Here is a 264,445-nt window from a genome sequence, read left to right as displayed (position 1 = left end):
TTAGGGGTAAAAAAAAAAAAGTGTGGCTGCCGCTGCATTTTCTATTGCTAAGGGTAACCAAGCAGTTACTGGCTGCTAACCCCCGCTGCTTCGTGTTACCTTCATTGGCAATGGAAATTCCAGGGAAGCCTTTTTTTTTTTTTATATAAAGGTTTCATAGTAGTATCATAGTATCATAGTTTTTAAGGTTGAAGGCTCTAAGGCGGGCTTTGCACACTGCGACATCGCAGGTGCGATGTCGGTGGGGTCAAATTGAAAATGACGCACTTCCGGCATCGCATGCGACATCGCAGTGTGGTAAAGCCTAGATGATACGATTAACGAGCGCAAAAACGTCGTTATCGTATCATCGGTGCAGCGTCGGCGTAATCCATGATTACGCTGACGCGACGGTCCGATGTTGTTCCTCGCTCCTGCGGCAGCACACATCGCTGTGTGTGAAGCCGCAGGAGCGAGGAACATCTCCTACCGGCCTCACTGCGGCTTCCGTAGGATATGCGGAAGGAAAGAGATGGGCAGGATGTTTACATCCTGCTCATCTCCGCCCCTCCGCTCCGATTGGCCGCCTGCCGTGTGACGTCACAGTGACGCCGCACGACCCGCCCCTTAACAAGGAGGCGGGCCGCCGGCCACAGGGACGTCGCACGGCAGGTGAGTGTGTGTGTGAAGCTGGCGTAGCGATAATTTTCGCTACGCCAGCTATCACCACATATCGCTGCTGCGACGGGGGGGCGGGCACTATCGCACTCGGCATCGCAGCATCGGGCTGCGATGTCGCAGTGTGCAAAGCCCGCCTAAGTCCATCTAGTTCAACCCGTAGCATAACATGTTGATCCAGAGGAAGGCAAAAAAACCCCAATGTGGCAAACAAGCTCCAATGGGGAAAAAATGTCCTTCCTTCGTCCACATCCGGCATCAGACTAGTTCCCTGGATCAATACCCTGTCATAAAATCTAATATACATAACTGGTAATATTACATTTTTCAGGAAAGGCGTCCAGGCTCTGCTTAATGTTAGTAGTGAATCACTCATTACAACATCATGTGGCAGAGAGTTCCATAGTCTCACTGCTCGTACAGTAAAGAATCCTCGTCTGTGATTATGATTAAACCTTCTTTCCTCAAGACGTAGCGGATGCTCCCGTGTTCCAGTCGCAGGCCTAGGTGTAAAAAGATCTTTGGAAAGGTCTCTGTACTGTCCCCTCATATATTTATACATTGTGATTAGATCCACCCTAAGCCTTCGTTTTTCCTGTCTTGGTATTGCAGCCCCCCCCATTCCTCTAATAATCTTGGTGGTCTTCTCTGCACCCTCTCCAGTTCAGCTATGTCCTACTTATATATCGGTGACCAGAATTGTACACAGTATATAAGTGCGGTCGCACTAGTGACTTGTACAGAGGTAGAACTATATTTTTTTCATGAACACTTATACCTCTTTTAATACATCCCATTATTTTATTTTTAGTTTTTTTAGTTTTAGTTTTTGCCTAAAAACTTTTTTAAAAAAATGACGTGGCCTTCGCCATATTTTGTTTTTGCTAGCCAGGTACAGCAGGCAGGTACGGGCTGCCCACAACCCCCAGCTGCCTATTTGTACCCGGCCGGGAACCAGAAATATAGGGAAGCCCTTTTTTTTAAATTATTTCATGAATTTCATGAAATAATTTAAAAAAAAAAATGATGTGGGCTTCGCTGATTTTTTTATGTCCAGCCAGGTACAACTAGGCAGCTGGGGATTGGAATCCGCAGCGCATGGTGGCCCAAGCTTTCTGGGACCCCCGCTGCGAATTGCAGTCCACAGCCGCCCCAGAAAATGGCGCTTTCATAGAAGCGCCATCTTCTGGTGCTGTATCCAACTCTTCCAGTGGCCCTGGTGGCAGGTGGCATGCTGGGTAATAAGGGGTTAATACCAGCTATGTTTTACCAGCTGGTATAAAGCCTGAGATTCTTAATGTCAGGCCAAGTTTGACCCGGCCATTAAGAATCTCCAATAAAGGGTTAAAAAAAAAAGACAGCACACAGAAAAATACTTTATTAGAAATAAATACATAGACACATTAGGGACTCCATGTTTATTACTCCGTCTCACCCCTCCACGATCGATAGATTTCTGTACTGACCATGCCAGGAGAGAGAGAGGGAAAAGAGAGGGAGGGAGGGAAAAGAGAGAGAGAGGGGGAGGGGGAAAAGAGGGAGAGAGGGGGAGAGGGAAAAGAGGGAGAGAGGGGGAGAGGGAAAAGAGAGAGAGAGGGAGAGGGAAAAAGAGAGAGAGAGGGAGGGAAAAGAGAGAGAGGGAGAGGGAAAAGAGAGAGAGAGGGAGGGAAGAGAGAGAGAGAGAGAGAGAGGGAGGGAAAAGAGAGGGAAAAGAGAGAGGGAAAAGAGAGGGAAAAGAGAGGGAAAAGAGAGAGAGGGAAAAGAGAGAGAGGGAAAAGAGAGAGGGAAAAGAGAGAGGGAAAAGAGAGAGGGAAAAGAGAGAGAGGGAAAAGAGAGAGGGAAGGAAAAGAGAGAGAGAGGGAGGGAAAAGAGAGGAAGGGAAAAGAGAGGGGGGAAAGAGGGGGGGAGAAGAGAGTGGGGGGAGAGAAGAGAGTGGGGAAGAAGGGGTGGAAGAGGGGGAGAGGGGGGAGAAGAGAGGGGCAGAGAAGAGAGGGGGGAGAAGAAAGGGGGGAGAAAAGAGGGGGGAGAAGAGAGGGGGGAAGTTGGAAGGACGGGAAGAGGGGGGAGGGGGAGAAGAGGAAGGGAAGGGGGGGGAAGAGGGGGAGAAGGGGGGAGGAGGAGAAGAGGGAGGGGGAGAAGAGGGGGGGAGAAGGGGGAGGGGAAGAAGAGGAGGGGAGAGGGGGGGAGAAGGGAGGAGAAGGGGGAGGGGGAGAAGAGGGGGGGAGGGGGAGAAGAGGGGGGAGGGAGAAGAGGGGGGAGGGGGAGAAGAGGGGGGGAGGGAGAAGAGGGGGGAGGGGGAGAAGTGGGAGGGAAGGTGCTCTGTCACCAACTTGCTCCACTCTGACTTGTTGTGCAGGTGACAGAGTGCAGACAGTTGGTCCCATGCAGCAGGACAAGTGACAGAGCAGAGCGGTGACTCTGGCACAACAAGTCCCAGAGTGGAGACAGTAAGTGACATGCTCTGCTCTGATACATAGTGTGCTATATGTCACTAACTTGCTCCACTCTGTGACTTCTGCTGCATAGGACCCACTTTCTCCACTCTCACCTGCACAACAAGTCCCAGAATGGAGCAAGATAGTGACATATAGCACACTATGTGTCAGAGCAGAGCATGTCACTTACTGTCTGCACTCTGGGACTTGTTGTGCAGGTGATAGAGTGGAGCAAATTGGTCCCATGCAGCGTCCGGTCACCTGTGCTGCTGGTGGGAGTATATGATCACACTGCCGACACCGCCCGCTCTCCTGACAGCTGAGTACAGCGGGCGGGTGGAGAGTGTGATCATATACTTGCGTGACAGGGGGGATTTCAGCTGAAGAAACCCCCCCTGTACTGCACACTGGCGCCCCGTGCCTTACCAATTTGCCGGACGCTCAGCCGTCTTCACTGCTCCACACTGTGCCATCCTCCGGATCCTCCCCTCGATGCTGGGCTGTGACGTGCGGTGGTCACCGCCCACAGCCCAATCAATCAATGTGAATGGCGCCTGCATTCTCTGACGTAAGCGTCAAGTTTGAGAGCCCGGAACTTGACGGGACATCAGAGGATGCTGGCGGCCACAGCTCCAGGGGGTCATGTGACTGGCACTGAGCGTGCAGGATAGCGCCGCTTAGTGCCAGAACTGGAAATAGAGACCAATTAAGAAAACTCCCAAAATGGTAAGTTACATCCATAGACAAAATAAAAAAAATGGGTGAACCACCCTTTTAAGAAAGAACCAAGCACTTTATGGGGTAGATGTGGTCTGAAGCAAGATGAAAATGCAGGTGTGACGCCCTGGGCAAGCCAGGGGTCACAGGTTACAACACCACCACACCCTACACCCCAGTTAGGAACACCGAAGCTAACCAAATCCTTGTTGCCTTCCTCCAGGGGCTGATGTTCACACCAGGGGGTGGGTCAGGTGGTTGGCTCCGCCCACCGAGGAGGTCACAGCCCTGGAGGCGGGAAGAACCAGGCAGTCAAGTGAGGGAAGTGAAAGTGAGAGGAAGCAAGATGGAGTTAAGCTAGGGAAGTGAGGGAGTAAAGAGTGAAGTGGTAGAGGAGTGGAGCTGAAGTCAAGTAAAGTGAAAGAGGCCGTAGTAAAGCCTGAAGTTGGTCCGGGTGTGTGCCTGGACAGTGTCAGCAAGGTCAGCAGACGGCGGTGATTGTCTGGAGTGGGACTGCTCGGAGGTTGCTGGAAGGACCGCGGACGGGTAGTGGCCCGGCGGTCTGGAGCAGTATACAAAGGACAGTCAGCACCAAGGCAGGGGCCTCTCGGACCCCGGCAAGGCTAGGAGTCGCCATAATTTGCCAAATCCGTCAGTGAAGGGGATGTCTGTCTCCTAACAACCAAGTCCCGATTGAAGGCAACAGTCCAACCATTGAGGAGAGACACCTCCACCGCCAAGGCACCAGTTTCTCAGGGCCAGCGCCTGCGGGCAAAGTAGGGCTCCTCCGGCCCAGATTGAAGCCGGGGAGCGGGTTACCAGTGGGAACCCATCGCAACCAAGATCAACATAGGTGCAGGACAGAGGGACCGTCACCGTCACCTACTGGGGAAAGCAGTGCAGCCGTCCGTGGGAACCGACCGACCAGCCGTTTGTTTACCGAGAACTGTGTCATCGTCTCAGGCTGAGTGAGTACCACAGTGCCGCAAGGCACAGCGCTGCCCCCGCGTCCCTGCGCCCACCGGGCCCTGCATCACCCACCTCATCACTGGGCCCCGGGATCACCAACCCCTACCCACGGAGGGGCAACATAACAACTGGCTGCTCCATACCATCCTGCCCGGGATCCCCATACAGAGCAGCGGTGGTGTTAATAAATCACCACAACCGTGGGTGGCGTCACGGACAATAAACTCACCCCAACAATCCCAAAACCAATCCCCTTTTCACTCGCGGGCAAGGAGCGCCGCTCGAGTCCCCGGGATCCGGCCCATCGCTCGAGCCACCGAGCAGCGGCAGCAGCAGCCGCGGTGCTAGCCGGACCCGAGCAGCAGTAGGAAGAGCGCGGCGTCCCCTCCTCCGCCCGCGACAACTTGGCGTCACAAACAGGATCTTACCGCTCTGCCGTTGGGTAGAGGTGCGCCTTGTGACCGCTGGAGGTATCCGGCCGGAAAATTTCGGAAGTCGCCATCTTTGGCGCTAAAAGTTCCCGCTCGAGCGTCTTCTCGAGTAGCAGAGGCGCGAAGGCCAAAACTCCACCCCGATAGAGGAGGGGCCGGAAAGAAGCTAAGGGGGACGCGATGGCGGCTGGCTGCATGTAACCGCGGCTATAAAAGCAGGGACGCCAGGACTCTGCAGTCACCCTGTTCCTGGAAGGAGTTGTCAGCAGAATGTGGATGCCGTCCCGCGACACCGTAGCCCCCGCGCCTGGAACCGCGGCGTGGGTGGAGATCCGGACCGCGCAGCTCTACCAACGGCTGCAGGTCAGGATGCAGCTCCTCATGGAGGAGTGGGAGACCGACATGGCGGACGTTATAGCAGCCGTGCGGAGACGCGAGGAGGAAGCGGAGGAAGGGAGGGTGAGTGACCCACGCCCCTATGTCCCCGAGGGACCGGTCGCTGCGGCTGAGGGACCCGGTCCAAGCCCTCTCCCCCCGCTGCCTCCCTCGCCACCCGTCTCGGAGGCCGTGACCCCGCCACTAGGCCCGCTACCACCGCAACCGGTAGCGATACCCAGCATCCCCGCCCAGGCGGGCCGACCTGTAGCCGGAGCCCGTAGTCGACCGGAGGTGCTGCCATGGAAGGCCCCGAAGTCTGCACCGGAGGCAGCCCCTGAGAAGTTCCCCGAGCCGGAGCTGATGACCCGTTCCGAGCCGGAGGCCCAGCTGCGGAAAGCCCCTGTGCCCATCCCCCACACCTCGGCTGAGGTAGCGCCGGGTTGTCGCTGCAAGGTGGCGCCCAAGGCCAAGACACCGCGGGACTTGTCGCCCAGATCACAGGTCACAACACCACCACACCCTACACCCCAGTTAGGAACACCGAAGCTAACCAAATCCTTGTTGCCTTCCTCCAGGGGCTGATGTTCACACCAGGGGGTGGGCCAGGCGGTTGGCTCCGCCCACCGAGGAGTTCACAGCCCTGGAGGCGGGAAGAACCAGGCAGTCAAGTGAGGGAAGTGAAAGTGAGAGGAAGCAAGATGGAGTTAAGCTAGGGAAGTGAGGGAGTAAAGAGTGAAGTGGTAGAGGAGTGGAGCTGAAGTCAAGTAAAGTGAAAGAGGCCGTAGTAAAGCCTGAAGTTGGTCCGTGGCTGTGTGCCTGGACAGTGTCAGCAAGGTCAGCAGACGGCGGTGATTGTCTGGAGTGGGACTGCTCGGAGGTTGCTGGAAGGACCGCGGACGGGTAGTGGCCCGGCGGTCTGGAGCAGTATACAAAGGACAGTCAGCACCAAGGCAGGGGCCTCTCGGACCCCGGCAAGGCTAGGAGTCGCCATAATTTGCCAAATCCGTCAGTGAAGGGGACGTCTGTCTCCTAAAAACCAAGTCCCGATTGAAGGCAACAGTCCAACCATTGAGGAGAGACACCGCCACCGCCAGGGCACCAGTTTCTCAGGGCCAGCGCCTGCGGGCAAAGTAGGGCTCCTCCGACCCAGATTGAAGCCGGGGAGCGGGTTACCGGTGGGAACCCATCGCAACCAAGATCAACATAGGTGCAGGACAGAGGGACCGTCACCTACTGGGGAAAGCAAGTGCAGCAGTCCGTGGGAACCGACCGACCAGCCGTTTGTTTACCGAGAACTGTGTCATCGTCTCAGGCTGCGTGAGTACCACAGTGCCGCAAGGCACAGCGCTGCCCCTCCGCGTCCCTGCGCCCACCAGGCCCTGCATCTCCCACCTCATCACTGGGCCCCGGGATCACCAACCCCTACCCACGGAGGGGCAACATAACAACTGGCTGCTCCATACCATCACTCCCGGGATCCCCATACAGAGCAGCGGTCGTGAAATCACCACAACCGTGGGTGGCGTCACGGACAATAAACTCACCCCAACAATCCCAAAACCAATCCCCTTTTCACTCACGGGCGAGGAGCGCCGCTCGAGTCCCCGGGATCCGGCCCATCGCTCGAGCCACCGAGCAGCGGCAGCAGCAGCCGCGGTGCCAGCCGGACCCGAGCAGCAGTAGGGAGAGCGCGGCGTCCCCTCCTCCGCCCGCGACACAGGTAAGCCACAGGACAAATGATAACAGGCACAGACAGCCAGGAGGCTGACTCTATATAATATATAGGAATAGATCCCTCTGTGTGTAATGACTCTATATAATATATAGGAATAGATCCCTCTGTGTGTAATGACTCTATATAATATATAGGAATAGATCCCTCTGTGTGTAATGACTCTATATAATATATAGGAATAGATCCCTCTGTGTGTAATGACTCTATATAATATATAGGAATAGATCCCTCTGTGTGTAATGACTCTATATAATATATAGGAATAGATCCCTCTGTGTGTAATGACTCTATATAATATATAGGAATAGATCCCTCTGTGTGTAATGACTATATAATGTATAGGAATAGATCCCTCTGTGTGTTATGACTCTATATAATATATAGGAATAGATCCCTTTGTGTGTAATGACTCTATATAATATATAGGAATAGATCCCTCTGTGTGTAATGACTCTATATAATATATAGGAATAGATCCCTCTGTGTGTAATGACTATATAATATATAAGAATAGATCTCTCTGTGTGTAATGACTCTATATAATATATAATAAACACATGAAATAGATCCCTCTGTGTGTACTGTAATAACTCCATACAATGTATAATAAACACGTTACACAGATCCCTCTGTGTGTAATGACTCTATATAATATATAATAACCACGTGACATAGATCCCTCTGTGTGTAATGACTCTATATAATATATAGAAATAGATCCCTCTGTGTGTAATGACTCTATATAATATATAGGAATAGATCCCTCTGTGTGTAATGACTCTATATAATATATAGGAATAGATCCCTCTGTGTGTAATGACTCTATATAATATATAGGAATAGATCCCTCTGTATGTAATGACTCTATATAATATATAGGAATAGATCCCTCTGTGTGTAATGACTCTATATAATATATAGGAATAGATCCCTCTGTGTGTAATGACTCTATATATAATATATAGAAATAGATTCCTCTGTGTGTAATGACTCTATATAATAAGTAGGAATAGATTCCTCTTTGTGTAATGACTCTATATAATATATAGGAATAGATCCCTTTGTGTGTAATGACTCTATATAATATATAGGAATAGATCCCTCTGTGTGTAATGACGCTATATAATATATAGGAATAGATCCCTCTGTATGTAATGACTCTATATAATATATAGGAATAGATCCCTCTGTGTGTAATGACTCTATATAATATATAGGAATAGATCCCTCTGTGTGTAATGACTCTATATGATATATAGGAATAGATCCTTCTGTATGTAATGATTCTATATAATATATAGGAATAGATCCTTCTGTATGTAATGACTCTATATGATATATAGGAATAGATCCCGCTGTGTGTAATTACTCTATCTATTATATAGGAATAGATCCCTCTGTGTGTAATGACTATATAATATATAAGAATAGATCCCTCTGTGTGTAATGACTCTATATAATATATAGGAATAGATCCCTCTGTGTGTAATGACTCTATATAATATATAGGAATAGATCCCTCTGTGTGTAATGACTATATAATATATAGGAATAGATCCCTCTGTGTGTAATGACTCTATATAATATATAGGAATAGATCCCTCTGTGTATAATGACTCTATATAATATATAGGAATAGATCCCTCTGTGTGTAATGACTCTATATAATATATAGGAATAGATCCCTCTGTGTGTAATGACTCTATATAATATATAGGAATAGATCCCTCTGTGTGTAATGACTCTATATAATATATAGGAATAGATCCCTCTGTGTGTAATGACTCTATATAATATATAGGAATAGATCCCTCTGTGTGTAATGACTCTATATAATATATAGGAATAGATCCCTCTGTGTGTAATGACGCTATATAATATATAGGAATAGATCCCTCTGTGTGTAATGACTCTATATAATATATAGGAATAGATCCCTCTGTGTGTAATGACTCTATATGATATATAGGAATAGATCCCTCTGTATGTAATGACTCTATATAATATATAGGAATAGATCCTTCTGTATGTAATGATTCTATATAATATATAGGAATAGATCCTTCTGTATGTAATGACTCTATATGATATATAGGAATAGATCCCGCTGTGTGTAATTACTCTATATATTATATAGGAATAGATCCCTCTGTGTGTAATGACTATATAATATATAAGAATAGATCCCTCTGTGTGTAATGACTCTATATAATATATAGGAATAGATGCCTCTGTGTGTAATGACTCTATATAATATATAGGAATAGATCCCTCTGTGTGTAATGACTATATAATATATAGGAATAGATCCCTCTGTGTGTAATGACTCTATATAATATATAGGAATAGATCCCTCTGTGTATAATGACTCTATATAATATATAGGAATAGATCCCTCTGTGTGTAATGACTCTATATAATATATAGGAATAGATCCCTCTGTGTATAATGACTCTATATAATATATAAGAATAGATCCCTCTGTGTGTAATGACTCTATATAATGTATTTCACTTTTTGTATTGAATTACTGGAATAAATGATCTTTTTGGTGATATTCTAATTTATGAGATGCGCTTGTTTGTTTGTTTTGTAATTTTTGTTGTTTTCGGTGATTAGTCGGTGTCTCATTATACGTCGTATTTACAGTGTTTTAGTCGGGTCTGTAGACTGAATGTTCTCCAAACCTCCATTGACCGACACCGGAGGGGAGGCGAGGATGAGGAAGATAATATTCAAGGAACAAGCTCCTTTAACCCCTTAACGACCGCCAATTCACCTATTAATGACGGTTGTTCGAGGTGCTTACTCCTCAGCGCTGCTTGTTAACAGAGCTGAGGAATATGTGAATAGCGCCGCCCAACAGATGGATGGATACCATGTTTGGCATTGGTGGTCTCCTTGACTGGAGACTGCCCTTCCCGTGGTTGTTCCTTCACGGTGAAAGACCTGGCTAGTTTCCTGCCAGCGTTGAGAAACATGTGATGGTGTCTCCGCAGGCCTTCTTGCTTTGCTGCATGGAGGTGACCGGAGCTGCAGCAGACACTGCCACTCCTGTCAGCTCCATGCAGCAACTGAGGTGAGTATCGCGATCAGCTGCTGTCACTGAGGTTACCCGTGGCCACCGCTGGATCCAGTGACAGCGGGTAACCTCAGTGACACCTCAGCAGATCGTGCTACTTACCTCAGTTGCTGCATGGAGCTGACAGGAGCGGCAGTGTCTGCTGCAGCTCCGGTCACCTCCATGCAGCAAAGCTGGAAGCGACGCTGGAGGTCCGTGGATTACGCCGGACATGGAGGGCTTTTTGGGGCTGATTAAATTGGTGATGAGGGAATTTGTTTGTGTTTTTTATTTCTAATAAATGATTTTTTCATGTGTGTGTTTATTTACTGTAACTTACAGATTAATCATGGAGGGTGTCTCATAGATGCCTGACATGATTAACCTAGGATTTAGTGGCAGCTATGGGCTGCCATTAACTCCTTATTACCCCGATTTGCCAATGCACCAGGGCAAATCAGGAAGAGCCGGGTACAGTCCCAGAACTGTCGCATCTAATGTATGCGGCAATTCTGGGCAGCTGCTGACTGATATTGTTAGGCTGGGGGGCTCCCCATAACGTGGAGCTCCCCATCCTGAGAATACCAGCCTTCAGCCGTATGGCTTTATCTGGCTGGTATTAAAATTGGGGGGGACCGCACGGTTTTTTTTAATTATTTATTTATTTACTTCACTGCACAGTATAGACCCACCCACCGGCTGCTGTGATTGGTTGCAGTGAGACACCTGTCACTCAGCGTGGGGGCGTGTCTCACTGCAACCAATCCTAGGTGCCTGTGGGCGGGGAAAGCAGGGAATACGAGATTGTTTAATGAGCGGCTGGCATTTTCAAAATAGTGAAAGCCGCCGCAGCAGTGTGAATGCCGTGCAGCGCCGGTGATCGGGGAGCGGTGAGTATGAGAGAGGAGGGGAAAATGACCGACAGACTGTGAGAGAGGGACAGAGATAGTGACGGACCGACAGAGAGAGAATAGAGACCGAGAGGGAGAGACCGACTGACAGAGAATAGTGATTGACAGACATTGGGAGACATCGCTCGTTTCCAGTGTTTTAGGAAACATACGAGAAATGTATTTAGAAAATCGCATGTCACTAGGATGGTGTGAGTGCCGTCCCGTGACATCCGATTTTTTACACGCTCCCATAGACTTGCATTGGAGAGACTCACTGTAGAAACTCGCAAAAAAGCAGCATGCTGCGATTTTTTTCTCAGTCCGATCTGGACTCGCAGATGAGAGCTCAATCATTCACTAACATGTGTCCGATTCCAATGCGAGATTTTCTCGCATTGCTCTACTGCGAGAAACTCGCAAGTGAGAAGCAGCCCTAAGGCTCGGCTGACATTTATCCTGCGCTCTCCACTGAGCACTTCCGTCGAGGTTTCTGTGTAAACCCCCAAAAAATGTGATCCAGATAAAAAAAAACCCTCTGGAGCCACTGACTATAATGAGGCAGATGGAGACACTGTGGACCCCGTCTGGTCTCGGTTCCGCCGCTGTCTCATCATTTTAGGTGACTTTTTAGTGCACAAATGTGAACGACTACAGCTCTGTGCACGTGTAAAATGATGGACACCAGAGAAACAGAGGCCAAACGGAGTCCACAGTCTCCTCTGCCTCAGTGAGGGGTCAATCAGGGGTTTGGTCTCAATCACATTTTTGGGGGATTTACATGGAAACCCCGATGTAAGTGCTCAGCGCAGAACACAACAGTGTGACCCCAGCCTTATACTGAAAGCGATCAAAAAATGTTCTGTACCCCAAAATGTTACCAATAAAACCCCTAACTTATCCTGCACAATCCCAGCCCCCACTCAGGTCCATGATCTGTCACTGGGAATATCGGGGGTCCCACATTACTGGTATAACTGTTAGGGTGAACTCTTAACCAGAGATCACTAGTTGCCTACTGTCTGGCCTAATTGGTATAGGCCAAGTGCATGCATAAAAGAATTCACACCAGACACAGTCGGATGTGACATCTTCTTGATCACAGTAAAGATGGCACCGAACAGAGCAGTACAGAGCATGCGTCCTCTGATATATATACTAGGGGCGTACACAAGTTCGGATATGCCCATTTAGTGGGACAGTTCATGGGCTAGCCAATGGGGAGATCCGTGTTGCTGTTGAAGAGCGGGTCTGACGTCAGTGGATGAATCCATGGTGTCATCTGATCTGTGGGATGGTCTTGTAGCTTGACCAGGGGTCTTTTCCTTATATTGTGGTCTTCTTACATCTGGACATTCCTTGTATTCCAGGCAAGGTGTGGATAACAGGAAATGGCGGCCATCTTTATATCTGTGTCATGTGTATGATCTGAAGCCTGAATTATGTAAGGCAAATCGACATATTTCCCACAATCCCTTGTCAAGAGGTTAATTAAGTATTTGATGTAAAGGCCCTCCTCAACAAATACACTGGATGTGCGATACGGCTCCCATCCCCCAAATATAATCCAGTGACGTCTGCACTCTCAAATCTAAGTGCCCCCCTCCTTCTGAGCCCCCTGTGCCTAAACCGCAGTAAGTGGTCCCGTGTGTGGCATTATTGCAAAGGAAAGAGCGCACGTAATTTACAGGGTGCATGTCTCCAGAAGCTGAGCACAATGTATGGGGGCGCTACAATATATGGGGCACAATGTATGGGGGCGCTAAAATATATGGGGCACAATGTATGGGAGCGTAATAATATAAGGGCACAATGTTTGGGACGCTACAATATATGGGGCACAATGTATGGGAGCGTAATAATATAAGGGCACAATGTATGGCGGCACTACAATATATAGGGCACAATGTATGGGGGCGTAATAATATAAGGGCACAATGTATGGCGGCACTACAATATATAGGGCACAATGTATGGGGGGCGTAATAATATAAGGGCACAATGTATGGCGGCACTACAATATATAGGGCACAATGTATGGGGGCACTACAAGATATAGGGCACAATGTATGGGGGCACTTACAATATATGGGGCACAATGTATGGGGGCGTAATAACATAAGGGCACAATGTATGGGGGCATTACAATATATGGGGCACAATATATGGGGCACAATGTATGGGGGCGTAATAACATAAGGGCACAATGTATGGGGGCACTACAAGATATAGGGCACAATGTATGGGGGCACTACAAGATATAGGGCACAATGTATGGGGGCACTACAAGATATAGGGCACAATGTATGGGGGCACTACAATATATGGGGCACAATGTATGGGGGTGTAATAACATAAGGGCACAATGTATGGGGGCACTACAATATATGGGGGCACAATGTATAAGGGCGTAATAACATAGGGGCACAATAATACTAATAATAATAACAATGTTTTATTTCTATAGCGCCAACATATTCCGCAGCGCTTTACAATTCAGAGGGGACATGTACAGACAATTTGAGACAATACAAAATAACAGAATTCAGATACCAGGAGGAGTGAGGGCCGCGCTCGTAAGCTACAGTCTATGAGGAAATAGGGGGGGCACAAAAGGTGAATGGGGGGAGAAAAGCTTGTCATATATGGGCCAGCCATCGATTTAATAGGGGATTCACACCCAGCTACGTGGACCGGTCACCAGCCAGAATATATACAGGTACAGAGTGTAAAATATACATGGAGAGGAAGGAACCAGAAGATCCAGGGGAGAAGAATGGGAAGGAAAGTTTAGGAAGGGCAGAAAGGGACTAGATTAGATCAGGGCGGTGAGGTGATAGGCCGGTGTAAAGAAATGCGTTTTTAGGGCCCGCTTAAAGGTGTGGATGTTGGGAATTAATCGGATTTCTCTTGGTAGTGTGATCCAGAGCATAGGCGCAGCTCGTGAGAAATCATGAAGACGGGAGTGGGAGGTTCAAATTGTTGAGGATGTCAGTCTTAGGTCATTAGCAGAGCAGAGGGCACGGGTGGGATGATAGACAGAGATGAGGGAGGAGATGTAGGGGGGTGCAGCACTGTGGAGAGGACAGGTGGGATGATAGACAGAGATGAGGGAGGAGATGTAGGGTGGTGCAGAGCTGTGGAGAGGACAGGTAGGGGATAGACAGAGATGAGGGATGAGATATATGGTGGTGCAGAGCTGTGGAGAGGACAGGTAGGGGATAGACAGAGATGAGGGATGAGATATATGGGGGTGCAGCACTGTGGAGAGGACAGGTAGGTGATAGACAGAGATGAGGGAGGAGATGTAGGGTGGTGCAGAACCGTGGAGAGGACGGGTGGAGTGATAGACAGAGATGAGGAGGAGATGTAGGGGAGTGCAGCACTGTGGAGAGGACGGGTGGGTAATAGACAGAGATGAGGGAGGAGATGTAGGGTGGTGCAGAACCGTGGAGAGGACGGGTGGAGTGATAGACAGAGATGAGGAGGAGATGTAGGGGGGTGCAGCACTGTGGAGAGGACGGGTGGGTAATAGACAGAGATGAGGGAGGAGATGTAGGGTGGTGCAGAACCGTGGAGAGGACGGGTGGAGTGATAGACAGAGATGAGGAGGAGATGTAGGGGGGCGCGGAACTGTGAAGAGGACGGGTGGGGTGATAGACAGAGATGAGGGAGGAGATATATGGGGGTGCAGAGCTGTGGAGAGGACAGGTAGGTGATAGACAGAGATGAGGGATGAGATATATGGGGGTGCAGCACTGTGGAGAGGACAGGTAGGTGATAGACAGAGATGAGGGATGAGGTATATGGGGGTGCAGCACTGTGGAGAGGACGGGTGGGTAATAGACAGAGATGAGGGAGGAGATATATGGTGGTGCAGAACCGTGGAGAGGACGGGTGGAATGATAGACAGAGATGAGGAGGAGACGTAGGGGGGCGCGGAACTGTGGAGAGGACGGGTGGGGTGATAGACAGAGATGAGGAGGAGATGTAGGGGGGCGCGGAACTGTGGAGAAGACGGGTGGGGTGATAGACAGAAATGTCGAACATATGTAGGGGGGTGCAGAACTGTGGAGAGCTTTGTGCAAGAGAGTGATACGTTTATATTAAACTCTGGGGCGCTACAATATATTGAGCATAATGTATGGGGGCGCTATAATATATGGGGGCACAATGTATGGGCGCGCTATAATATATGGGGCACAATGTATGGGGCACTGCAATATATGGGGGCACAATGTATGGGGGCGCTATAATATATAGGTGCACAATGTATGGGGAACTGCAATATATGTGTAATACTTATTCTATGTTCTGAGGATTTCGATAGCGTAGGGCAATGACAATCAGAGACGAGTTCCGGGTACAAGATTTTTATAGTATGTCACCACGGTAGATACAGAACAAACACAACAACACAATAACACATACAATACTTTCCGGAATAGACGCGCAGGGGATTCCCGGGGCCACGCACCGGACTCCCCCAGGGAGACCACCAGAGCGAACCCCTATACAGGGACTGTCCGGCAATCTACCCCGGAAGGCCTAAATGCGCAGCAGCCGGGATAAGGAGCAAGCGGTAAAGTCAATGAGTGTCCGTACGGAAATGTTTGTCCAGAATGGTTACGAACCAAAAGAGAACCAGGCGGAGTGCTGACCGAAGATGGTAAACGGAATCCGGGCACAGCCTTGAAGAGCCGGGTACAGTCCAGAGTCAATCGGTAGGTAGTCTTTTAGGGGAATCCAGAGGCAATCAGGAATAAGCAGGAGCACACAGCAGGCAGTATACTCAGGCACTGGACTGGGCTGGGAGGCGGCCTTTTAAGCAGCTGGACAGGAAGTAGGGCAACAGAACGGTAACCTCCATGTTAACCGAGGGCAAGGGCAGTCAAAAGAGAACTGGAAAACCTGGAAACCTGACAATATGGGGCACAATGTATGAGGGTACTATACATGGGGGGACAATGTATGAGGCATTGCAATAAATGGGGACACAATATATGGGGGTACTATATATGGGGGGACAATGTATGGGGCACTGCAATAAATGGGGGCACAATATATGGGGGTGTTACAATGTATGGGGCACTGCAATATATGGTGGTATTACAATATATGGGGGCACAATGTATGGGGACGCTACAATATATGGGGGAACTATGTATGGGGGAGTTACAATATATGGGGGCACAATGTATCGAGGTGTTAAGATATATAAGGGCACAATGTATAGGAGTGTTGCAATATATGGGGGCACTACAATATATGGGGGCACAATTTATGATGGCTATACAATATTTGGGGGCATAATTTATAGGGGCACTTCAATATATGGGGGCACAATTTATGATGGCTATACAATATATGGAGCACTGTGTATGGGTGCGTTACAATATATGGGGGCACAATGTATGGGGGTATTACAATATATGGAGGAACAATGTGTGGAGGCACTGTGTATGGAAGTGTTACAATATATGGGGGAACTATGTATGGGGGCACTGCAATATATGGGAGTACAATGTATGGGAGTGTTACAATATATGGAGGCACTATGTATGGGACTGTTACAATATATGGAGGCACTATGTATGGGGGCGTTGCAATATATGGGAGTACAATGTATGGGAGTGTTACAATATATGGAGGCACTATGTATGGGGGCGTTGCAATATATGGGGGCACAATGTATGGGGCACTAAACTGGCATATTTAATTCTCCAGGAACAGAGCGCGGCTTGAATGCTATAAAATAGTCGCTGCAGCCAGAGATAAATTATTTGAGAGGTGCAGTTTCTACAATGGGGTCACTTTGGGGGGTTTCTGCTGTTCTGCCACCTCAGGGGCTCTGCTAACGTCACCCACAAACTATTTTAGGAAACTCTCAGCCCTGCTGCTTCTGATGACACATAAGGTATCATTGTGCTCAAGAGAAATTGTGCAATAAATTGTGGGGTCCATTTTCACCTTTTAACCCTTCTGTAAGTGACAAATTTGCAGCTGATAAAAATAATAAAATTGACCATTAAAATGTTCTATTTCTACGTCCCAATGTTATAACATTCTTTGAGGCCTCTGTGGGTTAAATATACTCAGTACACCCCTCCATGAATTCCTTATGCAGTGACGTTTCCACTATGAGGTCACTTGTGGGGTTTCGGCTGATCTGGCACCTCAGGGGTTAATGGAGGCAACAATTTATTCATAATGGCATCTGCGCTCTAAATACCAGGTCGCTCTCCTTCCCATCTGATCCCGCCGCGTGCTCAGACAGTAGTGTACAGCCACATATGGGGCACTGCCACATTCGGTATAAACTACAAATTCTCCGTCCATTTTCTCCTGTTACCCTCTGTGTGGTGTAAAATTTTACAAGAAAAACCCAACAATTTTCATTTCCACAGCCCAATCTAATACAATAATGTGTACTTTGTGGGTTACAAAATATCACAACAACAGATGAGTTCAATATAGAGTTTAGTTTGCCAAGTGGGGTCACATGTGGGGGTTTCTATATTTTTTGCCCTTCGGGGCTCTGAAAAATTGCAACATTGAGTCTAAATTTGCGTTTCCAAAATCAAACAGCGCTGGTCGCTTTTCCGAGCGCCGCCATGTGCCCAAACTTTAGTATTTGACCATGTATGGGGCATCACTGTGTTCAGGAGAAATTGCAAAAACAATTTATGGGGTCTGTTATCTCCTATTATCCATTGTCAAAATTATAAATTTGGGGATATAATAACATTTTAATAGAAAAAAGCAACTGTCACTTTCACATCCACATTATAAAAAGCTCTGTGATGCACCTCTGGGTTTAAAATACTCAGCAGACCCCTAAATAAACTCCTTAAGGGGTCTAGTTTAAAACATGGGGTCACTTGTGGGGGGTTTCTGTTTAGGCGCCTTAGGGGCCCTACAAATGAGGCATGGTGTCAGTAATCTATTTCAGCCAAATTATGTTCCAAAATTCAAATGGCGCTCCTTCCCTTCCGAGCCCGGCCGTGTGTCCAAACACAGGCGTCTGACCACATGTGGGGTATCAGCGCACTCAGAAGAAAGTGGGCAGCAAATTTTGGGGTCCATTTTGTGAAAGGTAAATTAACTTCTTGGATGTGGTGTTGAGCAGTGTGAGGGGTGCAGTGCTTAGAATGGGGTCACTTTTGGGTATTTTCTGTCACCTCGGCCTCTCAAAGTCTCTTCCAATGTGATGTGGCCCCTAAAAATTGCTGATGACCTTTGACCCCTTCTAACTTCCACAAAAATATATATTTCATAAATTGCTGCTGTGAAGTGAGGAGCGGGGAACGTGATTAGTGACGATTCTGTGTGACACAACTCTCCGGATTAAGAGCAGAAAATGCTCCAGAGCACGGGGGAGGGCAGAGAACACGGAGCGCGGGGGAGGGCGGAGAACACGGAGCGCGGGGGAGGGCGGAGAACACGGAGCGCGGGGGAGGGCGGAGAACACGGAGCGCGGGGGAGGGCGGAGAACACGGAGCGCGGGGGAGGGCGGAGAACACGGAGCGCGGGGGAGGGCGGAGAACACGGAGCGCGGGGGAGGGCGGAGAACACGGAGCGCGGGGGAGGGCGGAGAACACGGAGCGCGGGGGAGGGCGGAGAACACGGAGCGCGGGGGAGGGCGGAGAACACGGAGCGCGGGGGAGGGCGGAGAACACGGAGCGCGGGGGAGGGCGGAGAACACGGAGCGCGGGGGAGGGCGGAGAACACGGAGCGCGGGGGAGGGCGGAGAACACGGAGCGCGGGGGAGGGCGGAGAACACGGAGCGCGGGGGAGGGCGGAGAACACGGAGCGCGGGGGAGGGCGGAGAACACGGAGCGCGGGGGAGGGCGGAGAACACGGAGCGCGGGGGAGGGCGGAGAACACGGAGCGCGGGGGAGGGCACAGAACACGGAGCGCGGGGGAGGGCACAGAACACGGAGTGCGGGGGAGGGCACAGAACACGGAGTGCGGGGGAGGGCACAGAACACGGAGTGCGGGGGAGGGCAGAGAACACGGAGTGCGGGGGAGGGCAGAGAACACGGAGTGCGGGGGAGGGCAGAGAACACGGAGTGCGGGGGAGGGCAGAGAACACGGAGTGCGGGGGAGGGCAGAGAACACGGAGTGCGGGGGAGGGCAGAGAACACGGAGTGCGGGGGAGGGCAGAGAACACGGAGTGCGGGGGAGGGCAGAGAACACGGAGGGCAGAGAACACGGAGAGCGGGGGAGGGCAGAGAACACAGAACACTGAGTGCGGGGGAGGGCACAGAACACAGAACACTGAGTGCGGGGGAGGGCACAGAACACGGAGTGCGGGGGAGGGCACAGAACACGGAGTGCGGGGGAGGGCACAGAACACGGAGTGCGGGGGAGGGCACAGAACACGGAGTGCGGGGGAGGGCACAGAACACGGAGTGCGGGGGAGGGCACAGAACACGGAGTGCGGGGGAGGGCACAGAACACGGAGTGCGGGGGAGGGCACAGAACACGGAGGGCAGAGAACACGGAGCGCGGGGGGAGGGCAGAGAACACGGAGCGTGGGGGAGGGCAGAGTACACGGAGCGCGGGGGAGGGCAGAGAACACGGAGCGCGGGGGAGGGCAGAGAACACGGAGCACAGGGGAGGGCAGAGAACACGGAGCGCGGGGAAGGACAGAGAACGCGGAGCGCGGGGGAGGGCAGAGAACGCGGAGCGCGGGGGAGGGCAGAGAACACGGAGCGTGGGGGAGGGCAGAGAACACGGAGCGAAGAGAAGAGAAGAGAAGAGCAGAAAATCCTCCGGAGCGCGGGGGAGGGCAGAGTACACGGAGCGCGGGGGAGGGCAGAGTACACGGAGCGCGGGGGAGGGCAGAGAACACGGAGGGCAGAGAACACGGAGCGCGGGGGAGGGCAGAGAACACGGAGCACAGGGGAGGGCAGAGAAGACGGAGCGCGGGGAAGGACAGAGAACGCGGAGCGCGGGGGAGGGCAGAGAACACGGAGCACAGGGGAGGGCAGAGAAGACGGAGCGCGGGGGAGGGCAGAGAACGCGGAGCGCGGGGGAGGGCAGAGAACACGGAGCGTGGGGGAGGGCAGAGAACACGGAGCGCGGGGGAGGGCAGAGAACACGGAGCACAGGGGAGGGCAGAGAAGACGGAGCGCGGGGAAGGGCAGAGAACGCGGAGCGCGGGGGAGGGGAGAGAACACGGAGCGCGGGGGAGGGCAGAGAACGCGGAGCGCGGGGGAGGGCAGAGAACGCGGAGCGCGGGGGAGGGCAGAGAACGCGGAGCGCGGGGGAGGGCAGAGAACACGGAGCGCGGGGGAGGGCAGACAACGCGGAGCGCGGGGGAGGGCAGACAACGCGGAGCGCGGGGGAGGGCAGACAACGCGGAGCGCGGGGGAGGGCAGACAACGCGGAGCGCGGGGGAGGGCAGACAACGCGGAGCGCGGGGGAGGGCAGACAACGCGGAGCGCGGGGGAGGGCAGACAACGCGGAGCGCGGGGGAGGGCAGACAACGCGGAGCGCGGGCAGACAACGCGGAGCGCGGGGGAGGGCAGACAACGCGGAGCGGGGGAGGGCGGAGCACAGAGCGGGGGAGGGGCGGTGGCGCTGTGTGTGGGAGTCACAGGGGATATTGCTGTGTAATGAGCAGTGGACACAGCCCGGCACAGGACACATCGGCACATGGCGCTGACGTCACTACAGGGCCTTCTGCTCTTTATTTTTGCGCTTTGCCCCGATCACGTGGCGGTGACATCACCACAAGTCGTTCACCTCATCTCTCGGGAGCTGCGCCTCCTCCTGCATCAGATCACATGACGGTGACGTCACCACAGGTCCTTCCGCTCTGTTCTCTTGCGCTCCGCCCCCTGGTCATACGGCCGTGACGTCATCACAGGTCCTTCCGCTTTTCTAGTGCAGCAGATCCGTCCTGGTTGCGCTGAATCTAGAATGTATGGGCTCCTTCCAGGCTAGTGGGGTGACTGACTTGGTTAGTGGGCGTGACCTGTTTAATTGTTGAGCGTGGTGATGTTTCCTTTTTCCGCCCGCTATAACTCTGCAGGCCCCGCCTATATTATAAATACTACATGACCACATGACTTGGAACACCCCCTCATGTGACAAGTTACGTCACACCTGAAAGGAGCCCGTACATTCTAGCATCTACCATCAGCACGTGGAGGTGATTTCTGGTATCAGCTGTAATACAGGAGGCCCCGCCTCCTCTAAATCCCGTGGACAGAGACCTCTGCTGACGTCATGTCCATGTGACAAGAAGGGGCGGGGCCTCCACTTACAGCACAAACCAGGCCCCTCGGATGAGCATAGTGGACGGGAGGAAGCGTCACCACGCCCACCAACCAACCACGCCCACTATCCCAGCCGGCCACGCCCAAGGCTCTTTTAGCCTTTGGGATAAACCTCAACCATTTATTCAGTGTCTCCCGTCCTGTGTGCGCAGCTCCTGTTCTCTGTTATGAGCCAGCAGCAGAGTTCCCGCCATGCAGGTGAGGCTACAGCGGAGGGTTCGGTGCAGTGTTACAGTTGGGGCGAATCTGTGAGAGCAAAGTGCGGAGGCTCCTGTGGCTGCGGGCCGGGCCGTTACCATGAAGTTTGGCCATTATACCGGGAGCAGTGGAGGATTGTGGGTGGTGTCGGTGTCAGTGTGATAGATGTCCCCGTCCTCTGTGTCCTCAGGACTGTCCAGAGGAGAAGCACAATGTCCCGGAGACTCCTCAGGTAGATGGCGCTGAGCCCTGGACCGGATCTGTATATGGGGGACATTTCTGCTCCTGCGGTCGTAGGTGTCATAGATATTGGGGGTCTCTTGTATTGTGCTGATTGTTACATCTGATATCTCAGGGGGAAGATCCCACTAATATTAAACTGGAGGAAGAAGAAGAAGAAGCGATGACGAGGGGGGATCAGCCGAGTGTGAGTGACTGGAAGGAGGAGAGTCCAGGAGAGGTTTCCACAGGTGTGTAATGATGACGAGGGGGGATCAGCCGAGTGTGAGTGACGGGAAGGAGGAGAGTCCAGGAGAGGTTTCCACAGGTGTGTAATGATGACGAGGGGGGATCAGCCGAGTGTGAGTGACGGGAAGGAGGAGAGTCCAGGAGAGGTTTCCACAGGTGAGTAATGATGACGAGGGGGGATCAGCCGAGTGTGAGTGACTGGAAGGAGGAGAGTCCAGGAGAGGTTTCCACATGTGAGTAATGATGACGAGGGGGGATCAGCCGAGTGTGAGTGACGGGAAGGAGGAGAGTCCAGGAGAGGTTTCCACAGGTGAGTAATGATGACGAGGGGGGATCAGCCGAGTGTGAGTGACGGGAAGGAGGAGAGTCCAGGAGAGGTTTCCACATGTGAGTAATGATGACGAGGGGGGATCAGCCGAGTGTGAGTGACTGGAAGGAGGAGAGTCCAGGAGAGGTTTCCACATGTGAGTAATGATGACGAGGGGGGATCAGCCGAGTGTGAGTGACTGGAAGGAGGAGAGTCCAGGAGAGGTTTCCACATGTGAGTAATGATGACGAGGGGGGATCAGCCGAGTGTGAGTGACGGGAAGGAGGAGAATCCAGGAGAGGTTTCCACATGTGAGTAATGATGACGAGGGGGGATCAGCCGAGTGTGAGTGACTGGAAGGAGGAGAGTCCAGGAGAGGTTTCCACAGGTGAGTAATGATGACGAGGGGGGATCAGCCGAGTGTGAGTGACTGGAAGGAGGAGAATCCAGGAGAGGTTTCCACATGTGAGTAATGATGACGAGGGGGGATCAGCCGAGTGTGAGTGACTGGAAGGAGGAGAGTCCAGGAGAGGTTTCCACAGGTGAGTAATGATGATGAGGGAGGATCAGCCGAGTGTGAGTGACGGGAAGGAGGAGAGTCCAGGAGAGGTTTCCACAGGTGAGTAATGATGACGAGGGGGGATCAGCCGAGTGTGAGTGACGGGAAGGAGGAGAATCCAGGAGAGGTTTCCACATGTGAGTAATGATGACGAGGGGGGATCAGCCGAGTGTGAGTGACGGGAAGGAGGAGGATCCAGGAGAGGTTTCCACATGTGAGTAATGATGACGAGGGGGGATCAGCCGAGTGTGAGTGACGGGAAGGAGGAGAATCCAGGAGAGGTTTCCACATGTGAGTAATGATGACGAGGGGGGATCAGCCGAGTGTGAGTGACGGGAAGGAGGAGAATCCAGGAGAGGTTTCCACAGGTGAGTAATGATGACGAGGGGGGATCAGCCGAGTGTGAGTGACTGGAAGGAGGAGAGTCCAGGAGAGGTTTCCACATGTGAGTAATGATGACGAGGGAGGATCAGCCGAGTGTGAGTGACGGGAAGGAGGAGGATCCAGGAGAGGTTTCCACAGGTGAGTAATGATGACGAGGAGGGATCAGCCGAGTGTGAGTGACGGGAAGGAGGAGAATCCAGGAGAGGTTTCCACAGGTGAGTAATGATGACGAGGGGGGATCAGCCGAGTGTGAGTGACAGGAAGGAGGAGAGTCCAGGAGAGGTTTCCACAGGTGAGTAATGATGACGAGGGGGGATCAGCCGAGTGTGAGTGACGGGAAGGAGGAGAATCCAGGAGAGGTTTCCACAGGTGAGTAATGATGACGAGGGGGGATCAGCCGAGTGTGAGTGACGGGAAGGAGGAGAATCCAGGAGAGGTTTCCACAGGTGAGTAATGATGACGAGGGGGGATCAGCCGAGTGTGAGTGACGGGAAGGAGGAGAATCCAGGAGAGGTTTCCACAGGTGAGTAATGATGACGAGGGAGGACCAGCCGAGTGTGAGTGACGGGAAGGAGGAGAGTCCAGGAGAGGTTTCCACAGGTGAGTAATGATGACGAGGGGGGATCAGCCGAGTGTGAGTGACGGGAAGGAGGAGAGTCCAGGAGAGGTTTCCACAGGTGAGTAATGATGACGAGGGGGGATCAGCCGAGTGTGAGTGACGGGAAGGAGGAGAGTCCAGGAGAGGTTTCCACAGGTGAGTAATGATGACGAGGGGGGATCAGCCGAGTGTGAGTGACGGGAAGGAGGAGAATCCAGGAGAGGTTTCCACAGGTGAGTAATGATGACGAGGGGGGATCAGCCGAGTGTGAGTGACGGGAAGGAGGAGAGTCCAGGAGAGGTTTCCACAGGTGAGTAATGATGACGAGGGGGGATCAGCCGAGTGTGAGTGACGGAAAGGAGGAGAGTCCAGGAGAGGTTTCCACAGGTGAGTAATGACGAGCGGGGGGTGACGATGGCAGGGCAGGGGTGACATCTGGCGGGTGACGATGGCAGGGCGGGGGGGGGGTGATGGTGAGTCATGACGGGCGGGTGACGGTGGCAGAACAAGGGGTCATGACGGGCGGGTGACGATGGCAGGGCAGGTGTGACGTCGGGTGATGCCGGGCGGGGAGTGATGATGGGCGGTGATGGCTGAATGGGTGGTGAAAGCTGGGTGGCGAGTGACGATGGCAAGGCGGGGGTGATGATGATGGCAGGGAGGGGGGTGATGATGAGTGGGTGATGATGGCCGGGCGGTGGGTGAGGACGGGTGATGATTGGGCGGGGGGTGAGGACGGGCGGGTGACGAGGGCCGGACGGAGGGGGGTGATGATGGGTGGGTGATGATGATGATGGGAGGGAGGGGGGTGATGACGGGCGGGGGGTGATGATGGGTGGGTAAAGATGGCCGGAATGAGGGTGACGATGGCCGGGTGGGGGATTGAGGACGGGTGATGATCGGGCGGGGGGTGAGGATAGGCGGGAGACGATAGGCAGGTGACGATGGGCAGGTGGGTGATGATGACGGGCGGGTGATGATGGCCGGGCGGGGGGGTGATGATGGCCGGGCGGGGAGTGAGGACGGGTGTGTGATATCATGTGTGAATCTCCGGTGTTAGCAGTAAAGCTTTTTCCGCCGTCCACATCACAGCAGAAGCATCCGGTGATGGAGCAGCTGCTCCTGTGCAGAGTCCGGCTGAGCATCGGGGAATATTGCGGCCTCCGCACCTCTGCTTAATGATTTAGGAAGCAGATGTGTAATTTTCCTGATTCTCCTCTTTTATTATCGCTTCCATCCGTTACTTCCATCTTTTCCTTGCCCTCGTACATATAAGTGTCTGAGCTGGTGTTGGCGGCTGTGACGCTCCCCGTCCTGTGGACCTCAGTGATGTGGCCGCTCTCTGCCCCGGCACTGACATGTCACATGTAGACTCGTCCTACCTGTCCCCTCTGTTTCCCCCACACTGAGGCCGGCGTTCTGCTGCTTCTGCCTCCGCAGCCCTATGGTAAGTCAGAAGCTATGGAGGTCTGGATCAGACGTGCGGCTGCCGTCCCTGTGCCGCTATGGAGGACATGTGGGATGTAGGAAGAACCAGCACACAGGTCTCAGGTGGAGGCAGCGGAGGGCACCGGGGAGGTGACAGCACATCACAGATGATTGGTCACTTTTCTGTGCCAGGGTGGAGGGAGGCTTTACTAATGAAGTGATTACGAGCTTGTATGTGCAGACAGATGTGATACCTCCAGCGCCGTATCCCCCCTTGGGTGTATAACACGTGGTCGCTTGCTCTGAGAAGTGAGGCAGCTCGGACACCGCCATGTTAGGGCTATGGATAGGACCCCCTGCTGGTGTCTGTTTCTCCACCATCCAAGTTCCCATTGTCCTAAAACTTTCATGGTGCCTAGAGGACATCTAAACCTCCGCCCCAAGGGGTGGCACACATTTTTGGGTTATGGTCTTGAGAACCAGGCTCTCCTGATCTCCGGTACTGAAATCTCCTGTTCTGAACTTGTAATCGAAAATCCACAATAAACGTTTTGTAGCCCAAGGGGTCCTCTACCCCCTGCAAATGTGTGAGATTTATCTTTTTTTCACCTAGTACATAATATTATATGACCATTACCTCTACTAGACAAATTATTGAATGTTCTCAGTGAGAGGAACAAAATTATAATCTTGTGATACCTTTTAATGGCGACTAAAATAAAATAAATGATGTTACAAAGCAAGCTTTCGAGACATCTCACAACCATGGAACTAAAAGATCTTCTGAAGAAACTGGCACAACTGGACAGCGACATCTCCTTTTTAAACAGATGCAAGAAAGAACATTTGCTACCCAAAGGACTAAGCTTAAGGAATCCTATTCGGAACGCATACAACACTCATTATTCACAACACCGTTGCTACAGAACCTCGGAGAGACTACACAATCACCTTATTCATGTTTTCTACAGCGTCAAGAAAAAGGTCCAAATGGAAATACAAACCTTAAGGAGTACAGTAACTGGAAACACAGCAGAAGATGCAGAATTTCTATACAACACTGCAGTCATACCTAATGGCCAACAAGAAGAAGAAACTCCACAGACTTCGGCTGAAAGCAGGATTCTTCTCAAGCACCAGCCAAGTTCCTCCTAGACACCGCAACATGGAGCAAAACTGCCGGAGGGACACAGGTACAGTCAGCTGTGTTATTAATTTGTCATCCCACAAACCCACTAATCTAGAACTCCGTGTGCTTTCCAGAGGTCTCACATTTTGTTCTACAAAACCTCTAGACAAAACAGAGCTTTGTAGTGACATGGAACAATACTTCGGGAGACTGAGACTGAAGGAATTCTTTGATGCTAAAGAAAACTTGAAGCTTCTAAACAGCCAAAACAGAGAACAAGAAAACGTCTGACTGGACACCTCCTCCTGGCCGCAACACCATTTTGGACCAGTATAGAACTCATTTAGATATTCGGTACAGTCAACAATATTGGGCAAAAAAGCAGAATAAACATCTAATATCAGTGTGCAGGAGAGAAGGGCAATTCACAGCCTGAAGAAAAACAAGGATATCACTATTAAGCCAGCAGATAAAGGGGGCGCCATAGTTCTCCTGAATACAACGGACTACATTAAAGAAGCAAACAGACAACTGATGGATATACAGTACTACACCAAACTGGATGATGACCCAACCCCAAAATATATGAAGGAGCTGAAAAAAAATCATCAGATTTCTGGGTTCAGACTTAACAAACCTTCTGGACCTAATACCTGAGAATCCAAGGATGGGAGTTTTCTATACGCTACCCAAGATTCATAAACCAGGTAACCCAGGGAGGCCGATCATCTCAGGGGTGGGAATGCTCACTGGAAAATCTCTGGGTGGGTAGAAAATGTCCTTAAGCCACTGGTGAGAAACAGCCAGCTATATACAGGACACCACTGACCTTTTGAAAAAGCTATCTACAATAGATCCTCTACCCGAGAGTACCATCATAGCCACCATGGATACTCTAACATCCCACATGAAGATGGAGTAACCGCCTGACAAATGTTCCTTGTAGCTAATGGGATCCCTCCTGAGTCTGTATAAGACTCGCCAGATTCATCCTCACACACAACTTTTTCTCTTTTGGCGAGGAGCTATACTTACAACACACAGGAACTGCTATGGGAAGCAAAATGGCACCACAGTATGCCAACCTTTTTATGGTTAAACTGGAAAATGACTTTTGTAGCCTGCAACCTCAAACCATTGGCCTATTTCCGTTTTATCAATGACATCTTAATAATCTGGACCGAATCTAAACAAGAGTTTCTAAAATTTCATGAAAAATTGCATGCATTTCATCCTACCATAAACTTGACATTGGACCACTCAAAAACAGAAATCAACTTCCTGGAGTCTGGGAATACAAATTCATTAAAATGTTTAACTCTGTGGACACATGACTCAGCCTGTCAGGAGGTTTTATGGCACATTACAAAATCTGAGGAATCTATTCCAGAGACTGACCAGACCTCTGATCCTACATGGATATTGGGACAATAAAACTCTCACCACTAATCAAAGCTAATTAAGGATTCACTTTCTAAGCTCAGTGTTTGTATATTTAAATGTCTTTTATTATGCCGTCCCTCTGCTCTGTTTGTGCATATATTTGTGTTTCTTCAGATATTTTGTTATACCATGCCTGATGAAGGGACCTGAGATGTCTGGAAAGCTTGCTTCATAACATCACTTTATTTTAGTTAGCCATTAAAAGGAATTACAAGATTATAATTTTGTTCCTCTCACTGAGAACATTCAATAATTTTTCAACTGGCTAACACTGTAGCAAAACGTTTTCACTTGTAACTCTACAAGACACAAACATTATACAAAGACCTATAATAACGCCATACACCTACCATGTACATAATGTATACAGCATTGTAACGCCTGCCTGGATCCACAGTCTCAATCTGGCTGTAACAGACCGGCTAGAGAGAAGCCCCTCACAAAGCAGGACCCCGAGAACTCTGAAACCCTGTAACTCCTATACAGGGATTTGGAATTACACAGGGCCCTGGGCATCACTACCTGTGAAAGGCTGCAGTCCGATGAGAGTAGTGGGCGTCCAGCTGGGTCACACCAGGAGATGCAGAACAGAGACAAAATCGGCAGACAAAATTGTAATCAGAAAATCAGGCAGAGGTCAAAAACCGGCAGCAGGAGGGAGGATAGTCAGAGAACAGGCAGAGGTCAGAACACAGGGATCACTATGCAGAGCGGGAACCAGGAATTCACAACTATCTCTGGCAGTGAGCAGCAGACAGGGGAGGAATAAGAAGGGTGTGGGGTCTTCCCATTGGCTGTAGCTGAATAGTGGTAACTTCAGCTGGAAGATACTCGCCACCTACAGTCAGCCAGTGGTACTGCAGATCACGGGGAAATCCAGCTAAGTGGATGAGCGGAGCCTGTGCCCACCAGACCCACTGGCACTGACTCCTCTCCCATCTCCAGTAGTATCCACGGTGGGAACACGGCGTTGGCTGGTGATTGAAGTGGAAGTCGCAGGAGCAGACTCTGGTGGGGATGTGACAACCAGGAGCCCCCCACATGCAGTCCCCGGTGTACAGCAGGAACCGCCCCAGATGGTCCCCTGTATACAGCAGGAGGCCCCCGCACACAGTCCTCTGTATACAGCAGGAGCTGCCCGCATACAGTCCCCTGTATACAGCAGGAGCCCCCCGCACACAGTCCCCTGTATACAGCAGGAGCCCCCCCACACACCTTCCCTTGTATACAGCAGGAGCCACCCCGCACAGGGTCCCCTGTAATACAGTAGGAGCCCCCCGCATACAGTGCCCTGTATACAGTAGGAGCCCCCCCGCACACAGCCTCCTGTATACAGCAGGAGCCACCCCGCACAGGGTCCCCTGTATACAGCAGGAGCCCCCCGCACACAGCCCCCTGTATACAGCAGGAGCCACCCCGCACAGGGTCCCCTGTATACAGCAGGAGCCCCCCGCACACGGTCTCCTGTATACAGCAGGAGCCCCCCCGCACACGGTCCCCTATATACAGCAGGAGCCCCCCCCACGGTCCCCTGTATACAGCAGGAGGCCCCCCTGCACACAGTCCGCTGTATACAGCAGGAGCCCCCCTGCACACAGTCCGCTGTATACAGCAGGAGCCCCCCTGCACACAGTCCCCTGTATACAGCAGGAGCCCCCCGCACACAGTCCCCTGTATACAGCAGGAGCCCCCCGCACACAGTCCCCTGTATACAGCAGGAGCCCCCCGCACACAGTCCCCTGTATACAGCAGGAGCCGCCCGCACACAGTCCCCTGTATACAGCAGGAGCCCCCCGCACACAGTCCTCTGTATACAGCAGGAGCCGCCCGCACACAGTCCCCTGTATACAGCAGGAGCCCCCCGCACACAGTCCCCTGTATACAGCAGGAGCCCCCCGCACACAGTCCCCTGTATACAGCAGGAGCCCCCCGCACACAGTCCCCTGTATACAGCAGGAGCCCCCCGCACACAGTCCCCTGTATACAGCAGGAGCCCCCCGCACACTGTCCCCTGTATACAGCAGGAGCCCCCCGCACACTGTCCCCTGTATACAGCAGGAGCCCCCCGCACACAGTCCGCTGTATACAGCAGGAGACCCCCGAAACAGTCCCCTGTATACAGCAGGAGCCCCCCCGCACACCTTCCCTTGTATACAGCAGGAGCCACCCCGCACAGGGTCCCCTCTATACAGCAGGGGCCCCCGCACACGGTTCCCTGTATACAGCAGGAGCCCCCCGCACACAGCCCCCTGTATACAGCAGGAGCCACCCCGCACAGGGTCCCCTGTATACAGCAGGAGCCCCCCGCACACGGTCCCCTGTATACAGCAGAAGCCCCCCCCGCACACTGTCCCCTGTATACAGCAGGAGCCCCCCCCCCGCACACTGTCCCCTGTATACAGCAGGAGCCCCCCCACACGGTCCCCTGTATACAGCAGGAGCCCCCCACACACAGTCCCCTCGCTAGTCGCAGGTCTATAGCGGTGTGTGGCTTAGGAGATGGGGAGTGATGGAGGACAGAGGATTTGCTCTGTCACAGGATTGACGTCTATCGGCGGTAACATTGCGTCCAGCAGTAAAGGTCACATCTCCTGATAGGAGCGTCCAAGGCCTATACAGGACACTATTAGTATGAGGAGCCGCAGCTAGGGCTTACATTATAAGCATACTCCAAAAAGGCTGAACATTCCTGCTAGGCCTTATCTTCAGGGTAGGTCTTATGTTTGGAGAAATCCCGGTACCATCTCCATCATCTATGTATTCCATCACTGTGTGTTTCCTACAGATGGATCCAGGAGGAGAAATCCCCCAGAGAGATGTCCCCGTCCTCTGTGTCCCCAGGACGGTCCAGAGGAGAAGCACAATGTCCCGGAGACTCATCAGGTAGATGGCGCTGAGCCCTGGACCGAATCTGTATATGGGGGACATTTCTGCTCCTGCGGTCGTAGGTGTCATAGATATTGGGGGTCTCTTGTATTGTGCTGATTGTTACATCTGATATATCAGGGGGAAGATCTGACTAATATTAAACTGGAGGAAGAAGAAGAAGCGAAGACGAGGGGGGATCAGCCGAGTGTGAGTGACGGGAAGGAGGAGAATCCAGGAGAGGTTTCCACAGGTGAGTAATGATGGTTGGGTGAGTGACGATGGCAGGGCAGGGGGTCATGACGGGCGGGTGACGATGGCAGGGCAGGGGTGACGATGGCAGGCGAGTGACGATGGCGGGTGATGACGAGCAGGTGACGAGGGCCGGGCGGGGGTGATGATGATGATGGGAGGGGGGTGATGACGGGGGTGATGTTGGGTGGGTGATGATAGCCGGGTGGGGGGGGTGACGATGTCCGGGCGGGGTGGGTGAGGACGGGTGATGATCGGGCGGGGGGTGATGATGGCCGAGCGGGGGGTGAGGACGGGCAGGTGACGAGGGCCGGGTGGGGGGGGGGGAAGATGATGGATGGGTGACGGTGGCCGGGTGGGGGTGATGATGATGGGAGGGAGGGGGGGTGATGACGGGCAGGGGGTGATGATGGCCGGGCTGGGCGTAGTGATGGCCGTCGGGGGGTTGAGGACGGGTCGTGATCGGGCGGGGGGTGAGGATGGGCGGGTGACGATGTCCGGTTGGGGGGTGACGATAGCTGGGCGGGGGTGATGATGGGTAGATGCTGATGGCCGGGCGAGGGGTGAAGATGGCGAGGCATGGGGTGAGGACGGGCGGGGGGTGAGGACGGGCGGTTGATATCGTGTGTGAGTCTCCGGTGCTTGCAGTAAAGCGTTATCCGCCGTCCATATCACAGCAGAAGCGTCCGGTGATGGCGCAGCTGCTCCTGTGCAGAGTCCGGCTGAGCACCGGGGAATATCGCGGCCTCCGCACCTCTGCTTCGTGATTTAGGAGCAGATGTGTAATTTTCCTGATTCTCCTCTTTTATTATCGCTTCCATACGTTACTTCCATCTTTTCCTTACCCTCGTACATATAAATGTCTGAGCTGGTGTTGGCGGCTGTGACGCTCCCCGTCCTGTGGACCTTAGTGATGTCGCCGCTCTCTGCCCCGGCACTGACATGTCACATGTAGACTCGTCCTACCTGTCCCCTCTGTTTCCCCCCACACTGAGGCCGGCGTTCTGCTCCTTCTGCCTCCACAGTCCTATGGGAAGTCAGAAGCTATGGAGGTCTGGATCAGACGTGCGGCTGCCGTCCCTGTGCCGCTATAGAGAACATGTGCGATGTAGGAAGAACCAGCACACAGGTCTCAGGTGGAGGCAGCGGAGGGCACCGGGGAGGTGACAGCACATCACAGATGATTGGTCACTTTTCTGTGCCAGGGTGGAGGGAGGCTTTACTAATAAAGTGATTACGCGCTTGTATGTACAGACCGATGTGATACATCCAGCGTCGTATCCCCCCCCAGGTGTATAACACGTGGCCCCTTCCCTGAGAAGTGAGGCAGCTCAGCCACCCTCATATTGGGCCTATGGGCAGGACCCCCTTCCGGTGTCTGTTTCTCCACCATCCAAGTCCCCCTTGTCCCCAAACTTTCAGGGTGCCTAGAGGACATCTAAACCTCCGCCCCAAGAGGTGTCACAGATTTTTGGGTTGTGGTCTTGAGAACCAGGCTCTCCTGATCTCCGGTACCGAAATCACCTGTTCTAAACTTATAATCAAAATTCCACAATAAACGTTTTGTAGCCCAAGTGGTCCTCTACCCCCTGCAAATGTGTAAGATTTATCCTTTTTTTCGCCTAGTACATATAACATAACCATTATCTCTACAAGACACACACATTATACAAAGACCAATAATACCGCCATACACCTACCATGTACATAATGTATACAGCATTGTAACGCCTGCCTGGAACCACAGTCTCAGACTGGCTGTAACAGACTGGCTAGAGAGAAACCCCTCACAAAGCAGGACCCCGAGAACTCTGAAACCCTGTAACCCCTATACAGGGATTTGGAATTACACAGGACCCGAAGATTACTACCTGTGATAGGCTGCAGTCCGATGAGGGTAGTAGTCAGGCAGGGTCACACCAGGAGATGCAGAACAGGGACAAAATCGTAATCAGAAAACAAGGCAGAGGTCAAAAACCGGCAGCAGGAGGGAGGGTAGTCAGAGAACAGGCAGAGGTCAGAACACAGGGATCACTGTACAGAGCGGGAACCAGGAATTCACAACTATCTCTGGCAGCGACCAGCAGACAGGAGGGGGAATAAGAAGGGTGTGGGGTCTTCCCATTGGCTATAGCTGAATTGGGTTAACTTCAGCTGGAAGACACACGCCACCTACAGTCAGCCAGTGGTACTGCAGATCACGGGGAAATCCAGCTAAGTGGATGAGCGGAGCCTGTGCCCACCAGACCCACTGGCACTGACTCCTCTCCCATCTCCAGTAGTATCCACGGTGGGAACACGGTGTTGGCTGGTGATTGAAGCGGAAGTCGCAGGAGCAGACTCTGGTGGGGATGTGACAACCAGGAGCCCCCCACATGCAGTCCCCTGTGTACAGCAGGAACCCCCCCAGACGGTCCCCTGTATACAGCAGAAGCCCCCCGCACACAGTCCCCTGTATACAGCAGGATCCCCCCGCACACAGTCCCCTGTATACAGCAGGATCCCCCCGCACACAGTCCCCTGTATACAGCAGGATCCCCCCGTACACAGTCCCCTGTATACAGCAGGAGCCCCCCCACACAGTCCCCTGTATACAGCAGGATCCCCCCGCACACAGTCCCCTATATACAGCAGGGGTCCCCCGCACACTGTCCCCTGTATACAGCAGGAGCCCCCCGCACAGTCCCCTGTATACAGCAGGAGCCCCCCCGCACACAGCCCCCTGTATACAGCAGGAGCCCCCCGCACACAGTCCCCTGTATACAGCAGGAGCCCCCCGCACATAGTCCCCTGTATAAAGCAGGAGCCCCCCCCGCACAGGGTCCCCTGTATACAGCAGGAGCCCCCAGCACACAGTCCCCTGTATACAGCAGGAACCCAGCACACAGTCCCCTGTATACAGCAGGAGCCCCCAGCACACAGTCCCCTGTATACAGAAGGAGACCCCCGCACACAGTCCCCTGTATACAGCAGGAGCCCAGCACACAGTCCCCTGTATACAGCAGGAGCCCCCAGCACACAGTCCCCTGTATACAGCAGGAACCCAGCACACAGTCCCCTGTATACAGCAGGAGCCCCAGCACACAGTCCCCTGTATACAGAAGGAGACCCCCGCACACAGTCCCCTGTATACAGCAGGAGCCCCCCACACACAGTCCCCTGTATACAGCAGGAGCCCCCCGCACACAGTCCCCTGTTGCAGCAGGAAACCCTCGCACACAGTCCCCTTTATGTAGCAGGAGCCCCCCGCACACAGTCCCCTGTATACAGTAGTAGCCCCCCCGCACAGGGTCTCCTGTATACAGCAGGAGCCCCCCGCACACAGTCCCCTTTATGTAGCAGGAGCCCCCCGCACACAGTCCCCTTTATGTAGCAGGAGCCCCCCGCACACAGTCCCCTGTATACAGTAGGAGCCCCCCCGCACAGGGTCCCCTGTATACAGCAGGAGCCACCCCGCACACAGTCCCCTGTATACAGCAGGAGCCAGTCCCCTCGTAAGTCGCAGGTCTATAGCGGTGTGTGGCTTAGGAGATGGACAGTGATGGAGGACAGAGGATTTGCTCTGTCACAGGATTGACCTCTATCGGCGGTAACATTGCGTCCAGCAGTAAAGGTCACATCTCCTGATAGGAGCGTCCAAGGCCTATACAGGACACTATTAGTATGAGGAGCCGCAGGTAGGGCTTACATTATAAGCATGCTCCAAAAAGCCTGAAAATTCCTGCTAGGCCTTATCTTCAGGGCAGGTCTTATGTTTGGAGAAATCCCGGTACCATCTCCATCATCTTTGTATTCCATCACTGTGTGTTTCCTACAGATGGATCCAGGAGGAGAAATCCCCCAGAGAGATGTCCCCGTCCTCTGTGTCCCCAGGACTGTCCAGAGGAGAAGCACAATGTCCCGGAGACTCATCAGGTAGATGGCGCTGACGTCTCCACAACATCTGACCATAAAGTGATTGGACCGGAGCTCATTGACATGTTTCTTCTCAGGGTGAAGATCTGATGAATATTCAGGTTGCCGTTATACATGGAGCACAGGAGGCGCTCGCTATATGGGCCGATCCGCAGGGTGAGGAGGGGAGACGGTCCTGTCTGTTCTGTGGTCGCCTACTACCATTTTTCCTCTGAAAATGAGACAGGGGCTTATATTGCTTTTGACTATCAGATGCGCTCTGGCTTATTTTCTGGGGATGTCTTATCTGTTGAATTTGTCTCAGTGATTGGGTCGCCCATTAGTGAAAAATGAATATTCACCCCCTTCTCCCTCCCCTCTGTGCCGCGTCAGTGATTCACTCAGATGCCGTATTATTGCCAAGGTTGGTATCGCGATCCTCGGAGCGGCCGGTGGCTCCTCACCTGAGTGAGTCCTCTGCATAGAAATACACACTGACACGCTCGGGGGAGAAGAGCTGCCGGCTAGTGTGAGCATAGCGCTGCCATCCTTGGGCAGTAATATGGCTCCTGGCTGAATCACTGGCGCAGCGCAGAGGGATGAGCGGGAGAAGGGGGTGAATATTCATTGCATTCACTAACCGGCATATGACTATAAACTTCCAGGGCTTACACAAACACAATGGGGCAACGTCCAGCTAAAGGTACCGTCACCCATAACGAGATCGCTGCTGAGTCACGGTTTCTGTGACGCAGTAGCGATCCTGTTAGCGATCTCGTTATGTGTGACATCTACCAGCGATCAGCCCCCTGCTGTGAGGTCGCCGGTCGTTGCTGAATGGTTGGGACTATTTTCTTCAAAGGCGATATCCTGCTGGGCAGGACACATCGCTGTGTTTGACAATGTGTGACAGGGTTACAGTGACTGCTGAGATCGTTATACAGGTCACTACAGCGACCTGTATCGTTCCTGCATCGTTGGTAAGGTCTGACGTGTGACATCTCACCAGCGATCTCCCAGCAACTTACCTGCGATCCCTATCAGGTCACATCGTATTCGGGATCGCTGGTAAGATCTGACTGTGACATTTCACCAGCGACCTCCCAGCGACTTACCTGTGATCCCTATCAGGTCACATAGTATTCGGGATCGCTGGTAAGTCATTGTGTGTGACTGGGCCTTAAAGGTTACATCTCATGATAGGAGCGTCCGAGGCCTATACAGGACACTATTAGTATGAGGAGCTGCAGCTAGGGCTTACATTATAAGCATACTCCAAAAAGGCTGAACATTCCTGCTAGGCCTTATCTTCAGGCTAGGTCTTATGTGTGGAGGAATCCCGGTGCCATCTCCATCATCTATGTATTCCATCACTGTGTGTCTCCTACAGATGGATCCAGGAGGAGAAATCCCCCAGAGAGATGTCCCCGTCCTCTGTGTCCCCAGGACTGTCCAGAGGAGAAGCACAATGTCCCGGAGACTCCTCAGGTAGATGGCGCTGAGCCCTGGACCGGATCTGTATATGGGGGACATTTCTGCTCCTGCGGTCGTAGGTGTCATAGATATTAGAGGTTTTTTGTATTGTGCTGATTGTTACATCTGATATATCAGGGGGAAGATCCGACTAATATTAAAGAAGAGGAAGAAGAAGCGATGACGAGGGGGGATCAGCCGAGTGTGAGTGACTGGAAGGAGGAGAATCCAGGAGAGGTTTCCACAGGTGAGTAACGATGATGGGCGGGTGACGAGGATGAGGGGGGGATCAGCCGAGTGTGAGTAACGGGAAGGAGAATCCAGGAGACGTTTCCACAGGTGAGTAATGATGACGAGCGGGGGATGATGATGGCCGGGTGGGGGGTGATGATGGCCGGGCGGGGGGTGAGGACGGGCGGTTGATATCGTGTGTGAGTCTCCGGTGCTCGAAGTAAAGCTTTATCCGCCGTCCACATCACAGCAGAAGCGTCCGGTGATGGCGCAGCTGCTCCTGTGCAGAGTCCGGCTGAGCACCGGGGAATATCGCGGCCTCCGCACCTCTGCTTCGTGATTTAGGAGCAGATGTGTAATTTTCCTGATTATCCTCTATTATCGCTTCCATCCGTTGCTTCCATCTTTTCCTTACCATCGTACATATAAATGTCTGAGCTGGTGTTGGCGGCTGTGACGCTCCCCGTCCTGTGGACCTCAGTGATGTCGCCGCTCTCTGCCCCGGCACTGACATGTCACATGTAGACTCGTCCTACCTGTCCCCTCTGTTTCCCCCCACACTGAGGCCGGCGTTCTGCTCCTTCTGCCTCCACAGCCCTATGGTAAGTCAGAAGCTATGGAGGTCTGGATCAGACGTGCGGATGCTGTCCCTGTGCCGCTATGGAGGACATGTGGGATGTAGGAAGAACCAGCACACAGGTCTCAGGTGGTGGGAGCGGAGGTCTCCGGGGAGGTGACAGCACATGACAAAGGTTGAGTCACTTTTCTGTGCCTGGGTGGGGGGAGGCTTTACCTTTAAAGTGATTACGCGCTTGTATGTACAGACCGATGTAATACATCCACCGCCGTATCCCCCCTCGGGTGTATAACACGTGGTCGCTTGCCCTGAGAAGTGAGGCAGCTCAGGCACCCCCATGTTAGGCCTATGGGTAGTACCCTCTTCCGATGTCTGTTTCTCCGCCATCCAAGTCTCCATTGTCCCAAACTTCCAGGGTTCCTAGAGGACATCTAAGCCTCCACCCCAAGAGGTCACAGATTTTTGGGTTAGTGGTCTCGAGACCCAGGCTCCCCTGAACTCTGGTACAAAAATCACCTGTTCTGAACTTCTAGTCGACAATCCAAGATTTACCTTTTGTAGCTCAAGGGGTCCTCTACCCCCTGCAAATTTGTGGGATTTTCCTTTTTTTGCGTTGTACATAATATTATAATATGACCATTACCTCTACAAAACTACACACATTATACAAAGACCAATGATACCACCATACACCTACCATTATGTATACAGCAGGTACCCCCCGTATAGTCCCCTGTATACAGCAGGAGCCCCCACACAGTCCCCTGTATACAGCAGGTGCCCCCATACAGTCCCCTGTATACAGCAGGAGCCCCCATACTATCCCATATATACAGCAGGTTCCCCCCGCACACAGTCCCCTGTATACAGCAGGTACCCCCCATACAGTCCCCTGTATACAGCAGGAGCCCCCACACAGTCCCCTGTATACAGCAGGAGTCCCCCACAGTTCGCTGTGTACAGCAGGAACCCCCCCCTGCGCAGGCGCCCTGTGTTCATCAGGAGGCTTCCCAGCACACTCCCCTTGTGTCCAGCAGGCGCCTCCCCTCCCCACGCAGTGCCCCTATGTCCAGCAGGAGAATCCCCCCGCGCAGTCCATCAGGAGACCCCCCCCCCGCCCCCTTCGCGCAGTCCAGCAGAAGCCCCCCATGCGTGCAGTGCATCAGGGACCCCCCTCCCGTGCAGTCCCCTTTGTTCAGCAGGATCCACCCACTCCCGCGCAGTCCCCTGACCTTTGACTCTAGCGATGCCGTTGATGATCAGCTATTGATGGGGTGAGAAACTTCCGTCCCTTCAGCTGTTGCATAATTACACATCGCCCCAATAATTAGGTTCCCCTGTGGTCTCAGACCTAAAGTTACACCTGGAAAGTGTATAATAATAGGCACCAACAGCCATAAGTGTTTCTCCACTGACTCTCCCCAGAAGAGGTTATGGCCTCACAGCGCCGGTCACCCCCCACATGACAGCGTCTGCCCCTCAGGAGTTAGCAGCCTCCGCTCTTCTCAAGAGGATTTACAACGCGGAAATGACACAACTGTTTCCATGTGACAATGGAGAGACGGAGCTATTGTGCTTCCCTTACTGCTTTCCTGGTGGACGCGAGGTTCTCTATGCCCCGCCTTCTTCTCTGATTGGCCGTGCTCCTGTGATGTGGGACCCGCCCCGGTGATCAGCACACGCCCCATAATAGTCCAGCTCCGCCTCTTTGTATCTTTCTGTTATTAGTCCGGCCTCAGAAGTGTCGCTGCTAAGTCCTGAGGGGCAGACGCTCTTATGTGGTGAGTGGTGCTGGGCGGTGACTCCATCACTTTATGGGGGAGAGGAAATTGAGGAAAACTCTTATGGATATTTATCTTATAAACACTTTGCAGTGACTTTTGTTTTGAGGAACCTGATTATTATGGGATGTGTCACTGCAGCTGGTGACCACAAAGATGCAGCATGTCAATTGTTTTTGCGTTTTGTCCCTGCGTTTCGGAGGACTGGCAGATCAATCCCCCGCTGACTCGGTGTTGTCTGGGGATTGATCCCTGGTATCTGACCGGATGCCGGTCCCCATATAAAGTCAATGGGGAACCAGAATCCGGCACAAAGGGGTAGGAGCAAGCGCTTCATACTTACCGAGTCACTGGGGCGGCTGTCACACTGCTCCCGCGGCCTCTCATTCTTCTTCCTGGGCCGCTCATTAGGCTCATACATATTCTATGCTTCCCCCACTCACCAGCGTCTGTGATTGGTTGCAGTCAGACGAGCCCCCAATCACAGACACCAGTGGACGGGTTTATATTGTACAAGTAAAATAAATTAAAAAATCGGCGTATGATCTCCCCAAGTTATTATACCATCACACATAAAGCCCGACAGCTCGGGGCTGGTATTCTCAGGCTGGGGATACCTATGGTTATTGGGCACCAGCAGCCGCCCGGAATTGCCTCATCCATTAGATGTGACAGTCCCAGCACTTTACCGGCTCTTTTCGATTGCTATCATGAGGTGGCAGTTGGGGTAATGAGGGAGTTAATGGCAGCCCACAGCTGGCACTAATTCCTAGATTCATAATGGAAAGTGTCTTTGAGACCTCCCCCCATCACGAATCTGTAAGTGAAAGTAAATAAACGTAAACACAGGAAAAATCCTTTATTTGAAATAAAAGACAAAAAACACCCTCTTTCACCATTTGATTAACCCCAAAACACCCCCGCAGGCCCGACGTAATCCACATGAGGTCCCATGACCTTTCCAGTTCTGCTACATCTGAAGCTCACAGCGAGCGCCATAGAACATGACTGCCCGCTGTGAGCTCCATGCAGCGACTGAAGTGAGCCGTGCTATGGTGCTCGCTATGAGCTTCAGATGTAGCGATTTTTCTGCTGGTGCGCACATAGCCTACGTGGAAAAATAAAAAAATGCAGCAAAAAAACGTGGGATCAGCGGGGATAACTGAATTACTGAAAACCCGGTTCGGTTACTAGAAAGCAATATAATGTGAGGATTGTAAAACATACCTTGTATTTAAGTATATAAAATATAACAAATTGTGAACACACACGTGATTATTAACATCAAACAGATACAAGCACAGGGCGGCCAATCAGTGCTGCCATCCTGCTGCGGTATTACAGACAATTAGCAGAGTACTGACCACCATTGGAGTCACAATATAGGCTGCCCAGAGACAATCAAGGGCAATGCTGCAATGATGGAAATGCGGCTATAACAAGCGCGGAGTCACCGCTCCATGCAGAAAATAGCCGGGATACACACAACCCTTCTATGTACCATTACATCCAATCAAGCCAGAATATGTTCACAGATAATGGACAGTGCTACAAATATCCCAGAATCCTATAAATACTGATCCTGACAATTACTTGTGATCTACTCCAAATGTTACCAACTGGTGAGATGACATCCCCAAGATGGAGCACATAGCATTATAATGGAATGATTCCCCCATCTGTAGGGGAGGAAAATGAGGGGTGTATCTTTAAATCTGAATATAGCTTACCAAGAGTTGGGGACTTGGCGCGGGGGTGCCTCTGTGTGCGGGCGGCCGGGTGCCTCTGTGTGCGGGCGGCCGGGTGCCTCTGTGTGCAGGTTGGCTGGCTGGCTGTGTGGGCTGCGGAACCTGGATTCCTGTACTGCGGGTGTCCCAGATGCTCTGGCTTCAAATGATGGCTGAGAGCTCCATCTGCGCACGCGCCGCTCCGGGCGCCTTTTCTTTGAAGCCAGAAGCACTGCGCTATTCTCCGTAGACTTGTATTGACGACGCGCTGTAACGCAAGTGTCTGCCTTGCATCCACTGGACGACGCTGCGTCGTTAATTTGAAGCAGCGTCGGATGGAGGAAATGCTGCATGTAGCGTTTTTTGGGTCGTTAAAATATATATCGCACATTGACGAACTCCATTAGAATCAGCCAAGGTGTCTAATGATAGTGCATTGTGGCGGAATCCACCCCCATAGACAAAGCGGCGGAATCCGCTGACTGATCACGTCACATTCTACTGCGCATGCTCAGCATGTCCAACAGAACGATCTAAATAATTTAAAATCATTCCTGGTGTCTTCTCCCCTCCCCCCCCTCTTACCCCACCCCCCTCTCCTCCCCTCTGCCCCCCTCCCCCCTCTCCCCCTCTCTCATATTCACCAATCACCGGCGTGGCGCTGCACAGCTGTCACAAAACTCTGGAGGCTTCTGCTTTTGAAAATGCCGGCCGCTCATTATTCCATCTAGTATTCACTGCTTCCCCCGCCCACCAGCGCCTATGATTGGTTGCAGTCAGACACGCCCCCACGATTAATGACAGCTGTCTCACTGCAACTAATCACAGCCGCCGGTGGGCGGGTCTATATCATGCGTTGCAATAAATAAATAATTTTCAAAAAAAAACCTGCGGTCCACCCCAAATTTTGATACCAGTCAAGATAAAGCCACACGGCTGGAGGCTGGTATTCTCAGGATGGGGAGCGCCACGATATGGGGAGCCCCACGATATGGGGAGCCCACCACCCTAACAATATCAGCCAGCAGCCGCCCGGAATTGCTGCATCCATTAGATGCGACAGTCCCGGGACTCTACCCGGCTCATCCCGAATTGCCCTGGTGCGGTGGCAATCGGGGTAATAAGGAGTTAAATGGCAGCTTATAGCTGCCACTAAGTCCTAGGTTAATCATGGCAGGTATCTCCCCGAGATACCTTTTATGATTAACCTGTAAGTGAAAGTAAATAAACATAAACACACACAACGAAAAATGCTTTATTTGGAATAAAAGACAAACCCCCCCCCCTCATTTACCACTTTATTAATCCCCAAACACCCATTCAGGTCCGAAGTAATCCACACGACGCTTTCAGCTCTGCTACATGAATCTGACAGGGAGCCCCGTAGAACACGATCGCTCTGTGTCAGCTCCACGCAGCAACTGAAGTGAGCCGCACTGTCACCGGAGACTTAACTCAGGTAGTGCCGGAGTGTATGCAGTGATGATGATGGAGGCGGTAGTGCGGGGTGTGTGCAGTGATGATGATGGGTGTGGTAGTGCCTGCGTGTGTGCAGGGATGATGGGGCGGTAGTGCCTGCGTGAGTGCGGGGATGATAGGAGCGGTAGTGCCGGGGTGTGTGTTCAGTGTATACATGCAGAGGGCGGGGTGGGTGGAGCCGAACAGGGCCATGGCGCTGAGGACGTCCGTGCCGGGGACTGCGTGGCTGGGGACAGGTGACTATTCGTGTGTGTGTATTCAGTGTATACATGTGGAGTTCGGGGGGGGGGAATTGGAGCCGAGTTACGCTGGTAACCATGGTACACAATTGGGTAACTATGCAAAGTGCTTTGCTTAGTTACCCGATGTGTATTATGGTTAACAGCGTACGCCGGCTCCCGGCACGATCCCAGCAACGCAAGGGTATGTGTCGGCTGGGTTCCTGGTGTGGGCTCCTGGGAGTGCAGCAGTCACCGGGGAGTCGGGGCTCCGTGTCGGTGCGGGGAAAGGTGTCGGGCGTCGTCCTATTGCGCCGTAGTTCGTGCTGTTCACTTAGTTGAGCCGTTGGTCGCAGGTTCTTTAGCGCACGCGCTGTGGCGATGGTTGTCACTGTAATGACGTCATTTTGGAGCAAGACAGACAGAATAAGGCAATTATATATATAGATATACATTATGGTATATATGGTCAATATATATGGAACACTATATATATGGTCCCACTAATATATAGTCAATTAATAAAAAAGAAATATACAGTGCAAATCATATCCATATGTAAGGAAGATATCAAATTCAGACTATCCCCCATGGTAATATTTATCTATGAGACATGCTCATTAACCAGAGAAAATATTATATATACCATATATTAAATCCCCATCAAAAAGGTCAGTGGAGCCTCTGTTAGGAGTCTCGACACGGAAAATAGCCAGATATCCCTCCAGGAAGGACCTAGCCATAATTACAAAGTACATCACCTTTAAGTAATATATACAAACACAGGGTCCCACGCCACTCTCGACGCACGTTTCACACCGAAATGCTTCGTCTTGGAGATGTCTTGTCTCCCCGCGTACAGAACAACATGGCTAATCCGCCGATACAATCAGAATTAGACGCATGCGCACTTCGCTGACACACACGCTGGAGCGCATTGTATCCTCGCGGACCAGAACATAGCCAGTCTGTGGAATTCATCACAATCAGACACATACGCCCTTCATGCCCCAGTCATCAGCACTGAGCAGATGGATCTACGTCATCCACCTCCATCATATCAGCGCTCATCCAGAGCATGTAACCTGCCAAGTGGAGAGCTGAGTTACCAGCACCATTCCTGGCACCATTAGTGCCGTCAGCTGCTGGGTTTTGGGCTAATGGAGACTTATAATTGTATATTGTGCAGCAATCCCCACATTCACAGTAATACGCCCAGAATAGGATTACCATGCTACAGGAGAACAGCAGGGAGGACAATCCATTCTCATCCCCTTCCAACCAATATTAACCTATTGCAGATTAGTACAAGGTTTTTTTGTGTTACAAAACTAAGCAGTTATTGAGGAGATATCATTAACCCCCAAACAGAAGCCTTCATAAAACGCAACTAGAGGTGAGCTGCTCATTGGGCCCAGTAGGGGCTGTTGTTGTTCTAAGGTAGAAGATCCATTTATATTCTCTCTGAAGTAAGAGCTGGTCCCATCTCCACCTCTGATCGGCTTGGTCACTTGATCAATGGCCATAAAGCTCAAGCAGGAAATGTCACCACCATGTGTGGTCTTAATGTGCTTGGCTACTGGGCTATCCCTCTTATGTAATATGTCGCCTACATGATCCCCAACTCGACCTCTAAATTTACGTTTCGTTTTGCCAACATATTCAACACGGCATTGGCAAGTGGCCTTCTAGACCATTCCCTGTGTCTTACAGTTGATAAAACCGTCACTTGTGTAGGTTCTACCTGTGACATTGCTCATGTACGATTTACCGACCATAATGTGTCGGCACGCCACACAATTTCCACACTGAAAACAGCTCCTCACTTTTGATTTCATCCAATTTTTTTCATCAGGAGGATGGAAATGAATGTGGACTAGCCTGTCCTTCAGGGACCGTCCTCTTCTGTATGTGATCTCTGGTTTTCTTCCTACATGCTTTTTAATGTTTTCATTCCAGAGCACTATGGACCAGCATCTCTGTAGCACCTGTCTGCCCTCCGCTGCCCCTTTCTCAAAGGTTGTAACAAATCTAGTGATCTCCCCTTTGTCCTCCCTTCTCCTAGAAACTAGTAGCTCACTTCTGTTCTTATTCTTAGGAAAATTATATGCCTGCTTGAGATATTTCTCTGGAGATTCCCTTCTCTGAATCCTTTCCCTTAGTTCCCTTGCTTAGCATCGGAAGGTCAAATCGTCTGAGCAATTTATTTGTATATGAAAATATTGACCCTTCGGGATCCCTTTCTTCAGGGCCTCTGGATGGTTGCTGCTCCAATTAAATAGCAAATTTGTTGCAGTGGGTTTACGGAAGGTTGATGCAATAATACTTCCATCCACCCCCTTCTTAATGTGCAGGTCTAGAAATGACAATACTGATGTGTTCACTTCAAAGGTGAATCGTATACCTATATCATTCTTGTTCAGTGTGACCACAAAATCCTCAACTCACCAAATGTGCCATTCGAAAAAACAAAAACGTCGTCGATGTAACATGCCCACATTTCGATTTTATCTGTGGCACTGTTAACATCGACAAAAACACAGATCTCCCCCATCCAGACCAGGAATAAATTTGCATACATGGGGGCACACAGGCTCCCCATCGCAGTGCCCCTGAGGTGGTGGAAGTACCGGTTACTAAATAGAAAGATGTTCCTTGTGAGACAGTACCTTAGCAACCTGAGGACAAAATCATTGTGGCCCACACTGACGACTTCTTGTGTGCAAGAACTACTTTACTGCTGTCAAGCCACTTTCATGGGGGATCGAGGAGTATGGTCTCTCCACATCTACACTCGCTAATATCGCCCCAGGGCTGACACTAAGACCATCCAATTTACATAGAAGATCGGAGGTATCCCTTGTGAAGGATTGTAGCGCTTCTATGAATCTCTTCAACACTCTATCCAGGTATATCCCGATGTTTTGACCCAAACTATCCACTACTGACACAACGGGTCGTCCCCCTTGTGAAACTTTGGGAGACAATAAAAGGTTGAAACTAGCCTGTTCGGAGGTAGAAGTAATTTTGCTTCAGACTTGTCAATGACGCCAGCTACTAGTCCCTGCATAATAATAGATGACAATTAATGAGCGTATTCCACAGATGGATTGCCCTTCAGAGTCTCATCGGTCTCTTTGTCTTGTAGTAGCAACATACACATTTCCTGATATTGAGTCCCGTCCATGATCACAGTGCTGCTGCCCTTATCTGACGGCTTAATGACAACACCGCAATCATGTTCAAGTTCCCGAATAGCCTCAATCTCAGCCCTATTGCCATTAAAATTCCGTCGTCTTCTTTCCTCCTTGATCTTCTGGAGAACATTAATGACCAGATCCAGGAATACATCAGTAATGGACAGGTCATTTACAGCAGCTGGCATCTATTTACTCTTCAGTCTAAGATCACTAAAAAGACCTTTACCCAAATAACTAGGATTAATATCACCCAGACGGGCGAAACAACAGCGGTCGCAGGGGTCGCCATTGCGACCGGGCCCGGCAGGTTAGAGACCCACGACCGTCCTGCAGATCAGCAGCCAGCTCCTTTCTGGGAGAAGAGCTGCGCTGTTCTGTCACAGACAATGAGGCCGCTATATGACCCGGTGCCGCCGCCGCTGACACTGGGCCCACCTGCCCAGTGTCAGCGGCGGCACCATGCCCCCCTCCTCCATCATCACACACAGCAATGATAAAGCATCGAGCGACCCGCACTGCTTAATCCTTCATCAATCTCCCCCTGTGCCTGCACAGTGACATCACTTCTGTGCGACTGCTTTGCTGAGATCACAGAGCGCAGGATGGGAGGATGCTGACCGGAGCATCGGGAAAATGAGGAGAGAGGTGAGAATGGAGCAGTGGTGGAGGGAGTTGAGGACAGAGTAGCGGTGGAAGGAGGAGAGAGGTGAATATTTGTGGTTTGGTTTTTCCTTTTTCTTGTTTTTTTTTTTTAATAAATCAGTGAGTACACGGAGGCCTGGGGGGCTGGCTGCATGATAGATGGAGGCCTGGGGGGGATGGCTGCATGATAGAATGAGGCCTGGGTGGGGCTGGCTGCATGATAGAATGAGGCCTAGGTGGGGGTGGCTGCATAATAGATGGAGGCCTGGGAGGGGCTTGCTGCATGATAGATGAGGCCTGGGGGGGCTGGCTGCATGATAGATGGAGGCCTCGGGGTGGCTGGCTGCATGATCGATGAGGCCTGGGGGTCTGGCTGCATGATAGATGGAGGCCTGGGGGGGCTGGCTGCATGATAGATGGAGGCCTGGGGGGGGGCTGGTTGGATTATAGATGGAGGCCTGGGGGGGGGGCTGGTTGGATTATAGATGGAGGCCTGGGGGGGCTGGCTGCATGATAAATGGAGGCCAGGGGGGGCTGGCTGCATGATAGATGGAGGCATTGGGGGGGGGGCTGGTTGGATTATACATGGAGGTCTGGAGGGGGGCTGTCAGCATTATACATGGAGGTCTATGGGGCTGCATAATAAACTTGAAGGACACATTATACATGGAATATAGGGGTGCATTATACATAAAGGAGAACGGGGCTGCATAATACAATATGAAGGTTTATGGGGCTGCATTATAATACATATAGGACTATAGGACTACCTTATACATGGACTATGGGGGCATTATAAAACATGAAGGACTATGTGGTGCAGTATAATATATGGAGAACTATGAGGTGAATTATAATACATGGAGAACTATGGGATATTCATTATAATTGGAGGGCTATGAGGGCTACTTTATACATGGAGGACTATGGGGGTGCATTATAATATATGGAGGACTATGTGGTGCAGAATGATATATGGAGTTCTATGTGGAGAATTATAATACATGAAGACCTATTGGAAATGCATTATAATTCATGGAGCTGCATTCTAATATATGAAGGGTTATGTGGGATCCTTTATACTATATGGAAGGCTATGTGGAGGCCATTATAGTATTTGGAGAACTATATACAAGGGGGGACAAAGATACAAGCATGGGATGGAAACGTTTTGTGATGAGGGAAAAAGGCTTTTTCTCTCAGCACTCAGTTTTCCATGCTCTGCTATACATCTTCTCTCAGCACCCAGCTTTCCTATGCTTTGATATGGTAAAATTGGTTCCTGAGGGAAAGATGTATAGCAGAGCATGGGGAAGCTGGGTGACGAAGACAATATGGATATCAGAACATGGGAAAGCTGGGTGATGTGGGTAAGAACCAAGTGTCAGCTTCATTATTCCGTACCCCAATTGTCAGTGTCATCCCATACCCCAAGTGTTGGTATACGTAGATGGGGGGCCCAGGTGCAAACTTTGTACCAGGGCCCATCAAACTCTAGTTACGCCACTGCACCCAGACTTTCAAGAAGTCTCACATCCCCCAATAAATCATTAGGGACGCCCAATTCAGTGCATTTACAATTATCTGCCATGGTATAGTGTTTCCTCCATCTAATTTTTCTAATGAAGAGATGTAAATCCTTCACTGTCCTGAATAAATCAAAATCTGAATTTGGTACAAAGGATGATCCTTTCCTCAGAAGGATGAGTTCTGTATTGGAAAGGGATCTCTTAAATAAATTAATGATCTGAAGATCACCGTTCAGTTCAGATTTCTGCTTGTATTGGGACGGTTTCTCAGATCGTAATCGTGACCTAAAAAATAACTGGCCGGACGCCGGTCCCCATATAAATCTATGGGGACCAGAATCTGGCGCTTTAACATGGAGGTAGCAGGGATGGGGGAATTGGAGCAGGCGCATTATACTTACTGAGTCTCTACGCTACTTCTGGGGCTGCTCATTATCCTTCATACATATTCACGATTTCCTCCGGCTACCGGCAGTCCCTGAGGACTCCAGGCCCGGGGTTGGTGCTTGGGTTCTTTTGAACCCATGCAGATCCGGACTATTACAGCCCAGGTCGGCCATCACTAGGTGTCATCAGTGGGGAACAAACAGCAGGAGCAAAATCCCCAGTCTGGATTTCATTTCTCTGGAATAGAAGATAATTACCGTCTCGCTTTAGCGTTACATTCACTTGAGTAAGCGTGTCTAAATCTAGTGCTCAATGATCCTTGGTGGACGCCCGCAGAAGAGCCTGATTACAGGAGGGCCATTTTCTTTTAGTATAACCGAAAGTGGAAACCAGGCTGAGTTTTGGGCTGTACATTAAGGCGGGCAGATCAGGAAAACTCCCCCCTCCCCCACCCCTCCGATGTTTTGGTAGAACGTAAAGTGTGAACTTCTGGATGACATGAGCTCACGGCTCCTCGTGGCAGGAAGAGCAGAACCCACTCTCTTGAACAGTAGCTTATTTTTTTCTTTCTCCTTTCTGCCTTGTCTTTTTCCCTTCTGCCTTTTTTTTCCCCCTTTAATTGAGCGTATTGGCATTCATATATTTCTTATTTGCAATAACTGAGGCTCTGATCCTGTAGGAACAGGCACGGGTAGCTTCTATTAGAGCTTTGCTCATGTCTGGTTGTACTTCTGGAAGCTGGCCTCATTACCTGTCAAACAAACAATATCTGTGAAACCTAATTTGAAAGTCATGGCTGAGGGAGAGAACAGAGGAAGGAAGGAACGAGAGAGACTTGTGTGTCCGTGCTGGTCCATGATAAACCTGGAACAGGTCAACCCCTATTCATAACGATAAAGGGAACCTGTCCTCAGAGATAATGCTATTAACCTGCAGATATGTGGTTAATCTGCGTTTCTCACCTGCCCAATGTCTGCAAAAACGCAGTGGGGAGAAAATGAACTTCATTCTCCCCGGCAGCATTTGGATTACCAGATCGCAGTAGACCTTTTTCTTTATCTATTTTATCTAAATGTAGAAATTCCTTTTTATGTTGTAGAAGAAAATCACATCCAATCTATATTTCATCCTTATAGGAAATCCTTGTGAGAATAACAGTTTGTCAATAAATTGTAAAAAAGAAGATATAAAGAAGCCCTCTAAAGGGGAAAACCTCATTACCCTTGATTTACATCATGGACTTCACAATACTTCACTATCATATAATCCCCCTACTGATGAGGAGCCCTCTCCTGAGCAATCTCAGATTGATACCACAATTCCAGGTGACAAAGAGGAGACAAGATTTCAGTGTGACAAGCAACTTACTAAAAGCTCAAATTTTGTAACACAAAGAAAGCACAAAAAGAAGCCATACTCTTGTTTAGAATGTGGGAAATGCTTTACAAATAATTCAAAATTTGCTAGACATGAGAGAATTCACACAAGAGAAAAGCCATTTTTGTGTTCACCATGTGGGAAATCCTTCACAGATAATTGGACTCTTGCCAGACATCAGAGAATTCACACAGGAGAAAAACTATTTTCATGTTTGCAATGTGGAAGGGGCTTTCAACGTAGATATTATCTTCTTACACATCAGAGAAGTCACACAGGAGAAAAGCCGTATTCATGTTCAGAATGTGAGAAATGCTTTACAAATAAATCAAATCTTGTGACACACAAGCAAATTCACACAGGAGAGAGGCCATATTCATGTTCAGAATGTGGGAAATGTTTTATGCAAAAATCAAGTCTTGTGAGACACGAGAGAAGTCACACAGGAGAGAAGCCATATTCATGTTCAGAATGTGGGAAATCTTTTACACAAAAATCAGTACTTGTGACACACGAGAAATTTCACATAGGAGAGAAGCCGCATTCATGTTCAGAATGTGGGAACTCTTTTACAAGGAAATCAGATCTTGTGAAACACAAGCGAATTCACACAGGAGAGAAGCCGTATTCATGTTCAGAATGTGGGAAATCTTTTGCACAAAAATCAGTTCTTGTTACACACGAGAAACTTCACACAGGAGAGAGGCCATATTCATGTTCAGACTGTGGAAAATGTTTTATAAATAAATCAATTCTTATGCAGCATAGGAGAATTCACACAGGCGAGAAGCTGCATTCACGTTTAGAATGTGGAGAATCTTTTGTACATAAATCAAATCTTGTGACACACGAGAAAATTCACACAGGAGAGAGGCCATATTCCTGTTCAGAATGTGAGAAATGCTTTACAAATAGATCACATCTTGTGACACACATGCGAATTCACACAGGAGAGAGGCCGTATTCATGTTCAGAATGTGGGAACTCTTTTACACGTAAATCAGGTCTTGTGAGACACAAGCAAATTCACACAGGAGAGAAGCCGTATTCATGTTCAGAATGTGGGAAATCTTGTACACAAAAATCAGTTCTTGTGACACACGAGAAACTTCACACAGGAGTGAGGCCGTATTCATGTTCAGAATGTGGGAACTCTTTTACAAGTAAATCAGGTCTTGTGATACACAAGCGAATTCACACAGGAGAGAAGCCGTATTCATGTTCAGAATGTGGGAAATCTTTTACACAAAAATCAGTTCTTGTGACACACAAGCGAATTCACACAGGAGAGAGGCCATATTCATGTTCAGACTGTGGGAAATGTTTTATAAATAAATCAATTCTTATGCAGCATAAGAGAATTCACACAGGAGAGAAGCCATATTCATGTTCAGAATGTGAAAAATGCTTCGCAGATAAGTCAGGTCTTGTGAGACATCAGAGAAGTCACACAGGAGAGAGGCCGTATTCATGTTCACACTCTGAGAAGTGCTTTACAAAGAAATCAAGTCTTGTGACACACTTACAAAGTCACACAGAAGAGAAGCTATATTCATGTTCAAAATGTGAGAAATGCTTTACAGTGAAATCAAGTCTTGTGACACACAAGAGAATTCACACAGAAGAGAAGCCTTATTCTTGTTCACACTGTGAGAAATGCTTTACAAGTAGATCAAATCTTGTGATACACGAGAGAATTCACACAGGAGAGAGGCCGTATTCATGTTTACACTGTGAGAAATGCTTTACAAGTAGATCAAATCTTGTGAGACACGAGAAGACACACAGGAGAGATTAATGTTCAGAATAGGGGAAATCTTATACATGAATCCCGTCTTGTTAGACATGAGAAAAGTCATACAGTAAAGAAATTGTTCTCTTTTTTTATAGATTTTGATAAACAGTGCTAAGCTTAAATGAGTACACCCCCTTTGATACGTAAGATTTTAATTAGTATCTCACTTAACACAAGAACAATTTCCACAATGATTACAACACTGCATTTTACAAAACATTTTTTTCACTAATAACTTGAAAGTAAAGTTAATAATATAACTAATTACAGAATCTTCAGTTTGCTCAAATTAGTTAATGCAAAAACAAACAGAGTACATCCCACATCAAAACTACCACATGTATTATTTTGGATGGCCTCCATGATTTTTAAGGACAGCACTAAGTCTTCTAGGCCTGGAATGAACGAGTTGGGAACATTACAACGTCCATCTTTTTTTCCTTCAAGAACGAGCTCTTTTAGAGCCTGGATGCTGGATGGAGAGTGAAGCGCAACTTGTCTCTTCACATTTCCCCATAGGTGTTTGGCGTCAGATCAAGAGACTGTTAGGAATATCAAGAGTTAAAAGTTGTAACAAAATGTATTTTGAATGTTTATGCTTAGAACTTAGGATAGAGATGAGCAAGAATGTAAATTACGTCCTTGAATTTGTAGAAATGTATGATATCTGCATACCTGTGGCTTAGATAACGGATATGTAAACACATGCGCCTGTTCCAATTATTAAATTCCTTGCTCCAATTAGTAATTGTCTTATTCCAATTATTAAATTCTGAAAAAGTTGCGTTCACACATATAGATTTTCACCAATAAGAAATGGACAGGTATGCCTGAGTGTCTATTGTACTGTAATATAAGACATCGCTTTGTCTCTTGCTGTAAGAATAAAACCCGCTTGCTTCAGATGAATTTGTGCCTCAAGAAATAATTTCTCTATCGACTTGGTCCTTTAAACCAGAACCCAACAGCCTTTCACCTCCCCGGGTCGAGGCTGAATCGGTGCAAGGGGCTTCTGAAAAGAAAGTCCTCCAGCTGGATTGCTGTAGAGCGAGGCCGGCCTCACTGGATGGAAGGAAAGGTGACGGGTTCTAGAAGAGAGGACGGTTTCATCACAAGCAAGATAAGACCATGAGATATTTGTTCTCTTTAAACTTGCAAATCCGGGCAGCTTAGAAATCTGTAATGAAACATCTTATTCTGAGGAGGGAATAAGAGCTAGTTCTAGGACTTGGGCTCAGTCCATAATCAGCGTGAAAAGACGACAGGAATAACTAACGAGAGAGAAATAGAAGAGAGGATTAAGGGTTTTTGTTTGTTCTTTGTAATATATGTAATTTTTGTTAAATTGATGACGATTAATTGGTGTCTCACTATACGTTGTATTAGGTTAAGTTCACATTTCCGTTGTTTTGTATCAGTCACATGCGTCGCTTGACGCATGTGACTGATGCGCTGTACAACGCTGTACAACGGATGACAAAGAACAGAATTCTTTGTCGGACTCCGTTGTGTGCGGGGGGCGGAGCGCGAGGGGGCGGAGTTCGGGGGAGTGGAGCCGAGCGGGGCCGTGGCACTGAGGACGTCAGTGCCGCAGGGACTGCAGGACAGGTGAGTGTGTGTGTGTGTGTGTATATGTACATGCTGAATGTGGGAAGGGGCAGAGCCGAGCGGGGGGCGGGGCCAGGCGCTGAGGATGTCAGTGGCAGTGCTGCGGTCTGCATGGTTGGGACAGGTGAGTGTTTGTATGAGTGAGTGTGTGCGTGCGTGCACATGCGGAGTGCGGGAGGGGCAGAGCCGAGCGGGGCCAGATGAGGGTGTCAGTGGCAGTACTGGTCTGCATGGCTGGGGACAGGTGGGTGAGTGGGTGTGTGTATGTGTACACACATGTGCGGAGTGCGGGAGGGAGCGGGGCCGAGCGGTTAAGTGTCGGCCTCCCTGCACACGTAACTAAACTAAATATCGGGTAACAGCAAAGCACCCGATGTTTACCTTGGTTACCCGATATTTACCTTGGTTACGGGCGTACACCACTTAGCGCTGGCTCCTTGCACCATAACCAGGGTAAATATCAGGTAACCAACCAAAGCTGGTCACGTGTGCAGGGAGCCAGAGAGCATGCGCAGCGAAATCCGACGGATCTCGCTGCTCAAAAAACGTTACAGGCTGCATTCCTCTCGCCCGGCGGTCAGTCGTTCCACGACTGATCAGTTGGGTGGAGGGTGCAACGCAGCATCATCAGTCACAATCTGCTGCTCATACAAGTCTATGGGAACAACGGAATCCGCTAAACGGATTCCGTTGTTTACCAGAGCAGCGGATTGTGACTGATACATTTTAGCGGAAATGTGAACTTAGCCTTAACAGTGAAACTTTCACAACAAAACAGACAAAAGGTCAAAGTAATATTACAAAGAAATGTTATTAGTATGTATTAATTCATACCAGGAATTCAGAAAACTATAATCACCATCCATGAAATTACATAAAAGTACAAAACAAAAGGAAAAAACAAGAGCGGCGTGCTGGATATCATATATGACCAGAGATAGAACATCATCCAAATCCAATAAATATAACACTATATGTACACATAAAAAGGGTAGAACATCCCCGGGGGCAACTATACACATGAAAATATACCCATAAACATTGCAAGGTAATGAAAAGTGCAAATAAGTGTACAGAAATATATAATCAAAATTCTAATAAAATAAATCAATATTTATATATTCATACTAACGATTATGATGTTTCAAAAATGTATTAAAAAAATTAGAAAAATATTTTAAGGATATATATATATATAGAGAGAGAGAGAAAAATATATGTAAAAAAAAATTGTTCTGAAAAAATACAGTACAGGCCAAAAGTTTGGACACACCTACTCATTCAAAGAGTTTTCTTTATTTTCATGACTGAAAATTGTAGTGTTAGGGTGAATTCTTAACCAGAGATCACTAGTTGCCTACTGCCTGGCCGAATTGGTATATACCAAGTGCATGCATAAAAGAATTCACACCAGACACATTCGGATATGAAATCTCTTGGTCACAGGAAAGATGGCACCGAACAGACAGAGTACAAGTATGTGTCCTCTTGATATAGGCTAGGGGCGTACACAAGTTCAGATATGCCCATTTAGTGGGACAATTCATGGGCTAGCCAATGGGGAGATCCGTGTTGCTGTTGATGGGTGGGTCTGACTTCAGTGGATGATACCATGGTGATGGGAGGGATGTCATCTGGTGGATCCATGCTGATGGTTTGGTCTGTGATGTCATCAGGAGCCATCTTGGCTTCTTCTTAAGAGTGACTGGCTTATGTATAGAGAATTGATTGCCCCCACTGGTACAGACTGTTGATCAGAGAGTTGATCACATCCCGCGCACACAGTTCACAGAGGCACCAGGTAATGTCCCAGTCCTTAGTACAGACTATTTAATGCCGAAGAGCTCACCCAGATTTTGAGATTAATCGATTAGAAAGAGTAAGGCAATTGTAAGAATAAGCTTCTTACTGTTATGCTGCAGCTTTTAGCATTACCGTTTCTGAAAGACTGATTCTCAGTCAACATCCGAGTGCTGTCCGCATCTTCGAGACTTTTCTACCCGAATACACCTGATTGTATCACAACACTAATGGATCTCTTCTTGTCTCTGGTCTATAATCTACCACCAGGAGGCCGTTAACAAGATTTCCCTTACACATGGATCCGATTACCTTCAGTAACACAGAGTAGCACTTTTACGGCTTCAAATACCAACAAATAAGACAATACCAGTTACCTACAAGTGTATGTTATCCTTAAAAGGTCACTTAAACCCTTAAAATAATGAGCTGGTTCAGGTCAGATAATGTTTTTCCCACCATGAGCCCTTATTTGTGTAATGTTCCTGTACCCATTGTTCCCTTATCATGGTTATTTCCCATGTTTCATCCCCAATCTAGAAATTCTCCATAAAGGCCCAGTCACACTAAACAACTTAGGCTGCTTTCACACTACGTCTTTTTAACATGCGTCCTGAACGTTTTTTTGCTGCAAAAGCGGATCCTGCTTTTACAGCAAAAAACGCATGCAAACGCATGTGTTACTTTGCAGGATCCTGTCACTGGCTCTTTAGGGGCGGGCATTGGAGTCATGTGATCGGGAGTGAGGGGAACTAAACGTGCCAGACTGGGAGCCGACATCTGACAGCTGCGAGGCTCGTAACCAAGGTAAACATCGGGTATACTTGCTTGGATACCCGATATTTACTTTGGTTACAAGCGTCTGCAGCTGCTAGGAGCCGGGCTGCCTGCACACGTTACCAACGTAAACATCGGGTAACTAAGATAAGTGGTTACCAGATGTTTACCTTGGTTACGAGTGTCCGCAGCTCTCAGGTGGGGGAGAGGGAGGGGGAGAGACAGAGAGAGAGGGGGAGAGACAGAGAGGTAGGAGAGAGAGACTGATCACGGGGCTGGCTTCTGTGCATGCTCAGTAGAGCAAGCAGGGTCCTGCCTATCAGCACGCCAGCGTTCACATGCGTTTGCGTGCTGTTTAGTCAGGATCCAGCAATTTGCAGAAGTTGGACGCAGCTCAAAAATGCTACAAGTAGCGTTTTTGAAAGACGTTAAAAAACTGCAAGTCGCTGGATCCTCACTATAACGCACGCAAACGCAGGTGAACGCATGTTAACGCGAGTCCATTGCAAATGCATTGAAATGAAAACGCATTTGCACTGGATCCGTTTCTGCGTTAAAAAAACGTTCAGGGCGCATGTTAAAAAGACGTAGTGTGAAAGCAGCCTTACCAGTGATCCGAACAACGATACAACCTGATAGGGATCGCTGGTAAGTTGCTAGGAGGTCGCTGGTGAGATGTCTCACTAAGCGACGCTCCAGCGATCCCACCAGCAACCTGACCTGGCAGGGGTCGCTGGAGCGTCGCTACACGTGGAAGCATGCTGCGCTTGGTAACTAAGGTAAATATCGGGTAACCAACCCGATATTTACCTTGGTTACCAGCGCACACCGCTTAGCGCTGGCTCCCTGCACACCTAGCCACAGTACACATCGGGTTAATTACCCGATGTGTACTCTGCTACGTGCGCAGGCAGCAGGGAGCCGGCTTCTGCTGACGCTGGTAACCACGGTAAACATCGGGTAACCAAGAAGCCCTTCCCTTGGTTACCCGATATTTACCTTCATTACCAGCGTCCGCCGCTCTCACACTGCCAGTGTCTGCTCCCTGTTCGCTGCACTCCTAGCCAGAGTACACATCGGGTTAATTACCCGATGTGTACTCCAGCTACGTGTGCAGGGAGCCGGCACTGGCAGTGTGAGAGCAGCCTGCACATTCAGTTGTTGCTCTCCCGCTGTGAAGCACACATCGCTGTGTGTGACAGCGACAGAGCAACAACTAAAAAATGGTCCAGAACATTCAGCAACAACCAATGACCTCACAGCAGGGGCCAGGTTGTTGCTGGATGTCACAGCAACATCGCTAGCAAGTTGTGCCTCAGCAGCGATGTTGCTAGCGATGTTTCTTAGTGTGACTTTACCTTAAGATTCTATGTGAGATAATCCAGCACTATGTGTGTTGTGACCCTCATTCTGCTGGTACAATGGACTCTTTACAGCGGCTGTTGTCTCCAGATGGGTTTTCCCTCAAGCTTCATGGAAGTTGCTGTGGTCGGGAAAAGCTGGATCGGTCCACCTGATTCTGACTCAGGGCTCATTCTGACTTGTCTTTTAAGGATCACCCAGTCTCCTGGCTGGAGACCACGTGCTCCTGACTCTGATTTAGGATCTGGAATTGGAGGATACACATGTTTAATACACTATATAGGCAGTTGTATACGGCTCGTACATCACTGGTCAGGATATCACACTGTATCTGAAGTATCTATGAGAAATATAATCACGTTCTAGGTGCTAAACCAAAAATATGTAAAGATCTAATTATTAAGAAAAAGGAAAGCGAACATTTGTTACATGATTTGCAGCGTTCACCATTATCTTGTGGATCCTTACATTTTTATGTTATAATCATTAAAATTCCAAACAACATACCCCCATGTGAGTATAGACACAATTAAATATTCCAATAAAGGAGGGGGCAGGGATTGGGGCAATAGCCCTAAACTCTCCCTACCTCGCAGCGGAGGTCGGCACCCTATAAGGCGAATTGGTGCCCCCGCTCACTGACGGCTCACCCTCCCTATCCCTACACTGCTAAGCTAATACGTGCTGCTAATGTCAGTGAGGGAATATAGAAACCGTGAGATACAGGGATAAAGAGGCGTCAATATGCAATTATATATATCCAATTCATTCCCAAAGATTAAATATTCACACTCTGTATTTTACATAGCTGTTTGTAGCTTAAATCAATATGACACAGCAAAGTCAAGGACCAAACTCTAAAATAAATTAAATATCTCACATGTATAACATGTACCCACTGTATAAATATAATAATAATAAGGCCAGGTAAAGTCACGAGGAGATCTTGTCCAATCACAGACCCTCCACTGTACAATTCACACTCAGGCTAATAAAATAAACGCATATTTGTCACACTTAGCATGAAAGACCCAACGCGTTTCTCCCCTCTTCACAATGGCAGACAGGGTATCATCAGGGGCATCTCCAGGTACTGTAAGATCTCTATAATGACCTCTGCTGTAGAATATGTACTTTTACCGCTTTTCTGAACTCCATTTTTACATACAACCAACATGATGAGTTTTTCAGCAGTAACGTTTTCCATACTGGATATATTTCAGAGCAGACCTGAAAAGAAATTCACACAACAAGCACAAAACTCATATAAACCTACTCATGGTAGATGTATATGACTAATCTGCAATCACCGGAGCAGTAGAGCGGATGAGGGGGTGTTTCTACGAGGTCTTTACAGTTTTTCTACCTTAATAGGCACACATCTTACAAGACTGGATGTGTCTGGCCACCTGGGTACTGAGCAGTGGTGCTGCCCAGATCTTGTCCACCACCACACTCTTTGCCACGTGCTTATTGGTTACCTGGGCCATTATTGAGTAGAGCACTCATGGCAGAGAAAGCTTACCGCCCTTTATCCACAGACCTTCCTCAGTCACTGGCTCCCTGCGTCTCACACTCCGTTCCTTGCTGAATCGCTTGTTCCTGTAAGGATTTAAGAACACAAGGAGTGACAGATGTCATGGACGACGTGACAGGAGCCACCGAGGTACTGTTACTGGTCTGCATTGTTAAAGGACTCTCAACTCTAGGCCCGTTCACTGCTTCTTTGTTGTCTGCTCCATCAGTCACCGGCTCTTTTGATAACAGGAGAGCCTCCACCTGGGCTCACACCCACTCTACGGTCTTTATAGGTTTATCTCGTCACAATCCACATTTGACTATCTTACCCCCCTCCGCTCTAAGAACCACAGTGATCGCAAATCTTCATCTCGTTCTCCTATTCCGATGGGAGAGGAGCGAGTGGTTCGATTTTTAGTACCTCATTTTGCGTAACCTCAGCATATCCAGTGCAGAATCAACCAGCATGTTGGTATCTGGATCCATCTACGGAAAAACTCAAACTCTGCATTAGCAATGGGCTCATCTGAGACATGTTCAAAACCTGATAATTCTTGTTACATCAGAGCGATCATGAGATATATGTCTGTCTGCTGTATCCTCCTTACAGATAAAAATATAAAGAAAACTTAATAGAAAAACTCAATTGATGAACAAATTAAAACCTTAAATAATATGTGTGATTTTCCACATCATCTTTCCCCCCCTTTTTGAATCTATTATTCAAAACATAATTAGATTCAAAAAGTGTGTGGCCCCGGAGCTCTATATTTAGGCATGAAAGTCACATTGTGTAGATTGTACCTAACCGGGAACACCATAAATATTATGTTATGTGTAACCTTATAATGGAAAACTATTTCAATGGCTTTTTTAACCTTCGCTTGAACCACAGAAATCTGCATTACAATCTTTCTATAAAAAGAAAACAGATTATTCAATACATTATATATCAAACACAGAATGCCATAAATCATCCACATTCCTTAAACCAAATTATTGTAATTATTAATACATTAGATTATTAATAAAGATTATTATTATCATTAACAACAATAATAATAATGATAACACAACCTCTGGATATAGAGGCGTTCATATTTGCAAAATTGAGGACATTATCAGGAAATTTTCAGCATCTCTGTGATAATTCTGTCCATGAATACTATTACTTTTTATAAAATGCTGATTTACCATAGAAATCCATCTGATTAAACAGCTTCCTATGCTCTTGTATCTACCAATAAATCTAAACATTTCCACAATTAAGTTTTATTCCTTTGGGATTAAATTAGTAAAAATAAAAAACTATTGTCAATGACCTTTTTGCAATATAATTTGCAATGAATTAAATGCAGGAAGCTGTTTTTTGTTGTTTTTTTTTTTTTTTTTTAAAGAAACATGTTTGGGCTGCTCTTTTCACAAGAAACCCCCTTTGTAACTTGAAACTCTAGTAGAAAAGCCTGTATTTTCCTCCTCCTCCCACTAAGGCAAACAGGCCTTCTCCTATACTTGGACACACCAAGAAGCCAAATCTCTCCTCTCTCCTGGATATATATCTTCCATTGATTCATTCATTCATTTCCTTTATTATTAATTTATTCCTTTAAACATACAACTCTCAGGAACAATCTATCAGATTCATAACTGGAATATTTATTATCTACTTATTTATCATGACCTCTACTGCAAAGGTACGTTATTTATGAATTTTTACCTTAATGCTTTCCTAACCTATTATTTTTAGTATTGTAATGGATTTTAACTATTAATTGCTAAGCTTCACACTGCAAATACTCATTTCATCTAATTCCTACTAAAGATGGCTGCACAGCACATGGTCTCCTTGCTAGAATAGGACCATGTGGGAAGGGAGGGTAAACTGATTTTTTCTTTTGCTCAACTATTTCCCCCTATAGTCTATAGTCTGTTTTATACACACACACACACACACACACACACATACATTTATATATATCATACACACACATTTTCAGATATCTACAGTCCTGATTCAACTACAGTTAAAAACACTCATTTTTCTAAGTATATAGTAGTCCATCCAATCCATTGTTCAAATATTTACAGAGCACATGGTCTTCTTCACACATCCCCCCCACTTCCTCTTCTTTATTTAAACCATGCTTGCCTCAGCCATGTGCTTCATCCACCATTTTAAAATCTGACCTAAAATGGCTGCCACCAAAAATAGCACATGGTTTATCACATGATTGTGGCATAGAGTCCCCACATCTCAACAAAGTCCACTCTCATCCGGATTTTTTTCGACCACAACTACACACAACTTCATCAATTTCTCCATCTTTCTCTCAAGATAACACCAAACAAGCAATCTTTCTCTATGCATACCAGATAAAAACAACAGACAAAAAGATGTGGGGAGATGACTCACAACTGAAACACTAAAGAAAACCTAGGGTTTGCAGCATACACTTCCAAACCAGTCCTTGTTCTGAACTCTACAAAATACTTCCTCTACCTGGTCTCTAATTGCCTCAATCTACCCTTGTACCCGGTCTCTATAACACCCAGGCTCCTGTAATAAGCCCCATTTGGATGTCTTCTACCCAGCCTTTTTAACCCTGACTCTTTTTTTTAATAAGCCTCTCTTGGAGGACTTGTAACTAGCCTCTCTAACACAGGCTCCCGTTAACAAGCTCCTCTTTGGAGGACTTGTAACTAGCCTCTCTAACACAGGCTCACGTTAACAAGCTCCTCTTTGGAGGACTTGTAACTAGCCTCTCTAACACAGGCTCCCGTTAACAAGCTCCTCTTTGGAGGACTTGTAACTAGCCTCTCTAACACAGGCTCCCGTTAACAAGCTCCTCTTGGAGGACTTGTAACTAGCCTCTCTAACACAGGCTCACGTTAACAAGCTCCTCTTTGGAGGACTTGTAACTAGCCTCTCTAACACAGGCTCCCGTTAACAAGCTCCTCTTTGGAGGACTTGTAACTATTATTATTTATTATTATAGCGCCATCAATTCCATGGCACTTTCCATGTGAAAGGGGTATACATAATAGGGACAAGTACAATAATCATAAACAGTACAAGACACAAACAGGTACAGGAGGAGAGAGGTCCCTGACCACGAGGGCTCACAGTCTACAAGGAATAGATGAGGATACAGTAGGTTAGGGTAGAGCTGATTGTGCGGCGCTGTATCAGACTGAGGGTTACAGCAGGTTGTAGGCTTGTTGGAAGAGGTGGGTCTTCAGGTTCCTTTTGAAGCTTGGCAAGGTAACTTGGCAACTAGCCTCTCTGACACAGGCTCCCATTAACAAGCTCCTCTTGGAGGACTTGTAACTAGCCTCTCTAACACAGGCTCCCGTTAACAAGCTCCTCTTTGGAGGACTTGTAACTAGCCTCTCTAACACAGGCTTGTGAGCCTGTGGAACACACGGGCCTAACCTGGCCAATTAAAACTGCGCTATATCTCTAGTCATTACATACCAGCCTCTTATCTAGGCCTTGTACAAAACCATATCAACAAATTTGAGAGCCCGTGAAAAACACGTGCCTAACCTGACCAATTAAAACTTGCGCTTTATCAATTTGAGAGCCTGTGAAAAACACGTGCCTAACCTGACCAATTAAAACCGCGCTATATCTCTAGGTCTTGTACCAAACCGTATTAACTACTTAAGTCTCCACTAGAATCACAAACCATATCACAGGCGACAACTAAAAACCATACCACATGGAGCATCTTCCACGTTTCCAAACTGCTCAAAAACCCACTTGCTATCCTAACTACCAGTCAATCTCCCCTCAAGACAAATACACACAACAAATAAGAAATAACGTTTGGAACTCCATTCTATGTCTGAACTGGGTGCAAAAACCTAAAAAACATCACTATGGGGAGATAAGGTATGCACACCAGTGACTATGCGAGGGGAATACATGTAATAGCAGAAACTGCTGTGTGAATACTGACATGAAAAATTCAATAGCTTTATGTAAGAATGAAATGTGAAAAATGGAATCTGCATTACTGCCATGAATATATGAATAAAGAGAAATTTAGCTACTGAATTGATCAATGCAATAGAGCCCCAACACTACGCAAAGTATTTTGCACCCAGTTCAGACATAGAATGGAGTTCCAAACGTTATTTCTTATTTGTTAGTTGTTTTTCGTTTGGGAACCCTCCCCACACACCTATTGCCAATTCACATCGTATATATAGTCTGGGTCTCAGCTTCCCATACACGGTAAGTTTTTTAACTGCATGAGAGGACACACACAAGCTAGGGACCCCAACGTAGAGAAATACTTTGGCGTAGTGTTGGGGCTCTATTGCATTGATCAATTCAGTAGCTAAATTTCTCTTTATTCATATATTCATGGCAGTAATGCAGATTCCATTTTTCACATTTCATTCTTACATAAAGCTATTGAATTTTTCATGTCAGTATTCACACAGCAGTTTCTGCTATTCCATGTATTCCCCTCGCATAGTCACTGGTGTGCATACCTTATCTCCCCATAGTGATGTTTTTTAGGTTTTTGCACGCAGTTCAGACATAGAATGGAGTTCCAAACGTTATTTCTTATTTGTTAGTTGTTTTTCGTTTGGGAACCCTCCCCACACACCTATTGCCAATTCACATCGTATATATAGTCTGGGTCTCAGCTTCCCATACACGGTAAGTTTTTTAACTGAATGAGAGAACACACACAAGCTAGGGACCCCAACGTAGAGAAATACTTTGGCGTAGTGTTGGGGCTCTATTGCATTGATCAATTCAGTAGCTAAATTTCTCTTTATTCATATATTCATGGCAGTAATGCAGATTCCATTTTTCACATTTCATTCTTACATAAAGCTATTGAATTTTTCATGTCAGTATTCACACAGCAGTTTCTGCTATTACATGTATTCCCCTCGCATAGTCACTGGTGTGCATACCTTATCTCCCCATATAAATACACACAACAGGCAGCAGGCAACTGAATATATGACGGTTCTTCCACAATTAAATATGGCCAGCAGCGGAGAAACTCTTCTGCCATCACAGAGATCACAAAAACCGGACACGGTCAGGCAATCAGTGCCACACACCCTGAGACACACAAGTAAGACTTCAGATTATAAAAATCAGCAGACTTACCATGTGTTCTCGTATAAGAGTTGATCAGACTCTTGGCTCAGGATATCCAGCACGTCCTGCCATTCCAATCGCCGGTCCTCAAGATTGTAGAGTTTCTCCTATACTGGCCCCACGTTGGGCACCAATAATGTTAGGGTGAACTCTTAACCAGAGATCACTAGTTGCCTACTGCCTGGCCGAATTGGTATATACCAAGTGCATGCATAAAAGAATTCACACCAGACACAGTCGGATATGAAATCTCTTCTTGGTCACAGTAAAGATGGCACCGAACAGACAGAGTACAAGTATGCGTCCTCTTGATATAGGCTAGGGGCATACACAAGTTCAGATATGCCCATTTAGTGGGACAATTCATGGGCTAGCCAATGGGGAGATCCGTGTTGCTGTTGATGGGCGGGTCTGACTTCAGTGGATGATACCATGGTGATGGGAGGGACGTCATCTGGTGGATCCATGCTGATGGTTTGGTCTGTGATGTCATCGGGAGCCATCTTGGCTTCCTCTTAAGAGTGACTGGCTTATGTATAGAGAATTGATTTAATTAAACACACTTCTCACAGTGCTCTATGTCCAGAGGTTAATTAAGTATTTAATCTTATGACTCTCCTCAACAGTAGATTCAAATTGAAGGCATCAAAACTATGAATTAACACATGTGGAATGAAATACTTAACAAAAAAGTGTGAAACAGCTCAATATATGTCGTCGTCAATATATGTCTTATATCCTAGGTTCTTCAAAGTAGCCACCTTTTGCTTTCATTACTACTTTGCACACTCTTGGCATTCTCTTGATGAGTTTCAAGAGGTAGTCACCGGAAATGGTTTTCCAACAGTCTTGAAGGAGTTCCCAGAGATGCTTAGCACTTGTTGGCCCTTTTGCCTTCACTCTGCGGTCCAGCTCACACCAAACCATCTCAATTGGGTTCAGGTCTGGTGACTGTGGAGGCCAGGTCATCTGGCGTAGCACCCCATCACTCTCCTTAGTCAAATAGCCCTTACACAGCCTGGAGATGTGTTTGGGGTCATTGTCCTGTTGAAAAACAAATAATGGACCAACTAAACGCAAACTGGATGGAATAGCATGCCGCTGCAAGATGCTGTGGTAGCCATGCTGGTTCAGTATGCCTTCAATTTTGAATAAATCCCCAACAGTGTCTCCAGCAAAGCACCCCCACACCATCACACCTCCTCCTCCATGCTTCCCGGTGGGAACCAGGCATGTAGAGTCCATCCGTTCACCTTTTCTGCGTCATGCAAGGACACGGTGGTTGGATCCACAGATCTCAAATTTGGACTCATCAGACCAAAGCACAGATTTCCACTGGTCTAATGTCCATTCCTTGTGTTCTTTAGCCCAAACAAGTCTCTTCTGCTTGTTGCCTGTCCTTAGTAGTGGTTTCAGAGCAGCTATTTTACCATGAATAGGATTACCATGCAACAGGAGAACAGCAGGGAGGACAATCCATTCTCATTAATGCCCACATGTATGTTAACCCCTTCCAACCAATATTAACCTATTGCAGATCAGTACAAGGTTTTTTTTGTGTTACAAAACTAAGCAGTTATGAAGGAAATATCATTAAACCCCAAACAGAAGCCTTCATAAAAAGCAACTAGAGGTGAGCTGCTCATTGGGCCCAGTAGGGGCTGTTGTTTTAAGGTAGAAGATCCATTTAGATTCTCTCTGAAGTAAGAGCTAGTCCCATCTCTACCTCTGATCGGCTTGGCCACTTGATCAATGGCCATAAAGCTCAAGCAGGAGATGTCACCACCATGTGTGGTGTTGATGTACTTGGCTAGATGTCGCCTACATGATCCCCAACTCGACCTCTAAATTCACGTTTTGTTTTGCCAACATATTCAACACGGCATTGACAAGTGGCCTTCTAGAACCCTTCCCTGTGTCTTACAGTTGATAAAACCGTCAATTGTGTAGGTTCTACCTGTGACATTGCTCATGTACGATTTACCGACCATAAAGTGTCGGCTCGCCACTCAATTTCCACACTGAAAACAGCCCCTCACTTTTTAATTCATCCAATTTTTTTCATCAGGAGGATGAAACTGACTGTGGACTAGTCTGTCCTTCAGGGACCGTCCTCTTCTGTATGTGATCTCTAGTTTTCTTCCTACGTGCTTTTTAATATCCTTATTCCAGAGCACTATGGACCAGCATCTCTGTAGCACCTGTCTGCCCTCCGCTGCCCCTTTCTCAAAGGTTGTAAAAAATCTAGTGATCTCCCCTTTGTCCTCCCTTCTCCTAGGAACCAGTAGCTCACTTCTGTTCTTATTCTTAGGAACATTATATGCCTGCTTGAGATATTTCTCTGGAGATTCCCTTCTCTGAATCCTTTCCCTTAGTTCCCTTGCTTGGCATCGTAAGGTCAAATCGTCTGAGCAATTTCTTTGTATACGAAGATATTGACCCTTCGGGATCCCTTTCTTCAGGGCCTCTGGATGGTTGCTGCTACAATTAAGTAGCAATTTTGTCGCAGTGGGTTTACAGAAGGTTGATGCAATAATACTTCCATCCACCCCCTTCTTAATGTGCAGGTCTAGAAATGACAATACTGATGTGTTCATTTCAAAGGTGAATCGCATACCTATATCATTCTTGTTCAGTGTGGCCACAAAATACTCAACTCACTGACTGTGCTATGTCACAAAAACGTCGTCAATGTAATGTGCCCACATTTCGATTTTATCTGTGGCACTGTTAACATCGACAAAAACACAGGTCTCCTCCAACCAGACCAGGAACAAATTTGTATACATGGGGGCACACGGGCTCCCCATCGCAGTGCCCCTGAGGTGGTGGAAGTACCGGTTACTAAATAGAAAGACGTTCCTTGTGAGACAGTACCTTAAAAAGCTGAGGACAAAATCATTATGTGGACCACACTGACGACTTCTTGTTTGCAAAAAGTACTTTACTGCTGTTAAGCCATGTTCATGGGGGACCGAGGAGTATAGTCTCTCCACATCTACACTCGCTAATATCGCCCCAGGGCTGACACTAAGACCATCCAATTTACATAGAGAATCGGAGGTATTCCTTGTGAAGGATTGTAGCGTTCCTACGAATCCCTTCAACACTCTATCCAGGTATATCCCGGGGTTTTGACCCAGACTATCCACTCCTGACACAACGGGTCGTCCCCCTTGTGAACCTTCAGGAGGCAATAAAAGGTTGAAACGAGCCTGTTCGGAGGTAGAAGGAATTCGGCTTCAGACTTGTCAATGACGCCAGCTACTAGTCCCTGCATAATAATAGATGACAATTAAGGAGCGTATTCCACAGATGGATTGCCCTTCTCATCGGTCTCTGTCTTGTAGTAGCGACATACACCTTTCCTGATATTGAGTCCCGTCCATGATCACAGTGCTGCTGCCCTTATCTGACGGCTTAATGACAACACCGCAATCATGTTCAAGTTCCCGAATAGCCTCAATCTCAGCCCTATTGCCATTAAAATTCCGTCGTCTTCTTTCCTCCTTGATCTTCTGGAGAACATTAATGCCCAGATCCAGGAATACATCAGTAATGGACAGGTCATTTACAGCAGCTGGCATCTATTTACTCTTCAGTCTAAGATCACTAAAAAGACCTTTACCCAAATAACTAGGATTAATATCACCCAGATGGGCGAAACAACAGCGGTCGCAGGGGTCGCCATTGCGACCGGGCCCGGCAGGTTAGAGACCCACGACCGTCCTGCAGATCAGCAGCCAGCTCCTTTCTGGGAGAGGAGCTGCGCTGTTCTGTCACAGACAATGAGACCGCTATATGACCCGCCCGGTGCCGCCACTGACACTGGGCCCACCTGCCCAGTGTCAGCGGCGGCACCATGCCCCCCTCCTCCGTCATCACACACAGCAATGATAAAGCATCGAGCGACCCGCACTGCTCCATGCTTCAACATTCTCCCCCTGTGCCTGCACAGTGACATCACTTCTGTGCGACTGCTGTGCTGAGAGCACAGAGCGCAGGATGGGAGGACGCTGACCGGAGCATCGGGAAAACGAGGAGAGAGGTGAGAACGGAGCAGCGGTGGAGAGAGTTTAGGACAGAGCAGCGGTGGAAAGAGGAGAGAGGTGAATATTTGTGGTTTGGTTTTTCCTTTTTCTTGTTTTTGTTTTGTTTTTTAATCAGTGAGTACACGGAGGCCTGGGGGGCTGGCTGCATGATAGATGGAGGCCTGGGGGGGCTGGCTGCATGATAGATGGAGGCCTGGAGGGGCTGGCTGCATGATAGAATGAGGCCTGGGTGGGGCTGGCTGCATAATAGATGGAGGCCTGTGAGGTGCTTGCTGCATGATACATGAGGCCAGGGGGGCTGGCTGCATGATAAATGGAGGCCTGGGGGGCTGGCTGCATGATAGAATGAGGCCTGGGTGGGGCTGGCTGCATGATAGATGGAGGCCTCGGGGTGGCTGGCTGCATGATAGATGAGGCCTGTGGGGCTTGCTGCATCATAGATGGAGGCTTGGGGGGGGGCTGGCTGCATGATAGATGGAGGCCTGGGGGGGCTGGCTGCATGATAGATGGAGGCCTGGGTGGGGCTGGCTGCATAATAGATGGAGGCCTGGGAGGGGCTTGCTGCATGATAGATTGAGGCCTCGGGGTGGCTGGCTGGATGATAGATGGAGGCCTCGGGGTGGCTGGCTGCATGATAGATGGAGGCTTGGGTGGGCTGGCTGCATGATAGGTGGAGGCCTGGGGGGCTGGCTGCATGATAGATGGAGGCCTGGAGGGGCTGGCTGCATGATAGATGGAGGCCTGGGGGTGGCTGGCTGCATAATCGATGAGGCCTGGGGGGGGCTGGCTGCATGATAGATCGAGGCCTGGGGGAGGCTGGTTGCATTATACATGGAGGTCTGGAGGGGGGCTGTCAGCATTATACATGGAGGTCTATGGGGCTGCATAATAAACATGAAGGATACCTTATACATGAAATATAGGGGTGCATTATACATAAAGGAGAATGGGGCTGCATAATACAATATGAAGGTTTGTGGGGCTGCATTATAATAGATATAGGACTATAGAGGCTACCTTATACATGGACTATGGGGGGCATTATAAAACATGAAGGACTATGTGGTGCAGTATAATATATGGAGAACTATGGGGTGAATTATAATAGATGGAGAACTATGGGATATTCATTATAATAATTGGAGGGCTATGAGGGCTACTTTATACATGGAGGACTATGAGGGTGCATTATAATATATGGAGGACTATGTGGTGCAGTATGATATATGGAGTACTATGTGGAGAATTATAATACATGGAGAACCATGGGAAATGCATTATAATACATGGAGGTGCATTCTAATATATGAAGGGTTATGTGGGATCCTTTATACTATATGGAAGGCTATGTGGAGGCCATTATAGTATTTGGAGAACTATATACGAGGGGGGACAAAAATACAAGCATGGGATGGGAACGTTTTGTGATGAGGGAAAAAGCCTTTTTCTCTCAGCACTCAGTTTTCCCATGCTCTGCTATACATCTTCTCTCAGCACCCAGCTTTCCCATGCTTTGATATGGGAAAACTGGCTGCTGAGGTAAAGATGTATAGCAGAGCATGGGGAAGCTGGGTGCCGAAGACAAGATGGATATCAGAACATGGGAAAGCTGGGTGCTGATAGAGGGATTTCAGATCATGGGAAACCTGGGTGCTGAGCAAAAGATGTATAGCAGAGCATGGGGCAGCTGGGTGCCAAGGACAAGATGGATATCAGAACATGGGAAAGCTGGGTGCTGATAGAGGGATTTCAGATCATGGGAAACCTGGGTGATGTGGGTAAGAACCAAGTGTCAGCTTCCTTATCCCGTACCCCAAGTGTCAGTGTCATATCATACCCCAAGTGTTGGTGTTCGTGGATGGGGGGCCCAGGTCCAAACCTTGTACCAGGACACATCAAACTCTAGTTACGCCACTGCACCCAGACTTTCAAGAAGTCTCACATCCCCCAATAAATCATTTGGTGCATTTACGATTATCTGCCATGGTATAGTGTTTCCTCCATCTAATTTTTCTAATGAAAAGATGTAAATCCTTCACTGTCCTGAATTAATCAAAATCCGCACTTGGGACAAAGAATAATCCTTTCCTCAGAAGGGCGAGTTCTGTATTGGAAAGGGATCTCTTAGATAAATTAATGATCTGAAGATCACCGCTCAATTCAGATTTCTGTTCGTATTGGGACGGTTTCTCAGATCGTAATTGTGACCTAAAAAATAACTGGCCGGACGCCGGTCTCCATATAAATCTATGGGGACCAGAATCTGGCGCTTTAAAATGGAGGTAGCAGGGATGGGGGAATTAGAGCAGGTGCGTTATACTTACTGAGTCTCTACGCTACTTCTGGGGCTGCTCATTATCCTTCATACATATTCACGATTTCCCCCGGCTACCGGCACTCCCTGAGGACTCCAGGCCCGGGGTTGGCGCTCAGGTTCTTTTGAACCCATGCGGATCCGGACTATTACAGCCCAGGTCGGCCTTCGCTAGGTGTCATCAGTGGGGAACATACAGCAGGAGCAAAATCCCCAGTCTGGATTTCATTTCTCTGGAATAAAAGATAATTACCGTCTCTCTTTATCATGGGTGAGGGAGAGAACAGAGGAAGAAAGGAACGAGAGAGACTTGTGTGTCCGTGCTGGTCAATGATAATCCTGGAACAGATCAATCCCTAATCATAATGACCAATTCAATAAAGATAAAGGGAACCTGTCCTCAGAGATAATGGTATTAATCTGCAGATATGTGGTTAATCTGCGTTTCTCACCTGCCTAATGCCTGCAAAAATGCATCTGGGAGAAAATGAACTTTATTCTCCCCAGCAGCATTTGGTTTGTTAGACCGCGGTAGACCTTTTTCTTTATTTTATCTAAATGTAGAAATTACTTTTTATGTTGAAGAAAAAAATCACATCCAATCTATATTTCATCCTTATAGGAAATCCTTGTGAGAATAACAATTTGTCAATAAATTGTAAAAAAGAAGATATCGGGAATCTCTCTAATGGAGAAAACCTCATTACCCTTCATTTACATCCTGGACTTCATGATACTTCATTATCATATAATCGCCCTACTCATGAGGAACCCTCTGCTGAACAATCTCAGATTGATACCACAATTCCAGGTGATAAAGAGGAGACAAGATTTCAGTGTGACAAGCAACTTACTAAAAGCTCTAATTTTGTAACACAAAGAAAGCACAAAGACAAGCCATACTCCTGTTCAGAATGTGAGAAATGCTTTACAAATAATTCAGAATTTGCTAGACATGAGAGAATTCACACAGGAGAAAAGCCATTTTTCTGTTCACCATGTGGGAAATCCTTCACAGATAAATGTACTCTTGCTAGACATCAGAGAATTCATACAGGAGAAAAACTATTTTCATGTTTTCAATGTGGAAGGGGCTTTCGACGTAGATATCATCTTCTTACACATCAGAGAATTCACACAGGAAAAAAGCCGTATTCATGTTCAGAATGTGAGAAATGCTTTACAAATAAATCAAGTCTTGTGATACACAAGCGAATTCACACAGGAGAGAGGCCGTATTCATGTTCAGAATGTGGGAACTCTTTTACAAGTAAATCAGATCTTGTGACACACAAGCGAATTCACACAGGAGAGAAGCCGTATTCATGTTCAGAATGTGGGAAATCTTTTACACAAAAATCAGTTCTTGTGACACACGAGAAACTTCACACAGGAGAGAGGCCGTATTCATGTTCAGAATGTGGGAACTCTTTTACAAGTAAATCAGGTCTTGTGAGACACATGCGATTTCACACAGGAGAGAGGCCATATTCATGTTCAGAATGTGGGAAATCTTTTACACAAAAATCAGTTCTTGTGACACATGAGAAATTTCACACAGGAGAAAGGCCATATTCATGTTCAGAATGTAGAAAATGTTTTATGAATAAATCAATTCTTATGCAGCATAAGAGAATTCACACAGGGGAGAAGCTGCATTCATGTTCAGAATGTGGAGAATCTTTTGTACATAAATCACATCTTGTGACACACATGCGAATTCACACAGAAGAGAAGCCATATTCATGTTCAGAATGTGGGAAATCTTTTACAAGTAAATCAAGTCTTGTGACACACAAGCGAATTCACACAGGAGAGAAGCCGTATTCATGTTCAGAATGTGGGAAATCTTTTACACAAAAATCAGTTCTTGTGACACACGAGAAACTTCACACAGGAGAAAGGCCATATTCATGTTCAGAATGTGGAAAATGTTTTATAAATAAATCAATTCTTATGCAGCATAAGAGAATTCACACAGGAGAGAGGCCGTATTCATGTTCAGAATGTGGAGAATCTTTTGTACAAAAATCAAGTCTTGTGACACACGAGAAAATTCACACAGGGGAGAGGCCATATTCCTGTTCAGAATGTGAGAAATGCTTTACAAATAGATCACATCTTGTGACACACATGAGAATTCACACAGGAGAGAAGCCACATTCATGTTCAGATTGTGGGAAGTCTTTTACACAAAAATCAGCTCTTGTGACACACGGGAAACGTCACACAGGAGAAAGGCCGCATTCATGTTCAGACTGTGGGAAATGTTTTATAAATAAATCAATTCTTATGCAGCATAAGAGAATTCACACAGGAGAGAAGCCGTATTCATGTTCAGAATGTGATAAATGCTTCACTGATAAGTCAGGTCTTGTGAGACATGAGAGAAGTCACAAAGGAGAGAGGCAATATTCATGTTCACACTGTGAGAAGTGCTTTACAAAGAAATCAAGTCTTGTGACACACTTGCAAAGTCACACAGGAGAGAAGCTGTATTCATGTTCAGAATGTGAGAAATGCTTTACAGTGAAATCAAGACTTGTGACACACAAGAGAATTCACACAGGAGAGAGGCCGTATTCATGTTCACACTGTGAGAAATGCTTTACAAGTAGATCAAATCTTGTGAGACACGAGAAGACACACAGGAGAGATTAATGTTCAGAATAGGGGAAATCTTATACATGAATCCCGTCTTGTTAGACATGAGAAAAGTCATACAGTAAAGAAATTGTTCTCTTTTTTTATAGATTTTGATAAACAGCGCTAAGCTTAAATGAGTACACCCCCTTTGATACGTAAGATTTTAATTAGTATCTCACTTAACACAAGAACAATTTCCACAATGATTACAACACTGCATTTTACAAAACATTTTTTTCACTAATAACTTGAAAGTAAAGTTAATAATATAACTAATTACAGAATCTTCAGTTTTGCTCAAATTAGTTAATGCAAAAACAAACAGAGTACATCCCACATCAAAACTACTACATGTACTATTTTGGATGGCCTCCATGATATTTAAGGACAGCACTAAGTCTTCTAGGCCTGGAATGAACGAGTTGGGAACATTACAACGTCCATCTTTTTTTCCTTCAAGAATGAGCTCTTTTAGAGCCTGGATGCCAGATGGAGAGTGAAGCGCAACTTGTCTCTTCACATTTCCCCATAGGTGTTTGGCGTCAGATCAAGAGACTGTTAGGAATATCAAGAGTTAAAAGTTGTAACAAAATATATTTTGAGTGTTTATGCTTAGAACTTAGGATAGAGATGAGCAAGAATGTAAATTACGTCCTTGAATTTGTAGAAATGTATGATATCTGCACACCTGTGCCTTAGATAATGGATATGTAAACACATGCGCCTGTTCCAATTATTAAATTCCTTGCTCCTATTAGTAATTGCCTTATTCCAATTATTAAATTCTGAAAAAGTTGCGTTTACACATATAGATTTTCACCAATAAGAAATGGACAGGTGTGCCTGAGTGTCTATTGTACTGTAATATAAGACTGTGTAATATAAGACTTCTTCACACTGTGAGAAATGCTTTACAAGTAGATCAAATCTTGTGAGACACGAGAAGACACACAGGAGAGATTAATGTTCAGAATAGGGGAAATCTTATACATGAATCCCGTCTCGTTAGACATGAGAAAAGTCATACAGTAAGAAATTGTAGTTCTCTTTTTTTTATAGATTTTGATAAACAGTGCTAAGCTTAAATGAGTACACCCCCTTTGATATGTAAGATTTTAATTAATATCTCACTTAACACAAGACAAATTCCACAATGATTACAACACTGCGTTTCACAAAGCATTTTTTTAACTAATAACATGAAAGTAAAGTTAATAATATAACTTTAATTACAGAATCTTCAGTTTTGCTCAAATTAGTTAATGCAAAAATAAAAAAGTACATCCCACATCAAAACTACTAAATGTACTATTTTGGATGGCCTCCATGATTTTTAAGGACAGCACTGAGTCTTCTAGGCCTGGAATGAACGAGTTGGCAGCAGTACAACGTCCATCTTTATTCCCTTCAAGAACAATCTCTTTTAGAGCCTGGATGCTGGATGGAGAGTGAAGCGCAACTTGTCTCTTCACAATTCCCCATAGGTGTTTGGGATCAGATTAAGAGACTGAGGAACATCAAGAGTTAAAAGTTGTAACAAAATGTATTTTGAATGTTTATGCTTAGAACTTAGGATAGAGATGAGCAAGAATGTAAATTACGTCCTTGAATTTGTAGAATGTATGATATCTGCACACCTGTGGCTTAGATAACGGATATGTAAACACATGCGCCTGTTCCAATTATTAAATTTATTGCTTCAATTAGTAATTGCCTTATTCCAATTTTTAAATTCGGAAAAAGTTATGTTCACACATATAGATTTTCACCAATAAGTAATGGACAGGTACAGTGCTGGCCAAAAGTATTGGCACCCCTGCAATTCTGTCAGATAATAATAATAATAATAATTTTATTCATTTATATAGCGCTATTAATTCCACAGCGCTTTACATACATTTGCAACACTGTCCCCATTGGGGCTCACAATCTAGAGTCCCTATCTGTATGTCTTTGGAGTGTGGGAGGAAACCGGAGTACCCGGAGGAAACCCACGCAAACACGGGGAGAACATACAAACTCCTTGCAGATGGTGTCCTTGGTGGGATTTGAACCCAGGACCCCAGCACTGCAAGGCTGCAGTGCTAACCACTGAGCCACCGTGCCGCCCATAATACTCAGTTTCTTCCTGAAAATGATTGCAATCACAAATTCTTTGGTATTATTATCTTCATTTATTTTGCTTGCAATGAAAAAGCACAAAAGAGAATGTAACAAAAATCAAATCATTGATCATTTCACACAAAACTCCAAAAATGGGCCTGACAAAATTATTGGCACCCTTAGCCTAATACTTGGTTGCACAACCTTTAGCCAAAATAACTGCGCACAACCGCTTCCGGTAACCATCAATGAGTTTCTTACAATGCTCTGCTGGAATTTTTGACCATTCTTCTTTAGCAAACTGCTCCAGGTCCCTGACATTTGAAGGGTGCCTTCTCCGAACTGCCATTTTGAGATCTCTCCACAGGTGTTCTATGGGGTTCAGGTCTGGACTCATTGCTGGCCACTTTAGTACTCTCCAGTGCTTTCTCTCAAACCATTTTCTAGTGCTTTTTGAAGTGCGTTTTGGGTCATTGTCCTGCTGGAAGACCCATGACCTCTGAGGGAGACCCAGCTTTCTCACACTGGGCCCTACATTATGCTGCAAAATTTGTTGGTAGTCTTCAGACTTCATAATGCCATGCACACAGTCAAGCAGTCCAGTGCCAGAGGTAGCAAAGCAACCCCAAAACATCAGGGAACCTGCGCTATGTTTGACTGTAGGGACCGTGTTCTTTTCTTTGAATGCCTCTTTTTTTTTCCTATAAACTCTATGTTGATGGCTTTTCCTAAAAAGCTCTACTTTTGTCTCATCTGACTAGAGAACATTCTTCCAAAACGTTTTAGGCTTTCTCAGGTACGTTTTGGCAAACTCCAGCCTGGCTTTTTTACGTCTCGGGGTAAGAAGTGGGGTCCTCCTGGGTATCCTACCATACAGTCCCTTTTCATTCAGACGCCGACGGATGGTATGGGGTGACACTGTTGTACCCTCGGACTGCAGGGCAGCTTCAACTTGTGTGGATGTTAGTCGAGGTTCTTTATCCGCCATCCGCACAACCTTGCGTTGAAATCTAACGGCAATTTTTCTTTTCCTTCCACATCTAGGGAGGTTAGCCACAGTGCCATGGGCTTTAAACATATTGATGACACTGTGCACCATAGACACAGGAACTTTCAGGTCTTTGGAGATGGACTTGTAGCCTTGAGATTGCTCATGCTTCCTCACAATTTGGATTCTCAAGTCCTCAGACAGTTCTTTGGTCTTCTTTCTTTTCTCCATGCTCAATGTGGTGCACACAAGGACACAGGACAGAGGTTGAGTCAACTTTACTCCATGTCACCTGCTGCAAGTGTGATTTATTATTGCCAGCACCTGTTAGGTGCCACAGGTAAGTTACAGGCGCTGTTATTACACAAATTACAGAAGCAGCACAGGATTTTTCAAACAGTGCCAATACTTTTGTCCACCCACTTTTTTATGTTTGGTGTGGAATTATATCCAATTTGGCTTTATGACATATTTTTTATTTTTTTCATTGAAGACAAATTAAATGAAGTTAATAATACTAAAGAATTTGTGATTGCAATCATTTTCAAGAAGAAACTGAGTATTATCTGACAGAATTGCAGGGGTGCCAATACTTTTGGCTAGCACTGTATGCCTGAGTGTCTACTGTACTGTAATCTAAGACACCACCTTGTCTCCTTGCTGCAAGAATAAAACCCGCTTGCTTCAGATGAATTTGTGCCTCAAGAAAGAATTTCTCTAACGACTTGGTCCTTTGAACCAGAACCCAACAGCCTTTCACCTCCCCGGGTCGAGGCTGAACCGGTGCACGGGGCTTCTGAAAAGAGAGTCCTCCAGCTGGATTGCTGTATGGAGAGGCCGGCCTCACTGGATGGAAGGAAAGGTGACGGGTTCTAGAAGAGAGGACGGTTTCATCACAAGCAAGTTATCACCATGACATATTTGTTCTCTTTAAACTTACAAATCTGGGCAGCTTAGAAATCTGGAGAGAAACGGAGATAATGAAACAATTTATTCTGAGGAGGGAATAAGAGCTAGTTCTAGGAATTAGGCTCAGTCCATAATCAGCGTGAGAAGACGACAGGAATAATGAGAGAAAAATATAACAGAGGATTAAGGTTTTTTGTTTGTTCTTTGTAATATATGTAATTTTTGTTAAATTGATGACGATTAATTGGTGTTTTACTATACGTTGTATTAACAGTGAAACTTTCACAACAAAACAGAGAAAAGGTCAAAGTAATATTACAAAGAAATTTTATTAGTATGTATTAATTCATACCAGGAATTCAGAAAACTATAATCACCATCCATGAAATTACATAAAAGTACAAAACAAAAAACAAGAGCGGGGTGCTGGATATCATATATGACCAGAGATAGAACATCATCCAAATCCGATAAATATAACACTATATGTACACATAAAAAGGGTAGAACATCCCCGGGGGCAGCTATACACATGAAAATATACCCATAAACATTGCAAGGTAATGAAAAGTGCAAATAAGTGTACAGAAATATATAATCAAAATTGTAATAACAAATCAATATTTATATATTCATATTAACGATTATGATGTTTCAAAAATGTATTAAAAAATTTAGAAAAATATTGTATGGATTTTATAATCTGTGAGTAATTAATAACCAATTATACCAAAAAGTGAATACCGTATTTTTCGCTTTATAAGACGCACTTTGTTCCCCCAAATTTTGGGGGAAAGTAGGGGGTGCGTCTTATAAACCGAATATACAGATTATATACTGCAGGGTTCAGTGGAGGTGGGGGCAACTCTGGAGCGGTGCTGGGGGCTGCTGGGGGAAATGGTAGAGGCTTATGAAGATGCGGGCGGCAGCGTTTGATCTCCTGCACCCGCTCATATAATATGCAGAGCTGCTGTCCATCACCATGGTGCTGAAACTGCACCGCGGCGATGGGCTGGGGGAGCTGCGCATATTATCTGCCTGTGCTTACCTTTGATCGCTCATGCCCCCTCCCCCTGTGTTAGCTATGGCCCCAATGCTGCTGCCCATAGTAAAATAATAAACTCTTTACTCAGCTCCTCCAGCGTGTCTGACGGTCTCCCTCCTGCCGCTGTGATCAGGTACGCAGATATGTCACACTGCTGTGCCGATCCCATGACCGGGACCGTGAACCAGGAAATGCAGGAGGCCGGAGCTCAACCCCAAGGAGGGGGACACGAGGGAGCACAGCGCTGGAGAAGGTAAGGAAAGAGTTTATTTTACTAAAAGCAGCAGCATGGGGCCGTGTGTGCCAGCCACAGGGGGCCGTGTGTGCCAGCCACTGGGGCCAGTGTGTGCCAGCCACAGGGACCGTGTGTGCCAGCCACAGGGGGCAGTGTGTGCCATCCACAGGGGGCCGGGTGTGCCAGCCACAGGGGCCATGTGTGCCAGCCACAGGGGGCAGTGTGTGCCATCCACAGGGGGCCGTGTGTGCCAGCCACAGGGGGCCGTGTGTGCCAGCCACAGGGGGCAGTGTGTGCCATCCACAGGGGGCCGTGTGTGCCATCCACAGGGGGCAGTGTGTGTGCCAGCCACGATGGGCAGTGTGTGCCTGCCACAGGGGCCGTGTGTGCCAGCCACAGGGGGCAGTGTGTGCCATCCACAGGGGGCCGTGTGTGCCAGCCACAGGGGCCATGTGTGCCAGCCACAGGGGGCAGTGTGTGCCATCCACAGGGGGCCATGTGTGCCAGCCACAGGGGCCGTGTGTGCCAGCCACAGGGGGCAGTGTGTGTCAGCCATAGGGGCCGTGTGCCAGCCATAGGGGCCATGTGCCAGCCATAGAGGACGTGTGCCAGCCATAGGGGACGTGTGCCATCAATAGGGGACATGTTGCATCACTGGGGGACGTGTGCCAGCACAAGGGGGCTATATTCAATATAAGGTGGCCATATCCAGATTAAAGGGGCTAATTTTAGGATGGGGGGCTATGAGGGACATATACTCTATATGATTTGTTAGACGGACACTGGCATTATAAGACGGACCCCATTTATTAAAAAAATTCTCTATTCCTTCACCAAATTTGGGGGTGCGTCTTATAATCCGGTGCATCTTATAAAGCAAAAAATACAGTGTGTGTGTATATATATATATATATATATATACAGAGAGGGAGAGAGAAAGAGAATATATGTAAAAAAAAATTGTTATGAAAAAATACAGTACAGACCAAAAGTTTGGACACACCTTCTCATTCAAAGAGTTTTCTTTATTTTCATGTCTCTAAAAATTGTAGATTCATCAAAACTATGAATTAACACATGTGGAATGAAATACTTAACAAAAAAGTGTGAAACAGCTGAAAATCTGTCTTATATTCTAGGTTCTTCAAAGTAGCCACGTTTTGCTTTGATTACTGCTTTGCACACTCTTGGCATTCTCTTGATGAGCTTCAAGAGGTAGTCACCGGAAATGGTCTTCCAACAGTCTTAAAGGAGTTCCCAGAGATGCTTAGCACTTGTTGGCCCTTTTGCCTTCTCTCTGCGGTCCAGCTCACCCCAAACCATCTCGATTGGGTTCAGGTCTGGTGACTGTGGAGGCCAGGTCATCTGGTGTAGCACCCCATCACTCTCCTTCTTAGTCAAATAGCCCTTACACAGCCTGGAGGTGTGTTTGGGGTCATTAAAAGCAAACATGCGATGATTTAGTATGCAAATTTCTTTTTATTGATCAGTTTCTCAGTATCTATAACGTATTTAAGTTTCGTTCAAAATTAATTGACGTTTTGGCCTCCGGCCTTCGTCATACTGGACTTTTATCTGACAATTATACAGAAAATAACAATAATCAGTATCAAAAATACACATATGGACAAAATTGTAACATAACATCCAACATCATTATATTGTAAATGACAAGGACATAATAACATAATAGCAAGGTAGAAATATCATGTATCATGTTATGAGATCCCGAATAGTAATTTTCATAGACATAAGTGGGTAGACAGTGTGAATAAAGGACCTGGATAAATGAGTAGGGAATACCTCATGGGAGTGATGGCGTGAAAACGGCTGAGCCAATGGAAGACCGACCAAATAAGAGGGATAGAGGGTAAAGAAGGAAGTGGAGATAAAGATGAAAAAAAGAGAGAAAAATCAGGAGAAGAGATGAAAAGAAAGAGGTGGGAGGAAGGAAGAAATAAAGAGCAGAAGGACAGAGATGTAGAGAAGATAGGCAGAAGAAAAAATGTAGAATCAGAGATTCAAGGGAATCTAATATGGGACTCACCACGTAATATCAAGTGTATAGGAACACTCGGCTGTTAAGTGCCGGCAACTAGAAAAATGAAGGGAGTATCACATGACCTTCACTACAATGAAAAAGACTTGTGTTAGCGGAACATGTTATATACATGTGTGATGTCTGTACATGTAGAAAAATTGCATAGAAAGGAAAATATATGTGGAATATTAAAATACCTGTGACTTCTTGCATACCATAGGGTAATAGAGGTATGTTGTATCAGGAGCACTTATGTAGGCTCAAGGACTCTATGCTGGATGTAATAATGAAATGTACAGTGGAATCCAAACCTCAATAAAGAGAACCATATATCTTGTGTTAGAGATCACAAAAAGAGGAAAATTCATGTATAATATCATGAACAGGATTTCTAAGGATTACCTATGAGTATGGTGCCAAAGAGGACCAGCGTATATCGGGTCACATTAACAATTAAAGTATGATCATTCAATGCTGCTTGTTGTTAAATCCTAATTCCACATAAGAAATAGAAAGAAAGCTGAAAAATGAGGTCAGTGTGTCAGTGGACTACAACACTGGACAATATATGGTATGAGAACAACACACGTTTATAAAAGCAGCGTCTGTTACCTGCAGGAGGCCAGTGGATTATGTGAACTGGAGCAGCTGGTAAACACACCAGTTTATGATAGAGGAATAAGGCTATTCTAGAAGTGAAGGGTTATCATAAGAAAAAGCTGGATAAGTAAATTTATCCTATCCAGCTTTTTCTAATGATAACGTAATAATACGATAACGATAATGTCCATTCCTTGTGTTCTTTAGCCCAAACAAGTCTCTTCTGCTTGTTCCCTGTCCTTAGCAGTGGTTTCCCAGCAGCTATTTTACCATGAAGGCCTGCTGCACAAAGTCTCCTCTTAACAGTTGTTCTAGAGATGTGTCTGCTGCTAGAACTCTGTGTGGCATTGACCTGATCTCTAATATGAGCTGCTGTTAACCTGCGATTTCTGAGGCTGGTGACTCGGATAAACTTATCCTCCGCAGCAGAGGTTACTCTTGGTCTTCCTTTCCTGTGGCGGTTCTCATGTGAGCCAGTTTCTTTGTAGCGTTTGATGTTTTTTTGCCACTGCACTTGGGGACACTTTCAAATTTTCCCAATTTTTCGGACTGACTGACTTTCATTTCTTAAAGTAATGATGGCCACTTGTTTTTCGTTTGTATTATGTATTATGGCAATTTGTATTATGGCAACAAAAAAGCAGCTAACAGTGTATTCAGTAGGACTATCAGCTGTGTATGCACCAGACTTCTGCACAACACAACTGATGGTCCCAACCCCATTTATAAGGCAAGAAATCCCACTTATTAAACCTGACAGGGCGCACCTGTGAAGTGAAAACTATTTCCGGTGACTACCTCTTGAAGCTCATCAAGAGAATGCCAAGAGCGTGCAAAGCAGTAATCAAAGCAAAAGGTGGCTACTTTGAAGAACCTAGAATATAAGGCATATTTTCAGTTGTTTCACACTTTTTTGTTAAGTATTTCATTCCACATGTGTTAATTCATAGTTTGATGCTGTCACGCTCCCCGGGTCCTTGGCTCCCCTCCCCGGGTCCTCTGCTCCGCTCCCCGGGTCCTCAGCCCCGCTCCCCGGCTCACCTGCCACGCTCCCCGGGTCCTTGGCTCCGGTGCCCGTCCTTCCCAGGCCCCCTGGTCTCCGATCGCGGCGCCCGACGGCTTCCCAGGCCCTGGCCGGCTCCCCTGCGTCCTCTTCTCAGCCTCCTTCCCTGGCTTCTGGCACCCGGGCTGCGCGCATGCGCATTAGGGCGCGCGCCGCGGTCACTGACCCTTTCTTAAAGGGCCAGCGTCCATTAACAGGAAATGAGGCTAAACAGGTACAGGGTATAAAGGGGTGTATTGTCCAAGAGGGCGGGGCCTGATCTTCGTGTTTTCCAAGCTAGGAGTCAGGTCTCCTTGTGTCTTCGTGCCATACTCACGTATCTCTCTTCTAGAGCTGATCCTGCCTCGCCATCCGGTCCTGCTGAATCCCGAACCCCGCACGCTGTCCGTCTGCCATCTGACAGTCCGTACCATCTCGGATCCCTGCGGTGACCCGTCATCTCGCTCCAAAGGTTCCGGACCCCGCCTGACATCACCTCGGCTTCCGAACCTGAGCTACGTCACCCGGACTACCATCTGTGACTCCGTGGTCCCAGGGACTTCTTCGTTACACTCACTGGCACGGACTGTTCTACTGCCCATAGTGCTTCAGCTACCGGACTCCTTACCACCATCTTCGAGTTCGGCCCAGTGGATCCACCTCCTGGGTCTGCCCGACCGCCTGGCCCTGACAGTAAGATCAGGCCATGGATCCCGCTGCAGCACTAGCAGCCTTGCAAGAGGAACTCCAACGCCAGCGTGAAGTCCAGACCCGCATGCTGAACTTTATGACTTCCGTGGACACCCGCCTGACCACGCTACAAGCGGCAGTCACGTCTTCGACATCCCAAGCCGCCACTAGTCAAGCCACGTCCCCCGCTCCCGTGGCTGCTTCTTCGGATGCTTCCAGACTGCGTTTGGCCTCACCACCCCGGTACGCCGGAGATCCCAAGTCCTGCAGGGGGTTTATAAACCAATGCTCCCTCCATTTCACGCAGCTGCCACATCTGTTTGCCTCCGACCAAGCCAAGGTCGCCTTCATCATGTCTCACCTGGAGGGCGAGGCACTGGCGTGGATGAACCCGTTGTGGGAGAAGGAGGACCCTATGACCAAGGATCTTCAAGAGTTCCTGCAGGCCTTTCGCAGCACCTTTGACGAGCCGGGACGCGCCTCTGCGTCTGCTTCATCCCTCCTCCGTTTACGTCAAGGAACACTGACGGTGGGCCAATACGCCATCCGTTTCCGCACTTTGGCTTCAGAACTCGGGTGGAATAATGAGGCCCTAACAGCCGCCTTCTGGGAAGGACTCTCGAGTCGCATCAAAGATGAGTTGGCGGGTCGTGACGTGCCCTCCACCCTAGATGCCCTGATTGCCCTAGCAACTCGAGTGGACATTCGTTTTCAGGAGCGCTCCAAAGAGCTGTCTCGTGAGAGACGTCCGGTACGGCATTCCTCTCCTCCACAGAAGCCCTCCGTATCTCAGTCATCAACAGCTGGGATTCCCGTCCACGAGCCCATGCAGATCGACCGAGTACGACAGTCTGAACAACGTCGAGCAGAGCGGCTCGCCAAGGGTCTCTGCTTTTACTGCGGAGAGGACACACACCTCCTACGCTCCTGTCCGGAAAGGCCGGGAAACTCCAAAGCCTAGGGTTGGTAGGAGAGGCCACCCTAGGTGCTGGGACTCTCTCAGACCCGGTTATGTGGACTGTGCAAGTGTCAACGGGAGAGACGCGCTTCACGGCTTAGGCATACCTCGACTCTGGAGCAGCAGGCAATTTCATCCAGCAGGCCACGGTGGACAAGTACCAGCTGCCTGTTACTCCACTCGAGAAGCCCCTAGTGATTGCCTCTGTGGATGGGAGACCCCTCTCTGATACCATCTCCTGGGTCACCAGTCCGGTCGAACTGCGTATCGGTGCCCTGCACACCGAGAACATCGCTCTCTACGTCCTTCCACACATGTCCCATCAAATCCTGCTGGGACTTCCCTGGTTGCGGACACACGAACCATCAGTCAGCTGGGGTACTGGCGAAATCACCCGATGGGGTCCTGCTTGTCATGAGAAGTGTCTGAAGTCCATACAACCCATCCGACGACCTCCGGTTCCAGAGAACCTGCCGGAACTGCCTTCGGCCTATTGGTCCTTCGCAGACGTTTTTGACAAGAAGGAGTCTGAGGTACTTCCGCCACACCGTCCCTACGATTGTGCCATCGACCTGCTCCCAGGAACAACACCGCCTCGAGGACGGATATATCCGTTGTCTCCAGCCGAAACCAGGGCCATGTCTACCTACATCACAGAAAGCCTGGCAAAGGGATTCATCCGGAGATCCTCCTCTCCTGCGGGAGCAGGCTTCTTCTTCGTTAAGAAGAAAGAGGGTGACCTACGCCCATGCATCGACTACCGGGGTCTGAATCAGATCACCGTAAAAAACAAGTACCCTCTGCCGCTCATCCCCGAATTGTTCGACCGGCTCAGAGGAGCCCGTGTGTTCACCAAGCTGGATCTTCGGGGTGCCTACAACCTAGTTCGTATCCGCTCTGGGGACGAATGGAAGACCGCGTTTAATACTCGCGATGGGCATTATGAATACTGCGTGATGCCCTTCGGCCTGTGTAACGCACCAGCAGTCTTCCAAGAATTGGTGAACGACATATTCCGGGACCTCCTCTACATCTGTGTAGTAGTTTATCTGGATGACATCCTTATCTTCTCTCCAGACCTCCAGACCCACAGAGAGAACGTACAGCTGGTTTTACAAAGACTGAGAGAGAATCGTCTCTACGCCAAATATGAGAAGTGTGTCTTTGAGCAGTCTTCTCTCCCTTTCCTGGGATACATCATCTCGGGCACTGGACTGCAGATGGATCCAAAGAAGGTCTCCTCCATACTCAACTGGCCTCCCCCTTCTGGACTGAAGGCAATCCAACGGTTCCTGGGATTCGCCAACTACTACCGCCAGTTTATCCCTCACTTCTCTGCCCTGACTGCTCCTCTCTCCGCTTTGACCAAAAAGGAGGCTAATCCAAAGGACTGGTCACCTGCGGCCGACGCCGCGTTTTGCTCACTGAAGCGAGCATTTGCCTCCGCTCCTGTACTCCACCGTCCGGAGTTAAACCGCCAGTTCACCTTGGAGGTGGATGCCTCCTCCTCGGGAGCCGGAGCAGTGCTCATGCAGAAGTCCTCCTCCGGCAAGATGGTGACGTGCGGTTTCTTCTCCAAGAGCTTCTCAGCGCCTGAACGTAATTACACCATCGGTGACCGAGAACTATTGGCGGTCAAACTGGCTCTGGAGGAGTGGCGCTACCTCCTGGAAGGAGCAGTGTACCCCGTGATTATCTACACGGACCACAAGAACCTGGAATACCTGCGGTCCGCTCAGCGACTGAACCCACGGCAAGCCAGGTGGTCCCTATTCTTTGCCAGGTTTGACTTCCAGCTCCATTTCCGACCCGCGGACAAGAACGTACGCGCTGATGCCTTGTCTAGGTCTTTCATGCCCATGGAGCAGGAGGAAGAGACTACCCAACCCATCATCTCTCCTAGCAAGATCATTTCGGTGGCTCCTGTCACCCTGGCCCAGATACCGCCCGGAAAGACCTATGTCTCTGAGACTGACAGGCAAAAAGTGTTACACTGGGGTCATGCCTCAAAAACAGCCGGTCATGCAGGCCAGAAGAGAACATGGGGTGCGATTGTACGCCATTACTGGTGGCCATCCCTTCGCACGGACGTCGCTGCTTTTGTCTCTGCCTGCTCCTCTTGTGCCAGAAACAAGACGCCCAAACACCTGCCCTATGGCCGTCTTCTGCCTCTGCCTATACCCTCAGTTCCGTGGCAACACATAGCGATGGATTTTATTACGGACTTGCCATTATCCTCTGGACACACAGTCATATGGGTCGTGGTGGACCGGTTCTCCAAAATGGCTCACTTCATCCCCATGGCTGGACTGCCCTCTGCTCAGGAACTCGCGGAAGCCTATATCCATCACATCTTCCGCTTGCATGGCTTTCCATCCCACATCGTGTCCGACAGAGGAACTCAGTTCACCTCCCGCTTCTGGAGGGCGCTCTGCAAACATCTGGGAGTAACTCTGGACTTTTCTTCCGCATACCATCCTCAGTCTAATGGCCAAGTGGAGAGGGTCAATCAAATCTTGACATCCTTCTTACGTCACTATGTCAACACCCATCACGACGACTGGTCCACGCTTCTGCCTTGGGCTGAATTCTCACATAACCACCACATCAGTGAGTCGTCCTCCAAATCTCCCTTCCATGTCGTTTACGGACTTCAGCCCTCCGTTCCATTGCCTATATCCCCTTCTTCGGATGTCCCTGCGGCTGATACTGTAGCCCGTGACTTCGCTACCATTTGGGACTCTGTCAAGGCGTCCCTTGGACGCGCTTCCCAGCGGATGAAGAAACACGCTGACAAGAGGCGTCTGGACCCTCCGTGTTTCTCTCCTGGTGACCTGGTCTGGCTTGCTTCCCAGTACATCCGATTGAAGATACCTTCCTACAAGCTGGGTCCTCGCTACATCGGGCCGTTTAAGGTCCTCTGCAAGATCAATGAGGTCTCCTACAAGCTACAGCTCCCGGCCACGATGAGGATACCCAACTCATTCCACGTCTCCCTGCTCAAGCCGGTTGTCCTTGGTCCCTTCTCCGCTGCTGCCAGTCCGGCTCCTCCACCTATTGCCGATGACGACATCTATGCGGTAAGGGATATCGTGGCCATGAAGACCGTACGAGGTCGACAGTTCTTCCTGGTGGACTGGGAGGGGTATGGTCCTGAGGATAGGTCCTGGGAGCCCAGGGAGAACGTGGGCACTCCTCTGATCCGTGCCTTCATGTCCCGGTTGCGGGGAGGGGGGCGTGGGGGGGGGGGGTACTGTCACGCTCCCCGGGTCCTTGGCTCCCCTCCCCGGGTCCTCTGCTCCGCTCCCCGGGTCCTCAGCCCCGCTCCCCGGCTCACCTGCCACGCTCCCCGGGTCCTTGGCTCCGGTGCCCGTCCTTCCCAGGCCCCCTGGTCTCCGATCGCGGCGCCCGACGGCTTCCCAGGCCCTGGCCGGCTCCCCTGCGTCCTCTTCTCAGCCTCCTTCCCTGGCTTCTGGCACCCGGGCTGCGCGCATGCGCATTAGGGCGCGCGCGCGGTCACTGACCCTTTCTTAAAGGGCCAGCGTCCATTAACAGGAAATGAGGCTAAACAGGTACAGGGTATAAAGGGGTGTATTGTCCAAGAGGGCGGGGCCTGATCTTCGTGTTTTCCAAGCTAGGAGTCAGGTCTCCTTGTGTCTTCGTGCCATACTCACGTATCTCTCTTCTAGAGCTGATCCTGCCTCGCCATCCGGTCCTGCTGAATCCCGAACCCCGCACGCTGTCCGTCTGCCATCTGACAGTCCGTACCATCTCGGATCCCTGCGGTGACCCGTCATCTCGCTCCAAAGGTTCCGGACCCCGCCTGACATCACCTCGGCTTCCGAACCTGAGCTACGTCACCCGGACTACCATCTGTGACTCCGTGGTCCCAGGGACTTCTTCGTTACACTCACTGGCACGGACTGTTCTACTGCCCATAGTGCTTCAGCTACCGGACTCCTTACCACCATCTTCGAGTTCGGCCCAGTGGATCCACCTCCTGGGTCTGCCCGACCGCCTGGCCCTGACAGATGCCTTCAATGTGAATCTACAGTTTTCAGAGACATGAAAATAAAGAAAACTCTTTAAATGAGGTGTGTCCAAACTTTTGAAATTGAAAATGGCTGAATCATTCAAATCAAGCCACGATCAGCTAGGTGAACTTTGTTTTACCCTCCCCCAGCTCTGATTGGCGAGACCGGCCTTGTGACCGATCACACCAAACACCGTGGATCTGAGGCCGGTGACCTGTAGGTGACCACTCACCTCAGCTTCACTCCATCCGTGGAAGCTAAGGAGAGCGATCCCTGCGTGTGCCATTTGGTAAGTGCCCCCGATCCCCCGCTGCCCCCTTTCAGCCGCCGCAGCAGCAGTCACCGCCCCCCCTCCATCCGCCGCCGCAGCAGTCACCACCCCCCTCCATCTGCCACCGCTCTCCCCCATCAGCCACTGAACCCCTCCCTGATCTGCTTCATCTGCTGCCCCCTCTCACCCTCCCCGATCTGCTGCATCTGCTGCCCCCTCTCTCGCCCTCCTCGATCTGCTGCCCTCTCCCACCTCTCACCCTCCTCGATCTGCTGCCCCCTTTACCACCTCTCACCCTCCTCCATCTGCTGCCTAGATCCATCCTGTAAGGTAGCTCCCGCTCTTCCCCCCATCCTCCATCGCTCCTCCATCCACTGCGCCCTTTCCCATCCGCGGCTCCTCCATCCGCCATTCCTCCATCTGCGGCTCCTCCATCCGCCGCTCCTCTCCCATCCGCTGCGCCCTCTCCCATCCATTGCACCCTGTCCCATCCACCGCCCTCTCCCATCCGCTACTCCTCTCCCATCCGCTGCGCCCTCTCCCATCCGCTGCACCTGGTCCCATCCGCCGCCCTCTCCCATCTGCCTCCACGCCCCATCACATCCACCCCTGCTCCCTTTCATCTGCAGCTCCCCTTCATCTGCCGCTGCCCTTCATGTGCCGCTGCACCCCCATCTGCCTCTACCCCCCATCTGCTGCCTCATCGATCTGCGTCTATCTCTCCTGTGATCCTGCTGCTGTTCTGATCCATCTCATACGTATTGTTCGTGGCTCTTTTCTAACTATCCCCAATCCCACCTGCCACTCCCGCTCCACCCCTTCCCCCGCCTGCTTGCCGCCAATCGCTGATCAGCTATGTGATTGGCTAATCAGTTACGTAATTGCTCGAGTTTTTGCTTTTTTTTGTGCACCCCAAATAAGAAAAGAAAAAACTTGAACAATTAGATACCTGATCAGCAAGTGTCCTGCAGCCGTGCTCGACTTTGGACAGAACTTCTTTTGTCCATCATACTTAGTGCCCCCCCACCTTTTTGCAGCACATCCGTGCGTGCGTCCTGATTTTTTTTATGCCATGGGGGGGTCTAGTTTCCAAAATGGGGTCACGTGGGGATTTTCCACTGTTTTGGCACCTCAGGGGGTCCCCAAACGCAACATGATGCGGCTAACGATTCCAGCTAATTTTCCATTCAAAAAGTCAAATGACGCGCCTTCCCTTCGAAGCTTTGCCGTGCACCCAAACAGTGGTTTTCTGCCACATATGAGGTATCAGCGTACTCAGGACAAATTGCCCAACAAGTTTTGCAGTCCATTTTATCCTTTTACCTCTGTTAAAATTAAAAAATTGAGCCTAAAATAAGATTTTTATGGAAAAAAAAGTACTTTTTTATTTTTAGGTCTCCATGTATGAAGCATGTGAGTGTTCAAAGTGCTCATTACCCATCTATATTTATGCCATGGGGGGGTCTAGTTTCCAAAATGGGGTCACATGTGGGGGAGCTCCACTGTTTCGGCACATCAGCGGGTCTCCAAACGTAACATGGTGCGGCTAATGAACCCAGCTAATTATCTGTTCAAAAAGTCAAATGACGCTCCTTCCCTTCCAAGACCTGCCGTGCGCCCAAACAGTGGTTTTTCGCCACATATGAGGTATCTGCATGCTCAGAAGAAATCGCCCAACAAATTTTGGGGTCCATTTAATCCTGCTACCCTTGTGAAATGTAATATTTGAGGCTAAATTAACATTTTTGTTGCAAAACGTAAAATGTTCATTTTTTCCTTCCACATTGCTTTAGTTCCTGTGAAGCACCTGAAGGGTTAATAACCTTCTTGAATGTGGTATTGCGTAGCCTGAGGGGTGCCGTTTTTGGAAAGCGGTCACTTTTGGATGTTTTGTGTCATGTAGACCTCTCAAAATCACTTCAAATATGATGTGGTCCCTAATAAAAGTGGCTTTGTAAATTTTGTTGTAAAAATGAGAAATTGCTCATAAACTTTGAACCCCTAGAACTTCCTTATAATTTTTTTCCCCCAAAATTGTGCTGATGTAAAGTAGACATGTGGGAAATGTTATTTATTTATTATTTTTTTTGTCATATGTCTCGTTGGTTTAAGAGCATAAAAAAAAATCAAACTTTGAAAATTACATAATTTTTGCCAAATTTTCGATTTTTTTTCACAAATAAACGCAAAAATATTGTCCCAAATTTACTACTAATAGGAAGCCCAATATGTCACGAAAAAACAGTCTCAGAATAACCGGGATCCGTTGAAGCTCCTGAGTTATAACCTCATGAAGTGCCACTGGTCAGAATTGCAAAAAATTACCAGTCATCAAGGTGAAAACAGGCTGGGGGCTGAAGGGGTTAAAAGAAACCATGTGAAAAATATACAGTCTGTGTAATATTATATATATCTCAGTAAATAAACAGTAATGAAATAAATATAATTCTGTATACAGTATAAATATAAAGTGCAATTATTGTAACAATCCATGCACTAATACACTAAAGTGACTGCGCACCTGTGTAACCTGCTACCTGTGTGTAATGTAGTCCCTGAACGGTGCCCTGTGCAAAACTGCCCTTTGGTGCCCCCCCCTACTGATTTTTTTACCCAGTTTCCAGGAAACAAATGAGGATCAGAGGCCATTTTTTTTTATATCCTAAGAAAATTGATCTCTTCAAATGTAGAATAAAGTCCTCCAGATTTGTGCTGGAGAATCTGCACCTCAAATCCACATTAATTCCACCACATCTGAAATTATTCTTATTGGGGTCTTCTCATCTCGTACATGCTATATGCCTGGATATTACATTATGGATGGTACATATGGATCCCCCAATGGGGCACACATGTATCTGCAGAATGAGGCGCTGCTGCTCTTCGTGGAGAGATGATATAAATTCCTATACACTTAGAGCGGCGCAGGTCGTGGTCCCATTGGTGGAATCCTGAGGGTAAATGTACCAAATGATACCAGGCGAGGCACCATGGAGCCGGCGGCCAATGCTGCGTGTACTCCGGACCAAAAAAGTCAAACATACAGATGTTAAAGGGGAATGTAAGGAATTAGAAAAAAATCTCTGCTTTGAGTCCTCAGGTTATATGTGTCACTGCCTCTCAGCTCTACTGACCTGAACAGACTGAGGTGCAGTACCACATACACAGCGCCCCCCATCCTTATGCCCATCCTTATGGTGTGTATGTGTCACTGCCTCTCAGCTCCACTGACTTAACACACTGAGCTGCAGTACCACATACACACCATAAGGACAGGGGGCGCTGTGTATGTGTCGCTGCCTCTCAGCTAAAATGACATGAACAGACTGAGGTGCAGCACCACATACACACCATGAGGGAGGGGCACGGTGTATGGAAGAACTACGGCATATATACTGTAATCCCTTTATTAACCAGACTGGGCTCACCCTATTTGGCAATGCTGCAAATAATTTTGTCGGAAAATTTGTAAGATAAATCCACTCCGAATTATGTAATATTCTGCAGAACGATATAATGCACACCTCAGCTACTGCAGAACCTCATCATACACACCTCAGCTGCTGCTGAACCTCAAAATACTCACCTCAGATGCGACAAAACCTCATCATTCACAACTCAGCTGCTGCACAACCTCATCATACACACCTCAGCTGCTGCAGAACCCCATAATACACACCTCAGCTGCTGCAGAACCTCATCATTCACACCTCAGCTGATGCAGAACCCCATAATACACACCTCAGCTGCTGTAGAACCCCATAATACACACCTCAGCTGCTGCAGAACCCCATAATACACACCTCAGCTACTGCAGAACCCCATAATACACACCTCAGCTGCTGCAAAACCCCATAATACACACCTCAGCTGCTGCAGGACCTCATCATACACACCTAAGCTGCTGCAGAACCCCATAATAGACACCTCAGCTGCTGCAGAACCACATAATACACCTCAGCTGCTGCAGGACCTCATCATACACACCTCAGCTGATGCAGAACCCCATAATACACACCTCAGCTGCTGTAGAACCCCATAATACACACCTCAGCTGCTGCAGAACTCCATAATACACACCTCAGCTGCTGCAGAACCCCATAATACACACCTCAGCTGCTGCAGAACCCCATAATACACACCTCAGCTGCTGCAGAACCCCATAATACACACCTCAGCTGCTGCAGAACCCCATAATACACACCTCTGCTGCTGCAGAACCCCATAATACACACCTCAGCTGCTGCAGGACCTCATTATACACACCTAAGCTGCTGCAGAACCCCATAATACACACCTCAGCTGCTGCAGAACCACATAATACACCTCAGCTGCTACAGAACCTCATAATACACCTCAGCTGCTGATGATGCATTACATTGATAGAATGGCCTTCATAACGACACTAAGGCTATGTTCACACAGTGCATCTTTTGTTGCATTTTTGAGGTCACAAAGATGCCCCCAGACGCAGCATTTCCTCCTCCCAGCAAAGTGTATGGGATTTCTCCTTTGCTGTCCACACTGGGCATCTTTTGTTGGCTGCATCTTGGCTGCGTTTTTGAAGATGCAGCTGTCAGTTCTTTTTTCGTTTTTGAACCCTTCCAGTCAATAGATTAGACTTAAAAACCGCATTGGGCAAAACGCGGTAAAAATGTGTCAAAAACACATTGACTTTTTTTATGCGTTTTTGCCGCGGTGCATTTTTGGTGCATTCTTGGGACAAAAACGCTGCATATTTGTGGTAAAAAACAAGATGCCCCTGTGTGAACATCCCCTAAACCATTCCATGTGATGTGCAGACGGCAGTGACGCCAGGTAACATATGAGACTCCACTGTTATTTTCTACCAGGTGAGGAATCTGACCGCTGATTCCCCTGCACGACCCCCGCGTGGAAGGAATCAGGCACCGGCTCCATTATTGCAGTCCTCTATATTTTACTCTGACGCTTCCACATTTCAGATAAAACAGATTTTATCTCTGCCGAGGACCATGCCACCAGGATGAGGAGCCCGGGAGGCCGGTGCCCAGCGGCTTCTCCCTGCTCTGCTGCCCCGGACTGACCGGTGTCTCCCCTGTGTCTGACATTGTGCACATTGACTGGTCCAACCCCCAAAATGTGTAATATACACTGTTAGGATTTCATGTGCCATTTGAGTGGTCGTGTGATCGCTCACCAGTGATTTGCAGTCTGGGGGTCATCTGCTGAATGACATCTCCTCCTGCGTCTCTCATTGTTATAAGTTTCAATGTGAGAGAAGCAGGAGGAGACTTCATTCTGCAGATAACCACACATTGCAAATCACATGTGAGCGATCAGAGGACGACCACTCGAATCGGCAAGTGAAATCCTAACACAGCGCATATTACACAGCTATAGGATATGGCAGGTCAATATTCAGATTAACAGCACATGACACACTATACGTGACAGGTGCAGGGCATATGTAGGGTGTATACTCTAATATATAAAGCTGATTGTATGTATGTATGTGTGTGTGTGTGTGTGTGTATGTATGTATGTGTATAAGTGTATGTATGTGTGTGTATTGTCACATTTACAATCACAAAATTTTGCACAGACGCCTCATGTACTATGTTTTGAGGGGAAATTTTAACCCTGCACTTTACAGTTATTCGCCGAAAAACATGCTTACATTAAAACAATGGAGCTGGGAGCCACAGGTCATTAATAGCAGCTGTAATTGGTTGCTATAGGCAACAAAGAACATTGTTAGTAAGAGACAGGTAATGTGTCAAATAATATGATGTCAATAGAGACAAACACAGACACACACAGAGACACAGAGAGACAGAGACACAGATATAGAGACAGAGACACACAGAGACAGAGACACAGGGAAGTCACCCCCCCTGCTGGAGGCTGTGCAGGGAGCAGACAGTACGCAGAGCGGAGGGGGTGAGGGCGCCCCATGCTGGAGGCTGTGCAGGGAGCAGACAGTACGCAGAGCGGAGGGGGGTGAGGGCGCCCCCTGCTGGAGGCTGTGCAGGGAGCAGACAGTACACAGAGCGGAGTGGAGGGGGGCAAGGACGCCCCCTGCTGGGGGCTGTGCAGGGAGCAGACAGTACGCAGAGCAGAGGGGGGCGAGGGCGCCCCCTGCTGGAGGCTGTGCAGGGAGCAGACAGTACGCAGAGCGGAGGGGGGCGAGGGCGCCCCCTGCTGGAGGCTGTGCAGGGAGCAGACAGTACGCAGAGTGGAGGGGGGCGAGGGCGCCCCCTGCTGGAGGCTGTGCAGGGAGCAGACACTACGCGGAGGGGGCCCCCTGCTGGAAGCTGTGCAGGGAGCATACAGTACGCAGAGCAGAGGGGGGGAGGGCGCCCCCTGCTGGAGGCTGTGCAGGGAGCAGACAGTATGCGGAGGGGAGGGGGAAGGGCGCCCCCTGCTAGAGGCTGTGCAGGGAGCAGACAGTACGCAGAGCGGAGGGGAGGGGGGGAGGGTGCCCCCTGCTAGAGGCTGTGCAGGGAGCAAATAGTACGCAGAGCGGAGGGAAGGGGGCGCCCCCTGCTGCAGCCCTATCACCTTAGGAGCAGCAAAATGAAAGTGAACAGCTGCTCCATGGGCGCTCCCTCTGCAGCCTGCCGGCCGGCGCCCTGTGCGACCGCACCACTCGCACATACAGTACAAACCAAAAGTTTGGACACACCTTCTCATCTCTAGAACAACTGTTAAGAGGAGACTTTGTGCAGCCGGCCTTCATGGTAAAATAGCTGCTAGGAAACCACTGCTAAGGACAGGAACAAGCAGAAGAGACTTGTTTGGGCTAAAGAACACAAGGAATGGATATTAGACCAGTGGAAATCTGTGCTTTGGTCTGATGAGTTCAAATGTGAGATCTTTGTATCCAATCACTGTGTCTTTGTAGAAAAGGTGAACGGATGGACTCTACATGGCTGGTTCCCACCGTGAAGCATGGAGGAGGAGGTGTGATGGTGTGGGGGGGGGCTTTGCTGGTGACACTGTTGGGAATTTATTCAAAATTGAAGGCATACTGAACCAGCATGGCTACCACAGCATCTTGCAGAGGCGTGCTATTCCATCCAGTTTGCGTTTAGTTGGTCCATCATTTATTTTTCAACAGGACAATGACCACAAACACACCTCCAGGCTGTGTAAGGGCTATGTGACTAAGAAGGAGAGTGATGGGGTGCTACGCCAGATGACCTGGCCTCCACAGTCACCAGACCTGAACCCAATCGAGATGGTTTGGGGTGAGCTGGACCGCAGAGTGAAGGCAAAAGGGCCAACAAGTGCTAAGCATCTCTGGGAACTCCTTCAAGACTGTTGGAAGACCATTTCCGGTGACTACCTCTTGAAGCTCATCAAGAGAATGCCAAGAGTGTGCAAAGCAGTAATCAAAGCTAAAGGTGGCTACTTTGAAGAACCTAGAATATAAGACATATTTTCAGTTGTTTCACACTTTAAGTATTTCATTCCACATTTTTTAATTCATAGTTTTGATGCCTTCAATGTGAATCTACAATTTTCAGAGTCCTGACTATAAAGAAAACTTTGAATGAGAAGGTGTGTCCAAACTTTTGGTCTGTACTGTAGGTAAAGCCGGCTATGACTGCAAGTAAATGTTAGGGACACGTAAGGGAGAAGGACAACCGATAGTTTTACCAGGTCATAGGGCACGCCACTCGATATTCTTGGTGTTACCTATATACTATATATATCATTTCGGTGTGAGTCACCCAAAAGCCGTGTGAAGACTGGAGGAAAGTGGCCAAGACGCAGGAAAGCTGGGATTAACAATCATGGTTATTCCACAGAATATTGATTTCTGAATCTTCCTGAGGTAAAACATTATTATATTGTTGTGTGTAAATGATGAGGAACTTGTTTTCTTCGCATTCTGTGCATCCTGTGCATCCTGTGCATTCTGTGCATCCTGTGCATTCTGTGCATCCTGTGCATCCTGTGCATTCTGTGCATCATGTGCCTCCTGTGCCTCCTGTGCCTCCTGTGCATCCTGTGCATTCTGTGCATCCTGTGCATCCTGTGCATTCTGTGCATCCTGTGCATTCTGTGCATCCTGTGCATCCTGTGCATCCTGTGCATCCTGTGCAGTCTGTGCATCCTGTGCAGTCTGTGCATCCTGTGCATTCTGTGCATCCTGTGCATTCTGTGCATCCTGTGCATCATGTGCAGTCTGTGCATCCTGTGCAGTCTGTGCATCCTGTGCAGTCTGTGCATTCTGTGCATTGTTCTGTTATTTTCACCATTTCTCATTTTCAGAAAATAAATACAAAATGTATTGCTTGGAAATTCGGAGACGTCGTCAGTAGATTATAGAATAAAAGAACAATTTGCATTTTACTCAAATATAAAGAGAAAAATCAGAAAAACTGACAATTGTGCAGTGGTTTGTTAATTTTTGCCAGAGCTGTAGATTTTAGTGCGTAAAAGTAGTAAATAGACTTGATCGAATCCGCCAACATCTGGGACCAGTGGATCACTGCCAGATTGAAAAAAAAAATCTGGATCTGCTACGGATTCCGATGCACACATAAGTCTATGGGGACCAGAATCCAGAGATTAAAACGTTTGTGGAAGGGATAGGGGGGTAGGAGCGCACGCAGTATACTCACCCGAGGCTGTCATGGCAGCAAACTCCTTACGGGTCACGCTTTTCCCTTCCGGAGCCGACAATTCAGTATTCATTGTTTTGCTCGTCCACCGTGTAATTGGTTGCAGTTAGATGCACCCCCACCCTGAGTGGCAGCGTGTCAGGTGACTGCAACCAATCGCAGGCGGCAGGATGGCCGGTGGGCGGGGAAAGCAGTGCAAGTGTCTGCGGGTCAGTATGGTGAACGTGCATGTCTTTCAGAAACACATGCACACTCCTGTCAGAAGTGTGTGGCTGTGCCAGTGATGAGATGTCAGACTCGTACAAGTCTGACATGACATCAGCCAGCAGGGCCTGCCGCTCTCTGAACATGAGCGTGCATGTACACAGAAACCCAGGCACGCTCCTGGCAGAGTGTAGGGATGTTCCGGTGATGCAGCTTTTTTCATATTTAAATTAAAAAAAAACGATGTGTGGTCCCCCCTAATTTTCATCCCCAGCCATGATAAAGCCGGGTGGGGGCTGGTATTCTCATCCCGCAGCCGCCCGGTATTGCCGCATCTATTAGATGTGACAATCCCGGTGCTTTACCGGCTCTTCTCGATTGCCCTGGAGCGGTGGCAATTGGGATAATAAAGGGTTAATAGCAGCGCACAGGTGCTACTATGCCCTAGGTTATTGATGGCACAGGCGTCTATGTGATACCTGCATCACTAACCTGTACATGAAAGAAAATAAACACAGACACAGAGAAAAATCCTTTATTTGGAATAAAGTACAAAACACCCCTTTTTCACCTCTTTATTAACCCCCAACACCCTGCAGCTGCGGCGTAATCCACACGAGGTCCCACGCCGCTTCAGCTCTGCTACATAACACAGTCAGCGGCCATAGAGCACGACCGTAGGCTGTGCACACAATGACTGAGCCGCGATGACGGCACAGCAGGCAGATACTGTCACAGGCTGGGGGCGCATCTGCCTGCAATCAAAGACAGACGAGAGGACGGCCGGTGGACGAGGAAAACACGGAAAGCTGTGTGTATACGATGCACAGTACAGGAAGGGAAAATGTGACCCGGAAGCAGTGTGCCGCCATAACACCGAGTCTCGGTCGGTAAGTTTGAAACGCTGTTTTATTTCTATGTTTTTTCTTTATTTTTCAATTATTTTTGCCAGTGCCAAATCCGGATCTTGCTCCCGGAATTCCGGGTCCGGCACCCGGAAATCTTTGAAACCACGCGGATCTGGACTTTTACAGTTCGGATCTGCTCAGCCCTAGTAGTAAAGCATAAATAGGCGATATAAGTCCGGTGTCTCCACAACCGCACTGACCTGAAGAATAAATCCCCCATCACTTTTACCGCACAGTGAACCGCGCAAAAATAATATAAAAAAACAAGATGCGAATTTCTGTTTTTTTTCATTCATCTGAAAAATCTGAATAAAAGCAATCAAAAATGTTCCCCAAAATGGCACCGAAAAATCTCCCACTCGTCACGCAAAGTATAAGCCCCATACGGCCCTCCTCACAAAAAAATATACAGCGCTCAGAATATTGAGATGGAAAAAACTATTTATTACAAAAAAGCATTTTACTGTGACAAAAGCAGAACATAAAAACTATATAAATCTGTAATCGCTGTAAATCCATCCAATCACTACCATCACACGGTGATAAAACAAGAAGTAACAAGGCACTCCCAAAGTGTGATGAAAAAGTGTATTTATTGTGCTTGAAGAACGTTTTCGGTCCAAATTGGACCTTCCTCAGTAGCACAAATGTGAGGAGTAATGTGGCATGGACTGCAGGCGCGGAATCCACCGCTGCATGGGGGCTGCCATGATGGCATGATCTCACTTGTTTATTGTCACCAGGTAACCAATATAACTGCACAAAATATAGAAATAAACATTTCTGACATGCAAAAACAAAACCCCCCAAAAATGAGTGCCCAATATCGCTCCCTTTCTTTATGATGACACTCAGCAGCCGACCATCCATAGATTCTGTCATTGCTTGATCTGTTTACGCTCAACATTGCGTGCAGCAGCCACCGCAGCCTCCAGACACCGCAGCCTCCAGCCTCCACAGCCTCCAGCCACCACAGCCTCCAGCCACCACAGCCTCCAGACACTGCTCTCAGAGGTGGACTGTTTCCCCTCCCTGTAGATCTCACATTTTATGAGGGACCACTGGTTCTCTATGGGGTTCAGATCAGGGGAACAAGGGGGCCATGTCATTATTTTTTCATCTTTTAGACCTTTACTGGCCAGCCACGCTGTGGAGTAGTTGGATGCATGTGATGGAGCATTGTCCTGCATGAAAATCATGTTTTTCTTGAACGATACCGACTTCTTCCTGTACCACTGTTTGAAGAAGTTGTCTTCCAGAAACTGGCAGTAGGTCTGGGAGTTGAGCTTCACTCCATCCTCAACCCGAAAAGGTCCCACAAGTTGATCTTTGCTGATCCCAGCCCATACCAGTGCCCACCTCCACCTTGCTGGCGTCTGAGTCGGAGTGGGGCTCTCTGCCCTTTACTGATCCAGCCTCGGCCCATCCATCTGCCCATCAAGAGTCACTCTCATTTCATCAGTCCATAAAACCTTTGAGAAGTCAGTCGTCAGATATTTCTTGGCCCAGTCTTGATGTTTTATCTTCTGTTTCTTGGTCAGAGGCGGTGGTTTTCAGTCTTCCTTACCTTGGCCATGTTCCGGAGTATGGCACACCTTGTGCTTTTTGATACTCCAGTAACGTTGCAGCTCTGAAATATGGCCAAACTGGTGGCAAATGGCATCTTGGCAGCTTCACACTTGATTTTCCTCAATTCATGGGCAGTTATTTTGCGCCTTTTTTGCCCAGCACGCTTCTTGCGACCCTGTTGGATATTTGCCATGAAACGCTTGATTGTTCGGTGATCACGCCTCAAAAGTTTGGCAATTTCAAGACTGCTGCATCCCTCTGCAAGACATGTCACAATATGGACTTTTCAGAGCCCGTCACATCTCTCTTCTGACTCATTTTGCCAAAGGAAAGGAAGTTGCCTAATAATTAAGCACCCCTTATATAGGGTGTTGATGTCATTACACCGCACCCCTCCTCATTACAGAGATGCTCATCACCTGATTTACTTAATTGGTGGTTGGCTCTCAGCCTATACAGCTTGGAGTAGGATGACATGTATAACAAGTATCATGTGAGCAAAATACTCATTTGCCTAATAATTCTGCACACGGTGTGTCCCTCCCCCGCCTGTGCTCATGGTGTAATAGTCTGTCCCTCCTTTGTACTGTTTCTGGTGGGAGATTGTTTTTCGCAGCATGGGGCTCCTCCAATCAACAAAGTCTAAAGTCCTTTCATGTATCAAGTGTCCAGGCGGAGTTGGGCCCACCTAAGGGGCTGATCCCAGGAGAGAAGAACAATGAAACCCATGTTAGGTCAGATAGTTGGATCTCGGCTGGAGAAGGACTAGGATCTATGGCTGAGGCTGGATCCTAGAGCCTGTGTATGGACTGTTACAGATTGGAGATCAGTGGCCACGTGGGATTGTGTTTTGTTGTTCACCCTGTTGGACTCAAGGAACTCCTATAAGGACCATTGCCATATTTTCCCTGGCTTTGGAATACCGGGAGGCGCCCCCGGATCTGTTATTTTGTTGTGAACTCCTTGCGGACTTTAAGGATTTATATTCATGTTTGGTGCTTTATCTTTGTGGTTCCAATAAAGCCCTTTGGATTGTTCCTCGGCCTGGCGTCCCTTACTGCTCTGTCGCATACCCCGTCACAGTCTGCACACAGTGTAAGGTTTGGCTGACATTTATCCTGCGCTCTCCGCTGAGCACTTCCATCAGGGTTTCTGTGTAATCCCCCCCAAAAAAACGTGATTCAGCCAAAACCCCATTGGATCCACTGACTATAATGAGGCAGATGGAGATACTGTGGGTCCCGTCTGGTCTCGGTTCCGTCGATGTCCCATCATTTTAGGCTTCTTTTTAGCGTACAAATGTGAACGACTACAGCTCTGTGCACGTGTAAAAAGATGGACACCAGAGAAACAGACGCCAAACGGAGTCCACAGAGTCTCCATCTGCCTCAGAGTGAGTGGTTGGTTCGGTGTCAATCACATTTTTGGGGGATTTACATGGAAACCCCGATGTAAGTGCTCAGCGCAGAACATAAGAGTGTGACTCCAGCCTTAAGGTCCCGTTACACGCTACGATTTATCTGACGATATGTCGTCGGGGTCATGGTTTTCGTGACGCACTTCCGTCATCGCTAGCGACGTCGTTGCGTGTGACACCTACGTGCGACTCCGAACGATCGCAAATAGGGTGAAAATCGTTGATCGTTGACACGTCGTTCAGTTTCAAAATATTGTTCCTCGTTTGGAACGCAGCAGACATATTGCTACGTTTGACACCTGCCAACGACGAACAACATCCACACGACCGCCTTGGTCAAACAATGTATCGCTGAACGATTCTGCATCGCTTGTGCGATCGTTACGTGTGACCGCTAATAAACGACCTATGTGCGATCTCGGCAAATCGTAACTACGATCTGGGCGTGTCACATCGCTAACGAGATCGTCAGATAAATCGTAGCGTGTAATGCCGCCTTTATACTGAAAGAGATCAAAAAACATTCTGTACCCCAAAATGTTACCAATAAAACCCCTAACTTATCCCGCACAATCCCAGCCCCCACTCAGGTCCGTCATCTGTCACTGGAAATATCGGGGGTCCCACATTACTGGTAAAACAAAAGACTCTGGACGTGCGATATGACTCCCACGCCCCTATATAAAATCCATACATCTGCGCTCCCAAATCTAAATGCCCCCCTCCTTCTGACCCTCCTGTGCCTAAACCGCAGTAAGTGGCCCTGTGTGAAGCAATAGTGAAAAGGGGAGAGCGCACGTAATTTACAGGGTGCATGTCTCCAGAAGAAGAAGCTGAGCACAATGTATGGGGGCGCTACAATGTATGGGGGCACAATGTATGGCAGTGCAACAATGTATGGGGGCACAATGTATGGCGGTGCAACAATGTATGGGGGCACAATGTATGGGGGCGCTACAATATATGGGGCACAATGTATGGCGGTGCTATAATGTATGGGGGCGCTACAATGTATAGGGCACAATGTATGGCGGTGCTATAATGTATGGGGGCGCTACAATATATGGGGCACAATGTATGGCGGTGCTATAATGTATGGGGGCGGTACAATATATGGGGCACAATGTATGGCGGTGCAACAATGTATGGGGGCACAATGTATGGCGGTGCAACAATGTATGGGGGCACAATGTATGGGGGCGCTACAATATATGGGGCACAATGTATGGCGGTGCAACAATGTATGGGGGCACAATGTATGGGGGCGCTACAATATATGGGGCACAATGTATGGCGGTGCAAAAATGTATGGGGGCACAATGTATGGCGGTGCAACAATGTATGGGGGCACAATGTATGGGGGCGCTACAATATATGGGGCACAATGTATGGCGGTGCAACAATGTATGGGGGCACAATGTATGGCGGTGCAACAATGTATGGGGGCACAATGTATGGGGGCGCTACAATATATGGGGCACAATGTATGGCGGTGCAACAATGTATGGGGGCACAATGTATGGGGGCGCTACAATATATGGGGCACAATGTATGGCGGTGCAAAAATGTATGGGGGCACAATGTATGGCGGTGCAACAATGTATGGGGGCACAATGTATGGGGGCGCTACAATATATGGGGCACAATGTATGGCGGTGCAACAATGTATGGGGGCACAATGTATGGCGGTGCAACAATGTATGGGGGCACAATGTATGGGGGCGCTACAATATATGGGGACAATGTATGGCGGTGCAACAATGTATGGGGGCACAATGTATGGGGGCGCTACAATATATGGGGCACAATGTATGGCGGTGCTACAATGTATGAGGGCGCTACAATGTATGGGGGCGCTACAATGTATGGCGGTGCAAAAATGTATGGGGGCACAATGTATGGCGGTGCAACAATGTATGGGGGCACAATGTATGGGGGCGCTACAATATATGGGGCACAATGTATGGAGGTGCTACAATGTATGAGGGCGCTACAATGTATGGGGGCGCTACAATGTATGGGGGCACAATGTATGGGGGTGCTACAATATATGGGGCACAATGTATAGGGGCGCTACAATGTATGGGGGCGCTACAATGTATGGGGGCGCTACAATGTATGGGGACACACTGTATGGGGGCGCTACAATATATGGGGCACAATGTATGGCGGTGCTACAATGTATGGGGCACAATGTATGGGGGCGCTACAATGTATGGGGACACAATGTATGGGGGCGCTACAATATATGGGGCACAATGTATGGCGGTGCTACAATGTATGGGGCACAATGTATGGGGGCGCTACAATGTATGGGGACACAATGTATGGGGGCGCTACAATATATGGGGCACAATGTATGGCGGTGCTACAATGTATGGGGGTGCTACAATGTATGGGGGCGCTACAATGTATGAGGGCGCTACAATGTATGGGGGCGCTACAATGTATGGGGGTGCTACAATGTATGGGGGTGCTACAATGTATGGGGGTGCTACAATGTATGGGGGTGCTACAATGTATGGGGACACAATGTATGGGGGTGCTACAATGTATGGGGGTGCTACAATGTATGGGGACACAATGTATGGGGGTGCTACAATGTATGGGGGTGCTACAATGTATGGGGCACAATGTATGGGGGTGTGATAGGGTGAGGGTGTATTGATGACTGTTATTCAGTGTGAATGCAGGATGCTTATTTGCCGTTCATTGTATGCATTATTGATATGTAATGGAGTAAAGGGGGCTTTACGCGCTACGATATCGTTAATGAATTATCGTCGGGGTCACGTTGTTAGTGACGCACATCCGTGGTCATTAACGAGATCGCAGCGTGTGACACTTAAGAGCGATCCTAAACGATCGCAAAAGAGGGGAAAATCGTTTGCCGCGGAGAGGTCGTCCTGAAACAAAAAATCGTTTTCAGGATGTTAGCGATGTTGTCTGTCGTTCCTGCGGCATCACACATCGCTATGTGTGACACCGCAGGAGCGAGGAACATCTCCTACCTGCCGCCGGCCACAATGCGGAAGGAAGGAGGTGGGCGGGATGTTACGTCCGCTCATCTCCGCCCCTCCGCTTCTATTGGCCGCCTGCTGTGTGACGTCGCTATGACGCCGAACGAACCTCCCCCTTGAGGGAGGGATTGTTCGGTGGTCACAGCGACGTCGCTGCACAGGTAAGTGCGTGTAACGCTGCCATAGCGATAATGTTCACTATGGCAGCGATCACCAGATATTGCACGTATGACGGGGGCGGGAGCTATCGCTAGCGATGTCGCAGCGTGTAAAGCGGCCTTTAGTATTGTCTGTGGAAGAAATAAGTCCTTTATATTCACCACACATGTATTTATACATATAATGAGATCTCCTCTGAGACGTCTTTTCTCCACCTCTCATTATACGGGCGGCCTCCATTCCTCATCATACGGGCGGCCTCCATTCCTCATCATACGGGCGGCCTCCATTCCTCATCATACGGGCGGCCTCCATTCCTCATCATACGGGCGGCCTCCATTACTCATCATACGGGCGGCCTCCATTCCTCATCATACGGGCGGCCTCCATTCCTCATCATACGGGCGGCCTCCATTACTCATCATACGGGCGGCCTCCATTACTCATCATACGGGCGGCCTCCATTCCTCATCATACGGGCGGCCTCCATTCCTCATCATACGGGCGGCCTCCATTCCTCATCATAAGGGCGGCCTCCATTACTCATCATACGGGCGGCCTCCATTACTCATCACACGGGCGGCCTCCATTCCTCATCATACGGGCGGCCTCCATTCCTCATCATACGGGCGGCCTCCATTCCTCATCATACGGGCGGCCTCCATTCCTCATCATACGGGCGGCCTCCATTACTCATCATACGGGCGGCCTCCATTCCTCATCATACGGGCGGCCTCCATTACTCATCATACGGGCGGCCTCCATTACTCATCATACGGGCGGCCTCCATTACTCATCATACGGGCGGCCTCCATTCCTCATCATACGGGCGGCCTCCATTCCTCATCATAAGGGCGGCCTCCATTACTCATCATACGGGCAGCCTCCATTACTCATCACACGGGCGGCCTCCATTCCTCATCATACGGGCGGCCTCCATTCCTCATCATACGGGCGGCCTCCATTCCTCATCATACGGGCGGCCTCCATTACTCCTCATCATACGGGCGGCCTCCATTCCTCATCATACGGGCGGCCTCCATTCCTCATCATACGGGCGGCCTCCATTCCTAATCATACGGGCGGCCTCCATTCCTCATCATACGGGCGGCCTCCATTCCTCATCATACGGGCGGCCTCCATTCCTCATCATACGGGCGGCCTCCATTCCTAATCATACGGGCGGCCTCCATTCCTCATCATACGGGCGGCCTCCATTCCTCATCATACGGGCGGCCTCCATTCCTCATCATACGGGCGGCCTCCATTCCTCATCATGCGGGCGGCCTCCATTCATCATACGGGCGGCCTCCATTCCTCATCATACGGGCGGCCTCCATTACTCATCATACGGGCGGCCTCCATTCCTCATCATACGGGCGGCCTCCATTCCTCATCATACGGGCGGCCTCCATTCCTCATCATACGGGCGGCCTCCATTCCTCATCATACGGGCGGCCTCCATTCCTCATCATACGGGCGGCCTCCATTCCTAATCATACGGGCGGCCTCCATTCCTCATCATACGGGCGGCCTCCATTCCTCATCATACGGGCGGCCTCCATTCCTCATCATACGGGCGGCCTCCATTCCTAATCATACGGGCGGCCTCCATTCCTCATCATACGGGCGGCCTCCATTCCTCATCATACGGGCGGCCTCCATTCCTCATCATACGGGCGGCCTCCATTCCTAATCATACGGGCGGCCTCCATTCCTCATCATACGGGCGGCCTCCATTACTCATCATACGGGCGGCCTCCATTCCTCATCATACGGGCGGCCTCCATTCCTCATCATACGGGCGGCCTCCATTCCTCATCATACGGGCGGCCTCCATTCCTCATCATACGGGCGGCCTCCATTCCTCATCATACGGGCGGCCTCCATTCCTCATCATACGGGCGGCCTCCATTCCTCATCATACGGGCGGCCTCCATTCCTCATCGTACGGGCGGCCTCCATTACTCATCGTACGGGCGGCCTCCATTACTCATCGTACGGGCGGCCTCCATTACTCATCATACGGGCGGCCTCCATTACTCATCATACGGACGGCCTCCATTACTCATCATACGGGCGGCCTCCATTACTCATCATACGGGCGGCCTCCATTACTCATCATACGGGCGGCCTCCATTACTCATCATACGGGCGGCCTCCATTACTCATCACACGGGCGGCCTCCATTCCTCATCATACGGGCGGCCTCCATTACTCATCATACGGGCGGCCTCCATTACTCATCATACGGGCGGCCTCCATTCCTTCTATTATGCAGGGCACTGCGGCTGATGCCGCTGCCCCTGACTGCTGAGCCCCTCGCTACGTCCCCCATGGTCACCTCTCCTCCCTCCCCACTGTGCAATGCCCCCTGCTGGGACCTCCTACAGGTCTTATAAGCAGCCTCCGGAGTCCCTCCTTCCTCTTACCACAATCTGCCCTCAGGGTGAGCATCGCCGATGGACCCCCTGGAAGCAGCGGTAATAGAAGGATCGGATGGGAGGGAGCCGCGTGGCTTGCCTCCCCTGTGGGCACCAGCTCCCTCTTGCCGGGTCCCAGCAGTGGTGGGCGCAGGTCTTCCAGACCCTCCCGTCCACCGCAGCATTTAAGCCCCACCACAGATCCCAGGCGCAGGGCGGCCTGGTCCAGAAGGTCCGGTCCACTCTCACCCCCGGCTCCCCTGGCAGCACGATCACCATCGACACGCAGCGCACCTCCCCCTCCACACAGCAGGCAGGTTGCGTCCCCCCAGATGACGCGGCCCCCATGTGACTCACCGTTGCATGCGGAGGTTGTGGGAGGGCGCGGGGGAGGGCAGAGAACATGGAGCGCGGGGGAGGGGATGGAACACGGAGCGCGGGGGAGGGCGGAGAACACGGAGCGCGGGGGAGGGCGGAGAACACGGAGCGCGGGGGAGGGCGGAGAACACGGAGCGCGGGGGAGGGCGGAGAACACGGAGCGCGGGGGAGGGCGGAGAACACGGAGCGCGGGGGAGGGCGGAGAACACGGAGCGCGGGGGAGGACGGAGAACACGGAGCGCGGGGGAGGGGAGAGAACACGGAGCGCGGGGGAGGGGAGAGAACACGGAGCGCGGGGGAGGGGAGAGAACACGGAGCGCGGGGGAGGGCGAAAAACACGGAGCGCGGGGGAGGGCGAAAAACACGGAGCGCGGGGGAGGGCAGAGAACACGGAGCGCGGGGGAGGATGGAAAACACGGAGCGCGGGGGAGGGCGGAAAACACGGAGCGCGGGGGAGGGCGGAAAACACGGAGCGCGGGGGAGGGGATGGAACACGGAGCGCGGGGGAGGGGATGGAACACGGAGCGCGGGGGAGGGGATGGAACACGGAGCGCGGGGGAGGGGATGGAACACGGAGCGCGGGGGAGGGGATGGAACACGGAGCGCGGGGGAGGGGATGAAACACGGAGCGCGGGGGAGGGCAGAGAACACGGAGCGCGGGGGAGGGGATGGAACACGGAGCGCGGGGGAGGGCAGAGAACACGGAGCAGAGGAGGGCGGAGCACAGAGAGGAGGAGGGCGGAGCACGGAGCGGAGGAGGGCGGAGCACGGAGCGGGGGAGGGAGGAGCACGGAGCGGGGGAGGGCGGAGCACGGAGCGGGGGAGGGCGGAGCACGGAGCGGGGGAGGCCAGAGCACGGAGCGGGGGAGGCCAGAGCACGGAGCGGGGGAGGGAGGAAAACGGAGCGGGGGAGGGCGGAGCACGGAGAGGGGGAGGGCGGAGCACGGAGCGGGGGAGGGAGGAGCACGGAGCGGGGAGGGCGGAGCACGGAGCGGGGGAGGGCGGAGCGGGGGAGGGCGGAGCACGGAGCGGAGGAGAGCGGAGCACGGAGCGGGGGAGGGCGGAGCACGGAGCAGGGGAGGGCGGAGCACGGAGCGGGGGAGGGGAGGAGCATAGTGCGGGGGAGGGCGGAGCACAGAGCGGGGGAGGGCGGAGCACAGAGCGGGGGAGGGCGGAGCACGGAGCGGGGGAGGGCGGGGCACGGAGCGGGGGATGGCGGAGCACAGAGCGGGGGAGGGCGGAGCACAGAACGGGGGAGGGCGGGGCACAGAGCGGGGGAGGGCGGGGCACAGAGCGGGGGAGGGCGGGGCACAGTGCGGGGGAGGGCGGGGCACAGTGCGGGGGAGGGCGGAGCACAGAGCGGGGGAGGGCGGAGCACAGAGCGGGGGAGGGCGGAGCACAGAGCGGGGGAGGGCGGGGCACAGAGCGGGGGAGAGCGGGGCACAGAGCAGGGGAGGGCGGGGCACAGAGCGGGGGAGGGCGGAGCACAGAGCGGGGGAGGGGGGAGCACAGAGCGGGGGAGGGCGGAGCACAGAACGGGGGAGGGCGGGGCACAGAGCGGGGAAGGGCGGAGCACAGAGCGGGGAAGGGCGGAGCACAGAACGGGGGAGGGCGGGGCACAGAGCGGGGGAGGGCGGAGCACAGAACGGGGGAGGGGGGAGCACAGAGCGGGGGAGGGCGGGGCACAGAGCGGGGGAGGGCGGGGCACAGAGCGGGGGAGGGCGGAGCACAGAGCGGGGGAGGGCGGGGCACAGAGCGGGGGAGGGCGGAGCACAGAGCGGGGGAGGGCGGAGCACAGAGCGGGGGAGGGCGGAGCACAGAGCGGGGGAGGGCGGGGCACAGAGCGGGGGAGGGCGGGGCACAGAGCGGGGGAGGGCGGAGCACAGAGCGGGGGAGGGCGGGGCACAGAGCGGGGGAGGGCGGAGCACAGAGCGGGGGAGGGGGGAGCACAGAGCGGGGGAGGGCGGTGCACAGAACGGGGGAGGGCGGAGCACAGAGCAGGGGAGGGCGGAGCACAGAGCGGGGGAGGGGGGAGCACAGAGCGGGGGAGGGCGGAGCACAGAACGGGGGAGGGCGGGGCACAGAGCGGGGGAGGGCGGGGCACAGAGCGGGGGAGGGCGGAGCACAGAGCGGGGGAGGGGGGAGCACAGAGCGGGGGAGGGCGGGGCACAGAACGGGGGAGGGCGGGGCACAGAGCGGGGGAGGGCGGAGCACAGAGCGGGGGAGGGGGGGAGCACAGAACGGGGGAGGGCGGAGCACAGAGCGGGGGAGGGCGGGGCACAGAGCGGGGGAGGGCGGGGCACAGAACGGGGGAGGGCGGGGCACAGAGCGGGGGAGGGCGGGGCACAGAGCGGGGAAGGGCGGGGCACAGAGCGGGGGAGGGCGGGGCACAGAGCGGGGGAGGGCGGGGCACAGAGCGGGGGAGGGCGGGGCACAGAGCGGGGGAGGGCGGAGCACAGAACGGGGGAGGGGGGAGCACAGAGCGGGGGAGGGCGGGGCACAGAGCGGGGGAGGGCGGGGCACAGAGCGGGGGAGGGCGGAGCACAGAGCGGGGGAGGGCGGGGCACAGAGCGGGGGAGGGCGGAGCACAGAGCGGGGGAGGGCGGAGCACAGAGCGGGGGAGGGCGGAGCACAGAGCGGGGGAGGGCGGAGCACAGAGCGGGGGAGGGCGGAGCACAGAACGGGGGAGGGCGGGGCACAGAGCGGGGGAGGGCGGAGCACAGAGCGGGGGAGGGCGGGGCACAGAGCGGGGGAGGGCGGAGCACAGAGCGGGGGAGGGGGGAGCACAGAGCGGGGGAGGGCGGTGCACAGAACGGGGGAGGGCGGAGCACAGAGCGGGGGAGGGCGGAGCACAGAGCGGGGGAGGGGGGAGCACAGAGCGGGGGAGGGCGGAGCACAGAACGGGGGAGGGCGGGGCACAGAGCGGGGGAGGGCGGGGCACAGAGCGGGGGAGGGCGGAGCACAGAGCGGGGGAGGGGGGAGCACAGAGCGGGGGAGGGCGGGGCACAGAACGGGGGAGGGCGGGGCACAGAGCGGGGGAGGGCGGGGCACAGAGCGGGGGAGGGGGGAGCACAGAACGGGGGAGGGCGGAGCACAGAGCGGGGGAGGGCGGGGCACAGAGCGGGGGAGGGCGGGGCACAGAACGGGGGAGGGCGGGGCACAGAGCGGGGGAGGGCGGGGCACAGAGCGGGGAAGGGCGGGGCACAGAGCGGGGGAGGGCGGAGCACAGAGCGGGGGAGGGCGGGGCACAGAGCGGGGGAGGGCGGGGCACAGAGCGGGGGAGGGCGGAGCACAGAGCGGGGGAGGGCGGGGCACAGAGCGGGGAAGGGCGGGGCACAGAGCGGGGGAGGGCGGGGCACAGAGCGGGGGAGGGCGGGGCACAGAGCGGGGGAGGGCGGGGCACAGAGCGGGGGAGGGCGGGGCACAGAGCGGGGAAGGGCGGGGCACAGAGCGGGGGAGGGCGGAGCCCAGAGCGGGGGAGGGCGGAGCCCAGAGCGGGGGAGGGCGGGGCACAGAGCGGGGGAGGGCGGGGCACAGAGCGGGGGAGGGCGGGGCACAGAGCGGGGGAGGGCGGGGCACAGAGCGGGGAAGGGCGGGGCACAGAGCGGGGAAGGGCGGGGCACAGAGCGGGGGAGGGCGGAGCACAGAGCGGGGAAGGGCGGGGCACAGAGCGGGGGAGGGCGGGGCACAGAGCGGGGAAGGGCGGGGCACAGAGCGGGGGAGGGCGGAGCACAGAGCGGGGGAGGGCGGGGCACAGAGCGGGGGAGGGCGGGGCACAGAGCGGGGGAGGGCGGGGCACAGAGCGGGGGAGGGCGGGGCACAGAGCGGGGGAGGGCGGGGCACAGAGCGGGGAAGGGCGGGGCACAGAGCGGGGGAGGGGTGGTGGCGCTGTGTGTTGGAGTCACAGGAGATATTCCTGTGTAATAAGCAGTGGACACATCCGCACAGGACACAGCCCGGCACATGGCGCTGACGTCACTACAAGGCTTTCACCTCATCTCTCCTGAGCTCCGCCCCCCTACACAGATCACGTTGCGGTGACGTCACCACAGGTCCTCCAACATTTTTGTCCTGAGCTCCGCACTCTCCTCCACTGAACACATGGGAGTGACGTCATCACGTCATTTAATGTATTTATCCTGAGCTCCGCCTCCTGAGCACATGGCGGTGACGTCACCACAGGTCCTTCAGCTTTGTTCTCCTGCGCTCCGCACCGTGGTCATATGGTGGTGACGTCACCACAGGTCCTTCAGCTCTTCTCTCCTGCGCTCCGCCCCCTGGTCATATGGCGGTGACGTCACCACAGGTCCTTTAGCTCTCCTCTCCTGCGCTCCGCCCCCTGGTCATATGGCGGTGACGTCACCACAGGTCCTTCAGCTCTTCTCTCCTGCGCTCCGCCCCCTGGTCATATGGCGGTGACGTCACCACAGGTCCTTTAGCTCTCCTCTCCTGCGCTCCGCCCCCTGGTCATATGGCGGTGACGTCACCACAGGTCCTTTAGCTCTCCTCTCCTGCGCTCCGCCCCCTGGTCATATGGCGGTGACGTCACCACAGGTCCTCCAACATTTTTGTCCTGAGCTCCGCACTCTCCTCCACTGAACACATGGGAGTGACGTCATCACGTCATTTAATGTATTTATCCTGAGCTCCGTCTCCTGAGAACATGGCGGTGACGTCACCACAGGTCCTTCAGCTTTGTTCTCCTGCGCTCCGCCCCGTGGTCATATGGTGGTGACGTCACCACAGGTCCTTCAGCTCTTTTCTCCTGCGCTCCGCCCCCTGGTCATATGGCGGTGACGTCAGCACAGGTGCTTCAGCTCTCTTAGTGCAGCGGATCCGTCCTGGTTGCGCTGAATCTAGAATGTATGGGCTCCTTCCAGGCTAGTCGGCGCCCACTATAACTCTGCAGGCTCCGCCTTCTCCTTTGGTCTTGCCCGCCTATATTATAAATAGCTTCATGACCACATGACTTGGAACGCCCCCATCATGTGACAAATTACGTCACACCTGAAAGGAGCCCGTACATACTAGCATCTACCATCGCCACGTGGAGGTGTTTCCTGGTTTCAGATATAATGGCGGAGACCCCGGCGCGTCTAAATCCCGTGGACAGAGACCTCTGCTGACGTCATGTCCATGTGACAAGAAGGGGCGGGGCCTCCACTTCACTCCACTCCAGGTTAAAACAGTTCTCTCACATTAGTATAGTGGACGGAAGGAAGCATCACCACGCCCACTTACAGCTGACCACGCCCACTATCCGGCTACGCCCAGGCTCCTTCTAGCCATTGTGATAAACCTCAACCATTTAGTTAGTGTCTCCCGTCCTGTGTGCGCCGTTCCTGTTCTCTGTTATCAGCCAGCAGCAGAGTTCCCGCCATGCAGGTGAGGCTACAGCGGAGGGTTCGGTGCAGTGTTACAGTTGGGGTGAATCTGTGAGAGGAGAGTGCGGGGGCTCCTGTGGTCTCTTGTATTGTGCTGATTGTTACATCTGATATATCAGGGGGAAGATCCCACTAATATTAAACTGGAGGAAGAAGAAGAAGCGATGACGAGGGGGGATCAGCCGAGTGTGAGTGACGGGAAGGAGGAGAGTCCAGGAGAGGTTTCCACAGGTGAGTAATGATGACGAGGGGGGATCAGCCGAGTGTGAGTGACGGGAAGGAGGAGAATCCAGGAGAGGTTTCCACAGGTGAGTAATGATGACGAGGGGGGATCAGCCGAGTGTGAGTGACGGGAAGGAGGAGAATCCAGGAGAGGTTTCCACAGGTGAGTAATGATGACGAGGGGGGATCAGCCGAGTGTGAGTGACGGGAAGGAGGAGAATCCAGGAGAGGTCTCCACAGGTGTGTAATGATGACGAGGGGGCATCAGCCGAGTGTGAGTGACGGGAAGGAGGAGAATCCAGGAGAGGTTTCCACAGGTGAGTAATGATGACGAGGGGGGATCAGCCGAGTGTGAGTGACGGGAAGGAGGAGAATCCAGGAGAGGTTTCCACAGGTGAGTAATGGTGACGAGGAGGGATCAGCCGAGTGTGAGTGACGGGAAGGAGCAGAATCCAGGAGAGGTCTCCACAGGTGAGTAATGATGACGAGGGGGGATCAGCCGAGTGTGAGTGACGGGAAGGAGGAGAGTCCAGGAGAGGTTTCCACAGGTGAGTAATGATGACGAGGGGGGATCAGCCGAGTGTGAGTGACGGGAAGGAGGAGAGTCCAGGAGAGGTTTCCACAGGTGAGTAATGATGACGAGGGGGGATCAGCCGAGTGTGAGTGACGGGAAGGAGGAGAGTCCAGGAGAGGTTTCCACAGGTGAGTGATGATGACGAGGGGGGATCAGCCGAGTGTGAGTGACGGGAAGGAGGAGAGTCCAGGAGAGGTTTCCACAGGTGAGTAATGATGACGAGGGAGGATCAGCCGAGTGTGAGTGACGAGAAGGAGGAGAGTCCAGGAGAGGTTTCCACAGGTGAGTAATGATGACGAGGGAGGATCAGCCGAGTGTGAGTGACGGGAAGGAGGAGAGTCCAGGAGAGGTTTCCACAGGTGAGTAATGATGACGAGGGGGGATCAGCCGAGTGTGAGTGACGGGAAGGAGGAGAGTCCAGGAGAGGTTTCCACAGGTGAGTAATGATGACGAGGGGGGATCAGCCGAGTGTGAGTGACGGGAAGGAGGAGAGTCCAGGAGAGGTTTCCACAGGTGAGTAATGATGACGAGGGGGGATCAGCCGAGTGTGAGTGACGGGAAGGAGGAGAGTCCAGGAGAGGTTTCCACAGGTGAGTAATGATGACGAGGGGGGGATCAGCCGAGTGTGAGTGACTGGAAGGAGGAGAGTCCAGGAGAGGTTTCCACAGGTGAGTAATGATGAGGGGGGATCAGCCGAGTGTGAGTGACGGGAAGGAGGAGAGTCCAGGAGAGGTTTCCACAGGTGAGTAATGATGACGAGGGGGGATCAGCCGAGTGTGAGTGACGGGAAGGAGGAGAGTCCAGGAGAGGTTTCCACAGGTGAGTAATGATGACGAGGGGGGATCAGCCGAGTGTGAGTGACGGGAAGGAGGAGAGTCCAGGAGAGGTTTCCACAGGTGAGTAATGATGACGAGGGGGGATCAGCCGAGTGTGAGTGACGGGAAGGAGGAGAGTCCAGGAGAGGTTTCCACAGGTGAGTAATGATGACGAGGGGGGATCAGCCGAGTGTGAGTGACGGGAAGGAGGAGAGTCCAGGAGAGGTTTCCACAGGTGAGTAATGATGACGAGGGGGGATCAGCCGAGTGTGAGTGACGGGAAGGAGGAGAGTCCAGGAGAGGTTTCCACAGGTGAGTAATGATGACGAGGGGAGATCAGCCGAGTGTGAGTGACGGGAAGGAGGAGAGTCCAGGAGAGGTTTCCACAGGTGAGTAATGATGACGAGGGGGGATCAGCCGAGTGTGAGTGACGGGAAGGAGGAGAGTCCAGGAGAGGTTTCCACAGGTGAGTAATGATGACGAGGGGGGATCAGCCGAGTGTGAGTGACGGGAAGGAGGAGAGTCCAGGAGAGGTTTCCACAGGTGAGTAATGATGGCGAGGGGGGATCAGCCGAGTGTGAGTGACGGGAAGGAGGAGAATCCAGGAGAGGTTTCCACAGGTGAGTAATGATGACGAGGGGGGATCAGCCGAGTGTGAGTGACGGGAAGGAGGAGAGTCCAGGAGAGGTTTCCACAGGTGAGTAATGATGACGAGGGGGGATCAGCCGAGTGTGAGTGACTGGAAGGAGGAGAGTCCAGGAGAGGTTTCCACAGGTGAGTAATGATGACGAGGGGGGATCAGCCGAGTGTGAGTGACGGGAAGGAGGAGAATCCAGGAGAGGTTTCCACAGGTGAGTAATGATGACGAGGGGGGATCAGCCGAGTGTGAGTGACGGGAAGGAGGAGACTCCAGGAGAGGTTTCCACAGGTGAGTAATGATGACGAGGGGGGATCAGCCGAGTGTGAGTGACGGGAAGGAGGAGAGTCCAGGAGAGGTTTCCACAGGTGAGTAATGATGACGAGGGGGGATCAGCCGAGTGTGAGTGACGGGAAGGAGGAGAATCCAGGAGAGGTTTCCACAGGTGAGTAATGATGACGAGGGGGGATCAGCCGAGTGTGAGTGACGGGAAGGAGGAGAGTCCAGGAGAGGTTTCCACAGGTGAGTAATGATGACGAGGGGGGATCAGCCGAGTGTGAGTGACGGGAAGGAGGAGAATCCAGGAGAGGTTTCCACAGGTGAGTAATGATGACGAGGGGGGATCAGCCGAGTGTGAGTGACTGGAAGGAGGAGAGTCCAGGAGAGGTTTCCACAGGTGAGTAATGATGACGAGGGGGGATCAGCCGAGTGTGAGTGGCGGGAAGGAGGAGAGTCCAGGAGAGGTTTCCACAGGTGAGTAATGATGACGAGGGGGGATCAGCCGAGTGTGAGTGACGGGAAGGAGGAGAGTCCAGGAGAGGTTTCCACAGGTGAGTAATGATGACGAGGGAGGATCAGCCGAGTGTGAGTGACGGGAAGGAGGAGAGTCCAGGAGAGGTTTCCACAGGTGAGTAATGATGACGAGGGGGGATCAGCCGAGTGTGAGTGACGGGAAGGAGGAGACTCCAGGAGAGGTTTCCACAGGTGAGTGATGATGACGAGGGGGGATCAGCCGAGTGTGAGTGACGGGAAGGAGGAGAGTCCAGGAGAGGTCTCCACAGGTGAGTGATGATGACGAGGGGGGATCAGCCGAGTGTGAGTGACGGGAAGGAGGAGAGTCCATTAGAGGTTTCCACAGGTGAGTAATGATGACGAGGGGGGATCAGCCGAGTGTGAGCGACGGGAAGGAGGAGAATCCAGGAGAGGTTTCCACAGGTGAGTAATGATGACGAGGGTTGATCAGCCGAGTGTGAGTGACGGGAAGGAGGAGAGTCCAGGAGAGGTTTCCACAGGTGAGTAATGATGACGAGGGGGGATCAGCCGAGTGTGAGTGACGGGAAGGAGGAGAATCCAGGAGAGGTTTCCACAGGTGAGTAATGATGACGAGGGGGGATCAGCCGAGTGTGAGTGACGGGAAGGAGGAGAATCCAGGAGAGGTTTCCACAGGTGAGTGATGATGACGAGGGTTGATCAGCCGAGTGTGAGTGACGGGAAGGAGGAGAATCCAGGAGAGGTTTCCACAGGTGAGTGATGATGACGAGGGTTGATCAGCCGAGTGTGAGTGACGGGAAGGAGGAGAATCCAGGAGAGGTTTCCACAGGTGAGTGATGATGACGAGGGGGGATCAGCCGAGTGTGAGTGACGGGAAGGAGGAGAATCCAGGAGAGGTTTCCACAGGTGAGTGATGATGACGAGGGGGGATCAGCCGAGTGTGAGTGACGGGAAGGAGGAGAATCCAGGAGAGGTTTCCACAGGTGAGTGATGATGACGAGGGGGGATCAGCCGAGTGTGAGTGACGGGAAGGAGGAGAATCCAGGAGAGGTTTCCACAGGTGAGTGATGATGACGAGGGGGGATCAGCCGAGTGTGAGTGACGGGAAGGAGGAGAATCCAGGAGAGGTTTCCACAGGTGAGTGATGATGACGAGGGGGGATCAGCCGAGTGTGAGTGACGGGAAGGAGGAGAATCCAGGAGAGGTTTCCACAGGTGAGTGATGATGACGAGGGGGGATCAGCCGAGTGAGTGACGGGAAGGAGGAGAATCCAGGAGAGGTTTCCACAGGTGAGTAATGATGACGAGGGGGGATCAGCCGAGTGTGAGTGACTGGAAGGAGGAGAATCCAGGAGAGGTTTCCACAGGTGAGTAATGATGACGAGGGGGGATCAGCCGAGTGTGAGTGACGGGAAGGAGGAGAGTCCAGGAGAGGTTTCCACAGGTGAGTAATGATGACGAGGGGGGATCAGCCGAGTGTGAGTGACTGGAAGGAGGAGAATCCAGGAGAGGTTTCCACAGGTGAGTAATGATGACGAGGGGGGATCAGCCGAGTGTGAGTGACGGGAAGGAGGAGAATCCAGGAGAGGTTTCCACAGGTGAGTAATGATGACGAGGGGGGATCAGCCGAGTGTGAGTGACGGGAAGGAGGAGAATCCAGGAGAGGTTTCCACAGGTGAGTAATGATGACGAGGGGGGATCAGCCGAGTGTGAGTGACTGGAAGGAGGAGAGTCCAGGAGAGGTTTCCACAGGTGAGTAATGATGATGAGGGGGGATCAGCCGAGTGTGAGTGACGGGAAGGAGGAGAGTCCAGGAGAGGTTTCCACAGGTGAGTAATGATGACGAGGGGGGATCAGCCGAGTGTGAGTGACGGGAAGGAGGAGAGTCCAGGAGAGGTTTCCACAGGTGAGTAATGATGACGAGGGGGGATGATGATGGCGGCTAGGCGGGGGGTGATGACAGGCGGGTGATGATGGGCAGGTGAGGATGGCCGGGCGGGGGGTGATGATGGGCAGGTGAGGATGGCCGGTTGGAGTGGTGAGGATAATGGGTGGGTGACAATGGCTTGTCGGATTTTTGATGATGGACGGGCGGGGGATGATGATGGGCAGGTGACGATGGTTGGTCGGGCGGGGGGTGAAGATCGCCGGGCGGGGGATGATGATGGGCGGATGATATCGTGTGTGAGTCTCCGGTGTTCGCAGTAAAGCGTTATCCGCCGTCCACATCACAGCAGGAGCGTCCGGTGATGGCGCAGCTGCTCCTGTGCAGAGTCCGGCTGAGCACCGGGGAATATCGCGGCCTCCGCACCTCTGCTTAATGATTTAGGAGCAGATGTGTAATTTTCCTGATTCTCCTCTTTTATCATCTCTTCTGTGGCACCCCAGTGGTCTGGTTGTCACAGTAGTGTTGCCCCCACAGAGGGGTTAATACTAAGCCTGAAAGCAAGTGAGGGGTCCTTTGGGCAGTAAGTACCTACATTCAGCCCAGTTCCTCCTCCGGCCAGCAGAGGGGGCTCTAAACCTGGTGTTGTGGGAGCCTCCCAGAAGCTGTGACCTGGGGGGGGTTAGAGGAGTGATGGGTGGGAGTTGAGCGTTGACTCAGTCATGGGTATGGGATGAAATAGACCAGGTGAAGCTGCTGAGAGCGGTTCCTCTATCTCATATGTGAGGCCGCATGGCACATTTTATACACATATTCTAGTGTAGGACGGCTTCCAGGCTCTCCGGACCATCATCACCATCTGGACCGCTCTCCCAGGATTCCTCACCGGTTACCAAGTACAATGTAACAAAACTGCAGTCCTTGTCCGTTATCGTCCACTCTCCTGGCCCTGCACCCTGAAGCCCACCAGCCACCCAAAAATACTCTCCCACAGTTGCCCCGGAGTCCTGCTCCACCTGTGGAGAACAATATCACCTCAGCTGCGCCATCGTTATCTGCCCCGGGGAATACACAGCGCAGCGGCAGCCCACATAGCCACAGATGGCGTCACCAACCTTTTACTTTTAGCTACAACTCCCATCATCATAATCATCACCCCTTTATTATTGAAAGACACCGACAAGGTCACGGAACCGCCACGACATCACTGGACTAGTCCAGCCCAATACAGAGTACCCCCCGGCCCTGGAGCTGGGCGTGTCAATCTCATCCTTCCATCTTTTCCTTACCCTCGTACATATAAGTGTCTGAGCTGGTGTTGGCGGCTGTGACGCTCCCCGTCCTGTGGACCTCAGTGATGTCGCCGCTCTCAGCCCCGGCACTGACATGTCACATGTAGACTCGTCCTACCTGTCCCCTCTGTTTCCCCCCACACTGAGGCCGGCGTTCTGCTGCTTCTGCCTCCACAGCCCTATGGTAAGTCAGAAGCTATGGAGGTCTGGATCAGACGTGCGGCTGCCGTCCCTGTGCCGCTATGGAGGACATGTGGGATGTAGGAAGAACCAGCACACAGGTCTCAGGTGGAGGCAGCGGAGGGCACCGGGGAGATGACAGCACATCACAGATGATTGGTCACTTTTCTGTGCCAGGGCGGAGTGAGGCTTTATCTTTAAAGAGATTACGAGCTTGTATGTGCAGACCGATGTGATACATCCAGCGCCGTATCCCCCCTCGGGTGTATGACATGTGGCCCCCTTTACCACGAGAAATGAGGCAGCTCGGGCACCTGCATGTATGGCCTATGGGTAGTACCCTCTTCTGATGTCTGTTTCTCCACTATCCAAGTCCCCATTGTCCCAAAACATCCACGGTGCCTAGAGGACATCTAAGCCCCCGCCCCAAGAGGTGTCACAAATGTTTGGGTTGTGGTCTTGAGAATCACCCTCCCCTGATCTCCGGTACCAAAATCGCCTGTTCTGAAAGTCTAGTTGAAAATCCAAGATATACATTTTGTAGCCCAAAGGGGTCCTCTACCCGCCCCCCCCCCCCCCCTGCAGATGTGTGATATTTCCCAATTTTTGTTTTTCAAGTAGTTCATAATATTGTAACATGACCATTACCTCTACAAAACACACATTATACACAGACCAATAATACCACCATACACCTACCATGTACATAATGTGTACAGCCCCCCCCCCCCCCGCACACAGAGTCCCCTGTATACAGCAGGAGCCCCCCCCCCCCCCGCACACAGAGTCCCCTCGTAAGTCGCACGTCTATAGCAGTGTGTGGCTTAAGGCTGACTTGCACACAGCGACATCGCTAACTATCTCGCTAGCGATCGCACCCGCCTCGTCGTTCATGCGTCACGGGTAAATCGCTGCCCGTGGCGCACAATATCGCTAACACCCGTCACACATACTTACCTGTCTAACGATGTCGCTGTGGGCGGCGACCATCCTCTTCTTTAAGGGGGAGTCTCGTGCGGTGTCACAGCGACGTCACACAGCCGGCGACCAGTGGAAGCAGAGGGGCGGAGAGCAGCCGCATTAATGTCACGCCCACCTCGTTGCCGGAGGACGCAGGTACGCTGTTGTTCGTCGTTCCCGGGGTGTCACACGTAGCGATGTGCGCTGCCTCAGGAACGACGAACAACCTGCATACCAAACGAGCAACGATATTTTGAAAATGAACGACGTGTCAACGATTAGGTGAGTATTTTTGATCATTTGCAGTCGCTCGTAGGTGTCACACGCAACAACGTCATTAACGAGGCCGGACGTGCGTCACGAATTCAGTGACCCCAGCGATATCTCGTTAGATATGTCGTTGCGTGTAAAGTGGTTTTTAGGAGATGGGCAGTGATGGAGGACAGAGGATTTGCTCTGTCACAGGATTGACCTCTATCGGCGGTAACATTGCGTCCAGCAGTGAAGGTCACATCTACTGATAGGAGCGTCCAAGGCCTATACAGGACACTATTAGTATGAGGAGCCGCAGCTAGGGCTTACATTATTAGCATACTCCAAAAAGCCTGAACATTCCTGCTAGGCCTTATCTTCAGGGTAGGTCTTATGTTTGGAGAAATCCCGGTACCATCTCCATCATCTATGTATTCCATCACTGTGTGTTTCCTACAGATGGATCCAGGAGGAGAAATCCCCCAGAGAGATGTCCCCGTCCTCTGTGTCCCCAGGACTGTCCAGAGGAGAAGCACAATGTCCCGGAGACTCATCAGGTAGATGGCGCTGACGTCTCCACAACATCTGACCATAAAGTGATTGGACCGGAGCTCATTGACATGTTTCTTCTCAGGGTGAAGATCTGATGGATATTCAGGTTGCCGTTATACATGGAGCACAGGAGGCGCTCGCTATATGGGCTGATCCGCAGGGTGAGGAGGGGAGACGGTCCTGTCTGTTCTGTGGTCGCCTACTACCGTGTTTCCTCTGAAAATGAGAGCGGGACTTATATTACTTTTCGCTGTAACAGATGCGTTCCGGCTTATTTTCTGGGAATGTGCTACATGTTGTATTTGTCTCAGTGTTTGTGTAGCCCATTAGTGAAAAATGAATATTCACCCCCTTCTTCCTCCCCTCTGTGCCGCGTCAGTGATTCACTCAGATGCCGTATTACTGGTAAGGATGGTATCGCGATCCTTGGAGCGGCCGGTGGCTCCTCACCTGAGTGAGTCCTCTGCATAGAAATACACACTGACACGCTCGGGGGAGAAGAGCCGCCGGCTAGTGTGAGCATAGCACTGCCATCCTCGGACAGTAATATGGCAGCCTGGCTGAATCACTGACTCAGCGCAGAGGGGTGAGCGGGGGAAGGGGAAATATTCATTACATTCACTAGCCGGCATGTGACTCTAAACTTCCAGGGCTTACACAAACACAATGGGGCAACGTACAGCAGTAAAGGTCACATCTCCTGATAGGCGCGTCCAAGGCCTATACAGGACACTATTAGTATGAGGAGCCGCAGCTAGGGCTTACATTATAAGCATACTCCAAAAAGGCTGAACATTCCTGCTAGGCCTTATCTTCAGGCTAGGTCTTATGTGTGGAGGAATCCCGGTACCACCTCCATCATCTATGTATTCCATCACTGTGTGTCTCCACAGATGGATCCAGGAGGAGAAATCCCCCAGAGAGATGTCCCCGTCCTCTGTGTCCCCAGGACTGTCCAGAGGAGAAGCACAATGTCCCGGAGACTCCTCAGGTAGATGGCGCTGAGCCCTGGACCGGATCTGTATATGGGGGACATTTCTGCTCCTGCGGTCGTAGGTGTCATAGATATTGGGGGTCTCTTGTATTGTGCTGATTGTTACATCTGATATATCAGGGGGAAGATCCCACTAATATTAAACTGGAGGAAGAAGAAGAAGCGATGACGAGGGGGGATCAGCCGAGTGTGAGTGACGGGAAGGAGGAGAATCCAGGAGAGGTTTACACAGGTGAGTAATGATGACGAGGGGGGATCAGCCGAGTGTGAGTGACGGGAAGGAGGAGAATCCAGGAGAGGTTTCCACAGGTGAGTAATGATGACGAGGGGGGATCAGCCGAGTGTGAGTGACGGGAAGGAGGAGAATCCAGGAGAGGTTTACACAGGTGAGTAATGATGACGAGGGGGGATCAGCCGAGTGTGAGTGACGGGAAGGAGGAGAATCCAGGAGAGGTTTACACAGGTGAGTAATGATGACGAGGGGGGATCAGCCGAGTGTGAGTGACGGGAAGGAGGAGAATCCAGGAGAGGTTTCCACAGGTGAGTAATGATGATGAGGGGGGATCAGCCGAGTGTGAGTGACGGGAAGGAGGAGAATCCAGGAGAGGTTTACACAGGTGAGTAATGATGACGAGGGGGGATCAGCCGAGTGTGAGTGACGGGAAGGAGGAGAATCCAGGAGAGGTTTACACAGGTGAGTGATGATGGCGGGCGGGGGGGATCAGCCGAGTGTGAGTGACGGGAAGGAGGAGAATCCAGGAGAGGTTTACACAGGTGAGTAATGATGGCGGGGGGGGGGGGGGTGATGGCCTGACGGGTACATCTGGTGTCGTACTCCACCCCCCCCTTCACCCCGGGTGTATAACAAGTGGCCTCTTTCCCCGAGAAGTGAGGCAGCTCGGGTACCCCCATGTTAGGCCTATTGGTAGCACCCCCTCCTGGTGTTGGTTTCTCTGCCATTCAAGTGCTCATTGTCCCCAAACTTCCAGGGTGCCTAGAAGACATCTAAGCCTCCGCTCCAAGAGGTATCACAAGTTTTTTTTGGTTCTTGGTCTCGAGAGCCAGGCTCCCCTGAACACCAGTACGGAAGTCTCCTGTGCTGAAGGTCTAATTGCAAATCCAATATACCAATATACACGTTTTGTAGCCCCAGGGGTCCTCTACCCACCCTGCAAATTTTGTTGGTATTTCCCCTTTTTTTTTTTTTTTTTTTTTTTCTTCAGGTAATACATAATATAATAAGACCATTACCTCTACAAAACAGATTGTACAAAGACCAATAATACCGCCATATATCTACCATATACATAATGTATACAGCAGGAGCCCCCCGCACACAGTGCCCTGTATACAGCAGGAGCCCCCCGCACACAGTGCCCTGTATACAGCAGGAGCCCCCCGCACACAGTGCCCTGTATACAGCAGGAGCCCCCCGCACCACAGTCCCCTGTATACAGCAGGAGCCCCCCGCACACAGTGCCCTGTATACAGCAGGAGCCCCCCGCACACAGTGCCCTGTATACAGCAGGAGCCCCCCGCACACAGTGCCCTGTATACAGCAGGAGCCCCCCGCACACAGTGCCCTGTATACAGCAGGAGCCCCCCGCACACAGTGCCCTGTATACAGCAGGAGCCCCCCGCACACAGTGCCCTGTATACAGCAGGAGCCCCCCGCACACAGTGCCCTGTATACAGCAGGAGCCCCCCCGCACACAGTGCCCTGTATACAGCAGGAGCCCCCCGCACACAGTGCCCTGTATACAGCAGGATCCCCCCGCACACAGTGCCCTGTATACAGCAGGATCCCCCCGCACACAGTGCCCTGTATACAGCAGGAGCCCCCCGCACACAGTGCCCTGTATACAGCAGGAGCCCCCCGCACACAGTGCCCTGTATACAGCAGGAGCCCCCCGCACACAGTGCCCTGTATACAGCAGGAGCCCCCCGCACACAGTCCCCTGTATACAGCAGGAGCCCCCCGCACACAGTCCCCTGTATACAGCAGGAGCCCCCCGCACACAGTCCCCTGTATACAGCAGGAGCCCCCCGCACACAGTCCCCTGTATACAGCAGGAGCCCCCCGCACACAGTCCCCTGTATACAGCAGGAGCTCCCCGCACACAGTCCCCTGTATACAGCAGCCCCCCACCCCCGCACACAGTGCCCTGTATACAGCAGGAGCCCCCCCCGCACACAGTGCCCTGTATACAGCAGGAGCCCCCCCCCGCACACAGTGCCCTGTATACAGCAGGAGCCCCCCCCCCGCACACAGTGCCCTGTATACAGCAGGAGCCCCCCCCGCACACAGTGCCCTGTATACAGCAGGAGCCCCCCCGCACACAGTGCCCCAACCTTAGACTCTAGCAATCCCTTTGCCCTTGATGATCAGCTATTGATGGGGTGAGAAACTTCCGTCCCTTCAGCTGTTGCATAATTACTCATCCCCCCAATAATTCGGTTCCCCTGTGGCTTCAGACCTAAAGTTAGACCTGGAAAGTGTATAATAGGCACCAACAGCCATAAGTGTTTCTCCACTGACTCTCCCCAGAAGAGGTTATGGCCTCCTGCAGCGCCGGTCACTCCCCACATGAGAGCGTCTGCCCCTCAGGAGTTAGCGGCCTCCGCTCTTCTCAGGAGGATTTACAACGCGGAAATGACAGCAACTGTTTCCATGTGAAAATGAAGAGGCGGAGCTATTGTGCTTCCCGTACTGCTTTCCTGGTGAACGCGAGGTTCTCTATGGCCCGCCTTCTTCTCTGATTGGCCGTGCTCCTGTGATGTGGGACCCGCCCCAGTGATCAGCACACGCCCCATAATAGTCCAGCTCCGCCTCTTTATATCTTTCTGTCATTAGTCCAGCCTCAGAAGTGTCGCTGCTAAGTCCTGAGGGGCAGACGCTCTTATGTGGTGAGTGGTGCTGGGCGGTGACTCCATCACTTTATGGGCGGAGAGGAAATTGAGGAAACCTCTTATGGTTATTTATATTGTAAACACTTTGCAGTGACTTTTGTTTTGAGGAACCTGATTATTATGGGATGTGTCACTGCAGCTGGTGACCACAAAGATGCAGCATGTCAATTATTTTTGCGTTTTTTGTTCCTGTGTTTCGGAGGACTGGCAGATCAATCCCCCGCTGACTCGGTGTTGACTGGGGATTGATCCCTGGTATCTGACCTGATGCCGGTCCACATATAAAGTCTATGGGGGACCAGAGTCCGGCACAAAGGGGTAGGAGCAAGCGCTTCATACTTACCGAATCACTGGGGCGGCTGTCACACTGCTCCCACGTGGTGTCTGTGCGGCGGGTATCCCAGATGCTCTGGCTTCAAATGGTGGTGCCCAGAATCAGTGCGTGCGCAGGTGGAGCGCTCGGCTGAGAGCTCCATCTGCGCATGCGCCGCTCCGGGCACCATTTCTTTGAAGCTCGCACCGCCAATAGAGAATCTAGGACAACTGTCGATTCCACTGTCAGCACAGACCCCACCAGCACCGACCCTGGCCCCCGTGACTCCACTCCACCACCGCTGCCGCCCTCCCTCTAGTAAGACAACACCGGGAGTAGAAGACAAACCCCATTTTTTAATTTGGGGTGCGTCTTATAAAACAAAAAATACGGTAACTGCAAGCGTCCGCTCACCTGATCATAGGGTCATTTAACTCCCGGTGAGTCAAAAACTTTAACCCCGGCCCATGTTTCCATATTGCCCACTTCCCCTAATGACACGCATGCTGAACCACATAGTAAACATGCACAATCTGCCGATGTCCTAGGGACCGTGCCCAGACGCGGCTTTTCTGGCACACGCGGAGATGCCTTGTCTCCCCGCGGACAGAACAACATGACTGATCCGTCGATACAATCAGAATTAGACGTATGCGCACTTCACTGACACGCACGCTGGAGCGCATTGTATCCTCGCGAACCAGAACATAGCCAGTCTGTGGAATCCATCACAATCAGACACATACGCCCTTCATGCCCCAGTCATCAGCACTGAGCAGATGGATCTACGTCATCCACCTCCATCATATCAGCGCTCATCCAGAGCATGTAACCTGCCAAGTGGAGAGCTGAGTTACCAGCACCATTCCTGGCACCATTAGTGCCGTCAGCTGCTGGGTTTTGGGCTAATGGGGACTTATAATTGTATATTGTGCAGCAATCCCCACATTCACAGTAATACACCCAGAATAGGATTACCATGCGACAGGAGACAGCAGGGAGGACAATCCATTCTTATTAATCCCCACATGTATATTAACCCCTTCCAACCAATATTAACCTATTGCAGATCAGTACAAGGTTCTTTTTTTTTGTGTTTTTTTTTTTTTTTTTTTGTTTTGTTTTTTTTTTACAAAACAAAGCAGTTATTGAGGAGATATCATTAAATCCCAAACAGAAGCCGTCATAGAAAGCAACTAGAGGTGAGCTGCTCATTGGGCCCAGTAGGGGCTATTGTTTTGAGGTAGAATATCCATTTAGATCTCTCTGAAGTAAGAGCTGGTCCCATCTCCACCTCTGATCGGCTTGGCCACTTGATCAATGGCCATAAAGCTCAAGCAGGAAATGTCACCACCATGTGTGGTCTTAATGTACTTGGCTACTGGGCTATCCCTCTTATGTAAGATGTCACCTACATGATCCCCCAACTCCACGGCTAAATTCACGTTTCATTTTGCCAACATATTCAACACGGCACCAGCAAGTGGCCTTCTAGACCATTCCCTGTGTCTTACAGCTGATAAAACCGTCAATTGTGTAGGTCAGAGGTCCCCAACTGCAGTCCTCAAGGGACACCAACAGTGCATGTTTTCAGGGTTTCCTTAGTATTGCACATGTGATAATTTAATCACCTGCACAGGTGATCATTCCAACACCCATGCAATGCTAAGGAAATCCTAAAAACATGCACTGTTGGTGGCCCTTGAGGACTGGAGTTGGGGAACTCTGGTGTAGGTTCTACCTGTGACATTGCTCATGTACGATTTACCGACCATAATGTGTCGGCACGCCACACAATTTCCACACTGAAAACCGCTCCTCACTTTTGATTTCATCCAATTTTTTTCATCAGGAGGATGGAAATGACTGTGGACTAGCCTGTCCTTCAGGGACCGTCCTCTTCTGTCTGTGATCTCCGGTTTTGTTCCTACATGCCTTTTAATGTCCTTATTCCAGAGCACTATGGACCAGTGTCTCGGTAGCACCTGTCTGCCCTCCTCTGTCCTCCCTTCTCCTAGGAACTAGTAGCTCACTTCTGTTCTTATTAGCAAAATTATATGCCTGCTTGAGATATTTCTTTGGAGATCACCTTCTACGAATCCTTTCCTTAGTTCCCTTGCTTGGCATCAGAAGGTCAAATCGTCTGAGCAATTTGTTTGTATATGAAGATATTGACCCTTCGGGATCCCTTTCTTCAGGGCCTCTGGATGGTTGCTGTTCCAATTAAGTAGCGAATTTGTCGCAGTGGGTTTACGGAAGGTTGATGAAGTAATACTTCCATCCACCCCCTTCTTAATGTGCAGGTCTAGAAATGACAATACTGATGTGTTCACTTCAAAGGTGAATCGCATACCTATATCATTCTTGTTCAGTGTGACCACAAAATCCTCAACTCGCCGACTGTGCCATGCCAAACAATAAAAACGTCGTCGATATAATGTGCCCACATTTCGATTTTTTTTTTTTTTATTTAAAAAAATGTTTTTATTTATTTTCTTGCAATGGTAAAATAGGGTACAGAATGAAGAAAATAGGGGTTAACAAATCAAAATATGAAATGACGTCTCTACAGTTTAACAACCAAATAACTATCGCTGTCATCAAATTTGCCCCTTCCCCTTTGTCAGTGTATATTTCCATTGTTCAGTCACCGCTGCCCCCCTTCAGCATTCCTTCATAACTTGTAACAAACATTACTTATAAACGCTATCCCTCTCCTCACCTCCCCCCTCCCCTCTTCATGCGACATGACCCAGACTCTAGCCAGCTATACTTTCAGCTCACCCAGGGACCCTGACAGGTCTTCCGTCATGTACCATTCAGTGGACACAAATGTGGACATTATTTGCATTATTTCTTCTCTTGAACATATAACACTTAAAAACTTTCTCCATTTACTAAAACCATTTCCTGTCATCCTCTTTACTCCTCACCACCACCACCTTCTCCAACATAAGCTTTTTTTTTTCCAATTGACTAACTAGTTCTTCTTTCATTGGTATTTCCTTCACCAGCCACTTCTGAAGAATTGCCCGTTTACTTATCATTGCTATATCATGGAAAAGGTTCGGTAACTTGTCCCCCCCCCATTCATCTCCCTCTTCCTGGTGCTGATAGTGAAATACGCAAACTATAGGATCCATCTCCACGTTTTTGTGCCCGATTTTGCTCACTACCCCCTGAACTTGTTTCCAAATTCTTTCAATCCTCCCGCACTGCCATAACCCATGATATAAATCTGTTTTCTCCACATCACATTTTGGGCAGCTCATCGGTTTGTCTGGATGTCTACCGTTCAACATGTTGAATCCATAGATAGCTCTATGTATGATCCTGAATTCGGTATCTCCAGTTTTCATGCACAATCTTCTTCCTCAACACCATCCAACCTTTCAAAATCTTCTCTCTTCCCTCCCCCCACCTCTTGATCTCCCAACTTGCTTATCTTTGCCCACCCTTCCAAAGTTCTTCCTGATATGTTAGGGATTAACACTTCTCATATTCCCATAGAGGTTTGATATATTTGTGGCATTGATATCCCTTAATGTAATCGCATCCATCTGGTTTGCCTCATATTCGTTATTTATGTTGAGTAGTGTCTTCATTATCCCTTGCTTCACCTGCTCATACTGAAGAATATGGAATGGGCACAAGTTGTATGTCACTCTAAACTCCTCACATGTCCTTCTCCATCTCCGTTCTGTATCATGCATCAGGTTTTTTAGAGTCCTTATCCCTTTCTCCCTCCATTCCTTAAAAAGAGATAATTTTCCCTTCCCTGCGGAAAGTCCGGACAGGCCCACATATTAAGGAATTTAGAGATGTTGAGGCTTAGCCCAAACGTTTTCCTAACCGCCTTCCATGTCATCACTGTGTCTGCAAATCAGTGACTGTTTAACGTTAGGCGGCAAATTTGGACTGGACGTATGTAGAATTGAACTCCGGTCCCAAGGCTTACAGAATTCAGGTTCTATAGCTCAGTCAGAGTATCTACTTGTTTGTCTAATACAATCGACTACATGTCTTAAAGTACAAATTAGGTTATACCCCCTAATGTTTATTAATCTGATCCCTTCTCTTTCCGTCGGCAAGATTAACCTTTTAACACTAATCCTCGGCCTATATCCCTTCCACAAAAAACCTGAGAACGCTTCTGTCAATCTGTTCACATCTGAATGTCTAAGAAGCAATGGGATTGTCTGCATTGGATAGAGAAGCCTGGAGAAGCTCATCATTTTTATTAGATAACTTCCCAGAAGAGTCAGCGGCAGATTAACCCATCCCTGTAATTTATGCTCAAATTTTCTCAATCAAGGGGGAATAATTTAGTGAATGGTCTTTGTATCCCTCCTAACCTGTACCTCTAAGTATTTGTGTTTCTTCTATAGGAATGTCACATAATGCACCCCTCTCCCCCTCCGCCCTCTCCCCCTCCGCTCTCTCCCCATCCAAGAAGAGAATTTCACATTTGTTTTTATTAAGTCTAAACCCCGCTAACCTCCCAAACACCTCAATTTGTTCTATGACCTTACTCAATTGTGTTTTGGGTTTGCTCATGAACAGAACAATATCATCAGCAAATAAGGCCAAGCGCAATGACTTCCTCCCTACCTTAATGCTTTCAAACCACCCCCTCATTCAGACATCTAGCCAGTGGTTCAATAGCCAAGTTAAACAATAGTGGTGACATCGGGCATCCCTGCCTGGTTCCCTTCATCAAAGGAAATGTTTTTGACAGAAATCCCGGGGTACTCGCTCTTGCCTGAGGATTTGCATAAAGAACCCTTACAAAATTCCTAAAAGCTCCGTGTAGGCCCAGGTGATCCAACATCTGCTCCAGCCATGACCACCTCACATTGTCAAAGGCTTTCTCTGCATCCAAGGTAATCAAGGCTGGAATCGCTTCCCCCCCCCCTTTCTCTCCCTTGTTTTACTACATCAATTGCTAGCATTACTTTTCTTAATATTTGTCACCGCTGACACCCTTTTAATAAAGCCAGCCTGAGGGAGGTCTATAATCTCTGACAATACTGCCACTAATCTATTTGCCATCAACTTCGCTAAAATTTTTAGGTCTTGATTAATCAGCGAGATGGGCCTATAGTTAATGGGTCTTTGATTTGAATTCTTTCCTCCTTTAGGAATGCGCTTTATATATGCTGTATATTCTTTCCCCGCCCATTATCTTATTGAATACCTCTGTCAGTATAGGTGAGATTTGTTGCTTCATAATTTTGAAAAAACTGCCGCTAAAACCATCTGGGCCCGGGGCCTTCGTCATTTTTAACTCCTTCTATGACTTGCAACACCTCCTCCTCCGTCACCTCCTTATTCAAGACCTGTAAATTTTCATTCCTTTTGACCACTCTCTTCCTTCTCTCCTCCTTCTCTCCTATCAGCGGACCTCTCCTCTTTGTATAAATCGGTGTAGAGCTCTCCAAGAATTTAGTTTCTCTTTGGGATCCATCGTTTTTCTCGCTGCAGAATTTCTCAGTGTCGTAATATGTGTCATCGGTCATCGTCCCCTTGCCAGACTTGCCAATAACTTCCCTGCCTTGTTCTCGAAATGATTCAACTCTGCCTCTTGTTGTGTCCTGTACATACCTTCTTTCCTTTCTACCCAGTTCTCAAAATTGCCCTTCGCTTCCACCCACTTTGCTTTTGTCACCCTTGATGGTTTTTCTAAGAAGTTAGTATACGCTTCCCTACCTGCCCGGCTAGCCTCCTGGAACCTTACTTGCGCCTGTCGTTTCGCCTTTGTCGTATATCCTATCACTTTTCCTCTCAAAACTGCCTTGGCCGTCTCCCAATACAATAGTGTTTCCCCACTGTGCTCCTGATTCGTCAATGTATAATCCACCCACCATTTTCTCAGTAATCTATGAAAGTTTTCGTTTGAAGTCAAGAATGAGGGGAAGCGCCATATATAATCCTGTCCTCTCTGGACTTTGTCAGCTATACTGACTACCACTGGGCTATGATCCGATATTACCATAGTCTCTATAACTATCTCTTCTACCCTCTGCAATAGATTCTCGCTTGTCAGCCAAAGGTCAATCCTTGACCAAGAGTCGTGTGGGTGGGAATAGTGTGTACATTTTCTCTCTTGCGGGTGATGTATTCTCCAGCAATCCTGTAGTGTAGTTGTATTTAACAATGCTCCCAGCGACCCCTCCGTGTTCCTCCCCCTGCTTCCCGACTCCTCCTGTCTTCTTCCTGAGAAACCACTGTGTTAACGTCTCCCCCCCCCCCCCCCCCCCCCCCCCACCCCCACCAGTTTACACATGTCCCCGTCCATCAAAATCATATTGGTTATATTTTCAAACAAAGGTCTTTGTTTCGTATTGGGTGCATATATATTGTGGATACTAAAAGTGCCTTGAGTACCTGAAATCTTTATATGTATGTATCTTCCTTCTTCATCTGAATCTTGTGTTTCCACCTCGTGTGCAACATTTTTATTAATCAAGATAAGAACCCCTGCTTTCTGACCTTTTGAGGCCGACCAGTACACCCTTCCCACCCACATCTTATTTATACGGAAGAACTCATCCTTTTGCAAGTGCGTCTCCTGTAATAAAGCAATATCAACCTTAAGCTTCTTGAGATGACGTAGTATCATATTTCGTTTGTGCGGCGATCTGAGTCCTTTGACATTCCACATAATGAGCTTAACCACATACCCCGAAATCCATGATTCCTTTTTCTGGCCGTGTCGCATGGATTCTCCACCCCCCCCCCCCATCCAACTGTATATAACCTCTCCCTTCCCAAAGTTTACAAACACCATTGACGTCTTCCTTTTTTTCTGAGATGATTTAAACTCCTTTCAAACCCCTGCTTCAGGTCAAGCTCTCCGTGAAGCCACCCCACTAAGGCACCTCTCCCCCTCTATCAGCCATCAGCTCCTTGTCCACATACAGCCTTTATAAATTTATCAGATCCCTAAAACCACTTACACCGGTCATAAAAAAATAAAATAAATAGTAGTGACCCAAAAAATTGAAAGGTACAAAAGAGAATGGCAAGAGTGGATAAAAGAAGATGAAAGAATAAAAAGGAAGATGGCAAGAGGGGGAAAGGTGAGATGTAAAAGAGGGGCGAAGGAGAAAAGAAAGAGAAGGGAGGTAGAAAAAGAACATTAGAGAATGATTGAAAGGAAAATGTATGCATGGAAATAGAAGAAAAAGAGGGAGAGGGAGACAGGTGAGACTTTAGAGAGTTAAGGCACATTTATCACCATACGGCTCCCTTCAGCAGTCCCAAATGAAGTCTTCTTCTTGTCCTGCTTGTTCACGAGCCGCCGCCTCTTCCTCCTCTCCTTCAAACTGAAGTCGCCACCTGTCGCTTTTCCTTTAGACTAGTTGGTCTGGTTCCCACTTGACTCCACTCTGACTCGTGGTCGGGTCTACCTGCAGATCTTATGTTTGCAGGATCTGCATATTTAGGATCAGTTGAAGTCCCTTCTTTTCCATTCCTCTCCTGTCGCCGTGTGCTCTCCTCCTGTAGTTTCTCCTTCTCTGCGTCTGAAGGATCCTGGAAAGTCTTTGCAACCCCATCTGCTCCTCTTCTTACTCTTAGTATTTCTGTGTATAAAAGCTGAAATTTAATGTTTTTTTTGTGATAGAGGGCAGTGCAGATCTGCTAAAAGCTTTTCTTTTTCCTGTGACTTTTGCCGAATAATCACCAAATAGTAGAATCTTGTGTCCCTGAATGCGTAGAGTCTGTCTCCTATTCTTGAAGTCCCGTAGGATCTCTTCTTTATCTTTATATTCCAGGTATTTAATTATAACCTGTCTTGCTCTGGATATTTCACTTTGCCTGTAGATATTGTCATTATTACTTTGTCCTTCTCTTTGCTCCCTCGTGGGTCCCATTCTGTGCGCTCTTTCTCCACGGCAGCTGTGGGGTAGACCTAGAGCCTGGGGTAATTCTTTTTCACAGATTGAGTCCAGATATCTTGCCATCACTGACTCAGGCAGACCCACCAGCCTTAGGTTATTCCTTCTAGACCTATTTTCAAGGTTGCTTATTTTATCCTTCATGAGCTGAGCATTAGATCTAGCTCCTTAAATCTGCCCTCCAGTCTTGTCATTAGGCTCCACATCCTCCTGCAGCATCACCATAGCCTCCTTCCCTGAGACTGCTAGTGCCTCCCTTTATATCTGCAGCCAGATGGTCTGCCACTTCTTTTGCCAGCCTAGGGTAATTGATCTCCCATCCTACCCCCAGGCCCAGTGTCTCTGTACTGCTCTGATTTCTCTGGCGTCTTCTGTTATCCTGGCCTCCTGCATCGACATGCTGCTGCGGCTGCCGTTGGTGTTCCTCCCCCTCCTCACTGTCGGCGCCATCTTATGGCTGCTCACCACCTCCTCCCTCTGCTCTGCTCCAGGCTTATACAGCGTTCCTCCGCTCCTCAGGGGATAACAATCCATGCACCAGGAGCTGGTGAGTTTGTGCAGCCTCTGTCGGTCTGGGGTGCCGGTCGCTCTTTAACGTCGCTGTATGTTGCAGGGGCTGTACAGAGCTTCTCCTTCTCCGTCTTCACATCTTAGCGCCGGAACCAGAAGTCACATTTCGATTTTATCCATGGCACTGTTACCATCGACAAAAACACAGGTCTCCTCCAACCAGACCAGGAACAAGTTTGCATACGTGGGGTCACACAGGCTTCCCATCGCAGTGCCCCTGAGGTGGTGGAAGTACTTGTGATTAAATAAAAGTTCCTTGTGAGTCAGTACCTTAGCAACCTGAGCACAAAATCATTATGTGTTCTTTCTTGCAAGAAGTACTTTACTGCTGTCAATCCACATTCACGGGGGATAAAGGAGTAGAGTTGTTAAGGGGGCCATAATTTACAGTGATGCAATCCAAGCTTTGCATCTACCTTTAACCCCGTCTGCATCCAAATCATATGAGTCATTTGTTAGTAGCATGCATACTATTCTTCCATACAGACCAGAGAAATGTACACGGATCTGCATAGAAAATATGACTGACTTTATTGCGGAAGTTGAAATACATTTATAGAAATCGGTTGACTAGGAGCCAAGAATACGTAACACGTCTCCTGTTGGGTAAACCGTAAAAGAGCTTATTCTGTGATATATGTATACTGTAGACGTGTTTCCTCATTTATATTAACTCCTTCACCCCCGGCCACCCTAATGTCCGGGCCATTTTTTGCAATTCTGACCAGTGTCACTTTGACAGGTTATAACTGTGGAACGCTTCAACGGATCCTGGCGATTCTGAGATTGTTTTTTCGTGACATATTGTACTTCATATCAGTGGTAAATTTAAATCGATAATTTTTGCGTTTATTTGTGAAAATTTAGGAAATTTTGCGAAAATTTCGCAATTTTCAAACTTTGAAAATGTATGCCCATAAATCTGAGAGATATGTCACACATAATAGTTACTAAATAAACTTTCCCACTTGTCTACTTTACATCAGCGCAATTTTCAAAACAAAATTTTTTTTCGTTAGGAAGTTAAAAGGGGTCAAAGGTCATCAGCAATTTCTCATTTTTCCAACAAAATTTAGAAATTTTTTTTAGGGACCACATCACATTTGAAGTGACTTTGAGAGGCCGAGGCAACAGAAAATACCCAAAAGTGACCCCATTCTAAAAACTGCACCCCTCACTCTGCTCAAAACCACATCCAAGAAGTTTATTAACCCTTTAGGTGCTTCACAGAAACCAAAGCAATGTGGAAGGAAAAAATGAAAATTTTACTTTTTAACACAAAAATGTTACTTTAGCCATAAAATTTTCATTTTCACAAGGGAGAAAAGAGAGTGCACCCTACAATTTATTGTGCATTTTCTCCTGAGTACGCAGATACCTCATATGTGGTGGAAATCAAATGTTTGGACACACGGCAGAGCTCGGAAGGGAAGGAGCGTCATTTGAATTTTTGAGTGCAAAATTAGCTGCACTCATTAGCGGACACCATGTCGGGTTTGAAGACCCCCCTGGGGTGCCTAAACAATGGAGCTCCCCCACAAGTGACCCCATTTTGGAAACTAGAGCCCTCAAATAATGTTTCTAGATGTTTGGTGACCACTTTGAACACCTGGGGGCTTCACAGACGTTTATAACGTTGAGCTGTGAAAAGAAAAATTATTTTTTTTACCACAAAACTGTTGCTTCAACTAGGTAGCTTTTTTTTCACAAGGGTACCGGCAAAAAATTCACCATAAAATTTATAGTGCATTTTTTCCTGAGTACGACGATACCTCATATGTGGTGGAAAGTAATTGTTTGGGCGCATGGCGGGGCTCAGAAGAGAAGGAGCGCCATTTGACAGCAAAATTGGTTGGAATCATTAGCGGACGCCATGTCACGTTTGGAGACCCCCTATGGTGCCTAAACAGTGGAGCTCCCCCACAAATTACCCCATTTTGGAAACTAGACCCCTCAAGGAATTTATCTAGATATTTGGTGAGCCCCTTGTACCCCCAGGGGCTCCACAGAAGTTGATAACGTTGAACCGTGAAAATTATTATTTTTTTTTTTTTTTAACCACAAAATTTTTGTATCAACCAGGTAGCTTTTTTTTTTTTTTTTACAACGGTATCAGGAAAAAAATGCACCATAAAACATATTGTGCAATTTTTCCTGAGTACGTAGATACCTCATATGTGGTGGAAAGTAATTGTTTGGGCACATGGTGGGGCTCAGAATAGAAGGAACGCCATTTAACTTTTCAAACGCACAGACGCGGTGCACTGATCGGCCGCTGTAGGACGCACGGTCGGATGAGATACAAAAAGCGTTGGGGATACGGAAAAAAAAAAGGTCACGCCAAAAATTGACCATGGATCCGTTATGTGCATCCCTGATCAGCGCTCGGCGGGACGCACGGACAGATGAGATACAAGAAGCGTCGGGGATATGGGAAAAAAAAGTCCCGCTGAAAACTGACCACGGATGCAGATCCGTTATCTGCATCCCTGATCAGCGCTCGGCGGGACGCACGGACGGATGAGGTGTAAAAATGGACAGGATACAAGAAAAAAAAAAAAAATTATACTCACAGTACCAAGAGGATCACTGACCAGAGGAACTGCAGAGGAACAAGAAGGCAGTGAGATGGACAGCTTTACACGAGCAGCAGGCAGGACGTTGGACAGATCAGCAGAAGGACCCAGCGATGGAGGCAGATGTGATCGGGCCAGTGAAGACCTTGGACGACCCGTGAAGGCAGGTAAGAGGACGTCGGGGGGTGGGGGGGCTGCAGAGGGGGATGGGGAGAGGGGGGGGCAGAGAGGGAGAGCAGAGGGGGCGGAGAAGCAAAGGCAGAAGGAAGGAACTTTGGAAGCAGAATAGAGATGACAGAGAAGGCAGGCAGATCGCGTGGGGAGCAGATCGGGATGCCGGGGGGCAGATCGGGGCGTAGGGGGGCAGATCGGGGGGGGGCACGGGCAGGGGCCTTCATGGGAGCGCGCAGGGGCCTTCATGGGAGCGCGCAGGGGCCTTCATGGGAGCGCGCAGGGGCCTTCACGGGAGCGCGCAGGGGTCTTCACGGGAGCGCGCAGGGTCCATCGCGGGAGCGCAATACTTACCATTGGAGCAGGCGCGGTGACATTAGAGGCGGCGTCTGCGGCAGCAGCAGTGGTGGCGTGGTACCAAAAGTACCAGCCAGTGCACGCTGCAGACATGTTGGGGGAGGGTCCCCAGACCAGCACAGGCCTGGGGAGGGCGGCCACCTGCAGATCACACCGCCCCACTGCACACTGATTGGAGCGATTGTGCATCATAGCACGATCGCTCCAATCAGTGCTGCAGGGGCTGGGGGCGACATGTTGGAGATCCATCTATGATCTGCTGTAGCTGCTACAATAGATCATAGCAGGATCTCACAGTATCGCACTAATTCGGGCATTATTTTTGCCGAAATTAGTGCGAACGATGTGGTTGGCGGTTCAGATTTGAACAGCCAATCACATCGATCGCCTATGGGGGGTCAAGCAAAGGTCCCCTGCTGTAAGAAACAGCAGGGGATATCATTTGAAAGCCGTTGCTATGGCCACGGCAATCAAATGAAGTTTAGGCAGTAAAATTACGTCCCTGGTCGTTAAGTCACGTTAAAATAGGACGTAATTTTACTGCCCGCGGTCATGAAGGGGTTAAACTATGACAGCATGATTCATTTAAAACAGGAAAGTCCCAGAATGAGTCTCATGATGTTTGCTGAATGCAGATATAGGTGTGGTTCACAGTTCAAGCACTATCTCAAATCCTGGTTTTTGGATATCTTCATATAATTGTTAAAGGGAACCAAACATCAGGATTTTCATGTATAAGGTGCAGTACTGGCACTATCATGCACAGTGTTTATGACTCGCCCACCCCAGGGCTATGGGACACCCGGTGCCGGACCGGACTAGTCCGGTGGTAGTCAGTGGTGGCTGGGCCCGGCTCCGTGGCCCTGGTGGGTGTCAGTTGAATATGTGGCTTGAATTAAAGTTTGTGTTCGTGACGCCACCTGTGGTATGCGGCTACTAAGCCGCCGCTGCTGTGTGAGGCCTCCGGGATGATGTTATGGCAGCAATGGTAGTACTGCTCCCCACAGGTGGAGCAATGCCCGGGGCACGGTTGGTGCTTGTGGAAGTCTATGGTGCTGCGTGACTAACACGGTGCAGGGCCGACCAGCAATGAAAGAAACAGGCACAAACAGTAGTCTCTTTACCTTCTCTTTTACTCGGCAGAAACTTAGTCCAGGGAGACCGTCACAGATGGTAAAGATGATCCGGCCGGCCTGGAAGTGCCTGGGGTGATCTTTGGCCAGTTGAGTATGAGGCCTACTCCTTAATCTTTCTCTGCTGTGTTAGGACACTGCACTTTGGGTTTGCAATTGCCCTCTTGCTGCTGGGACTTGTTGTTCGTCCCCTTTTCTATGTGGTAGACTGCGCAGGCCCTCTCTGGTGCTTCTCTGCTGGAGTCTACACCGGGCCCTTGGGATGCAGCTGTACCTTCAGATTGCTTCTGGGACAGGGGGCTTACAGCTCTCCTGCCCTCCGGATTCAGCTACCAGGGATGGATTTTATGCCCTGGCAACTACAGACTCCGATGTCCGAGTCCCTGCTGTGCCTCTCTGCTCCCCTTGCTTCACTGGGCCAAGCTATCCAAGCTCTCTCTAGGCCCCAGTTTACAAGGCAGCACTACTCTGCGTCTGCACTCTTTCACTCCTGTCTCCAGACTAACTACCACTTCCTCCTTCCAGCCAGACTTAAGGAATGCTCCCTGAAGTTCCAGGTTCAGAGCTCCCCCTGCTGGCCGGAGGGAGAACTGTGTTGAGTGTTAACTTACTGGCCAATAGATCTCCCAATTACCTCCAGGCTCAGCATTAACCCTTTTGGGAGGGCAATGCTGTTGTGGCGACCAGGTCCTGGGGCGCCACACTCCCCCTTAGTTAAATTCAGTACTCCCGGACTGTAGAAACAAACATGACATGTTAGAACATTTCATCCCATTATGGGAGGCGCAAATACTTTAACGTTACAACCTTAAACATTACTATAAGAGTCCAGTGTGGCTCCCTGCCGGGTGTCCATTACACTGCTCCATGGGGGACCCGCCGCGTTCAAACCCCCAACGTAGGCTCTGGGCGTGCGTCAGAGCATTGATGACCCCACTCTATGCACGCCGGACGGGTTTTTCTTCAGGGGTGTTGAGCACACTGGTGCTAACTATGAACAATTTAGGTGTTGGCCACCCATAGTCCAGTGGCCCAATTGTCCATTTTCGCAATCAAAGAAAAAGAAAACATTTTGTACACAACATGACAGACATTTTGCATAACTATTTACACTCTAATAAGTACTCTTTACTTTATACAGTAGACTCCCTATACCTTAGAGGGGGTTGTCCCCGAGTGCTGCGCTGGGACCTACGTAGCTCTGGTGTTTGCCCCTGACTACGTGGTGCGTCTTCTATCTCAGCACTACAGGTGGGCCTAACCCCCATAGGTAAGCGTGATGGTTGCCTTTGTGATCTAAGAGTCGCCAAGGGTATGACAGGTTCACCACTGACAGGGGGTTGATCCTCCTGTTCCACTGCTGGCGTGTCATCTCGTGCTGGAGCGGACGATTCTTTAGGTGGATCCGGAACCTTTTCCGTTTCTGGCTCGACCAACTGCGGAAACGTCAAAACTGGTACCACTATGGCATTGTTTATTCGGGTCCAAGTTTTGGGGAACTTTCCAAGGATGGTTTGAATCATCTCCCCTTCTTTCTCTTGACTTTGGGGACTTCCTTGTACTCCTTCCATTTCTCTTTGGATTCTGCACCGTTCAGGGCACGCTTTCAGGCAGTCTCGGGAAATTGCTTGATAGGTCTTGCCTTCATCTTTGCTTATGAGGCATACCTTACTATTGTCAAAGTTGGAGGGGATAATGGTGTAGGGCTCGCTTTCCCACTGATCATCCAATTTATGCGCCTTCCGCTTCTTCTTGAGGACTTGTTCTCCAGGTGCTAAGGGAGTTGCTGGGGCTGTTTGATTGTAATGCTGTTCTTGTCTCGTTCTTGCTTGAGACAGGCTCCTCTCTACGCACTCCTGGACCTTACGGTACCGCTGCTGCCGTTCTGTATCCCAATCCTCTATTTCTTGAACCGCCTCAGGCGACACAGTCCCCATCTCAAAGTCTACAGGCAACTTGCCTGGTCTGGCTCGCATCAGGTAAGCGCGGCTGCAGTTGGTCGAATTCACTGGGATGTGGTTGTACAGGTCTACCAGATCTGGCAACTTTTCTGGCCATTGGTTCCTTTCCTCCAGCGGTAGGGTCTTCAGCATATCAATAACCACATGGTTCATTTTCTCGCACAGTCCATTGGTTTGGGGGTGGTACGGTGTGGTTCGGATTTTCTTACAACCGTACATGTTACAGAACTCTTGGAACACTTCAGCCTCGAATGCAGGACCCTGATCAGTCAGTACCCTTTCCGGATAGCCGTGAGGTCGGCAAAAGGATGCCTGGAACGCTCTAGCTGCTGTCCTGGCTGTCTGGTCCTTCACAGGCACTACTACCAGGAAACGAGAGTAATGGTCCACAATGGTGAGGGCGTACACATAGCCTGACCGGCTTGGTGTTAACTTCACGTGGTCCAGGGCCACCAACTCCAGAGGCTGCTTTGTGACAATTGGCTGCAAGGGAGACCTTTGGCTGGCATCGTCTTTCCGCCTCAGGTTACACGGGCCACAGTCTCGGCACCACTTCTCGATCATCTTTCTCATGTGCACCCAATAGAACCGATCACGGAGTAGGGCCTCCAACTTCTTCCACCCGAAGTGTCCTGCGTTATCATGATACGCTGCTAGGACCATTGGAGCATCTCTCTGCGGAACCACTATCTGCCAGACAAGTTCATTTGTTCGATAGTTGACATATCTCTTGCAGAGCTTGCCTTGGTAGGTGAACAGTCGTCCCCTCTCCTTCCACAGCTGCTGGGCTTCCTCTGGAGCGTCTGGGCCAAGATGGGTCTCAGCTTGCGCTAGCTTCTCTTTGACCAATCGCACGGCCGGGTCACCGTTCTGTGTTTCTTCCCAATTATGGTGGAGTAAGGGGTTGACCGAGACCCCGTGCTGGCTTGAGCGCTTCACTCCCACAGCATGCTCACACTGGGACACACCTTGGTGATGGAAAGCCGGTAACTCTATCTCTTCGAGTTCATCCATGTCTTCTCCAGACTCGGGCAAGTGAGGCATTCTGGACAGCGCATCAGCATTGTTATTCTTCTTGCCAGCCCGATACTTGATGGTAAAGTCAAAGTTAGACAGCCGGGCCATCCATCGCTGTTCCATCGCACCTAACTTGGCTGTTGCCAGGTGTGTCAACGGATTGTTGTCCGTGAAGATGGTGAACTTGGCCGATGCCAGATAGTGCTTGAAGCGTTCAGTCACTGCCCAAACAATAGCGAGGAACTCCAGCTTGAAGGAACTGTAGTTTTCTGGATTCCTTTCTGTGGGCCGAAGCTTCCTACTGGCATACGCTATCACCCTCTCTCTGCCTCCCTGTACCTGGGACAGAACTGCTCCCAGTCCCACGTTGCTGGCGTCTGTATACAGTACAAACGGTTGGCTGTAGTCAGGGTAGGCCAGAATTTCTTCTCCCGTGAGAGCCCCTTTCAGCCGGACAAAGGATGTTTCCAGTTGGCTGCTCCATTCAAATGGAGGGCTCTGCTTCTTAGCCTGCTTTGGCTGGCCCACCAGGAGATCTTGAAGGGGCGCTGCTATCTTGGTGAAACCATCAATGAACCTTCGGTAGTAGCCCACCAGTCCAAGGAACTTCCGCACCTCCTTCACTGTGGTGGGTCTTGGCCAGTCCTTGATTACAGTGACTTTCTCCGGATCAGGTGCCACACCTTCTGCGCTGACCACATGACCCAGGTACTGTACCTTTGGCTTCAAGAGGTGACATTTGGACGGCTTGATCTTCAGGCCATATTTCGACAAGGATTCAAACACTTCTGCTAAGTGCTTCAGGTGGTCCTCATAAGTCTTGGAGTAGACTATTACGTCATCCAGGTACAACAGCACGGTTTCAAAGTTGTGGTGGCCCAAGCAGCACTCCATCAACCTTTGGAATGTCCCTGGGGCGTTGCAGAGCCCGAATGGCATACAGTTGAACTCACAGAGGCCCATTGGTGTCGTGAATGCAGTCTTCTCCTTGTCCGCCTCTGCCACGGGAACCTGCCAATACCCACTGGTGAGATCCAAGGTGGAGAAATAGTTAGCTGACTTTAAGGCTGTTAGTGACTCCTCTATTCTGGGCAGTGGATAAGCATCTTTATGTGTAATGCGGTTAATTTGCCTGTAATCTACGCACATTCTCATTGTACCATCTTTTTTCTTTACGAGCACTAGTGGAGCTGCCCAGGGGCTACAACTATCTCTGATAACCCCAGCCTCCTTCATTTCCCGTAACATTTCCTTGGCACACTGATACTGTGCGGGGGGAACAGGGCGGTATCTCTCTTTAATGGGATGATGATCACCCGTGGGGATTTGATGTTTAACCCCTTTCACCTGCCCAAAATCTAGGGGGTGTTTGCTGAAGACCCGCTCGTACTCCTGTACCACCCGGTAAACCCCATGCTTTTGGTGCGAGGGGGTGGAGTCGGTGCCTACATGTAATTTTTGGCACCAGTCTTCCGGCTGCCCCTTGGAGCCATTGTCTTCCGCCTGGTCGGACGGGATCAAGGGTTCCACTGCTTTAATGGTATTGTTACTGACAGTGTACAGTTTTGCTACAGTGGCGTACCGGGGCAATTTGGCCTCCTCCTCCCCACAATTCAGGACACGGACGGGCACTCTCCCCTTGCGGACGTCCGCTACCCCTCTGGCTATCAGGACTCCAGGCCTACTGTCTGAATACACTGGTTCTACCAAGGCATGGTAATCCTGACCCTTGAGGCCTATTGCTGCCCGACACCATATCAACATTTCACTTCTTGGGGGTATTACAATGGGGAGGGGGTCACTTACCCTCACACTGCCAATTTCTCCTCCGGCTAGCTCTACTTGCTGCCTCCTCATCAGGGCTCTGATCTCCCTCTGTAGGACACGCTGCTGCCCGGAGCTGGCAGTTTCAGACGCCTGTTGCAACAAAATTATCACTTCGGCAATACAATTTTCTATCACATTTGTACCAAGGGTTAGCAGTGGGTCAGATTCTTTGCGATCTATATCTACAATTATCATCCCCTGACATGGCAATTCCACCCGCCCCACTTTAATGGTTACTTCTTTGTACCCAATTTGAGGCAAGGGCTGACCATTACTGGCCACAATCATTAAATCATCATCTGGGCCATGGTCAATGTCTGAATCAGCCCAATATCTTTTGTACAGTTTGTGGGGGATGGTTGTTACCTGGGACCCCGTATCCAGGAGGGCATTCAAAGGGATCCCATCCAGCACAATGGGAAGGACCGGGCGTCCTCCCACATACTTGCTGCGGCTGGGGTTTGAGCCGGGCTTCCTCACACCTGGGGGTTGGCTCCTGGCCCCAGGCTCGGCCCGTTTAAAGGACAGCGTCGTGCAATGTGGCCCGCCTGGTTGCAGTGGCGGCAGATCGGTTGTCCTGTTGAATCATACCGGTCTGTGTCTCTGCCTCGGGTCGGCGGAATCCTCCTCTGTCGCATCCATGGGACGTCTTCTGGGCTGGAGGCCAACTCGATTTTTGCAGGCGAGGGGGTCATTTGTAGAGACTGCACGGTCTTGGCAAGGGCAGCCACAGTCTTGGTCAGCTCCTGGAACTGCTGTCTGAGCTCTGCAGTGGGATCCTTATCCAGGGACTGCGCCTCAGCCCCTGCAGTGGCTCGTGTTGCAGGCACCACCCCGGGGTACGTGATAGCAAGAGGCCGGAGGGGTACTGGGTCATTCGGTGTAGATTCTCTCAGTACCCTGATGGCCTGGTCCTTAAACTTGGCAAAGTCCAGAGCAGGGTTCTGCAGGACCAGGATACGCAGCTGGGTCCTGTGGGCATCTGACAGGAGCCCCTCTATGAACTGCTCAGTTAGGAGTTTGTCTTCTTCACGTACACTCTCTGGGTCCACCTGTTTAACTGCTTTCAGGGCCTCCTGCAAGTTTAAGGCATAGTCCCTTATGCTGTCCGTGGCCCGTTGCTTGCACCCAAAGAATCTCATCTTTATCTCTGCTGCGGTGCGGGTGTCAAAAGTACTCTTTAGCTTGGCCAGTATCTGGGCTGCTGTCCCTTTATCTGTATCAGGCCAGGACTTCGCTTCACGCTGGGCTGCGCCGGCTAGCTGTCCCATTACTATGCCCACCTTCTGGCTCTCAGTCAGAGGATACACCCGGAACAAGCTGTGCAGGCTTTCTCTGAAGTCACTCAAGGTATGGGACTCCCCGGAGTACTGCGGCAGCCATTCTGCTCCTGGTATGTACGGCATGGTGATCGGCATTACCGGCGCTACAGTGGGGGCTGGGGCGACGGCGACTGGGACTACTTCGGCCGGTGCTGCGGCGCCCTGGGCGATGGCAGCCACCTGCTCTCCCTCGGAGTCGGACATCTTCCTCCCCCTTAGTGAACCTTACCAGGCTCCGTTCACTTTTCAAATTTTCTTCCGGGTCGCGCGGGGTTAACAGCGCTCTGCTCTGATGGCGCGCTCCCTTCGCGCTCTTTGTCAGGCACGCCCCCCTTCTTCCTGCGCTCGGCGCGGCTAATGGCGGCGGCAATTTACAACCAGTACACAGTCTTTTACACAGTTCTTCAGGCGCACAGTACCCGGTGTGACCGGGCACGAAATCCTGTTCGTGACGCCAAAGTTGACTCGCCCACCCCAGGGCTATGGGACACCCGGTGCCGGACCGGACTAGTCCGGTGGTAGTCAGTGGTGGCTGGGCCCGGCTCCGTGGCCCTGGTGGGTGTCAGTTGAATATGTGGCTTGAATTAAAGTTTGTGTTCGTGACGCCACCTGTGGTATGCGGCTACTAAGCCGCCGCTGCTGTGTGAGGCCTCCGGGATGATGTTATGGCAGCAATGGTAGTACTGCTCCCCACAGGTGGAGCAATGCCCGGGGCACGGTTGGTGCTTGTGGAAGTCTATGGTGCTGCGTGACTAACACGGTGCAGGGCCGACCAGCAATGAAAGAAACAGGCACAAACAGTAGTCTCTTTACCTTCTCTTTTACTCGGCAGAAACTTAGTCCAGGGAGACCGTCACAGATGGTAAAGATGATCCGGCCGGCCTGGAAGTGCCTGGGGTGATCTTTGGCCAGTTGAGTATGAGGCCTACTCCTTAATCTTTCTCTGCTGTGTTAGGACACTGCACTTTGGGTTTGCAATTGCCCTCTTGCTGCTGGGACTTGTTGTTCGTCCCCTTTTCTATGTGGTAGACTGCGCAGGCCCTCTCTGGTGCTTCTCTGCTGGAGTCTACACCGGACCCTTGGGATGCAGCTGTACCTTCAGATTGCTTCTGGGACAGGGGGCTTACAGCTCTCCTGCCCTCCGGATTCAGCTACCAGGGATGGATTTTATGCCCTGGCAACTACAGACTCCGATGTCCGAGTCCCTGCTGTGCCTCTCTGCTCCCCTTGCTTCACTGGGCCAAGCTATCCAAGCTCTAGGCCCCAGTTTACAAGGCAGCACTACTCTGCGTCTGCACTCTTTCACTCCTGTCTCCAGACTAACTACCACTTCCTCCTTCCAGCCAGACTTAAGGAATGCTCCCTGAAGTTCCAGGTTCAGAGCTCCCCCTGCTGGCCGGAGGGAGAACTGTGTTGAGTGTTAACTTACTGGCCAATAGATCTCCCAATTACCTCCAGGCTCAGCATTAACCCTTTTGGGAGGGCAATGCTGTTGTGGTGACCAGGTCCTGGGGCGCCACATTTACATACCATTAGGGGGCAGCTCGGGTGTTTAGGCAGTGAAATCCAACCTTATAAAGTTTGAAAATTCGTGCACTTTTTGATTGACGTGTGCACCTCTGCTGCTAATGTCCAGGCGTGTTATGCACTTGTATCCCCGCCGCCCCCTGTTCCTCCCTCTCTCTGGTTGTTTGTAAATTTCTGTGAACACTGTGCCTGATAGTGCCAGTACTGCACTGGCTGCACCTTATACATGAAAATCCTGATGTTTGGTTCCCTTTAAAACTCATAACAATTCATAATCATGTCCATGCACAGTCATCTTCTGGTCCACAAGCTTGGATATCCTCTTCTTGGCACAAAGTATCGGGTAGAAGAGGGAAGACGGCCATCTCCTGGTCCCAGGTCCGACATCTTTTGTAGTGGGATGCATGGATCTTTGACATGAAGAGAGAGAGAGAAAGAGATCTGGATCTGGAGGAGAAAATTCAAGAACATATATTAGGCAAATATTTAGTTACTCTTACTAAACTTGTTTGATTATCTGAGAGTACTTCGAAACAGGATTTCATAGGATCTCAACTTAGTGGTCCCTGCTGGGGAGTGTCTGACACTGAACAATGCAAGGGGAAGACTCTCATGCCCTTGCCTTCTACACTGCCCTAACCTCCCAACCTTCCCTCTATTCTGTGGCTGGTCTGGGGTGTGTAGAGTCAGTTCTGTGTCTAAGGCCTGCCATATCTCTTTGGCTGGCAGTAAAAGCAGGTCACTAGCCACTTTCTATGGTCTCCGGGAGTCCACAGCCGCACTCTCTCAGTTCTCTTTTTCTTCTGAGACTTGCTCTTGTAGGGTCAGGACAATGTTTTCTCAAGACTTTCCATCTTTCCTTTCTTCTTCACATCGGGGTCTTTTAAAAAGCACAGATTGACTGACTGTTTCTGTGGTAAGTGGTCTTGGGGCTTCTTTGGATGTTCTGTCAGCGAGGGCATTTCTTACTGCTTCCATTGATTCCTCCAATGTAGGCCTCAACCCTGCTCACCGCGACTCTTGTCTGGCAATAGCAAAGCTTCCATCAGTTCTTCTATGGCCTCATGGTGGCGTACAGTTCCATTGGCGGTGATCAAGTCTCTTGTCTTCCATACAGAGTAGATGTTGGCTGCCATCTTGCAGGCTTCAAGACAAAACAATCACTGATCTCGGGGAGACCAGCCAGAGAAAACACTGCCGGCAGCCAACGAGGGCGCTCAAAACAGTGAAATCCTAGGTGCATTGCCCCCTGGGAAATATGCAAATCAAAAAAGTCTGTGGAGCCTCTGTTAGGAGTCTCAACACAGAAACTAGCCAGATATCCCTCTGGGAAGGACCTAGCCAAGGAGTGGCTCTTTTTAGGGGACCACCATATTAAGTGTCCCTTTTAGTCAATATCCAAATTTTTGACAAGTTTAAAGCTATGACTAGGGAAATACCAAGGCCAGGTATCCATCCACAGACAGCTGTTTCTGGGAATTGCTCCTCATCAGTGTGGAGTAGGATTCTGGCCAGGTGGGAGCAAAGCCTAGTAGACTAACAAGACAAAACAATCACTGATCCCTTGTCCTTGGCTCCACAGACTTTTGATTTGCATCTTGCAGGCTTCAGTGAGAGCACATACCTCTGCTTATTTTGCAGACAGGGATGCGAGTAGCGACTGCTCTATCAGCACAGCGTCTTCTGCTACCACCACCATACCCGTGTGGAACCGTCTTCTTGGTGCACATCTTGATCCATCCGCAAAGGGGTTAAGTCAGGGTTCAAAAGTGTATCCATCACTTTATCGAATACAGAGGTTCCTGCCTCAGCTATGCCAGAGTCGACTACCTCTTCCACCAAGGTGTCAGACGTGGGACACTCCCCCCTTGGAAGAGGGAGAGGTGTAGCAGGATTAAGGACCGCACACCGGGAGATGGTGACTGTGTCAGAGAGCAGTGATGTCATACGGGCATTGATCTTCAACTGGTGCTTTAGTTAGGTGTTTCTCAGATGACTAGATCCAATCTGGCTCAGTAGTATCCAAAGGGCCGCTGTCTTCCTCCATGCCAAGCGGGTAGAATGACTTCTGGTAGTCAGGCAGGCTCAGGGCTGGAGATGACGTGGTGATACTCTTCAGGTAACTGTGAATGCATCACATCTCTATGGGAGCTGATCTTGTAAACTGCTAGATTCATCTCCATACGTCTTGCCTGAAAGGGAGTTTCTTGGTCCTTTACTCTGTAATCAGGAGTTTACCAGCTGTAGTTGTTTGCATGTGGGCTCTCTGAGACCTGATACAAAGGACTATACCCAGGTTTGTAAGGAAGAGCATCGGGTGTAAATAGGGGTCAGGAGAACACTGACATTCTGAAAACTAAGATCCCCTAAAATCCCGGGGGAAAAAAGAGCACAACAATGTTTGGAAACTAGCAAGCAGCAAACCCCTGACTACATATACACAACTAGAAATAGCGGTGGAGCGTATCTTCTCTACCTCTCCTGTGCTGACCCTGTAACTGGGGGCCCTGCACTCTCCCTCATCCCGACGGTAGACCTAATGGTGGTCAGGGCCGAGCCTCCAGCGTATCCCTATCTCCTGACAGACCCTGCTTAGTAAGACACAAAGGATAGGACAGATCACTGGGTGCTGCCAGCAAAAATCCTGATATATGCCAACTCCTGATGATCAAAATCCCCTTAGGATCACACAATCCTCCACCCACTATATCAGGGAACTCTTATGCAAGATACTAGGCAGGATGATAGACAAGAGAATATCTCAAAACTAGGCTGAGGAGCAACTGCCATAGGCAGAAAAAAAATTCACTGTCCACCAGGACTAATAGTGAGCAGTCTCTTGATATGGTCTAATAAATTGTATACTAGGTACAGCAAAAACAAATATGCAAAAGAGAAGGCAAAAAGTTTCCACAGGAATATCAGCAATGTCCTTAGTGGGATCACAATGGGACACAACTGCATATATGACCAAAAACGTAGTATGGATTTCAGGTCCCTATGTCCCGCCTCTGCAGCCTCTGCTGCATCAGCAATAAACAGAGCAGTGGCTTTGGGTTCTAAGATGGCGGCTGAAAACAAAAATAGGGAACTGGGTTGTCGGCCAGACTAAAATGGTGTCAAAAGAGGAACTATGTAGTATCTGAGTTAAAATGGCTGCTAAAAGAGGAAGTAGGTGTCGGCCAAATTAGTGTCTGAAGAGGCCTGGGAGGGAGGGACATGGGTTGTGCCATCCACATTCATGAGATATTCCATCTGTCACTGGGAATATGGATTATCTAGGGACCCCTGGGCTGACCCTGTGACCAGGGACCCTGCGCTCTCCCTCATCTTGACGGTAGACCTAATGGTGGTCAGGGCCGAGCCTCCAGCGTATCCCTATCCCCTATCAGACCTTGACATAATATCCCCATACCATACCCCACCCCAGGGCTGGGCAAAACAGAGTGACAGAAATCCACATTCAGGACAGGAAATAATGGGGTGGGCTTACGTGGACATAGTGTTCCACAGACAGTACACAAGTCCACCCTATGGAATAGCTTATAGGGTGGAGGGCATTGCTTCTAATAATGGGCCTGGAGAAGCCATTTTCATTGACAGGTAAAAGACACGTAGTATAGTTACTAGATTCAGAATTACATTTCTCCAATCCATCTCAATCTTTCCTCATCTAATCCCCCGCTTGGGAGAATTCTCCATTTTCTTTTTCAACATGCGTCTCATCTTCTGTCACTTACAGATTCCTTCATCTTAAACTTGCTGGTCTAATTTGACCTCATTCACAGATTTTCAAATAGAAAACTAACACTTCTCTTTCAATTTCAACATTTCTTCGGTGTTCTACACCAGATGCGTACATTATATATACAAACGTCTAGATTCCATCTCAGTGCACAACATTAACACAATACAACCGGTTCATCTGCCGCTACTCCACTGTAGATGTCTAGTCTTTTGTTTCCAGGAAGAATCCGAGTACATGTCAAACCAGTATTACACTCACCCTCACGATACGCCAGCTGTACATTGATATTACGAGAACTACCAAAATCTGTTCACACTACATACACCTCATGAGGACGCTCCATCCAAAGCTTAATAACTTTGATTAAGGCCAAGGTTAAGAATTCTCTCTAATGTATTCTTCGCAATCCTGGGTAATGGAATACATTAACATCCACTAAAAAAAGACCAGTGAGTCAGTGTACAACCGTTCAACTCTCTGCTTAGCAGGAATACGGTACCAGGTAACAGTCAGGGCTTTCTCACCCTCTTACCATAACACTGCACCTGTACCTAGAAAACTCCCCTTTCAAATCTTCTGTCCCCGAAGACCAGGTCCAAGGCCTTATCAATCATCAAATATTGATCAAACACATCACACACAGATGTATATTGCAGTATATGTAACAGTTAAACAGTTAACTCCTCGCGGTTGTTTTCTTTTTTCTTTCCCACACACGGCTGCTAGAGGCTCACGTCCTCATTCTGCTCTAAGGAAGCCAACGGAGCTCTCTTCCCCATTTCCACGAGTCAAAATAATGAACAAACACATTGATTGACATAAGAATAAAGACTAGATATAACATGCCGGTTTCTGAACTCGCCTGCCATTACACAGTTACACATATAACCTGGTTCATACCAGAGGTCAGCGTATATAACAACTTCCTCATTCTGCTCTAAAGCAAACTCGAAAATGAAACCTGCTGAACAAAGACACAGTACCGTATTTTTCGGACTATAAGACGCACCCTGGTTTTAGAGCAGGAAAATAGGAAAATAAAATTTTAAGCAAAAAATGGAGTCTTGACACACTATTATGGGGCGAGGATCTGCTGCTGACACTGTTATGGGGTAATATCCCCAAATTCTCTACTAAAATACCTCATCCTTGTAATGATCCTCCTGCCTTGTGTATATATAGTATATACCCCCATCCTTGCTCATAATCTACCCCCATTCTGCTCATAATATACCCCCATCCTTGCTCATATACCCCCATCCTGCTCATATATCCCCATCCTTGCTCATAATATACCCCCATTCTGCTCATAATATACACCCATCCTGCTATACACCCCCATGCTGGTATACGGCCCACATCCTGTGGCACATAAAAAAAATAAACGTTCCTACTCCCCTCACTCCCTGCATCACTCCTCCCGTCTGTGTCAGCGGCAGCGCCGCTGAGTGGAGCCGTCCCCATTCCCCTACAGCACCGCAATCTCCTCCTGGGCTGCCGGCGGCCGCTGAGTGGAGCCGTCCCCGTTCCCCTGCAGCACCGCGATGTCCCCCTGGCTGCCGGCGGCATAATAAATCTGGAACAGTTCAACCCCTATTGATAACGACCAATTCAATAAAGATAAAGGGAACCTGTCCTCAGAGATAATGCTATTAACCTGCAGGTATGCGGTTAATCTGCCCAATGTCGGCAAAAACGCAGCGGGGAGAAAATTAACTTTATTCTCTTCGGTAACATTTGGATTGCCAGACCACAGTAGACCATTATTTTATCCATTCTATCTAAATGTAGAAATTCCTTTTATGTTGGAGAAAAAAAAATTCACATTGTCTATTTCATCTTTATAGGAAATCCTTGTGAGAATAACAGTTTGTCAATAAATTGTAAAAAAGAAGATATTGGGAATCCCTCTAAAGGAGAAAACCTCATTACCTTTCATTTACATCCTGGACTTCATGACATATCACTATCATATAATTCCCCTACTCATGAGGAACGCTCTCCTGAGCAATATCAGATTGATACTACAATTACAGGTGACAAAGAGGAGACAAGATTTCAGAGTGACAAGCAACTTACTAAAAGCTCAAATTTTGTAAAACAAACAAAGCACAAAGAGAAGCCATACTGCTGTTCAGAAAGCTTTACAAATAATTCAAAATTTATTAGACATGAGAGAATTCACACAGGAGAAAAGCCATTTCTGGGTTCACCATGGGGGAAATCCTGCATAGATAATGGGACTCTTTCTAGACATCAGATAATTCCTACAGGAGTGCGGCAGTATTCATGTTCAGAATGTGGGAAATGTTTTAGAAAAAAATCATATCTTAATCAACATCAAAGAATTCACACAGGGGAAACATTTTCATGTTTGCAATGTGGAAGAGTCTTTCAGAATAAATCTACTCTTCTAACACATCAAAGAATTCACACAGGAGAGAAGCCGTATTCATGTTTAGAATGTGGGAAATGCTTTACAAAAAAATCAGGTCTTGTGACACACAAGAAACTTCACACAGGAGAGAGGCCGTATTCATGTTCAGAATGTGGGAAATGTTTTATAAATAAATCAATTCTTGTGCAGCATAAAAGAATTCACACAGGGGAGAAGCCGTATTCATGTTCGCACTGTGATAAATGCTTTACAGATAAATCAACTCTTGTGAGACACGTGAAAAGTCACACAGGAGAGAGGCCATATTCATGTTCAGAATGTGGGAAATCTTTTATACAAAAATCAAAGCTTGTGACACATGAGCGAAGACACACAGGAGAGAAGCCGTATTCATGTTCAGAATGTGGGAAATCTTTTATACAAAAATCAAATCTTGTGACACACAAGCGAAGTCACACAGGAGAGAAGCCGTATTCATGTTCAGAATGTGGGAAATCTTTTATACGTAAATCAAATCTTGTGATACATGAGCAAAGTCACACAGGAGAGAGGCCGTATTCATGTTCAAAATGTGGGAAATCGTTTAAACAAAAATCAAATCTTGTGATACATGACCGAAGTCACACAGGCGAGAAACCGTATTCATGTTCAGAATGTGGGAAATATTTTATACGTAAATCAAATCTTGTGATACATGAGCAAAGTCACACAGGAGAGAGGCCGTATTCATGTTCAGAATGTGGGAAATGTTTTATAAATAAATCAATTCTTGTGCAGCATAAAAGAATTCACACAGGGGAGAAGCCGTATTCATGTTCGCACTGTGATAAATGCTTTACAGATAAATCAACTCTTGTGAGACACGTGAAAAGTCACACAGGAGAGAGGCCATATTCATGTTCAGAATGTGGGAAATCTTTTATACAAAAATCAAAGCTTGTGATACATGAGCGAAGTCACACAGGAGAGAGGCCGTATTCATGTTCAGAATGTGGGAAATCGTTTATACAAAAATCAAATCTTGTGATACATGAGCGAAGTCACACAGGAGAGAGGCCGTATTCATGTTCAAAATGTGGGAAATCGTTTATACAAAAATCAAATCTTGTGATACATGAGCGAAGTCACACAGGAGAGAGGCCATATTCATGTTCAAAATGTGGGAAATCGTTTATACAAAAATCAAATCTTGTGATACATGAGCGATGTCACACTCCAGAGAGGCCATAATAATGTTCAGAATCTGGGAAATCTTATATACAAATATCAAATCTTGTGAAACGTGCAAATTCACCCTGGAGAAAAGCAGTGTTCATGTTCAAAATGTGCGAAAGCTTTTAGAAAGAAATCAGTTCTTTATGCAGCACAAGAGAATTCACACGGGGGGGAAGCAATATTCATGTTCACACTGTGGGAAATGCTTTACAGTGAAATCAAATCTTGTCAGCCAGAATAGAAGACACACAGGAGGTATTCATGTTCATAATGGGGGAAATCTTTTGATAAACAGTGCTAAGCTTAAATGCGTACACCCTTTTTGATAGGTAAGATTTTAATTAATATCTCACTTTACACAAGAACAATTTCCACAATGTTTACAACACTGTGATTCACAAAACATTTTTTAACTAATAACATGAAAGTAAAGTTAATAATATAGCATAAATTAGTTTAAAAAAAAAGTATATCCCACATCAAAACTACTATATCTACTATTTTGGATGGTCTCCATGATTTTTAAGGACAGCACTAAGTCTTCTAGGCCTGGAATGAACGAGTTGGGAACGTTACAACGTCCATCTTTTTTCCCTTCAAGAACGAGCTCTTTTAGAGCCTGAATGCCGGATGGAAAGTGAAGCTCAACTTGTCTCTTCACAATTCCCTATAGGTGTTTGGGTTCAGATCAAGAGACTGTTAGGAAGACCAAGAGTTAAAAGTTGTTACGATTTTGAATGTTTATGCTTAAGGCCACGTCACACTAAGCAACATCGCTAGCAACATCGCTGCTGAGGCACAACTTTTGTGACGTAACAGCGATGTTGCTAGTGATGTCTCTGTGTGTGACATCCAGCAACAATCTGGCCCCTGCTGTGAGGTCGCCGGTTGTTGCTGAATGTCCTGGGCCGTTTTTTAGTTGTTGCTGTCTCGCTGTGAAGCACAGATCGCTGTGTGTGACAGCGAGAGAGCAACAACTGAATGTGCAGGCAGCAGGAGCCGGCTTCTGCGGACACTGGTAACCACGGTAAACATCGGGTAACTAAGAAGCCCTGTCCTTGGTTACCCGATATTTATCTTCGTTACGAGCGTCCGCCGTTCTCACGCTGTCAGTGCCGGCTCCCTACGCGTGTAGCAGAGTACACATCGGGTAATTAACCCGATGTGTACTGTGGCTAGGAGAGCAGGGAGCCGGCACTGGCAGCGTGAGCGCACACTGCTTAGCGCTGGCTCTTTGCACACGTAGCTGGAGTACACATCGGGTAATTAACCCGATGTGTACTCTGGCTAGGAGAGCAGGGAGCCAGCGCTAAGCGGTGTGCGCTGGTAACCAAGGTAAATATCGGGTTGGTTACCCGATATTTACCTTAGTTACCAAGCACAGCATGCTTCCACGTCGCTGCTGGCTGGGGGCTGGTCACTTGCTGGTGAGATCTGCCTGTATGACAGCTCACCAGCAACCCGTGTAGCGACGCTCCAACGATCCCTGCCAGGTCAGGTTGCTGGTGGGATCGCTGGAGCGTCGCTTAGGTCTGACTGTGTGACATCTCGCCAGCGACCTCCTAGCAACTTACCAGCGATCCCTATCAGGTTGTATCGTTGTTGGGATCGCTGGTAAGTTGTTTAGTGTGATGGTACCTTTAGCACTTAGGATAGAGATGAGTAAGAATGTAAATTACGTCCTTGAATTTGTAGAATGTATGATATCTGCACACCTGTGGCTTAGATAATGGATATGTAAACACATGCGCCTGTTCCAATTATTAAATTCCTTGCTCCAATTAGTAATTGCCTTATTCCAATTATTAAATTCTGAAAAAGCTGCGTTCACACATATAGATTTTCACCAATAAGTAATGGACAGGTGTGCCTGAGTGTCTATTGTACTGTAATCTAAGACATCGCCTTGTCTCCTTGCTGTAAGAATAAAACCCGCTTGCTTCAGATGAATTTGTGCCTCAAGAAATAATTTCTCTAACGACTTGGTCCTTTGAACCAGAACCCAACAGCCTTTCACCTCCCCAGGTCGAGGCTGAAACAGTGCACGGGGCTTCTGAAAAGAAAGTCCTCCAGCTGGATTGCTGTAGAGAGAGGCCGGCCTCACTGGATGGAAGGAAAGGTGACGGGTTCTAGAAGAGAGGACGGTTTCATCACAAGCAAGATAAGACCATGAGATATTTACAAATACGGGCAGCTTAGAAATCTGGAGAGAAACGAACATAATGAGTAGAGTTGATCGGACAGCCAATAATTCGGTACCGGCGGATCACTGTCAGATTTAAAAAAAAGAGTCCGATCCACTCCGGAATCCGGTGCCCATATAAGTCAATGGGGACCGGAACCCGGAGGTTAAAAACGTTTGTAGAGGGGCTAGGTGGATAGGAGCGAGCGCAACATACTCACCGAGGCGCTGTCATGGCGGCACACTCCTTCTGGGTCACGCTGTTACCTTCTGGAGCCGACAATTCAATATTCATTGTTTTCCCCGCCCACCGGTGCGTGTTGGTTGCAGCTAAACACGCCCCCACCCTGAGTGGCAGCGTGTCCGGTAACTGCAATCAATCACAGTCGGCAGGACGGCCGGTGGGCGTGGAAAGCAGTGTGTCCGTCGCAAGTGTGACTCCGGCTTTTTTTTTTTTTATATTAAATAAATAATTAAAAAACCCAACGTGCGGTTCCCCCTAATTTTCATCCCCAGCCATGGTAATGCTGGCTGGGCGCCAATACTTCAGCCCGCAGCCGCCCGGTATTGCCGCATGTATTACATGCGGCACTACCAGTACATTACCGACTGTTCCCGGAGGTGTGATGCGATGCCAGTCGGGGTAATAGGTTTGTGATCGCACGGGCGTCTGTGAGATACCCGCATCACAAACCTGTAAATTAATGTAAATAAACACAGAAAAATCCTTTATTTACAATAAAGTACAAACGCCCCGTCGTTCATTTTATTACCACAACACACCCCTCCAGCTCCGGCGTAATCCACACGTCCCACGGCGACACATCCAGCTCTGCTACATGTCACAGCTAGCAGCCGCGTAGAGCACGGCTGCCAGCTCTGAGTATAGACACTGAGTGAGCAGAGGCTGTGACAGGCTGTGCTGTGATATTCTCTCCTTCGCAGCTCCAGCCCCTCCCCTCTTCAGTGCCGCCCCCCACCCCGGAGCAGAGGTCCGCTCTCACTGACCTCTAGCAGGGACACTCGCATGACACTTGGCTCTGCTGTACTGCCAGCGTGTACTGTGTGTCATGCGATGGGATCGCACCAGTGTAAAATCGCACCACTGAATGGGGAGACAGAAAGCGGAGGAGATGGGGAGAAAGTGCTCCCTCTATCTTCTCCGCTCCTGTGATGCTTTTTGACAAGTTTAAAGATATGACAAGGGAAATACCAAGGCCAGGTATCCATCCACAGACAGCTGTTTCTGGGTGTTGCCCCTCATCAGTGTGGAGTAGGATTCTGGCTAGGTGGGAGCAATGCCTAGTAGACCAACAAGACAAAACAATCACTGATCTCGGGGAGACCAGCCAGAGAAAACACTGCCGGCAGCCAGCGAGGGCGCTCAACACAGTGAAATCCTAGGTACATTGCCCCCTGGGAAATATGCAAATCAAAAAAGTCCGTGGAGCCTCTGTTAGGAGTCTCAACACAGAAACCAGCCAGATATCCCTCTGGGAAGGGCCCAGCCAAGGGGTGGCTCTTTTTAGGAGACCACCATAACCACCATATTAAGTGGCCCTTTTAGTCAATATCCAACTTTTTGACAAGTTTAAAGATATGACAAGGGAAATACCACGGCCAGGTATATTGACTAAAAGGGCCACTTAATATGGCCTTGCTGGCTGCCGGCGGTGTTTTCTCTGGCTGGTCTCCCCGAGATCAGTGATTATTTTGTCTAGTTCTAGGACTTAAGGCGGCTTTGCACACTACGACATCGCAGGTGCGATGTCGGTGGGGTCAAATCGAAAGTGACGCACATCCGGCGTCACTTGCGATGTCGTAGTGTGTAAATCCTAGATGATACGATGAACGAGCGCAAAAGCGTCGTTATCGTATCATCGGTGTATTCTCCGACATTTCCATAATGCTGGTGCCGTGACAGGTACGATGTAGTTCCTCGTTCCTGCGGCAGCACACATCGCTGTGTGTGAAGCCGCAGGAACGAGGAACATCTTCTTACCTGCCGCCAGCGGCTATACGGAAGGAAGGAGGTGGGCGGGATGTTTACATCCTGCTCATCTCCGCCCCTCCGCCGCCATTGGCCACCTGGCGTGTGACGTCACTGTGACGCCACACGACCCGCCCCCTTAGGAAGGAGGCGGGTCGCCGGCCAGAGCGACGGTCGCAGGGCAGGCGAGTGCATGTGAAGCTGGCGTAGTGATAATTATCGCTACGCCAGCTATCACAAGATATCGTACCTGCGACAGGGGCGGAGACTATCGCGTGCGACATCGCAGCATCGGCTTGCAATGTCGCAACGTGCAAAGCCCGCCTTAGGCTCAGTCCATAATCAGCGTGAGAAGACTACAGGAATAACGAGACAAATAGAAGAGAGGATTAATGGTTTTTTGTTTCTTCTGTTTTGGTTTGTTCTTTGTGATATACAAATGTATCTCATTAAATCAGAATATCATCAAAAAGTTAATTTATTTCAGTTATTTAATAAAAAAGGGAAACACATATATTATATAGAGTCATTACACACAGAGGGATCTATTCCTATATATTATATAGTCATTACACACAGAGGGATCTATTTCACATGTTTATTATATAGAGTCATTACACACAGAGGGATCTATTTCACATGTTTATTATATAGAGTCATTACACACAGAGGGATCTATTTCACATGTTTATTATATAGAGTCATTACACACAGAGGGATCTTTTCCTATATATTGTATAGAGTCATTACACACAGAGGGATCTATTCCTATATATTATATAGAGTCATTACACATAGAGGGATCTATTTCAAGTGTTTACTTCTGTGAATGATGATTATGGATTACAGCCAATGAAAACCCAAAAGTCATTATCTCAGAAAATTAGAATAATTACCACAAAACACCTACAAAGGCTTCCTAAGCATTTAAAATGGTTCCTTAGTCTGGTTCAGTAGGCTACCTAATCATGGGGAAGACTGCTGACTGGAAAGATGTCCAGAAGGCAGCCACTGACACACTCCACAAGGAGGGTAAGCCACAAAAGGTCATTGCTAAAGGAGCTGGCTGTTCACAGAGTGCTGTATCCAAGCATATAAGGCTACTTTCACACTTGCGTTGAACGGCATCCGTTGCATTGCGTTGTGTGATGCATGTGTCGGATGCCTTGCAAATAGTGTGATAATAAATGCAACTGATTCCTGGGAAATAACGCGTTGCGTTAAGTTTTCTAGCCACGAGAGAGAGCCCATCATCACACACACCTCGGCATTACCGCACTCATCATCATCACACACACCCCGGCACTACCGCACCCATCATCACACACACCTCGGCACTACCGCACCCATCATCATCACACACCCCTCGGCACTACCGCACCCATCATCACACACACACCCTGGCACTACCGCACCCATCATCGCACACACCTCGGCACTACCGCACTCATCATCATCACATACACCTCGGCACTACCGCACCCATCATCACACACACACACCCCGGCACTACCACACCCATCATCATCACACACACCTCGGCACTACCGCACTCATCATCATCACACACACCTCGACACTACCGCACTCATCATCATCACACACACCTCGACACTACCGCACCCATCATCACACACACCTCGTCACTACCACACTCATCATCATCACACACCTCGGCAGTACCGCATCTATCATCACACACACCTCGGCACTACCGCACTCATCATCACACACGCAGACACTACTACTCCCATCATCACCGCACACACAGGCACTACCGCACCCATCACTGCACATGCAGGCACTACCGCACCTATCATCAAAACACACGCAGGCACTACCGCACCCATCACCACACACACCTCGGCACTACCGCACTCATCATCATCATCACACACCTCGGCACTACCGCACCCATGATCACACACACCTCGTCACTACCGCACTCATCATCATCATCATCACACACCTCGGCAGTACCGCACCCATCATCACACACACTTCGGCACTACTGCACTCATCATCATCACACACGCAGACACTACTACTCCCATCATCACCGCACACACAGGCACTACCGCACCCATCACCGCACATGCAGGCACTACCGCACCTATCATCAGCGCACACACACAGGCATTACCTCAGTGATGTCCCCGCTGACAGCACGATTCACTTCAGTTGCTGTGTGGAGCTCACAGGAGCAGCGGCTTTCTACTGCCACTCCTGTCAGCTTCATGTAGCAGAGCTGGATGCATCACTGGACCTCGTGTGGATTACGCCGGACCTGGAGGGGTATTTGGGTATTTCAATAAAGTGGTGAAAGAGGGTGTTTTTTTTACTTTTATTCCAAGTATTTTTTCGGGTGTATGTGTTTCTTTACTTTCACTTACAGGTTAATCATGGAATGTGTCTCATAGACGCCTGCCACGATTAACCTAGGACTTAGTGGCAGCTATGGGCTGCCATTAACTCCTTATTACCTCGATTGCCACCGCACCAGGGCAATTCGGGATGAGCCGGGTAGAGTCCTGAGACTGTCGCATCTAATGGATGCGGCAATTCCGGGCGGCTGCTGGCTGATATTGTTAGGCTGGGGGGCTCCCCATAACTTGGGGCTCCCCATCCTGAGAATACCAGCCTTCAGCCGTTCACCTTTTCTACAGAGACACGGTGGTTGGATGCTGTCACGCTCCCCGGCTCCCCTGTCACGCTCTCCGGCTCCCCTGCCACGCTCCCCGGCTCCCCTGCCACGCTCCCCGGCTCCCCTGCCTCGCTCCCCGGCTCCCCTGCCTCGCTCCCCGGTTCCTCTGCCAGGCATCCCCCGCTCCACAGCCTCCATGCCCCATCACCTGCGGTCCCCAGGCAGCCCGGTCCCCGCTCCCGGCGCCCGTCGGCAACTCTGCTCCAGCCCGGCTCTCCTGCCTCCTGTTCACCGCTCCCTGCTCTGGCTTCTGGCACCCGGGCCTCGCGCATGCGCATTAGGGCGCGCGCGCGGTCATTGACCCTCTCTTAAAGGGCCAGTGTCCTCCAACAGGATATTGAAGAATCAGGTACAGGGTATATAGGGAGATCCTTTCCAAGTGGGCGGGGCCTGTTCTTCGTGTTTTGCTAAGCTAGGAGTCAGGTCTCCTTGTGTCTTGTGGTATACTTACCTATCTCTCTCCCAGAGCCGCTCCTGCCTTGCCAACCGGTCCTGACGATACCCGAACCCCGAACGGTGACGGTCTGCCATCCCGTCAGTTCATACCATCTCCGATCCCTGTGGTGACCCGTCTTCTCGCTCCATCGGTTCCGGACTCTGCCTGACGTCATCTCGGCCTCCGAACCTGAGCTCCGTCACCCGGACTACCTTCAGTGACTCCGTGGTCCCAGGGACTTCTACACTCCACTCCTCTGAACGGACTGTCCTGCTACCCGTAGTGCTCCGGCTACCGGGCACCTTGCCTTCGGTGAGGTGTTCAGCCCAGTGGATCCACCTCCTGGGTCTGCCCGTCCACCTGGCCCTAACAGTAAGAACAGGCCATGGATCCCGCCGAAGCACTAGCGACCTAGCTGGGCACCTTGCAGCAGGAACTCGTACGACAGCGCGAGACCCAGTCCCGCATACTGGCCTTCATGTCCTCGGTGGATACCCGCCTGAACACGCTGCAAGCAACTGCCACGTCCCTGGCATCTCAGGTTACTACTGCACAGTCCACGGCCACGGTTCCCGTGGCGGCTACCTCGGAGGCTTCTAAACTCCGCTTGGCCTCTCCACCCCGATATGCCGGAGATCCCAAGACCTGCAGAGGATTCTTAAACCAGTGCTCCCTCCATTTCAAGCTGCTTCCGCACCTGTTTGCCTCCGACCAAGCCAAGGTGGCGTTTGTGGTGTCCCATCTAGAGGGTGAGGCACTGGCCTGGATGAACCCCTTGTGGTTGAAGGAGGACCCTGTGACCACTAACATCCAGGACTTCCTACAGGCGTTTAGAAACACCTTTGACGAACCCGGACGTGCCGCCGCATCCGCCTCATCACTCCTCAGGCTCCGTCAGGGGACCATGACGGTGGGGCAGTATGCCATCCGCTTCCGCACTTTGGCCTCAGAATTGGGGTGGAACAATGAAGCCCTCACCGCCGCCTTCTGGGAAGGACTCTCCAGTCGTATTAAGGACGAGCTGGCAGGCCGCGATGTTCCTTCCACCCTGGATGCCCTGATCGCACTAGCCACCCGCGTGGATTCCTCAGATTCCAGGAACGATCCAAAGAGGTGTCCCGTGAGAGACGTCCGATACGGCATTCCTCTCCTCCGCAGAAGCCCGCCGTACTTCAGTCAGCGTCGTCTGGTGTCTCTGTCCACGAGCCCATGCAGATTGACCGTTTGCGGCAGTCCGAACAACGCCGAGCAGAACGGCTCGCCAAGGGCCTCTGCTTCTACTGCGGAGAGGGCACACACCTGCTACGTTCCTGTCCAGAGAGGCCGGGAAACTCCAAAGCCTAGGGTTGGTAGGAGAGGCCACCCTAGGTGCTGGGACTCTCTCAGACCCGGTTACGTGGACTGTTCAAGTAACAACGGAAGAGACGCGGTTCACGGCCGAGGCGTACCTCGATTCCGGGGCAGCAGGCAATTTCATCCAGCAGGCCACGGTGGACAAGTACCAGGTGCCTGTTACTCCACTCGACAAACCCCTCGTGATTGCCTCTGTAGATGGGAGACCCCTCTCTGACACCATCTCGTGGATCACCAAGCCGGTGGAACTACGTATCGGTGCCCTGCACACCGAGAATATCGCTCTCTACGTCCTCCCACACGTCTCATCAAATCCTGCTGGGACTCCCCTGGTTACGGACACACGAACCGTCAGTCAGCTGGTGTACTGGTGAAATCACCCGATGGGGCTCCTCTTGCCACGAGAACTGTCTGAAGACTATACAGCCCATCCGACGACCTCCGGTTCCGGAGTCCCTACCGGGACTGCCCTCGGCCTATTGGTACTTCGCGGACGTCTTTGATAAAAAGGAGTCAGAGGTACTGCCGCCACATCGTCCTTATGACTGTGCCATCGACCTACTCCCGGGAACTACACCACCTCGAGGACGGATATATCCTCTGTCTCCTGCTGAAACAAGGGCCATGTCTGCCTACATCACGGAGAACCTGGCAAGGGGATTCATTCGGAGATCCTCCTCTCCTGCTGGAGCAGGCTTCTTCTTCGTTAAGAAGAAAGAGGGCGACCTACGCCCATGCATTGACTACCGGGGATTGAACCAAATCACCGTGAAAAATAAATACCCCCTGCCGCTCATCCCCGAATTGTTTGATCGGCTTAGAGGAGCTTGTGTGTTTACCAAGTTGGATCTTCGGGGTGCCTACAACCTGGACCGCATCCGCTCTGGGGACGAATGGAAGACCGCATTCAATACTCGCGATGGGCACTATGAGTACTGTGTGATGCCCTTCGGCCTGTGTAACGCACCAGCAGTATTTCAGGAATTGGTGAACGACGTGTTCCGGGACCTTCTCTACGTCTGTGTGGTGGTGTATCTTGATGATATCCTGGTCTTCTCTCCGGACCTCCAGACCCACAGAGAGAACGTGCAGCTGGTACTACAAAGACTGAGAGAGAATCGGCTGTACGCCAAGTACGAGAAGTGTGTCTTCAAGCAGTCTTCTTTTCCCTTCCTGGGTTACGTAATCTCCGATACCGGCCTGCAGATAGACCCGGAGAAGGTCTCTTCCATTCTCAACTGGCCCCCTCCTTCCGAACTGAAGGCAATCCAACGCTTTCTTGGATTCGCAAACTATTACCGTCAGTTCATCCCTCACTTCTCTGCTCTGACTGCACCTCTCTCCGCCTTGACCAAGAAGGGGGCTAATCCAAAGGACTGGTCTCCTGCGGCCGACGCCGCGTTTGGCTCCCTGAAACAGGCATTTGCTTCTTCCCCTGTGCTCCACCGTCCTGAGTTAAACCGACAGTTCACCTTGGAGGTGGATGCCTCCTCCTCGGGAGCCGGAGCAGTGCTCATGCAGAAGTCCTCCTCCGGGAAGATGGTTACTTGCGGTTTCTACTCCAAGGGCTTCTCAGCGCCTTAACGCAACTACACCATCGGTGACCGAGAGCTATTAGCAGTCAAACTGGCTCTGGAGGAATGGCGCTACCTTCTGGAGGGAGCAGTGTACCCCGTGATCATTTACACGGACTACAAGAACCTGGAATACCTGCGGTCCGCTCAGCGACTGAACCCACGACAAGCCAGGTGGTCCTTGTTCTTTGCCAGGTTCGATTTTAAGCTCCATTTTCGACCCGCGGACAAGAATGTGCGAGCAGATGCCTTGTCCAGGTCATTCATGCCCATGGAACAGGAGGAGGAGACATCCCAGCCCATCATCTGCCCAAGTAAAATCATTCCGGTGGCCCCTGTCACCCTGGCCCAGATACCGCCCGGGAAGACCTATGTCTCTGAGACTGACAGGCAAAAAGTGTTGCACTGGGGCCATGCCTCGAAAATAGCCGGCAATGCTGGTCAGAAGAAAACATGGAGTACAATTGTACGTCACTACTGGTGGCCTTCCCTTCGCACGGACGTCGCTTCTTTTGTCTCAGCCTGCTCCTCTTGTGCCAGGAACAAGACGCCCAAACACCTGGCATATGGTCGTCTTCTGCCTCTGCCTATACCCTCCGTTCCGTGGCAACACATTGCAATGGACTTTATTACAGACTTGCCCCTGTCCCTTGGACACACAGTCATATGGGTCGTGGTGGATCGGTTCTCCAAAATGGCTCATTTCGTCCCTATGGCTGGACTGCCCTCTGCCCAGGAACTCGCTGACGCCTACATACAGCACATCTTCCGGTTGCATGGCTTTCCATCACACATTGTGTCCGACAGAGGAACTCAGTTTACCTCCCGCTTCTGAAGGGCTCTCTGCAAACATCTGGGAGTGCCTCTGGACTTTTCTTCAGCCTACCATCCTCAGTCGAATGGCCAAGTGGAACGAGTCAATCAGATCTTGACCTCCTTCTTACGTCACTACGTTAACGCCCATCACGACGACTGGTCCACGCTTCTTCCTTGGGCTGAATTCTCCCATAACCACCACGTCAGTGAGTCCTCCTCCAGCTCTCCCTTCCATGTCATTTACGGACTTCAGCCTTCCGTCCCATTGCCTGTATCCACTTCCTCGGATGTCCCTGCTGCTGATGCTGTAGTCCGTGACTTTACAACAATTTGGGACTCTGTCAAGACGTCCCTTGGACGTGCTTCCCTGCGGATGAAGAGACACGCAGACAAGAGGCGTCTGGATCCTCCGTGTTTCTCTCCAGGAGATCTCGTCTGGCTTGCTTCCAAGTACGTCCGATTGAAGCTACCATCATACAAGCTGGGTCCTCGCTACATCGGGCCATTTAAAGTCCTCAGCAAAATAAATGAGGTCTCCTACAAGCTGCAGCTCCCGTCCACGATGAGAATACCCAACTCCTTCCACGTCTCCCTGCTCAAGCCGGTTGTCCTTGGTCCCTTCTCCGCTGCTGCCGGTTCTGCTCCTCCTCCTATTGCTAATGATGACATCTATGCGGTAAGGGATATCGTGGCCAGGAAAACCGTACGGGGCCGACAGTTCTTCCTGGTGGACTGGGCAGGGTATGGTCCTGAGGATAGGTCCTGGGAACCCCGGGAGAATGTGGGTACTCCCCTGATACGTGCCTTCCTGTCCAAGTTGCGGGGAGGGGGGCGTGGGGGAGGGGGTACTGTCACGCTCCCCGGCTCCCCTGTCACGCTCTCCGGCTCCCCTGCCACGCTCCCCGGCTCCCCTGCCACGCTCCCCGGCTCCTCTGCCAGGCGTCCCCCGCTCCACAGCCTCCATGCCCCATCACCTGCGGTCCCCAGGCAGCCCGGTCCCCGCTCCCGGCGCCCGTCGGCAACTCTGCTCCAGCCCGGCTCTCCTGCCTCCTGTTCACCGCTCCCTGCTCTGGCTTCTGGCACCCGGGCCTCGCGCATGCGCATTAGGGCGCGCGCGCGGTCATTGACCCTCTCTTAAAGGGCCAGTGTCCTCCAACAGGATATTGAAGAATCAGGTACAGGGTATATAGGGAGATCCTTTCCAAGTGGGCGGGGCCTGTTCTTCGTGTTTTGCTAAGCTAGGAGTCAGGTCTCCTTGTGTCTTGTGGTATACTTACCTATCTCTCTCCTAGAGCCGCTCCTGCCTCGCCAACCGGTCCTGACGATACCCGAACCCCGAACGGTGACGGTCTGCCATCCCGTCAGTTCATACCATCTCCGATCCCTGTGGTGACCCGTCTTCTCGCTCCGTCGGTTCCGGACTCTGCCTGACGTCATCTCGGCCTCCGAACCTGAGCTCCGTCACCCGGACTACCTTCAGTGACTCCGTGGTCCCAGGGACTTCTACACTCCACTCCTCTGAACGGACTGTCCTGCTACCCGTAGTGCTCCGGCTACCGGGCACCTTGCCTTCGGTGAGGTGTTCAGCCCAGTGGATCCACCTCCTGGGTCTGCCCGTCCACCTGGCCCTAACAGATGCAAAGATCTCAAATTTGGACTCATCAGACCAAAGCACAGATTTCCACTGGTCTAATGTCCATTCCTTGTGTTCTCTTCTGCTTGTTGCCTGTCCTTAGCAGTGGTTTCCTAGCAGCTATTTTACCATGAAGGCTGCTGCACAAAGGCTCCTCTTAATAGTTGTTCTAGAGATGAGAAGGTTTGTCCAAACTTTTGGTCTGTACTCTACATCACAGCAGGAGGGACTGGGGGTATATACACATCACAAGAGGGGCTGGGGTTCGGACAGCAATGGCGATGGCGCGGACAATACTAGAGGGGCACAAACACGACTAGAGGACATGAACAGGACTGAGGGAGCACAGACAGCACTGGGAGTCAGGAGGCTCACAGCAGCAGGAGGCTGGTACAGCAGGGAGTCAGGGGGCTCACAGCAGCAGGAGGCTGGTACAGCAGGGAGTCAGGGGGCTCACAGCAGCAGGAGGCAGACAAAGCAAAGAGGCAGGAGGCTCACAGCAGCAGGAGGCAGGGAGGCAGGAGGCTCACAGAAGCAAGGCGGGAGGCTCACAGCAGAGAATAATGCAGAGCAATGGGAGGCAGGAGGCTCGTGTAAAAATAATGATTCATGAATATTTTAATGAATCTTACAAGCCATTAAAGCTTGAACATATAGGGTTAAAATCTTTAGTGTGTGTATGGGTTTGAGGAGTTTTGGTCAGCCACATGGTGTGATTAATCAAACTGTTGACAGGTCAATGCTGGTTTAACTATCTTTAGTCTAAGTTCAAGCTCTGCGCATGACATATACATTACAACTTACAGCTCATATTCGATAATTACATAATGCAAAACTAAGAATGGGAGTGAGTTGTATATTGGGTTCCAAAGTCACTGCAGAACCCTGTTTAGTCACAAGGAGTAAGTGGCGCGTGGCAAATAGTATATAAGCTGGGTCATATTCTATGGGTTCAGAATGCCCCACCATTCTCCCCTACTATGCAGCTGACGGAGGACTGCAAAGAAGCCCCCTGCTGTGACATCACAGCTATGGAAGATACAATGGACTCTTTTCTTTTAAATACTTCATTTAACTAACCAAGCATTATTTTTCTGTATCATTTTTAATGATTTTTGACTTTTAAAATAAATTCATGTATTCCACCTCATTTTTTTCCTCCGAATAATCCTTGCGTACTGGGCTGATTATTTACGCCAATCCTATTTTAACAGCTCGCAGCAGGGAGCAGCAATGGGAGGCAGAGGCATGCACAGCAGGGAGGCAAGAGGCTCACAGCAGGGAGGCAAGAGGCTCACAGCAGGGAGGCAGGAGGTGCACAGCAGAGAGGCAGGAGGTGCACAGCAGGGAGGCAGGAGGTGCACAGCAGAGAGGCAGGAGGTGCACAGCAGAGAGGCAGGAGGTGCACAGCAGAGAGGCAGGAGGTGCACAGCAGAGGGGCAGGAGGCTCACAGCAGAGAGGCAGGAGGTGCACAGCAGAGAGGCAGGAGGCTCACAGCAGGGAGGCAGGAGGTGCACAGCAGAGAGGCAGGAGGCTCACAGCAGAGAGGCAGGAGGTGCACAGCAGAGAGGCAGGAGGCTTGAACAGCAATGGGAGGCAGAGGCATGCACAGCAGGGAGGCAAGAGGCTCACAGCAGGGAGGCAGGAGGTGCACAGCAGGGAGGCAAGAGGCTCACAGCAGGGAGGCAGGAGGCTCACAGCAGAGAGGCAGGAGGCTCACAGCAGGGAGGCAGGAGGTGCACAGCAGAGAGGCAGGAGGCTCACAGCAGGGAGGCAGGAGGTGCACAGCAGAGAGGCAGGAGGCTCACAGCAGGGAGGCAGGAGGTGCACAGCAGAGAGGCAGGAGGTGCACAGCAGGGAGGCAGGAGGTGCACAGCAGAGAGGCAGGAGGTGCACAGCAGAGAGGCAGGAGGCTCACAGCAGGGAGGCAGGAGGTGCACAGCAGAGAGGCAGGAGGCTCACAGCAGGGAGGCAGGAGGTGCACAGCAGAGAGGCAGGAGGCTCACAGCAGGGAGGCAGGAGGCTCACAGCAGAGAGGCAGGAGGCTCACAGCAGAGAGGCAGGAGGCTCACAGCAGTGGGAGGCAAGAGGCTCACAGCAGAGAGGCAGGAGGTGCACAGCAGAGAGGCAGGAGGCTCACAGCAGGGAGGCAGGAGGCTCACATCAGAGAGGCAGGAGGCTCACAGCAGAGAGGCAGGAGGCTCACAGCAGAGAGGCAGGAGGCTCACAGCAGAGGGGCAGGAGGCTCACAGCAGAGAGGCAGGAGGTGCACAGCAGGGAGGCAGGAGGTGCACAGCAGGGAGGCAGAGGCATGCACAGCAGAGAGGCAGGAGGTACACAGCAGGGAGGCAAGAGGCTCACAGCAGAGAGGCAGGAGGTGCACAGCAGAGAGGCAGGAGGCTCACAGCAGGGAGGCAGGAGGTGCACAGCAGAGAGGCAGGAGGCTCACAGCAGGGAGGCAGGAGGCTCACAGCAGAGAGGCAGGAGGCTCACAGCAGAGAGGCAGGAGGCTCACAGCAGAGAGGCAGGAGGCTCACAGCAGAGAGGCAGGAGGCTCACAGCAGAGAGGCAGGAGGCTCACAGCAGGGAGGCAGGAGGTGCACAGCAGGGAGGCAGAGGCATGCACAGCAGAGGGGCAGGAGGCTCACAGCAGAGAGGCAGGAGGCTCACAGCAGAGAGGCAGGAGGCTCACAGCAGGGAGGCAGGAGGCTCACAGCAGAGAGGCAGGAGGCTCACAGCAGAGAGGCAGGAGGCTCACAGCAGAGAGGCAGGAGGCTCACAGCAGGGAGGCAGGAGGCTCACAGCAGAGAGGCAGGAGGCTCACAGCAGAGAGGCAGGAGGCTCACAGCAGGGAGGCAGGAGGCTCACAGCAGGGAGGCAGGAGGTGCACAGCAGGGAGGCAGGAGGTGCACAGCAGGGAGGCAGAGGCATGCACAGCAGAGGGGCAGGAGGCTCACAGCAGAGAGGCAGGAGGCTCACAGCAGAGAGGCAGGAGGCTCACAGCAGAGAGGCAGGAGGCTCACAGCAGAGAGGCAGGAGGCTCACAGCAGAGAGGCAGGAGGCTCACAGCAGGGAGGCAGGAGGCTCACAGCAGAGAGGCAGGAGGCTGTCACGGCCGGGCGGTCGGGCCGACCCAGGAGGTGGATCCACTGGACCGAACTCTTAAGATGGTGGTAGGGAGTCCGGCAGCTGAAGCACTGATGGGCAGCAGAACAGTCCGTGCAAGTGAAGGCAGCGGAGGAGTCCCTGGGACCACGGTGTCACAGATGGTAGTCCTGGTGACGTAGCTCAGGTTCGGAAGCCGAGATGATATCAGGCGGGGTCCGGAACCTCAGGAGCGAGATGACGGGTCACCGCAGGGATCCGAGATGGTACGGACTGTCAGATGGCAGACGGACAGTGTGCGGGGTTCAGGATACGGCAGACGGGATGGCGAGGCAGGTACGGCTCTACAAAGAGAGATAGGTGAGTACAGGCACATAAACACCAGGAGACCTGACTCCTAGCTCAGGGAACACGAAGATCAGGCCCCGCCCCCTTGGACACTAACCCCCTTTATACCCAGTACCTGTTCAACCTCATTTCCTGTTCATGGACGCTGGCCCTTTAAGAAAGGGTCAGTGACCGCGCGCGCGCCCTAACGCGCATGCGCGCCGCCCGGGTGCCAGAAGCCAGGGAAGGAGGCTGAGGGAAGGACGCAGGGGAGCCGGCCAGGTCCTGGGAAGCCGTCGGGCGCCGGGATCGGGGACCAGGGGGCCTGGGACGGACGGAATCCGGGGGCTGAGGAGCGGGCAGCGTGGCAGGTGAGCCGGGGAGCGGGGGTGAGGACCCGGGGAGCGTGACAGTACCCCCCCCCCCCACGCCCCCCACCCCGCAACCGGGACATGAAGGCACGGATAAGAGGAGTGCCCACGTTCTCCCTGGGCTCCCAAGACCTATCCTCAGGACCATACCCCTCCCAGTCCACCAGGAAGAACTGCCGACCTCGTACGGTCTTCATGGCCACGATATCCCTTACCGCATAGATGTCGTCATCGGCAATAGGTGGAGGGGCCGGACTGGCAGCATTGGAGAAGGGACCAAGGACAACCGGCTTGAGTAGGGAGACGTGGAATGAGTTGGGTATCCTCATCGTGGCCGGGAGCTGTAGCTTGTAGGAAACCTCATTGATCTTGCTGAGGACTTTAAACGGCCCAATGTAGCGAGGACCCAGCTTGTATGACGGTATCTTCAGGCGGACGTACTGGGAAGCAAGCCAGACGAGGTCTCCAGGAGAAAAACACGGAGGGTCTAGACGCCTTTTGTCAGCGTGTTTCTTCATCCGCTGGGAAGCGCGTCCAAGGGACGCCTTGACAGAGTCCCAAATGGTAGCGAAGTCACGGGCTACAGTATCAGCCGCAGGGACATCCGAAGAAGGGGATATAGGCAATGGAACGGAGGGCTGAAGTCCGTAAACGACATGGAAGGGAGATTTGGAGGACGACTCACTGATGTGGTGGTTATGTGAGAACTCAGCCCAAGGCAGAAGCGTGGACCAGTCGTCGTGATGGGTGTTGACATAGTGACGTAAGAAGGATGTCAAGATTTGATTGACCCTCTCCACTTGGCCATTAGACTGAGGATGGTATGCGGAAGAAAAGTCCAGAGTTACTCCCAGGTGTTTGCAGAGCGCCCTCCAGAAGCGGGAGGTGAACTGAGTTCCTCTGTCGGACACGATGTGAGATGGAAAGCCATGCAAGCGGAAGATGTGATGGATATAGGCTTCCGCGAGTTCCTGAGCAGAGGGCAGTCCAGCCATGGGGATGAAGTGGGCCATTTTGGAGAACCGGTCCACCACGACCCATATGACTGTGTGTCCAGAGGATAATGGCAAGTCCGTAATAAAGTCCATCGCAATGTGTTGCCAGGGAACTGAGGGTATCGGTAGAGGCAGAAGACGGCCATAGGGCAGGTGTTTGGGCGTCTTGTTCCTGGCACAAGAGGAGCAGGCAGAGACAAAGGCGGCGACGTCAGTGCGAAGGGATGGCCACCAGTAATGGCGTACAATCGCACCCCATGTTCTCTTCTGGCCTGCATGGCCGGCTGTTTTTGAGGCATGACCCCAGTGTAACACTTTTTGCCTGTCGGTCTCCGAGACATAGGTCTTCCTGGGTGGTATTTGGGCCAGAGTGACGGGAGCCACCGGAACAATCTTGCTAGGAGGGATGATAGGTTGGGTAGTCTCTTCCTCCTGCTCCATGGACATGAGGGACCTAGACAAGGCATCGGCGCGTACATTCTTGTCCGCGGGTCGGAAGTGGAGCTGGAAGTCAAACCTGGCAAAGAATAAGGACCACCTGGCTTGCCGCGGGTTCAGTCGCTGAGCGGACCGCAGGTATTCCAGGTTCTTGTGGTCCGTGTAGATGGTCACGGGGTACACTGCTCCTTCCAGGAGGTAGCGCCACTCCTCCAGAGCTAGTTTGACCGCCAATAATTCTCGGTCACCGATGGTGTAATTCCGTTCTGGTGCTGAGAAGCTCTTAGAAAAGAAACCGCAAGTCACCATCTTCCCGGAGGAGGATTTTTGCATGAGCACTGCTCCGGCTCCTGAGGAGGAGGCATCCACCTCCAAGGTGAACTGGCGGTTTAACTCCGGTCGGTGGAGTACAGGAGAGGAGGCGAAAGCTCGCTTCAAAGAGCAAAACGCGGCGTCGGCCGCAGGTGACCAGTCCTTTGGTTTAGCCTCCTTTTTGGTCAAAGCGGAGAGAGGGGCAGTCAGGGCGGAGAAGTGCGGGATAAACTGGCGGTAGTAGTTGGCGAATCCCAGGAACCGTTGGATTGCCTTCAGTCCCGAAGGAGGAGGCCAGTTGAGTATGGAGGAGACCTTCTTTGGATCCATCTGCAACCCAGTACCCGAGATGATGTATCCCAGGAAAGGGAGAGAAGACTGCTCAAAGACGCACTTCTCATATTTGGCGTAGAGACGATTCTCTCTCAGTCTTTGTAGGACCAGCTTTACGTTCTCTCTGTGGGTCTGGAGGTCCGGAGAGAAGACAAGGATGTCATCCAGATAAACTACTACACAGAGGTAGAGGAGGTCCCGGAATATGTCGTTCACCAGTTCTTGGAATACGGCAGGAGCGTTACACAGACCGAAGGGCATCACGCAGTATTCGTAGTGCCCGTCGCGAGTATTAAATGCGGTCTTCCATTCGTCCCCAGAGCGGATACGAACTAGGTTGTAGGCACCCCGAAGATCCAGTTTGGTGAACACACGGGCTCCTCTGAGCCGGTCGAACAATTCGGGGATGAGCGGTAAGGGGTACTTGTTTTTTATGGTGATCTGATTCAAGCCCCGGTAGTCAATGCATGGGCGTAGGTCACCCTCTTTCTTCTTAACGAAGAAGAAGCCTGCTCCCGCAGGAGAGGAGGATCTCCGGATGAATCCCTTTGCCAGGCTTTCCGTGATGTATGTGGACATGGCCCTGGTTTCCGCTGGAGACAACGGATATATCCGTCCTCGAGGTGGTGTTGTTCCTGGGAGCAGGTCGATGGCGCAATCGTAGGGACGGTGTGGCGGAAGTACCTCAGACTCCTTCTTGTCAAAAACGTCCGCGAAGGACCAATAGGCCGAGGGCAGTTCCGGTAGGTTCTCTGGAGCCGGGGGACGTCGGATTGGTTGTAGGGACTTTAGACATCTCTCATGACAGGCAGAGCCCCAACGAGTGATTTCGCCAGTACCCCAGCTGACTGATGGTTCGTGTGTCCGCAACCAAGGAAGTCCCAGCAGGATTTGATGGGACATGTGTGGAAGGACGTAGAGAGCGATGTTCTCGGTGTGCAGAGCACCTATACGCAATTCCACCGGCTTGGTGATCCAGGAGATGGTATCAGGGAGGGGTCTCCCATCCACCGAGGCAATCATTAGGGGCTTATCGAGTGGAGTAACAGGCAGCTGGTACTTGTCCACCGTGGCCTGCTGGATAAAATTGCCTGCTGCTCCGGAGTCGAGGTATGCCTCAGCCGTGAAGCGCGTCTCTCCTGTTGACACTTGTACCGTCCACATAACTGGGTCTGAGAGAGTCCCAGCACCTAGGGTGGCCTCTCCTACCAACCCTAGGCTTTGGAGTTTCCCGGCCTCTCTGGACAGGAGCGTAAGAGATGTGTGCCCTCTCCGCAGTAAAAGCAGAGGCCTTTGGCGAGCCGCTCTGCTCTACGTTGGTCAGACTGTCGTACTCGGTCAACCTGCATGGGCTCGTGGACAGGAATCCCAGCTGTTGAAGAGTGAGGCACAGAGGACTTCTGTGGAGGAGGGGAGTGCCGTACTGCACGTCTCTCACGATACAGCTCTTTGGAGCGTTCCTGGAAACGAATGTCCACTCGAGTGGCTAGGGCAATCAGGGCATCTAGGGTGGAGGGCACGTCACGACCCGCCAACTCATCCTTGATGCGACTCGAGAGTCCTTCCCAGAAGGCGGCTGTCAGGGCCTCATTATTCCACCCGAGTTCAGAAGCCAAAGTACGGAAACGGATGGCATATTGACCCACCGTCAGTGTTCCTTGACGTAGGCGGAGGAGGGATGAAGCAGACGCAGAGGCGCGTCCCGGCTCGTCGAAGGTGCTGCGAAAGGCCTGCAGGAACTCTTGAAGGTTCTTGGTCATGGGGTCCTCCTTCTCCCACAAGGGGTTCATCCATGCCAGCGCCTCGCCCTCCAGATGAGACATTATAAAGGCGACCTTGGCTTGGTCAGAGGCGAACAGATGTGGCAGCTGCGTGAAATGAAGGGAACACTGGTTTATGAAGCCCCTGCAGGTCTTGGGATCTCCAGCATAACGAGGTGGTGACACCAAACGGAGACGGGAAGCATCTGAAGAGGCTGCCACTGGTGCGGGAGCCATGGCTTGCATAGCTGGGGACCTGGGTGCCGCAGGCGTCATTGATGCTTGTAACGTGTACAGGCGGGTGTCCACGGAGGTCATAAATTGCAACATGCGGGTCTGGACTTCATGCTGACGTCGGAGTTCCTCTTGCAAGGCCGCTAGTGCTGCAGCGGGATCCATGGCCTGATCTTACTGTCACGGCCGGGCGGTCGGGCCGACCCAGGAGGTGGATCCACTGGACCGAACTCTTAAGATGGTGGTAGGGAGTCCGGCAGCTGAAGCACTGATGGGCAGCAGAACAGTCCGTGCAAGTGAAGGCAGCGGAGGAGTCCCTGGGACCACGGTGTCACAGATGGTAGTCCTGGTGACGTAGCTCAGGTTCGGAAGCCGAGATGATATCAGGCGGGGTCCGGAACCTCAGGAGCGAGATGACGGGTCACCGCAGGGATCCGAGATGGTACGGACTGTCAGATGGCAGACGGACAGTGTGCGGGGTTCAGGATACGGCAGACGGGATGGCGAGGCAGGTACGGCTCTACAAAGAGAGATAGGTGAGTACAGGCACATAAACACCAGGAGACCTGACTCCTAGCTCAGGGAACACGAAGATCAGGCCCCGCCCCCTTGGACACTAACCCCCTTTATACCCAGTACCTGTTCAACCTCATTTCCTGTTCATGGACGCTGGCCCTTTAAGAAAGGGTCAGTGACCGCGCGCGCGCCCTAACGCGCATGCGCGCCGCCCGGGTGCCAGAAGCCAGGGAAGGAGGCTGAGGGAAGGACGCAGGGGAGCCGGCCAGGTCCTGGGAAGCCGTCGGGCGCCGGGATCGGGGACCAGGGGGCCTGGGACGGACGGAATCCGGGGGCTGAGGAGCGGGCAGCGTGGCAGGTGAGCCGGGGAGCGGGGGTGAGGACCCGGGGAGCGTGACAGTGGCTCACAGCAGAGAGGCAGGAGGCTCACAGCAGAGAGGCAGGAGGCTCACAGCAGGGAGGCAGGAGGTGCACAGCAGGGAGGCAGAGGCATGCACAGCAGGGAGGCAGGAGGCTCACAGCAGAGAGGCAGGAGGCTCACAGCAGAGAGGCAGGAGGCTCACAGCAGAGAGGCAGGAGGTGCACAGCAGGGAGGCAGAGGCATGCACAGCAGAGGGGCAGGAGGCTCACAGCAGAGAGGCAGGAGGCTCACAGCAGAGAGGCAGGAGGCTCACAGCAGGGAGGCAGGAGGCTCACATCAGAGAGGCAGGAGGCTCACAGCAGAGAGGCAGGAGGCTCACAGCAGAGAGGCAGGAGGCTCACAGCAGGGAGGCAGGAGGCTCACAGCAGAGAGGCAGGAGGCTCACAGCAGAGAGGCAGGAGGCTCACAGCAGAGAGGCAGGAGGCTCACAGCAGGGAGGCAGGAGGTGCACAGCAGGGAGGCAGGAGGTGCACAGCAGGGAGGCAGAGGCATGCACAGCAGAGGGGCAGGAGGCTCACAGCAGAGAGGCAGGAGGCTCACAGCAGAGAGGCAGGAGGTGCACAGCAGAGAGGCAGGAGGCTCACAGCAGTGGGAGGCAAGAGGTGCACAGCAGAGAGGCAAGAGGCTCACAGCAGAGAGGCAGGAGGTGCACAGCAGAGAGGCAGGAGGCTCACAGCAGGGAGGCAGGAGGTGCACAGCAGAGAGGCAGGAGGCTCACAGTAGGGAGGCAGGAGGCTCACAGCAGAGAGGCAGGAGGTGCACAGCAGAGAGGCAGGAGGCTCACAGCAGTGGAAGGCAAGAGGTGCACAGCAGAAAGGCAAGAGGCTCACAGCAGAGAGGCAGGAGGTGCACAGCAGAGAGGCAGGAGGCTCACAGCAGTGGGAGGCAAGAGGTGCACAGCAGAGAGGCAAGAGGCTCACAGCAGAGAGGCAGGAGGTGCACAGCAGAGAGGCAGGAGGCTCACAGCAGTGGGAGGCAGGAGATGCACAGCAGAGAGGCAGGAGGCTCACAGCAGTGGGAGGCAAGAGGTGCACAGCAGAGAGGCAAGAGGCTCACAGCAGAGAGGCAGGAGGTGCACAGCAGAGAGAGGCAGGAGGCTCACAGCAGTGGGAGGCAAGAGGTGCACAGCAGAAAGGCAAGAGGCTCACAGCATAGAGGCAGGAGGTGCACAGCAGAGAGGCAGGAGGCTCACAGCAGTGGGAGGCAAGAGGTGCACAGCAGAGAGGCAAGAGGCTCACAGCAGAGAGGCAGGAGGTGCACAGCAGAGAGGCAGGAGGCTCACAGCAGTGGGAGGCAGGAGATGCACAGCAGAGAGGCAGGAGGCTCACAGCAGTGGGAGGCAAGAGGTGCACAGCAGAGAGGCAAGAGGCTCACAGCAGAGAGGCAGGAGGTGCACAGCAGAGAGAGGCAGGAGGCTCACAGCAGTGGGAGGCAAGAGGTGCACAGCAGAGAGGCAAGAGGCTCACAGCAGAGAGGCAGGAGGCTCACAGCAGGGAGGCAGGAGGTGCACAGCAGAGAGGCAGGAGGCTCACAGCAGGGAGGCAGGAGGTACACAGCAGAAAGGCAGGAGGCTCACAGCAGGGAGGCAGGAGGTGCACAGCAGAGAGGCAGGAGGCTCACAGCAGTGGGAGGCAGGAGGTGCACAGCAGGGAGGCAAGAGGCTCACAGGAGGGAGGCAGGAGGTGCACAGCAGAGAGGCAGGAGGCTCACAGCAGAAAGGCAGGAGGCTCACAGCAGGGAGGCAGGAGGTGCACAGCAGAGAGGCAGGAGGCTCACAGCAGTGGGAGGCAAGAGGTGCACAGCAGAGAGGCAAGAGGCTCACAGCAGGGAGGCAGGAGGTGCACAGCAGAGAGGCAAGAGGCTCACAGCAGGGAGGCAGGAGGTGCACAGCAGAGAGGCAAGAGGCTCACAGCAGGGAGGCAGGAGGCTCACAGCAGAGAGGCAAGAGGCTCACAGCAGAGAGGCAGGAGGTGCACAGCAGAGAGGCAGGAAGCTCACAGCAGTGGGAGGCAAGAGGTGCACAGCAGAGAGGCAGGAGGCTCACAGCAGGGAGGCAGGAGGTGCACAGCAGAGAGGCAGGAGGCTCACAGCAGAGAGGCAGGAGGTGCACAGCAGGGAGGCAAGAGGCTCACAGGAGGGAGGCAGGAGGTGCACAGCAGAGAGGCAGGAGGCTCACAGCAGTGGGAGGCAAGAGGTGCACAGCAGAGAGGCAAGAGGCTCACAGGAGGGAGGCAGGAGGTGCACAGCAGAGAGGCAGGAGGCTCACAGTAGTGGGAGGCAAGAGGTGCACAGCAGAGAGGCAGGAGGCTCACAGCAGGGAGGCAGGAGGTGCACAGCAGAGAGGCAGGAGGCTCACAGCAGAGAGGCAGGAGGTGCACAGCAGGGAGGCAAGAAGCTCACAGGAGGGAGGCAGGAGGTGCACAGCAGAGAGGCAGGAGGCTCACAGCAGTGGGAGGCAAGAGGTGCACAGCAGAGAGGCAAGAGGCTCACAGGAGGGAGGCAGGAGGTGCACAGCAGAGAGGCAAGAGGCTCACAGCAGGGAGGCAGGAGGTGCACAGCAGAGAGGCAGGAGGCTCACAGCAGTGGGAGGCAGGAGGTGCACAGCAGGGAGGCAAGAGGCTCACAGGAGGGAGGCAGGAGGTGCACAGCAGAGAGGCAGGAGGTGCACAGCAGTGGGAGGCAAGAGGTGCACAGCAGAGAGGCAAGAGGCTCACAGCTGGGAGGCAGGAGTTTTCTTTATTTTCAGGACTCTGAAAATTGTAGATTCACATTGAAGGCATCAAAACTATGAATTATCACATGTGGAATGAAATACTTAACAAAAAAGTGTGACACAACTGAAAATATGTCTAAGGCTATGTGCGCACGTGTGCGTATTTCATGCAGTTACGCTGCGCTTTGTAGCGCAGCGTAATTGCATGCGTCCTGCGTCCCCTGCACAGTCTATATATGTGCGCACGTGGCGTCTTAGAGCGCAGCGCTTCGGCTGCCCGAAGTGCTGCGTTCAAGAAGTGACATGTCACTTCTTCCGTGCGCTTTGCCGGCAGCTCCTGCTCTGTCTATGGCAGGAGCTGCAGGCAGAGCGCATGGAATCGGCTTTTTTTTTTTCTACGGACATTTTCTGCAGCGATTTGAAGCGCACATGTGCTCTTCAGATCGCTGCAGAAATTTCTGCAGGGCTAGTACGCAACGTGCACACATAGCCTTATATTGTAGGTTCTTCAAAGTAGCCACCTTTTGCTTTGATTACTGCTTTGCACACTCTTGGCATTCTCTTAATGAGCTTCAAGAGGTAGTCACCGGAAATGGTCTTCCAACAGTCTTGAAGGAGTTCCCAGAGATGCTTAGCACTTGTTGGCGCTTTTGCCTTCACTCTGTGGTCCAGCTCACCCCAAACCATCTCGATTGGGTTCAGGTCTGGTGACTGTGGAGGCCAGGTCATCTGGCGTAGCACCCCATCACTCTCCTTCTTAGTCACATAGCCCTTACACAGCCTGGAGGTGTTTGGGGTCATTGCACTGTTGAAAAATAAATGATGGTTCGACTAAACACAAACCGGATGGAATAGCACGCCACTGCAAGATGCTGTGGTAGCCATGCTGGTTCTGTATGCTTCAATTCTGAATAACTCTCCAACAGTGTCACCAGCAAAGCCCCCCCCCCCACACCATCACACCTCCTCCTCCATGCTTCACGGTGGGAACCAGCCATGTAGAGTCCATCCGTTCACCTTTTCTGCGTCGCACATAGACACCGTGGTTGGATCCAAAGATCTCAAATTTGGACTTCTCAGACCAAAGCACAGATTTCCACTGGTCTAATGTTCATTCCTTGTGTTCTCTTCTGCTTGTTGCCTGTCCTTAGCAGAGGTTTCCTAGCAGCTATTATACCATGAAGGCCTGCTGCACAAAGCCTCCTCTTAACAGTTGTTCTAGAGATGAGGTGTGTCCAAACTTTTGGTCTGTACTGTATATAAGTGCATCTCACACGGATATGCGAGATGCACAGGGTCTGAACCATTGCCTATAAATGACGCATAACACTAAATCAAGGCGGGTCAATTAGCACTATATGAGTGCATAACACGTTAGGCCCGCCTGACCTTGGTTTTTTGGCGTCATTTATAGGTTACAGTTCAGACACTGTGCATTTCACTCATTATATGATGGGCTCCCAGTACAAACCTTATGAGTGTGCATGTCTTATGCTAAATAGCTGCGCCTCCCCGCCTTTTTTTTTAGGTACAGCAGGCAGGCATGCACAGCAAGGAGGCATGCACAGCAGGGAGGTAGAAGGCTCAGCAGCAGGAGACAAGGTACAGCAGGGAGGTAGAAGGCTCAGCAGCAGGAGACAAGGTACAGCAGGGAGGCTTGCACAGCAGGTAAGTTTGCACAACAGGGAGGCAGGAGGCTCACATCAGGAAGGAAGGAGACTCACAACAGGGAGGAAGGAGACTCACAGCAGGGAGGAAGGAGACTCACAGCAGGGAGGAAGGAGACTCACAGCAGGGAGGAAGGAGACTCACATCAGGGAGGAAGGAGACTCACAACAAGGAGGAAGGAGACTCACAGCAGGGAGGAAGGAGACTCACATCAGGGAGGAAGGAGACTCACAACAAGGAGGAAGGAGACTCACAGCAGGGAGGAAAGAGACTCACAGCAGGGAGGAAGGAGACTCACAGCAGGGAGGAAGGAGACTCACAACAGGGAGGAAGGAGACTCACAACAGGGAGGAAGGAGACTCACAACAGGGAGGAAGGAGACTCACAACAGGGAGGAAGGAGACTCACAACAGGGAGGAAGGAGACTCACAACAAGGAGGAAGGAGACTCACAGCAGGGAGGAAGGAGACTCACAACAAGGAGGAAGGAGACTCACAGCAGGGAGGAAGGAGCCTCACAGCAGGGAGGAAGGAGCCTCACAGCAGGGAGGAAGGAGACTCACAGCAGGGAGGAAGGAGACTCACAACAGGGAGGAAGGAGACTCACAACAGGGAGGAAGGAGACTCACAACAGGGAGGAAGGAGACTCACAACAGGGAGGAAGGAGACTCACAACAGGGAGGAAGGAGACTCACAACAGGGAGGAAGGAGACTCACAACAAGGAGGAAGGAGACTCACAGCAGGGAGGAAGGAGACTCACAACAAGGAGGAAGGAGACTCACAGCAGGGAGGAAGGAGCCTCACAGCAGGGAGGAAGGAGACTCACAGCAGGGAGGAAGGAGACTCACAGCAGGGAGGAAGGAGACTCACAACAGGGAGGAAGGAGACGCACAACAGGGAGGAAGGAGTCTCACAGCAGGGAGGAAGGAGACTCACAGCAGGGAGGAAAGAGACTCACAGCAGGGAGGAAGGAGACTCACAACAGGGAGGAAGGAGACTCACAGCAGGGAGGAAGGAGACTCACAACAGGGAGGAAGGAGACTCACAGCAGGGAGGAAGGAGACTCACAGCAGGGAGGAAGGAGACTCACAACAGGGAGGAAGGAGACTCACAACAGGGAGGAAGGAGACTCACAGCAGGGAGGAGGGAGACTCACAGCAGGGAGGAAGGAGACTCACAGCAGGGAGGAAGGAGACTCACAGCAGGGAGAAAGGAGACTCACAGCAGGGAGGAGGGAGACTCACAGCAGGGAGGAAGGAGACTCACAACAAGGAGGAAGGAGACTCACAGCAGGGAGAAAGGAGACTCACAGTAGGGAGGAAGGAGACTCACAGTAGGGAGGAAGGAGACTCACAACAGGGAGGAAGGAGACTCACAACAAGGAGGAAGGAGACTCACAACAGGGAGGAAGGAGACTCACAGCAGGGAGGAAGGAGACTCACAGCACGTACAGCTGGGAGGCCAGTAAACTTGCCGCTCCTCTTCTTCTGTGGGACGGGAACGCAGCACATCTCATGCTTACCTAGCCCACAAGTACGTACCAGCACGCTGGCACAGGCCACACATTGTGATTTAAGGGTCCGGCAGCCGACAACCGCGGCTGCTGCCCAAGTACTGAGCTTCCCGGGAATGTGCCGCATAAAAACTAATCACAGGCAGCATACGGCCTGTGGGACGGAAGTTCCCCTGCCCTGTACTTGGAATAAATCAGTCTGTTTTGGACCAACCTCTGATCGAGGAAAGATGACTGTGTGTGTCTAGTGTCATTTTTCAAGCATGCACTCGATCCTCATTAATTAGGTCAGGCAGCAGGCAACACGTGAACCTTTGTAAGAGTTCACCCTAACACCTGGATACGTCTGTGTGTGGTGGCCCTTGAAGCACTGACTCCAGCAGCGTCCACTCCTTGTGAATCTCCCCCAAATTTTTTAATGGCCTTTTCTGAACAATCCTATCAAGGCAGCGTTTGTCCCGGTTGCTTGTGCACATTTTTCCTTCCAGTCAACTTTCCATTTTACTTACAACATTGTCACCAGATTTCAGATCCGGAGACATAAAGAGTGTGTATATGCATATTAATAAGTTCAATAACTTCTTTTAGGATAAAACCCAAACTTTATTGAATAATTAAACATACAAATATTAAAATTCAACAGGGAGACACACCTTGTTGAAGGACGGTTATAAGCCCCTATTGACTATGCACATCAGTATTAATCGTCAGATATAAAGTCAAAGACACTGATTTTTTATCTCTTATTTGTACATTCAATCATTTATAATTACTCTAGGATCGCTATTGTCGCCTAGGTGTTAGTACTATATGACTGCTGTATAGTGCTGCTCCAATTTCGATTTTATATAGCACTCAAACAGGACTTCCATTCATCTGACATCATAAATAGTCATAACTAGCACATGGATAGAGGCACAGACGGCAGCGCATCAATTGATGTTTTATTTGGTATTGTTATAACCATACAGACACTGCGTTATCCATGCGTTTAGGTCAAGTGCCTACAAATCGCAGATTAAATTTACACGCATGGATAAATCAATTGTAAAATAATGTGTCATCTATACTCAAATCGATGCGCTGTCATTAGTGTACTCACGCCATGTGCATCCACTAACCCAAAGGGAATTTTTCTGCATCATTAAACGCCAGTACATATATATACCTGCAGATATATTTTTTATATTCAAAGTATCAATTTAAATTTTGACAACTAATATCTTCTAAGTCATGCATGATTTTAATGAATTAAACGGCATATATGTTAATTATAATCATAATATTGTAGCATCAGTTATACATAGTTCATATTCCCAATACACCTCCACGTTGCTAGATTACCAGCACTTATAATTAGTCTAGGATCGATTTTATTGCCTAGACATTGAAGTTGTACAGCTGCAGTATGCTGCAACTTTTGTTTTAATTATCTATAGCACTCGGCCAGGGTCATAGCAATTCTATTCACCTGACATCATAGATAGTCATAGCTTGCACATAGACAGAGGCACAGACGGCAGCGCAGCAGATATTTTTTATTTTTTTATTTTTTTATTTATTTTTTGTTGTAGTTATATATATACTGCGTTATCCATGCGTTTGAGTCAAATACCCACAATCTATTGATTTAATTTATACACATGGACAAGTCAGTTATTAAATAGTATATTATTCTTATTAAATTTACAATCAAATTGGTGCGCTGTCATCAGCGTGCTCACACCATGTGCATCTACTATCTCAATAGAGTTGCAAAAGCATTTTTTTATATTTATTATATCGCATCGTGGACGTGCATATTTAAATACTGGTACAAATATATGAATATGCTTTATTATAGATAAATTCAATATATTATTTTCTATTTAAATTTATTTTCTTCAAAATCATGCATGATCATAATGAATCAGAAGGCATATATCCGGCTATAATCGCAATCCTGCAGCTAAACTACCTATGGTTCTCATTGTACCTCAACGTTGCTTGATTAACAATAGCTTTGCAACACACAGAAAATCGCAAGTACAACCACATGCTACATTACATAGGGCTAGTCGCCATTGTATTAATTGGAGTATGCAAAATACAAAATGTAGCAAGCACAAATATATACAGTCACCTAGCGTACATAGATATCGGGTAGTACAACTTGATTTATAAAAATGTGCCTATAAAGGAAGCCATGTATTAACTGGCAAAGATATACAATTGTTTCTAAAGCATATGAGCCAAACTGACGTGAAATCATTTACCTGAGTGTGGGGCACCCGTCCTTCCACCTTTGACGCACGTTTCACTAATGCTTCTTCAGAAAGAGGCGTGTGTCAAAGTGGGGAAACACTGCCAGAGATATACTATAGTGCAACCAATCACATTCAGCCATTACGGCTGTCAACCAATGTATATGCCAGAATCCTGATAGGCTTTGTATTAGCGCATGGAATAGTCTCAGCCACATTCATTAAACACACTTGCCAGGTACGCACACCCCGTTCAGTGCATATAAGCACATGAGTCCAAAAGCACATATCTAGCAAGTACGAGTGGCATTAACCCATACATGCGCTGAGCAAATCAGGATATCAACGTCCTGCAGACACAGTGTCAATAATACCAAAAATACAATTAATACCCTATTATAGTGGATTATTTGCCTAATTATTATAAATATATCAGCAGCCAAATTAATCTATATTACTATAAATAACATCTTCTTTAGAACATAATGCCAATTTTAGTGATCATATATCAACATCGGACAGTCCATTAGGCTTCTCTATATATTAATAACAGCGCGACCGCCGCTGAAGCAAACTTTGGCAAATCCCTCATTGTATATTGATGCTGTAGATAATGATTTTCTTTAATTCCACCGAAGAGAGGAAATTCCCATATAATCACTGGACGTATTCTTGGCCATATTTCAACATATCAAAAAGTCAAATGATGTAGTTGCATTAGTTATCTAAAATTCAAATAGACACAATAACATTAGAAATTACATAAACATAATTGTAGACAGCTAAAAACACCCACCCATAAAAAACTCACAGGCGACCAGGACCATAATAAACCTATACTGTCCTAAAGACCCTATACCTGTACCCAAGCAGAGAGAGAACCAAAAGAAGAGGCAGGAAAGCAATGTCAAAAGAACTATAAGGTCCTACCTTCTTATTACCTAACCGATATATCAATGGAGCTAAAAAACTAAAGGCGGAGCACCATCTTGAGAACTAGTCATTCAAAAATGACCCAAACCCATTGCTTTCATTCAAGCCCTGGGGGGTCATGGATCCAAGGCGGTAAATCCATTTGCATTCAATTTTGGCTAAAGCAACGCCTAGATTACCTCCCCTCGGGCCCAAACTTACCTGATCAATTGCCCTAAACTGCAAACCGTTGGTTTTACACTCGTGGTACATTTTGAAATGTTTGGGCAAGCTTTTTAAAGTAGTCACATCTTCCACAGTCTTGGCATTTCTGATATCCTTCAAATGCTCCAAAACTCGCACTTTCATTTCTCTCGTCGTCAGACCCACGTATATTTTAGAACATGGGCATTCCGCTACATATATTATGCCCACTGATGAGCAAGTGAGAGTCCTACGAATTTCAAAAGTCCTGGATCCGTTATGGTTGTGGAATTTCTTTGTTTTCACACAATTACCACAGGCCTTACATAGGCCACAGGGAAAAAAAAACCCATATCGAGGGGGTAGTTTTTCTTGTAGGAATATTTCCAGCATAATAGCTGTGAACCAACAGATCCCGCAAATTGCTGGATCGTTTGGCCACCATTGATGGTTTTGGAGGCAGATAATTCCTTAAGATAGGGTCAGATAGTAATATATCCCAATGTTTTTCAACTATGTTCTTCAACTGTCCCCATTGTGAATTATATGTGGTAATCACTCTGGTAACATTATCGAACTCATCCTTCGTTTTAGATTTTGATCTGAATAGCAAGTCGTCCCTTTTTGTATTGACTGCCCTTTTATACCCTTTTCTGATGTTTTTCCGACTATATCCTCGTTCTTCAAATCTTTGGGCAATATCAACAGATTGAGTTTGAAAATCAGCCTCACTGGAGCATATTCGCTTTGCTCGCAGAAATTGACCCACAGGGATGCCTCTTATTGTTGATGGTAAATGAGACGACGTGGCATGCAGCAGCGAGTTGGTGGCTGTGGGTTTACGATACATGTCAATCATTATTTCCCCACTATTATTAGATGTTATTTTTATATCTAGAAACTCCAATTGTTTCCCAAATTTATACGTTAGTTTAATATTGAGTTCGTTTCTATTGAGATTAGTCATCAGAGTCTGTAATTCGCTCACCGATCCTTGCCACAAAAACCATATGTCGTCTATATAACGCATCCACTCCTGAACTCCTACCATGGCTGGTATGTTATCATCTAAGAAAATTTGGCGTTCCCAATACCCCAGAAACAGGTTAGCGTAAGAGGGGGCGCATGACGCCCCCATCGCAGTGCCCTGTTTCTGGAGGTATATTTTGCCATTAAACGTAAAAAAATTATGATACAAAACATATTCAAGTAAAGCCAGGAGGAGTTCAGCAGTGGATGCGTCAATATCACTAGATCTCAAGAACCAAGCCACCGCTCGTAAGCCATCCTCGTGCCTTATTGAGGTGTACAGTGATTCGACGTCTGCCGTCACCATGACCATCCCCTCATCAACATGAATTTGGGTGAGCCTCTGGAGAGCGGACGTAGTGTCCTTAATAAATGATGGTAAATTACTCACCAGAGGCTTGAGGAAATGGTCAATGGCAACGGAGACTATCTCACACAGGCTGCCGTTCCCGGAAATGATTGGCCTACCAGGAGGATCTATCGGGTCTTTATGTATTTTGGGAATGAGATAAAGACAGGGCATGCGGGGTTGTAATTTTTTAACGTGATCTAAAAATCGTTTGGGAATCGTGCCTTCATCAAAGGCTTTTTCCAGAAGCTGTACCAGCTTGGATTGAAAAATTGCTGTAGGGTTGTTGGTCAATTGTCTATAGCATGCTGTGTCATCCAATAGTCTATACGCCTGCCTCTCGTACAGACTGCATGGCCATACAACAAGATTACCCCCCTTATCAGCGGGTTTGAACTGGATGTCTTTTAGTTCCTGTAGTTGTTTCAAAGCTATTATGCTGGAAATATTCCTACAAGAAAAACTACCCCCTCGATATGGGGTTTTTTTCCCTGTGGCCTATGTAAGGCCTGTGGTAATTGTGTGAAAACAAAGAAATTCCACAACCATAACGGATCCAGGACTTTTGAAATTCGTAGGACTCTCACTTGCTCATCAGTGGGCATAATATATGTAGCGGAATGCCCATGTTCTAAAATATACGTGGGTCTGACGACGAGAGAAATGAAAGTGCGAGTTTTGGAGCATTTGAAGGATATCAGAAATGCCAAGACTGTGGAAGATGTGACTACTTTAAAAAGCTTGCCCAAACATTTCAAAATGTACCACGAGTGTAAAACCAACGGTTTGCAGTTTAGGGCAATTGATCAGGTAAGTTTGGGCCCGAGGGGAGGTAATCTAGGCGTTGCTTTAGCCAAAATTGAATGCAAATGGATTTACCGCCTTGGATCCATGACCCCCCAGGGCTTGAATGAAAGCAATGGGTTTGGGTCATTTTTGAATGACTAGTTCTCAAGATGGTGCTCCGCCTTTAGTTTTTTAGCTCCATTGATATATCGGTTAGGTAATAAGAAGGTAGGACCTTATAGTTCTTTTGACATTGCTTTCCTGCCTCTTCTTTTGGTTCTCTCTCTGCTTGGGTACAGGTATAGGGTCTTTAGGACAGTATAGGTTTATTATGGTCCTGGTCGCCTGTGAGTTTTTTATGGGTGGGTGTTTTTAGCTGTCTACAATTATGTTTATGTAATTTCTAATGTTATTGTGTCTATTTGAATTTTAGATAACTAATGCAACTACATCATTTGACTTTTTGATATGTTGAAATATGGCCAAGAATACGTCCGTGATTATATGGGAATTTCCTCTCTTCGGTGGAATTAAAGAAAATCATTATCTACAGCATCAATATACAATGAGGGATTTGCCAAAGTTTGCTTCAGCGGCGGTCGCGCTGTTATTAATATATAGAGAAGCCTAATGGACTGTCCGATGTTGATATATGATCACTAAAATTGGCATTATGTTCTAAAGAAGATGTTATTTATAGTAATATAGATTAATTTGGCTGCTGATATATTTATAATAATTAGGCAAATAATCCACTATAATAGGGTATTAATTGTATTTTTGGTATTATTGACATTGTGTCTGCAGGACGTTGATATCCTGATTTGCTCAGCGCATGTATGGGTTAATGCCACTCGTACTTGCTAGATATGTGCTTTTGGACTCATGTGCTTATATGCACTGAACGGGGTGTGCGTACCTGGCAAGTGTGTTTAATGAATGTGGCTGAGACTATTCCATGCGCTAATACAAAGCCTATCAGGATTCTGGCATATACATTGGTTGACAGCCGTAATGGCTGAATGTGATTGGTTGCACTATAGTATATCTCTGGCAGTGTTTCCCCACTTTGACGCACGCCTCTTTCTGAAGAAGCATTAGTGAAACGTGCGTCAAAGGTGGAAGGACGGGTGCCCCACACTCAGGTAAATGATTTCACGTCAGTTTGGCTCATATGCTTTAGAAACAATTGTATATCTTTGCCAGTTAATACATGGCTTCCTTTATAGGCACATTTTTATAAATCAAGTTGTACTACCCGATATCTATGTACGCTAGGTGACTGTATATATTTGTGCTTGCTACATTTTGTATTTTGCATACTCCAATTAATACAATGGCGACTAGCCCTATGTAATGTAGCATGTGGTTGTACTTGCGATTTTCTGTGTGTTGCAAAGCTATTGTTAATCAAGCAACGTTGAGGTACAATGAGAACCATAGGTAGTTTAGCTGCAGGATTGCGATTATAGCCGGATATATGCCTTCTGATTCATTATGATCATGCATGATTTTGAAGAAAATAAATTTAAATAGAAAATAATATATTGAATTTATCTATAATAAAGCATATTCATATATTTGTACCAGTATTTAAATATGCACGTCCACGATGCGATATAATAAATATAAAAAAATGCTTTTGCAACTCTATTGAGATAGTAGATGCACATGGTGTGAGCACGCTGATGACAGCGCACCAATTTGATTGTAAATTTAATAAGAATAATATACTATTTAATAACTGACTTGTCCATGTGTATAAATTAAATCAATAGATTGTGGGTATTTGACTCAAACGCATGGATAACGCAGTATATATATATAACTACAACAAAAAATAAATAAAAAAATAAAAAATATCTGCTGCGCTGCCGTCTGTGCCTCTGTCTATGTGCAAGCTATGACTATCTATGATGTCAGGTGAATAGAATTGCTATGATCCTGGCCGAGTGCTATAGATAATTAAAACAAAAGTTGCAGCATACTGCAGCTGTACAACTTCAATGTCTAGGCAATAAAATCGATCCTAGACTAATTATAAGTACGGGTAATCTAGCAACGTGGAGGTGTATTGGGAATATGAACTATGTATAACTGATGCTACAATATTATGATTATAATTAACATATATGCCGTTTAATTCATTAAAATCATGCATGACTTAGAAGATATTAGTTGTCAAAATTTAAATTGATACTTTGAATATAAAAAATATATCTGCAGGTATATATATGTACTGGCGTTTAATGATGCAGAAAAATTCCCTTTGGGTTAGTGGATGCACATGGTGTGAGTACACTAATGACAGCGCATCGATTTGAGTATAGATGACACATTATTTTACAATTGATTTATCCATGCGTGTAAATTTAATCTGCGATTTGTAGGCACTTGACCTAAACGCATGGATAACGCAGTGTCTGTATGGTTATAACAATACCAAATAAAACATCAATTGATGCGCTGCCGTCTGTGCCTCTATCCATGTGCTAGTTATGACTATTTATGATGTCAGATGAATGGAAGTCCTGTTTGAGTGCTATATAAAATCGAAATTGGAGCAGCACTATACAGCAGTCATATAGTACTAACACCTAGGCGACAATAGCGATCCTAGAGTAATTATAAATGATTGAATGTACAAATAAGAGATAAAAAATCAGTGTCTTTGACCTTATATCTGACGATTAATACTGATGTGCATAGTCAATAGGGGCTTATAACCGTCCTTCAACAAGGTGTGTCTCCCTGTTGAATTTTAATATTTGTATGTTTAATTATTCAATAAAGTTTGGGTTTTATCCTAAAAGAAGTTATTGAACTTATTAATATGCATATACACACTCTTTATGTCTCCGGATCTGAAATCTGGTGACAATGTTGTAAGTGTCTAAAGTGAGTGATGCTTCTTATTTTTGAAGTTGGGACTTATGTGTTGATTAATAACTTTCCATTTTAGGCTACTTTCACACTTGCGTTCAGCGCAATCCGCCGCTATGGAGAATAGCGCAGTCCGTTAACGTACTGCGCTATTCTCCATAGACTTGTATTGACGACGCACTGTAACGCAAGTGTCTGCGTTGCATCCGCTGGACGACGCTGCGTCATTATTTTGAGAACGCGGAGAGAACTCTGCATGTAGCATTTTTTGGGTTGTTAAAATAACGCACTTTGACGGATTCCGTTAGAATCCGCCAAGGTGTCTAATAATTGTCTATGGGGGCGGATTCCGCTGTAATGCACTAAGCGGCGGAATCCGCTGATGGATTCCATAACGTTCTGCTGAGCATGCTCAGCATGTCCAGCAGAACGATCTAAATCATTTAAAATCACTCCTGGTCTCCCCCCCCTCCCTCTTTCATACTCGTCGATCACCGGCGCGGCGCTGCACAGCTGTCACACTGCTCTGGCGGCTTTTCCTCTTTTGAAAATGCCGGCCGCTCATTATTTATCTCGTATTCCCTGCTTTCCCAGCCCACTGGCGCCTTTGATTGGTTAAAGTCAGACACGCCCCCACACTGAGTGACAGCTGTCTCACTGCAACCAATCACAGCCACCAGTGAGCGGGTCTATATCGTGCAGTACAATAAATAATTTAAAAAAAAAAACGTGCGGTCCCCCCCAATTTTGATACCAGCCAAGGTAAAGCCACACGGATGGACTCTACATGGCTGGTTCCCACCATGAAGCATGGAGGAGGAGGTGTGATGGTGTGGGGGGGGGGGCTTTGCTGGTGACACTGTTGGGGATTTATTCAAAATTGAAGGCATACAGAACCAGCATGCCTACCACAGCATCTTGCAGCGCCGTGCTATTCCATCCGGTTTGCATTTAGTTGGACCATCATTTTTTTTTCAACAGGACAATGACCCCAAACACACCTCCAGGCTGCGTATGGGCTATGTGACTAAGAAGGAGAGTGATGGGGTGCTACGCCAGATGACCTGGTCTCCACAGTCACCAGACCTTAACCCAATCGAGATGGTTTGGGGTGAGCTGGACTGCAGTGTGAAGGCAAAAGGGCCAACAAGTGCTAAGCATCTCTGGGAACTCCTTCAAGACTGTTGGAAGACCATTTCCGGTGACTACCTCTTGAAGCTCATCAAGAAAATGCCAAGACTGTGCAAAGTAGTAATCAAAGCAAAAGGTGGCTACTGTGAAGAACCTAGAATATAAGACATATTTTCAGATGTTTAACACTTTTTTAAGTATTTCATTCCACATGTGATAATTCATAGTTTTGATGCCTTCAATGTGAATCTACAATTTTTAGAGTCATGAAAATAAAGAAAACTCTTTGAATGAGAAGGTGTGTCCAAACGTTTGGTCTGTACTGTATATACATGTCCCCAGGCCCTCCTGTGATGTGTGTATATATATATATATATATATATATATATATATATATGCCCCCATCCCCTCCTGTGATGTATATACAGTGCCTACAAGTAGTATTCAACCCCCTGCAGATTTAGCAGGTTTGATAAGATGCAAATAAGTTAGAGCCTGCAAACTTCAAACAAGAGCAGGATTTATTAACAGATGCATAAATCTTACAAACCAACAAGTTATTTTGCTCAGTTAAATTTTAATAAATTTTTAACATAAAAGTGTGGGTCAATTATTATTCAACCCCTAGGTTTAATATTTTGTGGAATAACCCTTGTTTGCAATTACAGCTAATAATCGTCTTTTATAAGACCTGATCAGGCCGGCACAGGTCTCTGGAGTTATCTTGGCCCACTCCTCCATGCGGATCTTCTCCAAGTTATCTAGGTTCTTTGGGTGTCTCATGTGGACTTTAATCTTGAGCTCCTTCCACAAGTTTTCAATTGGGTTAAGGTCAGGAGACTGACTAGGCCACTGCAACACCTTGATTTTTTCCCTCTTGAACCAGGCCTTGGTTTTCTTGGCTGTGTGCTTTGGGTCGTTGTCTTGTTGGAAGATGAAATGACGACCCATCTTAAGATCCTTGATGGAGGAGCGGAGGTTCTTGGCCAAAATCTCCAGGTAGGCCGTGCTATCCATCTTCCCATGGATGCGGACCAGATGGCCAGGCCCCTTGGCTGAGAAACAGCCCCACAGCATGATGCTGCCACCACCATGCTTGACTGTAGGGATGGTATTCTTGGGGTCATATGCAGTGCCATCCAGTCTCCAAACGTCACGTGTGTGGTTGGCACCAAAGATCTCGATCTTGGTCTCATCAGACCAGAGAACCTTGAACCAGTCTGTCTCAGAGTCCTCCAAGTGATCATGAGCAAACTGTAGACGAGCCTTAACATGACGCTTTGAAAGTAAAGGTACCTTACGGGCTCGTCTGGAACGAAGACCATTGCGGTGGAGTACGTTACTTATGGTATTGACTGAAACCAATGTCCCCACTGCCATGAGATCTTCCCGCAGCTCCTTCCTTGTTGTCCTTGGGTTAGCCTTGACTCTTCGGACAAGCCTGGCCTCGGCACGGGTGGAAACTTTCAAAGGCTGTCCAGGCCGTGGAAGGCTAACAGTAGTTCCATAAGCCTTCCACTTCCGGATGATGCTCCCAACAGTGGAGACAGGTAGGCCCAACTCCTTGGAAAGGGTTTTGTACCCCTTTCCAGTCTGTGACCCTCCACGATCTTGTCTGTGATGGCCTTGGAATGCTTTCCCATGTTGACCAAGTATGAGTGCTGTTCACAAGTTTGGGGAGGGTATTAATTAGTCAGAAAAGGCTGGAAAAAGAGATAATTAATCCAAACATGTGAAGCTCATTGTTCTTTGTGCCTGAAATACTTCTTAATACTTTAGGGGAACCAAACAGAATTCTGGTGGATTGAGGGGTTGAATAATAAATGACCCTCTGAATAAACTTTTCACAATTTAAAAAAAAAAAAAGGAATAACATTCTTTTTTGCTGCATTTCACACTTCCAGGCTGATCTACAGTCCAAATGTCACAATGCCAAGTTATTCCAAATGTGTAAACCTGCTAAATCTGCAGGGGGTTGAATACTACTTGTAGGCACTAAGACAAAGTTTTCCAGCACAGGTCCAAAAAATGAGTTAAAACTTGAAACTTTATTTCATGTCCATTAAAAAATTTCCATCATGCAATCAGGAAAAAATTTGTATTTTTTCCTGATTGTATGATGGAAATTTTTTAATGGACATGAAATAAAGTTTCAAGTTTTAACTCATTTTTTGGACCTGTGCTGGAAAACTTTGTCTTCGTTCCTGCTCGTGCTAGGAGGCTGCCTTCCTCCTTTCCTTGCACGGTCCGGATTTGATCTCAGATCAGGTGAGCAGGGTCTCCCCCCTTTTTCTATGGTACTTGTAGGCACTGTATATAGTACAGACCAAACAAAAGTTTGGACACACCTTCTCATTCAAAGAGTTTTCTTTATTTTCATAACTCTGAAAATTGTAGATTCACATTGAGGGCATCAAAACTATGAATTAACACATGTGGAATGAAATACTTAACAAAAAAAGTGTGAAACAACTGAAAATATGTCTTATATTCTAGGTTCTTCAAAGTAGCCACCTTTTACTTTGATTACTGCTTTGCACACTCTTGGCATTCTCTTAATGAGCTTCAAGAGGTAGTCACTGGAAATGGTCTTCCAACAGTCTTGAAGGAGTTCCAAGAGATGCTTAGCACTAGCTCACCCCCAAACCATCTTGATTGGGTTCAGGTCTGGTGACTGTGGAGGCCAGGTCATCTGGCGTAGCACCCCATCACTCTCCTTCTTAGTCACATAGCCCTTACACAGCCTGGAGGTGTGTTTGGGGTCATTGCCCTGTTGAAAAATAAATGATGGTCCAACTAAACGTAAACCGGATGGAATAACACTCCTCTGCAAGATGCTGTGGTAGCCATGCTGGTTCAGTATGCCTTCAATTTTGAATGCCTGATGAAGAGACCTGAGTAGTCTCGAAAGCTTGCAATTATTACTATCTTTTCAGTTAGCCATTAAAAGGTATCAACCACTGAGGACTCTCAGTTCTTTTAAACAATTCAATTTTGAATAAATCCCCAACAGTGTCACCAGCAAAGCACCCCCCACACCATCACACCTCCTCCTCCATGCTTCATGGTGGAAACCAGGCATGTAGAGTCCGTTCGTTCACCTTTTATGCGTCGCTATTTTATTATGAAGGCCTGCTGCACAAAGTCTCCTCTTAACAGTTCTAGAGATGTGTCTGCTGCTAGAACTCTGTGTGGCATTGACCTGGTCTCTAATCAGAGTTGCTGTTAATCTGCGAATTCTGAGGTGACTCGGATAAACTTATCCTCTGCAGCAGAGGTGACTCTTGGTCTTCCTTTCCTGGGGTGGTGCTCATGTGAGCCAGTTTTTTTGTAGCGTTTGATGGTTTTTGCCACTGCACTTGGGGACACTTTCAAAGTTTTCCCAATTTTTCGGACTGACTGACCTTCATTTCTTTTTTTTTTTTTAATCCAATTAGTTTTTATTGAACACACGGCAGATATAAAATCATACATGGTGAATTAAGATAACATTTGTCAACTGCCCGCACATGAGGGCTCCATACATTAGTATACTCCAAGACAATCCGGTTACAATTCCTCTGCCTTACACTTTAACCACACAACAACATGGGGAGGGAGGAGAGGGGAGGAAAGATGGGGACTTCATTCAAGTAAGGGGAAACAAGAACAAAGGGGGAGGGGAAGAAGGTAGGGTTGGGTGAAGTGGGGGGGTTAGTAAGGGTAGAGGGTTAGATGCCTGCCTGCATTACCAACCCCAGTCCACCAGCCGGGGCCAACAACTCCTCCTAGATTTCTCTCATAAACTGCTGCCTCAGTCAGGGTCTCAATGCTTTAGCCCCCTGGCTAGCCGAGCAAGGGCTATAATTCTATCAGCTGTATCTCAACTAGGTGCTCTTTGCCCGGGGAATAGTTGTGTAATAGGTGTTGCATGGCTGGATGATAGCCAGAGTTCCCATATTGTAAGAATTCTAGTTTTTTGTTTTAGGGAGTGGGCAAGGCAGTATTCATATTGGCATTGTTGGTCGATCCTACTATATAACTCGGCTCCAGAGGGAGCTTCAGTGGCCTTCCACGAATGGCTCAGACACTGTCTGGCAGCTATTAGAATTTGCACAATCAGTCCCCTAAAATTCTGCGGGTACGAGTCTATGCCCAAATTCAGAACTGCCAGCCCTGGGTTGGGGTTGGTGTGCACACCTGTCATTTCGCTAATGAGTCTGAAAACTGCTATCCAAAAAGGTTGGACCCTCGGACAGTGCCACCAACAGTGTCCCAGTGATCCCCTCTGGTGGTAGCCCTTCCAACAGAGCGGTGAGTAGTTGGGAATGTAATGCACCAATTTTGCCGGCGTAATGTACCAACGTAGATGCACCTTTTTCAGCTGTTCCAAATGGTTAATGCATTTTGAGGATCTTTGCACCCACTGCGTCGCAGTATGCCACGACAAGGGAGAGGTGTTAATATCTAAATTTGATTCCCATTTAGTCATGTATGGGAGATTTTGCTCGTCAGAGGGGTTGTTCAACCATTTGTAGGTTAAAGAGATTCCCGGTTGCCTCAATAGTTTTTTAAACAATAGCGCCTTATCAGTGGGTAAGGTCGGGTTTGATCCCAGGGGAAATTTTGTTCTTAGAAAATGGCGAATCTGCAGGTGTTGATAAAAACACCCCATTAGGGAGGGGTGCTCGCGAAGTATATCGTTGAAGGGCCTAATCTCTGCACCATCGTAAAAGTCCGCCAAAACTCCAAAACCCGCTGCCTCCCATCTACTCAAATTTGTATATGGAATGTGGGACTCTAATGCTCTGAGCGAAATTTCTGACAGCGGGACCTGGATCTTAGGGATCATCTCACTGCGCCATATGGCTATCGATGCTGTCATAGTAGGGAGACACAGGGTGGACCTAGAACGTTTTAGATATCCACCTCCATCAGTTTCCTCGTCGAACCCTGGTCTGTCAGAGTTCTCAAGTTGAACCCACCTATGGGAGCTCTCCGTGTTCCACCATTCTTGGAGTGATTCTATAAGAGAAGCTTTATAATAGGCCATCACATTAGGCATACCCAGACCTCCCATTCCATATGGCAGATGCATAATCTTACTAGCAACTCTAGCTCTTTTATTACCCCAAATAAACTTATTGGTCATCGACTGCAGTTTTATCAAATATCTATATGGAATTTTAAGAGGGAGACACCTAAACATATACAGCAGTTTAGGAAGGAACGTCATCTTAAAGGATTGAATTCTCGCCATCCAAGATAGCGACAACTTCTCATACCTGCCTAGAGCCTGACCCAAGTTTTTGAGTAGGTGATCGAGATTGGATCTGATGAGGGAATGGGTTGGTGTCAAACGGATACCTAGATGAGGGATACTGTCTTCGCACCACTGGAAAGGAAAAGCTGCCTCCAAAATCCTTCTGGACCTTGCGGGTACATTAAATGGTAGTACTAAGGACTTAGTTACAAGTGAAAAGGTTTTGGTACCGTGTTAGCCAGTTGAAAAATTATTGAATGTTCTCAGTGAGAGGAACAAAATTATAGTCTTGTGATACCTTTTAATGGCTAACTAAAATAAAATAAAGTGATGTTACAAAGCAAGCTTGCGAGACATCTCAGGTCCCTTCATCAGGCATGGTACCATGCCTGATGAAAGGACCTGAGATGTCTCGAAAGCTTGCTTTGTAACATCACTTTATTTTATTTTAGTTAGCCATTAAAAGGTATCACAAGACTATAATTTTGTTCCTCTCACTGAGAACATTCAATAAGGACTTAGTGGCATTCAATTTGTAATAAGACACCTCAGAAAAGGTCGACAGGGTGGACATCACTGCTGGAAAGGAATATTCAAGGTTAGTACATGATATTATTACATCATCCGCATATAGACCCAATTTATGTTCATGCTCCCCTACCCTTATACCAGTTATGTTCGGGTTCATCCTAATCGCCTCCGCCAGAGGTTGCACCACCAGAGCAAAAACAATAGGGGACAGCGGGCACCCCTGGCGGGTGCCATTGGTTATAGAAAATTTTAATGAGCGAAAACCCGAGGCTAGAACTGAAGCATTTGGGTGAGAGTACAAGGCCAAAACAGATGACTTAATTCTTCCTTCAAAACCAAATTTCGTGAGCACTCTTTCCAGATATCCCCAGTGCATTCTATCAAAGGCCTTTTTGGCGTCGAGTGACAAGAATACACCAGGGACACCTGACTGCTCCATCACCCCAATTAAATCCAGCATCCGCCTGGTGCCATCTTTGGATTGCCTGCCCGCCACAAAACCCACCTGATCCGGGGCTACCAAGGAGGGGATTATTTTATGGAGTTTGCGGGTCATCCCTTAAATTGTACAGGGCAGCATAATACTTGGCAAAGGCGTCTGCTATCCCATTAGGGTGCCTTATAAGTGATCCGTCTGGGCCCTTCAAAAATTCAATTTTAGATTTAATTTCCCGTTTTTTTGTTCTTCTAGCTAGTAAGGTGCTGGCTCTATCCCCCATCGCATAAAAAGTTGATTTACTCTTTTTAAGATTATGTTCATATCTATACAACAGGAGGGATCGCAGTTTAAACCTGCAAGCAAGAATTTCCCTGGACAGTGTAGACGACGGGGAGGCCTTGTTAATAGTTTCTAAGTGTTGAATATGGGCTATAATTTCTTTAATTTCTGCTTCTCTTTGCTTTTTCAAGAATGATGCAGTTTTTAAAAACTGCCCTCTAATAACTGATTTGTCATTATGCCCAAAGTATTCCAACAGGCCTGCCACAACCTCCTCCTGAACGTTCTTTTGGTTCAGTAAACTAGTATTAAGTCTCCACTGAGGCACCATAAATCCACTAGTAGAGTCCTGTAAAACCAAAGTTATCGGAGCGTGATCCGACCATGTTATCAGACCCACTTCAGCACCCGTACAGTTGTGAACAGTCTTACTATCCGTCAGGAAGAAGTCGATCCTGCTGTACGACCGATGCCTTGGGGAAAAGAAAGTATAGTCCCTTTCCGATGCATGAAGGTATCTCCATATGTCATGTAGATGAAACTCCGCGACCAACTGTTTCAGTTCCTTTCCTGACTTAGCGGACCCCGCCGAGCATTCCATAGATCGGAAAACTGGAGTGTTAAAGTCCCCGCAGATTATCTCTGACCCCTGTGCGGTGCTCCTAAACATCTGGAAAAATTTCCGGGCAAAAGTTAGTTGAGATGAGTTTGGAGCGTAAATCGATGCCAAGGTATACAAAAGCCCATTCAGGAGGCACTTTAGAATAATATATCTCCCGTCTGCACCATAGGTTACATCAATCATTTTGAAAGCCACAGAGTTTTTAATCAGGATAGCCACTCCTCCATTATTTTTTTTTTGTCATTTGCAAAGAACATATGTTGAAATCTTGGATGTAGTAGCCTTTTATTTTCATCAGTAAGAAGGCGAGTTTCTTGAATACATGCTAGATCACATTTGGATGCTATAACTTCTCTCCACAGCATGGATCTTTTTGCAGGAGAATTGAGACCCTTCACATTGAGAGACAGAAACTTAATACTCATGGCGGATCCCAGAAAGGACGATGTTTCCAGGCAGGCCGACTGAGAGGCATAGGGCAGGCAGAGGCAGGCAAGGAGGACCAGTTAGGGACGGTGCACGGGTGGAGGGAAAAAACAACAACAACAACAAAAAGAATACTTCAGCTTCATCCTTACCGGACAGCTGGGAAGTACTTGCTCGCCATAGGCGAGAACAACAGAGGGCTTAAGTGACATCACAGGTCACATGAGAGCTACACGCGCCTGCGGCTGGCGAGACTCCCTCAGGCTGGTTCCCACTCAGGATTGATCTTTTTCTTCTGAGCATCCCCCTGCTCCCGGCGTGAGTCTGAGTGCATTGTAAGGGGTAATCCCCAGGACTCAAGTAGTTTGCTCAGTTGAGGAGGGGACTGGCATACATGTGTTTTAGAATCCCTGAAAATAATCAATTTCACCGGGAATCCCCATTTAGGCTCTGTGCGCACTAGAAATGTGAATTTTCTCAAGACAATTTCTTGAGAAACTTCTGGGAGTGGAAGATTTCCGCACCTGCGGAAAAATCCGCGGCAAAAACGCATGCGGATTTGCCGCGGATTTGCTGCAGGTTGGTCCCTGCGTTTTTTTCAGGCTGTAAACTGGAGTTAGATATAAATAAAGCATGTTGAAAAATAAAAAAAAGAACAAGAAAAAAAAATTATATTTGATGTCATTTCCTTCTTCATCAGTCTCCATATTCTATGGTGTATTTATTCTCCATTTACCTCTGGAAAGATGGCAAGCAATGCAGTTTCCTTACAGCTCCACACGCCACATTTTCAACTTCTTTTGGTGACCGTAGTCACTCTATTACGTCGCCGTAGAGAACAGGTATGCTTTTTTTTTTTTTTTTTTGCCATATAAAAAAAACAAATTTTTGACATTAATAATATAATTTTTTTAGGCCAAAAAAAAGAAAATGTGGATTCATCCGCTTCTTGTGGCTCGGGAGACAAAAGGACATTTTAGGGTCCTTTATCAAGATTTACGAAGGTAGGTTTATTTTTTGACTATCTATTCATCTATCCCTCTATCTATCCATCTATCTATCTATATATCTATCCATCTATTATCTATCTATCAATTATCCATCTATCTATCCTTTATCTATCTATCTATCTATCCATCCATCTATCCATCTATATATCTATCTATCTATCCATCTATTATCTATCTATCCATCTATCTATCTATATATCTATCCATCTATTATCTATCTATCAATTATCCATCTATCTATCCTTTATCTATCTATCTATCCATCCATCTATCCATCTATATATCTATCTATCTATCCATCTATTATCTATCTATCCATCTATCTATCTATATATCTATCCATCTATTATCTATCTATCAATTATCCATCTATCTATCCTTTATCTATCTATCTATCCATCCATCTATCCATCTATATATCTATCTATCTATCCATCTATTATCTATCTATCCATCTATCTATCTATATATCTATCCATCTATTATCTATCTATCAATTATCCATCTATCTATCCTTTATCTATCTATCTATCCATCCATCTATCCATCTATATATCTATCTATCTATCCATCTATTATCTATCTATCCATCTATCTATCTATCTATCTATCTATCCATCTATTATCTATCTATCAATTATCCATCTATCTATCCTTTATCTATCTATCTATCCATCCATCTATCCATCTATCTATCTATCTGTCTATCCATCTATTATCTATCTATCAATTATCCATCTATCTATCCTTTATCTATCTATCTATCTATCCTTTATCTATCTATCTATCCATTATCCCTCTATCTATCTATCCATTATCTATCTATCTATCTATCCTTTATCTATCTATCTATCTATCTATCTATCTATCTATCCATTATCTATCTATCTATCTATCTATCTATCCATTATCTATCTATCTATCTATCTATCCTTTATCTATCTATCTATCTATCTATCCATTATCTATCTATCTAGCTATCTATCTATCCATTATCTATCTATCTATCTATCTATCTATCCTTTCTATCTATCCCTCTATCTATCTATCTATCTATCCATTATCTATCTATCTATCTATCTATCTATCTATCTATCTATCCATTATCTATCTATCTATCTATCTATCTATCTATCTATCTATCTATCTATCCTTTCTATCTATCCCTCTATCTATCTATCTATCTATCTATCTATCTATCCTTTCTATCTATCCCTCTATCCATGTATCTATCCATCTATATATCTATCTATCCATCTATTATCTATGTATCAATTATCTATCTATATATCTATCTATCTATCTATCTATCTATCTAGCCATTATCTATCTATCTATCTATCTATCTATCTATCTATCTTTTTGTATCTATTTATTATCTATCTATCTATCTCTCTTTCTGTATGAATATATCCTTCTATCTATATTATTCTATCCTTCTACCTCTGTCTGTCTGTAGAAATCCTTTATCTATCTCTGTCTACATATTTATCTGTGTCACATTTTTTTATTTATTTATTTTTTTCCAGATTTCCCAAAAAGTTTACTTCTTTTTGTCGCTTGACTATTCCCGCCTTCGATCGACTATTAGCAATTGTGCATTCTGATTTATGTTATGCGGATACCCGGATGAGGAGGTCAGTGTCTGCTGAGGAGCGGCTGCTCATCACCTTGCGGTAAGTATTTTTTAAAAATCCTTTCAATTTTTTTTTTTTTTTTTAAATTTTATTTCTGATAATGTGAAGAATTAAATTTCCATGCATGCAATGCTTTCTATTTGTGTCTATTTCTAATTCTTTGTCTTTGCATTTTGCAGATTTCTGGCCACAGGAGAGAGCTACACATCCCTGCACCTTCAATTTCGGGTTGGTAAATCCACCATCTCTGAAATTGTGAGGTGCACATGTGGCGTGATCTGGCAGAAATTGCAGCCCATGGTGATGTCTTCCCCAACCGAGGAGACTTGGCTTCAGGTTGCAGCGGGCTTTCAAACTGTGGCCAACTTCCCCAACTGCATAGGTGCGGTCGATGGCAAACATGTAAGAGTGCAGAAGCCACCGCGATCAGGATCCCTCTTCTTTAATTATAAGAAGTATTTTTCGGTGGTCCTCATGGCGGTGGCTGATGCACATTACAAATTTATTGCCATTGATGTCGGTGCTTATGGCAGTACGGGGGATTCTCGGGTGTTGCGAACATCACAGATTGGACTGCAAGTTCTCCAGGATTGCGTAACGCTCCCAGCCCCACAACCTTTACCGGGCTCCACAGATCCACTCCCCTTTGTGATGGTATCGGATGAGGCATTTCCTTTATTGTCAAACCTGCTGCGCCCATACCCACGGAGGGGACTGGATACCCGGCGGAGGATTTTTAATTATAGGCTGAGTCGTGCACGCAGATATGTGGAGTGCACCTTTGGAATCCTGACTAGTCAGTGGAGGATTCTACACACAACCATCCAGTTAGAAACAGAAACCGTTGACACTGTGATTAAAGCCTGCTGTGTTCTCCACAACTATGCTCGAGAGTATAGCTCTCAGCAAGTTGAGGAAACACAGCAGGCCGAATTTAATCCAGTGATCAACGTATCTTCGGGAAGACCAACTAACTCGGGTGTGTTGGTGCGAGAATCCTTCACTGACTACTTCATGAGTCCAGAAGGTGCCGTCCACTGGCAATACTCCTGTGTCGGTGATGTGCAGCCGGATGAGCAGACACCCATGGGACAAGGTTAATGGCAAATGTGACGCCCCTGTGCCAGCAGCCGGCGCAGCTCGGATCCGGACCCGTGTGATGGCTAGAGGGATCCTCCAGACCCGTTGGTCACGTGGACACTACCGATGAAAAGGGGACGTTTTTGTACGTGATTTGCCGCAGACAGTCTGTGCATGTGATGTGCAGCCAGATCTGCAGACAGCAATGGGACATCTGCTGTACCCTTCATCTGATAGTGTGTAATGTATATACATTTTGCAATATGTATTTGTTTTTTACCTTAAGGTAAATATATGGACAAAATTGCTTGAATTCCTTTTTGCAAAAAAAATATTTTAATTAAATTTAATTCCAAGAAAAATTCTGTTTATTTTTTCCTCCACCAACCAACACATACATATTTGTCAATTTAATTGTTTTATTGCAACATACCAAAAAATTACATTACTGAAAAAGATATTCTTTACTGACAATATACGCAGCATCAATCATGTTTAATCAAGACACAAACTGGGTGAGGACCTGAAAAGTTACATACATTGCAATCTAGAGCTCTCACCTGAGCTCCGGAGAGCAGCCTTGACTGAACTCAAATTTTGCAAGACTATACCGCAAGCGCTGACTGCTTTCACGGCGATTGCGGTTCAGTTCATAAATCATGACAGCTGCAGACAAGCCATGCTGAAGTACGAAGCTCTCACCTGAGCTACAGAGTTCAGCACGGCCTGTCCGCAGCTGTCATTAACCGAAATGCAATTGACAGGGAATCAGTCGGTGCACGCAGTTCATTATAGCAAAACCTAACGGGTACTTTGCACGTTGCGACATCGCTAGTAAGATATCGCCAGGGTAAAATGTAAAGTGACGCACATCATGCGCCGGTAACGACGTCGCAACATGTAAAGCGAAAAAACACTGATAAGCGAGCGCAAAAGCATTGTAAATCGCTGATCTGTGTAGTTTCTGTCATTTTAATTATGTCACACCAATAGGAGGTACGATGTTGTTCCTCGTTCCTGCGGCACCACACATCGCTTTGTGTGAGAAACCGCAGGAGCGAGGAACATCTCCTTACTTGCATCCAACGGCTATGCGGAAGGAAGGAGGTGGGCAGGATGATTACGTACTGCTCATCTCCGCCCCTCCACTTCTATTGGCCGCCTGCCCTTGCTGTGATGCCGTACGACCTGCCCCGTTAGGAAGGAGGCGGGTCGCCGGCCAGAGTGACGTCGCAGGGCAGTTAAGTGCTTGTGAAGCTGCCGTAGCAATAATGTTCGCTACGGCAGCTATCACAAGATATCTCATCAGCAACGGTGGCGGGGACTATCGCGCTCTGCATCGCTATCATCGGCTAGCGATGTCGCAGCATGCAAAGTACCCTTACTTCAGGCCATGCTGTACTCCGCAATTAGGCTTCTGCAATCTGCCTTATAATCTAATTTACAAACAACAACTTAAGTTAGTGTTCCGGGGAGCGCAACACTTTTTACAACCTATACAAGTCCTGCGTTACATATCCAAAGGAGTCAGCATGGGTGGAAGGGGCAGCTGCTTGTGAGTGGCTTTCATAAGTTGTGTTAGCTACTGCACCAGCTATTTGATTTTGTGGATGCATATTGTAGGAATAAGCAATGTTTGCTTGTTGAGGGAGGTTTCTAATTGGTCTATTTATTTGGGTGGGGGAAAAAGCATCCACAATGAGATTAAGAAGGTCACCTACACGTGGATGGGGGGGGCTTTTCAAAGCCGTCAAAAAGGGCGCAGCAGGCCATCATACAGGCTGACTGCGTCTCTTTTGACATGTCAGAAAGCCTGGTACCAAGACTGGCGGCAAATAATTCGCACTTGGTATTTGGTTTAGATGCAGAATTTTTCAGCAGGGACAAAACCTCGCATGTTAGCTCGTCACACTGCTCAGCAACATTTTTTGGCACTTGAACTCCCTTCCCTTTCTTCCGCCGTAATGTCAGGTTTCGTGCAGACGCTGCAGAAGAAGAGGATTGTGTCGGATCAGCAGCACTGGAAGTGGATGCAAAGCTGAACACGCCGGGGTCAGTCCCTGTGCCAGCAGCAGAGTTAGGGATGCAGGGACGTTTAGCATCCTCGTAGAAAGATGCTTCTTCCGCTTGTGTTGAACCTTCTTGCATTTCAGATATCATGTCATCAGGCTCCCCAGGCAAGAGGTTACCTTCTGTCCTATGATTGGAAAAGAAAAGAAAAAAAAAAAATGAATGTATTGCAAACAAAATGTGATTTTTAAATGGTTAAAAATGTAAAGTACTTACTGCCGTAAGCTTCTGCCCGTTAGTAGAAACTGGAGCTCATCCTCAAAAAGAATTTTCCCTTTTTGGCCAGCAGATCCGCTTTTGCTGCCCTTTGATAGATCCTTTGTGAAGCGGTCCTTCACTGACCTCCAGCGGTTCCTCACATCTTTATCTATAAAAAACCCCCAAAACATTATAAAAATAATTGAATCAAGAGCTGGAAAAAAAAAGGATTGTCATAAAAATTCATTTTCAATTTACCAATTTGCACTTGAAGTGGTGTGTCAGCTTCGTCCCACAACGGGAATAGATCACGGCAGATTTGCGTCCAAGTCACATGTCTTTTATATCTATTCATATATTCTGAACACGCGGGATCCCAAATTATGGGATTTGCCTCCACCTGCAATTTAATATAAAAAAAAATAGACTTTTCAAACATATAAAATAACCTCAAACAAATGTGAGACAGTGGATAATGAATACACAAACATATAGGTAAATAATAGACGGATAGATAGATAATCAATAGATAGATAAATAGATGATGGATAGATAGATAGATAGATAGCTAGATAGATAGATAGCTAGATAGATAGATAGATAGATGGATGGATGGATATAGATAGATGGATGGATGGATATAGATAGATAGAGGGATAGATAGTGTTAAAAACACTAAAATTAATACATCTAGTTATCAAATATTTTATAGTAGGACATATATGTTCACAGTTCTGTTTATGTTGGAGGGCATAGTTTATTAATAAAGTTCTTATAAGGAATAAATATTAAAATATCCATATTGAATATACATAAGTGCTGACGTGGAAGGATATATATATATTCTTCTGGAAGCTTCTAGAAGATTATGTCATATGGAACTATGTTCAACTGAAACACCCTATATGGACTGGACAGTTGTCATATAACACACGATGGAGGGGGCTATTGTCGCTCCGGCACGTTGTCAGCTGTCCCAGAAGGCTCCGAGGCTGCAAGATGAACACATGCTGTCCAGCCTAGGGGGATATCACCCCTGCTTTGCCATTCAGAATCCAAGGAGAGATGGATGAAGATTTCCTATTGATCAATATGGACTAAATGAACTCTTTTACGTAAGCTAACGAAGTATATTATTTTTCCTTTCTGTAACTGAACCCTGGCAACCATTTTTAAATAAATAAAATACATTTATTTTTTACATTTTTGAAGTCCTTTCTTTCATGCGCTTTTACGTATTTGAAGAAAAATATATTTAAGAGTATATTTTTTAACATTTGGCGAGCTCAGTCATTCGTGGTTTTTTTTTTCATTTTTGTGCTTCTTCCTTCACTTTGCATAAGGGGGGACAGACAGAGACATCAGAGACATATGCCTCCTGCAAAGTGAGAGGGAATCGACAATTTATAAAAATCATGCAGAACCTAGGAAATACGTATAAGTCAAGTTGCATGAAAGTTTTTTAAAATGAACTTTAAAGACTTTATAAAGCCACAGAAGTTAACTTTTGACGTATTTTTTTGAGCAAGAAAGATAAAGTCAGTCCATAAGAAGTATTGGACGTGCTGAGCAAGGTGAATCAAGTCTTAGAGGATCATCTATCAGATCATCTGATCAGTTCAGGTAAGAAAATGGATTTTATCTCTTCATATGTTAAGCAAAGTAAACTTCAGTTCACTTATTCAGATATTTCTAATGTGGAAGAGCTTTGGTTACGCTTTTATGGGGAGTGTGAACTTGAGAATTCACGTATAGAATGTGCAAGGTCTTTTAATAGAGAGAAACAGAAAATCAGAAATGTCTGTCATTTAGTCTATGATTTTCACAAGTTAATTGTAGAAAAATGTAAAAATGGTGGAAATAGACAACCTGAATTGTCAGGAAAGTCAGTGATAGAGAAATCCAAAGACTGCTTAGAACCTGGAATGTCAGTCAGTGATATTGTGAATTCTGACTGTAATGTTGCAAATGAAAAGTCAGATTTAGACTGTAATTCAAATCAGAATCTTGATAATGGCGGCCGACATGTGCTACCTAATCAAGGTGACTTTCAGCATACTGAGAAAGAAGCAGGAAATGACAAAGAGAAGCCAGAAGGGGGAGGAGCCAGAGTGGGACACGTGCAGAAAGTTGTCAGAGAAGGACACGTGCAGAGAGAAAATGGCGACGATCAGTTTAAAAAAATAGAACAGACTAAGTTAGGAATTAAACTTAGAAAGAGTCTATTGGACATATGCAAATTAATTCCCGCATATAATCCTAAAATACATGTTTGCAGAAATTCAGAGATATTTGAAAGTTCCGTTGAGAAGTTAAATTTAACCAATAGTGAGACGAATCAGTTATTCCGTATGTGGATACCTCAGCATTTCTTTAGACAATTGGCATTAAAAAAGTCTTCTGACAATGAGACATTTGATTGTTCAAATGATAACGATATCATAAGGCTGAAAAATCTCATCTTCTGTGCAAGGAATGAATCTGATCCAAATTATGAGATGTTGAAGGAATTACAAATTGAACAGAATGAGAGTACGTTCTCATTTATGTCCGTTTTTGAACGTTTGTATAGGGCGGTCATTCCAAATGTCAGATTGGATGGAATGATACATTTATTCATCAAGAAATTTAATTTCCTTGATAATGCAGCCTGTGCGGTGGCATTAAATAAAAAGTCCCTATTCAAATGTACGACATTTATCGATTTTGTTAGAAATCACCAAAGTCAATCAAAACAGAAATTAATTAATTCTGAAAAACCAACACGAAAAAGGGAGAGTTTCTGTGAAAAACCAACAGTGTCTCCCAGATCCAGATATTTCTGTGACAGGATATATGAAATTCGCAGGAAAATGCATACGTGTTACAAACCATACAATCCATCCCAATTATTATCATCTAAAAATCTTTTTCCACAGGAAAAACCTTTGTTTCCCTTGTCTCCAGTGAAGGGATTGGTCACAGGATCAGATATTGATGGTCCCAGACAAATGATGAGTAAAGGCTTTGAAAGACAGAAACAGGTGTCTTGTGCAGATCCTCTCCCTGGGTTAGAATTTGATAGCCAGCGACAGCTGGGAGACGTTCTTTCTCATTTAAGAACAAAACTTGAGCTACAAAATAAGTTCACAGATTCCTATAAGTTTAAAATGAATCTAATAGATCGAATCTTTGAAGAAAAATTTAGGTTTGGTCTTCAGCTAAATAAAGTGGATTTTTGGGTAAATTAATTTTATTGTTTGATAAATATGATTATTCATATACAGTGAATCTATGTATATATATATATATATATATATATATATATATATATATATATATATATTGAAAGTAGTGATAGTAAATCAAGGTCATATTTTCATTTAGTTAAATGATAGTTTAATGTTATAAATTAATAATTTGATCTCTGTATATGAATAATAATATTTAAAATGAAATAATAAGAGAAAGTAACAGATTCTAAGTGTTTCATTTTTATCATAAATATGATAATAATTTTATTCTTTTATTTCCCTCAGAATTTATCAGTAAAGCAGATTGATGAAGTATTAACTTTTTATTTATACATTTGTTCTTGTCCTCAATCAGGTAACATATATCTTATTGTGTAAGGTTAATCGCGAAAGCATGATTAATAATAATTATTATTTTCTCAGGTACCAATTGCCAGAGAACTATTACTTTAACGTTTCTTTTATGAATATATATCTTCTTTAGAGTTTTTAGAAATGTAATCTGAGCTTTGGAGTGTAGTAAAACTGCTTGCTGTTTTGGAATGGTGTTCTTTGCACGTAACCAGAGCATGTGACTTGAATTACTAAAGCTAATAATAAATATTTGTTCCCTGGTCAAATGTACAGTATGTAATACATTGGAATTTGTATTTTTCAAGAAGTACTTCAAATTAGTAACATAATTTTTGAAATGCGCATAGAATAATTGGGAAAACAGGGATTTGTGTCTGTCAGTTTCTATGTGGATATATGTTAAAGAACCATGGCAGTCTTGTGTGCATAGATGTGTCTATGAATGATTGATTGTCTGAGCAGCTGCCGATGTCAAGTACTTGGATACAGAAAAAAAAAGGGAATTCTTGTTTTAACTTTGAGGTTATAATATATGTATGTATACTATTAGAATAAATAAGTGATAGTACATAAGTATAAATGGAGGAATTTATACCGAATATATCTTATTCTTAGACATATTTCTTTAGTATAGAGATGTTAGGATTTTTTGTTAAGGGTTTATTTTGAAGAATTACATTCTAGAAAAAGGTTTTAACGTTTTGATTTTTATACAGTTATGAGTTACTTCTTTTACTGATACATAGATTGGTAATCATTTTTCTTTTTAAATATGAAAGTGATATTTATAATATGGTCTTGAAGATATACAACATAAATTTTAATTTAATTTAATCTTGACATACTAATTTTTATAATATCATATTTCATGATATTGGAAGGGAAAGGTTTGGTCTCAATCACACATTTATATTTGATAAATATATGTGTTTACAGGATACTTTAATGATTAATATTTCAAGTACAAAGGAAGAATTGGGAATAAAAAAATATATTTGAGGTATATCATAATGCATTTATATACTAAGAGAAGAGTATTATTTGCAAGGTTACATGACTTAATTATTTTTATAGGTTACTGATATGATAGGTATGGAAATCCTATAAGATACTGGTAACATTAAGGTTATGTATTATTAAAGACATAGGTGTTATATATACATAGAAGGCCTTATTTTTATTTCAATTTTTATTTATTCCGATTTTCATTTTTCCTTTTATTCCTATTTTTTATATTAATTATTATTATTTAATATTCACATTTTTAATCGAAATTTTAATTCTACGATTTTTATTTTTTCTTCAAATTTTAAATATCTCAATTGAGAAAACACTTCAATATTTAGTTAAGTAATATCTAATATAAGAATATTACTTTATTAAATATGAATCATATTAAAAGGGAAAAGTTCCACTTTTTGGAAGAAAAGATACTTCCTTCATCAATATATACAATTGTTTACTTCCTAGTAATACATTATTTTTATATGAATATGTTAACACAATAAGGATGAAATATTACTTATAGTTCCTCATTTTCTTATATAGTAGGTTATTTAATAAATAATAGACAAATCAAATAAATTAAATTAGAGTAATAAAGATGGAAGATCGAGGTACATCTAGGTTTACCTTCCTATATTTACAAATAATATTTATATTATATTTTTACTCAATAATAATTTATAATGGGTATTATTGTGTTTTGATGGAATCATCCAGTCTTTCCTAAAAGGTTATTTGCTTTGGTTTATAATTTTACAAATGATCTAACTAAATAAGCTACATTGTTGCCTTTCATATTTATAATATGATACATGTTATAGGTACACATTATATTGTTTCATATTTTATATTATATTTTGGTTACATTCAACACATTGCCACCTATGGGTTTGGAAGGGTAATACACCAATGACAAAAAAGGTTATTACATGAGAATACTATTGTCTATACCATTATGCAGTATTTTATCATTCTAAGTATCAATTATATTAATACTTCTACGATAATAATAATGACATGGTATTATAGTATTAGAGTTATGATAAGCTGTGACATTTATTAGTGACAGTTAATGCCATATTTGGTATCTAGATTAGGGAATGAAGTCTTCAATCAAGATTACAGAAGATAAAAAGACTTTATAATTTTCCTAAAGTTAAAAGGGATTCTGCAAAAAGGTCCAAAAGGTAACGTCTCAAATAAGACTGTGAAACATACAAAATACACTTACCGCGTTTGCACCTCAGAAACACAGTGATCCTATGGTTCAAGGATGGACAATGACACATGGTCTGTGCATTAAGACCTCACTACAGTTATTAAGAAGAGCAATGACGTGTTAAAGTTAACCCCTGTCGTGCTGACCAAGAACGGTTCAACATCTGTTCCAGGATTTGACAACAGGCAGCGCGGAGGATAAAGGTGACTAATGTAAATTACACTGCACAGACATCAAAGACTTATGCTATTCTTCTACACTCATGAACTGTGGTTTATCAACATTGCCTATGGACTTTGTAATAAAGAATAAAGTTTATGGACTTGATCTAACAATGATAAACGCAATACGGGACTGTATTAAATTGGTAACCATTCATTTTTATCAAAGGATTTATTTCTAAGAGACTGTGTTTATGCCGGATTACATCGGAGATAAGAAGACATCAACTCAGAGGACATCATATGGTGACTGGATTTTTTTTTTGCATTTCTTTTTAGGTCTAGCGAAGTATAGTTATATATTTTTATATGATTGGTCAGTCACGGCCTATCATAACATGAATTCACATTATTATATTATTGAACTTACAACATGAATAATGCAGATTAATTATTATTCATCATTATTATTGATATGAATCCATTATCGCCAAATAAGGAAAGAAGATTTGTTATTTTAATGATGTATTAATTAATTTTCGGGGTTAAATTCACCCGCTTCAAGGGGGAATTGTTAAAAACACTAAAATTAATACATCTAGTTATCAAATATTTTATAGTAGGACATATATGTTCACAGTTCTGTTTATGTTGGAGGGCATAGTTTATTAATAAAGTTCTTATAAGGAAAAAATATTAAAATATCCATATTGAATATACATAAGTGCTGACGTGGAAGGATATATATATATTCTTCTGGAAGCTTCTAGAAGATTATGTCATATGGAACTATGTTCAACTGAAACACCCTATATGGACTGGACAGTTGTAATATAACACACGATGGAGGGGGCTATTGTCGCTCCGGCACGTTGTCAGCTGTCCCAGAAGGCTCCGAGGCTGCAAGATGAACACATGCTGTCCAGCCTAGGGGGATATCACCCCTGCTTTGCCATTCAGAATCCAAGGAGAGATGGATGAAGATTTCCTATTGATCAATATGGACTAAATGAACTCTTTTACGTAAGCTAACGAAGTATATTATTTTTCCTTTCTGTAACTGAACCCTGGCAACCATTTTTAAATAGATAAAATACATTTATTTTTTACATTTTTGAAGTCCTTTCTTTCATGCGCTTTTACGTATTTGAAGAAAAATATATTTAAGAGTATATTTTTAAACAGATAGATACATTGATAGATAGATAGATAGATAGATAAAAGGATGGATGGATATAGATAGATAGATAGATGGATGGATGGATATAGATAGATAGAAGGATGGATGGATATAGATAGATAGATAGAGGGATAGATAGATAGATATGAATAGATAGATAGATAGAGATGGATAGATAGATAGATAGAAGGATGGATGGATATAGATAGATAGATAGATAGATAGATAGATAGATATGGATAGATAGATAGATATGGATAGATAGATAGATATGGATAGATAGATAGATATGGATAGATAGATAGATAGATAGATGGAAGGATGGATGGATATAGATGGATAGATAGATATGGATGGATAGATAGATATGGATAGATAGATATGGATAGATAGATAGATAGATAGATAGATAGATAGATATGGATAGATAGATAGATAGATAGATAGATAGAAGGATGGATGGATATAGATAGATAGATAGATGGATGGATGGATATAGATAGATAGATGGATAGATAGAGGGATAGATAGATACATTGATAGATAGATAGAAGGATGGATGGATATAGATAGATAGATGGATGGATGAATATAGATAGAAGGATGGATGGATATAGATAGATAGAGGGATAGATAGATAGATAGATATGAATAGATAGATAGATAGATAGATAGATATGGATAGATAGATAGATAGATATGGATAGATAGATAGATATGGATAGATAGATAGATAGATATGGATAGATAGATAGATATGGATAGATAGATAGATAGATATGGATAGATAGATAGATATGGATAGATAGATAGATGGAAGGATGGATGGATATAGATAGATAGATAGATATGGATAGATAGATATGGATAGATAGATACGGTAGATAGATAGATAGATAGATAGATAGATAGATATGGATAGATAGATAGATAGAAGGATGGATATAGATAGATAGATAGATAGATAGATAGATGGATGGATGGATATAGATAGATAGAGGGATAGATAGATAGATGGATAGATAGAGGGATAGATAGATACATTGATAGATAGATAGAAGGATGGATGGATATAGATAGATAGATAGATGGATGGATGGATATAGATAGATAGAAGGATGGATGGATATAGATAGTGTGAGGTAAATCCGGAGATATGACGATAAATCATGATATTCAAGTTATGTCAGGAAGCCCTCTCCTGGTGTCACCCCCCCTTTCCTTCACACAACTCCTTCAAGCAGAAATTTACCACAGGGATAAACGGTTTGTTTAGCAGATAGGTGTCAAAGGAACTGGTCTGTGTTCCACTTACACCTTCAACAGCCATCTCCTCTGATATGGAGATTAGTGTTCCCTCAGGCCTCTAAAACAAAGAGAGAGAGGAAGAGCCCCTGGGAGCTGTGTCCGCTCATCAAAGAAAGTGGACAGTGACCTGGCAAAACCAAAAGGAAACTAATCACCACAGGAGAGCATACTGCTGGCTCCGTAATATCATACCCAGTTATGATATTACCGTGCGTCTCAGCCATACACCCCCTACATCGTTAGAATCGGGACTTCGAGCCGAATCTGGGCATATCCGCGGAGTGTATATGGCACCCTGGGGCGGCGAGATATAGAGCACTGCTAGTAGGAGTCCGGTAAATGAGTCGTGCTTGGACTCAAAATGCAGAGGGGACCCGGGCGGATCTGATGGCACCAGAACCATCCCGATCGGACCTCCCAGTCCGGAGTTGCAGGTAATAGCCCCTTCTGGGATATTACTCTGACTCCATGCAGGGGGAGGGGCAGTGCTTCCCTGTGAGGTCACTAAGGTAGGAGGGGACCTGGATTTGCCCAGGTTGATAACCCTACTTCGGCCATTTTCCAGGGTTCTTTCGCCGGGGGTCACGTGTAGGAAACATCTGTGGGAAGGATCCTAGAAACCTGGTCTACAGCGCCCCCCTGTGGCCAGACGCACAAGGTAACTGCTGGAACTGTGTATGCCTGTTTGTAACCCATGCTTTGCTTGTAACTGTACTCTGACATAACTGTATATTCTGTAGATTCCCTATTGTATATATTGTAGTTCTAGTGTGCTTTAGGCTGATTAAATTATATAATTAATCTTGGGCTGTTCTGTTATCTCGATCTTGAATCCCACGTCTGTGTGTTCGGCTAATAGTTACCGTGAAGCGGTTGGTGGCAGCGAGTTGTGCCAAGGATTATTGTGGGGAGGCCAGTGAGATTCGGGGAGGTTTTATATATTCCGCCCGCGGAGGTCGGGGGAATATATACCCTACTCTCACCGGGGACCCTTCAATAATCGGCATAAGTAGTATAGCGGCCTCCTTGCTTATTGTCGGGCAATTCCATAATTGGCCTGACTATAAGAGGGGCGCTAGAGAGCGCGTCACGTGCTCTGTCTGTCGGTCGGGAGGTATAAAGGAGGGGTGACCCCCACTTGTTACCCCCCGATTGTGACGTACTGGTAGCCAGCGCGGGGGATTTCTGAGTGACCCCCCCGGTGGTTTGTGACATATTGGTGGCAAGCGGTGGGATCGAGATAATAGTGTGTGTGAGTGTGAGACCCATACTCCCAGACACTAAAGACTGCCTGCAGCAGCTGTGGCTGCTGGGGTCTTCAGACTAGCTCAACACTAGAGTGTCAGAGTGCAGATACTGTAAGGTGTGTGGGTGCATCAGGTGTCAGTTCTGTGTCAGTGACCAAAAGTCTGCAAGAATGGCTGATGGCACCAGGAGCAGAGCTATGCAACTGGCCAATGCTAAAGCAGGAGCCGAAGAGAGGGAGGACGGTGCTGTGGACAGTAATGAGGAGGTTGCCCACGAGTCCTCCAGGAGCTCGACGCCAGAAAACCGTTCTGCAGAGGACAGCGCACAACCTGGCAACTATGGACAAGATGAGGAGCAGCTCACCCAAGGGTCCTCAACGAGCCAGATGCCAGCCCTCCGCTCTGCAATGGACAGTGAATCACCAGGCTCCGCAGCGGGCCGCAGATCACCACGTGCCATTCCACCGAGCCTGGGAGGCTCGGATAGCCTTCTTCAAATGGCTATGGCCCTTCTCCAGGCTGGAGACCAGGAGGGCTACAAGGAACTCCTGGCAGAGCGCAGGGCAGAGCGGCAGGCAGCGCGTGAAGAGCGCCAGGCAGAGCGTGACTACCAGCTGCAGCTAGCTCAGCTCCGGCCCTCATCAGCCACACGTGACCTTCAAGACACCAAACTTCCAAAGGTCCGTGTTGAGGACTTCCCAGTGCTGGAGAAGGATGGAGACTTGGACTCTTTCTTGACTGCTTTTGAACGGACTTGCCTGCAGCACCATCTGGACAAGGACCAGTGGGCCAAATACCTGACCCCCCGTTTAAGGGGTAAGGCCCTGGATATCCTTGGGGACTTGCCTGCTGAGGCAGATCAGGGCTACGACACCATCAAGCGGGCCCTGATCCAACAGTACAACCTCACCCCAGAGTCCTACCGCAAGAAGTTCCGGAGCCTACAGAAGGGACCAAAGGACTCCTGGGCTGACCACAGGCGGGCACTTGCCCGAGCTGCCGACCACTGGACCCAAGGCCTGCAGCTTTCCACCGGACCGGAGATCCTGGACTTGTTCATCACGGAGCAACTCTTGTGGAACTGCCCTGAGGATCTCCGCCAGTTCATCCGAGACCAGAAGCCAAAGGGGTCCACGGCTACAGCTGCCCTGGCCGATGACTACACCAACAATCGGGCTCCTGAGGCCAGGAGAGCAGCCACCAGCAGCACCTGGAGAGGGGGTAAGATGAACTCTGCGACTGCCCCACCTGCCCCTAGACTGCAGGGGGTGTCCCCCTCAACTCCCCTCTCCAGGCCCGTGGCAGAGCCAAGACGGTGCCACCAGTGCAACCTACCTGGACACTTCAAGGCCATGTGCCCTCAGCGTCCCAAGGCCCCGGCTCCGTCCCCGTCCCAAGGGCCGCCCAAGGTGTATTGTGTGGGTGGGGGTGGTGGTAGGTCCCTGGACAGCTTCCAACCTGTCACCGTCGGCCGGTCTGTGACCATAGGACTGCGAGACAGCGCCTCGGAGGTGACTCTGGTGCGGCCTGAGATGGTGTCCCCCCAAGACTTGATCCCTGGAAAAACCCTCGCTGTCTCCGGGATTGGAGGCATTGACCCGGCGCTGCCTGTTGCTGACATTTATGTGGACTGGGGCGCAGGGCGAGGGGTGAGGGAGGTGGGGGTAACTGATCGGATCCCCGCAAACGTGCTACTTGGGACAGATTTGGGGCAGATAACCTCCCAGTTTGGGCCCCCCCAAGGGCTGAACCTTCAGCCAGTACTGACGTGCCTCCGGACAATGTTAATGTGTTATCTATGAATGATGTAAGGGAGGAGGGAGTGAACTCTGATACTTCTGCTTGCATAGACACCATAGACACACACACAGCTGCAGCTGTGACAGGGGAGGGGGTCAGAGAAAGGTGTGACAATGCCTCTACAAGTAATCAGCCTGTGAGCTGGGATCTGTTGCCCTCTGCAGGGATAAGCAGAGAGCAGGGTGCTGCAGGGGGAGGACCAGTGTGTGGGGTGGGGGGCTACCACAGCAAATGTGGGGTCCCCAGAGATTTCACAGCGGGGTTCTGTTGCTGCAGGGGGGGAACAGGCAGGTGAGATTGGGGCCGGTCCCGGAGCGGAAGTGCTCCCAGGTAAGATCTCGGTGCAGGGTTCCCCCACAACCGGGGTGTCAGGAAGCCAGGTAGGTCTGCCTGAACCGGCGACTTGGTCAGGAACGGAGGAGGAGCAGGCACGACCCACGGTCGCAGCGGCTGTGGCCGCTGTCACCCGCAGTGGGAGTGCTGGAAGCCAAGGGGCCTCCCGGAGGTCCGATAGCTCTTCCCCTCCTGACCAAGTGGCAGCCGAGTCAGGTGGAGGCCAGGACCCAGGTCCCGGGGTACTGACCGAAGATGTGACAGTCTCGTCGATTCTGGCCACATCTAGTCAGGGGTTTCAGGCAGCGTTAGAAGCTGACGACAGCCTGAAAGCTCTTAAGGAGCAGGCGGCACAGCCTCCCTCGGACTCGGACCCGGAGCGAGTGGTCTGGGACCAAGGACGGCTGTACCGGGCCACGGTCCAGCAGGGTTCACCGGAGGCGTGGCCCAGGGACCGACAGTTGGTGGTACCCTATCCGTTCCGGACGGAGTTGTTGCGGATCGCACATGAGATTCCGATGGCCGGACACCTAGGGATCGCTAAGACCAAGGCCAGGTTAAACCAGCATTTCTACTGGCCAAAAATGGGGGCCGATGTGGCTGCCTACTGCCGTTCGTGTGAAACCTGTCAGAGAGTGGGGAAGGCGGGGCCACACCCCAAAGCCCCACTGGTATCTCTGCCAATCATCGATGAGCCTTTCAGGAGGGTGGCTGTGGATCTGGTCGGCCCGCTGGCCATCCCCAGCAGCTCCGGGAAACGCTTCATACTGACGGTAGTGGACTATGCCACCCGGTACCCAGAAGCAGTGGCCTTGTCGTCCATTCGGGCTGACAAGGTGGCCACCGCAGTGCTGGAGATTTTCTCCCGAGTGGGTTTTCCCCAGGAAATGCTCACTGACCGGGGGACCCAATTCATGTCCCAGCTGATGGAGGCCCTCTGTAAGCAAGTCCAGGTGCGACATCTGGTGGCCAGCCCGTACCATCCACAGACTAATGGCCTGTGCGAGCGGTTCAATGGCACCTTAAAGCAGATGCTTAAGATGTTGGTCGACTCCCATGGGCGTGACTGGGAGCGGTATCTCCCACACCTGTTATTTGCTTACCGGGAGGTTCCACAGGCCTCAACAGGATTCTCACCGTTTGAGCTCCTGTACGGGCGACGTGTGCGGGGCCCCCTGGCTCTGGTGAAAGAGGCTTGGGAAGGGGATTTGGCCACCCCTGGAGTGTCGGTTATCGAGTATGTCATGCGCTTCCGGGACAAAATGCAGGCCTTGACGCAACTGGTACACGACAATATGGCTCAAGCCCAGGCCGATCAGAAGCGGTGGTACGACCAGAACGCTTGTGAGAGGACCTACCAAGTGGGTCAAAAGGTGTGGGTACTGGTCCCCGTACCACAGGACAAGCTTCAGGCAGCCTGGGAAGGCCCATACCTCGTGTACCAGCAGCTCAACCCTGTAACGTACCTGGTCACCCTGGACCCTGCCCGTGGAAGGCGGAAGCCCTTCCATGTGAACATGATGAAGGCACATCATGAGCGGGAGGCATGTGCACTCCCTGTGTGCAACCTGCCCGAGGAGGGAGAAGCGGAAACCCTCTTGGATATGCTAGCCCAGGTTAGGGCAGGCGGATCCATTGAGGATGTGGAGGTTGGCCACCAGCTCTTGGAGGACCAACGGTCCCAGCTGTGGGCCACCCTACACCCCTTCCGGGGGTTGTTTACCAACCAGCCCGGAAGGACTGGCTTGGCTGTCCATCACGTGGACACTGGGGATCATCCCCCGATCCGGCGTTCAGCATATCGGGTCTCCCTGGAGGTGCAGCAACACATGCGCCAGGAGATTGACGAGATGCTGAAGCTGGGGGTGATCCAGGCATCCAACAGCGCTTGGGCCTCGCCTGTAGTCCTCGTCCCTAAGAAGGACCGAACCACTCGGTTCTGCGTGGACTACAGGGGGCTCAATGCTGTCACGGTCGCCGATGCATACCCAATGCCACGCATCGATGACCTGCTCGATCAGTTGGCCGGGGCTCAGTACCTGACCATCATGGATCTGAGCCGGGGATATTGGCAGATCCCCCTGACTCGCAAGGCCAGGGAACGCTCTGCCTTTATTACCCCATTTGGACTGTACGAGTCCACGGTGATGCCATTCGGGATGAGGAATGCCACTGCCACTTTCCAGCGGATGGTCAACACGCTGCTCAAGGGACTTGAAGGGTACGCGGCCGCGTACCTGGATGACATTGCCGTCTTCAGTCCCACCTGGGAGGACCACCTAGAGCATCTAGCACAGGTGCTCAGGCGGATCCACCAGGCAGGTTTGACCATCAAGCCGGGAAAGTGTCAGCTGGCCATGAGCGAGGTCCAGTACCTCGGTCACCGGGTAGGTGGGAGAACACTGAAGCCCGAGCCTGAGAAAGTGGAGGCCATCGCATCCTGGCCCACCCCCAGGACCAAGAAGCAGGTGATGTCCTTCTTGGGGACCGCTGGGTACTATAGGAGGTTTGTTCCATGCTATAGTAGCCTGGCAAAGCCCTTGACGGACCTCACCAAGAAGAAGCTGCCCTCTGCAGTCGATTGGACAATGGACTGCGAGACAGCCTTCCAGGCCCTAAAGGACGCCCTGTCCAGCCCGCCCGTGCTACAGGCAGCCGACTTCACGCGGCCGTTTGTAGTACAGACCGACGCCAGTGACTTCGGCCTCGGTGCGGTGCTCAGCCAGGTGGACTCTGCGAGCCAAGAGCACCCAGTCTTGTACCTGAGCAGGAAGCTGTTACCAAGGGAAGTGGCCTATTCCACGATGGAAAAGGAGTGCCTAGCCATAGTGTGGGCCCTGCAGCGTCTGCAACCCTACCTATACGGGCGCCACTTCATCGTGGAGACGGACCACAATCCCCTCAGCTGGTTACACACTGTCTCCGGGACGAATGGCAGGTTGTTGCGATGGAGCCTGGCGCTCCAGCAATACAACTTCACCATTCGACACAAAAGGGGCCGTGACCACGGTAACGCAGACGGGCTGTCCCGACAAGGAGAGGTCGCGGACGGGCGCACGGGGGAACACCGGAGTGTGCTGCCCCCTAGCGCCCTCAAAAGGGGGGAGGTGTGAGGTAAATCCGGAGATATGACGATAAATCATGATATTCAAGTTATGTCAGGAAGCCCTCTCCTGGTGTCACCCCCCCTTTCCTTCACACAACTCCTTCAAGCAGAAATTTACCACAGGGATAAACGGTTTGTTTAGCAGATAGGTGTCAAAGGAACTGGTCTGTGTTCCACTTACACCTTCAACAGCCATCTCCTCTGATATGGAGATTAGTGTTCCCTCAGGCCTCTAAAACAAAGAGAGAGAGGAAGAGCCCCTGGGAGCTGTGTCCGCTCATCAAAGAAAGTGGACAGTGACCTGGCAAAACCAAAAGGAAACTAATCACCACAGGAGAGTGACTCGCCCACCCCAGGGCTATGGGACACCCGGTGCCGGGCCGGACTAGTCCGGTGGTAGTCAGTGGTGGCTGGGCCCGGCTCCGTGGCCCTGGTGGGTGTCAGTTGAATATGTGGCTGATGAGTTAAAGTTAATGTTCGTGACGCCACCTGTGGTATGCGGCTATTAAGCCGCCGCTGCTATGGGAGAACTCCGGGGTGATGTTATGGCAGCTATGATGGTACTGCTCCCCACAGGTGGAGCGATGCCCCGGGATACCGTTGGTGCCCGTGAAAGTCTATGGTGTTGTGTGGCTAACACGGTGCAGGGCCGACAGGCGAGGAAAGAACCAGGCACAAACAACAGTCTCTTTACCTTCTCCTCTTTTACTCCGGGAACAGTCCAGTCCTGGGAGACCGTTACAGGTGGTGATGGGGATCCGGTCGGCCTGGAAGTACTTGGGATGATCTTTCTGGCCAGCTGAGTATGAGGCCTACTCCTGTACTTTGCTTTGTGATGATAGGACCCTGCTTCTCTGAATCCAGCAATGGCCCTCTTCGCTGCTGGGACCAATAGCACGTCCCTTCTTTCTGTAGGTGGCTGCGCAGACCCTCTCTCTGGTGCTTCTCCGCTGGAGTCCACACCGGGCCCTGATGCTACAGCTGTACCTTGGATGTTTCTGGGCCAGGGGCTTGCAGCTCTCCTGCCCTTCGGACTCGGCTACCAGGGACGGATTTTATACCCTGGCAACCACAGACTCCGATGTCTGAGTCTCTCTGCTGCCTCTCAGCTATTCCTGCTTCTCTGGGCCAAGCTGCTCCAGCTCCAGGCCCCAGATTCACAGGACAGCTCACTCTGCGTCTGTTCACTTCCACTACTCCCTTCAGACTGACTCCACTTCCTCCCTCTGGTCAGGTAGAGGAAGGCTCCCTGGAATTCCAGGTTCAGAGCTCCCCCTGCTGGCCGGAGGGAGAACTGTGTTGGGTGTTAAACCTGCTGGCCAATGGATCTCCCAATTACCTCCAGGCTCAGCATTAACCCTTGGGAGGGCAATGCTGTTGTGGCGACCAGGTCCTAGGGCGCCACACTCCCCCTTAGTTAAATTCAGTACTCCCGGACTGTGGAAACAACACATAACATGTCATACATTTCATCCCAATATGGGAGGCACATTCTCTTTAACGTTACAAATTCAAACAGTACTATAAGAGTCCAGTGTGGCTCCCTGCCGGGTGTCCATTACACTGCTCCATGGGGGACCCGCCGCGATAAAACCCCCAACGTAGGCTCTGGGCGTGCGTCAGAGCATTGATGACCCCACTCTATGCACGCCGGACGGGTTTTTCTTCAGGGGTGTCGAGCACACTGGTGCTAACTATGAACAATTTAGGTGTTGGCCACCCATAGTCCAGTGGCCCAATTGTCCATTTTCACAATCAAAGAAAAAGAAAAACATTTTGTACACAACATTACAGACATTTCGCATAACTATTTACATTCCAATAAATACTCTTTCTTTCTCCTTTATACATTTGATTCCCTATACCTTAGAGGGGGTTGTCCCCGAGTGCTGCGTTGGGACCTGCGTAGCTCTGGTGTTTGTCCCTGACTACTTAGTGTGTCTCCTATCTCAGCACTACCGGTAGGCCTAACCCCAATAGGTATGCATGATGATCGCCCATGTGGTCTAAGAGTCGCCAAGGGTATGACAGGTTCACCACTGACAGGGGGTTGATCCTCCTGTTCCACTGCTGGCGTGTCACCTCGTGTCGGGGCGGACGGTTCTTTGGGTGGATCCGGAACCTGTTCTGTTTCTGGCTCGACCAACTGTGGGAACGTCAGGACCGGTACCACTACGGCACCATTTATGCGGGTCCAAGTCTTGGGGAATTTGCCGAGGATTGTTTGTATCATCTCTTCCCCCTCTTCTCGAACTTCCTCCACTTCCTTTTGAACTTTGCACCGCTCAGGGCACGTCTTCAGGCGGTCTCTGGATACTGCTTGACAAGTCTTGCCTTCATCCTTGCTTATGAGGCACACCTTACTGTTGTCAAAGTTGGAGGGGATAATGGTGTAGGGCTCGTTTTCCCACTGATCATCCAATTTATGCGTCCTCCGCTTCTTCTTGAGGACTTGTTCTCCAGGTGCTAAGGGAGTTGCTGGGGCCGTTTGATTGTACTGCTGTTCTTGTCTCGTTCTTGCTTGAGACAGGCTCCTTTCCACGCACTCCTGGACCTTACGGTACCGCTGCTGCCGTTCTGCATCCCAATCCTCTATTTCTTGAACCGCCTCAGGCGACACAGTCCCCATCTCAAAGTCTACAGGCAACTTGCCTGGTCTGGCTCGCATCAGGTAAGCGGGGCTGCAGTTGGTCGAATTCACTGGGATGTGGTTGTACAAGTCTACCAGATCTGGCAACTTTTCTGGCCATTGGTTCCTCTCTTCCAGCGGTAGGGTCTTCAGCATATCAATAACCACATGGTTCATTTTCTCGCACAGTCCATTGGTCTGGGGGTGGTACGGTGTGGTTCGAATTTTCTTACAACCGTACATGTCACAGAACTCTTGGAACACTTCAGCCTCGAATGCAGGACCCTGATCCGTCAGTACCCTTTCCGGATAGCCGTGCGGTCGACAAAAGGATGCCTGGAACGCTCTAGCTGCCGTCCTGGCTGTCTGGTCCTTCACAGGCACTACTACCAGGAAACGAGAGTAATGGTCCACAATGGTGAGGGCGTACACATAGCCTGACCGGCTTGGTGTTAACTTCACGTGGTCCAGGGCCACCAACTCCAGGGGCTGCTTCGTGACAATTGGCTGTAGGGGAGACCTTTGGCTGGCATCATCCTTCCGCCTCAAGTTACACGGGCCACAGTCTCGGCACCATTTCTCGATCATCTTTCTCATGTGCACCCAGTAGAACCGATCACGGAGTAAGGCCTCCAACTTCTTCCACCCGAAGTGCCCGGCGTTATCATGATACGCTGCTAGGACCATTGAAGCATCCCTCTGCGGAACCACTATCTGCCAGACAAGTTCATTTGTTCGATAGTTGACATATCTCTTGCAGAGCTTGCCTTGGTAGGTGAACAGTCGTCCCCTCTCTTTCCACAACTGCTGGGCTTCTTCTGGAGCATCTGGGCCAAGATGAGTCTCAGCTTGTGCTAGCTTTTCTTTGACCAATCGCACAGCCGGGTCACCGTTCTGTGTCTCTTCCCAATTATGGTGGAGTAATGGGTTAACCGAGACCTCGTGTTGGCTCGAGCGCTTCACTCCCACAGCATGCTCACACTGGGAAACACCCTGATGATGGAAAGCCGGTAACTCTATCTCTTCGAGTTCATCCAGGTCTTCTCCAGATTCGGGTAAGTGAGGCATTCTGGACAGCGCATCAGCATTGTTATTCTTCTTGCCAGCCCGATACTTGATGGTAAAGTCAAAGTTAGACAGCCGGGCCATCCACCGCTGTTCCAACGCACCTAACTTGGCTGTTGCCAGGTGTGTCAACGGATTGTTGTCCGTGAAGATGGTGAACTTGGCCGACGCCAGATAGTGCTTGAAGCGTTCAGTCACTGCCCAAACAATAGCGAGGAACTCCAGCTTGAAGGAACTGTAGTTTTCTGGATTCCTTTCTGTGGGCCGAAGCTTCCTACTGGCGTACGCTATCACCTTCTCTCTGCCTCCCTGCACCTGGGACAACACGGCTCCCAGGCCCACGTTGCTGGCGTCTGTATACAGTACAAACGGCTGGCTGTAGTCAGGGTAGGCCAGAATTTCTTCTCCCGTGAGAGCCCCTTTCAGCTGGACAAAGGATGTTTCTAGTTGGCTGCTCCATTCAAAGGGAGGGCTCTGCTTCTTAGCCTGCTTTGGCTGGCCCACCAGGAGATCTTGAAGGGGCGCTGCTATCTTGGTGAAACCATCAATGAACCTTCGGTAGTAGCCCACCAGCCCAAGGAACTGCCGCACCTCCTTTACCGTGGTGGGTCTTGGCCAGTCCTTGATTACGGTGACTTTCTCCGGATCAGGTGCCACACCTTCTGCGCTGACCACATGACCCAGGTACTGTACCTTTGGCTTCAAGAGGTGACATTTGGACGGCTTGATCTTCAGGCCATATTTTGACAAAGACTCAAACACTTCTGCTAAGTGCTTCAGGTGGTCTTCATAAGTCTTGGAGTAGACTATGACGTCATCCAGGTACAACAGCACGGTTTCGAAGTTGTGGTGGCCCAAGCAGCACTCCATCAACCGTTGGAATGTCCCTGGGGCGTTGCAGAGCCCGAATGGCATACAGTTGAACTCGCAGAGGCCCATTGGCGTCGTGAATGCAGTCTTCTCCTTGTCCGCCTCTGCCACGGGAACCTGCCAATACCCACTGGTGAGATCCAAGGTGGAGAAATAGTTAGCTGACTTTAAGGCTGTTAGTGACTCCTCTATTCTGGGTAGTGGATAAGCATCTTTATGTGTAATGCGGTTAATTTGCCTGTAATCTACACACATTCTCATTGTACCATCTTTTTTCTTTACGAGCACTAGTGGAGCTGCCCAGGGGCTACAACTATCTCTGATAACCCCGGCCTCCTTCATTTCCCGTAACATTTCTTTGGCACGCTGATACTGTGCGGGGGGTACAGGGCGGTATCTCTCTTTAACGGGAGGATGATCACCCGTGGGGATTTGATGTTTAACCCCTTTCACCTGCCCAAAATCTAGGGGGTGTTTGCTGAAGACCCGCTCGTACTCCTGTACCACCCGGTAAACCCCATGCTTTTGGTGTGAGGGGGTGGAGTCGGTGCCCACATGTAAGTTTTGGCACCAGTCTTCCAGCTGCCCCTTGGAGCCATTGTCTTCCGCCTGGTCGGACGGGATCAAGGGTTCCACTGCTTTGATGGTGTTGTTGCTGACAGTGTACAGTTTTGCTACAGTGGCGTACCGGGGCAATTTGGCTTCCTCCTCCCCACAATTCAGGACACGGATGGGCACTCTCCCCTTGCGGACGTCTGCTACCCCTCTGGCTATCAGGACTCCAGGCCTGCTGTCTGAATACACCGGTTCTACCAAGGCATGGTAATCCTGACCCTTGAGGCCTATTGCTGCCCGACACCATATCAACATTTCACTTCTTGGGGGTATTGCAATGGGGAGGGGGTCACTTACCCTCACACTGCCAATTTCTCCTCCGGCCAGCTCTACCTGCTGCCTCCTCATCAGGGCTCTGATCTCCCTCTGTAGGGCACGCTGCTGCCCGGAGCTGGCAGTTTCAGACGCCTGTTGCAACAAAATTATCACTTCGGCAACACAATTTTCTATCACATTTGTACCAATGGTTACCAATGGGTCAGATTCTTTGCGATCAATATCTACAATTATCATCCCCTGACATGGCAATTCTACCCGCCCCACTTTAATGGTTACTTCTTTGTACCCAATTTGAGGTAAGGGCTGACCATTACTGGCCACAATTGTTAAATCATCATCTGGGCCATGGTCAATGTCTGAATCAGCCCAATATCTTTTGTACAGTTTGTAGGGGATGGTTGTTACCTGGGACCCCGTATCCAGGAGGGCATTCAAAGGGATCCCATCCAGCACAATAGGAAGGACCGGTCGTCCTCCCACATACTTGCTGCGGCTGGGTGTTGAGCCGGGCTTCCTTACACCTGGGGGTCGGCTCCTGGCCCCAGGCTCGGCCCATTTAAAGGACAGTATCGTGCAATGTGGCCCGCCTGGCTGCAGCGGCGGCAGATCGGTTGTCCCGTTGAATCATACCGGTCTGTGTCTCTGCCTCGGGTCGGCGGAACCCTCCTCTGTCGCATCCATGGGACGTCATCTGGGCTGGAGGCCAACTCGATTCTTGCAGGCGATGGGGTCACTTGTAGAGACTGCACGGTCTTGGCAAGGGCAGCCACAGTCTTGGTCAGCTCCTGGACCTGCTGTCTGAGCTCTGCAGTGGGATCCTTATCCAGGGACTGCGCCTCAGCCCCTGCAGTGGCTCGTGTTGCAGGCACCACCCCGGGGTACGTGATAGCAAGAGGCCGGAGGGGTACTGGGTCATTCGGTGTAGATTCTCTCAGTACCCGGATGGCCTGGTCCTTAAACTTTGCAAAGTCCAGAGCAGGGTTCTGCAGGACCATGATACGCAGCTGGGTCCTGTGGGCATCTGACAGGAGCCCCTCTATGAACTGCTCAGTTAGGAGTTTGTGTTCCTCACGTACACTCTCTGGGTCCACTTGTTTAACCGCTTTCAGGGCCTCTTGCAGGTTTAGGGCATAGTCCCTTATGCTGTCTGTGGCCCGCTGCTTGCACCCAAAGAATCTCATCTTTATCTCTGCTGCGGTGCGGGTGTCAAAAGTACTCTTTAGCTTGGCCAGTATCTGGGTTACTGTCCCTTTATCTGTATCAGGCCAGGACTTCACTTCACGCTGGGCTGCGCCGGCTAGCTGTCCCATTAATATGCCCACCTTCTGGCTCTCAGTCAGCGGATACACCCGGAACAAGCTGTGCAGGCTTTCTCTGAAGTCGCTCAAGGTATGGGACTCCCCGGAGTACTGCGGCAGCCATTCTGCGCCCGGTATGTACGGCATGGTGATCGGCATTACCGGCGCTACAGCGGGGGATGGGGCGACGGCGACAGGGATCGCTTCGGCTGGTACTGCGGCGTCTCGGGCTATGGCAGCCACCTGCCCTCCCTCTGCGTCGGACATCTTCCTCCCCCTTAGTGAACCTTACCAGGCTCCGTTCACTTTTCAAATTTCCTTCTGGGTCGCGCGGGGTTAACAGCGCTCTGCTCTGATGGCGCGCTCCCTTCGCGCTCTTTGTCAGGCACGCCCCCCTTCTTCCTGCGCTCAGTGAGGCTAATGGCGGCGGCAGTTTTCAAACAGTGAAACACGCAGTAATACAGTCTTTAAAGCGCAATTCTTCAGGCGCACAGTACCCGGTGTGACCGGGCACGAAATCCTGTTCGTGACGCCAAAGTTGACTCGCCCACCCCAGGGCTATGGGACACCCGGTGCCGGGCCGGACTAGTCCGGTGGTAGTCAGTGGTGGCTGGGCCCGGCTCCGTGGCCCTGGTGGGTGTCAGTTGAATATGTGGCTGATGAGTTAAAGTTAATGTTCGTGACGCCACCTGTGGTATGCGGCTATTAAGCCGCCGCTGCTATGGGAGAACTCCGGGGTGATGTTATGGCAGCTATGATGGTACTGCTCCCCACAGGTGGAGCGATGCCCCGGGATACCGTTGGTGCCCGTGAAAGTCTATGGTGTTGTGTGGCTAACACGGTGCAGGGCCGACAGGCGAGGAAAGAACCAGGCACAAACAACAGTCTCTTTACCTTCTCCTCTTTTACTCCGGGAACAGTCCAGTCCTGGGAGACCGTTACAGGTGGTGATGGGGATCCGGTCGGCCTGGAAGTACTTGGGATGATCTTTCTGGCCAGCTGAGTATGAGGCCTACTCCTGTACTTTGCTTTGTGATGATAGGACCCTGCTTCTCTGAATCCAGCAATGGCCCTCTTCGCTGCTGGGACCAATAGCACGTCCCTTCTTTCTGTAGGTGGCTGCGCAGACCCTCTCTCTGGTGCTTCTCCGCTGGAGTCCACACCGGGCCCTGATGCTACAGCTGTACCTTGGATGTTTCTGGGCCAGGGGCTTGCAGCTCTCCTGCCCTTCGGACTCGGCTACCAGGGACGGATTTTATACCCTGGCAACCACAGACTCCGATGTCTGAGTCTCTCTGCTGCCTCTCAGCTATTCCTGCTTCTCTGGGCCAAGCTGCTCCAGCTCCAGGCCCCAGATTCACAGGACAGCTCACTCTGCGTCTGTTCACTTCCACTACTCCCTTCAGACTGACTCCACTTCCTCCCTCTGGTCAGGTAGAGGAAGGCTCCCTGGAATTCCAGGTTCAGAGCTCCCCCTGCTGGCCGGAGGGAGAACTGTGTTGGGTGTTAAACCTGCTGGCCAATGGATCTCCCAATTACCTCCAGGCTCAGCATTAACCCTTGGGAGGGCAATGCTGTTGTGGCGACCAGGTCCTAGGGCGCCACAAGAGCATACTGCTGGCTCCGTAATATCATACCCAGTTATGATATTACCGTGCGTCTCAGCCATACACCCCCTACATCGTTAGAATCGGGACTTCGAGCCGAATCTGGGCATATCCGCGGAGTGTATATGGCACCCTGGGGCGGCGAGATATAGAGCACTGCTAGTAGGAGTCCGGTAAATGAGTCGTGCTTGGACTCAAAATGCAGAGGGGACCCGGGCGGATCTGATGGCACCAGAACCATCCCGATCGGACCTCCCAGTCCGGAGTTGCAGGTAATAGCCCCTTCTGGGATATTACTCTGACTCCATGCAGGGGGAGGGGCAGTGCTTCCCTGTGAGGTCACTAAGGTAGGAGGGGACCTGGATTTGCCCAGGTTGATAACCCTACTTCGGCCATTTTCCAGGGTTCTTTCGCCGGGGGTCACGTGTAGGAAACATCTGTGGGAAGGATCCTAGAAACCTGGTCTACAGCGCCCCCCTGTGGCCAGACGCACAAGGTAACTGCTGGAACTGTGTATGCCTGTTTGTAACCCATGCTTTGCTTGTAACTGTACTCTGACATAACTGTATATTCTGTAGATTCCCTATTGTATATATTGTAGTTCTAGTGTGCTTTAGGCTGATTAAATTATATAATTAATCTTGGGCTGTTCTGTTATCTCGATCTTGAATCCCACGTCTGTGTGTTCGGCTAATAGTTACCGTGAAGCGGTTGGTGGCAGCGAGTTGTGCCAAGGATTATTGTGGGGAGGCCAGTGAGATTCGGGGAGGTTTTATATATTCCGCCCGCGGAGGTCGGGGGAATATATACCCTACTCTCACCGGGGACCCTTCAATAATCGGCATGAGTAGTATAGCGGCCTCCTTGCTTATTGTCGGGCAATTCCATAATTGGCCTGACTATAAGAGGGGCGCTAGAGAGCGCGTCACGTGCTCTGTCTGTCGGTCGGGAGGTATAAAGGAGGGGTGACCCCCACTTGTTACCCCCCGATTGTGACGTACTGGTAGCCAGCGCGGGGGATTTCTGAGTGACCCCCCCGGTGGTTCGTGACAGATAGATAGATAGATAGAGGGATAGATAGATAGATAGATATGAATAGATAGATAGATAGATAGATAGATATGGATAGATAGATAGATAGATAGATATGGATAGATAGATAGATAGATAGATATGGATAGATAGATAGATAGATAGATATGGATAGATAGATAGATATGGATAGATAGATAGATAGATAGATAGATATGGATAGATAGATAGATAGATAGATAGATATGGATAGATAGATAGATAGATAGATAGATGGAAGGATGGATGGATATAGATAGATAGATATGGATAGATAGATACGGTAGATAGATAGATAGATAGATATGGATAGATAGATAGATAGAAGGATGGATGGATATAGATAGATAGATAGATGGATGGATGGATATAGATAGATAGAGGGATAGATAGATATGGATAGATAGATATGGATAGATAGACAGTCACGACTCAGAACACTCAGAGAGAAACAGCTATGACAGTACAGTCAACAAAAGTGGCAAAAAGCTCCTGAACTTATGTAAAAGTTTAGGTCTTCATATTCTTAATGGACGTACAAAGGGAGATTCACTGGGAAGATATACACTAAACTCTCATGTAGGAAGGAGTGTAGTAGACTACGCCATTACAGATATGGACCCGGCAAATATTAGCGCCTTCATAGTCACCCCACAAACGCACCTGTGAGACCACAGCCAACTTCTCCTGTACATAAAATCTACAGAGAAACCATCCACACAAAAGCCACAGCAGAGCAGCCTCTACAAGCGACCTCCATCCTATAAATGGTCCAAGACGTCAGAAATAAAATATAAAGAGGCCCCCAACAGACCGGAATTACAGGAGATGCTCCACAACATCTACAGCTACAAGTACAAGTCAAACCCAGAAGGAGTGAATCAAGCTGCAAAAGACCTCAACAAAATATTCCACACCATGGCCAAATTGTCCGACCTCAAACAAGTCAACTACAAGAGGCCAAAAGAAAAGCAGATCAATGGTTGGTTTGACAAAGAGTGTAAAGCTGTTCGAAAGACCCTGAGAACAGCCTCAAACAATAAACACAGAGACCCCAACAACCCAGACCTGAGGGAAGCCTATGACACCATACAAAAGCAGTACAAAACCATCCTCAGGAGGAAGAAGCAGAGCTACATCTCTACCAAACTTAGCCAACTCCAAGACGCCCTCCAAGACAACTCCTTCTGGGAAATATGGAGCCACATGGACACAAAGAGCAAGAAAAAGAATGACACCCATATCCAAAATGGCAACATCTGGCTCCAGTACTTCAGAGACCTCTACAAAGACATCCCAAAAGAAGGACTAAGCCAAGAGCAGGAAAACATAACATCAAAACTAAAGGCAATGGAAGAGAAAATCAAAAACTTCCAAAACCCACTGGACACACCAATTACATTACAGGAAGTTGCAGAGAAAATCACTTCCATAAAGTGTAAAAAATCTAGTGGTGTGGATGGAATCCCCCCAGAGATGTTGAAGTACAGCCCACCAGAAATTCAAGCTGCAATGGTTAAACTGTTCAACATTGTGCTGAGTGCTGGTTACTTCCCTCGTACCTGGAACCAAGGACTCATTACACCGATCCACAAGAGTGGGGACAGGTATGACCCTGCCAACTACAGAGGCATATGTGTCAGCAGTAACTTGGGAAAACTGTTCAACAGCATCCTAAACAAAAGGATCATCAGTTTCCTTACCGAGCACAATGTCCTGAGCAAAAGCCAAGCAGGGTTCGTGCCAAACCACCGCACCACGGACCACATCTACACCCTGCACAGTCTCATTCAGAGCCACGTCCACAATACAAAGCATGGGAAGATATACGCCTGCTTTGTAGACTTTAAAAAGGCCTTTGACTCAGTGTGGCACCCGGGCTTGTTCTTAAAAATGCTGGAAAGCGGAATAGGAGGAAAGACCTACGATGTCATCAAAAGCTCCTACACCGAGAACCTCTGCAGTGTGAGTGTGAACGGTAGAAGAACGGCTTATTTCCAGCAGAGCCGAGGAGTCAGACAGGGCTGCAGCCTAAGTCCAACGCTCTTCAATATTTACATCAATGAGCAGGCTACTGCTCTAGAATCTTCACCTGCTCCAGGTCTCACACTCCATGACGCCCAGGTGAAATTCTTGCTCTATGCAGATGACCTACTGCTGGTGTCACCAACCGAGAAAGGTCTCCAAGACAACCTACAAATTTTGTAGAAATTCAGCTCCACATGGGCACTACCGATCAATCTAAAGAAAACCAACATCATGGTGTTCCAGAAGAGAAAAAGAAGATTTGACCAGCATCCTTCATTTGTCCTAAACGGCTGCACTCTAACAGGAACAGACAAATACACCTACTTGGGCCTGGAAATTCATCAGTCAGGGAGCTTCAAACAAGCCATAGAGACCCTGAAAAACAAGGCCTGCAAAACCTTTTATGCCATCCGAAGGAAATTGTATCATCTGAAGCCACCAGTTAGGGTCTGGCTAAAAATCTTCGATTCCATCATTGCCCCAATCCTCCTGTACGGCAGCGAAGTCTGGGGCCCTCACACTTACCCAGATTGGTCAAGGTGGGATTCCAGCCCAACAGAAATATTCCACCTGGAATTCTGTAAGCACCTTCTCCAGGTCCATCGAAGCACCTCCAACAGTGCCTGTCGAGCCGAGCTGGGCAGATTCCCTCTACACCTAGCAGCTCTGAAGAGGTCACTATCATTTCAGGCTCACCTACAGAGTAGCAATCCAAGCTCCCATCACCACAAAGCTCTGATATATATATACGTGGGCCAGATGAACCAGGACCCCTGGCACAGCTCTCCCAAACCCAACTGGACAAAATAACCAATCACAGCAGCTTGACAAGAACCAGAATCAGGAAGATGGTAGACGAGGGCCAGGAGAGGTATGTCAGTGACTGGAGGACCGACATCAACACCTCACAGAAACTGACCACGTACCAGAGACTACAGAGAGACTACAGACTGGCCCCGTATCTGGAGAAACTCCCGGACCCCAGAGACCGCAGGACCCTGAGCCGATATAGACTCAGTGCCCACAGTCTAGCCATCGAATCCGGCCGACACAAGCAGAGCTACAAGCCCAGGGAGGACAAACTGTGCCAACACTGTGACCTGGAGGCCCTGGAGGATGAAACTCACTTCCTGCTACACTGCACCAAGTACTCAGCAGTGAGGGACACTCACTTCAGGAGACTCTCCCATCTCTTCCCGGATTTCAGCTCCATGAAGGAGGAAGAGAAAATATATATCCTGCTGGGGGAAGAAGAGAGCGCAGTGGAGATAGCAGCGCGGTATGTGAGCGAATGTCATAGACTTCCAGAAAGAGAACTATGATAAGTCATGGACTTCCATAGCCCCCCATCCCAGATGTGGCCCCCCCAATCCCCACCCTGGATATGCCCCAACCACCGTTACTACAGTCCCCACCCTGGATATGCCCCATCATAAGCCATGGACTTCCATAGCCCCCATCCTAGAAGTGCCCCCATAGTCCCCACCCTGGATGTGCCCCATCCATCTTTCCTACAGTCCCCACCCTGGGTGTGCCCCATCCATCCTTCCTACAGTCCCCACCCACCATCCCCACAGCCCCAGTCCCTAATGTACACTTGCTTTGGCAAAACTAATTTGTATTTGGTCCTGCCAATAAAGCTTATTTGATTTGATTTGATAGATAGATAGATAGATAGAAGGATGGATGGATATAGATAGATGGATGGATAGATATGAATAGATAGATAGATAGATAGATAGATATGGATAGATAGATAGATATGGATAGATAGATAAATAGATAGATAGATAGATGGAAGGATGGATGGATATAGATAGATAGATAGATATGGATAGATAGATATGGATAGGTAGATAGATAGATAGATAGATAGATATGGATAGATAGATAGATAGAAGGATGGATGGATATAGATAGATAGATAGATGGATGGATGGATATAGATAGATAGATAGATAGATATGGATAGATAGATAGATATATAGATATGGATAGATAGATATGGATAGATAGATAGATATGGATAGATAGATAGATATATAGATATGGATAGATAGATAGATATGGATAGATAGATAGATATGGATAGATAGATAGATATGGATAGATAGATAGATAGATAGATAGATATGGATAGATAGATAGATAGATAGATAGATAGATATGGATAGATAGATAGATAGATATGGATAGATAGATAGATATGGATAGATAGATAGATAGATAGATATGGATAGATAGATACAGTGCCTACAAGTAGTATTCAACCCCCTGCAGATTTAGCAGGTTACACATTCGGAATAACTTGGCATTGTGACATTTGGACTGTAGATCAGCCTGGAAGTGTGAAATGCAGCAAAAAAGAATGTTATTTCTTTTTTTATTTTTTTTTTAAATTGTGAAAAGTTTATTCAGAGGGTCATTTATTATTCAACCCCTCAAACCACCAGAATTCTGTTTGGTTCCCCTAAAGTATTAAGAAGTATTTCAGGCACAAAGAACAATGAGCTTCACATGTTTGGATTAATTATCTCTTTTTCCAGCCTTTTCTGACTAATTAAGACCCTCCCCAAACTTGTGAACAGCACTCATACATGGTCAACATGGGAAAGACAAAGGAGCATTCCAAGGCCATCAGAGACAAGATCGTGGAGGGTCACAAGGCTGGCAAGGGGTACAAAACCCTTTCCAAGGAGTTGGGCCTACCTGTCTCCACTGTTGGGAGCATCATCCGGAAGTGGAAGGCTTATGGAACTACTGTTAGCCTTCCACGGCCTGGACAGCCTTTGAAAGTTTCCACCCGTGCCGAGGCCAGGCTTGTCCGAAGAGTCAAGGCTAACCCAAGGACAACAAGGAAGGAGCTCCGGGATGATCTCATGGCAGTGGGGACATTGGTTTCAGTCAATACCATAAGTAACGTACTCCACCGCAATGGTCCCCGTTCCAGGCGAGCCCGTAAGGTACCTTTACTTTCAAAGCGTCATGTCAAGGCTCGTCTACAGTTTGCTCATGATCACTTGGAGGACTCTGAGACAGACTGGTTCAAGGTTCTCTGGTCTGATGAGACCAAGATCGAGATCTTTGGTGCCAACCACACACGTGACGTTTGGAGACTGGATGGCACTGCATACGACCCCAAGAATACCATCCCTACAGTCAAGCATGGTGGTGGCAGCATCATGCTGTGGGGCTGTTTCTCAGCCAAGGGGCCTGGCCATCTGGTCCGCATCCATGGGAAGATGGATAGCACGGCCTACATGGAGATTTTGGCCAAGAACCTCCGCTCCTCAATCAAGGATCTTAAGATGGGTCGTCATTTCATCTTCCAACAAGACAACGACCCAAAGCACACAGCCAAGAAAACCAAGGCCTGGTTCAAGAGGGAAAAAATCAAGGTGTTGCAGTGGCCTAGTCAGTCTCCTGACCTTAACCCAATTGAAAACTTGTGGAAGGAGCTCAAGATTAAAGTCCACATGAGACACCCAAAGAACCTAGATAACTTGGAGAAGATCTGCATGGAGGAGTGGGCCAAGATAACTCCAGAGACCTGTGCCGGCCTGATCAGGTCTTAGAAAAGACGATTATTAGCTGTAATTGCAAACAAGGGTTATTCCACAAAATATTAAACCTAGGGGTTGAATAATAATTGACCCACACTTTTATGTTGAAAATGTATTAAAATTTAACTGAGCAACATAACTTGTTGGTTTGTAAGATTTATGCATCTGTTAATAAATCCTGCTCTTGTTTGAAGTTTGCATCTTATCAAACCTGCTAAATCTGCAGGGGGTTGAATACTACTTGTAGGCACTGTAGATAGATATGGATAGATAGATAGATAGATAGATGGAAGGATGGATGGATATAGATAGATAGATAGATAGATATGGATAGATAGATAGATATGGATAGATAGATAGATATGGATAGATAGATATAGATAGATAGATAGATAGATATGGATAGATAGATATGGATAGATAGATATAGATAGATAGATAGATAGATATGGATAGATAGATATGGATAGATAGATAGATATAGATAGATAGATAGATAGATAGATAGATAGATAGATAGATAGATGGATGGATGGATGGATATAGATAGATAGATAGATATGAATAGATAGATATGGATAGATAGATATAGATAGATAGATATGAATAGATAGATATGGATAGATAGATATAGATAGATAGATAGATGGAAGGATGGATGGATATAGATAGATAGATATGGATAGATAGATATGGATAGATAGATATGGATAGATAGATATAGATAGATAGATAGATATAGATAGATAGATAGATAGATAGATAGATAGATGGAAGGATGGATGGATATAGATAGATAGATATGGATAGATATATAGATAGATAGATATGGATAGATAGATAGATAGATAGATAGATAGATAGATAGATATAGATAGATAGATAGATAGATAGATAGATGGAAGGATGGATGGATATAGATAGATAGATATGGATAGATATGGATAGATAGATAGATAGATATAGATAGATAGATAGATGGAAGGATGGATGGATATAGATAGATAGATAGATATGGATAGATAGATATGGATAGATAGATATGGATAGATAGATAGATAGATAGATAGATATTAACAGCTTTAATTTGTGATGTATGTGATTCCCCGCCCCACAGTATTTGTGACAGAGCAGTGACACTGTGGGACCTCGGATCTGAGATCTCACAGGGTCACTGCCGGCCGGTGACGTCATGCTATTACCGCTGACGAGGTCGTGTGAGGGCTCACAAGATCCCGCGAGCGGTAATGTGAGCAGCGTGGGAAATGCCCTGGAGTGACCCGTGCAGCCTCGTACATGGAGCTGCATTGATCATTCTGCCTCAGACGTCGCTGGATGAAAGCGTCGCCGGACCTCCGGTTTTGGAGTACTTCGGACTTGGATGTTTGGGGGGCCCGTGTTAATAAAGGGGTCAAAGAGGGAGCTGTATTTTATTTAAAATAAAGGCTTTTCGGTGTGTGTGTGTGTGTTTATTTACTATCACTGCACGATTAGTGATGGCGTGTCATAGACGCTGCCATTACTAATTGTGGACTTAGCGGCAGCTATGGGCTGCCGTTAACTCATTCATTACCTCGTTGCCACAGCAACCGGGAAGGGCCGGTGACACGCCGGGACTGTGGCATCTGATGGATGCCACGGTCTCGGGGCAGCGCTGGCTGATATTCTCGGCTGCGGGAGGAGGGGGGCAATAACCATAGCCCTCGTCCTCCCCAGCCTGTGAATACCAGCCCCCCGCTGTGTGTTTACCTTGGTCGGGCGGTAAAAATACAGCGGAGCTCACGCTTTTTTTTTTTTTAATACGGGTCAGTGTAATGTATGTATCTGTGTGTGTGTTTGGGTGCATTGTATACATACCAATTCGATTAATTTTTTAACATCTAGGGTCATTCTGTTGTGATTGGATGGATTTATTCTGCGGATCGGAGCGATTACAGTGATACCAGATTTATATAGTTATACTTCTGCTTCTGTCACAGTAACAATGATTTTTTTTTCCAATAAATATTTTTTTCCGTCGCAATATTCTAAGTTGTAATTTTTCAAAAATTTTTTGGGTGTGACGAGTTGGAGATTTTTTGGGATCATTTCGGGGACCATATTTGATCAATTTTATTCAGATTTTTCAAATAAATGAGAAAAAAAATCAGTAATTCACTTTTTTTATATATTTTTTGTGCGGTTCTCTGTGCGGTAAAAGTGATAAGACGGATTTATTCTTCGGGGCAGACATATATCGCTTTTTTCTGCTTTGCTCCTTTTACTCAATAAAATCCAGATTTTATAAACATTTATTAGTTTTTGCGTCACCAGATTCACCGGCGCTTTTATATTTTATTTTCTGAATGAGCCGTATTAGGGCTTGTTTATTGCGGGACAGTTTAGCGTTTATATTTCTACCATTTTTTTTTTTTACATATAACTTCTTAATCACTTTTTTGTATGATGGAAAAATTACATTTTTGAAGTTTCTTTATTATTTTTTTTTACAAAATTTGCCATACAAAATAAATAAGTGACATATTTACAGATTGGGGGGTGCCGGATGCGAAGATACCAATATGTGAACATTTCTTTGTTTATTTTAAAAGCTGCGTTTTTAATGGTGAAACCGTTTTTTTGTGATTTTTCTGCCTTTTTTTATTTTTACGCAATTTTTTTACTTTCTCACTTAGTCCCACTGTGGGACATGATTTTTTTTTTATTTTGATCCAGTGATCTCATGCACTGATGTACTAATTGCTTATAGCATGATCTTACAGGCCACCGTACCATGGGGTCATCAGATAACCACAGGGTTCCATAATAACAATTGGCACCCGTGATTACAATTGTGTGTGTGGGAGGGGAGGGATCTTTTAACCACTTAAGCTGGGTTCACACATAGCGACAGCAACAACGACGTCGCTGGTACGTCACCATTTTCTGTGACGCAACAGCGACCTTGTAAGTCTCTGTTATGATCGCTGCTTAGCTGTCAAACACAGCAGACGCAGCAGCGATCATAACGACACGCGTCGCTGTGCCTGCACTCCTAGCCACAGTACACATCGGGTTAATTACCCGATGTGTACTCCAGCCACGTGTGCAGGGAGCAGGAGCCGGCACTGGCAGCTGAGAGCGGCGGACGCTGGTAACGAAGGTAAATATCGGGTAACCAAGGAAAGGTCTTCCCTTGGTTACCCGATGTTTACCTTAGTTACAGCTTACCGCAGCTGCCAGATGCCGGCTCCTGCTCTCTGCTCGCTTCAGTTCGTCGCTCTCTCGCTGTCACACACAACGATGTGTGCGCCACAGCGGGAGAGCGACGAGCAAAAAATGAAGCAGGACATTCAGCAACGAGCGGCGACCTCACAGCAGGGGCCAGGTCGTTGCTGGATGTCACACACAGCGACGGGACGTCGCTGCTACATCACAGAAAATGGTGACGTAGCAGCGACGTCGCCGTCGCTATTTGTGTCACCATCTTTACAGTCAGGAAAGATGATAATTACTCACTGGTAATTGGATTTTCCAGAACCATGACAGCATCGCACATGACAGTGTCTACCTACAGAGTTAAAAAGGGCGGCAGCTCTCCACAGCCCCAGTGTGTTTATAGTACAAGGAGGTAACCGCTTATTAATGGATATATACATACTTCACACTTCAGGTCACTCCTCCATACAGATCTTATCCAGATCTTTCAGGTCACTCCTCCATACAGATTTTTTCCAGATCTTTCAGGTCACTCCTCCATACAGATTTTTTCCAGATCTTTCAGGTCACGCCTCCATACAGATCTTTTCCAGATCTTTCAGATCACACCTCCATACATGTATTCTACAGATCCTTCAGGTCACCCCTCCGTACAGCTCTTTTTCAGATCTTTCAGGTTATTTCTCCATACAGATCTTCTTCAAATCTTTTAGGTCACTTCTACAAACAGATCTTCTACAGATCTTTCAGGTAACTCCTCCATACAGATTTTTTTCAAGATCTTTCAGGTCACTCCTCCATACATGTATTCTACAGATCTTTCAGGTCATACCTCCATACAGATGTTCTCCAGATCTTTCAGATCACTCCTTCGTACATATATTCCCCAGATCTTTCAGGTCACTCCTCCGTACAGATCTTCTTCAGATCTTTAAGGTCACTCCTCCATACAAATCTTCTCCAGATTAGATCTTTCAGGTTACTTCTCCGTACAGATCTTCTCCAGAACTTTCAGATCACTCCTCTGTACAGATCTTCCCCAGATCTTTCAGGTCACTACTCCGTACAGATCTTCCCCAGATCTTTCAGGTCACTACTCCGTACAGATCTTCTCCAGATCTTTAAGGTCACTCCTCCATACAAATCTTCTCCAGATCTTTCAGGTTACTCCTCCGTACAGATCTTCTCCAGATCTTTCAGGTCACTCCTCCGTACAGATCTTCTCCAGATCTTTCAGGTCACTCCTCCGTACAGATCTTCTCCAGATCTTTCAGATTTTGGGGATGTCACTGAGCAACATTGATTTTCAGCTCCTCGAAAGATTTTCTATGGGGTTCAGTCTGGAGACTGGCTAGGTCACTCCAGGACCTTGAAATGCCTGTTGATACCATGAAATTAGTTGATAACAATTTTTTTTATTTTTGTCTCATCTGACCACATGTCCTTCTCCAATTCCTCCTCTGGATCATCCAGATGGGCATTGGTGAACTTCAACCGGGTCTGGACATGTGCTGGGGTAAGTAGGGGGACCTTGCGTGCCCTGCAGGATTTTAATCCATGACGGTGTAGTGTGCTACGAATGGTAATCTTTGAGACTGTGGTCTCAGAATCATTCTTACACCACGAAGCGAGATCTTGCATGGACCCACCAACCGAGTAAGATTGACAGTCACCTTGTGTTTCTTCCATTTTGTAACAATTGCCTAACAGTTGTTGCCTTCTCACCAAGCTGCTTGCCTATTGTCCTGAAGCTCATTCCAGCTTGTGCAGGTCTACAATTTTGTTCCTGATGTTGGAGTGTGATTGAGTGTGTGGACAGGGTTTTTTTTATACAGGTAATGATGTCACACCGGGGCAATTAATACAGGTAATGAGTGCAGAGTAGCAGCAACAGGTCTGTGGGAGCAGAATTCCTGCTGGACGGTCGGTGATCAAATACTTATTTCATGCAATTTAATGCAAATTAATTATTTATAAATCATACAATGGGATTTTCTGTGTTTTTTTTTTTAATTCTGTCACAGTCGAGGTTACGTATGATAATAATTACAGACCGCTCAATTCTTTGTTGGTGGGAAAACTTGCAAGATCAGCAGAGGATCAAATACTTATTTTCCCCACTGTAGATACTGCTGTCATGATTAACCCCTTAAATAGCTGTCAGTCGGCCCTGATTGGTTCCAAAACCAGTTGGAGCTAATGCCCGCAGGTTTCATCTGTAATGTACTCTGTCACAGCTCACAGCCATGGATCATCACTGCATAGGACCCTTTGCCCTCTGCCTAAGCCTCCCGATGAACCTTTGAAACAAGAAAGGGAAAACGCGTTGAGGCCAGGCAGGGCTTGGGGACTGCATCTTTACAGGGGAGTGATGATTTATTCTTCGGACTGTCTCTTGTTGTTGTTTTGCATTGTATTTTGGGGCTTATTAAGAATTTACTTTTACCCCAATTTCCTATCCATGGGATTACGTTTTGTTTGGTGGTAGTGCTTTTTTATTCCTGCAGGGTGATATTATTTTGAGCTGCGCCATTGCATTCAGAAGCATTTCTCGGACATAGCGTTGGCATCTAAACATCTAAAACAGGGACGAACGATCTCTACAGTGGCACAACACTATCTCAGGCACCATGGTAGCAGAATTGGAAACACAACCGTGGTTGGCTTGGATAGAGTTTTGTGCAATATACGAGGGGGTAATCCTACTCCGGCACTCCTGAGAACTGAGTCTTGGTGGATCTTTCAGCTGGATACAGTTATGCCCAATGGCATCAACGAGAATCTTCTATTTACTGGCTACTATAAAAAATAGATATTTGTGTCCTGCAATTTGAATGGACTTCCCTTCCCTCTTTCCTCTTTGGTTCACTATACACAGGAGAATTCTATATAAAATCTCTTAAAGATGTTTAAAGCTGGGTTCACACTAAGCGACAGCGACAACGACGTCGCTGTTATGTCACCATTTTCTGTGACGTAACAGCGACCTTGTAAGTCGCTGTTATGATCGCTGCTTAGCTGTCAAACACAGCAGAAGCAGCGATCATAACGTCGCTACATGTGCAGAGAGCAGGGAGCCGCGCTTAGCGCTGGCTCCTTGCTCTCCTAGGTACAGTACACATCGGGTTAATTAACCCGATGTGTACTGCAGCTACATGTCACAGTGCAGAGAGCAGGGAACCGCGCACACTGCTTAGCGCTGGCTCCTTGCTCTCCTTGCTACAGTATACATCGGGTTAATTACCCGATGTGTCCTGCAGCTACATGTGCACAGAGCAGGAGCCGGCACTGACAGTGAGAGCAGCGGAGGCTGGTAACGAAGGTAAATATCGGGTAACCAAGGACAGGGCTTCTTGGTTACCCGATGTTTTCCGTGGTTACCAGCGTCCGCAGAAGCCGGCTCCTGCTGCCTGCACATTTAGTTGTTGCTGTCTCGCTGTCACACACAGCGATCTGTGCTTCACAGCGGGACAGTGTAACGGGGTGCCAGGGGTGCCTCCGGCCTTGTAGTCGTGGCCCTTGCTGTCAGGCTTACCCCTGGTGCCGCCGTCACTTTGGGGACAGGAGATGACTTGGTGGGGCAGAGTGTGGTGGTGCAGTTGTCGGACGTAGTACAAACAGTCTTCAGGCAGGATGTAGTGAAAACAAAAGACATTTTTTTTATTCTTGCACTCTCCTTCACAATCCGGCAGTTGTAGATGACACTTCTTGGAGCTGGGGGACAACCTGTCCTAACGTACCCTCCCGTGGGGATGTGCCCTGGTTAATCTGCTTCGCCGGGCTCCCACTTCGGCTACACACACACCGGACCCACACCGGTAGCTTCGCTCTCTGAGGTTCCGTTCACTCCCGTTCTCTCCAGCGCCCCCTATGGATTCAGCTCCCACACTCTGCCCCTTGATGTTCACTCTCTCACGTCCCGGATCCAACTCCCTCTCACACACACACTTCTCCTCCCTCCCCCTGGTTTCTGCCGGCTCCTCCTTCCACTGTGGTGACAGCCGTCCCACCCGGCCACTAGGGGTACCCAAACACAATGCACATATACAAATAAAACACTTTTATTAACAACATTTCTGGGTTAACTATGCTCCCTCTGTAGGGGGTCTGCTCACCCACTACATACCTCCCCTCTTAAAACCCGAGCCTCCCGGCAAGACTCCCATCTAAAAATCACATCTTTTAAGACTAGCAAAACATGTTCAATTAACTGCGAACCTGTCCTAAGGAGGGTGCTCAAAAGAGGGTGCACCAGTCCAGCGCCCGGAGTTCCTCCTGGAAGCTCCCGGTCTTGGTTGTGCCCGGAGGCTTGGCAGCACTCCCGGTCTTTAGGTGGTAAACGGCAGGAACACAAAAGCTTCTTCTTATCAGCGACGCGGAGGAGCCCCTGGCTCAGTCCAGCAGCAGACTCTCTCCGGGCTCAATCACTTGAACGTTGCTCAACTGTAACTTCAAACAACACCGGTCTTCAAATAAGCCGGTCAGGATGCTTTACTCCGGGTGCAAAGCCCGCTTCCACTCAGCTCTCTGAGCCCTGACGTAGTCCGACAAAGACTGTCCGGGCTGTCGGCGCAGCCTCTGGAAGGGCTCGTAGACGACGGCGGGCTTCGGTGCCGTGGTCTCCTCAGTCCCCGACGGGGGTGATGGGGTCGCTACCCGAGGCGGCTGAGGTACATCCAGGATGATTACCGGATGGGTGTTAATGTTCTGACTAATGGCCAGCACCGCCGGGGTTACCTTCTCCGAGTCGGTGGTCGGTCCGGGCATCACTTCCGGAGCTACGGCTAAGGTGCGTCTTGGATGGGAGGATTCAGCCAGTACCGGTCTTGGCTGCGCCCGCCGCCGGCTTTGGTGTTCCTCCCACTCCAATTCTTGCTGCCATTGAACAGCTTCTTGTGAGGTGGGCATTCGGGTTACGCTAACTGCGAAGAGGCCTCGGCATCCCACCTCTGGTATGAACCGGACTTTTTCCCCCGGATAAAGCGTGTGTAGGCGCTGAGGTAAGCCTTCGACATCTAGATGCACTCGATTATAGAAATAATCATCGCCGGTTGTCTCCTCTCGGATGAAGCCGTAGCCCTCTTGCTGGTTGAACTTCACCACGATTCCCGTGGTGAACTGTAGCTCAAACTCTTCACCCCGGGGACCGGCCATCATCTCCCGGGCCACAGTCTCAGCGAGCAGTCTCTCTTGTACGGGGTCCGGTTCTGGAGACGGGGCTTTTCTTTGAGGTAGGGGAGACGGCTGCACCGGGTCCCAGAAGAAGCCCCAGCTATCTCTTTCCAGCTTCCGGGTATGTGAATCTTCCGGAGCTTGTGTGGGGACAGGTGTCGCCGGTCCCACCGCGACGGGCGGGGGTGTCTCCAGGTCTGGGTATGGGATTCCCAGGGGCTGATTCCCCGATGGCAGCGGAGTGGTATATGTCGCCCGGACCTCTGTCGTGGTGCCTCCGGTCACGGCGTCCCACGTGGTGATCCAGGTCACTTTGGTCGGGCGCCCTTGTCCTCCTGGTACAGCCGGTATCTCGAAAGGTAACACATTCGCAGCTGCAGCCGCAGACTGCTTGGGGCGTCCTCGGCCCAGGTGGGTGAGTGCCATTGCAGTCTCCATCTCTCGTTGCTGCCTGGAGGTCTCCATCTCGTTAGCACTCTGTAGCTCTGGCAATGGCGGCGAGGTCGGTGGAGAAGCTGGAGGAAGTGGAGGCGGGCCTACTTTTCCCGCTCTTGGGTATACTCCACCCCCAGTCTCACACATCATATCGACCCCTCCGCGGCGGTTCTTCTTTTTCTTCAAAACACCGCCCACTTCACATGTCTTCCTTCGTGCCCTGGGACCGGCACCTCCCCTCTTTGGGCGGAGTACTCCGAACTTCTTTTTCGGCACTGGCCAGCCCCAGGCTCTTCTTTTGGCGCCAACTTTTCGCGCACTTTCTGTATCTTCACAGACGACGGCCATCTTGCCGCCATCTTGTGCCCGGTCCAACGCTGCAGGCACTGCTTCTGTTTCCCCCCATGGGATCGGAAATCTTCTCCAATAGTCCGGATCTTGGGCCCTAGGCACCACTTGATCTCCTTCTTCTTCTTCTTGAAGCGGGTCCCCTTGCATAAGATCCGGATCCTGCCGACTACGCCACATGTAACGGGGTGCCAGGGGTGCCTCCGGCCTTGTAGTCGTGGCCCTTGCTGTCAGGCTTACCCCTGGTGCCGCCGTCACTTTGGGGACAGGAGATGACTTGGTGGGGCAGAGTGTGGTGGTGCAGTTGTCGGACGTAGTACAAACAGTCTTCAGGCAGGATGTAGTGAAAACAAAAGACATTTTTTTTATTCTTGCACTCTCCTTCACAATCCGGCAGTTGTAGATGACACTTCTTGGAGCTGGGGGACAACCTGTCCTAACGTACCCTCCCGTGGGGATGTGCCCTGGTTAATCTGCTTCGCCGGGCTCCCACTTCGGCTACACACACACTGGACCCACACCGGTAGCTTCGCTCTCTGAGGTTCCGTTCACTCCCGTTCTCTCCGGCGCCCCCTATGGATTCAGCTCCCACACTCTGCCCCTTGATGTTCACTCTCTCACGTCCCGGATCCAACTCCCTCTCACACACACACACTTCTCCTCCCTCCCCCTGGTTTCTGCCGGCTCCTCCTTCAACTGTGGTGACAGCCGTCCCACCCGGCCACTAGGGGTACCCAAACACAATGCACATATACAAATAAAACACTTTTATTAACAACATTTCCGGGTTAACTATGCTCCCTCTGTAGGGGGTCTGCTCACCCACTACAACAGCAACAACTAAAAAATGGCCCAGGACATTCAGCAACAACCAACGACCTCACAGCAGGGGCCAGGTTGTTGCTGGATGTCACACACAGCAACATCGCTAGCAACGTCACAAAAGTTGTTCGTTAGCAGCGATGTTGCTAGCGATGTTGCTTAGTGTGACGGGGCCTTTAGTGATACCAGACTCTGAATGACCCTGAGATCTGCTTCCGCACTCCACAGGAGCTGCGGGGCGGGGCTTGACGTCACTCCGGTCACATGACCGGACCACATGGTGCTGCATTACACTGCTGAATGCACGCCCACAGCTTGGTTCCAGCTTACATGGAGGTTACAGAGGATTCCGCCCTCCTTGTTTGGTGAGCGGTATATTCAACACTCCGGTCAGTAATTATCTATGGTCCTTCTGTATATATATATCTAGGCTCTGGTCACTACTTCATTTACCCCTGATGAAGCCACACATGGTGGCGTAACGCGTGGGGCAGGCGCACCCACACTTCCTCTCTCATTATTTACTCATCTGGTATTGTATTGGCTCTCTTTGATCTGTACCATATTCATGTTAGTCCTACATTTGGTGACCATGTATTGCTGTATACTGTTCTCTGGTACTGTTATTTGTGAGCCTATGTGATTTATTCCATCTGCATTATTCCATGAGGTTTCAGTGGTGATGTGCTAAACTGTTCATGGGTGGATCACTCCTTTGATCTTTCCCAGTTTTAAGTGTTCTTAATAATATTCTCTGTGTTATTAATACATTTTTTCACACTTTTCACACTCCTCTTGCTTCATTCCATTATTCTGGGTTTTCCAGTACATGTTTGGTGTAGTTGTGCCCACTCTTTCCCATGTGTTGTGTTCTATGTTCTATTTATGGGTTGGAGCACACTTCCATAATTTATTTATTCAAGGTGGTGCCGTCCCCATTTGTTTCTTGATATCATTTTGAGACTGCTGGGTATTGTGGTGCACCCCCTCATACAGGGGGGATTTCTTTCCTTTTTTCATTTGATCCCTTGAATATGTGTGTACCAATGGTGCTTTTTCCCTCCCTGTGCAGGGTCATGCAGCAATTTCATCCTCCTATATCGTTTGTATATGCTACCTGGCAGTGTAATTTTTCTATCAGCTGGGTCAGGAATAGCTTTAGTTGATATAGATGAGGGGCGTTCTGACATTTTCTGGACGGAGGCCGTATCTATTATCAATTTGGAAATACACAGGAAATAAAATTTTGGGGGGATTCTCCCTAACCCTATTTTTGTGTCTTTTCGTCTATTTTTAGGGTTATATTTTTGCATAAGGGCAGGAAAAGGCATAACAGACGTGGAACGGGGCGCCAAAAACTTAGGGTGTCATACCCTCCGTGGCCAGGCAGGGGAAATTCCCCTTAGGGTCAATCAGGGCCCCCCTTTATATTTCCTCCTCTTTTGTCATCCTAACCTTTTGCTGATTTTTACATTTTATTTTTTGTGGTTTTTGTATTTTGGGTGTATTTTAACAATCTTATTATTAAAATAAAATACTTTTATTGGGGATTTGAAGTTTTTTGTTAATACTGTTTATTACTCTGCCCATATCTACCTTTTTTTGTTAATTTAATGTACTCTGTCACCCCTGAGAATTTCACCCGTTGGCGGCGCTATTCACTTGTTGCTCTTCTCCGATAAAAAGCAGTGCTGAGGAATAAGTACCGTGAACAACCGTCATTAATAGGTGTATCGGCGGTTGTTAAGGGATTAAACGAGTTTGATCCCTGAATATTATTTTCCTCATCCCCGCCTCCCCTGTGGTGTTGGTTAATGGAGGTTTGGAGAACATTCAGTGTCTAAACACCTGACTAAAACACTGTTAATCAGTGTCTCACTATACGTCGTATTAATCACCGAAAACAATTTAACAAAAAATTACAATACAAACATATCACAAATAACAAACCAAAACAGAAACAAAAACCCTTAATCCTCTCTTCTATTTCTCTCTCGTTAGTTATTCCTGTCGTCTTCTCACGCTGATTATGGACTGAGCCTAAGTCCTAGAACTAGCTCTTATTCCCTCCTCAGAATAATGTTTCATTATCTCCGTTTCTCTCCAGATTTCTAAGCTGCCCGGATTTGTAAATATCTTATGATCGTAACTTGCTTGTGATGTAACCGTCTTCTCTTCTAGAACCCGTCACCTTTCCTTCCATCCGGTGAGGCCGGCCTCTCTCTACAGCAATCCAGCTGGAGGACTTTCTTTTCAGAAGCCCCGTGCACCGATTCAGACTCGACCCGGGGAGGTGAAAGGCTGTTGGGTTCTGGTTCGAAGGACCAAGTCGTTAGAGAAATTATTTCTTGAGGCACAAATTCATCTGAAGCAAGCGGGTTTTATTCTTACAGTAAGAGACAAGGCGATGTCTTATATTACAGTACAATAGACACTCAGGACATACCTGTCCATTACTTATTGGTTACATAGTTACTAAGGTTGAAAAAAGACCTAAGTCCATCTAGTTCAACCTTCCTCCACCAGTTCTACATTTGGTCACTAAGTCATTAATAACCAACAATGTTGTGTAGTGAGGAAATCATCCAGCTCTTTTTTAAAAGCTGCTATAGGCTATGTGCGCACTGGAAAATGGAATTTTCTCAAGAAAATTCCGCAGGTATTCAAAGATTACCGCACCTGCGGTAAAAAACCGCGGCAAACCGCACCCGAAAACCGCATGCGGTTTGCCGCGGTTTGCTGCGGTTTTACCACGGTATTGTTCGCGGTATCGCCGCGTGCGGGTTGGGATGTGCTTTATTGCATTCAATGCAATAAAGCACATTGAAAAAAAAAAAAGTCATTTCACTCTGAGATAGATAGATAAAGAGACAGAAGAATAGATAGAGGGATAGATAGATAGACAGATAGATAGAGGGATAGATAGATAGATAGATAGAGGACAGATCGCTGCATTTCCCACGGTCGGCAGTGAGTTCACATTACCGGCCGTGGGAAATGACCGGTAATTACCTCTGCTGTCTGCTGCATTCATTCAGCGCTGTGACAGTCGCGGCTGGATGTAAGCAGCGCAGGACGTCGGAGCTGTGGATTACGCCGGAGCTTTGTTTCGGGAGGGGTTAATAAAAGGGTGAACGAGGCTTGTTTGTTTTATTTAAAATAAAGTATTTTTCTGTGTGTGTTTATTCACTTTACTTATGGGTTGATCATGTCAGCTGTCACATAGACGCTGCCATGATCAAGCCTGGAGTTAATGGCGGCAATCCGCCACCATTAACCCCTTGTATTACCCTGACCGCCACTGCTACACGGCGGCAGGAAGAGCCAGGGACACGCCGGTGCTGCCGCATAATGCATACGACAGTCCCGGGGCAGCTGCGGCTGATATTCTCGGCTGCGGGAGGTGGGGGACATTAACCCTGCCCCTCTCCCTCCCCAGCCTGAGAATACCGGGCCGCCGCTGTGTGCTTACCTCGGCTGGACGGTAAATATACAGCGGAGCCCACGTGTTTTGTTTTCTATATTTCCGTTTGCTTTCTATGTGTGTTCTACAGTTAGGTCCAGAAATATTTGGACAGTGACACAATTTTCGCGAGTTGGGCTCTGCATGCCACCACATTGGATTTGAAATGAAACCTCTACAACAGAATTCAAGTGCAGATTGTAACGTTTAATTTGAAGGTTTGAACAAAAATATCTGATAGAAATTGTAGGAATTGTACACATTTCTTTACAAACACTCCACATTTTAGGAGGTCAAAAGTAATTGGACAAATAAACCAAACCCAAACAAAATATTTTTATTTTCAATATTTTGTTGCGAATCCTTTGGAGGCAATCACTGCCTTAAGTCTGGAACCCATGGACATCACCAAACGCTGGGTTTCCTCCTTCTTAATGCTTTGCCAGGCCTTTACAGCCGCAGCCTTCAGGTCTTGCTTGTTTGTGGGTCTTTCCGTCTTAAGTCTGGATTTGAGCAAGTGAAATGCATGCTCAATTGGGTTAAGATCTGGTGATTGACTGGATGCACGACTGGATGTGTGTTCACTGACCGATATAGCTACATACAATGAGATATAGCTTGAACTTATAATTTTAATGTTTATAAATTAAAATTGTTTTTAGAGTAATCAGTTTTCGGTCTATTATCAATTGGTTTAAGATCTGGTGATTGACTTGGCCATTGCAGAATGTTCCACTTTTTTGCACTCATGAACTCCTGGGTAGCTTTGGCTGTATGCTTGGGGTCATTGTCCATCTGTACTATGAAGCGCCGTCCGATCAACTTTGCGGCATTTGGCTGAATCTGGGCTGAAAGTATATCCCGGTACACTTCAGAATTCATCCGGCTACTCTTGTCTGCTGTTATGTCATCAATAAACACAAGTGACCCAGTGCCATTGAAAGCCATGCATGCCCATGCCATCACGTTGCCTCCACCATGTTTTACAGAGGATGTGGTGTGCCTTGGATCATGTGCCGTTCCCTTTCTTCTCCAAACTTTTTTCTTCCCATCATTCTGGTACAGGTTGATCTTTGTCTCATCTGTCCATAGAATACTTTTCCAGAACTGAGCTGGCTTCATGAGGTGTTTTTCAGCAAATTTAACTCTGGCCTGTCTATTTTTGGAATTGATGAATGGTTTGCATCTAGATGTGAACCCTTTGTATTTACTTTCATGGAGTCTTCTCTTTACTTAGAGACAGATACACCTACTTCACTGAGAGTGTTCTGGACTTCAGTTGATGTTGTGAACGGGTTCTTCTTCACCAAAGAAAGTATGCGGCGATCATCCACCACTGTTGTCATCCGTGGACGCCCAGGCCTTTTTGAGTTCCCAAGCTCACCAGTCAATTCCTTTTTTCTCAGAATGTACCCGACTGTTGATTTTGCTACTCCAAGCATGTCTGCTATCTCTCTGCTGGATTTTTTCTTTTTTTTTCAGCCTCAGGATGTTCTGCTTCACCTCAATTGAGAGTTCCTTAGATCGCATGTTGTCTGGTCACAGCAACAGCTTCCAAATGCAAAACTACACACCTGTAATCAACCCCAGACCTTTTAACTACTTCATTGATTACAGGTTAACGAGGGAGACGCCTTCAGAGTTAATTGCAGCCCTTAGAGTCCCTTGTCCAATTACTTTTGGTCCCTTGAAAAAGAGGAGGCTATGCATTACAGAGCTATGATTCCTAAACCCTTTCTCCGATTTGGATGTGAAAACTCTCATATTGCAGCTGGGAGTGTGCACTTTCAGCCCATATTATATATATAATTGTATTTCTGAACATGTTTTTGTAAACAGCTAAAATAACAAAACTTGTGTCTGTGTTCTATGTCTGTGTGTGTGTGTGTGTGTGTGTGTGTGTGTCTGTGATGTCTGTCTGTGTGTGTTTACTCTCTGCTTTGCTTCCTCTTCCTGTCATAATGACATCACTTCCCTGCAAACCGCAGACAAGCAATGTACATTACCGGAGGTAAACCGCGAAATACCGCAGGGAATAACGGAGGAAAACGCAGTGAACCGCACAGAATTTGCTGCCTGCGTTATTCCCTGCGGGATTTCACGATTAACATTGGAGTCAATTTAGTGAAATCCCGCAGCGACGTGCGGAAAAGAATTGACATGCAATTGTTTTTGCTGCGGGAATCCCGCAGCAAAACATGCAGCTGTCAAATTCCGCCCAGTGCGCACAGGATTTTTTTTGCCCATAAGTTTTGCTGGTGATTCACTGCAGAGATGTTATGAACATTTTCTGCAGCGAAACATGCAGCAAAACCGCAAAAAATCCGCGGCAAAATCCGGTAAGTGCGCACATAGCCATAGTATCTGCCATTACTACCTCTTGTGGTCGGCATTCCACAGTCTGACTGCTCTAACTGTAAAGAACCCTTTCCTATTTAGCTGTCGGAATCGCTTTTCTTCCACTCGCAGTGAGTGTCCCCTGGTCCTTAGTATTGTCTTTGGAAGAAATAAGTCCTGTGCCGTCCTTTACATTGACCACACATGTATTTATACATATAAATGAGATCTCCTCTGAGACATCTTTTTTCTAAGCTAAACATATCTAACTTTTTCAACCTGTCATCATACGGGCGGCCTCCATTACCCATCATACGGGAGGCCTCCATTACTCATCATGCGGGCGGCCTCCATTACTCATCATACGGGCAGCCTCCATTCCGCTCAACATACGGGCGGCCTCCATTACTCATCATACGGGCAGCCTCCATTACTCATCATACGGGCGGCCTCCATTACTCATCATACGGGCAGCCTCCATTCCGCTCAACATACGGGCGGCCTCCATTACTCATCATACGGGCAGCCTCCATTTCTCATCATACAGGCGGCCTCCATTACTTATCATATGGGCGGCCTCCATTCCTCATCATACGGGCGGCCTCCATTACTCATCATATGGGCGGCCTCCATTCCTCATCATACGGGCAGCCTCCATTTCTCATCATACGGGCGGCCTCCATTACTCATCATATGGGCGGCCTCCATTACTCATCATATGGGCGGCCTCCATTCCTTGTAATAGTCTAGTTGCCGCCTTTGAACTGACTTTAACTTCTGAATGTCCTTTTTAAAATGTGGAGCCCAAAACTGGATCCCATATTCCAGATGTGGCCTTACAAGTGATTTATAGAGGGGTAACAATACGGTGGGATCACGGGATCTAATCTCTCTTTTTATACACCCTAGAATCTTGTTTGCTTTAGCAGCTGCTGCCTGACATTGAGTGCTGCTGCTCAGCTTATTTGTAATGAGAATACCCAAGTCCTTCTCCTGTTCTGTAGTCCCGAGTTTACTTCCATTTAATGTATACGCAGCTATAGGATTACTCCGTCCTAGGTGCATTACTTTACATTTATCACCATTAAATCTCATTTGCCAAGTATCTGCCCATTCTGACATCTTATCCAGATCTTTTTGTAATATTGTACTATCAAGGTCAGTTTTTAATATCCTACATAGTTTGGTGTCATCAGCAAAGACTGACACTTTACTATCAATCCCATCCACAAGGTCATTAATAAAGAGATTAAAAAGAATCGGTCCTAGCACAGATCCCTGCGGCACCCCACTGCTGACTATAGCCCATTTAGAGAATGTACCATTTATGACTATTTGTTTCCTATCTTTTAGCCAATTCCAGTTGCATATTTCCCCTAGTCCTTGCTTCTGGAGCTTTAGTATAAGGCTATTATGTGGTACAGTATCAAATGCCTTTGCAAAGTCCAAATAAATCCCATCAGCTGCATTACCAATATCCAGGTTTGCACTTACCCCCTCATCAGGGCCGGCGTCAACACCCGGCATACCCAGGCAAATGTCGGGGCCCTGGAGAGCTGGGGGGGCCCATTCACTTCAGCTGCCCCCCGGGCCCTGCCCACTCTCCTTTAGTTCTTCTGCCCCCGGCCGAGTTCTGGGGACCGCAGTCTTCGGCAGTAAACTGTGGCTGCCGTCCCTTAGCTAGTTTCACAGTTGCGTTGCAAAAAGTGTGATAATAAAGGCCACGGATTCCAGTGAAATAACGCGTTGCGTTGTTTTCTTTAGCCGAGAGAGGGAGGGCCCTCATCATCACCGCACACACCCCGACATCACCGAACACACCCCGACCTCACCGCACACACCCCGACCTCACCGCACACACCCCGACCTCACCGCACACACCCCAACGTCACCGCACACATCCCGACGTCACCGCCCTCATCCCGACGTCACCGCCCTCATCTTCACCGCACACATCTCGACATTACCGCCCACATCTTCACCGCACACATCCCGACGTCACCGCCCTCATCCCGACGTCACCGCCCTCATCTTCACCGCCCACATCTCGACATTACCGCTCACATCTTCACCGCACACATCCTGACATCCCCGCACACATCCCGACACTACAGCCCTCATCATCACCGCACACACACCGGCACTACCGCACCCATCATCACCGCACACACACACACCGGCATTACCTCAGTGACGTCCCCACTGACAGCGCGATTCACTTCAGTTGCTGAGTGGAGTTCACAGGAGCAGCGGTGTTCTACTGCAGCTCCTGTCAGCTTCATGTAGCAGAGCTGGATGCGAGACCTCGTATGGATTACGCCAGACCTGGAGGGGTATTTGGGGATTTTAATAAAGTGGTGAAAGAGGGTGTTTTTTGTCTTTTATTCCAAATAAAGGATTTTTTCGGGTGTATGTGTTTATTTACTTTCACTTACAGGTTAATCATGAAAGGTATCTGCGGGAGACTCCTGCCATGATTAACCTAGGACTTGGTGGCAGCTATGGGCTGCTGCCATTAACTCCTTATTACCTCGATTGCCACCGCACCAGGGCAATTCGGGACGAGCCAGGCAGAGTCCCGGGACTGTTGCATCTAATGGATGCGGCAATTCCGGGCAGCTGCTGGCTGATATTTTTAGGCTGGGGGGCTCCCCATAACATGGGGCTCCCCATCCTGAGAATACCAGCCTTCAGCCGTGTGGCTTTACCTTGGCTGGTATCAAAATTGGGGGGGACCTCACGCCATTTTTTTTTTAAATTTATTGTACTGCACGATATAGACCCGCCCACCGGCGGCTGTGATTGGTTGCAGTGAGACAGCTGTAACTCAGCGTGGGGGTGGGTCTGACTGCAACCAATCATAGGCGTCGGCAGGCGGAGAAAGCAGTGAATACGAGATTGAATAATCGGCGGCCGGCTTTTTCAAAAGAGGAAAAGCCGCCGGAGCAGTGTGTCTGTATGTATGCAGCAGAGCAGTGTGTGTCTATGTATGCAGCAGAGCTGTCTATATGTATGCAGCAGAGCAGTATGTGTGTCTGTATGTATGCCGCAGAGCAGTGTGTGTGTGTCTGTCTGTAGGCATGTATGATGTGTATCTATGTATGTCAGTGTATATGACTGTATATATTTGTCTGTTTATACAGTGCCTACAAGTAGTATTCAACCCCCTGCAGATTTAGCAGGTTTTATAAGATGCAAATAAGTTAGAGCCTGCAAACTTCAAACAAGAGCAGGATTTATTAACAGATGCATAAATCTTACAAACCAACAAGTTATGTTGCTCAGTTAAATTTTAATAAATTTTCAACATAAAAGTGTGGGTCAATTATTATTCAACCCCTAGGTTTAATATTTTGTGGAATAACCCTTGTTTGCAATTACAGCTAATAATCGTCTTTTTTTAAGACCTGATCAGGCCGGCACAGATCTCTGGAGTTATCTTGGCCCACTCCTCCATGCAGATCTTCTCCAAGTTATCTAGGTTCTTTGGGTGTCTCATGTGGACTTTAATCTTGAGCTCCTTCCACAAGTTTTCAATTGGGTTAAGGTCAGGAGACTGACTAGGCCACTGCCACACCTTGATTTTTTCCCTCTTGAACCAGGCCTTGGTTCTCTTGGCTGTGTGCTTTGGGTCGTTGTCTTGTTGGAAGATGAAATGACGACCCATCTTAAGATCCTTGATGGAGGAGCGGAGGTTCTTGGCCAAAATCTCCAGATAGGCCGTGCTATCCATCTTTCCATGGATGCGGACCAGATGGCCAGGCCCCTTGGCTGAGAAGCAGCCCCACAGCATGATGCTGCCACCACCATGCTTGACTGTAGGGATGGTATTCTTGTGGTCGTATGCAGTGCCATCCAGTCTCCAAACGTCACGTGTGTGGTTGGCACCAAAGATCTCGATCTTGGTCTCATCAGACCAGAGAACCTTGAACCAGTCTGTCTCAGAGTCCTCCAAGTGATTATGAGCAAACTGTAGACGAGCCTTGACATGACGCTTTGAAAGTACCTTACGGGCTCGTCTGGAACGGAGACCATTGCGGTGGAGTACATTACTTATGGTATTGACTGAAACCAATGTCCCCACTGCCATGAGATCTTCCCGGAACTTCTTCCTTGTTGTCCTTGGGTTAGCCTTGACTCTTCGGACAAGCCTGGCCTCGGCACGGGTGGAAACTTTCAAAGGCTGTCCAGGCCGTGGAAGGCTAACAGTAGTTCCATAAGCCTTCCACTTCCGGATGATGCTCCCAACAGTGGAGACAGGTAGGCCCAACTCCTTGGAAAGGGTTTTGTACCCCTTGCCAGCCTTGTGACCCTCCACAATCTTGTCTCTGATGGCCTTGGAATGCTCCTTTGTCTTTCCCATGTTGACCAAGTATGAGTGCTGTTCACAAGTTTGGGGAGGGTCTTAATTAGTCAGAAAAGGCTGGAAAAAAAGATAATTAATCCAAACATGTGAAGCTCATTGTTCTTTGTGCCTGAAATACTTCTTAATACTTTAGGGGAACCAAACAGAATTCTTGTGGTTTGAGGGGTTGAATAATAAATGACCCTCTGAATAAACTTTTCACAATTTAAAAAAAAAATAAAGAAAGAAATAACATTCTTTTTTGCTGCATTTCACACTTCCAGGCTGATCTACAGTCCAAATGTCACAATGCCAAGTTATTCCGAATGTGTAAACCTGCTAAATCTGCATACTACTTGTAGGCACTGTATGTATTTTGTGAGTTTGTCTTTAAATATGTATATGTACGTGTATGTGTGTGTGTCTGCGTGTTTATGGGGCCCACTGGGACTCTTCCGCCCGGGGCCCACAAAAACCTGGAGCCGGCCCTGCCCCTCATAGAACCCCAACAAGTTGGTTAGACACGACTTATCTTTCATGAATCCATGCTGTCAGTTATTATATTATTTTCGGCAATATATTTTTGCATGTCATCTCTTAAAATGCCCTCAAAAAATTTGCACACTACTGATGTCAGACTTACTGGACGGGAGTTGCCTGGATCCACCCTCTTACCTTTCTTAAATATCGGTGGTGAAAATCTATATGTGTGAACGCAGCTTTTTCGGAATGTAATAATCGGAATAAGGCAATTACTAATTGGAGCAAGGAACTTAATAATTGGAACAGGCGCATGTGTTTACATATCCGTTATCTAAGGCACAGGTGTGCAGATATCATACATTCTACAAATTCAAGGACGTAATTTACATTCTTCCTCATCTCTATCCGAAGTTCTAAGCATAAACATTCAAAATACATTTTGTTACAACTTTTAACTCTTGATGTTCCTAACAGTCTCTTGATCTGACGCCAAACACCTATGGGGAAATGTGAAGAGGCAAGTTGCGCTTCACTCTCCATCCGGCATCCAGGCTCTAAAAGAGCTCGTTCTTGAAGGGAAAAAAGATGGACGTTGTAACGTTCCCAACTCGTTCATTCCAGGTCTAGAAGACTTAATGCTGTCCTTAAAATTCATGGAGGCCATCCAAAATAATACATGTAGTAGTTTTGATGTGGGATGTACTTTTTTATTTTTGCATTAACTAATTTGAGCAAAACTGAAGATTCTGTAATTAGTTATATTATTAACTTTATGTTATTAATTAAATGTTTTCTAAAAAGCAGTGTTGTAAACATTGTGGAAATTTGTATTGTGTTAAGTGAGATATTTATTAAAATCTTACCTATCAAAGGGGGTGTACTCATTTAAGCTTAGCACTGTTTATTAAAATCTATGAAACAGAACATAATTACAATTTCTTTACTGTATGGCTTTTCTCATGTCTAACAAGATGGGATTTATGTACAGTGCCTTGTGAAAGTATTCGTCCCCCTTGATTTTTTCAACCTTTTCCCACATTTCAGGCTTCAAACATAAAGATAAAAATGTTAATTTTCTGGTGAAGAATCAACAACAAGTGGGACACAATTGTGAAGTTGAATGAATTTTATTGCTTATTTTAAACTTTTTTAAAAAAATAATAAACTGAAAATTGGGGCGTGCAATATTATTCATCCCCTTTACTTTCAGTGCAGCAAACTCACTCCAGAAGTTGATTGAGGATCTTTGAATGGTCCAATGTTGTCCTAAATGACTGATGATGATAAATATAAGCCCCTGTGTGTAATCAAGTCTCCGTATAAATGCCCCTGCTCTGTGATAGTCTCAGTGTTCTGTGTAAAGCTCAGAGAATCATGAAGACCAAGGAACACAACAGGCAGGTCCGTGATACTGTTGTGGAGAAGTTTAAAGCTGGATTTGGTTACAAAAAGATTTCCAAAACTTAATACATCCCAAGAAGCACTGTGCAAGCAATCATATTGAAATGGGAGGAGTATCATACCACTGAAATTCTACTAAGACCCGGCCGTCCATCCAAACTGTCATCTCACACAAGGAGAAGACTGATCAGAGATGCAGCAAAGAGGCCCATGATCACTCTGGATGAATTGCATAAATGTACAGCTGAGGTGGGAGAATCTGTCTATAGGACAACAATCAGTCATACACTGCACAAATCTGGCTTTTTATGGAAGAGTGGCAAGAAGAAAGCCATTTCTCAAACATATCCATAAAAAGTGTTGTTTAAAGTTTGCCACAAGCCACCTGGGAGACACATCAAACAAACATGTGGAAGAAGGGGCTCTGGTTATATGAAAACAAAATCAAACTTTTTGGGCACAATGCCAAACGATAGGTTTGGTGTAAAAGCAACACAGTTCATCACCCTGAACACACCATCCCCATTGTCAAACATGGTGGTGGCAGCATCATGGTTTGGGACTGCTTTTCTTCAGCAGGGACTGGGAAGATGGTTAAAATTGATGGGAAGATGGATGGAGCCAAATACAGGACCATTCTTGAAGAAAACCTGTTGAAGTCTGCAAAAGACTTGAGACTGGGACGGAGATTTCACTTCCAACAAGACAATGATCCCAAACATAAAGCAAAATCTACAACCGAATGGTCACAAATAACCATATCCAGGTGTTAGAATGTTAGAAAGTCACAGTCCAGACCTGAACCCAATCGAGAATCTGTGGAAAGAGCTGAAAACTGCTGTTCACAAACGCTCTCCATCAAACCTCACTCAGCTCCTGCTGTTTACAAAGGAATAATGGGTGAGAATTTCAGTCTCTCCATGTGCAAAACTGATAGAGACATACCCCAAGAGACTTGTGCTGTAATCACAGCAAAAGGGGGCGCTACAAAGTATTAAAGGGGACGAATAATATTGCACGCCCCAATTTTCAGTTATTTTTTAAAAAAAGTTTAAAATAAGCAATAAATTTCGTTCTACTTCACAATTGTGTTTACTTGTTGATTCTTCACCATAAAATTAAAATTTGTATCTTTATGTTTGAAGCCTGAAATGTGGGAAAAGGTTGAAAAAAATCAAGGGAGCCAAATACTTTCGCAAGGCACTGCATAAAAGATTTCCCCCATTCTGAACATTAATCTCTGCTGTGTGTCTTCTCATGTCTCACAAGATTTGATTTCTCTTTAAAGCATTTCTCACAGTGTGAACATAAATACGGCTTTTCTCCTGTGCGACTTCTCTTATGCTTCAAAAGATCTGATTTACTTATAAAACATTTCCCACATTCTGAACATAAATATGGCCTCTCTCCTGTGTGAAGTCTCTCGTGTCTCACAAGACTTGATTTATGTATAAAAGATTTCCCACATTCTGAACATGAATATGGCTTCTCTCCTGTGTGACTTCTTTGATGTAGCACAAGACCTAATTTACTTCTAAAGGATTTTCCACATTCTGAACATGAATATTGTCTCTCTCCTGTGTGACTTCTCTCGTGTGTCACAAGACTTGATTTACTTGTAAAAGATTTCCCACATTCTGAACATGAATACGGCTTCTCTCCTGTGTGAATTCGCCTGTGTTTCACAAAATTTGATTGATTTGTAAAGCATTTCTCACATTCTGAACATGAATATGGCTTTTCTCCTGTGTGAATTCTCTGATGTATACGAAGAGTAGATTTATTTTTAAAGCACTTTCCACATTGCAAACATGAAAATAGTTTCTCCCCTGTATGAATTTTTTGATGTTTATTAAGAAGTGATTTATGTATAAAATATTTCCCACACTCTGAACATGAATACGGCATCTCTCCTGTGTGATTTCTCTCGTGTGTCACAAGCATTGATTTATATGTAAAGCATTTTCCACATTCTGAACATGAATACGGCTTTTCTCCTGTGTGAATTCTGTCATGTGCCACAAGACTTGATTTACTTGTAAAAGATTTCCCACATTCTGAACAAGAAAATGGCTTCTCTCCTGTGTGACTTCTCTCGTGTGTCACAAGACTTGATTTTTGTATAAAACATTTCCCACATTCTGAACATGAATATGGCTTCTCTCCTGTGTGAAGTCTCTCATGTGTCACAAGACTTACCTTATGTAAAAAAGATTTCCCACAGTCTGAACATGAATACGGCCTCTCTCCTGTGTGAATTCGTTTGTGTGTCGCAAGATATGATTTATTTGTAAAGCACTTCTTACATTCTGAACATGAATTCGACTTTTTTGTGTGACTTCTCTGATGTGTAAGAAGATTATACTTGTTTTGAAAGCACCTTCCACATTGCAAACATGAAAATAGTGTCTCCCCTGTGTGAATTCTTTGATGTTTATTAAGATGTGTTTTATGTTTAAAACATTTCCCACAATCTGAACATGAATACGGCTTCTCTCCTGTATGACTTCTCTGATGTCTAGTAAGAATCTCTTTATCTGTGAAGGATTTCCCACATAGTGAACACAAAAATGGCTTTTCTCGTGTGTGAATTCTCTCATGTCTAGCAAATTCTGAATTATTTGTAAAGCATTTCCCACATTCTGAACAGGAGTATGGCTTGTCTTTGTGCTTTCTTTGTGTTGCAAAATTTGAGCTTTTAGTAAGTTGCTTGTCACACTGAAATCTTGGCTCCTCTTTGTCACCTGGAATTGTGGTATCAATCTGAGATTGCTTAGAAGAGGGTTCCTCATGAGTAGGGGGATTATATGATGGTGAAGTATCGCGAAGTCCAGGATGTAAATGAAGGGTAATGAGGTTTTCTCCTTTAGAGGGATTCCCAATATCTTCTTTTTTACAATTTATTGACAAACTGTTATTCTCACAAGGATTTCCTATAAGGATGAAATATAGATTGGATGTGATTTTTTTCTACAACACAAAAGGGAATTTCCACATTTAGATAGAATAGACAAAGAAAATGGTCTACTGCGATCTAGCAAACCAAATGCTGTCGGGGAGAATAAAGTTCATTTTCTCCCCGCTGCGTTTTTGCAGGCATTGGGCAGGTGAGAAACGCAGATTAACCTCATATCTGCAGGTTAAGAGGATTATCTCTGAGGACAGGTTCCCTTTATCTTTATTGAATTGGTCATTATGAATAGGGGTTGACCTGTTCCAGGTTTATCATGGACCAGCACGGATACACAAGTCTCTCCCGCACCCATGACTTTCAAATTAGGTTTCCAAGTTATTGTTTTTTTGGCAGATAATGAGGCCAGCTTCCAGAAGTACAATCAGACAGGAGCAAAGCTCTAATAGAAGCTACCCGTGCCTGTTCCTACAGGGTCAGAGCCTCAGTTATTGCAAATAAGAAATATATGAATGCCAATACGCTCAACTAGAGCTCTATAAAGAAAGGTCATTTGCTAAAGGCAAGCTTTAGAGAAATCAGTGAAGGGAAAAACTTTCCTCCAGATGAAGGGAAACATAGTTACTCAAGCTTAAGCCATTTTTTTTATTTTTTTTTTTATCAAAACAGTATTGCCTCCTCCACCTTAATGACCTCCTTTTCCCACCATCATCTCCGCTTCGTCAACCACTATCAATTTCTCCTACCCCTGGCGGTGAAAACAAATGTATTGACAGCCCCTTGAGGTAGAGGCTTCAGCTTTTTTCCTCACGATTTGCTCCTGTGCAAAAAGTATCTAACTATAACTTAAGTGAAAAAATGTACCTCATTCCTTTTCCCCAAAAAATTCCAGCCAGGCTAATTGCATTAAGGACAAAGTATCACCTCCTGCAAGAGGAGGAAAAACCTGGTCCTTTTGCAATTAGCTATGCTGGATTTTTTAGGGACACGGTGTGTAGATTTGTTTTCCTCCTCTTGGAGGGAAGTGATACTTTGCCTAGCTGGATTTTTTTGGGTGATGCAAACCCAGAAACCTCAGAGCCTCAGTTATTGCAATTAAGAAATATATGAATGCCAAATACTCTCATCTACAGCTCTATGAATATAGGACATTTTCTTAAGGCAGCTTTAGAAACAGCAGTGAGGAGAAAACTATCCTCCAGATTAAGGGGAACGGAGCTACTGGAAGTTAAGGAATTTTTTTCAAAAAGTATGCTGTTCAAGAAAGTAATGCTTCCACCGTCATCTTCGCCTCCACCATCAACAAGCTTTTCTGCCCCAGGTGGTGAAACAATTGTTTTCACAGACCCCTGAAAGAGAGGCCTCAGCTTCTGTCCTCACCGTTTGTTCCTGTGTAAAAAAATATCCAACTATAACTTGACTGAAAAAGTTTACTTCATTCCCTCCCCAAAAAAACTCCAGCCGGGCTAATCGCAAATAGGACCAGCTGCTTTCCTCCTGCAGGGAGGTCGTAATTGATCCCCAACCCCTTTATAAAAAAAAAAATCAATAAAGTTTATGGTCGGGTGTTTCAGCAGATTTAAGGCCGGGTGTTAGGGAGGTTTCCATTCTGCTCCTGATCTTCCCAATGTTTTGAAGTTCCTGCAAAAAGGATTCAGTAGAGGCCTGAAGCTGAATACGCTGAAGGTCCATTTCTCAGCGATCAATTTTCTTTTGGAGGAGACATTATCTGGAAGTCAGGTACGTCAAAGAATATATCTCCTCTTTGGGACCTTCCTACAGTATTGGAGGGTCTGGCACATCCTCCCTTTGAGCCTCTAGGGCAGTGTTTCTCAACTCCAGTCCTCAGGACCCACCAACAGGTCATGTTTTCAGGTTTTCCTCAATGTTAGATAGGGAATAATTCCATCGTCTTGAGGACTGGAATTGAGAAACACTGCTCTAGGGGAAGCAGATTTGAAGCTCTTCTCTTGGAAAGCTTCATCTTTGATGGCTATAACTTCTGCTAGAAGCATAAGTGAGATTCAAGCTCTCTTCCAGGGAACCTTATTAAAGAGGTAAACAGGACTGTTTAATTTTACGTACCTTTCCTGGTTTTAGCACCAACTTGAATATTAATCAAGCGTGTAATCTGTCCTCAGCCCGAGCTAGGCTTCATCTCCTAGACGAGAAAGAGCGGTCCTGACTTACATAGGAAATATGCGGAAGTTTCAGATCCTCGGATTCCTTAATTCTTCAGTTCCAAGATCTCAACGTGGGGAAGGCAGCTTCTGTAGCTAGATGGATGAAGAAGGTTATTTCAGACTGCTATGCCATCATCCTGCTGAAATGTAGCTTGCTATCCTCTTCAATCTTAAGGAATATCCCCATGGAGGATTTGATGTACAAGGACACCCAAAGACCACACTGGTGTGAACATTCCATAATATCTCTTGTATTTGAGCCATTCTGGAGGGCAGAAATGCTTGAATCCACAAAGGTCTGTATACTCCTTGTCCACCAACAATGCTCCAGCGCCAAAGTCTATCAGCTTTAGCTTGAAGGTCTGCAGGTCCTCCAGAATGTTGTCAATGCCATAGCGCTGCACGGCCTCCAGCACCTGAAAGAAATCCAGCGCCGTTTTTTCACTCAGCGCCTCCTTCTCTCCAATATATTCTTCAATTATATTCCCATGACGATGAGGAAGCGGTCTACTTTTTTATACCAGATCAGAAGCTGGATTATACCTTGGAAGCCGGAACTCACCTTTTCCTGCAAAATGATCTCCTGAGGAACCATAAAGGGGTATTCCCATCTGCAAAGTCCTATACAAATATGCAGCAGATGTAAAATTATTCTCAAAATGAAGTATTAGAAATGTAGTATAGCTCTTCAGATTCGCTGTCTCTTCCCTCATTTAGGGCATTGCAGTAGCTTAGATATTCATGGTTTGACCACTAAGTGTTGTCTCTGTCATTACGAGTGGTCAGGCAGACTGACATCTGGCCCAATGCAGAGGGCGTCAGTCAGGGCCGGGACCGCAGTTACAGAGCGATGACTGAACTCGTGCCGGCGCCAACCCAGAATGCTGCCAGGGAAAATAAAGTTTGTTTTCTCTCCGCAGCATTCAGCTACATGCAGGTGCAGAGCAGGTTAGTAATGCTATTAACTTGCAGATACATCGCATATCGCAGTTAACCCCTTCACCATGGGCGATTTTCCGTTCTTGGTTTTTGCTCCCCCTCTTCCGAGAGCTGTAACTTTTTTATTTTTCCGTCAATCTTGTCAAATGAGGGCTTATTTTTTGCAGGACGAGTTGTACTTGAAAACATAAGTTTTACCATATAGTGTATTGGAAACCAGAAAAAAATTCCAAGTGCGTAAAAATTGGAAAGAGAAGTGTGATTGCACAATTGTTTTTGGGGTATTTTAATCACTGCGTTCACTATATGGTAAAACTGATGTGTTGCTGTGATGCCTGAGGTCAGTGCGAGTTCGTTGACACCAAATATGTATACGTTTACTTTTCTCTAAGGGGTTAAAAAAAATTCAGGCACTTGTCCAAAAATAGTGGAGCCCGTTTACGCCATTTTCCGAAAACCGTAGTGTTCTAATTTTTCGGGATCTGTGGCTCAGTGATGGCTTATTATGTGTTTCAAGCTGGCGTTTTTAACGGTACCATTTTGTGCAGATGCTACATTTTGATCGCCTGTTATTGAATTTTGTGCAAATTTTGCAGTGACCAAAACCAGAATTTTGGCATTTTTTTTGCCACTATGCAGTTTACTGATCAGATTAATTGATTTTATATTTTGATAGATCGGGCATTTCTGAATGCGGCGATACCAAATGTGTGTATATTTTTTTTTTAACCCTATTAACTTTTAATGGGGAGGGATTTCAACTTTTAGGTTTTTGAAAACTTTTTTTAACTTTTTTTTTTACCAGTCCCCCTAGGGGGCTATAAGGATCAGCAGTCTGATCACTGGTTCCTTTCTGTTGATCAGAGCAGCATTGCTCAGATCTGCAGAAAAGCAGCTCTCCTCTCACACACGGCGCTCTGCCGGGTGTAAGAGGGAGTGACTCATGATAGCTACAGGAGTCATCACCCTGTGCTACCATGGCAACCATCGGCTCCATGTAATCGCGTCCCTTCCGATGGCGCCGGGTGAGTCAGTGCTTACCGCAACTCGGATGTACAGCGCGGTGCAAGGAGTTAACAGGCACGAATGGAAAGCAGATCCACTTGTGCTTGATAGGCACACATGTCAGCTGTTCAAATCAGTTGACATGTGCGGGACTCACCGCCGGCCACCCGTGGCAGCCGGTGGTGAGTATATCGACATGACGCAGCACGTACCCAGTTCGTCCAATGTCGGTAAGAGGTTAATAGCATTATTTCTACTGAAAGGAGCCAGAGACAATGGCGGAGTCGGAAATGATGCCGAAGGCAATACTTTGTTATACCGCATGCTTTTTGAAAAAATGGCATAAGTTCCATCTGCTCTCCTTGAACTGGATTACAGCTTTTTCCCTTCACAAAATATACAGCTCTTAATAAGTGTATTTAGCGTTCAGATATTTTTAATTGGAAAAAAAACGAGGCTCTATTCTTGTGCAAACAGACATGGGCAGCTTCTAGTAGGGCTTTACCCATGCTAAATGTAGGAGGTCTGTATAAGGTCTGGTTGTAATTCTGGAAGCTGGCCCCATCACCTGGAAAAGAAGCGACAACTGTGAAACACAATATAAAAGTCATCATTATAAATTAGAAGCGATGACTGTCAGCATAAATGAAGCGACCAGTCCCTCCATGCCCGGTCTCTCTCTCCATGTCTAAAGAAGGGGGGGAACAAGCCAGAGGAGGGGAAACAAGCCAGAGGAGGGGAAACAAGCCAGAGGGGGGGGAAACAAGCCAGAGGGGGGGAAACAAGCCAGAGGAGGGAGAAAACAAGCCAGAGTGAGGGAAAACAAGCCAGCGGGAGGGAAAACAAGCCAGCGGGAGGGAAATCAAGCCAGAGGGGGTGAAAACAAGCCAGAGGGGGTGAAAACCAAACCAGAGGAGGGGAAAAGAAGCCAGAGGAGGGGGAAAACAAACCAGAGGGGGGGAAAACAAACCAGAGGGGGGGGAAAACAAACCAGAGGGGGGGAAAACAAGCCAGAGGGGGGGGAACAAGCCAAAGGGGGAAAAAAACAAGTTAGAAGGGGGGGGGAAGACACAAGCCAGAGGAGGGAGAAACAAGCCAGAGTGGGGAAAAAAAATGGGAGAGGGGGAAAAAAAGGGAGACCGAAGAGAAGGAGAAGGAGAGTTCGAGGGTTATTCCCATCACATCACTTCCAAGCTGTGATGAGAAAACCCGGCAGAAGTTACCGACCACCGGGCTGGCAGTTACGGGGACAGCGGGGCGCAGCTACACTAAGCTGTTTCTGTAACATCCATTAAATGAAAAAAGGATTTTAGATAAGATGAATCTTTGCTGCATTATCAGCACGTGATAGTGATCAGTAGTGAAGTTTTTCCTGTAAAGACCGAAAGAAAATGAACTATGAATTACACATCAGTTACACACTGACGAGCAAAAGGGTAGCAATGTTTTGTACTTGTGACTTTCAGGCTCCATATCTCTCCATCCACTTAAGCATCAAACTTGAGACAACCTTCATTCTATAGACAATCATCTTGGCTTCTCATACATAAAATTCACTTGCAGCTATTCAGCATATAATTAGTTATGTACATCAATTGTCCAAATTCTATGACCCTCATACTCAGGTTTTACACCAAAAACACTTTATAGCCACAAGAACCATTAGGGACGGTGTTTAACCTAAAAAGCTAGACTTTATTTCTTCATATAAAAAAATATATATATATTAACAATTACATGTGTCAAGCAAGGTTGTAATCACACTGGACATGTCAACATACTCATATTATACCAGTAACTCCACATTACCGCAACTACCACTGGAGGAAAATACTGTTTGTGTAACTAAACTCAATCAAGTCACTGTTACAATTTTCCCTGGCATCTATATTCCGATTTTCACAATTACAATTAATTCTACCTGAACAATTCTGAATGATACCAACAACAATGAAAGTGAGACCTGGATGATTACTTTGCCAGCAGGGTAACTCCCAGTAACCGGGCGTCCCCGCTGCCAGACATTGTTTCCCCAAAACAACGTCCCCTGACGTCCCCTGAAGAAGTAGGGAAACGCGCGTCGGGACAACGGACGGTCACACCAGTACTAAGTCAGGTCAGTGTATCTCTACATCACCGTGGGCTGCATTAATCTTTTTGGGGAAACAATGTCTGGCAGCGGGGACGCCCGGTTACTGGGAGTTACCCTGCTGGCAAAGTAATCATCCAGGTCTCACTTTCATTGTTGTTGGTATCATTCAGAATTGTTCAGGTAGAATTAATTGTAATTGTGAAAATCGGAATATAGATGCCAGGGAAAATTGTAACAGTGACTTGATTGAGTTTAGTTACACAAACAGTATTTTCCTCCAGTGGTAGTTGCGGTAATGTGGAGTTACTGGTATAATATGAGTATGTTGACATGTCCAGTGTGATTACAACCTTGCTTGACACATGTAATTGTTAATATATATATTTTTTTATATGAAGAAATAAAGTCTAGCTTTTTAGGTTAAACACCGTCCCTAATGGTTCTTGTGGCTATAAAATATAATTAGTTATGCAGATTCTTGTCATGTCACTGCATTGTTACTCTTTTGCTTCTTTTTCTTCCTGTATACTACAAATGACAACCTATTCTCACATTGCCTAATAACTGTGTGTTATTAGGTTGATTCACAAACAAAAGATCACTGGTTTGAATAGAGGAGCAGAACATTTCCCAAGAAAAGAGAAACCGCCTCATCCGGCTGTCATGTGGTGTTCAGCTTTGCACTCGCTGGGGATCATGGCATTGTTGGACTCTATTCACACCAGAGTCTGACAAACAACCTGAGCTCTCGTAGTTTCTTAGCCTGACTCGGGCGTCGGCTGTTTTAGCTTCAATGCTGTCCGGTCCAGCCGGAGTTATTTCCTCTTGGCTTTGTGAACTGCTGTTAGGAGCTCAGGCTGCTTTGACCACGCTCAGCCGCCTTCACTCTTTATAAAGGTAATGGATCTACTTACTCCTCGCTGAATATAGCTCAGCATTGCTTCAGTGATACTAGTCCCTTTTTAGAGATCCAGAGTCACAAATATCACAGACATGGTGAATTTGTTTTTTCCCAAGTCTGTGGTATTTCTGGAGTTTGCTTCTCCGGTCCTGGCTCTCTCCTGGGGTGGGGGAGAGGGGGTGTTAGATTA

At 48.6% G+C, this 264,445-nt stretch overlaps 2 protein-coding genes across 2 annotated transcripts in view; one reads left to right on the top strand and one right to left on the bottom strand.

Annotated features, from left to right (window-relative positions):
* The first annotated feature begins 21,532 nt into the window (after positions 1-21,532).
* Positions 21,533-153,268, top strand: LOC142264311 (uncharacterized). The gene is given in 14 exon segments (XM_075332249.1): positions 21,533-21,760; positions 22,116-22,230; positions 30,862-30,959; positions 31,083-31,194; positions 35,011-35,108; positions 35,186-35,264; positions 36,478-36,575; positions 36,699-36,807; positions 49,468-51,497; positions 70,630-72,714; positions 113,638-113,704; positions 150,018-151,854; positions 151,856-151,931; positions 151,933-153,268. Coding segments are annotated over 14 exon segments (6,987 nt in total). The 5' UTR covers positions 21,533-21,754; the 3' UTR covers positions 152,110-153,268.
* A 102,138-nt stretch (positions 153,269-255,406) lies between these two features.
* LOC142258008 (uncharacterized) overlaps positions 255,407-264,445 on the bottom strand; it is a 496,305-nt gene continuing 487,266 nt past the window's right edge. The window contains 1 exon segment of the mRNA XM_075330413.1: positions 255,407-256,866. Coding sequence (XP_075186528.1) covers positions 255,458-256,866 — 1,409 coding nt within the window. The 3' untranslated portion in view covers positions 255,407-255,457.

This window comes from Anomaloglossus baeobatrachus, chromosome 1 (assembly GCF_048569485.1).
Source record: "Anomaloglossus baeobatrachus isolate aAnoBae1 chromosome 1, aAnoBae1.hap1, whole genome shotgun sequence".
Lineage (NCBI taxonomy): Eukaryota > Metazoa > Chordata > Amphibia > Anura > Aromobatidae > Anomaloglossus > Anomaloglossus baeobatrachus.
The sequence above is the reverse complement of the archived record's forward strand: the minus strand, read 5'-3'. Positions and strand labels throughout refer to the sequence as shown.